The sequence below is a fragment of the Martes martes genome (genome assembly GCF_963455335.1).
Source record: "Martes martes genome assembly, chromosome: 7".
NCBI classification, from domain to species: domain Eukaryota; kingdom Metazoa; phylum Chordata; class Mammalia; order Carnivora; family Mustelidae; genus Martes; species Martes martes.
The window spans coordinates 94,987,124-95,275,481 of NC_137894.1; the positions used below are offsets into that span (position 1 = coordinate 94,987,124).

At 35.4% G+C, this 288,358-nt stretch overlaps 1 pseudogene across 1 annotated transcript; it reads left to right on the forward strand.

The window, feature by feature from the left end:
- The first annotated feature begins 1,173 nt into the window (after positions 1–1,173).
- On the forward strand, positions 1,174–126,747 carry LOC308346706 (glyceraldehyde-3-phosphate dehydrogenase-like; annotated as a pseudogene). The gene is made up of 3 exons: positions 1,174–1,216; positions 123,343–124,355; positions 126,614–126,747. The product of its transcript is annotated as a glyceraldehyde-3-phosphate dehydrogenase-like (transcript).
- Positions 126,748–288,358: the final 161,611 nt, after the last annotated feature.

Consider the following 288,358-nt stretch of genomic DNA (forward strand, 5'->3'; position numbering starts at 1 on the left):
TTCAACCGATACCAAAAGATTGAGATTATTCCCTGCATATTCTCAGATCACACTGCTTTGAAACTGGAGCTCAACCACAAGGAAAAGTTTGGAAGGAATTCAAACACCAGGAAGCTAAAGACCACCTTGCTTAAGAATGCTTGGATCAACCAGGAAATCAAAGAAAAACTTAAAAAATTATGGAAACCAATGAGAATGAATGTAATTCAGTCCAAAACCTATGGGATCCAGAAAAGGTGGTCCAAAGGGGGAAATAGCCATCCAAGCCTCACTCAGAAAATTTTAAAAATCCAGAATACACCAGCTGTCTTTACACCTTAAAGAACTGGAGAATCACAACAATTAAGCCAACTCCACACACAAGAAGGGAAATAATCATGATAAGAGCAGAGATCAATGAGCTAGAAACTAGAGATACAGTAGTATGCATCAATGAAACTAAAAGCTGGTTTTTTGAAAGAATCAATGAGATTCATAAACCATTGGCCAAACTAATCCAAAAGAAAAGGGAGAAGAGCCAAATTAATAAAATTATGAATGAAAAGGGAGATATCACAACTAACAACTAACAACAACTAACTTTTTTTTTTTTAATGAAGGGAGATTCTATTTTTTAAAATCATGGCAAAGTACACGGAAAATGTACATTGTCACTGCCAAGTGTACAGTGAATGGCACCGGGTGCCTTCCCGTCGCCGTGCAGCCGCCACCACCACTCGTCCCCGGGACTTTGTCCTCGCTCCCAACGCAAACTCTGTGCCCACGGAACTCTTTCTCTTTGTCCTCCCTCCTGGGCGCCGGCCACCACCATTCTGCTCTCCTTCCCCACGAATCTGAGCACGCTAGGTGCAATCATACAGCGCTTCTTTCTCTTGTTGTAACGTCTGCGGGATCCATCCACGTCGGCGCAGATGTCGGACTGTCCTCCCCCCTTGCAGGCAGATTCCTACCGGGCCGTGTGTGCACAGCATCTTGTTCGCCCATTCCTCTGTCTCTGGGGTCCTTGTCTCAGCAGTACCCCCTCCGCATGCCGGCTGGAAGACTGGTGTGCATGGAGAAGCCCCCTGGCCCTGCAACGCTTCCCCAGCAGCGGCTGGACCCCATGCTTCTTGGGCTTTCTTCTGGGAACTGGCGGAGGAGAAGTGTCTGCAGGTGATGGCTTAATGGCTACCCATGGGGCAGCCAGTGGTGTTACCTGGAGGCCTGGAGGCTGCAGGTAAAGCGACTGCATCAAGGAGAGCAAGGCCGCCTGCACTGAGGGGAGGATGCTGGCTCAGCAGAGTCAAAAGCCTGTTCCTAGGTGTTAGCCTGTCACCAGAGAAGCCGCTGGTGGACAGATGAAGCTGTAACAGTTGGTTTTGATCACAGTTTTCTCTGTGGGGTGGTACTTCTGTTGAGCTCCTGAAGCCTGAAATCCTGAGCCACTGGAAAGCCACGGTTGGTCCACAGTTGATCAGAAACTATTATCAACAGTTATATGCCAAAAAGTTAAGCAACCTAGATGAAATGGATGCATTCCTGGAAAACTATAAACTTCCAAAACTGAATCAGGAAGAAATTAACAGCCTGAATAGACCAAAATCTAGTAACAAGATTGAAGCAGTGATCAAAAACCTCCCAAAAAACAAGAGCCCAGGATCTGATGGATTCCCTGGAGAATTCTACCAAACTTTCAAAGAAGAAATAATACCTATTCTCCTGAAGCAGTTTCAAAAAATTGAAGCAGAAGGAAAACTTCCAGACGCTTTTTATGAAGCCAGCATTACCCTGTTCCCCAAACCAGGCAAAGACCCCACCAAAAAGGAGAATTTCAGACCAATATCCCTGATGAATACAGATGCTAAGATTCTCAACAAGATCCTAGATAATAGGATCCAACAGTACATTAAAAAGATTATCCACCATGACCAGGTGGGACTTATCCCTGGGTTGCAAGGGTGGTTTGGCACTCACAAATCAATCCATGTGGTAGAACAAATCAACAAAAGAAGAGAGAAGAACCACATGATTCAATTGATGCAGAAAAAGCATTTAACAAAATCCAGCATCCGTTCCTGATTAAAATGCTTCAAAGTATAGGGAAAGAGGAAACATTCCTCAACTTCATAAAATCTATCTATGAAAAACCCACAGCGAATATCATCCTCAATGGGAAAAAGCTGACAGCCTTCCCTTTGAGATCAGGAATGTGACAAGGATGCCCACTCTCACCACTCTTGTTCAGCATAGTATTAGAAGTCCTAGCAACAGCAATCAGACAACAAAGAAAAATAAAAGGTATTCAAATTTGCAATGAGGAAGTCAAACTCTCTCTCTTCACAGATGACATGATACTTTATATGAAAAACCCAAAAGACTCCACCCCAACCTACTAGAACTCATTCATCAATTCAGTAATGTGGCGGGATACAAAATCAATGTACAGAAATCAGTTGCTTTCTTATACACTAACAATGAAAGTACAGAAAGGGAAGTTAGAGAATCAATTCCATTTACTATAGCACCAAGAACCATAAGATACCTGGCAATAAACCTAACCAAAGAGGTAAAGGATCTGTACTCAAGGAACTACAGAACACTCATGAAAGAAATTGAAGAAGACACAAAAAGATGGAAGACCATTCCATGCTCATGGATTGGAAGAATAAACACTGTTAAAATGTCTATACTGCCTAGAGCAATCTATACTTTTAATGCCATTCCGATCAAAATTCCACCAGCATTTTTCAAAGAGCTGGAGCAAACAATCCTAAAATTTGTATGGAATCAGAAGAGATCCCGAATTGCTAAGGAAATGTTGAAAAAGAAAAACAAAACTGGGAGCATCACTTTGCCTGATTTCAAGATTTACTACAAAGCTGTGATCACCAAGACAGCATGGTGCTGGCATAAAAATAGACACATAGACCAGTGGAACAGAGTAGAGAGCCCAGATATGGACCCGTGACTCTATGGTCAAATAATCTTCAACAAAGCAGGAAAAAATATTCAGTGGAAAAAAGACAGTCTCTTCAATAAATGGTGCTGGGAAAATTGGACAGCTATGCATAGAAGAATGAAACTCAGCCATTCTCTACACCATACACAAAGATGAATTCGCAATGGTTAAAAGATCTGAACGTGAGGCAGGAATCCATCAGAATCCTAGCGGAGAACATAGGCAGTAACCTCTTCGACATCGGCCACAGCAACTTCTTTCAAGATATGTCTCCAAGACAAAGGAAACAAAAGTGAAAATGAATTTTTGGGACTTCATCAAGATCAAAAGCTTCTGCACAGGAAAAGAAACAGTCAACAAAACAAAAAGTCAACCCACGGAATGGGAGAAGACATTCGCAAATGACAATACAGACAAAGGGCTGATATCCAGGATCTATAAAGAACTTCTCAAACTCAACACACACAAAATAGATAATCATGTCAAAAAATGGGCAGAAGACATGAACAGACACTTCTCCAATGAAGACATGCAAATGGCTAACAGACACATGAAAAAATGTTCATCAGCACTAGCCATCAGGGAGATTCAAATCAAAACCACATTGGGATACCACCTTACACCAATTAGAATGGCCAAAATTAACAGGATAGTAAACAACGTGTGTTGGAGAGAATGTGGAGAAAGGGGAACCCTCCTGCACTGTAGGTGGGAATGCAAGTTGGTGCAACCACTTTGGAAAACAGTGTGGGGATTCCTTAAGTAATTAAAAATAGATCTTCCCTATGACCCTGCAATTGCACTATTGTGTATTTACCCCAAAGATACAGATGTAGTGAAAAGAAGAGCCATCTGTACCCCAATGTTCATAGCAGCAATGGCCACAGTCACCAAACTGTGGAAAGAATCAAGATGCCCTTCAATGGATGAATGGATAAGGAAGATGTGATCCACATATACTATGGAGTATTATGCCTCCATCAGAAAGGATGAATACCCAACTTTTGTATCAACATGGACGGGACTGGAAGAGATTATGCTAAGTGAAATAAGTCAAGCAGAGAGAGCCAGTTATCATATGGTTTCACTTATTTGTGGAGCATAGGAAATAACACAGAGGACACGGGGAGATGGAGAGGAGAAGGGAGTTGGGGGAAATTGGAGGGGGAGATGAACCATGAGAGACTGTGAACTCTGAAAAATAATCTGAGGGTTTTGGAGGGGTGGGGGTGGGAGTTTGGGTGAGCCTGGTGGTGGGTATTATGGACGGCACGTATTGCATGGAGCACTGGGTGTGGTACATAAACAATGAATTCTGGAACACTGAAAAGAAATTTAAAATATTTAAAAAAACATAAAATGTCCCATTTTATGAGACATCTAAAAGAATCAAAGCCACGTCTACAGGTCTATCTTAAACTCCAAATCTGAGAACAATTTTAATGTGTTTTGACTTTATAATATTCTATATTAAAACAAAGAAAATCCCAAATACTAATTTTTTTATAAGATTAAAATTTTAGGTAGGGTTTTCCCTTTAAAAAACCAAGAAAACAACAAAAAACCCGCCACAACCAAGTACAAAACTTTTTTTCTGCATTTCACAGCACTGGTTATTATATGTATTTTCCTTATAAAATCTTTTGACTTTATAAATTGTGTACAGTTAGATTTTAACCAGTCAGCTGCTTGAAAATTTGTGCAAATAAATAAAAATATGAAAATTTAAAAAATCACTGTTCAGTAATAAGGAATTGTACTTTTTTATTGCTGATTTTTAAGAACTTGTTTATTTTAAAAATATTAATTTATTTATTCACTTACTTAAGATTTTATTTATTTGAGAGAGAGAGAGAGATAATATGAGCAGGTTGAGGGACAAAGGGAGAAGCAGACTCCCTGTTGAGCAGGGAGCCTTACGAGGGACTCTATCCCAGGACCCCGAGATCATGACCCAAGTCAAAGACAGATGCTCAACCAATTGAGCCACCCAGTTGCCCAAGAGTTGCACTTCATTTTGAATCAGAAAACAAAAATTCGGTTCAATAATTAAAATGTCTATTCATATGTATTAATCAAAAGTTTCTTTTTGGGGTACCTGGGGGGCTCAGTTGATTAAGTGTCTGACTCTTGGTTTTGGCTCAGGTTGTAATCTTATGGTGATGAGATGAACTTGTCCATTGGCTCTGTGCTCAATGGGGAGTCTGCTTGAAGATTCTCTCCCTCTACCCCTGCCCCCACACGTGCACATGTGTGTTCACTCTCTCTCTCTGGATCTGTAAACTAAATAAATAAATCTTTAGGAAGAAAAAAAAAAAACAAATTCCTTCTTGGTTTAAGATGGAGGCCTCTTTTATCCCTCAGTGTAGAATTTTGCAGGCCTAAAAACTGAGCTGGAAGTAGGACATGGTTGAATTTTGCTTATCAAATGTTTAGGCTTATGTTACTTGAAGAAGCAAGGATTGTGGGGAGGAGATATGGGGAAAGAATCGTTCTTTCCTGATGAATGTCAAGGTGAGCCGGCATTACTTCCCTCTGAATTTAGCAGATGCTTAAAGATGACATTTTAGGTTTACCTGTTGTCTTCTGATTGCCAAGCACTCAGTTTTCATCCCTTCTAAACCAGTTTTTGGGTGGAAGTAGGAAGTCATCTTAAGATTAACAACCTTTTTGTCTACTACCTTCTTTTCAAATATATATATATGTAGGGGTCTGATATCTTTCTTTGTAATGCATCTATTATGTTAAGGTCTCAGCATCATCCACTTCTGACATCCTGTTCCATAAATACTTGATTACACCTCTAACTTGTTAGTGTTGTCGCATTTGTTTTATCTCTCCCCTTGAGGATAGACTCAGAAAGTGTCACTGCCTTAGATGTCAATGGGTACTTTAAAACTCATAAGATAAATTGGAAAGTAATTTTTCAGAAAGTTGAACCAATTTGTAATTCACTAACCATGCTCGAAAATGTACCTATTAGTAAATCCTAGCCTCCAACATTTCATTATTATTCTTTTGATGATTCCATGAGTGAGAAAAATGAATTGTCTGGATGTTTTTAATTTACATGAGTTTAATTATTAGCAAGCTTGATCCTCTGTGCATATGTCTACCAGATGTCTGTCTTCTGTCAAATTTTATCTACCCATGTCACTTATCCATTTGCTGAGATAGCAATTTTGCTCAATGCTTTAAATACATACATGCAAAATAATGTATAGTACAGTATAATACATACATGCAAAATAATGTATAGTACAGTATAACTAATAGGCATAATACATACGTGTAAAATAATGTATAGTACATACATACAAAATACATACATGCAAAATAATGTATAGTACAGTATAACTAATAGGCATACTGTTTAATATAATTAGTAACTAAACTAGTCATGACTTAACATAAGAACTAAAGCATGGTCTACGCATTTGGAGCCCATCTGGTGTGAAACTTCTGCTATAACAACACAATTTTTATTAACAATGTTTTATAAATATTATAAGTTGTTGCTTTTATTAAACATTTTTAATGTATAATTTTTAGTTGTTAAGTTAAAAAGTAAACATTGAACATGTTGTATACAAATGAGTTGGAAATATAATTTATATTGACAATAATTTATATCTTTGTAATTTCACTCTTTCCATCTGTAGTGTCTTTATATATACTTAATCTGTAATATCTTTCTATAGTTCTGTAGTATCTATAATATCTTTCTGTAGTTTTCTTTGTTCATTCAGGTCCTTGATTTTTACTTAAGTTTGTATATATAGAATGTATCATTTATTGTTATAATAACTAATAGGCTTATATTTTTATATAATATTTATTATATTTTCTAGCTGTTTTATTCTGGTTTCAATTTGAAAGCAATTGATCTTTCCAACTATATTTAGTGATTGGCCAGCTATCTAAAATTTGTTTCATTTCTCAGTAATATGACTTTGTCTCATTAGCTATTCACTTATTATTGTGTCTTGCCATATTATAATGGGTATGCTTTCTTGTGATAATATAATCTTATGCTGAATGAAATAGTTTGTATTCCCTATTAATATTGTTTGCATTATTTAAGGTGTACTATTTTCAAACAGCATCTTTCTTCTTTTATTATTGAATATTTTATTATTTTGGTTTTTATTAGAAATGGATATATTTTAATGAATATATTTTCCATCTTTGTGCCAATCATTTATCTGACATTCATCTAAAATGGTGTTGTTATATTAACACTATAACTTACTTTCTTGATGGATTGAGTTCCTAAGGAATTACAGAAAACCATTGACAAGTCTTACTTTGTTTCTATATTCTGACTCACACAAAGGAGGACCCAGGGTAGAGGACCAATCATCCATATTCTGGAAGACAGACCTTCAATATCTAATCTGACAGACACTGCAGAAGGTAAGGAGAGCTTTTCTTTCTGTTCATTTTCAAGCTTTTTTTTTTCCTGTTTTATAACACATAGGGATCTATAATTCTATTTTTTCTTCCATTATTATTGGTTTTGGAATTAGTAAAAATTTGGAATTAGTAAAAATTCCCTCAGGTTATGGAAAAAGACTAATGTTATTCTGAATATACAAATGGACTTTTTCCAATGGGACTTGAGTACTCTCACAGAATAATTTTGCGTATTGTTTTCTTTTGGAATTAATTTTACCATTATCAAATTATATTTTTATTTGAGTAAAATAATAACAATAAGGGTATTTCATTTTATATGTTTTATGTATTCATAATATTTCTCAATAAGTAAATTTGTATGAAATGAATTATTGTGGTCACTATATAGTACTCAAGAGGGACCAAAATAATCATACAATATGATGCCAGAAATGAACCAATTATTTTTATCCATTAGGATGTTTCTGACTGTGAATAAAAGATAATTCAAAATTGCTTAAATTATAATAAAATGTAGTGTTTCATATAAAATGTAGAGCAGACTTCCTGATTGATTGATCCAGTGACTCAAAAATAGTATTAAGGCCCCAGATTTTGTCAGCCTCTCTGTCTGTTGTCCATATTGTACATTTCCTCAGCTTATTTCTATATGTGGTTATAGAAAGACTGTCATTTTCCAGGGATTACAGGTTCCCTAGTTCACATCTGACAGAAGAGAAATTGAGAACTCCTCATTCCCATTCCTTTCCTTTAGTCTAATTATGCCAGAGAGCACACATGCCCTACCAAACCAATAACCAGCACTCAGGGAAATCTTTGCACTGATTCTGTATACTGAACCAGCCCTGGATTACTGGACTAGCAGTGAATTTGGGATTGCTAGTGATTTTCACTAATCGAGACCCACATCAAACCCTACTACTGCCAGAAAAAGGGAGAAACACAGATTATGTTGGGATGTTGCATGTTGGGTGCTTCCCTAAATGTTATCATTCATTATCTTATATTCAAGGTATCTTTGTGTGTATGCCTATCTTCTCTTCCAGTGGAAACAAAACTTTTTAAAAGTAGGAACCATTTTTTAGCTGTTAGTACCCTTTTAGGTCTTAAAGTATTTTAAAATAGCTATTTTATGAACATTTGCTAAATGAAGTGCATAGTTTACTACTTCTCATTTTATTTATTTTTTTTTAATATTTGGGAAATAGACCTCCTGGCTTGTTTTTTTGTCATAATCATAGTTTCTTAATTTTTTGTTTTGAAATCTGCTTATTTATGGACATGTTTTCCCATATGATTTTCCTAAACATGGTTCTATAGGTATGTGACCTTCTTATATTCATTTCTGTAAATAATAGGCATATATAGCATCTTTCATTCTATAAACTTTGCCCTGATGTGCTCTGTTACTTTCAAATGCCTTGCTACCATTGGAAATATAATGTTTCTATACTTCTGAAACATTTGGTGTTTATGAGATTCTATATTGCTCATATAAAATCCTTAAAACAGAGTTGTGTTTTCTTTGAAATTGAAGTCATTTTCTCATGATGAAATTAAAAAAATATGATTTTTAAAATTTCCATGTGATGTGGAGTGCCTGGGTAGCTCAGTCAGTTAAGCGTCCAAATCTTGATTTCAGCCTAGGTCATGATCTCAAAGACATGAAATGGAGCCCCAAGTCAGGCCCTGTGCTGGGTATGGGGCCTGCATAAGATCTCTCCTCCTGGAAAAAAAAGATTCTCTTTCTCACTCTCCCTCTGCTTACCCTCCGCTCTCTCAAATAAATACATGAATGAATGAATGAATGAATGAATAAAATTTACATGTAATGTTAAACTAATTTGTAATAACATAGGTACTTCACTAAAATTATATTTGTGAAGAAATATCCATTCTGTTTTCTGTCTTCTATGGAAAGTGGTGATCTACTTCTCTAAGGCTAGGGTTTATAGGATTCAATTCGATATAGGTTATACTTAATGGCATATTGGTAACTGTGTATTCCGTGAGATAAAACATGGCAGAATTAATTAGGCATATACATTGTTATAGAATTTATAAGTCATCATGTTTAATTTTGTTATTATAAAATAAATTAATATTATCTCATAAATTTCCTTCAGTTTAATTCTTATTAATTTATTTCTTTATTAATTTAATTTATAACAGAGATATGTAAACTATAAGAAATTTATCGTATAACAGTTTACTCAATACTTATTAAGCATCAACAGAAAATATCCTATATACCAAGTACCATGTCAAGCACTGAAGATAAAAGATGAATAAAACAGTCTCCATATTAAAGGAAATCAAAATCTACTAATGCAAATAAAAATAGATAATCTCATAGAGTAGAGCCATTGCAAAGCTCTAATGATTTGGAAAACCTTTCTGAAACACAGAGAAATCTTTGTACAATTCTGGGGGAGTTAGGAAAGCTTTCCAGATGATAATACCTAAGTTGAAACTTAAATGTGTGTTTTTTTTAATGATTTATATTCAATTCTTAAACTAAACAAACAAAAAAACTAAACAGATTTTGAGACACATGGCTATTCTGCAGGAGAAGCAGTATAAAGTATGCTGGTGAAATCTTGTCACAGTTAGACTACAGAGCAGGAGATGGGTTAATAGATTTTCATTTTGTGCAAGAACTCAGAAGCAAAATTATTTCCTCATTCTCAAATTTGTTTTATATTTAGATAAAAAGTCAGTCAGACAGATTAATAAATATATTAAGTGTTAGAATCAGCCAGAAACAGAAAGGACATGAAAGTTTACAAATTCAAGGTGAATAAAACAAAGTATTGTAAAAAAAAGAATTTTAGAGTAGAAGAATATTTCCTTTGAGGAGGAAAGGACCCCTAAAAGGAAGACAGAGCTGAAGAAAAAGAGGCCAATAAATATAAAATAAGTAACTCTTAAAATCCCATTGGTTCAAGAAATAAAAAATCTAAATTGCTACAAAGATTGTTCATATGTTACATACACTGCATACCAACTTTGTTTCCCTACTCTTATTAACGATTGCGTACTTGACCCAGAAAAGTTGTCTTTTAAGGTCAGTTCCTATATGCTACAATATAATTCATCTAAATGTTATTGTGCATCTGTTTTCCTAAAGTCTGCTCAACTTTATTTTTAAAATAAAAAAAAAAAACAACAACAATTATCTATTTTGGAGAGAGAGTGAAAGAGAAAGTGTGCGTGCATGAGTGCAGAGAGGGACAGAGGAGGAGGGAGACAACCTCAAACAGATTCCCAGACAAGCTCAGAACCTGACCTGGAGTTTCAGGGGGAGCTGGAGGCAGATCTTGATTCCATGACCTGAGATCATGAGCTGACCCAAAGAAGAGTCAGCCACTTAGCTGACTGGGCCACCCAGGTGCCCCAAGTCTGCTCAACTTTAAAGGTAGCAGGTTTGTTGACATCCTGTAAAATATTTCATGTACTGATATGACAGCTCCCAGTTTCTTCTATGCTTAAGTTCTGGCTTTTTATTGTTGTTACATTTGATAATTACTGTCTTTCATAATTTGCCTTGTACTTTGACTTACATTTTCTAACTTTACCCCTAAAACATATTCAGAAATTATTAGAACAATTTCAAATAAATGTAGTGATTCATTGACTACATTATACTACCTCTTACGTAGACGATACAAGGAACTTTTCACCTCTGGAAATTTAAATATATTACTTATTATTTATAACCATATTATCAACTAACCACGCTTATCACATAACTACCATATGTTTATTAACTTTCTTCAAGCATGTGATTCATATAACTCCACAATATAACTTTTCTGGGCACTGAGTCTGGAAAGACCTAAGAAAATGGGATGGGTGGAATCAAGCTGAACTAAATGCTGAAGATTCTTTTTTGTTTAACTAAAATTAATTAATTTGAGAGCTCTGGTGATAATTCCAAAAGCGCACTTCTGAATGTTTTAAAATTTGGCAACATTGTTTGAATATAGGATTTCTACTTTTTTGAGTAATTCTCAGCTCTCAGTTGGATAGACATATTTTGATATTATTATTAAAAGAGAAATTCTAATATTTAAAATTTTTACTTATTATGAAGAGGAAATAGTGTCATAGAAATGATTGCGTTACTTTATTTAAAAATATCCATATCTAAATATTCTTAATATATTTTAAATATACCATCTGATTTATTTTTTGTCAAAATGGCAATTTACAATTTTAAATTATTTAGCCAGCATTAGAAACAAATATGAGATGTTTTGATAATAAATAAGTAATTTCACACAGGATTAGATAAACAGAGCTTTAAGGGAAGTAAAGATTTTCAAGGATTTTAACAGCAGGTGAACTCTTATCCTTTACCTTTTATAAAATCCCAAGAAGGAAAAACATGTTCTGTTCTATGCCAGTCATTACAATGGTTAATAAATTAAACTCTATTGCCTGTACTATCATGGGAGAAATTCACAAAATAAAAAAAGAAATCAACAGAAAGCCGTGAAACTGTTTCTTTCTCTTTTTTTTTTTTTTGACATCTTTTTTTTTTCAAATTTTTATTTAAATTCTAGTTAGTTAACATAAAATGTAATATTAGTTTCAGGAGTAGAATTTAGTGATTCATCACATATATAATCCCCAGTGCTAAACACAAGTGTGCTCCTAATACCCATTCATGAAACTGTTTCTAAATAGCTGTCCATTAACCCACCTTATTTTTTCAAATATCCTTGAGGAGAACAATTAATGTAAAGAGTTAATTCCTTTATTTGTAGTATAGTATAAATTATAACACCTATAGCATGCAGTTCTGTGAAGATTAAATGGAGTAATCCTCTATATCTCAAAGAGCTTAGCATATTTCCTGGCAAATAACTAGGTATTACTATTATTATTCCAAAATATTTACCATATGTATGTATGGATGTATGAGTGTATGTATTTATAAACATAGAAATGCTGGGGCACCTGGGGGGGCTGACTCAGTTAAGCTTCTGCCTTCAGCTTAGGTAATGATCCCAGTGTCTTGAGATCCAGCCCCACAGGGAGTATGGTCAGCAAGGAGTCTGCTTCTCCCTCCCTCTGCTCTTGTGCTTTCTCTATCCCTCTCAAATAAATAAAATTAAATCTTAAAGAAAATTCAAAATAAAACAGAAATGTTGCTGCCTTGTTTTGACATGTATATTTATAGACACATCTAAATGGAAAAAACTTAAATTTGGGTTGCATATGCTAGGAGTAAAACTCTTCAGCTTGATTAAACCAAAGACTCAGTACCATTAAGATGTTTTAAAAGAATCATAGGCTAAGGCTTCTGAAATAGCAGCCATGTTTACAAAGCTAATCGGGGTCAATGCTTAACAATACGATGTTTTGCACTGAACAATGATAAGGTAAATTTTAATTTTGTAATGAAAAACAGTTATTGATAACAGGAGTTTTACAACACTTAAGTGATAGTAATCTCAAAATAATTAGATTTGAAATCAAAAGATGGAGATGAAAAATGTTATTAGTAAGATAAAAATGCAAATGGTGAAAGTGCAATGTTTTTGTATTAAAGAAACTGTAAAGGTTAATTGGGAGCAAGAACTGAAGAAAAACTATTAATGAGAATTTGGAAATATTTGGAACATTGCTGGAAAACATAGAATGTGAGTCAAATGCCTAAGTCTACTAAAATTCATATGTAGATCTCTTCCCTGATAATAAGCTTTGTGACTATCTTACAAGCATTTATAATATGCATTTTTTATGGAATTTAATAATAGACACTTGAAAGTTTAGAGCACAAAAAAGCATTTTGAATGAGTAAGCATTTGATGAGAATTGACCATAGGTACCTATCTTTGGTAAGATTAGATTACATGTCTAATACATATTTATCCAAACCTATATAAAGAATTAAAATTCCTTGCTTTATCTTTTATAGAAATCTTTATAAACATTGGGCTCTCACACATCTATATGACAGGAGAAAGCACTCTCAGGCCTTAGCCCTTCCAGAGGAATATGTGATATTAGCTTTCCAGCTCACCAGAAAAAAATGAGGCAAAGAGTAAGGACTAAAATATGTCTTTTACTTATTTTTCTTAGATTCTTAAATTCACTCCTCCTTGAAAAACTAAAAATTGTTTTGGTGAAATACTATACTCTGATAAAAAAGATCTGTATTTCATTGATTCACCTACCTAAAGTGTGATTCTATTTCTCTATGCATTTTATTATTTATCAAATCAGTCACAAGTAAAATAGTCTTATTTTTCTCTGTAATTTTATAAGCTTTGTGGCTTTCAGTAGAAAATGTCAAAAATGAACCAGCTATTATAATTCTCTATTAGCCTTGTTTTTCTTTAGTGCTAAATAAGTGATAGGAATTGTTTTCTACAATATAAAATGCATTATTTCGTTGTACTAATAGGCTACCAACAGGATATATGATTATAAAGCTAAAGGAAATAAATTGATGATTGAATGCTAATTTTCTGAAACAGTGTACATCCATATTTAGGTAAAAATTTGATATAAATGAATTATAACTGGCTCAATAATCACTCTGAATTTATAGATAAATTTTAATATTTCTTGTATCCTGATGATGTTTTCATTCATTTGAATAATTTTTGATTGAAGAGGAATTGAGCTCAATTTTACTATTTGACTTCTCTTAAAAGTTCCAAGCCCTATCTTTGACAGTTGCCAGTCATGTGGCTTAGAAAGACACTTTCTAAATCATTATTAAAATTTCCAACAAACTGACACCCTGACATAAATTTCTGGCTCAATTTTGAAATTATAAAAGATGATTGTTCTTAAATTTCCTTTTAAACATTTTTAATAGTGATATTTTGCATCAAGTTAAAAATATGAATAGTCTAAGACCCACTGATTTCATTCTTAGGTAGTATTGTACAACAGGATACAAGTACAAGTATTGATAACAGTGCTACTTGTAATTGACCCACATCAGATACTATTCGTATGCCTAGTTCTTCAATTCTACACAACAATAGAAGTCACCAAATTAGAGATAAGTAGGATAACATGTGCAAATCTCTAACAGTATTTTAATGTAGTTTTCATCTATAAAATCAATAATGTTGCACAAATACAATAATTTATGACAGTTTTACAAAATCATAGAGCACTTGATTACAAAAAAGCAAAGTGATTTCCAATTAGATAAACGTGTATTTAGGTAGACTGTATACCTAAGAGGTGTGCATTAAATGTCCTATTATAAAGATTTTAGAACTATTAAAAATAATTTAAAATCCTACAGTTATACTAAAAAGGAAATAGAAACTTAGTCTTCTTATTTGCAGTTAGAAAAATTGGAACTATTGATTTTACAAACATGCTTTCCTTCCTGGTCTTTGAACAGGTATTGCCTATAGCTGGTATGCTCTGACATTCTTTCTGATTTAGTTCAAATGGTATATTTTTCATGGAATTCTTTATTTATTAAAAGTTTATTGAGCTCACAATTATATTTTGTTAAAATAAGTCTTACCACTTATGTTAATGGTATGTTAGAAACCTGCATCCATACGATTCAATGTAACATCTACTTTGAAGTTTCTGCATTGAATCACATCACATTAGTAGTTGCAGAACCACAGTTCTCTTAGGATACTGAATTTGAACTGATCATCAGACTAATAGGAGAGAAAATAATTCTTAAAATATAAAATTCATAATTGCTGCACATTTTTAGCATGTGAAAAATAGGACTAAAAAATCCTAATTTTATTTAGTTCCAGAATTTTTCAAGTGAGTGTAAAGATGTATCTCTAAAATCAGAGACTTGTTTTGCAGAAGGCAATTTTTCTTCCCCCAAAATAATTTATGAAGAGGTACACAGTAGTTTCCCAAAATTTACAAGTATCCTGAGGTTTAACTAGTCGATCTTTCCTGCAGAAGTTGAAGCAACCCATGGAACGACCAAATAGTCAGCAGTCTAAGTCTTAAATCACAGACAGGGTCAAACCACATTTACATGTGTATTATCTGCTCTCACACATTATTCTAGAGCCTGGAGGCTACAGGCAGAGGACCTTGAATCTTGTTGGGTGGCATCTCATAATATTCCCCACTAATCTTGACATTTCTCAGTCCATACACAAGCTTTTCTTCTATCTTCAAGATGGAGCAATGTGTTAGAATAGTTCTCAACTGGATACCCCTTTATCCTAGTCCCTCTTCAGGGTGCTCATCTCTTCCTTTTAAGCTCATTCCTCTAACTATCTGTCACAATAGAACTGGAAAGTCCATCAAGAGCTTTAGAAAACACAAAAGTACAACCTCTTCAGGTAGTGAGAAGGGACACAGTCATTACAAACTCAGGGACAGACAGTCCCTCCCTGCAAATATGCAGAAATCACTATATAACTTTTTTTTTTTTTTAATTCAGTCCTCCATCACCTACCTTCCATTGCCTACTTACTACATATCTCTTCCAGATTAGGTATTGACAGTGTCAACAAGAGTAGATAAAAGTTCTCCGTGCCCTGGCTGCTAAGTAAGCTTCAGAGGGGTGACTGGCTATAAACTCTCTCAGTGTTATTAAGTGATTCTTTGCAACATCATTTAAAAGTTTTTTACCTTTGCAGGACTACTACATAATTCAAAAAAGCTACATCCTAAGTGGTTCTATAAGGTTGAGATTGGCTGGGTTATGGACATTGGGGAGGGTATGTGCTATGGTGAGTGCTGTGCATTGTGTAAGACTGATGATTCACAGACTGTACCTCTGAAGCAAATAACACATTATATGTTAATAAAAAATACATATATAAAAAATAAAATAGATAATAGAAATCCAAAGGACATTTTTTAACATTATTAATTTTTTCTTTTTTAAATTTTAAGCTCTAGAATTTTGAATAATAAACTATAAAAAAATAGATAGGTGTGAAATAAATATCTATGTATCCAAACATAATAAACAAACAGTAAGAGTTTTACAGTTTGCCTTAAAATTCTTTCTTTGATTTTTTTTATGTGATAGAAATAAAACACCACAGACGAAGTCAAAGACCTAATTTTTACCTGCCTCCCTCCCCAAGTCATTCACTTCCCTTTTTCTATACAAAAAACTAGTACCACATATTTGCTATATATTTTTCAGTCCTTTCTATAAATTTTACTTTATATAAATGGGTCCATGAAGAATATAATAGTTTAATTTACTTAAATGTCATTATACTGTGAATTGTGTGAAATTTTGTTTCTCTTTTTTCTTTTTTTAAAGATTTTATTTATTTATTTGACCGAGAGAAACAGCAAGAGAGGGAACACTTAAGAGTCAACCCAGAGCCTTGTGTAATGAATGTGCATTTTATGAAGTTGAAATTTAAAAAGTTAAAGAGAACATCTAAGAGGGTCTATAAATGAAATTTTAAGTACTAAAAGTAAGTAAACTAAAACATAAATAAAATTAAAAAATTAAATACAAATGAACTAGAATAAGAATAATATTAGTCATTTCATCAGTAGCACTGGATATTAGAAAACAATGGATTGAGGCTTTTAATTTTCAGCAAGAAAACAATTTTCTACTGAGAATTCTGTCCAAAATGAAACAATTAATTGTAAAGGAAGATTAAAGGCAGTTTGAGTCACGTAATATTCACTGAGCTCACTATGCCTGAACCTTTACTTAGGATATGATTGGAAGATTTATTCACAACAAAATAAGGCACTAAACCAAAAAAGAAGATATGAGAACAAACTTTGGATCCAACCTAGCAAAAAATAAAGGGAAGCTCTAAAAGCTCTAAACAGCAGCTTTTGAAAAGGAATGGTATGATGAGAATTTAGAAAAACCTGAACTTAGGATAATGAGAATTAACAGATGATGAAAATGGAAATTTACTTGAACTTGATGCAGCACATAGTCTTTATTGAATAATATGGTTGTTCAGAATTAGGGTGACAGTAGAACAAAATACGATTATACTTTGGAACTACCTTGGAACTTATCTTGGAACTACCTTAAAAAATCTTATTTATGTGGTCAAAATTACCCATATAATGTTATTACTTTTAAGCTTTTAGAATCAATCTCAGAAAACTTTGTTTATACAAAGAGGATATGGGGGCACCTGGGTGGCTCACCGGGTTGAGTCTCTGCCTTCGGCTCAGGTCATGATCTCAGTGTCCTGGGATTGAGCCCCGCATCGGGCTCTCTGCTCAGCGGGAAGCCTGCTTCCCCCTCTCTCCTTGCCTGCTGCTCTGCCTACTTGTGATCGATCTCTCTCTCTCTCTCTCTCTCTGTCAAATAAATAAAATCTTTAAAAAAAATAAAAAGAGGATATGAAAGTAAAGGGATTTGGTGACCATTTAGGAGATGAAAAAAATGTGTGAAGTACAGGAAAGGAGGAAGGTGCCAATGTTCTCCTTTAATAATGTTGAGTCAAAAGATAGTGTTTGTGGTTTATAGAACAAGAAATGTTTGAAGTTACTTGAAGTGGTAGAGGTAATTAGAAGAGGGACTGGGGATACCTGTATAACTATTAGGGGAGGTAGACTTAGAGAGAGAGTTTAAGTCCTGTTTTTCGTCATCAACATCTGCATCACAACTCTGATGTAGATTAGCTAATTTTGGAGTCCTTATGGCAGCAGGTCCATTCTATCTCTATTTAGTACGGGGCTTGGAAAGCCCAACTTCAAACTCCCATCTGCCTAAACAAGATGATGCAATGTTAAGGTAATATGGTGGGAAGGTGGCCTGCAGTCACTTGGGAGGGTTCTAGAGAGATCTGTGTTGGTATCCTATAGCTACTATAACCAATTGACACATACTTAGTGGTTTGAAACAACATAGTTATTATCTTAAAATTCTCAAATTCAGATGCTTGAAATATGTTTCACTTTATTAAAATCAGGGTGTCAGTAGGTATACATTTGTTCTGGAGGCTCTCAGGGGAATCTATTTTGTTACCTTTTCTGCATTTTCTGGAATGTTTAGCTCTTGGATCCTTCCTCCATCTTCAAAACCAACAGAATAACATTTCACATCTCTTGCTTTCTTCTCTCCATTTCCACTTATAAGGATCCATGTCATTACACTGCCACAATTACAAAGTCCCTTTTACCATGTAAGTTAACATCTTCACAGATTCAAGGGATTAGAGTATGGACATCTCTGGGAGACTATTTTCCCTGCTAAGGAGCCAAGGCTAAAAGTCCGTTCTGTATTAATTGTCTCTACATTTCTATTGTAACTCCTTCCCAGGAAGCATAGTTCTCTGCCACCTCCTCAATGTCCCCCTCCTTTAATTCCTAGAATCTAAAAGGGATATTTCCCAGATGTCATATGCTCCATCTTCCTGTCTTCACCATTACTGTTGAGTCATTATAATGAATAGGCATATTTTCTTTATGCATTTGGAGAACTCTATATTGTCATATTAAAGAAAGAATGAAAAGGTAACAAGAAAGATGTTAAATAAATTTAGAATGTTTTTTAAGATAATTGCATGGATCTCAAGATAAGAGTCTTTTTAAATAATCCTATTTGGCAGATAAAGAGCTGATTTTTACCTTATTCTTTCTCTTTACTATCTTTTCTGCAAAAAATCCTCATCTTCTCTATGTTGGATAGATGTCTCTCACTTAATAGGAAGAAGGTTAGATACTCAAGAGACAGAAAAAAATTTACAAAAATATCCAAATAGTAATGTTAGAAAATCATTTTCATTTATTATATAATGAAGAGTGGCAAATGTGAAAAAAATATTATTGCTATGATGTTACTTATTAGAAGTGTCAAAACAAAACAAAAACACAGTGATTTAAATTCTCCAGAGTTGTAGGGATAGGGAAGAGAACTTCTGTATTATTTGATTCCTTATCTATGTATGTATATGATTTAGATAGGAAAGAAAAAGTTGAGAAAAATCCTAATAAAGTCCTCGGTGAATTTTTAAGAAAATTGATTTGGAGAAAAGTGGAAGTTAAACTCTCCTATTTACAAATATTCAATTAAGGGAATATTTGTACAAAGCAGAAAATGGTACTCCATCTGTGTAAATGCAGCACTATGGGATACACCTTAAGAAAACAGATATCTTTATGCTGATTCATAAAATGTGCTACTTTTAGGGACCTGGGGGGCTCAGTCCATTGAGAGGCAGAGCATCCTTCACTTGGTTTCAGCTCAGGTTCTGATCTCAGGGTTCTGGGATCCAGCCCTGTGTCTGGCTCCAAACTCAGTGGGGAGTCTGGTGGAGATTCTCTCTCTTCCTCTCCCTCTGCCCCTCCACCTCCACCCCCTGTATTCTCTCTCTTTCTTTAAAATAAATAAATCTTTAAAAAAAAAAAGTGCTACTTTCTCTGGACAGATGCAGTCATATGCATGAGCTCATAGCCCACCAAGTGAAATGTCAGCTAAATTTTATCCTTCATGGGCCATCAGCTGGACACCCTCCTAAAATCTACAGTCAGCAAAACCATACGAGGCATTCCTGCATGGATGATTCAATTGTCCAATAATCATAGTTATATTACTGCAAATTGCAGGAAAAATGCAATATATGGAGCTTCAGAATTCAAATTGTTGGTACTTATATTTGCCATAGTTGAGTTTCAATACAAAAACATTTAGAATTTCATTGGCATTTCTGCTGTTTTCAAAAGTTTCATTGTTGTAGAGCCAATAGCAACATTGCATTTTTTTACTTCTTTAAAGTCAGTTTTGCACCAACAACAAAGTAGCATATCTTGGGACAAAGGGATGGTCCCTTTACTGTGGAGAATTTGAGAATAGTCAAATCAACTATAAATCACTTTGCTTTTTATGATGACCATGAACTGGAAATTTTTTTTTTCTTTTTTTTGGAGCTGGACATTCTAAATAGCATCCCTGAGAAAATACTGTTCCCTGAAAAGAATAATATTTTATTCAAATTATAATGACAATTGCTACAGTTACTGTTGAATTTAAGTGGTATATATACAGTATCAAAGTAGTTTAATTCTTAAAAGTTAATTTATTATCAATTTATTTATTATTGTTTTATATTTATTTTATTTTTTATACTTAATGTCACATGTTACCTACCAAGAAACATTGCATCCTATGTGAAAGGTAATATGGAGAATTCATAGTTACACATATATTCAGTTCCTGACATGCAGATTCAGCTACCTGCATTCATTTCCGGAGCACATTTTGAATTATTCCAACTTGATTCTAATATGCTTTGTATCATCAACTGCAATAGGACTACATTTCACTGAATTTACAACATTATTACAATCTTTTGACTGTATTCCCTCTATTGTAAATATATTCTGGTTATTAATATATTATTGATATTATAGTGCAGTATTCTTCTTGACCAGCTTTTCTGAAAACTCAATTGGTATAATATATTCCTACCCTCACATTTAGGTCTCTTGGACCTTATTTTATATTTTGATTAAAATGATATAGAATATAAGCAGGAAATATACACAAAGCTTGCATCTCTAATTCTGAGATGCAATATTAAGTTCAACCCTGACCTTATACAAAAGTTTTGTTGGCTTTATCATTATCTTTTCTCCAATGTACATTTCTTTTTATTTTTGGTATCATGAAATTTAATAATACATTTCTTCCCATTTTATTCATAGTGGGCATATCTGTAAGCATGTATGGCACATAGTAGGCACTCAAAAAATGGTAGCTATTATTATTATTTAACTGAAATATCAGTTGATATATTGCTATTGTTTAAAATTTAATTTAAAAAAATGACCCAAACTTACAAATTCTATATCATGTCTAATGTCTTTCTAATTTTCTGTACATCCCTGTGGGTTTAGGTCTTCCTTAATAGTTTTTACCTCACGTTCTTGCTTCTCTTGCTGGCCAAGAGCTTTTATGGACAAAAGTGACTAGTTTTTTATTATAATTTATTTTCAATATGTTAGGATAATAAAATCCAGTTACTCTAAACGTTCAATAGAGACTGCCATGCACACAAAACCTGAGTGAATGTGGGGAAAATCGAAAATCAGGCATAAGGGAAGATGAAGTGAAGCAAGAGTCAGAGCCAAGGTACATTTCTTGCTAGTCATCTGTTTGGCACCCCCTCTCTCTATGGGGCCTCTGTTAGTCCGTATAGACTAATATATGTTCTGGAAAGAAAACAAATAAAAAATATCAGTGGCTCCACACTATGAAACTTCACTCTACCATGCTACAATTTCCACATGGGTGAGGTTGGTGCTTAGGTCCACAGAACACTCAGATTCCCCAGGAAGCTAGCAGCACCGCCACCTTGCAGGTGGGTGGGTATAGAATAAGCAGCTTTCTCTGGTATGTAGACTTGGAAAAATAAACCTGGAGAACCATGCACAGGGTTTTCAATGCTTTACTTAGCTAGAAGTGTCAAATCACTTTTCCTCATATGTCATTGGCCAGAACTAGCAACATGACCCCAATCTAATTGCCAGAGAGGCTGAGAGAAGTGAGGGAGGCAATGAGAAGTTTGGTGAACACCACTGTCACAGTGCTCTTCCTTATTCTTGCTGGCAACTGAATTTTTGTTTCTTGATATGAGTGCAGTGTCTTGAAAGCTTCTCTCTCATTTCTCTCCATCCCTGTTTGGATTTCCAAACATTGTCTGCATCTGTATTCTTTAATTCAAAGTTTTGAATGCTCTCTTGATAACTATGAATAGATGTAGAATTCCTTATTGCTTGTTTTACAAAATGGTTATATTCATTGAGTGTCTCCAGGCTCTTTGAAATAGGAAAAGTCTCAGAATAGGCATTAAAAGCAATTTTTAAAATGGGACTCCATTCTAAAATTTGGTCAACTCCCTATTACCAACTATTGCCTCTTGTCTCTATGCCCCAAAGGCTCAGAAGATTTTGAAATCCTCTACCACTAGACACTAGAGAAATGAATGGTTAGAAAAAGACTCAGTTAACTCCCTTTCCCTACTTTTTTCACCCAGTTTTCCTATTCACAGAACTTCCTGCCTGTCTAGAACATTGCCTCTCTATTTATGCAAAATTTAAAGTGTTTGAGGAAAAAGATCAATGAAATAAGACTACATACAGGTAGAGAATTATGTAGAAAATTTGGTTTGTTGGTTGTTTGGTTTTCCTTTAAGGAGATTTGCTCCTGGGATTTGCATAATACACTATGTAATGAAAACTCAGGAAAAACACAAGATAGAGAGATGTTCTTTAAAGCCTACATCATGGGAGATTCAAGAGTGTGGGAATGCTCCAAAAATAAGCTATTAGGAAAAGAGTAGGAGAAAAGGACTTTGAGTCCTAACACCTAAACTTATCAGTGAAATAATGACTCCTTGAGCATTGAGGAAAATACAGCTGGAGAGAATGGCAAGGAGTTCTATCCTGATGGAGGGCCCCCCATATGAAAAATATGATGAAAGTAGAAATAATATTTCCCATTTCCTATTTTTAATCATTTAGGGTTAGCCATTAAGTCTGTGATTAATAGGGATATGGTTTATACCTCCTAAAATATTCCTTCCTTCAAAAGGCCATAGCCTCTTGTATGTATTGTGTAAGAAAAACAGCAGAAGGCTTAGAATTTTACCTCAGGAGATGCCAAATGACCCAAGTAGTAAGAGATTAAAGTAAATTCAAGAATACTTTGCCCATAGGCAAAAATGGATCCCTTCTTTTGTTTTCTGTCTCAGTATGACCAGAAACTTTTCCTTTTGATCAATATGGAATAAGAAGAACTGGATTTACCTTGCCTAAAACAATAAAAGCAACAACAACAAAACAGTAAAAGAATAGAAAAAAAATGAAATAATTATTTTAAAAACCTAAACATTAAACAATGAAGAAAAGGGAAATGGGAAACAAATAAGGTAAACCCTGTCATTGCCCAACTCACTGTACTGAGTTTCCTGATCACAGTGCAGGGAGTGGAAACTGAGGTGGAGCCCAGCATATTCCTAAAGTTGAAGAGACAGAGCTGAGGATCTGGAGAGATCAAGGTACCAGAATTCAGAAGACAAAGTAAGAGAGAGGGGAGACAATCATGAGAGGAGAATCCAAGAGACTTTTTTTTTTTTAAACGATTTTACTTATTTATTTGACAGAGAGAGGCACAGCGAGAGAGGGAACAGAAGTAGGGGGACTGGGAGAGGAAGAAGCAGGCTTCCCGCCCAGCAGGGAGCCAAATGCGGGGTTAGATCCCAGGACACTGGGATCATGACCTGATCTGAAGGCAGACACCTAACGACTGAGCCACCCAGGTGCCCTGAGAATCCAAGAGATTTGCAGGGAGTTCTCCTAAGATATTAAGCAAGCATTTAGTCAGCACATGCACATGAGGAAAATCCCTACAGGAAAATAACTTTCTAATAATAAAATAGAAGAACAGTGTCTGATGTTCAAACAAGGCTGTGAACAGTGTCCTTTCGTACCAGCTAAACTGAAAAAAACAAATCATTAAATAATGGAATATTGAACAGAATATGAGGGAAGGTCTTGATTCACATGTGAGTAATAAGCCCTAGGCTGACCACTGCTCCAGACTCACATAACAGATCGTAAAGCCAAGACACAAAAAGTACAAAATATTTCCAAGTAACTTAACTACACCTCAGAACAGAGCTTAAGAAGAATTTTAGGAAAAAATTATCCAGCATATAACAAAATGAAATGCACAATGTCAGGAATCCTTCAAAGATTACCAGGAATGCAAAGAAGGGGGAAAAGACAACCCAAAATGAAGAGAAAAATCAATTAATCAAGACCCAGAAATAACACAGATATCTGAATTATCAGAAAAAGTCATTAAAAATAGTTTTCAAAATTAGATTTAAAAGGTAGAGATATAGAAGATATTTTTGAAAGATCAAAATCAAACTACTAAAATATGAAAACTATAATATCTGAGAATAAAAAATTCTGAATAGAAAAAAATGCCATATTAGATATTACAAGTGAATATATCAATGATTGTGAGGATATATCAATAGAAACTATTCAAAACAAAGTGCAAATGGAAAAAAATGTAAACTTATTTGTAAGATAACTTCAAACAGAGTCCTATATATGAAACTATAGAATTTCAGTGGGAGGGATAGGAAGGACAGAAAAAAATTGAATAAATAATGGCCAGTGAATTCACAAACATGATGGAAATTATAAATGCATATATACAAGAACTTCAATAAACTCCAAGCACAAGAAATATGAAGAAAACTATACCATCTCATGTCATAATGAAAAGCAACAATGAATAGAAAATCTTTTTTTTTAAGGTTTTTATTTATTTATTTGAGAGAGAGAGAGAGATCTCAAGTAGGCAGAGAGGAAGGCAGAGAGAGAGGGGGAAGCAGGCCCCCTGCCAAGCAGAGAGCCCGATGTGGGGCTCAATCCCAGGACCCTGGGATCATGACCTGAGCCGAAGGCAAAGGCTCTAACCCACTGAGCCACCCAGGCATCCCGAAAAAAAATCTTAAAACATACAGAAAAAAAGATGCAGTATACAGAGAAATGAAGATGCATTTCTCATGAGAAATAATACAAGCTAAACAACAGATGAAATGTCTTTAGAACACTCAAAAAGTTTAGGAATGGGGAATAGAGTTGTTCATAAAGACACAGCCTTTATGATGAGATCATGTCTAAGTGAATATAATATGGTGGTGATAAAGGATTCCATCCATTTGTCAAAGCCCATAGAACTATACACCACAGAGTAATTTTTAGTACATGCAAACAGCAACAAACACAATAAAAATAAACCAGGCTGTGACAAATGTATCTAACTGCATCACAAATGAATCACATAATAACACTGAAGCATCTGAGGAGGAAAGTAGGGGATCTAAGTAACTTTAGAAAACAGTATTTTGATTGTACACTATAAAAATAGTAAAAACAGAACAAAAATACTGTCTACACACATTGTATTGTAGGGGCATCTTTCTGCATGTAATATACAAATCTTGGCTTAAGTACTCACTAAATGATCACTTATTATCTCTGTTTATGCTTTTTTGATTTGGTGTTTCATAAAAATGGCTCTAAATCTTCCCTGATTTGAAGGGTATTTGGGGCTTGGTACAACAAAATATACTATGAGATAAATTGTACCCAAAATTATTTTTGAAGAATCCTAGGAAGCTCCTTAACTGAGCTGGAGGTGATAGAGTTGGGGTACAGTCTATTGAATGGTAGTTAAGATAGAGTAGTGATGAGATCATTGGGAGGGAGGAGGCCCAGTAATTGAGAGGCTGAGCCATTGGAGGGATGGTTTTAATCACAGTACTATGACATGATTTATGACCAAAAAAAAATCAAATGTAAAAACATGTGTAAGTATTAATTGAATAGCTTCAATGTATCTTGTTAGTCTTGGGATTTACTTTTGACCTCTGTTGAGAAAGAGGGGTCAAGGGCTGGTATGGTTGAGTGAAAGGAGGGGCCTGAGAGTTCGTGAAGCCCAAGGAAGGAATAAAAGGAGCAAGCAACTAGGAAAGATGGAAAAGAGTTGAAGTTATCCAAACTGTCTTTATTCATATAGAAAAATGTTATAAAATGTTATTTATTTGAAGATAATCAGAATATTACTTTGAATAGTCCTTCCGTCGTCAGAATTAGATGATTCTATAGGACATAATTCTTAGGAAGAATTTCTTAGCCAAGCAAAATCTTCAAATCCTGTTGATAAAAGACTCTCCATAGCAGAAATAGTATTTATTTAAAAAGCAGAAAATCTGGCTCCAAGGAACACAGTTAACATCCTTGGATATGGTGTTTACCTGAACAGATGCTCCAGTACTTTTATTTCAAGGAGCAAATGAGGCCACATGTATTTGCAGAATTAGCACATATAACAGATGAAAATTGGATGTTGTACCCATTTTCACTGTTATGGGGATTGTGCTGAGACACCCCAGATGTTACTTTTTGGCAAACAGTTGTTATTTTTTTTTGTTTGGGGCTCAGAAGATTATCTTATGATTCTGGATATGTACCAAACTCACTCTCTAAGCATCTGGCCTAATTTAGTCAAGCAGATAATATAAATGGACTTCCTTACTAAAAAGGTAATGTGTAAAATGACAGTTCACTTGGTTTGGGAATCCTTCATGAATAACACTACCTTTCCCATTCAGTGTGATGCACTTCACTATTAATGAATGATAGCTCTTGGCTGAACAGAAGGCTCCATGTTCAATATGGAGACAAATTTCTTAATTTATACTGTGTGTTACAACTTCCTTTGGGCTCTACTTGCTTTCATTACAGTATAAAATTTTAATAGATGCTGAAAAGCAGACTGCTACAAATCCAGTAAAAATTGTTGGTTAGTTTTATTTTTCTTTATATATTTATAATGCTGCCTCTCTTTTCATAACTTCATTTTGTATTTTTGATATTACTTATTCATTCATTTATTCATTCAGAATCCAAACTAGATACTGAATCTTGGCAATGAACCAGATAGGTGATGTCAACATATATGTGTTCCATTATTCTTCTATCTTGGTGAGACTTCCAAAGTTGGTTTAATCTAGTCAAAATGTGTCAGATATGGGAACTTCTCTTTTTGCTTCCATTGTGTCCTAGGTAGGTGAGAACCCCCTTTTGTTGCTTTGCAATGGTGCGTGCCTCCTCCACTTTATGCAGAGGGCAAGGAGAGACTGAAGAAAGAGGCAGACAACTCCAGATTGGTAGATGGCAGTTTTCATAAGCAAGGGAACTTACATACCAAGCTTGTCTGGGGCAGTCACAAAGACAAGAACATCTTGGACATGCCAGCCAAATATTAAAAATTTGTATATAAGAATTAACTGGATTCAGTCACATATACTTTATAGAGGGCCTCCACCTCACATCATCATCCAAAGGCTATGCCCTTTGGGCAGCTTCTGGGAGCTGAGAAGGCAAGTGGGACACATTCCAAGGAGAGGGGAGGGAGTAAAGAGCCTCTAATTGCTTAGTTAGGTTCGTGGATCAACCATCTATCACCTCCTCTTGATGTCTCCCCCCAGATCTTGATTCCAAGGACTTAGAAAGTTCTCTGGGCTATTGGATGGATGTTTCTTCTCTCGGGTTAGATAGGGGGTATTTTCTCCAATCAATAACCACATGAAAAGAGCCAGAGGTTTTGTTTATCTGTTTCCATAAAGAAATCACAACTAGTGCAATATTCATCATAAGGCTGCCACTTAATCAATATCATACTAGTCCTTCTTAGCCTATCATGATCTATTTTTGCAGAGGCCATGCAGGTAAAATTAACAAGGATATTCTGGGAACCATCACTCTGTATTCAAGCTATTGAATGTGACTCTAATCTCTTCAATGCCACCCCACATGTAGTGTAGTTTTCTTGGCCAAAGAGAAACCAGTTTCAGGCATTTCCACCTAATGTTCATAACGTTTCTTTTTCTATAGGTCAGGGAACCAAAGTGAGGGTTCTGTTAGCTGCAAAGTATATCTATTCCAATTCTATATTCTGAACCCAGATAAATAACCACAGAATGAAGCTATGGGGTGCCTTAGTGGCTCAGTCGGTTAAGCGTCTACCTTCAGCTCAAGTCCTGATCCCAGGGTCCTGAGATCAAGTATTGCATGGGGCTCCCTGCTCAGTGTGGAGTTTGCTTCTCCCTCTACCCCTGCCCCCTGCTCATGATCTCTCTCTCTCACACTCTTTCTCTCAAATAAATAAATAAGATCTTTAAAAATAAAGAGAATGGAGCTATGGATTGATTGGTTTCTCTGTCAGAAAAATTTTGGCAACATACTTTTATTATTCACGCATCACCAGTCTAATTTGGTGGTCACCATAGTGTTTCATATGGTGGAGTGGAGTCATTTTGTACATTGTGTGCTAAGACTTTCAAAAGATGTGTATACTCTCTCTGCCCCAGCATATATAGTTAGTCTGATAAATAACAGCAAGTACATTTGTAGAAGGATGGGAGAATACTAACTTGTGATGGTATTATAAGGTTCTTTTTTAAGAGAAGTCAAACTCCATTTTAATTCATGTGCTCTGACTCAGAACTGACCAAAAGTTGGAAATAGATGGAACTTCCATTCACTAGTTTTTGTTTTTTTCTTGGTTCTACAATTAAGCTTACTCTTGTTGACTAGCCACTCATCTTATAAAATGCTTATTAATGAATCTTTGGTTATCATTTCACCTTTGGTCCAATGATAGCAATTATATTCACCTGTCACATTAAGCAACTTAAGTGTTTTCATCTAGTCACAATTCTATGACTCACATTGAACTAATGAAATCTATTACAAGGTATCATCTCATTCTGGGTTACAGGATGCAGCCACCACAAAGCTTCTCAAATATGCTGCCATGTTAATTTGTTTATATAGATTTAATAAAGGAAATGTTCTCTGAGACCTTCCAGTATCTGGTGGATTCTTTGGTCTCAAGTAAAAAGCAGTTCTAACATATTCACTACCATGAGGCTTTAGATCCCCCCCTTTTTAATGAAATGTAACTAATATACAGTGTTAATTAGTTTCAGGTGTACAATATAATGATTTAACAATTCTATACATTACTTAGAGCTCATCACAACAAGTATACTCTTAATCCCCACAGCTATTTCACTCATCTCCCACCCACCTCTCCACTGGAAGCCACCAGTTAGTTCTGTGTATTTAAGAGTCTGTTTTTTCATTTGTCTTTTTTTGTTTGTCAGTTTGCTTAATTTCTTAAATTCCACATATGAGGGAAATCATATGGTATTTGTCTTCCTCTGTATGACTTATTTTACTTAGCATTATAGCTTATAGGCCCATCCATATTGTTGCAAATGGTAACATTCATTCATGTTCATGGTTGAGCAATATTCCACTTTTAAAATATATACCACTTCTTTTCCATTCATCTATGGACGGATGCTTGGGTTGCTGCCATATTTTGGCTATTGTAAATAACACTGCAATAAACATAGGGGTGCATATATCTTTTCAAATTATTGTTTTAGTTTTCTTTGGGTAAATACACAGTAGTCAAATTACTGGACCATGTGGTAATTTTCTTTTTAAGTTTTTGAGAAACTTCCATATTGGTTTCCACAGTAGCTGCATGAATTTGATTTGCATTTTCCTGCTGATTACTGATGCTGAGCATCTTTTCATGTGTCTGTTAGCCATCTTTAGGTCTTCTTTAGAAAAACATCTATTTATGTCCTGCCCAATTTTAAATTGGATTATTTGGTCTTTTTTAGTGTTGAGTTGTATAAGTTCTTTATGTATTTTGGATATTAACCCCTTAGTGGATGTAGGTTGCCTTTTTGTTTTGTTGATGGTGTCCTTCCGTGTGCAAAAGTTCTTTATTTTGATGTCTCAATAGTTTATTATTGCTTTTGCTTCAGATGTTTAGAAGATATCTTTAAAAAATGCTACTTCAGATGTCAGAGAAATTACTGTCTGTGCTCTATTCTAGGATTTTTACGCTTTCAGGTCTCACATTTAGTTCTTTAATCCATTTTGAGTTTATTTTTGAGTATGGTGTCAGAAAATGGTCCAGTTTCATTCTTTTGCATGTGGCTGTCCTGTTTTCCCAACACCATTTAGATATGGCTTTGTTGCATATTCTTGACTCCTCTATCATAGGTTAATTAATCATATAAGTGTGGGTTCATTTGTGGATTTTCTATTATATTCCATTGATCTATGTGTACTAGGCTGTTTTGATTACTACAGCTTTGTAGTATGTCTTGAAATGTGGGATTATTATACCTCTAGTTTTGTTCTCATTTTCAAGATTGCTTTGGCTTCTTTTGTCCAAGCGTTTTTTAGTATTATTCATTCTAGTTTTGTGATAAAGATAAATGCTGCTGGTATTTTGGTAAGGATTGCATTAAATCTGTAGATTGCTTTGGGTAGTGTAGATGTTTTAACAATATTGGTTCTTCCAATCCATGAACATGGAATGTCTTTTCGTTTGTGTCATCTTCAATATCTTTTATCAATGCTTTATAGTTTTCAGAGTATAGGTCTTTCACCTCTTTTCACATTTAATAATATACCAGAGGTTAGCACCAGGAACAAGGCTGTACTTATTGTCATAACTGATGAGTGATACATTTCTAGAACCTCATCATGGATGTATGCTAGAATAATTTCTTGTACCAACTCTCTTACTTTGAGTTTTACTTAAAACAGAACCAAGATAAGCACTTAAGTGAAGTTTAAATTATTTGGGAAGTGATTCGGAAAGTTAGAGGGAGGGAGTAGAAACAATAATTAGGAAAGTAGTTAAAACCTAAGTGCGTTTTTGAGATAATTCCATTTGCAGTGGGGGCCTAACTCACCACACTTCCCTGAGGGGTATTCAGCATCCATCTCAGAGGTTTCTGTCTGAAGCAAGGGAGTCTGAAATATTTTCTTCTGATCCCATTGCCCTTTGATTGAGCTTTAACTAGAGTAAGCGTTATTTCTTTTGCCTTCTGATAAAAAATCTGTGAACTTTTGACTTCCCCAAAACTGAGCGATGAATAGCCCACTGTTGACTAAAAGGCTTACCCATAACATAAACATTCAATTAACACATATTTCATATGTTATATGTAGTATATGCTGCATTCTTACAATAAACTAGAAAAAATAAAATGTTATTAAGAGAATCATAAAATAAAATGTTTACTGTACCATATTATATTTATCAGAAAATAATCCACATAGAAGTGGACCTGTGCGGTTTAAACTTACGTTGTTAGAGGGTCAACTGTACATACTATACATATATATGTATTTATATAAGTAATATATATGCATATGTATATACATTTATAGTGTATATGTATATATATACACATAAAAATAGTAGGAAAATGTTAATGTTAAGAAATACATCAGGGGCGCCTGGGTAGCTCAGGGCATTAAGCCAATGCTTTCGGCTCAGGTCATGGTCTCAGGGTCCTGGGATTAAGCCCCACATCGGGCTCTCTGCTTAGCAGGCCTGCTTTTCCCTCTGTCTCTGCCTGCCTCTCTGCCTGCCTGTGATATCTCTCTCTGCCAAATAAATAAATGAAATCTTAAAAAAAAAAAAAAAATACAACAAAAGGGGAGCACCTGGGTGGCTCAGTGGGTTAAGCCTCTGCCTTTGGCTCAGGTCATAATCTCAGGATCCCAGGATCGAGCCCCGCATTGGGCTCTCTGCTTGGCAGGGAGCCTGCTTCCCTTCCTCTTTCTCTCTGCCTCTCTGCCTACTTGTGATCTCTGTCTGTCAAATAAATAAATAAAATCCTTAAAAAAAAAAAAGAAGCTCCTCTCCCACCCAAACCTCATTAAGTCATCACATATACTGGGAAAAAATTCTATTCTTAGAGAAAAGTACTTCTTTAGTTTTAATCGTTTTCATTTTTCTCAAAATATCTGTTATGGGTCTAACTTTTGTCTATATATGGCTAATTTGCTAGTACATACACAGAGAAAGAATATTAAATTAGATATCCATTTATTTATCATCTACTTATATGACCAAATTAAGTAAGAAACACAGAACAGACTGAAAACCCATATCAATATTTAAAATGTACATTTTAAGCAGACAAGACTCCAAAAACATTGGAAGAGGATGAAAGAATTCAAAAGTTAACCACATTTAAATCAAAAGCCTCATAAACTACTTTTGTCTCACAGCCTACATTTGACATACCTAAACAGCTATTTCCCACCTGAAAAATACCAACAAAGCACCTTTTATATTTTTAATTCTTCCTCCTGCATAAGCTTTGAGGTGTTCTCAGCTGTAACAAATAATATTTTGGTTTCTGCCTTGTAATATTTGAAAACATGCTTTCTATCAAAGTTGTGCTATTTCCCTTAATTGATGAAAAAGAAGAAGCTATGGTATTTTTATGTATTTTCCCCACAATTTGCAAGACATATGCCTGTCTTTATTATTCCCAAATACAATCTGTTACAGTGTTTGTGTTTATCATTATTATGGCTGTCAATCCTTCTTGTTATTATTACATATTTACCTCAAAAATTTTGAGGCATCACAGACTTATTATTCCTAAGAGGCCAGCATCAGATTACAAGTATGAAAAGAAAATAATAAAATAAAATATATATGTTTTGTTAATGATTTTAAATCAAACTAGAGAATGTCATATAGCCTGCTATTTTAGAAGTTAAAAAATCCAAAATATATTTTATAAAATGGGCTTACATTTGCCTTTAGGATTCTGAAATTATAGGAATCATTAAGTGATTGTCAGCTTCTCTACCCAAAGAGCATGACAGTTTTTCTGTTGAGATGGTATATTTGGTGTAATCTACAATTTCCTCAGCATATCTAAGGTTTAAAACAGCTGCAATAAAAGGGTAGGGAGACAGAGGAAGAATTTGACTATTTGCCCACACCATGCTAGGGAAGGGAGATAAGAATATAATGGACTTCCTTGCTACAACTGCATCTCCTCTAAATAATTGAAAAGAAGATCTGATATATTTTAGCTATAAGCATTTTACTTATTTCTTTATTCAAAAATCTCAGCAGGATCATACTAGTCCAGAATAAAACATTCCCATCAATACTTATAACACTGAATAGAATGAAGATGTAATGTAATATAATAAATAGTAAGTTAAAGAAAATATTGTCTTTGTCACTGTTCCTTCCTTCAAAATAATTTTGGTTCTTTTCCAATTGTGTCATCTGCTGAATGTATTACATACACATAAATAGAAGCTGTTGACCTCTTTTACCCTAAAAATGTTCATTCACTCTCTAATCAAAACTCCCTTGGGGCAATTTATTTTATTTGCTTCTTACTATTTACAATTTGTTCTTACTGTATGGTGGCTCAAACAAGATTCTTGTAAAAATGCATATACTATTGAAAGTCTATTCACAAAATAGCCAGGCAATATTAACTTGTGGAAACATTCATTTCATTTATATGGTTCAACCAATCATAGGGACTAAATGCCATGAAACTTTTGAATTTTGAATTATTTGTACTTAAAATTGTTTAATTATAAAGTTAATATATTATTATCATAAGAATAAAACACACAGTTTGACCAATGATAGGACTTAATTTATGTCCTTTCATGCCTTTCTTTAAACATCTCAAGCCATATATACTTATATAGGACTTTTGTTTGTAGATTTCCCCCCAAATTGAATTATGTTACAAATATTACCTGAATACTATTAAAAAAAAAAAAAGATTTACTTATTTGAGAAAGAGCACAAGCAGGAGGGGCAGAGGGGAAGGGAGAGAGAGTCTCAAACAGACTCTGCACAGAGCATGGAGCCTGACTCAGGGCTTGATCTCATGACTCTAAGATCATGACCTGGGCAGAAACCAAGAGTTGGAGGATTAACCAACTGCACCACCCTAGCACCCCTGAATATTATTTATTTAGCTTATCATGTTTTATGAATCCCCTATATCTACAGATTATTAGATATAGATGTTTTCTTTCTTTCTTTCTTTCTTTCTTTCTTTCTTTCTTTCTTTCTTTCAATATTTTACTTATTTGTTAGAGAGAGAGCACAAGCAGGGGAAGCAGCAGACAGAGGGAGATTCAGGCTCCTCACTGAGCAAGGATCCCGATTTGGAGCTCTATCCCCAGGATCCTGGGATCTCAACTCAAGTGGAAGGTAGATGCTCAACCGACTGAGCCACCCAGGTGCCCCAGTAACTCAGTGTTTTCTAATTCCTCATGCATGTAATAAGTATATAGAGTACTGCATATATTGATGATTTAAAAAAAAGAAAAACTTTTTGAAATGGCTCCCCACTTCTCTCCTTCTTGGTCCTCCTTCAAGTCAATGGACTTGAGTTAACAATTCAGTGTATATTATTTGGTACATTTCAACACACTCATATATCTACACACAAAGATACAAGCACACATATTTCTATTCTTCACTGTATAATACTTATATAAAACAATCTAAGCCCCTATTAATGGGTCTAGTTTATATTGGTTAGTTCCACAATAAGGTTAACATATTTCAAGCATAACTTCTTTTTTTGAGATTTTATTTATTTGAGACAGAGAGAGAGCACAAGGTAGGGAGGGACAGAGGGAGAAGCAGACTCCCTGCTGAGCAGTGAGCCCGATATGGGCCTCTTGATTTTGAGACTCTGGGATCATGACCTGAACCAAAGGCAGTCACTTAACTAACTGAGCCACCCAGGTTCTCCAAGCTTAATTTCTTACAGTGAAGAGGCTAAAGAGCTAACACTACATTTTCCTGAATCTTCCGTAGCTAGTGTTCTGAAATGGGAGAGAAATTATGTATAAAGCAAGCACCTTGCTGACATGTTTCAGGGCAGAGATAGTGAGTTTTTGGAGTTTGCAGCTTTGACAGCACTGTCCTGATTTCTCAAGTTCTTGATCATGGCTCTCTGGTCTTGCCAGTTGAATTAAATAGTTTTGGGGATCAGTGATGTGCTGGAGCCATCTCACATTCCCTGATCAGGGCTTATTGCACCTATTTCTTCTCTACTTTATCATGTTGGTGATTGAAATTGGCCATGGTAGGAGTGTTTGTACTGCTGCCTACATTGAGCAAATTACATAAGGAAATTACTAGATTCAGAATCTTAATTTCTTAGTTTACTTCAGTCACAGAGCAAGGGATTTTTGTTTTGTTTTATTTTTAATTGCCCTGAGTGAAACTCATCACTGGAACCAAAATCAGAAGGAGAGTTTGTTTCTTCTACACATGAAGTTTAATTTCCAGCTTCTTCTGTTTCCTTGTGTGAAAAAAAAAAAGAGAGAGAGAGAAGTGAATAAGAAATATTGGAACTCATAGAACTTAAATCATGACACTTGGAAAACCTGAGATAATCCTAGATACCCAATATTCCATTACTCTCCCATTAGTGGCATAAGTAGCCCTTCCTCACCTGTCTGAGGGTGTTAGTCCTTTCTTGCTGGAAAATCATAAAACCACACCCAAGTCAGTAAATTTGTAAGAAGATGACAACTTTCTTATGCCTCTTTGGCAAAACCTACTATTACCACCAAATTTATAACTGAAATCAGATGCCCCAGGACCAAATTACAAGGTACGCTTACTTAGAAGGGGGAAAACTCGGGTTCTGCTAACTTAAATAACTCTGACACTGAAGAATATGTACAAAAATGTACTACTTACCAGACAGAAGAGGATGGACCATGTGCTAGATGAGACTGAATTTATTAATATGAATAACTATAGTATAATAACTGAATTTATAAATATTTATTAATATACAAGACTCTGAATTAACCTACCTGGTAAGATGGTTCTCATTATTTTCTTTGTTGATTAGTCAAATCTACACTTATGGTGGTGAAAGTTGAATGAATTTAAGGTTATAGAATTATTTAGTTTTGTTATACTGTAGAACACGAGTTGCTCCTGTAAAAATCCAGGTATACAAAGATATTGATCCCCTCAGGCCACAGAATGGGAGTGAAGGTGAGATTTCGGGTGGCTGGAGGCCCAGTGTAACAATATTATCATTTTCTATTTGTGCTACCATGATGTGAGAAAGGTTATGAAGTACAAGTTGAAGAATGGATTTATATGAGAATGTTACACTGGATTTATCATAAGTACCTCTATTCACATTGAACTCTATTCTGTGGAAAACCCAGAGAAAATTTTTCTTTACTAAACCTTAAAAATACACTGGAGAAGGGAGTATAAGCATCCTTGAAAGGATCTTCAATGACGTGGAAAAGTGCATTCATCCTCTATCATCTGGAAAAAAAGATGGGAGATGTTGCCATTGCAATCAATTTACTGATTCTAACTTGCACAAAGAATGCAATGTAAGAAACCATCAGCTCTTAAGATACAAAGATCCCTCTGAATGAAGGGGAGGCCAGTTATCCTTGATAGAGCCTTAGTAACAAGATATCTGCATTCCGCAAATGTTCTTACTCACCTTCAGAGGGAGCTGTGGTATTTTTCAGAGTAACTATGCAATGACATAAGAGAAATAAACAAAATTTAGGGGATGGTTAGAGAGATTATGAATGCAATGATGATGTATTTAACAGAGAGGGGGCTTCTGAAATTTAAGTAAGTGTGGTTTTAATCCAAGCTTGCCTCACATTGGTTTCATAGTATAGATGAGACTATGAGTGCATCCTGTTCATCCTGTTACTGAGTTTTTTCCTTAGTAACAAGCATAATGCATATAGATTTATAGTAAATGACAGAGTACTCACACTTTCTCCCTGAACCATGGAGTAAGGGCCATCAGGATAGAAAGACTCAAGTGGAAATCCCTGCATCATTTCTTTCCTATGATAATAATCATTCAGTAGATATATCATGTTCTGTTAGAGAATCACAACTAATGCACTGGAACATGCGAGTGTAGTGATTCTTATCATATCTATATTTAAGTACCATATTTATACTTAAAGGAGACATGTTTCTTAGAAAACAATACCAATGAAAACGTAATAATGTAAAAATCCAATTTCATCTGTATCCCAGATGTGTTATCCTTATTGGAGCAAAACAATACAACCAGGTTCTCAGATTCCGTCCAGGCACCAGAAGGGAGTCTCCCAGCTTCCACAGTTTTCTTTGGGATAAAGTAGACTCAACCAACTTATTTGGTTCTTCCTCAGTTAGTTGGAGAAAGAAAAAGTGGACTTGGTCTCTGAAAACAGTTTTTATTTTCCCCAGAAATTTCCCAGAATGGAGTTCTTCATAGAATCTACCATGTTCTGCTCCTAATCATTGCCTCCCGGACATATACCCCACAATCCCTTCGTAATACCTCATGGGTCTTATCTGGCCACAGGAGGAAATATCTTATAATAGTTCTTCACTTATACCAAGGGGCACATGCTACTCTATAGGCACAAAAGCTCTTTTACACAGAATGGGTGAATATGTTGGGTTGGATTTGTGATTGGAAGGAAGGAGTTTTGTTTTGCTTCCATTCTGCCAAGGTTCATGTGGTATAATAAAGAATCTTTCCAGTCTTTTTCCTGAGTTTCTGGGGAGAAACCTCAAACCTTTCGACTTTCCTAAGGGATTGGAGTATCTCTATCATTCTTAGGCTCTAGGAGTTTATTCTTAAGCTATGAGATGACTCTCGGTTGGCTTTTTGATAGTTATGCCAAACAAATGACTCAGAATAGAGTCAAGTCATGCCACAAAGACCAACCATGTGATTAGAAGTTGCGACTTTGAACTATGTGATATCAGTCTGACCTCCCCACCTCTAGAGAGGGAAAGCATGGGCTAGAATTTGAGTTTAAACACCAGGTCAGTGATTCAAGTCAATCTTACCTGGGTAATGAAACCTTAATATAAATTCTGGACCCTGCAGCTTGGTGGAACATCCTGAGGGTAAATACAACAATGTGCCAAGCGGGTACTATGCCATGATTACACAGGGAAAGAACATGGAAGCTGTGTTCAGGACCCTTCTAGATTTGCCTTTTGTGTCTCTTAATTTTGCTACTCCTGATTTGTATCTTTTAAGACAACATAGTAATCATAAATGAAGAACTTTCCTGCATTCTGGAGTTGTTCTAATGAGTTATAGAAACTAAGAGGTTGTGGGAACTTCTGGGATTTGGTACCAGGTGGTCAGAAGTTCATGTGCCTTGCATCTAGAATCTGGTGTGAGGGCAGTCTCATTGGGAATTTTACTCTTTAACCTGTGGAGTCTAATATTAATTCTTGGTGATTGGTGTATGAATTGAATTGCCTTCCAGTATTTTATCCTCCTATCCAGTATTTTATCCTCCTATTTTATCCTAAAACAACATTTTAACCAAATAAAATAAAAAATAAAAATAGTTTTAACCAAATAAATAAATAGTTTTCCCTGCTTGATGCAGAAAATATTTGTGCTGTGATTAATATAATAACAAATATCAGTTTGTCAAATTATCTCTGTACTATTTAATTTAGTTGGTTCTACTGTCATTCAGTGAGACTAAGAGTTTAACTTTGCATGCATCTCTAGCTTTATGATGTTCTAATGGTTACATATTTTAAAACATGTTAGAAAAACACCTATGGATGCATCACTAACATAATTTTGTTTACCATTTTAACTCCAGTGACTGGCATAGGGTCTAGTATATAACATGTAAAGACTCAAAAATTTATTTAATGTTGAAAATTGGTAGAATAACAAAGCTTTCTATTCTCAGACTATTCTGTTCAAATTGACAAAAAAAAACCAGTTCAGAATGCAAATGATCTATTGATAAAGTGCAAATGGAATCATTTATTTCATATAGTTTATCTTCTCTTCTATGATTGACTTCTATGGATACAAGGTAGATAAATATCTATACTGTGAATCAGAGTTTCCCCCTTAAAAGATGGCACAAATAGGTTACAGGGTTGACTCTCTTCAAGAGTAACCATAGACCTCAGCAAATTTCTTCTAGCTTTATCAGGAACTTCACAGAGGGAAACTCAAGCAGAATTTGCCACACACATTACCTATAGGCAGCAAATACCTGCAGGCAGCAAGGAGCAACAAATCAGTGTCCACCACATTGATGCATGGCCAAGGAAGTTATATGAATTGAATACCTACCTCATCAACCAGCTGTAGATGGTCTCTTGCTTCTCACGGGCAAGGAGTCTATACTGCTATCAGAGAGGCTATTCCAGGTTCTAAAATGGTGAAAAACATGGTGCACTATCCAACTGACTGCCAATGGGATTGAGGGGAGGCTAGGGGGAAAGAGAATCGACACTTAGAGGTACTACTTTACAAATAAGTGCCTATTCCTTAAGTCAGGTCATTATTATTACTTTTAAGAACTTGATATAAAATACTTTTGTTGCATTCAAAGTCTAATCATATTACCAATACTTAATATTGCTAACTGAACAAGGAGAAGAAATGATATATTTTTATATATCATTTTTCCTCACATTTTTGGAGGGTGACAAAATTGGATGATAATTTTTTTTACCATCTACTTGCAGAGTTCCTTGAAGGTAGTTAACAGTAAGAATCTGAAAATATCATCACTTAAAAATCTGGGTAGGCATTGAATATAACCACTTCAAGCATAAAGCCAGATGTAAAAGGTTTATGTTTGCGTTAATGGCCCATACTTAGTCATTCCAATATGTTTATATTTTATTTAAAAATTATTTAATATATCCAAAATGAAATGAATTTTAAAGCCAACCACGTGTAGACAACTTTTATGGTTCAATCCAGAATTAGACACTCTTAGTCATTTTCTCTGTGTGCCACAATGTATAAGAGTCTGGGAAGCACTGCTGTAGGGAAACTGAAAAACTGGTTTACTATACAAGAGACAGTATAAATTTATGCATAATTAATTTGTTTCATTGTGGTATATAGTGGCAATTTATTATTAAAAGGTGTCTATCAAAAATTCCTTGGTAACTATTAGGTAAGATTTAGCAGTGATGCACACATAAAATTATAGGTATATATGTATGTGAAAATTATATGTAAAATTATATGTGTATATATGTGCATGAATATATATATATTTACTTACTAATGAATACTGAAGATACTTCATAGGAAAGTAAAAATATTGTCACAATTATGTTTTTAAAAAACATTAAAATAATAACCAGAGGTGTAGCTTAAGGGCAATAGCACTCAACTTACTGACAATTGGAAATGAATGCTTAATTATTATATATAAAGAATAAATGAAAACTAATTTATTAATGGTTGCTAGTACATAGCCTGGAGGGAAGGAATCCAAAATAAATCTAGGAAAATATTAATCTACCTCACCTCAATTGATTATGAAAGATTTGGGCCAGAATAAGGCATGCCTCAGGATTTGCTTAACATGCAAGTTATAAAAGTAAGATGTTCTTACATCTGATGAATGCATTAATAAACTGTATTTTCTTTCATTTTACAACTTACTACAATACTATGGCATTTATTAGTCTGATAAAAAAGAGAATTGGTAATTGAAATAATTATCCACATGATTCTGGAAAAGACATGTATGTGAGAATGAATGTGTATATAGTTTGTTTGAGTTTTTTAAACAATTATATTAAAATCCTAACTAATAAATTAGTAATATGTCTAATATCACTTTATTTTACCAGTGCATAGAATCTTAGTGATGGAATAACAGAATCTGAGAAGTGAAAGAAATCATCTATCTCAATTCTTTATATGGCTAAAGAAAGCAAGCGGAAAATAGACTAAATAGCTTTCCTGAGTCTTTAGTCTAATTTTTATATAGCTTCCCTCCACATAGCTGAAAATATCAATAAGAGTAGATTTAAACCCTTTCCAGTATAAGAACAACAAAAATAAGAGTTAATATTTATTGAATATCACCATATGCAAGACACTGCTTGAGATGCTTTTATCTTATTTATCTCTTTGATATATTTTATCTCATTTAGTCCAGCAACAATACTACATGTTGGAAATACCATCACTATTTTATAAAAGAGAAAACTCAGTCATTGAAAGGTTGTATACAGTCACTGATTATGTAGCTGTCAAGTAGTGGAGACAAAATTTGAACCAAGGTAATCTAGTTCTCTAGACCTCTTTCCATAAGCACAATAGAGTATTAGTGATACCAATTTATATAAGCCTTTCTATTCCACTGAAGGAAACATATGTTGAGTATGCAGGAGCGAAAGTAAAGATATGAGAGTATGTGTGTGCCGATTTTTGTGTGTGTGTGTGTGTGTGTGTGTGTGTGTGAAAGAGAGAAGGAGAGAGAGAGAGAGATCCATGATTTGACTTAAAATCTGGGTCTATTTGTCAAAATCATTCCAAGTACCTGTTTAAAAGTGAGGAATGTATTTAATTAGAGCTCATTGGTTATGCCTGAGTATTTAAAGAACAGGGTTTTAAGGACAGCAGTCCTTCTCAAAAGGTGATCTGGAACCTGAGCTTTTATGAGAGCTGGGAACTTCTCTCATTTTTACTGAATAACAACTTTTACCTTAGAGATCTAAAAGTCTGGTTCCTTACATTCTGTTCACTTCTGTTATAATCAGAAGCCCAAGTTTCCCAGATCATTTATATCACAAGGACACTTATTACCATATTGTTTTATATATTGTCTAATCTGGTTCCATAAATTTCATTTTCCAATATCCTAAGTCTTTACACTCTAATCTCTGAAGTGCATGGTCTCTCATCATTGAAGCTACCATATGCCCTCAATTTCTTTTCTGAAAGTTTCCTTCACTGTTGGGTCAATTGAACCCTGACTGTATGCTGGGTCTCCTTTTCACTGCAGCCCTCTGAAGTGGAAGATGGATTTTCTCACATCTTATGCACCTTAGAACCTTGTGGTGGAAGATGTGTCCTCTATTTATCCTGTTGCAATTTACAAATCATATGGTATTTTGACATTATAGTTGAGAAGTGCTTCCACAAGGGAGAATTTCAGATGTTTAATGAATGTGACTATATGATAATTAAATAGAATCTCTTTGTTATGAGGCAAATATTTCCAACCACACAGCATTAATTTACTCATAAAATGTAACTCATACTTTTTCATACTGATGTCATTATACACAAAATATTCTTCCAGTTTCCTCTTCTGCTATGGTGATAGCTCACATCATAACACAATAGGATCAATACAATGACAATTGGTTATAGGGTAATACTCTTCCATTCAGACATACCAACTCACTTTTGATGAGTCCTAGAAAAATATGTCACTCTAGAGGAAGAGCATTTCAACGTAAAAGTAGGATTCTCAATTGCAAGTTCCCAAACCCCAAAATGATACCTTTTTGTTTTATAATGGTAAAAGAGAAACTTCTAGAGAGTTTTTCTTTCCATATGCAGTGAAAATTTTGGCAATTATAGAAGAAAACATTGTCCTAACTAAAATATAAAGTTCTAATGCCCCCAAATAGTCAAATTGGTCAGTCCAAATTTTACTTTAAGGACTGGCATTTTTTCATACTCTAACTGTCCCATTTTGTGTACACATACACATTTGATTATTTATAGTCAGTATATATTTTATATATTACATTTAATATAATCTTATGTATATTATGAATTATATATAATTCATATATATATATATATATATATATATATATATATATGCTATTTGGCCATTTAATTCTACTTCCCTCTAGCCTACACGACTGGTAGAATAATAGAACCTGTTATCAGCCAGAATTGTTTCATCCCTAAAATCTGTTTCTAAAACTATTCTTCTTTCCATTTCATTTTATCTATCAGTCTCCTCCTCATTCCAATTATACCTATATACCATCCCCTATACACTATGAATGGACTATTTTTCTTCCATATCTACAAAGGCCCAGTATACCATCAATTCAATGGCTATTTTGATAATAACCTATTCTTCTTAACTCTCTAGACTTCCATTATTTTGCCAAAGAAAACTTTATACCTGATTGACTCAAGTTTTACCACTTCTGCTTTTACACATAAATACTAAATGAAACTGGAGAAAATTATACATTTTCTTTATAAAAATATCATATTTTATATAATATATATTTATATATAAATATGCATTTATAAAAATATATTATATTATAAAATATGATCTCTAATGCCAAAGGTAAAATAATAAAGTAATGTAAAAATGACTAATCTTTTCTTTTAAAGATTTTATTTATTTATTTGACAGACAAGTAGGCAGAGAGGCAGGCAGAGAGAGAGAGGACGAAGCAGGCTCGCCACTGAGCAGAGAGCCTGATGTGGGGCTTGATCCCAGGATCCTGGGATCATGACCTGAGCCGAAGGCAGGTGCCCCCAAAACAAATAATCTTGCCTTTGGAAACAGGAAACCATGTTAGTATTCTCAGTTACCTGTTCATTTCTATGAAATAGGAGCCAAATTATCTGCTGCAAAAGTGGAAAGAGTGTGAGAAATGTCATAACAGGAAATGAGTATGGGAGAAATAAAATTTATCTTTCTATTTTTATAGAAAATAGAAATTATCTTTGACTATTTTTGCCTCTATTTCAACATACATTTATGTTTGTATGTGTATGCGCATTTTATTTTTTTAAATTTTTTAATTTTAATAAACATATAATGTATTTTTATCCCCAGGGGTACAGGTCTGTGAATCGTCAGGTTTACACATTTCACAGCACTCATCATAGCCCATACCCTCCCCAATGTCCATTTCCCCACCACCCTCTCCCGTCCCCCCTCCCACCCGCAACCCTCAGTCTGTTTCTTGAGATTGAGTCTTTTATGGTTTGTCTCCCTCCCAATCCCATCTTTTCATTTTTTCTTTTCCTACCTCCCCCAACCCCCCCCCCCCGCCTTGCATCTCCACTTCCTCATATCAAAGAGATCATATGATAGTTGTCTTTTTCCGATTGACTTATTTCGCTAAGCATGATACCCTCTAGTTCCATCCACGTCGTCACAAATGGCAAGATTTCATGTCTTTTGATGGCTGCATAGTATTCCATTGTGTATATATACCACCTCTTCTTTATCCATTCATCTGTTGATGGACATCTAGGCTCTTTCCACAGTTTGGCTATTGTGGACATTGCTGCTATAAACATTTGGGTGCACATGCCCCTTTGGAGCACCACGTTTGTATCTTTAGGATATATACCCAGTAGTGCAATTGCTGGGTCATAGGGTAGCTCTATTTTCAGTTTTTTGAGGAACCTCCACACTGTTTTCCAGAGTGGTTGCACCAGCTTGCATTCCCACCAGCAGTGTAGGAGGGTTCCCCTCTCTCCACATCCTCGCCAGCATCTGTCATTTCTTGACTTGTTCATTTTAGCCATTCTGACTGGTGTGAAGTGGTATCTCATTGTGGTTTTGATTTGTATTTCCCTGATGCCGAGTGATGTGGAGCATTTTTTCATGTGTCTGTTGGCCATCTGGATGTCTTCTTTGCAGAAATGTCTGTTCATGTATTCTGCCCATTTCTTGACTGGATTATTTGCTCTTTGGGTGTTGAGTTTGCTAAGCTCTTTATAGATTTTGGATACTAGCCCTTTATCTGATATGTCATTTGCAAATATCTTCTCCCATTCTGTCAGTTGTCTTTTGGTTTTGTTAACTATTTCCTTTGCTGTGCAAAAGCTTTTGATCTTGATGAAATCCCAATAGTTCATGTTTGCCCTTGCTTCTGTTGCCTTTGGCGATGTTCCTAGGAAGAAGTTGCTGCGGTTGAGGTCAAAGAGGTTGCTGCCTGCATTTTCCTCAAGGATTTTGATAGATTCCTTTCGCACATTGAGGTCCTTCATCCATTTTGAGTCTATTTTTGTGTGTGGTGTAAGGAAAGAGTCCAATTTCATTTTTCTGCATGTGGCTGTCCAATTTTCCCAGCACCATTTGTTGAAGAGGCTGTCTTTTTTCCATTGGATATTCTTTCCTGCTTTGTTGAAGATTCGTTGACCATAGAGTTGAGGGTCTATTTCTGGGCTCTCTATCCTGTTCCATTGGTCTATATGTCTGTTTTTGTGCCAGTACCATACTGTCTTGATGATGACAGCTTTGTAATAGAGCTTGAAGTCTGGAATTGTGATGCCACCGACTTTGGCTTTCTTTTTCCATATTCCTTTGGCTATTCGAGGTCTTTTCTGGTTCCATATAAATTTTAGGATTATTTGTTCTATTTCTTTGAAAAAAATGGATGGGATTTTGATAGGGATTGCATTAAATGTGTAGATTGCTTTAGGTAGAATAGACATTTTCACAATATTTGTTCTTCCAATCCATGAGCATGGAATATTTTTCCATTTCTTTGTGTCTTCCTCAATTTCTTTCATGAGTACTTTATAGTTTTCTGAGTATAGATTTTTTGCCTCTTTGGTTAGATTTATTCCTAGGTATCTTATGGTTTTGGGTGCTATTGTAAATGGGACTGACTCCTCAATTTCTCTTTCTTCTGTCTTGTTGTTAGTAAAGAAATGCGACTGATTTCTGTGCATTGACTTTATATCCTGACACTTTACTGAATTCCTGTATAAGTTCTAGCAGTTTTGGAGTGGAGCCTTTTGGGTTTTCCACATATAGTATCATATCATCTGCAAAGAGTGATAGTTTGACTTCTTCTTTGCCAATTTGGATGCCTTTAATTTCTTTTTGTTGTCTGATTGCTGAGGCTAGGACTTCTAGTACTATATTGAACAGCAGTGGTGATAACGGACATCCCTGCCGTGTTCCTGACCTTAGCGGAAAAGCTTTCAGTTTTTCTCCATTGAGAATGATATTTGTGGTGGGTTTTTCATAGATGGCTTTGATAATATTGAGGTATGTGCCTTCTATCCCTACACTTTGAAGAGTTTTAATCAGGAAGGGATGCTGCACTTTGTCAAACGCTTTTTCAGCTTCTATTGAGAGTATCATATGGTTCTTACTCTTTCTTTTATTAATGTATTGTATCACATTGATGGATTTGCGGATGTTGAACCAACCTTGCAGCCCTGGAATAAATCCCACTTGATCATGGTGAATAATCATTTTAATGTATTGTTGGATCCTATTGGCCAGTATTTTGGTGAGAATTTTCGCATCTGTGTTCATCAAGGATATTGGTCTGTAATTCTCTTTTTTGGTGGGATCCTTGTCTGGTTTTGGGATCAAGGTGATGCTGGCCTCATAGAATGAGTTTGGAAGTTTTCCTTCCATTTCTATTTTTTGGAACAGTTTCAGGAGAATAGGAATTAATTCTTCTTTAAATGTTTGGTAGAATTCCCCTGGGAAGCCGTCTGGTCCTGGACTTTTGTTTGTTCGGAGATTTTTGATGACTGTTTCAATCTCCTTACTGGTTATGGGTCTGTTCAGGTTATCTATTTCTTCCTGGTTCAGTTGTGGTAGTTTATACATCTCTAGAAATGTATCCATTCCTTCCAGATTCTCAAATTTGTTGCCATAGAGTTGCTCGTAGTATGTTCTTATAATTGTTTGTATTTCTTTGGTGTTGGTTGTGATCTCTCCTCTTTCATTCATGATTTTATTTATTTGCGTCCTTTCTCTTTTCTTTTTGATAAGTCTGGCCAGGGGCTTATCAATCTTATTAATTCTTTCAAAGAACCAGCTCCTAGTTTCGTTGATTTGTTCTATTTTTTTTTTTTAGTTCCTATTTCATTGACTTCTGCTCTGATCTTTATGATTTCTCTTCTCCTGCTGGGTTTAGGCTTTCTTTGTTGTTCTCTCTCCAGCTTCTTTAGGTGTAGGGTTAGGTTGTGTATTTGGGACCTTTCTTGTTTCTTGAGAAAGGCTTGCACCGCTATATATTTTGCTCTCAGGACTGCCTTTGTTGTGTCCCACAGATTTTGAACCATTGTGTTCTCATTATCATTTGTTTCCATGAATTTTTTCAATTCTTCTTTAATTTTCTGGTTGACCCATTCATTTTGTAGAAGGATGCTGTTTAGTCTCCATGTATTTCCGTTCTTTCCAAATTTCCTCTTGTGATTGAGTTCGAGCTTCAGAGCATTGTGGTCTGAAAATATGCAGGGAATGATCCCAATCTTTTGATACCGGTTGAGACCTGATTTATGACCCAGGATGTGGTCTATTCTGGAGAATGTTCCATGTGCACTAGAGAAGAATGTATATTCTGTTGCTTTGGGGCAGAATGTTCTGAATATATCTGTGATGTCCATCTGGTCCAGTGTGTCATTTAAGGCCTTTATTTCCTTGTTGATCTTTTGCTTAGATGATCTGTCCATTTCAGTGAGGGAAGTGTTAAAGTCCCCTGCTATTATTATATTACTGTTGATGTATTTCTTTGATTTTGTTATTAATTGGTTTATATAGTTGGCTGCTCCCACATTAGGGGCATAGATATTTAAGATTGTTAGGTCTTCTTGTTGGACATACCCTTTGAGTATGATATAGTGTCCTTCCTCATCTCTTATTATAGTCTTTGGCTTAAAATCTAATTGATCTGATATAAGGATTGCCACCCCAGCTTTCTTCTGATGTCCATTAGCATGGTACATTGTTTTCCACCCCCTCACTTTAAATCTGGAGGTGTCTTTGGGTCTAAAATGCGTTTCTTGTAGGCAGCATATTGATGGGTTTTGTTTTTTTATCCATTCTGATACCCTGTGTCTTTTGATTGGGGCATTTAGCCCATTAACATTCAGGGTAACTATTGAGAGATATGAATTTAGTGCCATTGTATTACCTGTAAGGTGACTGTTACTGTATATTGTCTCTGTTTCTTTCTGATCTACTACTTTTAGGGTCTCTCTTTGCTTAGAGGACCCCTTTCAATATTTCCTGTAGAGCTGGTTTGGTGTTTGCAAATTCTTTCAGCTTTTGTTTGTCCTGGAAGCTCTTTATCTCTCCTTCTATTTTCAATGATAGCCTAGCCGGATATAGTATTCTTGGCTGCATGTTTTTCTCGTTTAGTGCTCTGAATATATCATGCCAGTTCTTTCTGGCCTGCCAGGTCTCTGTGGATAGGTCCGCTGCCAATCTAATGTTTTTACCCTTGTATGTTACAGACTTCTTTTCCCGGGCTGCTTTCAGGATTTTCTCTTTGTCGCTAAGACTTGTAAATTTTACTATCAGGTGACGAGGTGTGGACCTATTTTTATTGATTTTGAGGGGCGTTCTTAGCATCTCCTGGATTTTGATGTTTGTTCCCTTTTCCATATTAGGGAAATTCTCTCCAATAATTGTCTCCAATATACCTTCTGCTCCCCTCTCTCTTTCTTCTTCTTCTGGAATCCCAATTATTCTAATGTTGTGTCATCATATGGTGTCGCTTATCTCTCGAATTCTCTCCTCATGGTCCAGTATTTGTTTGTCTCTCTTTTGCTCAGCTTCTTTATTCTCTGTCATTTGGTCTTCTATGTCACTAATTCTTTCTTCTGCCTCATTTATCCTGGCAGTGAGAGCTTCCATTTTTGATTGCACCTCATTAATAGCTTTTTTGATTTCGACTTGGTTAGATTTTAGTTCTTTTATTTCTCCAGAAAGGGCTTTTATCTCTCCGGAGAGGGCTTCTCTAATATCTTCTATGCCTTTTTCGAGCCCGGCTAGAACCTTGAGAATTCATTCTGAACTCTAGATCTGTCATATTCCCACTGTCCGTATTGATTAGGTCTCCAGCCTTCGGTACGGCCTCTTGTTCTTTTTTTGAGGTGAATTTTTCCGCCTTGTCATTTTGTCCAGATAAGATTTGCTTTCTCCTGCTGTGGAATTCTGCTGTTCTTGGTGAGTGAAGTTGATCTTGGCGGGGTTTCTTGTTGATCTTCTGGGGGAGGGGCCTGTTGTGGTGATTCTCAAGTGTCTTTGCCTCAGGCGGAATTGCACCGCCCTTGCTAGGGGCCAGGCTAAGTAATCCGCTCGGGTTTGCTTTCAGGAGCTTTTGTTCCCTGAGCACTTTCCGTAGAGTTCCGGAGGACGGGAATGAAGATGGCGGCCTCCCAATCTCCGGCCCAGAGGAGCCGAGAGCTTGGGGTTCTGCTCCTCAGTGCGCTCTCAGAGCAAAGCGCCCAACAGCCCCACCTCCCTGGCTTGCGGTCGCGCCTCGAGGAAAGCAGTCAATTGCTGGAGCTGGAGAAAAGCGCCGGGTCGCTTTCGTCTCCGTGGCCCCCGGCCGCGCTCCGAGCCCACCCAGCCTGCGACTGGCACAAGGTAACCCTGGGCTTAGAGCTCACTCCTCGGCTTTGTCACTGCAGCTGGCTTCCCCGCTCTAATACCTGCGAGCTCTGTGGCACTCAGACACCCCTGGTCCTTCTGTGACCCCACGGGACCTGGGGTTATGCTGACCCCACCTGGGTTTCCCCCCAGTTTAGCCTCTGGAGTGATGTCTCCCAGTGGAGCCGACTTTTAAAAGTCCCAATTTTGCGCTCTGTCGCTCCGCCGCCTGCCGGGAGCCGGCCCCTCCCACCGCGGTCTATCTTCCCGTCGCTTTGGATTCACTTCTCCGCAGGTCCTACCTTTCAGAAAGTGATCGATTTTCTGTTTCTGGAATTGTTGCTCTTCTTCTCTTTGATTTCCCGTTGGATTTGTAGGTGTTCACAATGGTTAGGTAAGCTATCTAGCTGATCTCCTGCTACCCAATGTCGTCTCAGCCTGCTACTTCTCCGCCATCTTGACTCCTCCTGTATGCGCATTTTAATATGTACCATACATGCCATTTTCTGAGAACACAGCAGAAAAAGGAAGACAGATGGCATTTACCCTCAAGAAGCTTAGAATTTATGAGGAGACACAGATATTGTAAGGATAGGAATTATACAAATAATTATTCACTTATAGTTGTGATAAGTATCTCAAAAGAAAGGCAGAATGTATAGTGAAATCATGAAATATAGATACCTGGCATATCCTGGAGACATTTCCTGAAAACTGAAGAAAAAATGTTGGCAGTTACTAAAAATAAAATATCATGGAGTCAGAGAAAATAATATTTCAGCAATAAAGACTAACATGTAAGAAGGCAATAAAATAGAAAGAAATTTGTCTACAAATAACTTACACAGAAAAGTCTGATGAGGATAGTAAGCAAGAGGGAGATTATTTCATGATGAAACCAGGGTGTTTGGCAGGAAGCAAATTTTAAAAATATGTTTAGACTTTTTAAGAAATTGGAAGGTGTGATGGGAAGGCATTTAAGGACTGCAATCAAGTGAGTGAGATGGAACTATCTGCATGTGAGCAATTTAACCTAGTTTTTCTATGGAGAAGACAGCATCATATAGGTAGACACTAGTTAGTAGGTTATTGAAATACTCCAAATAAAAAAAGTGATGATGGATTCCTTAGAGATAGTGGAGGTAAAGGTGGTCTTTCTTTTTCCACTATTGTGCCAGGATGTAATACCTGAAACAGCTGCTGCTGTTTTGCAACCAGCCTGAGGAGGAAGCTATACCACAGATGGCAGAGCAAGAGTTGGAAAAAACCGGTATTTGATAACACATCAGTGAATCCTTGAAACAAATAAGCCTGAAGCCCAACAAGGATTTTTTGTTATGAGAACTGCGGCCCAGAGAAAAGACTTCTATTGTACAGAAGGGACTATAGTAAAAGGTGTCCAAGTATAATTTCTCAGAGAACAAGATTTCTTCACGACTTAAGTTTTATTTTATTAATTAATTAATTAATTAATTTGAGTGAGAAAAAGACCTTGAAAGGTTTAAGCAATGCCTTTAAAATTTAAGGAACATGACATACTTTCCAGAGTCAGCTGTTTTGATTAGCGATTTTATGGGCCACACGTTTTGAATACTGACTAAGAAAGGGTAACTTCACTGAGGACAAAGTGCTCAAAGGGTTAAGAGATTTGAATTGAATAGATTATCAGTGTGAAATTTGAGCAGACCTAGGAGGATAGCAGAAAAAAAAATTGCGGTCGGAAGAAAGAGAATATGAGTTCAGAATGGAAGTCTTTAAATAATGAGGAAAAGTGACAGAGACTAAGTGACAGAAATAAGGAGAATGTATTTGTATAACCATGAGTCTCAATGGAGGGACATTTATATAATTGGAATGGCATTAGAGTCAAGACCTTGATGTATATGAGATATGAGAGAATACAGTGCTTACACTTGCAAGAGTGCAAAGTAAATGGTGGTAGTGAAGGCCAGTTGACATTTGAAGCTCAGAGTTAGAAATAAAATTCAAAGTTACAGCAGAAAAGGAAGTTTTAAAACGTTTTTGCAGCAGAAAATCTGCAAGACACAAGGGAAGATTTAGGATGAACAGGATACAGAAATTGGATACAAGGCAAGAAAGGCTAAGGATTACAGTAGACCAGGATATAAGAAAATAGAAAAGAAAACTGCATTAGTCATTGAGTCATAATAGATACATTAGAATTGTGGTAGATTTCTTCTTGATGATGTCTCTGAGGGTTTGATTTATGATAAATTGTCTGCATTCTAAGGAGAAAGTCCTGTTGTTTGTTATAGAGCAAGGTATCATTTTCTTCTGCATGAGTTGGCATCTGCCAGTAACTGTGAGTGGCTGGGAAAATATGTTTTGTTGGTCACTGGAGGAAATGAAATGTTTTTAAGAATATTAGCTTTAGAATAACACAGAGGACTTCGGGAGATGGAGAGAAGAAGTGAGATGGGGTTAATCGGGGCGGAGGGGGTGGGGAGACAAACCACGAAAGACTGTGGACTCAGAAACAAACTGAGGGTCTCAGAGAGGAGGGGAGGGGGGGAGTTGGGTGAGCCTGGTGGTGGGTATTAAGGAGGGCATGTATTGCATGGAGCACTGGGTGAGGTGCATAAACAATGAATTTTGGAACACTGAAGAGAAATAAAATAAATTAAAATGGAAAAAAAGAATATTAGCCTTAGATATCAAAATAAATTAAAATAAGTTTGTTAGCACTTTACTGTTAAAAGTCTACATACCACATATTATTGATATGATTAAGAAATCATTGTATTTCAATGTAGAATTTATTAATTCTGTCTTGGTGTCTGCCTGTCAGAGGATGTATCTAACAAAGGGGCCAATTTCCAATAACATGATTAGACAAAAAAAAATGCCATAGCTTCCAAAGATAATGTCATGGACAACATGCCAAAAAATTTTAAAATTTAAGTAAAGTTGATAAATTCATTGAAAAAAATCTCCTACATAAATTGAATTCATGCTTAAAAACTTTCCCATAAATTTAAGTTCAAGTCCTTACATCTTCACAGCTTGATCCCAAAAATGCAAAGAAAACATAATGTCAATTTCAAACCATTTTTTTTCCCAGAAAGTGAAAAAGAAAAAAATCCTTGTGATTAATTTTAAGTGGATTGAATAAACTTGGTATCAAAGCTTGACAAAGGTTTTTACATGAAAACAAAATGTATGCTAGTCTCTCTGATTAATTTTAATTAAAAAATCCAAGCAAAATATTAACAAATGAAAGCCACTGATCTATAAAAATGGTAATACAGTAAAATTATTTTGGAAATATATGGTTTGTGTTCATAACAGAATATAAGAAAAATTTAATGATAGCCACAATAAATGCAGAATCCCCATTCATGATAAAGAATTAGCAGACTAGAAATAGAAACATTTTTAACCCCATTGCAAATATCTACAAACATCTATAGCAAACATCATGCTTAATGAATTATTGTAAATTTTCCCCTGGAGAGTACTGTAGTTATGTGTTATATTTATGGTGGCACAATCAATATTAAAATATAATTACCTAATTATATTAATCTACAAAATTTATGCATTTCTATTTGAAAACATACAGCGGTTTTTTGGTGGTAAAAATTTTTTTAAAGATTTTGTTCATTTATTTGACAGACAGAGATCACAAGTAGGCAGAGAGGCAGGCAGAGAGAGAGAAGGAAGCCGGCTCCCTGCTGAGCAGAGAGCCCGTTTCTGGGCTCAATCCCAGGACCCTGGGATCATGACCTGAACCGAAGGCAGAGGCTTTAACTCACTAAGCCACCCAGGCACCCCGGTAAAATTTTTAAAAATTCAAAATTTATATAGAAATTCAAACTGGCCTAGAATATCCAAGATAATCTTGAATACAAAAAAAAAAAAAACCACAAAACTTCAGAATAAAATATATTAAAGGGCTAAAATAATGAAGATTATATTATGAATAAAGGATAGATAGCAAACAAATTGTATAGAATAATCAATTCAGAAACAGAAAAAGTCGCATGATATAAAACTTATAACAAAGAGAATACAGTAGGAAATACATAATTTTTCAGTAACTTTTCTGAATGACTTGTATATTTACTTGGGCCGTTATCTCATACCATATGCAAAATCAATTGCACATAGCTTATGGACCCAAATATGAAAGACAGAACAGTAACAATAGAAGATAGAAAAAGACATTACAAGCCAAGTTCATGACTTTTAAAATTCTTAATCTAAATGAAGCTAAACTACAGTGTCAGAAGAGTATTTGCAACATGCATATATTTGCATATATGTTGCTTATAAACATTTATATATCACATAAACATATAGAAATTGATATTTATCTTCAATTAATTTTAACTGGAATATATCAAGAACTACTAGACACTACACAAGAGGGGATATGCCAATGGCTGAAAAAGAAAAGAAAAAATAAATGGTGTTCAACATTAACCTTTTTGGGAAAAAAAATCAAATTAAGTACTCTGTACAACTACCAAAATGGCCAAAATTGGAACTCTTTGAAGGTACCAAGTTTTGGTAAGACATGGAGAATGATAAGGAAATGTGAAAATAGAAAACTTCTTCATGTATGTTTTGTAGAACATGTTTAAACAGTACTGTTAGCTACTTTATTCATAATAACCATAAACCCATCAACAATGGACTGGATAAATTAATTGTGGTATGTCAACAGAATAAAATACTATGAGAATGAAAACAACAACAACAACAACAACAAAACACACCATAGCCCAAAACTATTGTTATGTTCAACACGTGGATAATTCTCATAATGTTAATCCAAAGAAGACAAATACAAGAGAAATTTATTGTATAAATATACTTACATAAAGTTCAAGCATAAACAAGACTAATGTGTAGTGTTAAAAGTTTACTTTCTATGTGGTGGCAAAAGGAATGAGGCAGAGAAATGACTTCTAGAATACTAGTAATGTTCTAATTTTTGATATGGATGGTAATACCTGCACATGTTCTCTTTATGATAATTCAATCTACTATGCTCTTATGAGTTGTGAACATTTTGTATGTATATATTAATTCAATTTTTATTTAAATTAAAATGAATTATTACAGCAAAAAATTCCAGAGCTACTTTTAGAGTGAGAGAAATTTATCAGAAAATTCTAATAGAATTACTGTCCTCTATAATTGGCCAACATGGTTTTTCATGAGCATTACTAGCTCTGTCAAGGGAATGGATTTATCAGATTAGTTTGAGCTAATCAAAATTCATTCCCTGTGGAATATGGCTAGATGACACAAAAACAATATTAAAGTTCTGTTAACAAGGAAAAATTATTGTAATGGGTATTCATATATCAAATTAAAAAAAAGTTCTTTATCCTCTCATGGACAATTTTATAATAAGACACTTTTAGCTGTACGCTGGAGACAGAGATCATAAGATATATCTTGGAGAGATGATCTGATTTATGAGCACTCACCCTTTACTATTCTCTTTTATAAAATAGAACCCTCTTTACATGATCCCTTCTGTCTCTGTCTCACCAATCCTTCTTGGAAGGTTGTTTAAAAATGTATTAATATATGTATTTGGATGGAAAAGTGTGTTTGTATTTCTGCAATGAATTATATTGCCCTTCCTGTACCATATTTTATTTGTAATACTTTTATAGTTATAGAGATTAATGCCTTACCTAACAGTTAAGTTGGTTATATTTGACTATTTTTCATGTCATACATGTTTGCTACTTTATTCAGTCAGCACAGACTCTGCTATACACAGGACCATTTGACTCAATTGAAAGGTTAGAGTGATTTATTACAGGTAACTAGTTCATTACACACTCAGAATAATTTCAGTGTATTTGCATGGGGATGTGGTAACAAAATATAATTTAAAGAAATTTATATTTGTATCTGCAATTCTGATCCAGGGTGGAGAATACAATTATTTTGAAAATTTTCTGTATTTCATTTATTCAGTGAATACGTGTTAAGCAGAAAATACATCCAGGTACTCAACTCAGTCTCTAAGATAGAATAGTGAACAAAAAACAAAAATATTACTGTCTATGTAGAATTTACATTTCAATGGAAAAAGGCAGACAGTAAAAATACAAGAATAACACAAAATAGAAATTACTTAGGTAAACATATTACATCAATAAATGCTGTAGGAAGCGGAAAAAGTAGAGTAGGGTAGAGAGCATTTGAGAACACTAGAGAGGGAGTAGACTGCAGCTTTCCATAGGGTGATAAGGAGAAGCTTTATCAGAAATACAGCATTTGAACTAAGACTTAAAGTTAGAAAAGTAGACACCACAGTGAATGAGTAAAGAAAAATCCAGTCAAAGGAAATAATCAGTGCAGACTCCTCTGAGGCTGGAGTATTTCTGACGTATTAAAGGGAGGGACAACAACAATGCCATGTTATATGAAGTAGAGTGATAAAGAGGGAAAGTCCTAACATGTGAATTTAGAGAGTAATTGGGGCCACCACAGGCCATTATTAGAGATTTAACTTTCTTGCAGAGTGAAAGTAATGCAGTTCTTTGAGCAGAAGAGTCAGATAAATTGAATTCCCCTTAAAAATGATCACTTCAGCTGTTGTGTTTCATAGAAGTATGAAAGGAAGGGCAAACATAGGAGGAGCAGTAAGATTATTTCAGTAACCCAGACAAGTAAGGATAATGGCTTGGAGAAGGATAGATAGTACTAGGATAAGGAATTGTTACACTCTACATGGAGTATTTTAAAGACAGAGCCAGCGGTTTCCTAATGGATTGGATGTGACGTGTGAGAGGAAAACAATGAATCAGAAAATTGATGGGGGTGCTATAAGCTGGAAAAACAAAGATATTGTCATATGAAGTATGGAGTGAAGTATAGGGAGTAAAGTAGAAGCTGGAAAAAAATGGGTGTAGTCATGGGCCTACAGAGGGCATTTCACGATATGATAATGAATTAATTCATTGAGAAAGTGAATGGAGCTTTAGGATAGATTAGCACCAAGGACTAAACTGTAGAGCACTTCAATTTGAAGTTGAGAATAATAAGAATTCACGAAAGTACTCAAAGTTCAATGTTGAAAAATCTGGGAGAGCATGATGTCATTGAATTTTAATATTGGGTATAATTTGCATGGCATGTTATGCTTATACTTTTGATCATATTTAATCCCTCATTTTCACTTTTATCCCTTATGCTGCCATATTTAAGTACAGCTTTTAAGAAGTAGTGAGGTAGTGAAATTTTTGTTTTATCCTCAAAACCTCAACTAAATTTGCCACAATGACCTTCAATAGGTGTGTATGTAAAATCTGCCTTGAAAGTCAAATGATGCCTACAATACTATTTGTATTATGTATTAGAATACTATTTTGTATTATGTATTAGAATTATATATTAGAATATGTATTAGAATACTAGTTTAAAACACTTGTTATGGTAAAAACACATTTTGTATAAAAATGTCATAGAAATTAAAGCAAACACAAAGTTAATATATAATACATTCTCAAAGGTATATTTTTATGTGATTTTTTTCATGTAAAAAGATCTCTTTGAATGTATAGATTGAAAAGAGTCATTATGGTCACAAATGAAAGAGATATGACAAAATATACTTCATGAAACAAAACAAATTGCCAGATAAATACTTGCAAAAGTCATATTTGATAAAGGACTCTTTGCTAAAATACACAAAGAACTCTTAAAACTCAACAATAAAGCGTGTCTGACTGGCTCATTTAGTAGAACATGCAACTCTCGACCTAGGGGATTGTGAGATTGAGCCTTATATTGGGTGTAGAGTCTACTTAAAAAAAATAAAAAGACAAAAAACCCTCAACAAATAGCCTGATTAAAAAATGGACAAATGACTGAAGAGGCACGTCACCCAGAGATATACAGATGGCATATAAGCATATGAAAGGGTGTTTAACATCATCCACTAGGGAATTGGAAGTTAAAACAATAATTAAATAGTACTACACAGTTAGAATGAGTAAAATCCAGAACATCAACAACAATAAATGCTGGCCAGGAGCAACGGGAAGTTTCATTCATTGGTTGTAGGGATGCAAAATCGTACAGCCACTTAAGAAGATAGTGTGATGTTAAGCATACTTAACATATGATGTTAACAATTGCTCTCCTTGGTATTTACACAAAAGATTTGAAAATTTATGTCCACACAAGAAGCTGTACATATATGTTTATAGCAATGTTATTAATTATTGTCAGATCTTGGGACACCTGGGTGGCTCAGTTGGTTAAGCATCTGCCTTCAGTTCAGGTCATGGTCTCAGGGTCCTGGGATGGAGCCCTGCATCAGGCTCCCTGTTCAGCAGGGAGTCTGCTGCTCCCTTTCCCTCTGTTCCTCTCTTGCCACTCATGCTTGCTCTGACTCTCTCTCAAATAAATAATTAAAATCTTAAAAAGTAATAATTGTCAAATATTGGAAGCAACTAAAATGTCCTTCTGTGGGTAAAATGGATAAATAAACTATGATATATCAGTGGAACATCATTGAGCACTAAAAAGCAATGAGCTATCATGACATGAAAAGACATGGAGGAAGCTTAAGTTCACATTAACTAAGTGAATGAAGCCAATCTGTAAATGCTTCATACTGTAAAATTCTAATGACATGACATCCTGGAAAAGGCAAAGCTATGAAGACTATGAAAACTACTGAAAAGATCAGTAGTTGCTAGGGTTTGGGAGAAGGGAAGGATAAATAGGTGGAGCACAGGGGTGTTTAGGGCAGGGAAACTAATGGGTATGCCACTGTAGTGGTGAAGACATATCATTATACATTTGCCTGAACCCATAGAATGTACAATGCTAAGAGTGAACCCAGACGTAAATTATGGACTTTGAGTGATAACAATTTTTCACTGTGGGTTCATCAACTGTAACAAATGTACCACTCTGGTATGGGATATTGACAGTCAGGGAAGCTGTGTCTGTGTGAGAAAAGGAAGTGTTTGGGAATTTTCTGTATTATCCACTCCATTTTGCTGTGAAATCAAAATTAAAGTCCATCAAAAAAAATCAATCAATAAAGATAATCCTCTGATAAAGATTTAAAAACACAAATTATATAGAGTAATTTAAACCATTTTATATAAAACACTCCTCAAACAAATGGACTGTTCATAAAAAAGCTCATAGGGAATTAGCTGAAGGGGTTCTCAAGGGTCATGGTTAAAAAAATGCCTAAGAAATCCATTTTTTTACCTATTTAAAAATCTAATTGGGAGAAACAGTATTTAAAACCGTTCTCTTTGAGATATGGAGAAAGGAACTGTACCATTGGAACACTTGTTTTCTTACTTCCAACTGTCTGCTTTGCAAATATGTCAGTGTACAAGTGTTTCATTTAATTATTAAATTAAAAATATAAAAGAAATGCTATTCAACAAGCACCAGTAGTCTAATAAAGTTATCTAAGATTTGAGCTGCTTTAAATGTACATATTCATCTAGTAACATTTTTTTTTTTCCTTTCTGCTCCATGATCAGTGCACTTTTATGGCATTATGTTTACACAGTCTTAGGGAAGGCATAGAAGCTAATTGCAGAGGTGAATTCCAATCACCCATAATATCAGGTCTTATTTCCTCTGACATGACAATTTGCTTCATGGAGTCATGGAGATCTTTTAGCTAAATACTTCTGATTGTTTTTCATTGTGTTCCAGATGCCATTTAAGATTTGATTTATGGCTTGAATGATGTATCATCCTCATTAGTATCTCTCAGATAGCACTCTCCTCATTAATGTCTTAGACAAATACAGTACAGGCATACCTCAGAGATACTGAGGGTTCAGTTCCAGGCCACTGCAAAAAAAGTGAGTATGTTAATAGAATAAATTAAATCAATTCTTTTGGTTTCCCAGTGAATATACTATACTTTAGTCTATTAAGTGTGCAATAGCTCTTATGTCTTAAAAAGCAATGTCCAGCGGCACCTGGGTGGCTCAGTGGGATCAAGCCTCTGCCTTCGGTTTGGTTCATGATCCCAGGGCCTGGGATCAAGCCCCATGTTGGGCTCTCTGCTCAACAGGGAGCCTGCTTCCCTTCCTCTCACTCTGCCCGCCTCTCTGCCTACTTGTGATCTCTGTCTCTCAAAAAAATCAATAAAATCTAAAAAAAAAAAGTGATGTCCATATTTTAATTAAAAATAATTTATTGCTGAAAAATGATAACTATTTTTGGAGTTTTCAGCCAGTTGTAATCTTTTTGCTGAGAAGGGTTTTGCTTCAATGTTGATGGCTGCTGACCGATCAGTGGGGTGGTTGCTGAAGGTTGAGATGATTGTGGCAATTTCTTCAAGTAAGGCAGGAGCAAAGTTTGCTGCATCCATTGACTCTTCTTTTCATGAGTGATTTTTCTGTAGCACGCAAAGCTGTTTGATAGCATTTTACCCACAGTAAAACTTTTTTCAAAACTGGAGTCAATCCTTTGAAACCCTGACAGTGCTTTATCACTAGCTTTCTGTCATATTCTAAATCACTTGTTGCCATTTCAATAATCTTCATAGGACCTTCACTAGGAGTAGGTTCCATCACAAGAAACCCCTTTCTTTGCTTGGTTATAAGAAGCAACTCCTCATCTGCTCAATTTTTATCAAGAGATTGCCGCAATTCAGTTATGTCTTCAGGCCCCTCTTCTAATTCTATTTCTCTTGCTATTTCTACCGCATCTGCAGTGACTTCCTCCACTGAAGTCTTGAACTCCTGAAAGTCAACTGTGAAGGTTAGGATCAACTTTTTTCAAATTCTTTTTAATATTGATATTTGACCTCTTCCCATAATCACAAATGTTCTTAATGGTATGTAGAATGATGAAGTCTTTCCAGAAAGTTTCTGATCCCTCTGCCCAGATCATCAGAAGAATCAGTATCCATGGCAGCTACACCTTACAAATGTATTTCTTAAATAATGTGACTTGAAAGTTGAAATTATTTATTGATCCGTAGGCTGCAGAATGAATGTTATGTTAGTAACAAAAACAAAACTAATCTCAGTGTATATTGGCATCAGAGCTTTTGGGTGACATTGTCAATGAGCATTAATGTTTTGAAAGATCTTTTTTCTAATCATATCTGATTTCTGTCATCCAACACATCTAATTAAGCATAATTCTAAGAGCCCTAAGATTTTCAGAAGGGTAAATGAACATTGGCTTTAACTTCAAGTCACCAGCTGCATGACCCCATAAATAAGAGAGTCAGCCTGAGCTTTGGGGCTTTGAAACCAGGCACTGACTTTTCCTCTCTAGCTATAAAAGTTTTAGATGACATCTTCTTCCAAAAGAAGGCTAATTTCATTTACATTAAATATCTATTGTTGAGTGTAGCCACCTTCATTGATTATCTTAGCTAGGTCTTCTGGAAAATTTGCTGCAGCTTATCCATCAGCACTTGCTGCTTCACCTTTCACTTTTATGTTATGGAGAAATTTTCTTTCCTTAAACCTCATGACCAAATGTCTGCTAGCTTCAGACTTCTTTTGCAGCTTCCTCAGCTGTCTCAGCCTTCACAGGATTGAAGAGACTCAAGGCGATGTTCTGGATTAGATTTTGGCTTAAGGGAATGTTGTGGCTGGTTTGATCTTATGTCCAGACCACTAAAACTTTCCCCATATCAACAATTGGGCTGTTTTGCTTTCTTATCATTCATGTGTTAACCCAAGTAGCTCTTTTAATTTTCTTAAAGAACTTTTCTTTTGCATTTACATCTTGACTAATTGTTTGGCACCAGAGTCTCAGCTTCAGCCTATCTTAGCTTTTAAAATTCCTTCCTCACTAAGCTTAATCATCTCTGGTTTTTGATTTAATGTGAGAGGTGTGTGACCTCTCCTTTTACTTAGAGTCCGTAGTGGGGTTATTAATTGGCCTAATTTCAACATTAGGTCAATATGTCTCATGGAATAGGGAGGCGTGAGGAGAGGGAAAGGGGGAACAGCTGGTCAGTGGAACACTCAAAACACAAAACATTTATCAACTAAATGTTCTGTCTTATATAGGTGAGGTTTGTGATACAATTACAATAGTAACATCAAAGATCACTAATTACAGATCACCATAGTAAATATAATAACAATGGAAAAAAGTTGAAATGTTGCAAGTATTACCGAAATGTGACTCAGAGACACAAAGTGAGCAAATGATGCTTGGAAAAATGGCCCTGATAGACTTATTCAGATCGGGGTTGCTATAAAACTTCAACTCGTAAAAAATTCAGTATCTGCAAAGCACAATAAAATGAGGTATGCCTGTAGCTTCCCAGCACGGAGTTGCATAAGTAAATAAGCACATGTATAAATATCTATGTTCAACATCTATACTTCTTCAAGCAGATGTGTTTAGAATTGATGTGTTTGGTTTTTTGTTACTTTCAGTTCATAGAGGTTTAACCCACTTTTGAAGATAAATAATTTTCAGTGTGATTCTATAAAAATAAAAAAAGGAAGCAATGTAATTAAAATTCACTATAGAGATATTTTCAACAAGGAGGAATTCATCATTTATATTTGGGATATAATTAATAAGTTAAATCCATTTTTAAAAGAAAGACGTGGAAGGTTTCCTTGAGATTGTTTTATGCATGGTCAGTTCAGTTATAATAAAAATATGTATTATACTTTAAAAAGCCTTAACTATATTTGGTATTATTTTATTAGAGAATGTTGTAGTGCTTAATTCACAGATTAAATTCTAGGAACCTAGATCACTTTTTAGCTCTGCCTTTTGTTCATGCACTGGCTATAATGAGACCACTACAGTGGTGCCATTGTTCTAGATTTCTTCTTTTACGCTACAAGGTTGGCATTTAAATGCTCTTGTATTCCTGAGACATACGGGGATTAATTATAGGGATTGCATTTTCTTTTCTATAGTCAGACACATAGATGAGAAAGTCCTCTTAAGTTGATATACACCTCCCATCTCAATTCCAGATTCTAGTAAAGCTAATTATCCAATCTTGACATCTGCGAAGAGAGATGTATGTCCTGAAAGCAATCTGCATAAAACTGATCTTTGCTGCTACTAAGAATTGTGTGTCCTGGGAGTTTCAAGATCTCAGAACTTCCGGGACAATGTGTGTTGGTCATAAATTGTTATGTTCAGTTCCAGTTCCTTTCTCATATTGGTATGTAGGACTTGGAAATATTTATAGCATTCTGAGGGTGCTGAATGGCCCTGAGGTATATTCTTATAGATTACTACAGCACTTAAGGATGAACTGGAGGATGCTTTTAAAGATTGCATGAATTGGCTGTTGCTTTGTTCTCATAGGCCATTCCTTAAGAGTCTACATTGCCACCAAATAAATATCATATCAGCTCCAGTTCCAGTGATTTTCCTCACATGCAATTGATACTTTGAGTTTTTATTTTTTATTTTTCTGGTCCCACCTGAATGGCAGAGAGTAGAGGGATTTTTGTTTGTTTGTTTTCAGAGAACATTTATTTTAATATTATAAAAGAAGTCTCTTCTTCCAATGGAAAAAAAAAAAAAAGCCAAGGAATGAATATAATGTGTCCTTTATTTGTTACATGCAGGAATAAGTAAAGGTTTTTACCAGAAGAAGGTGACATATTGAATTGATTTTCTTTTTCTAAAAAATATTTCAAATCAATTTTGAAACAGAAAATTATCTATCTGATAAATTTTACCATCAGTTTGCATCCCAAATCACCAGTTTTCTTATCCTTTGTGTTATCACAGGGATTTTAAAAAATTGCCATAGGGGTTTCAAGGGCCAGTGATTTGGCAAGTGTTCCGCCATACTGCATGTGCAGATCATGGGTATGCTGCTACTCATGACAGAAAATTAATAGGCCATCCTAATGACCCTCTGATTTTCCCTGTTCAAGCAGCTGATTCAATCCTCAACAGCTATAATTAAACAGAGCAATCTGTCAAGGAAGATAACTATTCTTGTTAATTCTATAAACCACCATGTTGGCTTTTCCTGTTGTGATCTGCAGCTGATACACAACCTTGAAATCTTTTGCCAAAACAAATGGCCAGGGGATAAAACTCTAAAGAAGCATTCTATGGAATGAAGCTGAAGATGCTGGTGAACTATAGCATCAACTCACTATTTTCGGTTTTGCAACAGACTATCCTGGGGCAAATACAATAGTGTGTGTAAGTAAAACAATAAAATTGAAATTGGAAACAAAACAAAACAAAACAAAACAAAACCAAAAACAATCCTTGCATAATGTTGTCTTCTGTAACTGATAGTTGGAAGTTACTCTTTTATAATGCCGGGGAGAGATGCTTTAGCAATTTGTTTTCTTGAAAACTATTATTATGTACATCAAATTCTGTTGCTAAATGAAGACTTCCTATTCTTAGTGCTTTCTCAGCTTCCCTTTTTACTGGATTGCAGCCCTCACTTATAGTCCATTTTAGTCAGGCAGCTTCTCCATATCTCCTCCATGAGAACCAATATATATGAAATGCAGAAATAGTTCAATCCAGTAATAGGACCACGTTTTTGTGCATATTTCTTAATATATAACAAAACACTATATAGTACAGTTACTATGAAATGTTTGTGTTTGGTTCAGGGTGGATAAATAGCACTGGAAATCAGAAGGAACCTCAGTCTCTCCAAGTAGGATAACTTCTAAGAATTCACACACTGGATATATAAATAAATTGCTGCATTGAGTTTGCAGTTAGTGATTTTATGATATCCCTATGTTTCTGACTGAGGGTGTCACAAATAAAATGAGAATTATAAAACCTGCCTCTTTCTGAGTTCACATAGTTTTAAGAATATGAAATTATTGGGGTGCCTGGGTGGCTCAATCAGTTAAGCATCTGCCTTGGGCTCAGGTCATGATCCATGATCCTGGAGCCCCAGGATTAAGGCCCACATTGGGTTCCCTGCTCAACAGGGAATATGCTTCTCCTTCTGCCCCTCACCCTGCTCATGTTCTCTCTCTCTCTCTCTCTCTCTCTCATTCTCAAATAAATAAATAAATAAATAAGTAAAATCTTAAAAAAAAGAATATGAAATTATTATTCCTATTAATTCATATAGTTGAGTTAATTTCCATTGCTGTTTTCCTTCTTGCCCCTCCTTCTCCATGATATTTCAGCTTCCATGGGATGACAAATGGAATGTCATTCAGTCTCCCTCTTTCCTTCTACTACCATTGTTTACCATCTAACTACATTTACTTTTGGCTCTCTTTAAAATAAAGAGAAGCAGGGAATTATTCAATATAGAAAGATACTCCACATCTTTTGAAAGATTAGAACTCACAAGCAGAAACTCCATACATTTCTCTTTATCCGAGCAAAAGATTTTTGCTCAATTTCTGTGAAAAATCAGGACTTCTTGCCTTGCCCAATTTTAGAGACATTGTCTTTTTAAAAAACATATTATTAAGGACACTCCATTATAAGAAAAGAAAACTGGTCCTCTAAGTAAAAATATATGTATTTCATACATTTTCACTAGCAATGTAACTGGATGGAAAAATCAATTTTAATGAACATTTTGTGGGCATTTTGGGGTCATTTTGACTGCACTTTGGTTGTTAGAGCTAGCAAGAAATGTTGGTAGACACAAAGTGACGCATAAATTCATTTTTCATAAATAATTTTAGAAATGCTGCATATACTTTCATCGTTAGTAAGATAAATTCCCCAGAAAACAATTTCATACTATCTGATATCCTGACTGTCCAAGTGATAGATTTGTATGAGTAGTGAGTGGCTTATTAGTTATGTCAGTGTGAACTTTAATGTTTCTTAAGTATTCCAGATGAAAAGAATTTTTTTAGATAAATTTCTCCTGGGGGAAAATATATGTAGGAAACACTTTGAAAATTGCATGTATACAGAATCTATTTAAAATCAAAAATTGAGGCTCTTACATTGCTCTCTCTGACCTTTTGAACAAACTCCAAAAATGAGGATACTGCAACATTCAAAACCATAATCAGCGCAAGTGGTTTACTTGTTTTTCTATATCTTCAGTTATGTTTCAAGTTGTTTTCATCATTTTTAGACAATCTTTTCTTTCATTGCTCCAATTTGTGTTCATTGTTATGTTATTAATCACTTAAAATTACTCTACACTTGATGGTAACCACAAAGCAAAAACTTGCAGTAGATACACAGAGACAAAGAGAAGGGAATGAAAAACATACTGCTATGGAAAATCATCAGTTCACAAAGGAAAAGAGAGGAAGAAAGGAACAAGGGAACTACAAAATAGCCAGAAAACAATTAATAAGATGGCACTCTTAAGTCCTTACCTATAAATTAATTGCTCTACATGTGAATGATTAAATTATCCAATCAAAGACATAGAATGGGTGAATGGATTAAAAAAAAAAAAAAAAAGACCCAACTATGGGCAGCCTGCAGAAAACTCCCTTCAACTAAGGACACATGTAGGCTCAACATGAAGGGATGGAAAAAGACATTCCATTGCAAGTGAAAATCAAAAGAGAATAGGGATAGCTATATTTATATCAGACAAAATAGCCTCTAACTCAAAAGCTGTCACAAGAGATAAGGCATTATATAATAATAAAGGGGTCAATTTGCCAAGATGAGATGACAACCATAAACATATATATGCACCCAACATTTGAGCACCTAACTATATTACAGAAATGCTCAGAGATCTGAAGGGAAAAATAGAAAACACAATAATAGTAGGGTGTTTCAATACTTCACTTTCAACAATGGATAAATCATCTGGGCAGAAAACCAGTAAGGAAATAAGGACTTGGATTATATTTTATTATTTTTTTTAATAAGCTGTATGTCCGATATGGGGCTTGAACTCACAACCCTGAGACCAAAGGTCACATCTCTACTGATTGAGCCAGCCAGGCACTGCTATGAACTGTACTTTAGACCAAAAGGGACCTAACAGACATATATAAAATATTACATCCCAAAGAAACAAAACAAATATTTTTCTCAAGCACACATGGAACTTCTCCAAGATGTATCATATGTTAGGTCACAAATCATGTCTTAGCAAATTTAAGAAGATTGAAATCATACCAAGTATCTTTTCTGACCATAATGACATGAAGTAGAAATCAAATAACAGAAGGGAACATGAAAAAAATCATACATATGTGAAAATTAAATACACTCCTGACCAACCAAGGGGTCTAAAAAGAAATCAAAAGGGAAATCAGAACATATCTTGAAACAAATGAGTAGAGACACAATATACCAAAATCTATGGAATTTACAAAAGTATTCTAATAGGGAAGTTCACAGCAATAAACACCTACATTAAGAAAAAAAAATCTCAAGGAACTAGAGAAGTAGGAAGGAGTTCATCATGGAACTAGAGAAAAGGACAAACAAATCTGAAATTCAGCAGAAGAAAGGAAATAACAAAGATTGGAAGAAAAAGAAATGAAATAGAGACCAGAAAGAAAAAAATAGAAAAGACAGATGAAGCTTAGCGCTGTTTTTTTTTTTTTTTAAAGATCAACAAAATTGACCAACCTACAGCTAACAAAGAAAAAGTGAAGAGGCAGAACAAAAATCAGAAATAAAAGAAATATTACAAGTAACAGAAATACAAAGGATCATAAGAGACTACTCTGAACAAATACATGCCAATAAGTTGGATAACCTACAAGAAATGAGTAAGTTTGTAGAAACCTACAACCTACCAAGACTGACTCATGAAGAAATTGAAAATGTGCACAGACCAAAATGATTAAGGAGATTAAATTAGAATAAAAAACCTTCAAACAAAGTAAAGTCCAAGACCAGATGGTTTTTCATTAGTGAATTATACCAAAATTATAAAGAATTAACATATTTCTTCACAAATTCTTCAAAAAGTTGAAGATGAGAAAACAATGATATATCTAATAAAAATCTTCTACACAGCAAAAGAAACAATCAGCAAAATGAAATGGCAACTTATGTAATGGGAGAAAATATTTCCAAACCATGTAGTCAAAATATATAAGGAATTCATACAACTCAATAGCAGAAAATAAAGTAATCCAATTAAAAATGGGAAGATTACTTGAATAGAATTTTTTTTCCAGAGAAGATATATAAATGGTCTATAGGTACATGAAAAGATACTCAATATCACTAATTATCAGGGAAGTGCAAATCAAAGCCACAATGAACTATCACCTCACACTTTTTAGAAGAGCTATCAACAAAAAGACACAAGATAAGTTTGATAAGGATGTGAAGAAAAGCCAAACTTGTGCACTGTTGGTGGGGATACAAATTGTTCAGCCATTATGGGAAACAACAGAGAGGTTCCTCAAAAAAATAAAAATAGAACTATTACCTGATCCGTCAATTCCACTTCTGGGTGTATATTCAAAAGAAATGACAGCAGAATTTTGAAGAAATATTTGCCCCCATGTTAATTGCAGAATAATCACAGTAGTCAAGGCACAGAAACAACCTAAGTGTCTTCTATGGATGAATGGATAAAGAAGACGTGGTATACATATACAAAAGAATATGTTCAGCCATTAAAAAGAAAGAAATCCTGCCATTTGCATCACTATGAATGGAAATTAAAGGCATTTTGCTAAGTGAAATAAGTCAGACAGAAAACAGAGAAATACGGGATCATCTCACTTATATGTGTTTTTTTTGTTTGTTTGTTTTTGTTTTTCTAACAGAAACAGAGTAGAATGGTGGTTCCCAGAGGCTGGTGTTGGCAGAAATGGGGTGATGTTGGTCAAAATGTACACATTTCCATTTATAAGATGGATAAATTACAAGGATCCAATGTATGACCTGGTGACTGTAGTACAGTTAACTACTTTCAAATATCTGAAAGCTGCTAAGAGGGTAAATTTTAAATGTACACATATACCTAATTGTAATTATGTTAGGTGATGAAGGTATTATCACCTTATGTTAGGTGATTCAGGTATAATCGTATTGTAGTACAATTTCACAATTGATGCATATATCGAATTGTCAAGTTGCAGACTTTACATAATATTATATGTCAATTTTATCTCAATATAGTGAAAAGAAAAAAATTCAATTATAAAAAAATAAAATTACCATCTAAAGTAATTTTTGATATATTCACTTAAAAAAACTATTCTTTTAAAACTTAAGGTATCAGGATGGAACTTCAGAGAATAGACAAAAAGGCTATAAGACCAACTGGGGCAGATTTGGCACAAGAACATAAGTATCTTGAGGAATTTAGGCAACTATTAATTTCCCAACTACTTCCTCCAATTCTTGAATTATTTGGCTCTATAGAAGGAATACTGGAAAAACAGTCCATTTCACTAGTTCCTGTCATGTGCCTCTCCCTGGGCTTGGGATGGAAAGGGGTCTCAAATATGAAGTTTACCATATTTTGACAAAATGAAATTAGAAAAGAGGTGTGATGGTGTGATGTAAGGCATCTCGTGAGAATGCTGTATGACCAAATTTTCAATTGCAACACCCATCAGCAAATACTCACAATATTCTGTTTTTCTTTTAAAAAATTTTTATAAACATATAAACATATATATTTTTATAAAATATAAACATATTATATTTTATAAAAATATAATGTATTATTAGCCCCAGGGGTACAGGTCTGTGAATTGCCAGGTTTACACACTTCACAGCACTCACCATAGCACATACCCTCCCCAATGTCCATAACCCTACCATCCTCTCCCTACCCCCCAATATTCTGTTTTTGAGGTGTTGAGTTTAAAATGTCAGATTAAAACACTTAAGAAAAAACACTTTTTGCTTGTAAGGGTGAGAAATCTTTTTCTACTCATTTCTCCATTGGTAGAGCATTAATCCTAGAGAAGACAAACATCCTTTCACATTACTCTCAACAAGGATCAGCAAAATACTCCTCAAAATGCTTTGGTTGTATGTAGAATGTTTTACTATTTACAAAACATTTAGCATCTATTGTTTAAGTTTCGTTGCAACCATAAGTTTAGGGGTAAAGGCATTTTGTTTTGTTTTGTTTAATTTTATAGTTGAAGATGACTTGAAAATCAACAAAACACATGAAGTATGGTAAGGGCAAACTAAGAAGCAGGAAAAACACCATCTCCTTTCCAAGCAGTAGGAAAAAAAAGTAGCATAGCAGTCTCCTAGATACATGGCACTGTGATCCTTTTTCTTAGTCCATGAAGTTCTTGGCCAAGGTTCATTTAATTAACTCTCTTCTGTTCTTGATAAATTGTGTAGTCTTTCAGCAACTTTACATTTTGTATAATATTCAGTTAAAGTATGTTCCTGGGGAATATTTCCCATGTGTGAATCCATGAGTCATTGCTCATCATGCTGTTGTGAAAATGTAAATCCAGTTGACTCTTGAACAGTTTGGGGGTTAGAGGTGTCAACCCTTGCACAATTGAAAATTCACATATAACTTTTGACTCCCAAAAGGCTTAAATTAACTACTAATAGCACATTATTGCCTGGAAGCCTTACTGATAACAGAGCCAATTAACATATTTTGAATGTTATCTGTATCATATGCTGTATTCTTACAATAAAATAAGCTAACAAAAGAGACTGTTATTAAGAAGATCATAAGAAAGAGAGAATACATTTACAGTATTGTACTGTACTGTATTTATAAAAAAAATCTGCTTATAAGTGGACCCATGCAGCTCCAACCCATGTTGTTCAAGAGTCGACTGTAATTCCAGATGTCAGGCCCAAACTCAGATGTAATTATTTACCTTCCATTTATTAAATGAGAAAATCTTCCTGTAATGTAGAACTGACATCAAAACATTTGCCAACATTCATAGAAAACTCATTTTTCATTGATTCTACATAATATAGGACTAAATATATAACTTTTCAGTATATATGGAACAGATTTTGTGTGGAGAAACTACCTTTCTGATGATAAAGTCCAGTTTAATTTTAAAGATTATTATCTTCATCTTTGAAGATACTTTATGCCCTATTCCAATCCACTTCCCTCCTTCCTCAAAAGTAGCCATTATCCTAAATTTCGCATATTTTATTCTTTATTTTTACTTGTTGTATTACTATATACAGTAATATTTATATTATCTCACATGTTAGTATTCCTATACACTTTTTTTAATCTGCATGTTTTTCACCTTATAAAAAGAGTCATAATGCATTTAATCTTTAAAATACTTTTTTTTCCTCTGAACATTTTGAGATTTTTACGTCCTGGTGTTTACATTTATAGTCATTAATTTTTACTGGTAGATAGTATTACATTGTGTGAAGATACTAATTCTTTGTCCTTTGTCTGTAGTTGTTTGCTTATACAAAGAGGGGTACTATGGACATTTTTTGTGGATGTCTCCTGTTACACATAGCAGTAGCTCTTCTAAGGCAAATTCCTAGGGGTATATTTGCTGATTTCATGGATATGCACATCTTCATATTTACTTGAAAAAGTCTATCATAATTTGTGTTCCTAAAAAGCAGACTGTGAGACAAGGAATCCATTGCAAGTAGTTTATCTGGCAAGTGGCTCAGAAAGAATTGAAATAAGAAAGCAGCCAGTAAAAGATGAATTTTTATGCAAGCTGACCATCGTGGGCAACTGGTGCTTAATTCTGCTGAGAAGCTATGATAACTGGTGTAGAATGTGGTTGGATCTCAGAGTGATCCAGCTAAGTGTGAGGGAGCTGGTTGAGGGCTGCTCCTAGAGCCCCGGAGTTCTCTAGTACTTCTGGCCTGCCCTGCAGGCACGCTATGCATGCCTAGGGGTAAGTGTGAGCAGAGAAAAGACTCTCAAATAAAAACGTGGAGATGTTGGCAGCTGAGAGCCAGGCTTACTTATACTCTGATGGTGAAGCCAACGAAAACAGCACAACTGCTATATGTTACTCTTCACTTTCTCCAAAGCATTGTATGGATTTACATAGCTACCAACATGTTAAAAATATTGAGGTTATGCTATGTTATGAATGAATTTTGATATGATCAGTCTTTTTTTCTGTTCAGTCTGTAGAAATGAAATGGAATCTAATTCCTTAATTTCCATCATCACATAAAGTTCTACTGTACAGCACTGGTACAGACGTTTTCAAGGAGGTTTTCTGTGAAGGGAAGGAAAGCAGTGGGCCGTCAAGAGAAAAAGACGTGAAGATTTTTATTTAAAGTAGAAACAAACAGGGGCACCTAAGTGGCTTAAGGTTAAGCATCTGACACAATTTCAGCTCAGATCTTGATCTCAGGGTCCTGGATGGAGCCCCCATCAGGCTCCTCCCTTAGCGGGGTGTCTGCTTGGGATTCTCCCTCTCCCTCTCTGTCTACCCCTCCCCCCTAAAATAAATAAATAAATCTTTAACAAAGTAAAGTAGAGATAAACAATAGTATATCTGTGTGCTATGAAGAATGACCTAGTAAAATAGGAGCATTTATGATGCATAAAACACAGAAGTTTTAGTGACAAGTTGCCCTTGATGTATTAAAAAGGGGGTATCTAGTGCATTGGCAGAGATTTTTATTGTTAGCTAGGAGCACAGACAATTCACCCTTAAAAATGGGAGGAAATTCCCTAGTTAAGTTATCTGTGTCTTGATTTGTCGTTTTGGGAAAGATTTTAACTATAAAATAAATTTTACAAATTCAAGGTTACTCAAGCTACCTATCTCTTCTTGAGTGAGCTTTGCTGGTTTGTCTCTTTTAAGGAATTTTCTGCCAATATGGACATGTGGTGCTATTCAGCTGCAGCTGATAATCTTACACATTTTGCTACATTGTTTTCATTTTCATTCAGTACAAAGTTCTTTTTAATTTTAATTTCTTTTTGACCCATGTCTATTTAGAAATGTGTTGTTTCCAAATATTTGAGTAGTTCCAGAGATCTTTCCATTATCAATTTTATTACTAGTCCTGGTTTTGCTTAGAGAATTAATTTGTATGATTTGAATGCTTTGAAATTACTGAGTCTTTGCTAGTGGCCTAACATATGGTCTGTCCTGATAAATGTCCTGTGCCCACTTAAAAAGATTGTGTATTCTATTTCAGGGAATGTCTACACAAAGCCCGATTAAATTAGGTTCATTGAAAGCGTGGTTCAAATCTTCTGTATCTTAATTTTCTGTTTTCTATTTTTGTCAGTTATTGAGATAGTGTTGAAATCTGACTATAATCAGAGTTTCATCTATTTCTCCCTCCAGTTCTAACAGTTGTTGCTTTGTGCATTTTGAGGATATTCTGTTATATGTTTAAATGTTTAATATTATGATGTCTTCTAGATGAAATGATCCCTCTATAGTTAGGAAATGACTCTCTATATTATTATTACAAATTTTTGGCTCTGAAATTATGTTATATAATACCAAAATAGCTACTCCAGCTATTTTGGATTTTGGATATCCAGGATTACTGTTAACACAAATTATTTACATATATATACATACATATATGTATGTATACATATACATATGTGTGTATATATGTATATATACATATATGTATGTATACATATACATATGTGTGTATATATGTATATATATTTTGTATATATGTATATGTATATATATGTTATATATATGTTATATGTATATATGTATATACACACACATATATACATATATATATTCATTCCATTATTTTACTTTTAGTTGTGGGAAATCAAATTTTCCCTGCATTTCTCAGTACTCCTAAGCCAGGGAAACTTATATGCTATAATAAAGCATGTTTCCTTTCCTTTCCCCAGAAATATTTGCTCTTCACAGGACATTTGTATTAAACCTGTAGCCATTTGCTTTCTTCGTGGTGGAAACATTTGCTCCCATTCAGAAGATCAAAAAACAAAGAAACCCACCCATTCTCAAAACACACAGACACACACAGACACACACAGACACACACACAAATACCCCTTCCGTTATCTCCCCTGTAACCAAAAGTTTACATTCCAGATGACTGGGTTGAGGGACAAGTTTTGAAAATAACTTCCATAGGGATGTAGGGACACATTTCCCTCTGTGCTTACTTTGAAAGGGTGATAAAACTGTGTTGTAAACCTAGAAGATGATTGTCTTATCTTCCCCTTAGAGGCATTTATTTAAATTACAAAGGATAAGACCCCAGGATCCGCTTCCTCTCCCAGAAGAGAGTTTGTTTATATTAGGGAGCAAAGCCTTCTTTGGTTTCTTCAGGAGTGAGAGGTGTGAACAGTTGTCCTTCTATCAGAGAGTCGTATTTGTTTATCTATTATTTCCTATAGTTAAATTCTACCATACAGGTAAGATTATTCCTCTGGCTCTCATCAGATCACCTTCATGATACTAGGCTTGGAGGATCAGTTTAATAAAGATGTGTTCTCTGACTCAGATACCTACAATTTCTGCCAGTATCTACCTATCATCTCTTATCTATCATCTATTTATCTATCATCTACCTATCTATCATCCATCGTCTATCTATCATTTTTCATCTACCAGGTATATAATTTTGCAAATATAATAACATCTCAGTCCCTTCACAACTTTTGATTTAAAATTAATCTATTTGTTTCTTTCTGTTTAATGGGGCATTCTAACATGCAGCATATAGTTGAGTTTTGTTTTTCACTTAATCTGAAAATCACTGATTATACCATCAACATGGTATCATTTTTTTGCAGCCCAAAGCTCTTTGATAAAACTTTTTAAAATTTTTTAAAATAATGCAGGTCTACTAGTGTTAAATTTCTTCAGCATTTGTATGTGTGAAAAGTATTTATTTTATCTTCGTTTTGAAAAGTATTTCCTCATGTAATAAAATTATGAGTTGACAGATTTCTTTGAGTTCTTTAAAGATGTTGCTCCAGTATCGACTATTTACCTTTTTGTTTTCCTGACAAAACACTGCTGTTACCCTCATCTGTGTTCTCTGAATGTAATATATATTTTTTCTTCAACTTCTATTAACATGACATCTTTTTCTCTGATTTTAAGCATTTTACTTATGATGTAACTTAAGTAGTTTCCTTCCTGTTTCTTGTACTTGGGGTTTTTTCAGCTTTTTTATTTGTGGCTTTATAGTTTTGGTTTTTTTTTTTTCCAAATTTGGGGGAAACATCTGCCATAAGTTTTTCACATTTTTTAATCATTCCATTTTTTTTTTTTTTGTCTTGCCTGCCTTTTAAGGGAGTCCTATTACCTATACATTACACTGCTTGATGTTGCCACACAGTTCACTGATACTCTATTCACTTTTTTTCCAATTTTGCTTTTTTTCACTATGTTTTGTCTTGGATAGTGACTAGTCATATGTGTTCAGGTTCACTAAGCTTTTTTTTTTTTTCTGAAAAATCTTATCTGCTGTCAGTACATGGAAAAAATTTGTTTTCCCTCAGATATTGTAGTTTTCATCAGTGCAAGTTGGAATAGGGTCCTTTTTAAAATATCTTCTTTTTTTCTCTTTAGTATTAAATTTTTCCTCTAGCTTCTTAAGCATATAGCATGCATTCATAGTAACTCTTTGTAGGTCTTTGTCTGCTAATCCCATCATTTGCATCCTTCTGGGTCTGTTCCAATTGATTCTTCTCACTATGGCTTGCATTTTCTTGCTTATTTGAGTTCCCGATAATTTTTTTAATGATAATAAATAATTTATTTTGTGCATAATATGTAACAGGTGCAGTGTCTTTTCATCCTAACAAATCAGTGGGATAAATATTTAGCTCTAATTTGCATGCAGAGACTGCAACATAAGTTATCCAACCTTTTATAAATATCATAAACATTATAACAAGTATTTTTTGGGATTTGAACAAGTGTTTGGAGGGATTTTCCCATGCTTTTTCTATTATGCTGCATTGTCTCTTTAAATGAAAAATTAACAAATGTAAATGAAAAAAATAGTAGAGATAATGTTACTTGCCTAAAGAAATCTTGTTTTTAGAACACCAAAAATGGTTTCTTTTTCTAATTTTACTTTACCTAAATTCAAGTTAGTTAACATGTAGCATATTATTAGTTTCAGGAGTAGAATTTAGTGATTCATTAGTTACATATAACACACTCTTACACTGTTGGTGGGAATGCAAATTGGTGCAACCACTCTGGAAAAAAGAATAGAGGTTCCTCAAAAAGTTAAAAATAGACCTATGCTGAGATCCTGCAATCTCACTACTAGGTATTTACCCAAAGGTACAAAAATACTGATTCAAAGGGACACACGAGCCCCAATGTTTAAAGCAGCAATGTTCACAATAGCCAAAATATGAAAAGAGCCCAGATGTCCATCAACAGATGAATGGGTAAAGAAGATATGGTATATGGATACAATGGATTACTACTTGGCCATCAAAAAAGAAGGAAATATTTCCATTTGCAACGACATGGGCAGAAATAGAGAGTATTATGTTAAGCAAAATATGTCAGTCAGAGAAAGAAAAGACCATATGATTTAACTCATATGTGGATTTTAAGAACCAAAACAGATGAACATAGGGGAAGAGAAGGAAAAATAAAATAACATAAAAACAGAGGAGGGGGGGCAAACCACAAGAGACTCTTAGCTATAGGGAACAAATAGGGTTGCTGGAGGGGAGGTAGGTGGGGGATGAGGTAATTGGGGTATGAACATTAAGGAGGGCACTTGATAGAATGAGCACTGGGTGCATTCCCCAAAATTTTTGTTTGAATGCAGGGCAATAGAAAACTTATTGATACTGGATTATTTTTTACTCTAATAAATGCTCTTAACCTGTATTCTAGCATGCAGTTAAGTTACTCAGAAACAGTCTGGTCATTGCAGGTCTTGTTTTTAAGCATTGCGAGGTGAAATAAGAGTAGCAGGTAGTTGAGTACCAATTTTCCTTGTTACTAAGGCACAACTCTTCTGAGTATTCTACCCAATGCTCTCTAAGTCTTTCCAGTTTGACTTGTGGGAAGTGGTGTTATTTCTAGCTCTCTGTTAGTTCTGCAGACTCTTCCCTTTATTGATTGTGAGTGATTCTTTCCTTGGGTGGTAGTTTCCTCAAATCCATAGATGTATTAGTACTCAGCCAAGGACTCCAGGGGGCTGCTGTGCAGATTTCCGGAGTCCTCTATCTATGTAGCTCACTCTTTATATTCTATCCTGTGAACTCTAGCTATTTGGATTCTCAGGACCCTCAGCTTTAGCTCCTAAACTCATATCTCTTCTTAGGTTCCCTTGTCTTTGCCTCAGGTGAAAAGTTTCTTTAGGCAGTAAGCTAGTGCAATCATAGGACTCACTTCATGCTTCCTGTTTCTAAAGTGTCACTATCTTTAATTCCCTGATGTGCATAGGCTTAAAAACTATATTCCTATATTGTAGGTTGGTTTGTTTGTTTCAGGTGGGAGGGTGGGTCAGTCCCTGTTACTCTAGCTTGGCTGGGAGTAAAAAATCAATGCTCAATTTTTAATAAATATTTTCATTTAAATTAAGAAAGCTCATATGACCTATATTTTTATTTTTATTTTTTTTAAAGATTTTATTTATTTATTTGGCAGACAGATCACAAGTAGGCAGAGAGGCAGGCAGAGAGAGAAGGGAGGAAGCAGGCTCCCCGCTGAGCAGAGAGCCCCATGCGGGGCTCGATCCCAGGATGCCGGGACCATGACCTGAGCCGAAGGCAGCGGCTTTAACCCACTGAGCCACCCAGGCACCCCTCATATGACCTATATAACATATGGAAATACTGACGACACTAACTCCCATCTTGAACCTCCATCTTGTTCATGTCCATGCAATGACCTCCCTTGGGGCTACATGTTCCAGGTCTCATGGAGGTTAATGTTAACACTAACAAAATGCAGAAAGGCTTATTCTGATCTTCCCTACAGTGGCACACGGAAGGAGCCACTTTAGATAACTAATAGAGACCCTCTGGGGCACAGATGGTGCCACATTAGATAACTACCCTTAGACTTCACCACAATGCCCCTAGCTGGTAATACCAATATCAAGAATATCAATCCCTCCACTGGTAAATTACCCTGAATAAATGTCTACATAAATGTAGGTAGGGGGCTTACTTCATTTTTCAGTCTCAAAGTGCCTTCTCAGTTGGGAAGTTATTTTCCTTTCCCTCCTCCAACTTCTAACATGACGAGTCAATTTTTTGGAAAACTCTTCTCTTTTGGCTTATGAAACAATCACAATTTTGCAACACTGTGGGATATTTATGTACACAATAAAGAAAACTAAAACTGTGATGGGAATTTTCAAACATGATACTATGAAATTATATTTCCAGTGAAAGGAAAGCTTGGCTTTAAACAGAAATATCATATTGCTTAAGTTGCTTCATAACACATTAAAAAAGGTTTTTAAAATGTTAGCCCAAGAGTAATAAAGTATAACTGATCCTTCTACCAGGCACTGCTTGGAATTATCTTTGCAGAAAAGAACTGAATAATAACAAATATACTGATGTAATATATTTTCACTTTAGAAAAGAGAGTATAGACAAATTTATTCTGAAAATCTAAAAATAAGGGTTAAATTATTTATTTAATTATATTTTTCTCATAGATCTAGTAATAGTGCTCTATCTCCTCTCTTAATGTATAATCAAATGCCACAATATAGGATTAGTTGGCATTATAGTTTGATTTAAGGAAATGACTGATTAATAAAATATGTTTAAAAAAAAAACCTTCGTAAGTTATGTACTAAATGGAATTAGATCCTTCATTAACATACCCAATATTTATTTTGAAAGTCCTAAAAACTAGGATAGTATATCACATAGTTTAACTATTTGGATAAAACTTTTATATCCAGAAAAAAACAAGCCTCAGGAAAACCCAAATTATAATTAGAAGAATCTATTTCATTTGAGAGTCAACCACAGATAATTGAGCTTTGGGCCACTTGTAATTTTATTAATTTGGAAAAATATTTATCCATCCATCAGTGAATTAATTATAAATATCTAGGACAAATAGTCCAACAGAACACTTATAAATTAATATGAGAAATATTCTAGCTATAAATAATTTTTCACATATCCATTAATATCATGGTTATAGAAAGGAAAATTTAAATCTGGATGGTTTAATAACACATTTCTTAAAAAAAGAAATCAAGAAAAGAACAAATTCACAGAAGAGTCATATCCCCAGGAATCCTTGCACATCCCAGAGTCCAGGGTTTCTTATCTCTAGGAACACAGGGCAATGAATTTGTTATTCTCTGGAGGCAATATTATTTGATAAATGCTCCTATTAATTGATTCCACAAATTAACTACTAATCCAGAGCTTTTGATTATGAGTACTGCTAATCAATTTATTTGATAGCAAGCTTTCAGCAGTTTGTAAATTAAAAATTGCCTGCATTTTACTGGGTTGGCTTAATTAACAGATTTATCCTAGTTGTGAGAAAGCAGGATCTTCACTTTTAATTTCCTCTTGACCCGCTTTCTCTCTCCACAGGGCCTCCTTCAGAGGTTCTTCTGAAAGAGAAAATTAAAATGCTGTCAACAGATTAAAACACTGTTTAGCCCAGAGGAATTTTTTCAGGGTGTGCATATTATGTGGAGCCATTTCAAGACTGCTTTCATGAGGGAAATCTTTCAGATAGCCAGGTTGTGTCAGGCTAACGCATGTGGATGAAAATTGTCTCCTGTGCCAGGTCAAAGTGCTGACATCATTACCGCTGACTGCATTATCTGTTAGAGAACCAGAGCCTATGACAAACACGCTGACTCTCTGGTTGTTTATTTTTGTGGCTACACACCTTTATCTGCATGGAGGGCAGCCCAAGAACAAAATTTTATCAGCCTAAATTTTTATTAAATTGTCCAGAGTCTCTTGTCTTCAGGAGAAATGAGATTTTAGAGACCAATAATTGTGCATCTGTATGTACCATTTATATTCATCACAGAGCTATTTTTGCCTGATTCTTCTGCCATTTAAATCAGCAGAACCTAAGTGTTTCTTATTTGTTGAGGGCAAATGACATTTAGAACTTACAACTTGTCAAAGTTATATGGGCAGTATATAATGCATACTCACTCTTATTATCAATATTAAAATTTTACATAATTTTAGATGGATAATACTTGAGACCTTTGCACCAAACATAAAGAACCCTTGCTATAGGCTTATCTTTGAAATCTGAAACATAAATAGAAGAGCGATATGAGAGGAACTAAAACATTTTTTAAAAATTTACCTTTCTAGACTTTTTAGCATACACAGAATTCTAAAATGATCCAAGATTCCTATCCTCTGTAGTACATATACCTTTCTCTCAGTTTTTCAATGACTCACTAATCTAGGTGTTTCTATGAAAGAATTTGAGATAAAAATTAAGTTCCCAATTTAGGTGGTTTTAAACAGGGAGATTTCCTCAGTGGACCTAAACTGATGAGTTGAAACTTTAAAAGCTGCTAGGGCTCTTCCTAGTGGAAGAGACTGAGTGACAGAGAATCAATGAAAAAGAACTCCATTTCTGGTTTTGAAGATGGAGGAAGCCCTACAGCAGAGAAGGATGGGTAAACTCTAGCAACTGAGAGCAACACCTGGCTCATAGCCAGCAAAAAGATGAGGACCTCAGCTCGACAAACTGCAAGGAACTGGATTCTGCTAACAATTTGAAAAAGCTTAGAAGCAGATTCTTCTTTAACCAAGCCTCTAATTGTTAACATTGCCCAGCCCACATCTTGACCTCAGCACCAAAAATCCTGAATAGGGAAGCTAACCTCATCTGTCCCAAATTTCTGACCTACAGAATGTGACCTAATAAATGGATGTTGCTTTAAACAACTAAATTTGTAGTAACCCGTTGTGCATCAATAAAAATTCAACACAATATATAATATCTATCATCCTGGAATATTATGTAGGATCTTAGCAGCATGCTACTGAAATAGATGTAAAAAAATTGTACAAGGTTGTATTGGAATTATCTGATATTGTCAGTGTAATAGTTTTCCTATTGCTACTGTAACATTTTGCCACCAATTTTGTGCCTTAAAACAAGAATGTATTAGATCAAAATTTTGTATGGGTCTTACCAGGCTAAAACCAAAGTGCTGATAAGGCTGCATTTTTTTTTTTTCTCTACAGACTCTAAAGGTTTCCCATTTCCTTGCTCATTCAAGGTTGTTGCCAGAATTAAGGTTGTTTTGCAATTTTAGGACTGAAATTCCATTTCCTTTCTGCTTGTCATTTGAAGTCCAATTCCAGTTTCCAGAAGCCACCTGCATTCCTTATCTATGGCACCCTCAAAGCCAACAACAGCATGTTGAGTCTTTTTCACCCTTAGAATGTTTCCTTTTTCGTTTTCTGTCTTCTCTCTCTCACTCAGAAAAATGTCTCCACTTTTGAAGACTTGTGTTATTAGATTAGGCCCGCTTGGGTAATCTCCCATCTCAAGGTTTATAACACTAATCACACCTGCACAGTTCTTTCTTTCCATGTAAGGTAACATATTGATGGGTTCACAGATTAGGATGCAGACATCTTTGGGGGGCATTACCCTTCCTACATAATCCTCCCTTGGGTTCCCAAAGATTTGTGTCTAACCCAAATGCAAAATATATCCACTCTATTCCCAAGTCTCTAAAAATCTCAGTCCATTAAAAGATCAACTCAAAGTCTAAAATCACATCTAAATATCTTCAACACAAAAGTACCAATTCTCATTATCTAAATAATTTAGATCAGATATTGGTGAGACCCTGGGTGTAATCTACATTGGTACACAAATCCTTTCCATTTGTGAACATGTGAAAGTAAAAAACAAGTTCTGTGTTCCCAAAATACAATGATGGGGCAGGCATAATATAACATTTGCAGATATTCTGGTTCAAAAGGGGAGAACATTAGAAGGAAAAAGGAATCATTAGTCCTAAGCAATTTGAAATCCTGACAGGCAAACACCATTAGTTTTCAAGGCTTGAGAATCATACTGTTTGGTTCCTTGTTCTGCCCTTTCAGCTAATAGCTCTGCTCTACTTTCTCAGCTTTGTCCTCAGAGTTATCGTTCCTTAAAAGGTAGCACATATTTCCTGCTGAATATTTTTATCAGCCTGTTTGCCGCCTGTAAAATTTTCAGGGTCTGAAATTTGTCTTTCCCTTTTGATGCAAGCTGGCAATGTCTCTGCTGGTATAAAATTCTCAAGAGTCTTTTGGATCTCCTGTGTATGTAATAGTGTTCACTAATTAGATAAGAAGCTCCTTAACAAATCTTTCCTAGGTAAGTTAATCAATATTTTTGTTTTTTGCTGAGATAACTGAAGGACAATGCTTTTAAGTTTCTGAGATGTTTTTTGGTTTAATTGAGGAGTTTTTGTGTCATACCCTTAACATCTTCACAGAACATTTTATGAGATTGGATGCCTTGACAATACAAATTTGTTATCTTACAATTCTATAGGTCAGGAATCTGACAGAGGTCTCATGGGTCAAAATTCAAGATGTTGTAAGGGCTGTGTTGTCATTTTGGAGGTTCTCAAGGAAATCCGGTGTCCTTGTCTTTTTCCGCTTCTAGAATCCATCACTTTCCTTGGCACATGGCCCCTGTTTTCATTTTACAATCAGTATTGAATACAGTTCAGGATACAGTAAATTCCACTGTGTTTGGAGAAACAATACATCCAGAAAGAGATTTTTAGTTAACAGTACAAACAAGACTTGGGATAAGAAAATAGAGTCACAGAAAATCTCAGGAAGAAGCAATTGTTATGATACTTTGGAGCAGGATTCTATAGGACTTAGTGACTGATTTAATACAGTGTGAAGGAGAAGAATGAATAAAACTGCAATTTACAAAATTTATGTTGCTATTAACAATAAATAAGATCATAAAAGATAACAGATTTGGAATGAGATGAATGTATTTTTTCATTTTAAGGTGACAGCAAGCCACCCAGCAGGCATTTGGATAGATAGAACATTTTGACATTTGAGAGAGATACACCACAAAATGATAATCCCCGCATTTGTGAATACCATGATAACACAAATTCCATCTACTTGACTATATTAACCAACGCTCCAATATTAGAATGTATTTAAATTGTAAATTGCAAGACTGCTATGTAGGAGAAAGTCATATTTCTTGAGAATGAATCAGATTATACACATTAAATCTTGAATTGCCAAAGGATTACTGTAGTGGATGAAAGTATCAGTAGGTTCACAAACTTATATGTAAAGCTGCTTGAAGTGAAATATGATAAATGCATAGTCAAAAAAGTATTTTGAATTAGACCTTAACAAATCTGTTCTTGATATAAGGGGTTAGAAGTAGTTTAGTAATTTAGAAATAAAAGAAACTAACAGAATTTTCCCTAAATGTTTAATATAAAAGTATACACATAAAAATAAGATAATTATATTACATTGTCTACCAAAATATTAATATTAAAATAGGATTGTGAATAAATGTATATGCCCCCAAATCCAGCCATGTTTTATGGCAGAGAAAGTTAGATTTCTATTTTATAAAACCATGTTGCTTTAAAAGATTTGAAGTCCTACTTGCCATTTTAGTATATTAAATTGTATTTTTCCCATTAGCATAAAATTTGGGAAAGTGAGGGAAATCTTTTAGATACTTTTATTTCTGCATAAATCACCAGAAGGTAATCCTCAGAAATATTACCAATATAAAGATTAGATTTTTTTAAGATTCCTCAAAACATTCATGAAGAGCGGGTCAATTGTCCAATATCCTTCTTAAATTCCTTTTATCTGCTCTCATCAAATTTTTAGTAGATAATTTTCCATTTATCCATTAATCCAATATCCAGTTCATAAGAATCTAAAACTATAAAATAGGACATATAGTATAGGAAAACATGTATATTCTAATCCTTTTATGTCAAGGATAGAACTGGATGCCATGAGGGATGTGTAAGGAAAATATTTGTAGAAATTGAATAATTAGTACTAAATTACAATTTAGTGGGCCACTTCATCTCAGTCATTTTTTTTCAAATCATATTTTAAATGTGACAATATAATTGTATTTCCTACTTAAAATATTATTTCTGAAATTAATTACCTCAAGGGATTTGAATATGAGCTTAAAATTAGTGTTGAATTATGTATTTTTTTTTAAAATTTTTTATTTATTTTCAGCGTAATAGTATTCATTGTTTTTTCACCACACCCAGTGCTCCATGCAATCTGTGCCCACCCTAATACCCACCACCTGGTTCCCCCACCCTCCCACCCCGCCCCTTCAAAACCCTCAGGTTGTTTTTCAGAGTCCATAGTCTCTCATGGTTCACCTCCCCTTCCAATTTCCCTCAACTCCCTTCTCCTCTCCATCTACCCTTGTCCTCTATATTATTTGTTATGCTCCACCAATAAGTGAAACCATATGATACTTGACTTTCTCTGTTTGACTTATTTCACTCAGCATAATCTCTTCCAGTCCTGTCCATGTTGCTACAAAAGTTGGGTATTCGTCCTTTCTGATGGAGGCATAATACTCCATAGTGTATATGGACCACATCTTCCTTATCCATTCATCCGTTGAAGGGCATCTTGGTTCTTTCCACAGTTTGGCGACCGTGGCCATTGCTGCTATAAACATTGGGGTACAGATGGCCCTTCTTTTCACTACATCTGTATCTTTGGGGTAAATACCCAGCAGTGCAATTGCAGGGTCATAGGGAAGATCTATTTTTAATTTCCTGAGGAATCTCCACACTGTTCTCCAAAGTGGCTGCACCAGTTTGCATTCCCACCAACAGTGTAAGAGGGTTCCCCTTTCTCCACATCCTCTCCAACACACGTTGTTTCCTGTCTTGCTAATTTTGGCCATTCTAACTGGTGTAAGGTGGTATCTCAATGTGGTTTTGATTTGAATCTCCCTGATGGCTAGTGATGATGAACATTTTTTCATGTGTCTGGTAGCCATTTGTATGTCTTCATTGGAGAAGTGTCTGTTCATATCTTCTGCCCATTTTTTAATATGATTATCTGTTTTGTGTGTGTTGAGTTTGAGGACTTCTTTATAGATCCTGGATATCAACCTTTTATCTGTACTGTCATTTGCAAATATCTTCTCCCATTCCGTGGGTTGCCTCTTTGTTTTGATGACTGTTTCTTTTGCTGTGCAGAAGCTTTTTATCTTGATGAAGTCCCAGAAGTTCATCTTTGCCTTTGTTTCCTTCGCCTTTGGAGACATATCTTGAAAGAAGTTGCTGTGGCTGATATCAAAGAGGTTACTGCCTATGTTCTCCTCGAGGATTCTGATGGATTCCTGTCTCACGTTGAGGTCTTTTATCCATTTCGAGTTTATCTTTGTGTACGGTGTAAGAGAATGGTCAAGTTTCATTCTTCTACATATAGCTGTCCAGTTTTCCCAGCACCATTTATTGAAGAGACTGTCTTTTTTCCACTGGATATTTTTTCCTGTTTTGTCGAAGATTATTTGACCATAGAGTTGAGGGTCCATATCTGGGCTCTCTACTCTGTTCCACTGGTCCATGTGTCTGTTTTTATGCCAGTACCATGCTGTCTTGGTGATCACAGCTTTGTAGTAAAGCTTGAAATCAGGTAACGTGATGCCACCAGTTTTATTTTTGTTTTTCAACATTTCCTTAGCAATTCGGGGTCTCTTCTGATTCCATACAAATTTTAGTATTATTTGCTCCAGCTCTTTGAAAAATACTGGTGGAATTTTGATTGGAATGGCATTAAAAGTATAGATTGCTCTGGGCAGTATAGACATTTTAACGATGTTTATTCTTCCCATCCAAGAGCATGGAATGGTCTTCCATCTTTTTGTGTCTTCTTCAATTTCTTTTAGGAGTGTTCTGTAGTTCCTCGAGTACAGATCTTTAACCTCTTTGGTTAGGTTTATTCCAAGGTATCTTATGGTTTTTGGTGCTATAGTAAATGGAATCGATTCTCTAATTTGCCTTTCTGTATTTTCATTGTTAGTGTATAAGAAAGCCACTGATTTCTGGACATTGACTTTGTATCCTGCTACATTACTGAATTGCTGTATGAGTTCTAGTAGTTTGGAGGTGGAGTCTTTCGGGTTTTCCATATAAAGAATCATGTCATCTGCGAAGAGAGAGAGTTTGACTTCTTCCTTGCCAATCTGGATACCTTTTATTTCTCTTTGTTGTCTGATTGCTGTTGCTAGGACTTCTAATACTATGTTGAACAAGAGTGGTGAGAGTGGGCATCCTTGTCGTGTTCCTGATCTCAATGGGAAGGCTGCAAGCTTTTTCCCATTGAGGATGATATTTGCTGTGGGTTTTTCATAGATAGATTTGATGAAGTTCAGGAATGTTCCCTCTATCCCTATACTTTGAAGCGTTTTAATCAGGAACGGATGCTGGATTTTGTCAAAAGCTTTTTCTGCATCAATGGAGAGGATCATGTGGTTCTTCTCTCTTCTCTTATTGATTTGTTCTATCACATTGATTGATTTGCGAATGTTGAACCATCCTTGTAACCCAGGGATGAATCCTACCTGGTCATGGTGGATAATCTTTTTAATGTGCTGTTGGATCCTGTTTGCTAGGATCTTGTTGAGAATCTTAGCATCCATATTCATCAGTGATATCGGTCTGAAATTCTCCTTTTTGGTAGGGTCTTTGCCTGGTTTGGGGATCAGGGTAATGCTGGCTTCATAAAAAGAGTCTGGAAGTTTTCCTTCTGCTTCAATTTTTTGAAACAGCTTCAGGAGAATAGGTATTATTTCTTCTTTGAAAGTTTGATAGAATTCCCCAGGGAATCCGTCAGGTCCTGGGCTCTTGTTTTTTGGGAGGTTTTTGATCACTGCTTCAATCTCGTTACTAGATATCGGTCTATTCAGGTTGTCAATTTCTTCCTGGTTCAATTTTGGGAGTTTATAGTTTTCCAGGAATGCATCCATTTCATCTAGGTTGCTTAGCTTATTGGCATATAACTGTTGATAATAGCTTCTGATGATTGTTTCTACTTCCTTGGTGTTAGTTGTGATCTCTCCCTTTTCATTCATAATTTTATTAATTTGGGCTTTCTCTCTTTTCTTTTGGATTAGTGTGGCCAATGGTTTATCGATCTTATTGATTCTTTCAAAAAACCAGCTTCTAGTTTCGTTGATACGTTCTACTGTATCTCTGGTTTCTACCTCGTTGATCTCTGCTCTAATCTTGATTATTTCCCTTCTTACGTGTGGAGTTGGTTTGATTTGTTGTTGATTCTCCAGTTCTTTAAGGTGTAGAGACAGCTGGTGTATTCTGGATTTTTCAATTTTTTTGAGGGAGGCTTGGATGGCTATGAATTTCCCCCTTAGGACCGCCTTTGCTGTATCCCATAGGTTTTGGAGTGAAGTGTCTTCATTCTCATTGGTTTCCATAAATTGTTTAAGTTCTTCTTTGATCTCCTGGTTGATCCAAGCATTCTTAAGCAAGGTGGTCTTTAGCTTCCAGGTATTTGAGTTCCTTCTGAACTTTTCCTTGTGATTGAGCTCCAGTTTCAAAGCATTGTGATCTGAGAATATGCAGGGAATAATCTCAGTCTTTTGGTATCGGTTGAGCCCTGATTTGTGACCCAGTATGTGGTCTATTCTGGAGAAGGTTCCATGTGCACTTGAGAAGAATGAGTATTCTGTTGTTTTAGGGTGGAATGTTCTGTATATATCTATGAGGTCCATCTGGTCCAATGTATCATTCAATGCTCTTATTTCTTTATTGATTTTCTGCTTCGATGATCTGTCTATTTCTGAGAGAGGCGTGTTAAGATCTCCTACTATTAATGTATTCATATCAATATGACTCTTTATCTTGATTAATAGTTTTCTTATGTAATTGGCTGCTCCCATATTGGGGGCATAGATATTTACAATTGTTAGATCATCTTGGTGGATAGTCCCTTTAAGAATGATGTAGTGTCCTTCTGTATCCCTGACTACCGTCTTTAGTTTAAAATCTAATTTATCTGATATGAGAATCGCTACCCCGGCCTTCTTTTGAGGCCCATTGGCGTGAAAGATGCTTCTCCATCCCTTCACTTTCAGTCTGGGTGTATCTTTAGGTTCAAAATGGGTCTCTTGTAGACAACATATGGATGGGTCCTGTCGTTTTATCCAATCTGCAACTCTGTGTCGTTTTATGGGTGCATTTAGGCCATTCACATTGAGAGTGATTATTGAGAGATACGTTTTTATTGACATTGTGTTATCTTTGAAGTCTTTCTTTCTGTCGATTGTCTCTATATTTCTGTTCAATGCTATTCTTAGGATTTTTCCTCTTTTATAGAACCCCCCTTAATATTTCCTGCAGTGTCGGCTTGGTGGTTGCATAGTCTTTCAAGCCTTGCCGGTCTTGGGAACTCTTTATCTCTCCATCCATTTTGAATGTCAGTCTTGCTGGATAAAGTATTCTTGGCTGCATGTTCTTCTCATTTAGTGCCCTGAATATATCTTGCCAGCCCTTTCTGGCTTGCCAGGTCTCTGTGGACAGGTCTGACGTTATTCTGATGGGCTTTCCTCTGTATGTAAGGAGCTTCTTTGTCCTAGCGGCTTTCAAGAGATTGTATCTACAATTATGATTCCTCAATTTTACTATGAGGTGCCTGGATGTTTTTTTTGAATTTATAATCTTGGGGGGAGACCTTTCTACTTCTAGTACATGAACACTTGTTCCATTCGCAAGATTGGGAAAATTTTCATGAAAAACTTGTTCCACTATATCTTCTAGACTTCTTTCTTTCTCCTCCCCTTCAGGGATTCCAATAATTCTGACGTTGGAACGTTTCATGGCATCATTTATTTCCCTGATTCTGTTTTCGTGGCTTCTAAGCTGTTTGTTCCAGGCTTCCTCCTGATCCTTTCTCTCTATTTGTTTGTCCTCCAGATCACTAATTCTATCTTCTGTCTCAGTTACCCTAGCTTTTAGAGAATTTAGATTAGATTGGAACTCAATGAGAGCGTTGTGAACCTCATCCCTGGTGGCCTTCAGCTCTGCCCTAACATTATGAACCTCCTCTCTGGTCGCTTTCAATTCTGCCCTAATCAATTCTGTTTGGTCATCCATGGTTTTCTCCAACCTAGCTATTGCCTGGATAATTGTTAGCCTGAATTCTCTTTCTGACATATTGTCTATGTTGATAGCCGTTAGCTCTGTTGCAGAAGGCCCATCCTCTGTATTTTTCTTCTGTTGGGGATTCCTCCTCCTAGTCATTTTGGTGAGAGATGACTGGACAGATGTAGCTGGATGTATTGACCGTGGTGCAGTCAAGGTGCACCCTGGAACGCTTCTGAGCACTCAGGATTCCCCACCCAAATGAGAGAAAAAAGAAAAGAAAAAGAAAAAAGAGGGAGAGAGAGAGACAGGAAAAAAAGGGAAGATAAAAGTGAAGGTTCAGCCCAAATTGGCCCCAGGGTAAGGTTTATGACGTATACAAACAAAAACAGACAAACAAAAAGACTGATAAAAGTATATGACGAGAGAAAATATATATATATATAAGCAAAAAAAAGGAGGAGCCTCGTCAAGAAGAACCCTAAGTATAAGATTTATATACTATCCGGACAAACATAAATACACAGAGACACTGGCAGAAGAAAAAGATGGGAGCATGGTTATAGATTCTCGGTGTGGGCGAGGAAGGTTATTTTGATTCTTCCTGGATGTATCTTGATATCTTTGTTAAAGGATTCAACTTTCCTAAGAAAAATGGGGATTAAAAATTGGTTCACCTATAGGGGTAGCATTGCTTGGAGAAAGGGGGTTACCTTGAAGTTTAACTCTATATGAATATTAGAAAATAAAAATAAAAAAGGAATAAACTGGACTAAACTAAATTAAAAATTTTTTTAAAAATTAAGAAAATAGAAAAGCAAAAGAAAAACACATGTGTATGTATCAAAAAATTCAGGTTAGAAGTTTATCATGGAATTTGATGTACTGGACATCTCACTGTGATGGTAAATAGGTTAAAAAATTATCTATATAAAAAAAGAAAAAAAATGAACCAGAATAGTGGGAAAGAATTAAAAATAAAAGTTGTATCTATGAAGTAGTGGTGGTTGTTCTCTTGTAGTCTTTTTTTTTTTTTTTCCTGATTTGTTTTCTGGGGGAGGGGGCTGCCACGTGGGTTTTCAGTCAATGATGTTCCCTGAGTTAAGTCCTCCCGTCCCCCTCAAGGGGGTGGGCTCTGAGAAAAACGTTTTTTTCAGGTTTTTGTTCTCTGGAGGTTTTTATGTTTGTTCACTTCTTTTCTCTCGCCTTGACAGCTTTTGATGGTTTTTGGAGGTTTAGAGGAAAGAAAACTGCACCCCAACCTCCCTCTCAGAGAGAAGCCTCAGTCTGCTCCCCTGCAGGTGCTGCAGCCGCTGGGCCGCTGGCAGAGCAGGTTCTGAGTCACGGTCCCTGGGGACGCAGGATCTCCTGCTTGTACGCAAAACCAAGGCAGCTGTGGCTGTCTGGGCAGCTCCAGGCCGCCAGAGAGGTTCCAAGCAGCAATCGCACACTGAGATTTTCCCGCTGGCTGGGGCTAAGAGCGCAGGGCTTGCTCGCACCTCTCCCAGGGGATGGTTTGGGGCGCGGCGCCTCCAGCTCTATCGGCTCTATCGCCGCGTGGGTCTATTGCCGCGTGGGTCCCAGAACACCAGGCTGGGCGTTCGTGCACCTCTCTCAGGGGAGGTTGAGGCACGCGCGCATCTCCAGTAAGGTGCGCGTTCTGCCGTCTGGTGTGGCTCCCAGCCCCTCACGGGAGCCGGACTCCACCCGTTCTCGGGCGCACTGGCGGCTCTGGGACAAAGACCAGGTTTCTCCGCCGCACTCTCTGGCTCAGCACCAGGGGAGGCTGCCCTGGGTCTGGGGACTTAAGCCCCTATCCCTAGCCTCCCCGATTCCCACAATTTCCCCGCGCGATCGTTTGCTCTTTTGAGTGCTTTCAACAAGACTCCAAGTTAATGCTGGTCCCCAGATGCAGGGCACTCTCGTATTGGGGTATTATATTCCAATCGGTCGCCTCTGGTGGCTCCCTCCCCCTTTTGTTTATCTTCCGATATCAGTCCGACGTTCCCACTCCACTTTACCTGCCCACTGGCGTCTTCTGGCCCCCGTAGAGATCCAGACGTGTATAATTCTGATCTCAGGCTGATTTCATGGGTGATCGGAGTTCTTTGGTAGGTAATCAGCTCACTTTAGGGTGCAGGTTGAAAAGGCGCCTCCTCCTACTTCCCCGCCATCTTGTCTCCTCTCTTGAATTATGTATTTTTAATTTAAAAGGCATCTTTTAAAAAATGTTAATACCTGGTTTGGGTTGAAAATAATTTTATGGAAAAAGTCTCCATTTTTATCCTCTATTTTTATTAATTGGAGATAAAACTTACTAGCATTAATTGTTATCACTATTGAGAGCTTCTCTTAATTTTTGCTTATAGAAAAATAAGCAATGAAATACATAAGATCAATAATTTTCAATTTGCCACTTATTTACTTATTAGTCAAAAACATGAGGGATTAGTGTACTGATAAAAAGCTAAGATATAACACAATGATGGTTTGTAGTATATTCTCACTTGCATGTAGAATTGTCAGAACAATGAAAGCAATATACAGATGCCCCTTGATAAAAATGGAACTGCTCATGGATGCTAGCAGTAATTTTGGATAGACATTAAGGAAAAAAATATTAATTGTATGAAAGACAAATGTATCAAAACTCTGGAATGAGTGTTATTAAAAGTTTTCCCTTAGAGATTTTAGTCTAGATTAGAAAATCAAAGAATTGCATCTCATTCATAGCATTTTAAAGTTTGGCCTGATTAGCTTTCATTTCTGCTCTTAGGGAATCTATGTTGCTGTTAACGGTTTTCTCAAGTCTAGCTATTGTCTTCATAATTGTTACCCTGAAGTCTGTTTCTGACATCTTGCTTTTATCCATATCCATTAGATCTGTGGGAGAGGTCATTGTCTCTGGGTCTTTTCTTTTTTGGGAGTTCCTCCTTGTCATTCTGTTGAGGGGTGGTTGGGGGAATGTAGAGTCAAAAATATCAACTGCAATCCAGGCAAGGTGCACCCTGGGAAAGTTTGGAGAGATTAGAGGGCACCACCAAAAAAACCCCATATATACAATGGAATATTACTCGGGCATCAGAAGGGATGAATACCCACCATTTGCATCGGCATGGATGGAACTGGAGGAGATTATGCTAAGTGAAGTAAGTCAAGCAGAGAAAGACAATTATCATATGGTTTCACTTATATGCAGAACATAAGGAAGAGCATGAAGGGCATTAGGAGAAGGAAGGGAAAAATGAAGGGGGGGGAATCAGAGGGGAGAGAGGAGTCATGAAAGACTATAGACTTCGGGAAACAAACTGAGGGTCTCAGAGGGGTGGGGGATGGAGGGATGGGTTAGCCCGGTGATGAGTATTAAGGAGGACATGTATTACATGGAGCACTGGGTATTACACGCAAACAATGAATCATGGAACGCTACATCAGAAACTAATGATGTACTATATGGTGACTAACATAACACAAAATTAGGAAAATTAAAAAAAAAAAAAGAAAATTGTAGAATTGTTAAAGTCAAGTTCCAGAGGAAATTAACAAGGAAAATAGAATTTGGTAGTCAGAAATTTGTTTAAAATTGAGATTTTTTTTTTTTTTTTAAGATTTTATTTATTTATTTGTCAGAGAGAGAGAGAGAGAGCGCACACAAGCAGAGGGAGCAGAAGAGAGGAAGAGGGAGAAAGCCAGATGTGGATCCCAGGATCTTGGGACCATGACCTGAGCCAAAGGCAGACACTTAACAGACAGCCACCCAGACACCCCTAAACTTGAGATTTTGGAGACAATAGTATAATCAAGGGATTGAGCAGATGCGAAGGGCTCAAGTATAAAGTCATTGGAATAGATGGTTCCTTCTTCAAAACTTCCTCTACCTTTTCTCTTGTTTAATTTGTACTTATCTTTCAGCAAATGCCTTATTAGGTCTTCCTCATTTCTCACATGGATTGAGCAAAATATCAACATTTCTTTCTCCTGGTTTAGTCTCTAAACTCTTATCTATCATCCATAGTTCTTCCACAGAGATACATACTTTAAGAAATTGTTCCATTTCATTTAAGTTTTCAAATTTGTAGGATAGAGTTCATTCATAGTATTCCTTCAGTATCCCTTTAATCCATGGGATCAGTAATGATGACCACTCCTTCATTCCTGATGCTGATAATATGTATCCCCTCTCTCACTCTCTCTCTTTTCCTGTGTTAGCTTGGCTAAGGGTTTATCAATTTTATTCATTTTTCAAAGAACCAGTTTTTTATTTCATTGATTTTCATTTTTCTTTTTTTTTTTAAACTCCTCTGCTTTCTGCACATTGGGCCAATCTTCCTGATGAAAATAATGAAAAGTGCTGGATAAAGTAGTTTTTAAAAAATATTAAAAGTGTTGAATAGCTGACAAGATAGTAAGGAAGTACCAGCACAAAACTGAAGGGATTGTAGGAATCCAGAAAGGTAAGAGAACCAAGAAAGGGCTTTTGCCCTACAATTTTTGCTAGTAAAGGTAATTTCAACTTTGTTTTTTATCGCTTCTCCAGATAAGAGGGACAGGAATGAAAACCCAGGGTCTAGCAAATATATTTGTGTGGACATCTAAGAGGAGACTTTCCCCACATTGAGCCATGACTGGAAGGGCCTGAACAACATCTAAAGAACAAATATGAACCATAGGAATATTGGCCCTGAGTGGATATTCAGTCCCTATCCACATTATGCATTCACATTATGCATGCAAAACAAAACAAAAAATCAAACTATGCATTTTATTCAAAATGGTGAATGTTCCAAGTGAGAGTGAGAAAAATGTGCACTTTGCAGTCATTTGATGAAATATTCTATATATATCAATTAGATTGAGTTATGGTACTGTTTAAGTAAATTGTATCTTAATAATTTTCTGCCTGATTGATCTATATCAGTTACTTAAAGATGGGTGTTGAAGTTTCCAACTATAATTGTAGATCTGGCTATTTCTGGTTTTAGTTCTATTCATTTTATCTTTACATATTTTGACACACTGTTTTAAGTGTATGCATGCTAAGGATTGTTATGTATCCTTGGAGAATTTATCATGACATAATGCTCCTCTTTATTCTTGATACCTTTCCTTGTTCTAAAGCCTGTATAGTCTGAAATTAATATAATTACTCTCATTCTCTTCTGTAGTGTTAGAGTAGTGTTTGAATGGTACAGTATTCTCTATCTTTTTACTTTGTTTCTTTAGGTTTTTTTTTTTTTTTAATTAGTATAGTTGACACAATCTTACATTAGTTTCAGGTGTACAACCCAGTGATTCTGCAAGTCTACACATTATGCTATGCTCACAAGTATAGTTACCATCTGTTACCATACAATACTGTTACGATGCCATTGACTATATTCCCTATGTTGTACCTTTTATTCCCATGAATTATTTCTTCCATAACTGGAAGCCTCTATCTCCCATTGCTCTGCATCCATTTTGTCCAATCCCCCACCCTTCCCTCTGGCAACCATCACAGTTTGTTCTCTGTATTTCTTCCACCCCTTTACTATTAACTTCTTTCTGTCTTTATATTTAAAGTGAGTTTCTTGTTGGTAAAGTATATTTGTTTTTTATCTACTGTAATGATATATATCTTTTAGCTGGTATACATAGATCACTGATATTTAAGAAAATTTTTGATATAGTTGAATCAACATCTACCATGTTCATAAAGTCTTTCTCATCTTCACAGTTGTTACTTTTTTTCTCTTTTTTTGTATTCTTTGATTTGTTTTTTATTTTTAAGGATTTTTATTTGTTTATTTGACAAAGAGAGAGAGATGACAAGTTGGCAGAGCCACAGGCAGAGAGAGAGGGGAAGCAGGCTCCCTGCTGAGTGGAGAGATGATACGGGGCTCAAACCTAGGACCCCAATATCATGACCTGAGCAGAAGGCAGAGGCTTAAGCCACTGAGCCACCCAGGTGCTCCACATTCTTTGATTTTAATTGAACATTTTATATGGTTAGATTTTCTCTCCTCTAAGCGTGTCATGCTTTTTGAGAAGCTTTTAGTAATTGCCACAGATTTTGATATATTTATGATGTATCTATGTCTTTTGCTATAGACTTTAATTTAGATTTTATATGTGTGTAATATATATAATATATTCTGGAATATATTATATATATATAATTAATCTAAATGCATTTTCAGTTAGCACAATACCACTGCAAATGTAATGTTGGTACTATTTAACAGAATAGTAGTTCTCCTACCCATTTCTTATGACATTGATGTCATTCATTTAACAAAACTGTATCCTACAATTATCTAATACATTGTTATTATTATTGATTTGAATAGTTGCTGGTTTGATCAAGCAAGAATAAGAAAAATAAAATACTTTAAAAAATTTTTTATTAACATATAATGTATTATTTGCCCCAGGTCTGTGAATTGTCGGGCTTATACACTTCACAGCACTCAGCATAGCACATACCCTCCCCAATGTCCATAAACCAACCACCCTCTCCATATCCACCTCCCTCCAGCAATCTTCAGTTTGTTTTGTACGATTAAGAGTCCCTTATGGTTTTCTCCCTCCCAATCCCATCTTGTTTCATTTTTTCCTTCCCTACCCCTAAACTCCCCACTTTGCCTCTCAAGTTCCTCATATCAGGGAGATCATATGATAATTGTATTTCTCTGATTGACTTATTTCGCTCAGCATAATACCCTCTAGTTCATCTACATTGTAACAAATGGCAAGATTTCATATCTTTTGATGACTGCATAAGTATTCCATTGTATACCTATATGCCACATCTTCTTTATCCATTCATCTGTTGGTGAACATCTAAGTTCTTTCCATAGTTTGGCTATTGTGGACATTGCTGCTATAAACATTCAGGTGCACGAGACCCTTTGGATCACTACATTTGTATCTTTAGAGTAAATACTCGGTAGTGCAATAGCTGGGTCATAGGGTAGCTCTATTTTCTATTTTATTGTATTATTGTTGACAAGTTTCTTTGATTTTGTTATTAATTGGTTTATATAATTGGCTGCTCTATGTTAGGGGCATAGATATTTAAAATTGTTAGATCTTTTTGTTGGACAGACCCTTTGAATATAATATAGTTTCCCTCCTCATCTCTTATTGTAGTCTTTGGCTTAAAATCTAATTTATCTGATATAAGGATTGCCACCCTAGCTTTCTTTTGATGTCCATTAGCATGGTAAGTTGTTTTCCACCCCATCACTTTAAATCTGGAGGTGTCTTTGGGTCTAAAATGAGTTTCTTGTAGACAACATATTGATGGGTTTTGTTTTTTTATCCATTCTGATACCCTGTGTCTTTTGATTCAGGCATTTAGCCCATTTACATTCAGGGTAACTATTGAGAGATATGAATTTAGTGCCATTGTGTGTAAGGTGACTGTTACTGTATATTGTCTCTGTTCCTTTCTAGTCTACTACTTTTAGGCTCTCTCTTTGCTTAGAGGACCCCTTTCAATATTTCCTGTAGGGCTGGCTTGGTTTTCACAAATTCTTTAACTTTTGTTTGTCCTGGAAGCTTTGTATCTCTCTGTCTCTCTGTCTCTCTCTCTCTCTCTCTCTCTCTTTTTTTAATCCTTCTATTTTCAATGATAGCTTAGCTGGATATAGTATTCTTGGCTGCATGTTTTTCTCATTTAGTGCTCTGAATATATCACACCAGTTCTTTCTGGCCTGCCAAGTCTCTGTGGAGGAGTATGCTGCCAATCTAATATTTTTACCATGGTATGTTACAGACTTCTTGTCCTGAGCTGCTTTCAGGATTTTCTCTTTGTCACTAAGACTTGTAAGTTTTACTATTAGATGATGGGGTGTGGACCTATTTTTATTGATTTTGAGCAGGGTTCCCTGTGCCTCCTGGATTTTGATGTTTGTTCCCTTTGCCATATTAGGGAAATTCTCTACAATAATTTGTTTCAATATAACTTTTGCCCCCCTCTCTCTTTCTTCTTCTTCTGGAATCTCAATTATTTTAATATTGTTTTGTCTTATGGTATCACTTATCTCTCAAATTCTTCCCTCATGGTCCAGTAGTTGTTTGTCTTTTGCTCAGTTTCTTTATTCTCTGTCATTTGGTCTTCTATATCGCTAAGTCTCTCTTCTGCCTCATTTATCCTAGCAGTAAGAGCCTCTATTTTTTATTGCACCTCATTAATAGCTTTTTTGATTTCAGTTTGGTGAGATTTTAATTCTTTTATTTCTCCAGAAAGGGCTTTTATTTCTGCAGACAGAGTTTCTCTAATGTCTTCCATGCCTTTTTCGAGCCCAGCTAGTACCTTGAGAATCGTCATTCTGAACTCTAGATCTGACATATTACCAAAGTCCATATTGATTAGGTCCCTAGGCTTCGGTACTGCCTCTTGTTCTTTTTTTTTTTTTTTTTTTGTGGTGAGTTTTTCCACCTTGTCATTTTAACCAGATAAGAATATATGAATGAGAGAATAATATACTAAAGGAGTGGAAAAGACCCCAGAGAAATGTACGCTAAGAAAATCAGAAGAGACCCCAAATCGAGGGGAAATGAAAGGGGGTAAAAAGCAATTAAAGAAATTAAAAAAATATATACATATTAGACTGGTGAATAGAGCAGAGCTACTCACTTGATTTTGAGTATATTTTGGTCTCTTAGAAGAAACTACCTCCCAAAATTTTAGAGAAAGAAAAAGATATATATATATATATATATATATATATATATATATATATATATTAAGGGTAAACACAATGAAGGTATGGAATATGACTGTAAGGATGAAAATTAAAAAAAAAACTCTTAAAAAGGAATTGATATAAGTTGGTTGGGAAAAGAAAGAAAAAGAAAGTGGAAAGATTTGCTCAGGCTGGAGACTAGAACAAACCCTGTGCTAGATTTAGGGTATATTTTGATCTATTAGAAGATATTTTATCCCACATTTTTTTTAAAGAAAAAACCCTTTATGTATACAAAAAATAAAATTAGATACAATGAAGGATAAAATATGACTATAATAATAAAGGTTCATAAAGATTTTTTTTAAGAAAGTGTTGTTAAGACAAACTAGTTAAAAGACATTAAAAGAGGAAAGAGGAAAAGTTAAAAAAAATAGAATAAGAAAAAAATAAAATTAAAAAAATTTAGTTAACTTTGCAAAACTAAAGAATCATGGGGGGAAAGCCATGAATTCCATGCTTAGCTTTCCCCTCCTCTGGATTTCCACTGTTCTCCTTGATTAGTGAGCTTGGTCTTGGCTGGATGTTCTTGCTGATCTTCTGGGGAAGGGGTCTGTTGCCATGATTCTCAAATGTCTTCACCAGAGTTGGAATTGCACCGCCCTTGTCAGGGGCCAGGCTAAGTAATCTCCTTGGGTTCACTCTCGGGAGCTTTTTTTTTTTTTTTAAAGATTTTATTTATTTACTTCACAGACAGATATCTCAATAGGCAGAGAGGTAGGCAGAGAGAGAGAGGGAAGCAAGCTCCCCATTGATCAGAGAGCCCAATGCGGGGCTTGATCCCAGGACCCCGAGACCATGACCCAAGCCGAAGGCAGAGGCCCAACCCACTGAGCCACCCAGGCACCCCTCTTGGAGGCTTTTGTTCCCTGAATGCTTTCCATAGAGCTCTGGAGGATGGAAATGAAAACAGTGGCTTCCTAATATCTGGCCTGGAGTAGCCAAGAGCTCAGGGCCCTACTCCTCAATGTGCCCTAAGAGAAAAGTGCTCAATCAGTCCTGTCTCCCAGGTCTCCGGCCATGCTCCAAGCTCACCCAGCCTGTGACTTAGCATTCTGTCTCTGGCACACAGCCCAGTTTGGAGTCTCCAAACCCAGCAAAATCCTGCCACTCTGCTTTTCAGTGGAGGAAGGTGGGTCTCCCCAGATCTGCTACTTGTGGGGTCCCTGCTCAAAGAGCAGTGACCTAACTGTGCCGCAGGTCATGGTTTAAGGTAACCCCGAGCTGAGAGCTCACTCCTCTGCTCCATCTCTGTAATCGACTTCCTTGCTCTAATACCTGCGACCTCTGCTACACTCAGACACCCCTGATCCTTTTGTGACCCCACAGGACCTGAAACCACACTGTCCCCATGAGGGCTTCACCCTTAGCTTAGCCTCTGGAGTGATGTCTCTCAGTGGAGCAGACTTCTAAAAGTTCAGATTTTGTGCTCTGCTGCTTCACTGCTTGTTGGGAGCTGGCCCCTCCCCCCACAGTCTATCTTCCCTTCACTTTGGATTCACTTCTCTGCACATTCTACCTTTCAGAAAGTGGTCAATTTTCTGTTTCTAGAATTGCTGCTCTTCTTCTCTTCGATCTCCTGTTGGATTTGTATGTGTTTGGATTGGTTTGATAACTATCTAGCTGAACTCCTGTGACCTGAAGTGATCTCAGTCTGCTACGTCTCTGCCATCTTGACTCCTCCCCCTCAAAATATTTTACTTTAAATTTATTTATTCCTCCTCTGATGATTTTTTGTTTTTGATAGATTCAAGTTTATGAGCTATATTATTTTCTTTTGTCCTAAATAAGTTTTTAAGCTTTTTTTTCTTTTTCACAGCAGATTTGCTGGCAATAACTTCTCTGTTTTTGTTTGAGAAATTTATTTATCTCTATTTTTAAGAATAATTTCACTAGATATAAATATAGAATTCTAGTTAGGTGGGAAGATTTTTTTGTTTCTGAACACTAAATATTTCACTGTGCTCTTGTTTAATTTGTAATTCTGACAAGAAGTTATAATTGTTATCCTCTTTCCTCTGTAAGTAAGGGGTTTTTTTTTGTTTTGTTTTTTTATTTTGTTTTCTGACATGCTCAAGATTTTCTTTTTGTGTTTTCCTTAGTGCAATTTAAATGTGATATGCCTAGGTGTAGATTTTTGAATATTGATCCTGTTTGGTGTCTCTAGGCTTACTGGAACTAGGGTTTCATGTCTGAAACTAATTCTGGAATATTCTCACGATTATTACTTCAAATATTTTTATCTGAGCCATTTGTTCTTTTGTTTCCTTCTGGAATTCCAATTATGAATATATTACAGTCTTTGAAATTGTCCAACAGTTCTTAGATATTCCCTAATTTTTTTTTTCCCGACTTTCTCCTGTCTTTGCACTTCAGCTTAGGAATTTTCTATTGACAAGTTTCTATTGACATGTCTTTTAAAAAAATGTTTATTTATTTGAGAGACAGATGCACCTGTGTGCACATGAGGTGGGGAGAGGGCCAGAGGGAGAGAATCTTCAAGCACACTTCCCACTGAGCACAGAGCCCCACAGGGGCTTGATTCCAGAACCCATGAAATTATGACCCAAGCTGATACCAAAAATCAAAGGTTCAGGTGACTGAGCCACCTAGGAATCCGTCTACTGAATGTTCTTTATTAATTCCTTCCTCCACTATGTCTTGTCTACTGATAGACCCATAAAGGATTCTTTTCTTTTATAGTTTTTAAAAATCATTATTTCTAGCATTTCCTCTTGATTATTTCTTAGTTTCTATCTCTCTTTTGACATCCTTTTCCTGTTTTTGAGTGTTGTTGAATTTTTCTGTTAGAGACTTTAACATTAATCATAGTGATTTTAAATTCTTTGATCATTCTAAAACATCTGCCATCTGAATCTGATTCTGATGCTTGCTTTGTCTCTTCAGACTATTTTTCTTTCTTTCTTTTTAGCATGCTCTGTACTTTTTTGTTGAAACAAAGACATAATGTGTTTGGAAAAAGAAATTGAAGTAAAAGGGCTTTAGCATGAGTTTTTTGTATTAAGACTTGGCTCAAAGCTGGCTATGTTTAATGTTTGTAGTAGCTGTAGATATCACAAGTTCCATTTCCTCTTCTCTTTGTCTCTCCTGTTTTTTTTTTTTTTTTTTTCCCACCTAAGAACTCTTTTTGAAATGGAGTCTGATTCTTCAGCTCCTTCATCTATAATCAAACTACTATCCTGGATCCCTCTTGATGTGGTGGTAATATGTGTGCTATGGTGGGGGAGCATTCTATAATCTGATTAAATTATAGTTTCTTAATGGTCATATGTCCCTGGGCTCTGACATCTTAAGTAATTCAAGGCTCTCCTCTCCCTCTTGGGTGGGGCAGCAGGGCCAGAAATAGCTGGGGTTGAGGAATTTCTCTCCCACATAGGAGAAATACAGCTCTTGTAAAGCTTTTCCTTTGAAGAGTAGGGCTTTATCACTAGAAAGTCCCTTATCTATTTCAAAATTATTCTTTTTGCCCTCTCTTTTCCCAGAACCAAAGGAGAATTTCTCTTGGCTCATCTTTGTGAAATCCTGGTGGAATTCCAAGAGGTAAAACCCAAGTTAGTTTTGGGGTCCCCTAAGATTGTGGCACTGAAGAGTTTCTCACACTTGCACTAATGCAAATTAAGTCTTCAGAAACTCTCAAAATTACCATCTAAGTTTTTAGACAGTTAATGGCCTAATGGCTTTTGCTCCTGATAAGCATATTTCAATCGCATTTTCTGTATTCTCTCTCTCTCCAGTTTTTAAAGCACCACTTCATACTGTAATCTCAAATTTCTGATAAGTACATGAAAGTCATTGATTTAGAGTTTTCCACCTTTTTTTGTTTGTTTGAAGGATAACAGTGAAGACTTTCAAGGTGTTTATGTGTTGGAGTTGAAACCAGAATTAGTTGTGACAAATATGCCTAGATACAAATTCCACAATTTTAATGAATCTATTTAAAATTCTTCAAAAACTCCCCATTATGTATAGTGTACATATAAAGTCCTTAGTGTAGTATGTATCTGTTTAAGATTTGAGCCTTGTTCACCTTTCCAACTAATGTTTTTCACCTATGAAGGGCCACTTAAACCCTACCCTAAGGTACAACTTATAATTCCATGAATGGTCCATACTATCTCATGCCTACATAATTAGATTATATACCACTCTTTTTTCTTCAATTACTTCCACAATCTTTTCACTTGGCTACTTTTTATGCATCTTTCAACACCAATAATATATTTCAGAACCTCTAAACTTCCTTGATCTTCAGGGATTTTTCTCTATTATTTGTTCCCAGAGCATTTTGTGAATGAATGCAGCATTCATTGTCCTTCTGTAATTGACTAATTAATCTCTTTGTTCATGTCAGAGAGTAAGAATCTTGAGGGGAAGCATTCCTAACTAATTAATCTAATTAATTAATCTATACTAATTAATTTAATCTCTGGCACAGAGATCAAATCTGTAGCAGAGCAGTAGGTGAATTAGAGCAAATGTGCCAAGAATATATTTTGAGTGAACCAAATGACAAAGAGTTGCATTTAATTTGGTTATGCAGTTGAGGATTAGTAAGTAAAGAGTAGGGATTTTGGCTTTTATTCCAAAGTCTGAAAAGTGTAAAGTATACAGTCCTTCCCTCAAAGTATGTATTGACATATATAAAAAATATACTTTGTTGATTCTGATTGGTAACTTTTGTTTAATCTGGTAAATAAGTGAAAATCAAAGATTACAATTTTGGTACATCAAAGTCAGTGAAGGTATTTATGTAGTTTTTTTCAAATCACAGTTCAGCATGACTTGCACAAAAAGTCTTAAAACTCAAAGAAACTTTATATTTTTCTCTGTGTTTTTCTTAATTACCTTAGCTTTTTTAACAGTTTCCCATTTCTCTAAATTGATTAAAGTGGTTTCAGAAATAAATTTTCTAACAATTTGCAGTGTACATATTAGTATTATTTGTCACAGAAAGATTACTCAAAAAAAATTTTTTTTTCTCTTAGAGCAGAGCAAGTAACTGTGCATAGATTCCTGGAATCCATGTTTTTTATTCAATGGTCTAGATGTAAAATCCTTCAGGGAGTATAGTGAATGCCCAAGCCTTTTCTGAGTTGGGAATTTTGCATTTGAATTATTGAGTCAGCTAGAAGATGTGTTGAATCAAATTGAACACTATTACTTTCCATTGACTATATATCAACATATGCTCTTATAAACCATTTATTCTAGCAAGGACCACAATAATTATATACGGAAGAAAAGTCTCTTGTGCATTTATTTGAGATGTTTTGTATACTAGTCATGGAATAGTTTAGCTATTGTGTTGGAGTGACTCCAGCAGTGTAACAAGGACCTTATTATCATTGCTATAAAAGGATATCCTCTTTAGGGTGCTGTTTATACAGATGGTTTGAATTCATTTATAAATCAGGATTAAGTTTAAAAAATTATCTACATACATGATATGTTATTAAATATAAGGTATTATTCTTTTAATTTTTATAAAATCACCACTAATAAGGAAGCATATTCTTTCATGCATATGCATCCACCTTGCACTCAGAATTAACCCCCAACTTTGTTTCTGTTTGATGCTTCATTCATCTATCTCCCATTACACCCTGCCTCCTTTGCTAAGCTGCTGTTTTATCACCCCTCCCTCTTTCTTGTCTCTTCAGAAAATGACAAATGTTGGATCTTGCTCTCATGTTGTTCCTTTAGTACCAAGGATCTTTGTTAGAGTGTTTTTGAAAATGGGGGCCTGCTCAAAAGATGTATTTGTTTTATTTTCATCAGTACTCTTATTATTTACACTTACAGATTCTTTTTTTTTTCCACTCAGACATTCTAAGGTAGTATTTCAAAGGTTATTTTGTGAATTTACTTAACTAATCCATGCACTTCATTTATGAGTGGTTTTCAACATTGGGTAAACACTAATATTATCTATAGAGATTTGAAATTTAATTATGTTTAGATCCTATTCTATAAATAGATTTTAATTAGTCTAAGATGTTAAAGAAGTATTCAGTTAAAAAAAAAAACCTACTCAGGCACCTGGGTGGTTCAGTGGGTTAAGCCTCTGCCTTCAGCTCAGGTCATGATCTCAGAGTTCTGGGATTGAATCCCGCATCCGGCTCTCTGCTTGGCGAGGATCCTGCTTCCTCCTCCTCCTCTCTCTCTCTCTCTCTCTCTGCCTATTTGTGATCTCTCTCTGTCAAAAAAACAAATAAAATCTTTAAAAAAATTTAAAAAAAAACTACTCAGGTGTATTATAGAGGGAATAATTTTTACCCCCACCCGCCTCCCATCTCTGCCCCACACAAATTCATATGTTGAAACCTAATTCTCAGTGTGATGTTATCTGGAGGTGGGCACATTTAGGAGGTGCTTATTAGATCATGAAGGTAGAGCCCTTATACTTGAGACTCCTATACTTATAAAAGTGACCCTAGAAAGCTCATTTGTCCTTTCCACCATGTGAAGATGCAGCAAAAAGACAGCTAACTGTGAATCAGGAAGCAGGTCCTCACTAGACACCGAATCTGCTAGTGCTTTGATCTTGGAAACTTTAAAACTGTAAGAAATAAGTTTCAGTTATTTATAAGCTAACCAGTCTATGGTGTACTATTGTAGCGTCTCAAATGGATGAAGATGAGGTGATTCTAATGTATAGACAAAGTTGAGAATCACTTACCCAATATGAGATGTCAGACAAAGGCACCAAGTCTGGTCCTTTTTTTTTTTTTTAATGAGCTATCATTTAAAATATGCCTTATAAAATAATATCTAAAGAATTACTATTTTATTTTGCTATTAGAAGTTTTAGCCTTGATAGAGTTGCTGATATACATAGTTTCCTTTGTTAAATAAAAATAAGACCTGAACAAAATATATAAAACAATCATTTTTAGGCATGGACAATAGAGTCACCCTGGGTTTCTCACTTAGGATATTTTTCCAGACATACCAGTGCAGGAAAATAAAGCCCAAAGAAAGAATGACAATTTTGCTGGGCAATGGAAACGGAGATGACTACTAAGCAACTAGAATTTAGGGGACAGACATTAGAGAGGAACATTGCAAAGGAGTGCAGAAATTGCATCAAAATATTCCTTGGATACTTGGAAAATTCCTAAGCTGTACATGTACAGGATAAGAAGAGCTGCTGGAAAGCTAAGAATGAAATAGAGGTTTTGGTAGTCACAGTGTTGGGGTGACACTAGGGTTCTGACCCAGGCAGAAGTTTGGTAACTATTCCAGATTTTAGTCAATATCCCAGAAAGTCCAAACCTCAAAGCAAGATCATATGATACATGGGTAGAACTAAATTAAACCCACCTGAAGTAAGTCAAAAAATGTGTCAGCACAGATATGGAGGTAAGCTTCATGACATAGAGAGACAGATAGCATAGCAACTTACAGCAGAAGTCAGCATGCAATATGTAAGAAAGGATTCATTAGAATACCTGCAAATATATCTTCAGATGAACCACCACAGAAATAAAGAAATTTATGAGTGTACATAATTAGAAAGGTTTATCATCTATCATCTATGTATCTATCATCTCTCTATCATCTATCTATGTATCTCTATCTATCTATCTATCTATCTATCATCATCATCTATCATCCATTTATGTGAGCATACATGTTTCTACATGCATACATAGACATATAGAAACATACATAGAGAAAGAATTTTCCATCTGCTTCATAGGATAATTAAAACCTGACCAAGCAAAACTAATAATGGAAAGCTGATTTATAAATTTAAATTACAATTCTTATGTGTGATGAATGACCTAAGAGGAGATATACTTTATCTAAGAATGATTCTTAAAAAAATAAATTTAGTGAATTCATTTTGCCAACAATAATTCCATAAGTAATTGAAAAAAATTAAATAAGAAACTAGACTCAACTATCAAATTCCATGTTGATCTTAACCAAACAAGCCACCCAGGCCCCCTGGTGATATATCCTTTTCCGCAACTTTTTCAACTTTTCTTCAGCAGATTGCTATATGCTGGGTCTATTTCCCATTTCTATGGTCTAGCTCTGGAGTTACAGTTCTGTGTTCATGTAGACCTTTATTTCCTGCAAATGTGGATTAAAGTCGTACTGTCTAATTTAAACATTAGACTCATATTTTCCCATTACAAAATGTTTATTAAACTGTACTCATTAGTGGACACTGCATAATTAATTGTGAATATAGAGGTAAACAAAGTCTGCTAGATTCTTAAATTCTGCTGGGGAGGAATGGGTAGGGAGGTGGGTTGTCCATCCGTACTTCAAAATAAAGACTGGGATGGGTAGAAAATGGAGTTAATCACCATTCTTAACTTTTCCAAGTGTACATTATCAAGGTAAATTTCTTTACACCCTACCTGATATATGGGCAAAGCTTTATTTTAAAATAACCTGAGTTCTGGCTAGGAGTTTGCTGTGATATATATTCAGTATGTGAATTGTTAGATCTATTACTGTGGGTTACTTCTCTGCCCCTCAATTTTGTGGTTTAAGTTTTATTTTTCAGAAATTTGAGCCTATTTTTTGGCTAAAATTTAATGCTTTAATATATTTTTCAGAAGACTTTTTCCACAAGCCTGCCTCCTCTTCCTTAGTTTTATTTCTGTATCTTAACATAGTTTATTGCACAAGATGCCTAATTATGGATCCTGACACAATTTTTAAGTATCTACTTATACTCTTCACTGGCTATTAGGCTTTGGGCAGATTACATAACTTTGGTGAGAATATCTCCGTGTCTGTCAAATGGTGGGACTGAATACGAAAGCTAGGAAGTTTTTCCAGTTCTAGAGTTTAGTGATTCTATTTTCTTTTAATTATTGGCCAGGGGAGACTCTTTTTTTTTTTTTTTTGCTTTCTACATGAGTACACATCTGTCTTTAATCATTTAAATTGCTCTTCAGTGGATTTGCTCCAGTATCTCTGCATTATTTTGCCTGAGGTGTCTGTGGTTGGCTGCAGAACTGTACATATGCTTGTTGATTTCTAAGAGAGTGAGCTCCTAAATGGAGTCAGAGCTAATGCAAAATAAATATTTTGATGGGAATTGTCACTATAAGCTTGATACTGATGCTTTCTCATTACTAAAATTATGATTTCATTAGCATTTTTTCTTTCTTAAGTTTTTCTTTACCACTTAGACTTAGGGTCTATGAAACCTAAATAAAGATAATCTTCCCATCACTTCTATCTATATAACCTGAACTTTACTTCCTCCCAAGACAGATCAGTTTTTAAAAATCTATCACAAGGAATAAAACTTTTACCAAAAATTTTCTTCCAATTCAGATAAATTTGCTCTTTTATTATTTTTATTACTCATGTTTTTAATCCGTGGAAAATGGGTTATATTATGCTTATTTTAAATTAATTTATAATTAAACACCCAGTTTATTAGCTATATAGAATTAACTTGATCAGGAAGCAACACAAGTTTTTGTTTTCCCTTTTTAAGAATTAAACACAAAATATATGAGTGAGAAAAAAGATTACTTGAAGGGACCAACTGCTTATTAAAAAGTGGAAATTGTTATTAAATGATAAGATAGTAAAGTAGGACCAAAACCAAGCCAGAAGGGAGTAGCATGTAATATTCAAAGTGCTATTCTTTTCTAGCCAGGAGTACTCTATCCAGCAAGGCTATCATTCAGAATTGGAGACTTAAAGAGCTTAATACATAAAAAAAAAAAAAAACAAAAAAAAAAAAACAAAAAAAAACCCAAAAAACTGAAGTTCATGACCACTAAACCAGGCCTGTAAGAAGTATTAAGGGAACGAGTGCAAAAGAGAGACCAAAAGTGAAAAAGCCAAGAAAGGATCAGAGAAATCTCCAAATAGAAAGACAAAACAAGTAATAAAATGGCACTAACTGCATATCTATCAATAATTACTTTGTATGTAAATGGACTAAATGCTCCTTTGAAAAGGCATGGGATGTCAGAATGGATTAAAAAAAAAACAAGACCCATTTATATGCTAGAAGTAACTCCTTTCAGACCTAAAGTCACCTACAGATTGAAAGTGTGGGGATAGAGTAATATTTATCACACAAACCCTTGTCAAAACAAAGCTGGAGTAACAATACTTTTATCAGCAAACTAGACTTTAAAACAAAGTTGGTAACAAAAACAAAAAAGGACACTATCTCATAATAAAGGGAACGATCCAACAAGAAGATATTACAATTCTAAATATTTATGCATCCAAAATGGGAGACCCCAAATACATAAAACAATTAATAAGAACTAATTGAAAATCTTACAGCAATGGATGGATCATATAAACAGAAAATCAACAAGAAAACAATGGCTTTGAATGACACACTGGACCAGATGGATTTAACAGATATATTCAGAACATTTCATTCTAAAATAGCAGAATACACTTTCTTTTATTTCCTTTTTTTTTTTTTTAAAGATTTTATTTATTTGTCAGGGAGACAGAGAGAACAAGCACAAGCAGGGGGAGAGGCAGTGAAAGGGAGAAACAGACTCCCCTCTGAGCAAGAACGCCAATGTGGGGCTTGATCCCAGGACCCTAGGATCATGACCTGAGCCAAAAGCCGATGTTTAACTGATTGAGCCACCCAGGCATCTCTACATCTTCTTTTTAAGTGCACATGTGACATTCTTCAAAATAGATCATATATTAGGTCACAAATCAGGTCTCAACAAATACAAAAAGACTGAAATCATACCATACACATTTTCTGACCACAATGCTATGAAACTATAAGAAAAAATTTGGAAAGACCACAAATACATAAAGGCTAAATAAACAACATGTTACCAAACAATGAATGAGTCAACCAGAAAATTCAAGAAGAAATTTTAAAAAATACACAGAAACAAATGAAAATGAAGATGCAATGGTCCAAAACCTTTCAGATGCAGCCAAAGTGGTCCTAAGAGGGCAGTATATAGAAACACAGGCAAGAAAAATCTCACATGAACAAACTAACCTTACTCCTAAAGCAGCTAGAAAAAGAACAACAAGCAAAGCCTAATGCCAGTGAAAGAAAGAAAATACTAAAGATTAGAGCAGAAATAAATGATATAGAAACTAAAACAAACAAACAAAAATGGAACATCAGTGAAAACAGGAGGTGGTTCTTTGTAAAAAAAATAAATAAATAAAAATAAAATTGATAATCCTCTAGCCAGATTCATTAAAAGAGAGAGAGAGACAGAGAGAGAGAGAGAGAGGACCCCAAAACTAACATCACACGTAAGAGAGGAGCAATAATAACCAAGACCACAGAAATAGAATTATAAGAGAATATTATGAAAGACTATGCCAAAACTATGCCAAAAGTTGGACAACCTGGAAGAAATGGATAAATTCCTAGACACATATAAACTACCAAAAGTGAAACAGGAAGTAATAGAAAACTTGAGCATACTGATAACTGGCAAAGAAATTGAAACAGTAACCAAGAAACTTCCCCCCAAAAAGAAGTCCAGGACCAGATGGCAAATTCTACCAAACATTCAAAGAAGAGTTAATACATATTCTTCTCAAACTCTTCCAAAAAAAAGAAAAAGAAGGGAAACTGAAATTCATTCTACGAGTCCAGCATTATCTTGATACTTAAAACAGGCAAAGACTACACTAAAAAAAGAGAACTACAGACCAGTATCTCTCATGAACATGGATGTAAATGGAAAGTGGAAATCATGAAAACTATACACTGATTATAATAAACATGGGATCAATTTGATAAGAACTACAAGTACATGGAATTAAAGAAAAATGTTTCATGAAGATTGGGTAAGACCATGTGATGTTACCCACAATTGCAAAATTACTAAACATTAACATTATAGTCAAAGAAGAGGCAAAAAGTTAATATTTCTAGACTTCATTGAAATTCTGGGTTTGATCCTGTACTTTATTCTTAGAATATCTCTCTGAAGCTCATATGTAAACACTAAACATCAGAAATTATGAATTTAGCAATGCCATTTTTAGGGTTTATTTAAGTTTTCGTGGTTCTGGAGACATTACCATACTGTTAGGTAACTAGATTATTGGCCAAAATACATCTCAAATTTAACATATTAACGCTAAACTATTATTCACCAGCACATCCTCATTTCCTCTTTTACCTAAACTGTCAACAGTCTTCTTTACGTCAGTAAATGAAAACTCCATACTTCAAATGTTCAGGCCAAAACCTTGGTATCATCCTCATCCTTATGGTTTTTTTTTTTTTTTTTTTTTAATCACATCCCCTCAACTGCCCCTTCAGAAAATCCTGTTGGCTCTACCTTCAAACTACAACCTGTGTTCACCTGCTTCTCATATTAACCTACCATTAACTTTCACACATACAATCAGTACCTATCTAGTCTAGATTATAGCAATCTACTCTAACTAGTCCCTCTACATGTAACTTTGACCTCCTCCCTCCCCAGTAGCTGTGAAAAAAATTCATTCTAATATATATATATTAGAATGAATTTTATATCTATCTATCTATCTATCTATCTATATCTATATCTATATCTATATATATATCTTGTGGCAGGTCATACATGAAAATACAGAGTTTAAATAAGTCAAACTGGGAAGACAAATACTATGTAATTTTATTCACCTGTGGAATCTCAAAAAAAATGAATAAACAAGCAAACAAAAAGCAGAAGCAGATTTAAAAATACAGAGAACAACCTGATGGCTACCAGAGGGAAGAGGAGGCTGGGAAGATGAGCAAAATAGGTGGAGGGGAGTGGGAGATACAGGCTTCCAGTTATGAAATGAAAAAGTCACAGGGATGAAAGATGCAGCATAGGGAATAGTCAACAATATTGTAATAGCATCTTGTGGTGACAGATGGTAGCTACACTTGTGGTGAACATAGCATAACTTATAGTGATGTTGCATCACTATGTTGTATGTTGTATACCGGAAACTAATGTGATACTGTGTGTCAACTATACTCAAATAAGAAAAAAGTAAAAAAATAAAATAAAATAAAAATAAATAGCTAGTAAGTGGTCAAACTACATAGTTTACATGCAGAGCATGAACTCTTTATCATTACTCTTTATATTTCTACAAAAAGATAAATATGTCAATTCAATCAACTCAATAAGCCCTAACAGAGCAACTGCTATGTATATTTGGCAGAGTGTGATTGGATACTGAAAGCTGTGTAAGGCAGGTGGGAAGAATCAGGGACTTAATTTTAGACCAGATTAATGATTTGGAAAATATAATATATAAGAATGTTAAATGAAGCATTCTAGTTGCTGAATACCAGATGATCTCTGATCTTACTTAATTTAAGTTGACAAGTTGGATCATACAAAGCCATCACTATATCAGATCTTTTAGGAACAAAGAGAAATGATTGGAAATTCTGTTCACAATTAGAAATTGTGAACTATGGAGAACATTAAATGAGCTGAGGCAATTTAATCAAAAGAAAAGTGGATTAATATCTCAGGTCATAACTTATCACACATTTTGGAAACTGGTTGAAAAATCATGCTGCAAATTCTTGGCACAACCTGAGAAGATGACAGGTGTAGAAAGGAGATATTGTGAAGCATGACATGTAAGTAGCTGGGGGTGGATCAAAGACAGGCCAGATACAAGCCGTGTAGACAGCTGGTTTAGGTGTTAGTCAAGGTCAGGCTGGAGTCTGAGAAGATGGCTCATATCATGACACAAAGGCCAGAATTCAGATTTTAAGGTAGCCAGAGCAGTATTCAAGCCTGGCAGCAAATTACAGAGCTAATTCCCTAAGAGAAAAGTTGCACTAAATTAATCAGAAACATTTATTTTATGAAAAGTAGGGTTGCCACACCCTCTACCCAACCACCCAGAGAGATGTTTATCGAATAGCTACTAAGTCGCCACATGATTTTCTATTCTTTAATAAGAATTACATGGGAAAAAATATAAAAGTTATGAGATAGTCTTTCCATTAATAATTTCAGAGTTGATTGATATACACAGAACCCAAAATAATTAATTAAAATGAAATTTGATAGAAGCAATATTAGAATTAGGGAAAAAAGTATGAAATTTTTTAAAAAAGATTTCATTTATTTATTTGACAGAGAGAGATCACAAGTAGGCAGAGAAGAAGGCAGAGAGAGGGGGAAGCAGGCTCCCTGCTGAGCAGAAAGCCCAATGTGGGGCTTGAGTTCAGGACCCTGAGATCATGACCTGAGCCAAAGGCAGAGGCTTAACTCACTGAGCCACCCAGGCACCCCAAAAAGTACGAAATTTTAAAAAGAGCAACTAATTGGTGAAATCAGGATAAAAACAATATTGAAGGATAAATGGGCATCTAATCATAGTCATTTTGGAAAAGGACCATCCAGAGAAAAAGTATAGGATGTATTTGCCAAATTTGAGAAGCTCCTCTCATATTTTAAGTAGATGAGACAATAATTTCTTTTAGAAGCTTAGTTTATTTCTATACAGAGCCCATTTGGAATCTTGTATCTTTGGGTTCACTTCAATCTCACAATTTGTATTGGACTTAGAGGACGAGTACTTGTCATGACAAGCCAGTGGTTCTAAAAAAGCCACACCACTGGCCCAGAAGGGTAAATTTGAGCATCTCAGTGCAGACCCAAAGGACTTGTGTTCTGTGCAAATTCTATAAAGCAGCGTAGATAGAAAGGAATTGAGGATTTGACAGTGAAATGGAGTAGATAATGTATCTTTTCCATTGCTGTAGAATGAACTAATTAGATTCTAGAAGCTTCTGCATCTGAGACACTTCTTTGATTTCTTTGATCCAACAGAGTCTTAGAGGTTCCCACCTATGGTTGAAGCCTGCCTGATCATTATTATCTTCAACTTCAGTATCTTCTATACTTCCACACTCTATTACATTCATTTTTTAGGAGCCACCACATTTTTATGATGATGTGGTGGTATCTTGGCTGTCTTAGGATAATGCCTGCATCCACAGTGTTATTTCCTTAAGTATACTTGAAGCCATACTACTTCACAGACAAAGACTGACACTTAAAATGCTTGATGGGGCAGTGTTTTGAACTAGTGAATTTATTACAGAAGTAGTGAAACCAAACTTTCGAAATGAAAACCCCATAAAGGGTTACTTGCTCTTCCTTTTCCAGTATTCTTTCTTATTTACACCTGTGCATGATACTAAAATGTCTGATAATTTAAGTAGTTGTAAGCAATACCACTCATTTAGTGTCTATGTAATACTTATACGGCAGGTAGTTTATCAACTAATTTACATAAATTTGCTGCTGTGATTTGAATTTCTAAACCAGAATTGTTATCATTTAGAGTAATTCTAGAAGATCCCACAAAATAAATCTCAATATTTGCTGAGAGGAAAATAAACATGCAGTTCAGTTTGTTATCTCCCCTCTGGACATTATTTTTGAGATTTACAAATGAATAATGGCATCCCTCAGATATAGGAATAAATATGTTTCTATCCCTGTAATAATCATTTTACTGCTAAAATGAAAAAAAATGATTTTGCTTCAAAGCAAAGTTAATAGGAATTAAGTAAACATTCATGAATATTTATCTTCCTTTTTTTGTTTTTTAAAGACTTTATTTATTTATTTGACAGAGAGAGGGAGAGAGAGCACAAGCCAGGGTAGTGAAAGAGGGAGAAGTAGATTCTCTGCTGAACAGGAGTTCAGTGCAGGGCTGGATCCCAGGATGCTGGGATCATAACCAGGGCTGAAGGCAAATGTTTAACTGACTTAGCCACCCAGCCGCCCCATGAGTATTCCTCTTCTAGTTAATAAGGCCACTTCTTTCAGTTGCGAGTTTTTGTTTGTTTGTTTTTTCCTGGATTGACTTAAAGATTGACTTATAAATAGGTTTCATTGCTTTATTAATTGTGGGCATTTGTACATTCCAAATGTAAGCCAGCTATACAGTTGTAACATTGTTTGGTATTTCATAGGTTTTTTTTTTTTGAATTTTTATTTTTTATTAACATATAATGTATTATTAGCCCCAGGGGTGCAGGTCTGCGAATTGCCCGGTTTATACACTTCACAGCACTCACCATAGTACATACCCTCCCCTGTGCCCATAACCCAACCACCGTCTCTCTACCCTCCTCCCCTGGCAACCCTTAGTTTGTTTTGTGAGATTAAGAGTCTTATGGTTTGTCTCCCTCCAAATCCCATCTTGTTGCATTTTTTTCCTTGACTACTCCCCAACCACCCACTTTGCCTCTCAACTTCCTCATATATGGGAGGTCATATGATAATTTTGCTTATTTTGCTCAGCATAATACCTTCTAGTTCCATCCACGTCATCACAAATGGCAAGATTTTGGAGTTTTTTGATGGCTGCATAGTATTCCATTGTATATATATACCACTCTTCTTTATCCATTCATCTGTTGATGGACGTCTAGGTTCTTTCCATAGTTTGGCTATTGTGGACATTGCTGATATAAACATTCGGGTGCACGTGCCCCTTCGGATCACTACATTCTTATCTTTAGGGTAAATATCCAGTAGTGAGATCACTGGGTTATAGAGTAGCTCTATTTTCGACTTTCTGAGGAACCTCCATGCTGTTTTCCAGAGTGGCTGCACTTTCATTCCCACCAACAGTGTAGAAGGGTTCCCCTTTCTCCACATCCTCACCAGCATCTGTCATTTTCTGACTTGTTAATTTTAGCCATTCTGACTGGTGTGAGGTGGTATCTCATTGTGGTTTTGATTTGTATTTCCCTGATGCCGAGTGATGTGGAGCATTTTTTCATGTGTCTGTTGGCCATCTGGATGTCTTCTTTGCAGAAATGTCTGTTCATGTCCTCTGCCCATTTCTTCACTGAATTATTTGTTCTTTGGGTATTGAGTTTGCTAAGCTCTTTATAGATTTTGGATACTAGCCCTTTATCTGATATGTCGTTTGCAAATATCTTCTCCCATTCTGTCAGTTGTCTTTTGGTTTTGTTAACTGCTTCCATTGCTGTGCAAAAGCTTTTGATCTTGATGAAATCCCAATAGTTCATTTTTGCCCTTGCTTCCATTGCCTTTGGCGATGTTCCTAGGAAGAAGTTGCTGTGGTTGAGGTCAAAGAGGTTGCTGCCTGCATTCTCCTCAAGGATTTTGATGGATTCCTTTCTCACATTGAGGTGCTTCATCCATTTTGAGTCTATTTTCATGTGTGGTGTAAGGAAAGAGTCCAATTTCATTTTTCTGCATGTGGCTGTCCAATTTTCCCAGCACCATTTGTTGAAGAGGCTGTCTTTTTTCCATTGGAAATTCCTTCCTGCTTTGTCGAAGATTAGTTGACCATAGAGTTGAGGGTCTATTTCTGGGTTCTCTATTCTGTTCCATTGAATTGATCTATATGTCTGTTTTTGTGCCAGTACCATACTGTCTTGATGATGACAGCTTTGTAATAGAGCTTGAAGTCTGGAATTGTGATGCCACCGACTTTGGCTTTCTTTTTCAACATTCTTCTGGCTATTTGGGGTCTTTTCTGGTTCCATATAAATTTTAGGACTATTTGTTCCATTTCTTTGGAAAAAAAAAAAAAAGGATGGTATTTTGGTAGGGATTGCATTAAATGTGTAGATTGCTTTAGGTAGCATAAACCTTTCACAATATTTGTTCTTCCAATCCATGAGCATGGAACATTTTTCCATTTCTTTGTGTTTTCCTCAAATTCCTTCATGAGTACTTTATAGTTTTCTGAGTACAGAGTCTTTGCCTCTTTGGTTAGGTTTATTCCTAGGTATCTTACGGTTTTGGTGCAATTGTAAATGGGATTGACTCCTTAATTTCTCTTTCTTTTGTCTTGTTGTTGTGTATAGAAATGCAAATGATTTCTGTGCATTGACTTTATATCCTGACACAGTACTGAATTCCATATGAGTTCTAGCAGTTTTGGGGTGGAGTCTTCTGGGTTTTCCACATGTAGTATCATATCATCGGCAAAGAGTGATAGTTTGACTTCCTCTTTGCTGATTTGGATGCCTTTAATTTCTTTTTGTTGTCTGATTGCTGAGGCTAGGACTCCTAGTACTATGCTGATAGCAGTGGTGATAATGGACATCCCTGCCGTGTTCCTGATCTTTGGGGAAAAGCTCTCAGTTTTTCCCCATTGAGAATGAAATTCGCTGTGGGTTTCTTTTAGATGGCTTTGATGATATTGAGGTATCTACCCTCTATCCCTACACTTTGAAGAGTTTCAATCAAGAAAGGATGCTGTACTTTGTCAAATGCTTTTTCAGCATCTATTGAGAGTGTCATATGGTTCTTGTTCTTTCTTTTATTAATGTATTGTATCACATGGATTGATTTGCAGATTTTGAAGCAATCTTGCAGCCCAGGAATAAATCCAGTTGGTCTTTGTGAATAATCCTTTGAATGTTCTGTTGGATCCTATTGACTAGTATTTTAGTGAGAATTTTCGCATCTGTGTTCATCAAGGATATTGGTCTGTCATTCTCCTTTTTGATGGAGTCTTTGTCTGGTTTTGGGATCAAGGTAATGCTGGCTTCATGAAATTAGTTTGGAAGTTTTCCTTCCATTTCTATTTTTTAGAACAGTTTCAGGAGAATAGGAATTAATTCTTTAAATGGTTGGTAGAATTCCCCTGGGCAGCCGTTGGGTCCCGGGCTCTTGTTTTTTGGGAGATTTTTGATGACTACTTCAATCTCCTTACTGGTTATGGGTCTGTTCAGGTTTTCTATTTCTTTCTGGTTTAGTTCTGGTAGCTTATACATTTTTAGGAATGCATCCATTTCTTCCAGATTATCAAATTTGCTGGCGTATACTTACTCATAATATGTTCTTATAATTGTTTGCATTTCTTTGATGTAGGTTGTGATCTCTCCTCTTTCATTCATGATTTTATTTATTTGAGTCTTTTTTCTTTTTGATAAGTCTGATCAGGGGTTTATCAATCTTATTAACTCTTTCAAAGAACCAGCTCCTAGTTCCATTGATTTGTTCTTTCTTTTTTTTTTTTTTTTGGTTTCTATTTCATTGATTTCTGCTCTGATCTTTATTTCTCTTCTCCTGCACAGTTTAGGCTTTCTTTGTTGTTCTTTGTCAAACTCCTTCAGGTGTAGGGTTAGGTTGTGTATTTGAGACCTTTCTTGTTTCTTGAGAATGGCTTGTATCGTTATATATTTTCCTCTCAGGAGTGCCTTTGCTGTTTCCCAAAGATTTTGAACAGTTGTGTTTTCATATCATTTGTTTCCATGAATTTTTGCAATTCTTCTTTAATTTCCTGGTTGGCAAATTCATTCTTTAGAAGGATGCTGTTTAGTCTCCATGTATTTGGTTTCTTTCCAAATTTCCTCTTGTGATTGAGTTCTAGCTTCAGAGCATTGTGGTCTGAAAATAGGCAGGGAATGATCCCAATCTTTTGGTACCAGTTGAGATATGATTTGTGACCCAGGGTATGATCTATTCTGGAGAATATTCCATGTGCACTAGAGAAGAATGTGTATTCTGTTGTTTTGGGATGGAATGTTCTGAATACATCTGTGATGTCCATCTGGTCCAGTGTATCATTTAAGGCCTTTATTTCCTTCTTGATCTTTTGCTTGGATGATCTGTCCATTTCAGTGAGGGGAGTATTAAAGTCCCCTATTTCTATTGTATTAGTGTCAATGTGTTTCTTTGATTTTGTTACTAATTGGTTTATATAGTTCGATGCTCCCATGTTAGGGACATAGATACTAAAAATTGTTTGATCTTTTTGTTGGACAGACCCTTAGAGTATGATATAGTGTCCTTCCTCAACTCTTATTATAGTCTTTGGCTTATACCTGATATATGGATTGCTACCCCAGCTTTCTTTTAGTGTCCATTACCATGGTAAATTGTTTTCCACCCCCTCACTTTAAATCTGGAGGTGTCCTTGGGTCTAAAATGTGTTTCTTATAGACAGCATATTGATGGGTTTTGTTTTTTTTTAATCCATTCTGATAGCTGTTTTTTGATTGGGGCATTTAGCCCACTTACATTCAGGGTAACTATTGAAAGATATGAATTTAGTGTCATTGTGTTGCCTGTAAGGTGATTATTACTGTATATTGTCTCTGTTCCTTTCTGGTCTACTACTTTTAGGCTCTCTCTTTGCTTAGAGGACCCCTTTCAATATTTCCTGTAGGGCTGGTTTGGCGTTTATAAACTCTTTTAGTTTTTGTTTGTCCTGGAAGCTTTTTTTCTATTTTCAATGATAACCTAGCTGGTTATAGTATTCTTGTCTGCATGTTTTTCTCATTTAGTGCTCTGAATATATCATGCCAGTTCTCTCTGGCCTGCCAGGTCTCTGTGTACAAGTCTGCTGCCAATCTGATATTTTTACCATGGTATGTTGCAGACTTCTTGTCCCGGGCTGCTTTCAGGATTTTCTCCTTCTCACTAAGACTTATAAGTTTTACTGTTAGATGACGGGGTGTAGACCTATTTTTATTGATTTTGAGCAGGGTTCCCTGTGCCTCCTGGATTTTGATGTTTGTTCCCTTTGCCATATTAGGGAAATTCTCTACAATAATTTGTTTCAATATAACTTTTGCCCCCCTCTCTCTTTCTTCTTCTTCTGGTATCTCAATTATTTTAATATTGTTTTTCTTATGGTATCACTTATCTCTCAAATTCTTCCCTCGTGGTCCAGTAGTTGTTTGTCTGTCTTTTGCTCAGTTTCTTTATTCTCTGTCATTTGGTCTTCTTTATCACTAATTCTCTCTTCTGCCTCATTTATCCTAGCAGTAAGAACCTCCATTTTTTATTGCATCTTATTAATAGCTTTTTAAATTTCAGCTTGGTTAGATTTTGGTTCTTTTATTTCTCCAGAAAGGGCTTTTATTACTGCAGACAGGGTTTCTCTAATGTCTTCCATGCCTTTTTCGAGCCCAGCTAGCACCTTGAGAATCATCATTCTGAACATATTACCAACGTCTGTATTGATTAGGTCCCTAGCCTTTGGTACTGCCTCTTGTTCTTTTTTTTGTGGTGAGTTTTTCCGCCTTGTCATTTATCTGGATAAGAATATATGAACTAGAGAATAAAATACTAAAAGGGTGGCAAAGACCCCAGAAAAATGTGCATTAATCAAATCAGAAGAGACCCCAAATTAAGAAGAAAGGGGGGTACAAAGAAGTTTAAAAAAATTAAAAAAAAAAGAAAGAAAAAGAAAAAAGAAAATACATATATTAGACTGATGAATAGATCAGAGCCACCCACTTGATTTTGGGAGTATTTTGGTCTCTTAGAAGAAACTACCTCCCAAAATGTTAAAGAAAGAAAAACTATGTATATGTCCTTATTTGTCCTTATTTGTGTGTGTATGTGTGTATATATATATACACATACATATGTATGTATGTATATACATATGTATGTGTATATATATATACACACATACACACACAAATAAGGACAAATAAGGACATATATACATATGAGATATGTGTATGTGTATATATATACATATACATATGTATATACATACACACATATGTATGTGTATATATATATACATACACACACAAATAAGGACAAATAAGGACATATACACGAGTATATATAGATACATACACACACGAATAAGGGTAAACATGATGAAGGGATGGAGTATGTCTGTAAAGATGAAAATTTTTTAAAAAAATTCTAAAAAAGGAGTTGCCAAAATTTTTTAGAAGAAAAAATCCTATGTGTATATAAAAATAAAGTTAAATAGAATGAAGGATAAAATATGACTATAATAATAAAGGTTCAAAAATATTTTTAAGAAAAATATTATTAAGATTAACTAGTTAAAGTTAAAAGAGGAAAGAGTAAAAGTTAAAAAAATTAGAATAAAAAATAAAATTAGAGAAATTTAATTAACTTTGCAAGACGAAAGAGTCATGGGGAGAGAGCCATGAATTCCTTGCTTTGCTTTCCCCTCCTCTGGAATTCCACTGTTCTCCTTGATCCATGAGCTTGGTCTTGGATGGATTTCTTGCTGATCTTCTGGGGGAGGGGCCTGTTGTAATGATTCTCAAGTGTCTTTGCCCCAGGTGGAATTGCACCTCCCTTGCCAGGGGCCGGGTTAAGTAATCTGCTCCCAGTTCTCTCTTGGGAGCTTTTGTTCCCTGAACACTTTTCATAGAGCTCTGGAGGACAGAATTAAAAGGGTGGCCTCCCAATCTCTGGCTCAGAGTTGCTGAGAGCTTGGGGCCCCACTCCTCAGTGCACCCTTGGAGAAAAGCACTCAATCCCTCTCATCTCCCTGGTCTCCAGCCATGTTCCGAGCTCACCCGGCCTGTGACTGAGCATTTCTGTCTCTGGCACATAGCCCCATTTGGAGTATCCAAACCCAGCAGATCCCTGCCACTCTTCCAGGGGTATTTCCCTGGATCTGCCACTTGTGGGTCCCTGCTCAAGGAGCAGTGGTCTGATTGTGCCACAGATCACAGTTTATGGTAACCCAAACTGAGAGTTCACTCCTCTGTTCTGTCTCTGTAGCCTACTTCCCCACTCTAATACCTGCAAGCTGTGCTACACTCAGAGACCCCTTATGCTTCTGTGACCCCGTGGGACCTGACACCACGCTGTCCCTGCCAGGGCTCCACCCCTACTTAGCCTCTGGAGCTATGTCCCTCAGTGGAGCAGACTTCTGAAAGTTCTGATTTTGTTCTCCCGTGCTCTGCTGCTTGCCAGGAGCCAGCCCTTCCCCAACCCCATGTTCTTTTTTTGTTTTTTTTTTAAAGATTTTATTTATTTATTTGACAGACAGAGATCACAAGTAGGCAGAGAGGCAGGCAGAGAGAGAGAGGAGGAAGCAGGCTCCCCACTGAGCAGAGAGCCCGATGTGGGGCTTGATCCCAGGACCCTGAGATCATGACCTGAAGGCAGAGGCTTTAACCCACTGAGCCACCCAGGTGCCCCCTCCCGCCCCAGGTTCTATCTTCTGTAGCTTCAGATTCGCTTCTCTGCAGGTCCTACCTTTCAGAAAGTGGTCAATTTTCTGTTTCTAGAATTGCTGCTCTTCTCTTTAATCTCCTATTGGATTTGTAGGTGTTTGGAATGGTTTGATTACTATCTAGCTGAACTCCTGCTACCTGATGTCATCTCAGCCTGCTATTCCTCTGCCATCTTCAGTATTTCATGTTTTTAAAGTGTTTTATCCATGTAATTTTAGAATTTCATCTTTATTTTCATGGTTCCTGTTTGTTTTTAAAGTCCTTCCTCTATCTCCCACTCAATGAGCCACTCTGTAATCCAGTTTCTGGATTTGACTTGAGCTTCTTAATGGGTGCTCTCAATAACTCAGCCCATTCTTTCAATACTCTTACTTTCTCTAATATAAATGAATAGAAGTTATTTTTAATCCAGATCTTTCTACTTTTCTTTGTATTGTTGGTGAATTTTTCACTGTACATGATGGTTTCAACTGAAATGTTTTCTGTAAAAGGGTATAATTTGTAGTCAGTATTAAAATTACCTTTTGCTTTCCACTCGACCCTTTATTCATTTCTTAAAATACAACTTATTTCAAATTTCAAGACTTTTTACACTTTTGCTAAACAATGGTGGGAAAGAGCATGTTATTCATATTCTCTTTAGGTCTTGCTCATAATTTTACAGAAAGAATCAAATTATAATTCAAGAAGAAAATGTGACCCAAAGGTGATAAGAAAATTATTCTTTTTAAAAAAAAATCTTATTTATTTATTTTAAAGAAAGGAAGAAAGAGCAAGCAGGGGGAAGGAGCAGACAGAGAATGACAGACTCTGAGCTGAGAGCAGAGCCCAACGTGGGGTTCAACCCCATGACCCTGAGATCATGACCTGAGCCAAAACCAAGAGTCAGACCATCAACTGACTGAGCCACCCAGGTACCTCTATAAGAAAACTATTCTGTCATTGTAATAATTATATGATGACATTCTAATCTTTGGAGATTGTAAAATATGTGCAATTTTATTGGAAAGTCTGTATGTATTCCTATATATTTAAATATGAATCTATGTATACATGATTACCCAGAGAAATATTTTTATAGATTTCTATTAAATATTATAAATTTTTAAAAATATATATATTATAGAAAGTGGCTTATACACTTGATAGCAAGACCCAATGCTAAGACATGTAACTGTGAATATCTCATGTGGAGAATCACATACATCCCTTAAAAGACAGAAATAGGGAAAAGTTGCTGATCAATATAAAGAATATGACACAATGTTGGGTAAATAAACACTCTATGTATTTGCTCCTAGTTGTATAAATATAGCATCTATGTAGAAAGATGAATTTTAAGTCATGGTGTTTTGCTTTTGAGTAAACTTGGGATAAAGGAAAGAAATAATCACATTTATCTTAGGGTAAAACATAGGCCTATCTGTGTTGCTTAAATCTATTGCTATAAACATGTTTCTTTTCATATTTGAAAAAAGATACAAAATATTATAAAGAACTCACAATGATTATGTATTTCACATTGGTCTCATTTGTTATGATGTTCCTGGTTATTCTGTATTAAGAATTCTAAAATCTCAGTGGTATTCTTATTGGGCTGCCTGAGTGCCTCAGTTGGTTAAACATCACACTCTTGATTTTAGCTCAGGTCAAGATTTTAGCTCAGGTCAAGATCTCAGGGTCATGAGATCAAGCCCTATGTGGACTCTGCCCTCAGTGTGGAGTCTGCTTAAGATTCTCTCTCCCACTCTCTCTGCCTCTCCCTCTGTTTGCTCTCTCCCTCTCTTTCTCAAATAAATAAATCTTTAATTTTTTTTTTTTTAATCTCAATGTTCTTCAAAACCAAGTGTGTTCCTTTCCCACACTGTATGTTTGCTACACATCGTTCAGGATGATGGAATAATTTGGGGCTGCAGAATATAGTTTTCTAAGCAGAGGACAAAGGAATAATAGAAAATCAGTTTTTATTTCTTAAAATTTCTGACAAGAAGTGACACATATCACAGTCAGGATGAATAATCATCTTCTGGGGCAGGACTATGGTTATGGATATTGAAGTGGGTTCTTCTCTCTATTGCTTCCTTAACCTTTCAAATAAAACGGCTGCTCCTTGAAGACAGCAAATGGACAGTAGATACACTTCAGCTCCCAACAATATATTTGGTTTCTAATAAGTACAAAACAAGACTTAGTAATTAACTTATTAAATGGGCTCACAGTGTGATTCAGACTTACTACATATGTTTATGTGCATAGTATGTATGGCACATTATATGTTTACCACAAGTACAAGTAGAATTTCCATTTGCCTATAATTTATTTAGCCAATTAATAAAAGGTTCTGCTTTAAAACTTTATTGATATTTTGTTGTTGCTTAAAATATGTTTATTTAGTTCTAAATTATAATCATTGTTATATAGCAAAAGACATCAAAATATACTTTCATTCAGGTAAAATCAGAATGTGGTGCAAACACATCCACCAGTTTTAATCACATCTTGGATATTCTGGAATGTGGACAAAAGAAAGAGGTATATTTTGCTTTGAGTAAAGCATAACCAAATTTATGGATAATTTGTGATATATTTCTCTAATTTAACATTTCCCCTTCATGGATAATTTTATTCCTCTCAATATATTATACAACTAGATGAGTTTTAAAATGTAATGCTTTAAAGTTTCAAAGGGCCATTTTATAACCTATCCTCATACTTATCAAGTACTGAGGCATGAAAAGGTCTCTGAAGTTTTCTACAGTAAAGCAGCCATACTATTGAGGAGCAGAGTAGGAACAGTAAAAACAATCACTAAGATATAGAAATCTAACTCTGTTGACCTAGCAATATTTATATGCTACTAGTAAGTTTTTAGTCTGCACAGATAGAAATTTCTATTTATTAATGCCTTAATTTGTTTTTTCAAGGATTAGTACATAAAAATTTTATTGAGGTAAAGGTTAGAATGAAACTTCCTTTTATTTTCTCCTGCTAAATATAGTGATGGCTATAGAAAAGAAATTTTTAGACACCTACTGATACACAAACATGGAGGAATGTATTTAGAACTTACTGCAAATAGGTAACACATAATATAATGGTCCAGCAAAATAGGAAAATGTACTATTAAATAAAAAAGCATACATTCAAAAGCATATTATTAAGGTATAAAATAAGGAAGAAAACACAGTTTATGAACACTTTTCTGGAAGATGATAGAATGAACATTGATAAGGAAGAGATAATCTGTGCTATTTTACATGTTGTGTCAAAGGATGGTGAACTGTCCATGGGGGCATTTCCAGTTTTTCAATATTATGATTTAATCAACTCACATTTATATGGTCAACTGATTTTTGACAGTGCCAGAAATACAAAATGAGGAAAATATCATCTCTTCAACAAATTGTGTTGGGAAAACTAGATATCCACACCCAAAAGAATGAAATTAGACCCATTATTACACATACACAAAAGTCAACTCAACATGGATTGAAAATTTAAATTTAAGATCGAAATCTCTAAAATTCCTAGAATAAAACTTCAGGTAAAAGTTTCATGAAATTAGTCTCCATAATGATTTCATGGATATAACTTCAAAACTATAGTCAATAAAAACATAAATAAAGAAATACAACTACATCAAACTAACAAATTTCTGCACAGCAAAAGAAACAATCAATAGCATGAAAATGTAATCTATGGAAGGCAAGTCTGCATCATTTTGATAACTACAAAGAAAAATGAAAGAAAATAAACACACACATAAGAAGAAAAGGACCAAGCTCTCTGCCTTCCCTTCAACAGACAACTGTATCTTCTGGTGAAATACAAGTTGCATCCCTGAGACACAGTAGTGAAGGTTGGAATAAACAAATTTGGCCAGACTCAGCACCTGGTCACTAGGGCTGCTTTTAGCTCTGACAAAGTGGAAGTTTTTGTCATCAATCATCCTTCATTGACCTCAACTACATGTTCTACATATTCCACTGTGATTGCACCCACAGCAAATTCCATGTCATAGTCAAGGATGAAAATGGGAAACGGGTCATCAATGGAAAGCCCATCTATATCTTCCCAGAGTGAGAACTTGCCAATATCAAATGGGGTGATGCTGTTGCTCAGTATGTTGAGGAGCCCAGTGGAGTCTCCACCACTTTGGAGAAGGCTGGGGCTCAGCTGAAGGGTGGGGCCAAGAGAGTCATTATCTCTGCTCCTGCTGATGCCCCCATGTTTGTAATGGGTGTGAACCATGAAAAGTATGACAACTCCCTCAAGATTGTCACAATGCCTCCTGCACCACCAAATGCTTGGTCCCTCTGACCAAGGTTATCCATAACAACTTCAGTATTGCGGAGGGACTCATGACCACAGTCCATGCCATCACTGCCACCCAGAAGACTGTGGACAGTCCCTCTGGAACCATGCCATGATGGTTCAGGGGCTGCCCAGAACATCATCCCTGCTTCTGACACTGGCAAGGCTACAGGCAAGGTCATCCCTGAACTGAATGGGAAGTTCACCACCATGGCCTTTAGTGCCCCCATACGCCCACCCCCAAGGTGTCAGTCTTGGATCAACCGGCCACATGGAGAAAGCTTCCAAATTCACCAGATGGTGAAGCAGGCATCAGAGGGTCCTCTCAAGGGCATCCTGGGCTAATTGAGGACAAGGTTATCTCATGAACCTTCAACAATAACACCCACTCTTCCACCCTTGATGCTGGGGCTGCATTGCCCTCAATAACTACTTTGTCAAGATCATTTCCTGGTATGACAATTAATTTGGCTATAGCACTGGGTTGCAGACCTTAAGGTCCACATGGCCTCCAGGGAGAGAGACCCCTGGATTACCAGCACCGGTAAGAGCAAGAGAGGAAGGAGAGGAAGAGGAAGAGCTTCTGGGGAGTCCTTGCCCCAACTCATCATTCCCCTCTACACAGTTTCTTGAAGAAGGGGAAGGGCTTGGGTAGCCCTCCCTTGTCATGTACCATCAATAATGTATACTGTACCCAGCAAAAAGGAAGAAGAAGAAGAAGAAGGAGAAAAAGGAGGAGAAGGAGAAGGAGAGAGAGGGAGAAGTAGAATGAGAAGGAGAGAAGAGGAAGAAGAAGAGGAAGTGGAGAAATAAGAGGAAGAAGGAAAAGGAGGAGACGGAGGAAAGGGGTGGTACGCATAGCTGTCAGAAGTGAACTCTAATAGCCACACAATTAAAGAATTACAGGACTGAATCACGTCTGGCCTCTAAAAAGGCAGATTGTTTCTGAAGTCAGAGCATTGCACTGTACCTGCACAGAAGAGACCCAGGGATGAATACAAGTTTGTATTTCTGTGGCACTTCATAAGTGGAACTTGCCACTCAGATTCCAGGAAAGTAAAAATTTAGAAAGAAAAGACAGCAGGGATTTTGGAAGGAGTTAAGGGGAGCAGAAAAGACCTGAGGAGTAAGTGAATAAGTCCTATTAAGCAGACACTAGTCTTTGGAATTGGATACTCATCAGAGAATAGTATAGGTAGGCCTCTGGGAGGGAAGAAAGTAATGGATTAAGAGAAAATGAAACTTGAGAGAGAAGGCCAACCTCTGAGAAAAGACACAACGAAAGGAAGTGGCAGGAATTTGGAGTTGGTCCCAAACCTGCTGCTTTCCATCAGCTTCGAGCCTCCATTGTCCATTAGAGAATTACGAGAAACAGAGAGGCAAGGAGTTCACTGAGGCATTTCATTGAGTTCATGAATTGATATTAAAATTTCTTAGGTTAAAAATATGAAGAGGGGACCATTTTAATCTGTCTAACTTACTTAGAGAATACCACACAAGGCTAAACAGAAAACAACCCATTATTTTAAATTGAGAAAAATCTGTAGATATGGAATAGTTTATCATTTAACTAAACGTTATTGATCAAATACTATGTTCAGATATTTCTAGTTCTCGTTGTTAACATGTTACCACATGCCTTTTGCCTAAATAAGATTATTTACAAAAAACCTAACAAACAAAAAACTGGAGTTAAGCCAATAAACTGCTATGTGCCTCATGCAAATAAAGTTATTTATATAACTACAATTGTCTAGAGGATAATGAAATAATGCATTAAAATTTGTTAAACACAAAAATTGAAAGCAACTATATCTTATTCTATATAATTCCAAAAATTATAGGTACTTTTGATGAATATGTAACAAGAAGGTGTTTTACAAAATAATAGTGCATGAAAAGAAATAATCTGGAGGCATGTGGGTGGCCCAGTTGGTTGTGTCTGCCTTCAGCTCAGGTCATGATCCCAGGGTTCTGGGATTAAGCCTCAGCAAGGAGCCTGCTTCTCCCTCTCCCTGCCCTTACCTGTCGCATGCTCTCTCTCTCTCTCTCTCAGATGAATAAATAAAATCTTTAAAAAGAAAAATAAAGAATTTCAAGGTTTAAGAATTGTAGAAACAGGAAAAATAAATTTAATAAGTAAGAGAAAATAGAAACTTTTCTTAGAAGCCACAGACTGTGGAATATGGATAATAAAAAGTAGTAGAGTTGTGTTTCCTAATTTCATTTTTTTGAAGTCAAAAAGAACTTTGGAAAGTCAAAAAGATTTCCATGATCATATGAGTTTAGCAACTGTTGAGTTGAACCAAATCAATAGTCTTGGGTATTTTTCAGAGGCTTTAATGAACAAACGAGCAGTGTATATGATAAAAAATAGATGATAAAATATGAGAATTCCTTATCCTTATTTATCTACATGTTATGCATTAATTCATTCATTAAACAGCATGCCAATTAATATCCTTATTATTAGATAACAATTTTTGCTGGAATCACAATTTGAAAAAGACTGCTGTGAAAAGTATGAATCACCACAGATAACAAACATTAATTAATCTTTGCAATCAAACTATGTAGCCATGTATAATGCCCATTTCTTTCTTGAACAAAAATGAGAACTTAAATACCACCATAAATTGTATTTAAAATAACCAGCTTATGATTTGGCTCCTTAAGTGATGCTTAAGTATTTTTTTAAGATTCAATGCTTTATTTAAAGAAGTAGTTTAAATTATAATTCCTTATATTCAATGTGCTTGCGCAATGCATAGTTTAAAATGTGTTTCTGAAACTGAACCAAAGAGAAAAAAAATAATCACAACAAAGCAACCACAGGGAGCCTGACAGATCTGTGCTGGCAGTTGCAGCTGTCTGAGAGGCACGCCATGGCTGTGCTGTCCATCACTGGCACCAACGTGGGCCTCCTCTTACCCTAGCTGACCTGCTGGTATTCACTGAGCTGCTTTGGAAGCCAAGAGAGCTGACCCAGGCTGAGGAGTGACTACACTGTCGTGGACAGTGGAACTTCGGGAGCACCCTTTACCTTGTGGGGAGAGGCAAGACTGATGTTACCTTTGTCCCTTGATTCAAGAGATTAAAGTTCTAAGTGAATCTGGGCTTTCTGAGATCAGTTTTTCAGAAATGACAGAAGCCACTGACTACTTCTACAGGGATTCAGAGCAGCAGAAGATCTATGACCTATTCCAGAAGTTCTCCAAAGAAGACAGAAGCATTTGGAGTTCCTGGAGGCAGAGGAGTCTTTTGACCTGAGAAGAGCTTCAGTGTCTGGAAGTGGTTCCTAGGACCTGGGAGATTTGCTGCATGAAAGCACACTGATGGTAGTCCACCCAAGAAAAGGAATTTGAATTTTTTTGATAACTGGACAGCTTTACCTTTCCCTTACAAGAGGAGGAAAAAAAAAAAAGAATTAAATCACAGAATTGATTAAAATAAAAGAAGGCATTTTTTTCTTAAAAAGAAAGTCCCTGTACTTATTAAACAGAGGGTAGGGCCATGAAAAATAAGGTAGTAAAACTACAAATGAAGCTAGATGAAGTGACTGTATGAAGGATTATGCATATATGTGCACAGTGGTCTGTGGGAATGTGAGAGGTGAGGCGAAGGATACAGGACACCAAGCTTTAGCATGCTCACACTCTGGTTGTTGCTGATACGTCATGCCATGCCTTTGTTACCTCATCTTCCTTATCCAGCTGGTAAAACTCTATTCATCAAATAATCAATTTCCCTACAGAGCCTCAACTTACCTTCTCAGGAAACATCAATTCCTCCAGCCTCATGCCTTTGGGGTACCTTGTACACCAGTAAAGATTCCTAATGTTATCACTCAAATATAAGTAAAATGTGAAGAAACACAGTGCATTAATTATTCCTTCCAGAGTACATTTCTAGACATAGTATAATAAGGTGCTAGGTATAGTATAATAAGGTATTAGACTTAAGTTTGTTCAGGGACTTGATATGAATTTCATGGATGAAAATACATTGTGTAGAGAGAAAAGGATGCTATATCTAATCCAAGAGAAGTTTGGTATCTCTTTCATTAGTTATATTTAATCGATATGATTATGGCATACACTGTACAGAACAGAACAGGGGTTGGCTAACTTTTTCTGTAAAAGGTCAATAGTAGGGGTGCCTGGGTGGCTCAGTCAGTTAAGTGTCTACCTACTGCACAGGTCATAATCCCAGGGTCCTGGAATTGAGCCCCACATTGGGCTCTCTGTTCAGTGGGGAGTTTGCTTCTCTCTCTCCTTCTGCCACTCCCCTGCTTGTGGTCTCTCTCTCTTTCAAATAAATAAAATCTTAAAAAAAAATTATAGGTCAACAGTAACTATGTTAGGGTTTACAAGCTGTAGGTCTTTATCTCAACTACTCAACTCTCCCTGATGTAATGCAAAAGCAACCATGGTAATATGTAAAAAAAAAAGAACATGGCTGTGTTTCAAGGGAAGTTAATTTTAACAATATGTGGCCAGCCATATTTGGTCCCCTGGCTATACTTTGCTGACACCTGTTACAAAAGATAGATTTTCAATTAAAATTTTGGAATATCTATTTTAGTAAATCTTTAGTTTTTGCATGGGTTGTGATGATCTAATTATTATTATTATTTTTAAACAATCTGAGTAGCTATTTATTTATTTATTTATTTATTTATTTTTGCCTCATTGAACTGGCTAGGTTCAATAGAATAGATATCGTTGGATAGAAATGGTGACAGTAAACATCCTCAATTTGTTCCTAATATTAGAGAGAAGACATTTGGTCTTTCACAATTAAGCAAAATATTAGATATAGGTGTTTTGTGAATGTCCTTTTAAAATGTCATCCGTCATATGTGAACGATAAAAGTGTTTTTTAGGGCGCCTGGGTGGCTCAGTCAGTTAAATGTCTGCCTTCGGCTCAGGTCATGATCTCAAGGTCCTAGGATTGAGCCTTACATCCGGCTCTCTACTGAGTGGAGAGCCTGCTTCACCTCCCCACCCCCCGACCCCGGCTGCCTGCCTCTCTACTTACCTGTGATCTCTCTCTCTGTCAAATAAATAAATAAAATCTTTAGAAATAAAAGTGAAGGAGAAAAAAGAGAGAAAGGAAATGATAGTATCAAGAATTAAACTGGGTAGGGACGCCTGGGTGGCTCAGTTGGTTAAGCAGCTGCCTTCAGCTCAGGTCATGATCCCAGGGACCTGGGATCGAGTCTCACATTGGGCTACTTGCTCGGCGAGGAGTCTGCTTCTCCCTCTGCCTCTGCCTGTCTGCCTGTGCTTGCTCTCTCTCTCTCTCTCTCTCTCTCTAGCAAATAAATAAATTTTAAAAAATCTTAAAAAAAAGAATTAAACTAGGTATATCTCGATATCTGAAAGGAAAAGAAGAAAATATTGAGTACCTTACAGCAATAATTAAGTGAAATAGAAAAATATTTTAGAAATACCCAGATTAAGATGAATGGAAAAGTTGAATAGCCTTAATAGTTTTATATCTAACAAAAGACTGAATTAGTAATAAAAAAAATTCTTACACAGATTTCCACATACGGATGCTTTTGTTGGTGAAATGTTTATGGAAGAAAAAAATGGCAACTTTTCATAAACATTCTTAGAAAATGAGGGACAAACCCCTTTCCAGTGATTTTTTAAAAATAAATATGAAAAATTTTTCTTAGCAACTGTCCCTCAATAATGTATCTATTGAACCTCTTCTTTTCACTACATGCTGGGAGCCTTCATCACACCATTTTGATTCATTCCATAAAATTTCAGTTGCACTTGATTACTACAGTGGAATAGTTTTTGTATTTAGAACTCAGTCTTTTCTATTAAAATTTTCGAATCTTGAGCTTTTTTCAGAGATTACCCCTTATTCTGCACTGCAGTACAGGTCATCTCTGCTTGTAATAAGTTGATTATAGGTGGTGCGAATTGGGAGTGATGCCCCTCACCCTCACCTGAGAGCTGGGTTCTCTGCTCTTGGGCTCTGAAGGGGAATAAAAGAGGCAAAAGTCTCTCTTCATAACTGGTCAGTCAGTGGTGGGGAAGTATTCTGGAACTCACATGGCTCTGTCTGGTTGGCTGGTAGCCTCTGCTGGAGTAATTGTTTCTACAAAGATGGTGGTTGGGGGGGAGTGCTTTCTTGGAGAGGTGCTCAATTTCAGCTTCACCCCTGAGAACTAATGTTCAGCTCTGCCAGTCCCAATCTCTTTCCTGGACTGGTTGCCTCACTGATTTTGAAGTGTCTCTAACTCTTATTCCTTCTATAACCTTTGTGTTTGTTCACATAAACAACAGAAATGACTAGTCTTTGTGTCCACAACCCTAAGATGCACGAAGAAACTTACATTCATTTCTGGTCACAGATTATGTTCTCCAGAAAGCAGACTATGAGAAGGGTACTTGCATGTAGGAAATCTACTGGAGAATGTTTCAGGATCATCAACCAAGATAAGAGAGCTGGTAGATGCTGACACTATGATTTTTATAATTATCTGACAATAAAATCTGTGCTTGTTCATTTCTATTATGCCCTACTGTTTCCTCAAGTCTCACTCCGTTTAACATCAGGCTGAGCACTTCCATGTTATTGGTGATATCTACAACATATGGCCTACAAGGTCTGCTTTGCAGGGGGTGAGGTATCTCCCAATAATATTTACGAATCAGAATATATTGATATTAAAGCCTAAGTCGTTACAAGACAAGAATCTTATAAACAAATTTTCCCCAGAAACACAGTCTTGAAAAATCCTTGGCAAAATATTGTCAAGTAGAATCCAGCAAAATTTGGAATGAAAAATATATGATGACCACTGGAATTGAATCCAAGAAATCAAGATTGTTTAATCATCAAAAATTTAATCAACATAATTTTCTACCTTAACAAAATTAAGGAGAAAAAATAATTGCTCATCACAAAGATTGGACAAAAACCATCTGGTAAAATTAAAACTTTATTCATAATAAAAGTTTTCAGCAAAGTAGGAGTTGAAAAAAATTTCCACAGTCTAAAAACGTACATCTTTAAAAACAAACAAACAACAGTTAACACTGTATATAATGGTGAAATACTGAATATTTCCCCTTTGTGATTGAAAAGAAGGCAAGAGTGCCTAATGTTGTCACTTCTATTAAATATTGTTTTGAGGGACATTAGCTAGTGCTACAGGGTGAAGATAGAAAACATAGATATTAGAATGGAAGAATTAAAACTGTGTTTATCACAGAAGACATTGTTTTTGCATTGAAAATTTTTAAGAAACAAACAAAAAGGAAATCTTTAAGAAACTCATAAAACCACTACTAGAATTAGAGTAAAGGATATTCATAAGAATGTAGGATAAAATCTAATAGAGATTCACCTAGTAAAAGAGAAATGTATTTTACAGAGTTGCAACCATCCAAAAGCAGATGAACAGGTGTATAACTTTGTATTTCATCCAAATGCAGAGAGAAATATTTTAATATTTCATTATTAACCTTGATGCTTATCATAGTTTTGGGGTTTTAGTTTATCAAGTTAAGCAACTCACTTTCTATTCCTATTTCTATATGAGTTTTTATAATAAAAACTAAATTTTATCAAATGTTTATTCTAATTCTAGAGAGAAGATGTGATTATATTCCTTTATTTTGCTATATGTTGAGTTACCTTTATTAACTTTCTAATGTTAAACCAAACTTCAATTTCTGGAGGAGAAAAATAAACTTGGACATGATTCATTATCATTTTTATACATTGATGAATTTGGTTTAATAATACTATGTCTAGGATTTTCCATATACACCCAGTGCATCTCTAAGATTGAGATTAGGCTGTAGTTTTCCTGTCTCATGTTGACCTTGTTGGGTTTTGGTGTCAAGTTTATGTCTATTTGAGAATATCTCCACCCCCATTTTCTATTATCTAGAAAAGTTTCTATAGGTTTAGAATAATTTCTTATTTTAATTCTGTTAAATTTACTCTTAAGAATCCCATTGTACTAGGGCTTTATGACTATTCAATTGACTACTGAGTACTAGTAAATTTCTTGAATATTAACTATAATTCAATTGTCAACTGAAGACCTAATCACACATTCATGGAACCCAATGAAACTCAGGCAAGACAGAAAAATTATATCCCTAAAGTATATAGTAAAACTGCTAAAAAATGTTAAGATACAAAGATAATTCTTTGTATCTTATCCAGAAGGAAATAATATCCAGAAGGAAAAAAAAAAAGAAGAAAAAACCCCTTCAATTAACTATTGACTATTCAATTTCTTTAATAGTTATAATATTATTCATGTTTTCTATTTCTTATAGTCATTTTTACAATCAGCATTTGTTTCCAATTTAAAAGTTGTGGCATATATATTTGCACAGTACATATGAATGATATTCAAAATATTTTAGGACTATAAAAACAACAAATATATTTATAAATAAATGACACTGAAACACTCAGTTTTAGTAATATAGTAATTTAGCTCCATAATTTAATAACATTTAATGTATATGGAACTACTAACCCAGTCATATAAGTTATTAGTGTAAATTATTGATCAAATCATTCTAATGTAATCTAATTTATTTGTTGATTTTTGGAAATATTAGTGTCATTTTTTGTTTAATATGGTTCTTATTAATTAATTCATGAGTCTCATTAAAGTGATACTCATACTATCATTTGTAGCCTCCACAGTAGGAACTTTTGCTAACATTAGGGAAGTAACAGCAATTCCATTTCTTTCTTTTTTCTTTTTTTTTTTTCCAGATTATTTATTTATTTATTTGAGAGCAAGTGAGAGAGTAAGTGAGAGAGAGAGAGAGAGAGGAAGAGAGAGGGCATGAGCAGGGGGGAGGGGAAGAGGGAGAGGGAAAAGCAGGCTCTCCACTGAGGAGGGAGCCTGATACAGGACTCGATCCCAGAACCCTGGCATCATGACCTAAGCTGAAGGCAGACACTTAACCTATTGAGCCATTCAGGAACCCAGCAATTCCATTTAATAACAATGATTTAATAATAACAAAATCTCTTTTAACAGAGTTGTAAGAAATACTCAATATCACATCTCTGTAACTGACTAAGTTACTGTGTTTGTTTCCTAAGACAGCTCTGCAAAGTATCATTATCCAGATGGCTTAAAACAATGGAAATTTATTGTTTCATTGTTCTGGAGGTTAGAAGTTCAGTATCATGTAGTGGGGAACCACACTCTCTCTGAAAACTGTAAGAAAATCCTCCCCTGCTTCTTCTTAGCTACTGATGACTTGCTGGCAAACTTTGGCATTTCATGGTTTTCAGCTGCACTAACTCTATTATCTGCCTTTTCTTTGGTATTCTCCTTGTGTTTCTGTTTCTTCACATGTGCACACATTGGTGTTCACTCTACTCCAGTGTGACCTCATCTTAACTAATGACATCTGCAACAACTGTAAGTGAAGATGTCATTGTATCCTTTCCAGGCAACATAATTCAACCCATAACAGTTAACAAATTATTTTTTTAGAATCTATTATGAAATTTAAACCTAATCCCTCAGCTAATTAAGATGTACCATACTATGGTTTACATATAGTTGCATTGACCTCTGGCTTCTACCTTCTACAGCCAAACTGTCACTCCTTTGAAGGTATTTTTGTATTTTTTTCCTTCTGGATACTTTTTTTTATATCTTATCTTTTTACGGTTTCACTCTATGGAGGTAAAACTTTTCTTAATCTTGCCTGCGATTCACTGGTTTTCATTAATATATGACTAGGTGTTTTCACAGATTCTGTTTTGCTCTTTTTCTTTTCCAGAATTCCTGTTAGATATATGTCAGATGTTCCAACACTTTCCTCCATAGTCCTTAGTTCACAATAGTTCCCACTTCTTTGCCCCTCTGTGCTGCATTCTACATAATTTATTAGATCAATCCTCCAGTCGTTTAATTCTCTCTTCAGCATTTTCTGATCTTCGTATCTTTAAACAGAGGTTTTAAAATTTAAATTTAGTTCATAACTTTATAATTGTGATATTTTCATTTCTTGAAATTGTATTAGATTCTCTTTAAAATCTGATGATTTCCAATGTTTCCAACTTCCTGTTAATAATATTCACAAGCGGGCACCTGGGTGGCTCAGTCATTAAGCGTCTGCCTTCGGCTCAGGTTATGATCCCAGGGTCCTGGGATCGAGCCCCGAATTGGGCTCCCTGCTTGGCAGGAAGCCTGCTTCTCCCTCTCCCAGTTCCCCTGCTAGTGTTCCTACTCTTGCTGTATCTCTGTCAAATAAATAAATAAAATCTTTAAAAAAATATTCACAAGCATATATTTTATTTCTTTAAATATAGTGACCATGATTATATTATGGTTATCTGATTATTTCTAAAATACCTAAAAAATTTTGCTGGTTTATTAGTCCTATCTATTGTTTGGTGCTTACCACAGTGCTTTGTTAAGAATGTTTACTGAACTTTTTGCTTCCCTTGTAACAAGTTGTAGAAATTCACCTAGTTGCACAATGGGAAATTCATTTAGTATAGACATGCATGCCTTCAGTGTAGAACTACAGGATCACCTCTTTAGAAAACTTTAGATTACATTGTGGCTTAAGGTCTTTAAATGCCCAGGTAATGGCAATGTCGGTGGTAATCCTTGTGGGGGTGAATATGGGTTACAATTTCATATCATTTTCCCTCTGATTTTCTTAGCTCCTAGACAACTTTCCTTGCAGTCATTTGGGGTATGGTTGTATGGCAAGTTCATTGTCAGATCACCCTTGATGGGAATGTGTGCTCCTTTATACTTCCTATGTAAGCACCTTCGGTTTGTTGTTTTTAATCTGGGCACTCAAGTTATTAATTTCTAGGTTCTGAAAACATTCTCAGGTTAAAGGAGTTTAATACTCTCCTTACTTCTTAGACCCCTGCTTTACATTAAATACTGGCACAATTATTTCTTCCTTTTTAAAGATTTTATTTATTTATTTATTTGGGAGAAAGCGAGCAAGCAAGAGAGCACTACCGGGGGGAGGAAGGGTGGTAGAGGGAGGGGAGAAGGAGGGAGCCCTACATGGGGCTTGATTTTAGGACCCCGAGATCATGACCCAAGCTGAAGGCAGGCCCTTAATTGACTGAGCCACTCAGGCACCCCTATTTCTTCCTATCTTAACTATAATTTGATGTTGTAAGAAGCTGTACAATATATGTAATCCAGTATTTTAGTTGTTTTCAGAAAAAGCATTAGTCCAAATACTATTTCAGTCTTATTATAAAACATACAAAACATAGGATTCTTGTTTATTTTATTTTTTACTAGATAACTAACAATGTTATTTGAAACAAAAGAGTAAATGCATCTGTACCAAGCCATAAACAGTATTTACATGAGGCCTTTTTCATCATTAACCTTAATAAGACACAAAACAAGGCAGTAGCTAGATCGTACATTTTAATTATTTATATCGTTTTGTAATAAATAATTTACATTAAGCATACTGAAAGAATGTTTTAAGAAAGATTGGTAAAATTTATATGTAGAGTTGACAACAAAGCTAAAATAAAAAATACTCTGACTTTTTATTTAGATATTCTAACTGTACATTACAAAGAATGTTTTATCTACATTAATCATCATTAAATTGTGAAGAGCATTAGTATTTCTTGGGAATGAAAGATGTTTAAATAGGAAAGCATTGAGATGTGGAAGAGAGAAACTTAATGAAAGTAGTTGTCCCTTTGAAATATTTTTAATATCATCGATATTAAACACTCACTATATAAATGGGATTGTGAAAAGTTTCTGTGAATGCAATCAATCAGTCATTCACCTATTCCAAAGACATTTTTCAGACATCCATTAAGCATATTTTTCAGGAAGTTTTCCCCCATCAACCCCTATGTCTCTCTCTGTGTCATTCCTTTTTGGTGTTCTTATTTTCTTCATTTTTTTTTAAGATTTCATTTATTTATTTAGAGAGAACATGCAAGTGTGGGGAGGGGCAGACGGAGAGCATTTCAAGCAGACTCTGTGCTGATTATGGAGCATGAAGAGTCAGACGTTGAACTGACTTAGCCATCTAGGAGCCCTGTTGTTCCTTTTTTTTTTTTTTTTTTTTTCATAAAAAGCAATCAACAGCCAATAATAACTATTATTGCTTTACTTTTATTACATTCCAGAAATTTAGTAAGCATTTTATTACATTATTTCATTTAAAACCCAACAGAGGTCTGAGAGTTAATATCTGATTACTGCATTTTAAGGTGAGGGAAATGAGTTAAAGAACTAGTCCAATGTCACACAGTTAATGAACTGCAGGTACTGAGTCTTCTCTGACTTCAAAGACAGATGCTCTGCTGCCTCCAAAGTAATAGATGTGTGGTATCTTTAAAGAGAATTAAAAAGTAAAAAATGAGCTTAACAGCATCACACCAATTAGTTCTCCCTCCTATACACATACATACTCATAGAGATTCTGTTTTTCACAACTGTCATCCAATTGGAGCCACCAACCCGTGAACAGTGATTCTGTTTTAAGTGACATCATCTGGAGAGAAACGTACTGCAGAAGCCAGAAAGTAATTTAAAAGGAATTTCAATCTCTACTCACACCTACCAAAAACATTGTTGGGACTCTTCAGTCATAATATGCTAAATAGTTCCAATATTCTCTTTTCTCTTCTTCCCAAATTCTCTCAGGCACTTCTCAGAATGTTTCTCCCTTCTTCTCCTTTATTATACAGATTAATTTCACTTGGCATTTCCTTGTGAACTTCCTCCCATCTCCATGGTCTTTACTTTCTCTTTTGTTTTCAAATTCTGAACTAGAATACTTAGCATTAGACTGTTAGGAGAAGGTCTACCTTCTAGGAAGTGAGAGAGGCTAGAAATACAGGCACATCGTGTGTGCGTGTGCGTGTGTGTGTGTGTGTGAGATATAAAACAGAATTTGGGTGTGCTAATGCCTAAAACAGAAAAAAAAAAAATCTAGGGTAAAAAGATAAAGAAAAAAATGGCCTTCCAGTTGCTGTGGCCATTTTGCTTATTTTATAAGGAAGCCTTATGAATAAACCGAGTAACTGAATCTAAACTACAATTACTTCCCTGCAGAAAGGTGACTGTGGCAAGGGGAGATATGTTCTTTAAGGCATTCTCTTCCACTAAAGTCCTGAAGTAGCCTTCCCTCGTGTTTAAAGAGGTAAGCAGTTCCAGGATATGTAAAGTTCTTTCATAGATATTAAAATGAATATTTTTATTTTATAATACAGCCACTTCAGAAAATACTTTATGGCATTGTGTATAAAGTTAAACATTTACTCACCAAAACCCAGCAGCATCTCTCCTAGTTTTTTTAATTAAAAAAGAAAGGAAAACCATTATCACACTAAACATGTTTGTAAATGTTTATAAGACCTTTATGAATAATGGCCCCAAGCTAAAAACAATCTAAATGTTGAACAAATGATGAACAGATAAATCTTGATACTTCACACATGAGACTACTACTCAGTCATTAAAAGGAATTAGCTACTGATACATACAGTGATATGGATGAATCTCAAAAGTACTACGTTAAATGAAACAAGTCACTTAGTCACAGAAAATAAATAGCTATATGATTCCATTGAATGACATTCTAGAAAATTCAAAATTATGGAGACATAAGTTAGATCTGTGTTTCCCAGGGGCTGGGGTTAGGAAGGAGATTGATGACACGGGGCCCAAGGGAACTCTGGAGTCATGGGAATATTATATATCTTGATAGTAGTGGTGGTGACCTGGTTTACATTTATTAAAAAATAAAAATAAAAATGAATATTTTACTTTGTCACATATATTAAATGTGTGTATTAATGTATATGTTCAAACTATTTAAAATATTTTTGCATATTATTTCTAGATGTATTTTAATACACTTAGGAGAATAACTATCAATAACCCTAAAGTTTTCCGAATTCTATACTCTTCCCTGGAATTAACAGTTTAGGAAGCTAGATTAGTTTTCTGGTCACTTGGGTTTCATTTAACATATTGTTACCTTAATGCTCTATTGCTGTGAAACTCTTTTCTTACATAAGTTTTTACCATGAAGAGCCCCAGTGCACTCTGTGGTGCCTGAGTGGAAGTGTGCTGTCACCACACAGGGCTACTGGGCTTGTCCCTAATGAGTGAAATTGTAGCCATGAAGTAGGAGTTGAGGTAAGTGGAAGGTCCTGTCTTCTTTGCCAGACCCACTTGAAGTAGAGCAACTGGGAGTCATTTCAATAACAAGGAGCTGGGACATGGGAGAACTGGGTGAGGAGTCAAACCAGGGCAATGGCTCAAATGTCACAGATTTGCTGTTCTTAACCAGATTTTATGGATTTTATTGAATAAATCAAATTGTTTCTCAAGTTGTTGTAAGCACATAGGATAATTCCCAGAGAGTCTGTATGTTTGTTATTATTGAATATAATTTTCACATACACAAAAAATGGCTGTTTGCTAGGGAAAGGGTTCACTGAAATCCTCACACTGCCCTTCCAGAAGTCCAGGGCAAATTTTTTTTTTAAAGATTTTTAATTAATTAATTTATTTGTCAGAGAGAGAGAGAGCACAATCAGGCAGAGTGGCAGGCAGAGGCAGAGAGAGAGGCAGTCTCCCCGCTGAACAAGAAGCCTGATGTGGGACTCAATCCCAGGACCCTGGGATCATGACCTGAGCTGAAGGCAGTGGCTTATCCAACTGAGCCACCCAGGCATCCCCAGGGCAAACTTTTGCTAATATTCAGAGACTTCAGAGTTTCATAATGAGTCTTTTTCATATAATACGAGGGGATAGTTATGGGAATGATTCTAACTAGTTGGCACATATATAAGCTGAAACAGTACTTCTCATCTCTGGTGCCACATGATCCCTACAGGGGGAGGTTTTTAAAACACTGATGAACACAACTTATCCCAAGATATTCTAATTAAACTCTTCTGGATAGGACCTGAATATCAGTAATTTAAAAATAATTCCTGGGATGATCCAAACTGGAGCCAGATTTGAGAACCACAGAATTAGACATTTTAGAGGGGCCTTGTGGATTGGATTCATAGTTGAAACTATGTGACTTTTATGTTTTCCTCCAACATTGAAAATTGAGAAAACAACCTTTCTGAGGGAATCTGTATATTGAGGAGTTATCCCTTCTTTACACCATTATATATAAACAAATAATGAAAATAACTCAGAGCATAAAGTTTTTAATTGCTTTTATTTGATAAAAGCATGACTCGCACAAAATAAAATTTTCCTTTCTCAGTCTTCTATATATATAGTCATCTATGCAAATATGCTATTATTTATAAACCTATTCAGGGATTATGTTTATTACAGCAAGTGACATGTTGGTAGAACTTAGTAAATTTCATGTCTGCAACAATATGGCAATCAGATATCATTTGACAAGCATTGCCTAAAAGGACAAGCATTGCCTAAGAGAGATCTGGAAGCATATAAAAGGTTTAAGGGGAAGAATATAGGAAAGCCCCACCACAATCCAGGTAGAATCATTTTCCCAACTTTCTGTAGGAATGCTTATTATCACCTAAAGTGGATTTGACTAAGAGTCTTCCAAAGATTATGGTCTCTATGTATCCAAAATAAAAAGAAAATTAAAAGCAATATTTTTAGAAACCTTGCTGTAATGATTACACCATTCCTCCCCAGAGGATGGGGATTTCATTTTTAAATTGCAGCAATTGTTACTTTCTTCTATGTGATTTTACCTAATTATATAAGTGGACTATGTTTTTGTACAAGATTATTATTATTAGTGTGACAAATTTCTTTCCAAGTTTCAGTTTATGAGGAATTTACTAGTAAAATCTATTGTTTTTTTATTCTTTGGTCTTTTTAAAAGTGTTAATCAACACTGTGACAAGACTCTACATGAATACCATTTTCTTTTAACATTTGGATAATTACCAGAAATGATTTAATTAAAGTTTAAGAAGAAACCAACACATTGTGATCTATGTTGTAAGAATCATTAAAAGTTAGTGTCAAAGGCAAAATATTACTCACATTCTTGCCACTGTCATTTGAAAAGGAGGGTAAGGTATTCAATATGCTGATATCTTGAGGACACATTTTTACTGGGTCTTTTTTCATGTCTCCTAACCATCCCAGGTATGTTGGTATAATAACATAATAATTTAAATGATATCAAATGTGAAATAAAATGAAAATTTAACTTACAAAGACAGTAGTTTTCAAACAAAAATAAAAACAGAAACAGAAATAAACAAGCCCACCCAAATTTTAACACATTTCAAATTTCCTGATAACGTTAAACTCATAGAGTCTCAGGCCAAATGCAACTTAGAGAGGTTGTCTGTCTTCATTCCTTATATTCACATTGTTAAAACATTATTATGTTTTAATTTCTTATTTTTTTCACCCTCACATCACAAAATACTAGCAATTTATTTTGACTGACTCTCCAGAATCGCTTTTAATCTTCTTCCCACTGCCATTATAATTCTTTCTTGATATAGCAGGGTTAACATATGAAAAACAAGAACTCGACTAACTGACTGCTCCTTTTATAGGTTCTGATGTTGAATTGATCTTTGACAAAGAAGCAAAGACAATTCAATGGGGAAAATTTTTTTCAATAAATAAATAAATAATGCTGGAACAACCATATATTCACATGCAAATAAAAACAATCCATGAAAGAGAAAATTTATACACTGGACTCCATTAAAATTAAAATTTTTGTTCTGCAAAACACAGAAATGAGAGAATGAAAAGAATCCACTGACTGGGAGAAAGTCTTTGCAGTACATATCTGGTGAGAGGATAGTATCTAAAATACACTAAAAATTCTTAAGTAAGAATACTTACTCTTTAAGAATAAGAGTAATAAATTAAACAATCCAATTAAAAAGTGAACACAATATTTGAACAGACATCTCACTAAGAAAAAAATACAGATGGCATATGCTTACAAAAAGATGATCAATATCATATGTCATCAGAGAATTTAAAATTAAAACAATAGTAAGATACCACTACACATTTATTAAAGAGGCTGAAATCCAAAACACTGAGAACACCAAATGCTGACAAGGTTATGGTGCAATAGCATTTATTGCTGGTGGGGATGCAAAATGGTACAGCCACTTTGGAACCCATTTTGACAGTTTCTTATGAAATTAAACATACTCTTAATGTACAATCTAGCAATTTCACTGCTTGTTATTTAATTAAACAAGTTGAGAACTTCTGTTCACCAATAAGCTTGCACAAGAATATTTATAGCAGTTTCATTTATAATTTCTAAAACTTGGAGGTAACCAAGATGTTCTTCAATAAATAAATGGATAAATAAACTGTGGTACATCAAGACGATGGAATATTATTCAGCAATAAAAAAGAAATGAGTTATCATTCCATGAAAAGACATGGAAGAAACTTTAAAGCATATTGCTAAGTGAAAGAAACCAAGCTCAAAAGTTTACATAATGTATGATTCTAACTCTACGGCATTCTGGAAAAGGTGAAACTATGGAGATAGTAAAATGATTACTGATTGCTAGGGGTTCTGTGTAGGAGGAAGGGATGAATAGGTAGAGAACAGGATGTTTAGGCACATGAAACTATTCTGTATGACACTGTAATGGGGGAATCTACGCCATTATACATCTATCAAAACACATAGATTATACAACACAGAAAGTGAGCCTGAATGTAAACTATGGAATTTAGTTAATGTAACAATTTCGGCTCATCAATTGTAACCAAGATAGCACATAATTCAAGATGTTAATAATAAGGCAAATTGTGTGGGTGGCAGGGGGAGTTGAGGGGTTATAGGAAAGCTCTGGAATTTCCACTAAATCTTTCTGTAAATCCCAAGCTGTTCTGAAGCCCATTAATTGTTTTGAAAAAAGTTCCTGATGGCTTTTTACTACTTTAGAACAAAATTTAAGCTTTTCACTTTCTTTTAAGGTCCTTCATGCTGTGCTTCCTATCTCTCTTTCTTTCTTCATCTTCTATAGCATTTTACTTGTCCCAAATATCCTCCATTGTGTTAATCAGATATAATAAAAATTTCCAATTCAGGACTTCTATAATTGCTATCCCTAGGTGATATTTTTACCATAAATCTTCACTCCTTCCCTTCATTCATATGCCTTCAAGTAAGACTTTAATTACCAATTCATCAGCAGTTCTTTTTGCACAGGACATCAGAGCAGATGATATGTTCTTATGTATGTTTCTCATGTTTCACTTACATAAGAATGAAATTTTATAAAACCAGGTGCCTCATTTGTCCTGTCTATAACTGTCACTTAACAACTGTTTCACAGTCTATAAAAATGGCCATTGTGTAATATTCACAAAATTAATACTTGAATCAATTAATTATTGCAATTTTATAGGTGAAAAAAATAAGAAATTGAAAGTTTGATGGCTTGTTAATGTCTATTCAGGTGGAATGTCAGAGGAAGGGAATCTTGTTTCCTGCTGTCTCTCTGACCAGTGGATGTTCCTCTATAATAGACCATGAGGCAACACAGCATAGGACAGTCCTACCATCACTGGCATAATTTTAGGGAAATAGGGTGGTATTCATGAAGGTTGGCATGAAGTTTTTGTCAATTAGTATGTAATAAAAGCTTAAGTAAGTCACAGTGAAGATGATATTCAATAATATATATTAGATTCAAATGTATGGATTTTTCCTAAAATACACTGTATGTTGATTTTCACTTACATACATAACATAGCAAAACAGAATCCTATCATTATGGTCTACAAATACTAGATCTCCACATTTATTGCTCTGGGTAATGAGCTTTTTCCTAGCCTCCTAGGTCACCTCTAGTCTCTGATATCATTAGTTAAAATGTATTTTAACAAGAGAAATTAAATGCCCAGAAATTTTTGACCTGAGGATTGAATGGTGTTACATATCAATCAACAGATATTTGAGACCTCGTGTGGGTAAAGTTATTACACTCTGTGCTAAACAACATAATGAGTGGTTCATTTCTTTCTCAGGTTTATGCACATTTAGGGCCATTTATTTAATGTTACAGTGAGATCACAAATTCAAGGATAAAATATATAGTAAAATTATTAGATTCATCCTTAATTTGGTGGGTTTGAAAACTTTTCATATCATTTTTCTGTTCCCTTAAAGACCCAGAAATGCCCCTTTTAATAGGTCTAAAATAAATGAAAATTTGAGAGGGAATTTAATTAAATAAGTGTTTTCAACAAAATTGAACTGTGCATAAATATAAAATATCAGCTTACTTGATATAATCATTTATAGCTACATAATACATATAGTTAAATTATCATCTGTTACCTATGTTATAATATTGTTCTGTTCCCCCAAGTAATTTAAGTTGATTTTATTGAGATAATAAACATTTATTGATGAAGTGAGTGGCCTATCATACATAGTGGCATACAATTTTAGATGCTTTAAAACTTGTTACTGCTCTAAATCTTCACAATGACATTTGAGTGTCATTGTCATTTCATTAACTTTGCACATCATTTTATACTTCAATTAGGTAACTGCAGATCTTAATGAGATTTTAGTAGTAACAATATGCACTATCATAAAATTTGTGAGTTCTTATGGTGAAATTAAGGTCCAATGCTTGTATGGAGTTGTAAACTTCCTGAGACAGCTCAAGTAAATGGAGACTGGTGCCCATGGCTGACTTAAGGCAAAATTTATCTCATAGAGTTTCATGCACTCTTTTTGGAGTCTCTGCTCCTTTCTGTACAATCAATTACCACGTCAGTACTTGAGCCACAGGGCACTTGATGTCCAGGGATTTCCTTTCATGTTTAGAGGGATTGGTAATCCCTAAATAATCTAATCTATTTTCCTTAACTGTGTAAAAAGACACTGAAACTCAGAGAGGCTCTGATCAATGACATACAACTAAGGTGTTACAGAAATAGGCAGAGAAATGGGTTTTATTGATTCATATTGCCTGTGTATTTGAGTTGTGATTGTTTCAAATAAAAAGTAAACAATCTGTAACCTTATTTTGGAAATTCAGGGGCCACAGGTCAAATGAATCAAAGTTTAAGATGTTAAGTCCAATGCCATTGTATAAGGGAGAGAAAGAAATATTCATGAGATCACTATCAGCAGTAATTATATAACACAAAGAAAGAAACTGGATGTTATGTGTTGGAAGTGATATGTGTATGTGGTGGGGGAGGTCACATGCTTTGTCAAGCCTCCATGTTACTCTATCAATATTAAATATTCATTAAAACATCATATTACTTGACCCATCAATAACAATTGACAAAACTGATCACTCCCATCCTTAGTTTTCAGAACTTCATACATATTTGATTTTTCCTCTTACTTAAATGGTTATTTCTACTTAATCTCCTTTGGTCTCTCCTCAATGCTTTCAATTCCAGATATTGGAGTGTCCAGGGCTCAATCCTTGGACTTCTCGTTCTCTCGGTGCTCACATTTAGTCGGGAACTCCTGATTGTTTCTGCCACCCAAATCTGTTCTACCCATTCATCTCAGTCACATGAAATACTATCTTTCTAGATGTTTCAACCAAAATCTTTGACGTGATATTCAACTTTTCTCTGTTCTATAAATTACTTCCAATCTGTTAGCAAAAATATATACAGATGCAGGCGCCTCTTTGCTGTCACTAAAGCTCTCATGTTGGTCCAAGCTACAGATATCTCTTCCCTGCATTCATACATTGTTTCCCTTTGTTTGTAATTACTTTCCTTTAGGCTGTTCTACACAATACATCTAAGTTATTATATCATTCCTCCACTTAAAGCCCGCCATTCATTTACTTACTTCTTCATCAACTATTCATTCTGCATTCATTCATTGATTTAGTCATCAAATATTTTCATGTGGTAGACCCTCTTTAGATGCGTGGTATCTACCACTAAACAAGCAAAAGTGATGCCTGCCTTCGTAAGTTCACATTCAAGCAAGGAAGAAACATACAATAAACAACATATATGACTTAGAACATAAATCTTTAATTTTAGGAAAAATAGTAAATGTAGATCATAGTAAGGGGGATCCAGAATGCTAGGTCGATAGTGGTGGAGAGAGGCACAAGCAGGCTGCAGTATTAAAGTAGGTGGTTAGAGTAAGCCTCATGAGAAGGTGAGATTTGAGCAGAGATTTGAGGGAGATAAAAACTGACATGTACATCTGGAGGAAGCATGTTCTGGACAGAGGGAACAATAGCCACAAAGTCAAAAGTAGAAGCCTATCTGGAGTGCCCTAATCATTTTGCTCCTGTAATACTACTCCCTAATACTTGAGTTTTCTTCCAATGCTCCTATACAAGGGTCTTCATTTCTGGGCTCCTTCTTCCTGGAATGTGCTTTTCAGGGTATTTGCAAGGCTCAAGTATGAAACTCTTCCATATCTTTGCTCAAATTTAGCATCAGAGAGGTCTTCCCCTGGCCGTATTATTTAAAACTGCAATTCCTCTTACCTGGCACTATCCGTCTCCCTTCTCTGCTTTAATTTTGACAGTTCTACTCAGCATAATCTATTATACTATATAACTTATTTGTCTTGTCTGTTGTCTATCTCTCAGTCCAAAGGGTAATCTCCACAAGTGCAGGGATTTTGTGTATTTTGCTTATTGTACTATCCCCAGCACCTAGAACAGTGCCTGGCACTACTTCTTTGGGCTATTCTATATTTTTTTATTTTTTAAAATTTGGATTTTTAAAAATTTATATTCTTTAAAATTTTAATTCCAGTATAATTAATATATATGTTATATTAGTTTTAGGTGTACAATTATAGTGATTCAACAATTTTAAACATTACTCAGTGTTTGTCATGATAACTATACTTTTAATTCCCTTCACCTATTTTACTCATTCTCCCACATGCCTCCCCTGTGGTAACCACCAGTTCTCTATAGTTAGAAGTCTGTTTTTGGTTTGTCTCTTTTTTTCTTTGTTCATTTGTTTTCTTTCTTAACTTCCACATGTAAGTGAAATCATATGGTATTTTTCTTTTTCTGACTGACTTATTTCACTTTGGGGTGCTCTCTATTTTAATCTAGTGAATGGAATTAGCAAATCATTGAATAAATATTCATTGAATGAAAAAATGGATGCTTGGGTGGTTCAGTCACTTAAACGTCTGCCTTAGGCTGGGGTCATGATCCCAGGTCTTGGGATTGAGCTCCGAGTCAGGCTCCCAGCTCAGCGGAGAATCTGTTTCTCCCTCTCCCTTTGCCCCTCGTCCCTGCTCCTGTGTGCTCTCTCTCTCTCTCTCTCTTTCAAATACATAGATAAAATCTTTAAAAAAAAATGGATGCTTATTTTAGAATCCCTAAATTCTCCACTAGCATTGCCCATTAAAATGAAACAAACAGATAAATACTATGGTTATGTAAGATACTACCATTAGAAGAGGCTAGGTTAAGGGTATATCAGACCCCAACTCATGAGGTTCGTTAAAGTCCTTGCATCTTTAAGTATTTAAATGGTAATATTGGATTTCTCGCAAACTGTAGATCAGCTGGATGGGTAAAATATGACTTCTCAGAAGGGAGCTTCATGTCATTAAAGTGCATTGACTGGAATGCTGATCAAACATTTTTGAAAAGATGTTTAATACTTGGAGCCCCTGGGTGGCTCAGTCAGTTAAGCGTCTGCCTTCAGCTCAGGTCATGATCCTGGGGTCCTGGGATTGAGCTCTGCATTGGGGTCCCTGCTCAGGGGGAGTCTGTTTCTCCCTCTCCTTCTGCCACTGCCTCCTGCTTGTGCTATCTTTCTCTCTGTCTCAAATAAGTAAATAAAATCTTTTAAAAAGAGATGTTTAATACTTTATAAAAGTGATTGCTATTTATAAATTGCACAAAAAAAACTTCTGTCCAGCTCCCTTTACAAGTTTGAGACACTTTTTTCCCCCTAAAATTCTGTAGTTTTTTGAGTGGTATTTGTACTCTTGGTGAAGTACCAGCCCGCCTGGGTGGAACGAAACCAGGCATTCTGGAGTCCTTTGGCTTGGTGCAGTCCAATCTGCCAGACTAGGTTTCATGCTAGGACAGTATCTCCCAGAGAAGGGCATTTAACAACTGTGTGGTCATGGTAAAATAAGGGGTAATGCTACAGATAGTATCCATTTTGAGTTGATTTCTGTACATGGGAAAGGTAGGGATCAAACTTCCTTCTTTTAAATCAGTTGTCTCAAGCCCAATTTTCTAAAAAACCCTACCTTTCTCCTATCAAATTATCTTGACATCCTTGTCAAAAATCAATTGTTCAAAAAAAAATCAATTGTTCATAAATGTAAAGGTTTATTTCTAGATTCGAAGTACCATGCTGGGACCATACTGTCTAGAGCACTTTGCAGTAAGTTTTAAACTAAAGAAAAATGAATATTCCAACTTTGTTCCTAGTTTTCAAGACTATTTTAGCAAAACTATGTCCCTTGTATTTCCACATAAATTTTAGATTAAGCTTGCTAATTTTTGCTACAGATCTAGATTGGGTTTATTGAGGATTGTGTTGAATTTGTAGATCAATTTGGGGAGTATTGCCATCTTAACAATATTAAGTCTCACAATATATGAACATGGGATGCCTTTCCATTTATTTGGGTCTTTTTAAATTTCTTTCAACAGTATTTTGTAATTTTCAGTGTGAAGATTTTATGCCATTCTTTAATTGATTCCTATGTATTTTATTCTTTTTGATGCTGTTGTTAAATTAATGATTTACGTAAATTTATTTTTGGATTATTCATTCCCAGTATATTGAAATATAACTAATTTTTATATGTTGATCTTGTATATTGCAACTGCTGGCCTTGTTTATTAGAGATACTTTTAAGGGCAAAATACAATGGGGAGTCAAACTTAACATATTTATGTTTCCTTAGTCTGAAATATTATGTTGTGAAAGCATGCAGACTCTGTCTAGCTATAGACATGGTCAGGCTGAATAATGCAAGAAGCTATGCCAGATACCTGTATCCTGAGATCTGGAGGACAAGGAGCCCCCTCCTGCAAGGTCTAAGGTAGTCCTTGAGAGAGACCAACCTCTTTACTGCCTGTAGAGAAAATCTTCCAAGTTTCTTGGGGAGACCACAGCTGCAAGAACACAGACTCTTTGGAAGCTAACAGACTCACTGAGATAGTCGGTTCAAATCAAGTTAAAGTACAGAGTTGAAATACTGATATGGAGGAAGGTGAGTTAAATAATTCCAGAATCAACAAAATTCCACAGCTATTTAAAGTAAACAAGACAAGGACCTGACTATATTAACTAATAAGTTGTAATAAAATTAATGACTATTGGCCTAAATACACACACATTAGATGATGATTTAGTATAAGGCAAACTAGTTTAAGATATTTTAAAATATAGGGTGTCTGGGTGGCTCAGGGGGTTAAAGCCTCTGCCTTTGGCTCAGGTTATAATTCCAGAGTCATGGGATTGAGTCCCACATTGGGCTCTCTGTTCAGCAGGGAGCCCGCTTCCCTTCTTCTCTCTCTGCCTGCCTCTCTGCCTACTTGTGATCTCTGTCTGTCAAATAAATAAATAAAATCTTAAAAAAAAAGATATTTTAAAATATATCATATAGAAGGACATTTAATTCAATAGGTTATAAATCTTTATAACCTATCTCTTCTCTGCTCTAAATGACTCTGCCACTTACCAGTTCTTTCCTAAAGCATCAGGCATCTTAGTGATATATTCTCCTATACTTTCCCTTATTCATTAGTCTTCAAACTCTAAAGAGAGAAAATATTTTCTCAAAAATTATTATTCAGAAGCCCCATACTCAAAATACATAAAAACCGATTGAATTGAAAAGTAACTGAAATTGTAAACTTCTGTATATAAATGCCCTGTTAGCAGTGTTATCTATGACAATTGAGAAGCAACAGAGATATCACATTTAAAGAAGAGAAATTTTATTGACATAAAGACATTGTTTCAATCTATTGGAACAAAAATATCCATATATTATTTCTGTAATAAAAATACATTTTGAAAAACACTATAATACAGTGTGGTAAGTATTATAAAATGGGCAGAGATACAAGGGGTCATGGAAAAGCAAAAGCAAGAGTATCCATGTCAGTCTTGAAGGTTTACCACAAGCAACATATATATCGTGGCCTGATGGCTAAGAAGTAATTTGTCAGGTAATTCCTCTGTGGAGGAAATAGCTGTGCTTTCTCTCAGTAGTCCATGATCACTTCTGCTGATGCATTCTCTTAACACCACTTCTTTGGAAAAAATCTGTATTGTATTTCTTCCAAGGAATTGCAGTTGGAACTGGCTGCCAAATAGAGATAATATGACTCTAGCCCTTTTAATCTCTTCCTGAACCTCACCCAGCTCAGTTCCAATCTCCTCTACTTTCTCTCTGCTTGGCAAAATCCTGGAGTTGTTGTGGAGATAATTTCAAATATTGAAGAAATTATAAATAACTACTAGAACATTGAGAAACAGTCAGCTGTCAAAGTATATGGCTCAGAGGCTAAGTGGGGAACCAAAGAGAAAAGTAAGGGATTGGACATTTCTTAAGGAGAAAGAGTAAGATTTTTGAGTGGTTCAAACAGGAAAATGTCATCATATCATATTGATGTCCTTAAAAGATACAGAACGTAGAGCTGTTTAACAGACTGTGGCAAGGAGAGAAGATGGTAAATAATTTGAGTTGTACAATCTACTATGGGAAAACAAAGGGTAATTTTAAGAAGAAAAATTGTAAGTCAGTTGAAGTGAAAAGTATAGATACTAGTAAAAGGAAGAAAAAAGGACGCACCAGTTCTCTACAGGATACAAGAATAAGGTAAATTTGTCCTTAGACACAGTGATAGACTGATCTGGGCAACTATAAATATTGGTTGTCTAGAACTGCACAAACCACTAATAATAAGAATACAGTGAGTATAATTATCTCCTTTAAGACTTTTAAAATTATATTTTTATGCAAATTTGACATTTACCCCAATACCTTACATACTCCTAAATCTGTTGGAGGTTTCAGAGATTTGTGATTTTTATTCTAAGAAATTATTGCCTACATCAATGAACTGCCACTTCTCAAAGACTATATTAAATTCCAATCAAAAGGCTGGGGGAGTAGAATTATCAATATGGTATTTTAAATGATAATCATAGATAGTACCTTCATATGCAGTGAATAGAGTTACTGGATTATATAATTTATAAGTATAAAAATAATGATAAATTTAAAATTTGCCAAATGACATAAGAAAATAACATGAATATTAAATATTACTTTTATCAGTAATTCTGCTTCTTTGATTATAAATAGAATCAGAGTGAAATACACTACAATTAATATTTATTTTTAATTTAATATTTCAAAAGTTATTTAAAATGTAACTCTAAATACCTCTTTGCATGCCACTGGAAAAAACTACTATAACAATATGCCAACATAGATATTATAGAAAAACCCTTAGTTATACATGAATTGGACTTTTTGATTTCCTAGAAATCACTGTTCAAAGACAATTCTAGCATTTGTTTTTACAACATTTCTACATAACTCGTTTTCCTCAATGGACGACTATGTATAGAACAGCTGTAGGTAAGACATAGATAGAGTTATTGATGTGGGTAGAAATTGTTACCAGAGTTTAATCATATTCAATTATTAGAGTAAATAACTATTTTGAAATACCCTAGTTATTTTCATAAAATAAAGATCATAAAAGAAATTTAAATATGCTTAGAGAATTGTCAAAAGGACTTGGAGAGCATGAGTCAGAGGAATATGTCCTTTTTGGAGATTAGGAAGCTGCAGAAACTACACAAAACAGGTTCTAGTGAGTTCTCCTTTCTGCAGTACCAAATTGAGTGATTCACTCACATAGGAACTTGGGAGTTCATACAAATTTTGTGTTGCCCACCACTACCTGAGGAGGTTAATGGTTTGTCCTTTACTTAGGTCTTTCAGATCTTCTGTGAGTACTTCTCATTGGTATAATCTAACCCAGAATCCTGATGACAAGAGATTCTGGGAAGTACAATTCCAAGGTCTCTCACATGCAACATAGGAGGAATAATATTGATTTAACAATTCACAGCATGACACAAAGATATAGAAAAATGAAGTATGGGTATCTACAGATAAAGAAAATGTTAAGTGACAAAGGTTTATATATTTGAGAGATATTATGGCCCCAAATTTGAATTTATTTATTCAACAACAAGGAATCTCTCAATACACATATATGTACTAAACAAATACTAAATATTATTCTTAGGACAAATGCCAAGGAACTGGCAATTTAGGAATTTTTCATCTTAAAAAATAATAGGATTAGGGAGAGAACCAAGATTTTTTTTCTATTTGCTAAAAAGGAATAATGAAAACAACATATTCAGGTAATAAGGAAAATAACTGTATTATGTTATATGTTTTATTTTAAAGATTTATTTACTTATTTTAGAGAGAGAGATCATGCACTCAAGCAAGGGAGAGGCAGAGGAAGATGGAGAGAGAGAATCTCAAGTAGACTCCGGGTTGAGCGCAGAGCAGAACTCAAACTTAGGATTCTGTGATCATGATCTGGACCAAAATCAAGAGTCAGACACTTAACTGACTGTGCCACCCAAGCACCCCTCATATTATACATTTTAAACTGGTAACGAAGTTTAGTGTTTTCCGTTATTTGTTTGCTATACTATCTTTTCATGATAATTTTCCATACTTTAAATTCTAAAATAATTTTATCATGAGTGAATAAAATTGAAGTCATGTTTACTTAACACATTTTCTGTTACTATGGTCTTTAAAACTATCTTTTTAAGGCAGTGTTATATTTCCTTAAGTTGAATTATAAAAGTTACTTTTTTTCTGCTATTGTTCAACATTTAGGTTCTTTTGACACCTTTGCAGAATAACAGACTCTAGGCATACAACTTTTTTTTATTGCTTGGATTGATGTGTTACAACAAGTTCCTGGGAATGGAAAACACAAATATTTTCATGGAATTTGATATATATGACATTATTTTAATTTATATTCACTCTGTTACTAGGATATGTTATCTGACTCATTGACATCATGTAATTTAAATTAATCTTTATCTTGTAATTAATATAACAAATGATATTCTGCTTTTTATTATGTATATTACTCACACCTTCACATATATTTTACGGTTTCCGGCTGATCTCAAGGTTATTGTAGTTAGGATGTTTACCTTGTTCATTTTGCTACCATACATGGTGACTAAACTGCAAATACTCCATAAACACATAATAATCCATTTAAATTATGTGATCATAAAATATGAGAAGCTCAAAAGAAAAATTCAGATTATTTGGATGAAGGAATATATCAAGGAACACTTTCCTGCTCATCATGTATTTCCACATTATTCTTTTTTTTTAAAGATTTTATTTATTTATTTGAGCTAGAAGGAGAGAGAGCTGGGAGAGGAACAGAGGGAAAGCACTTGATGCTGAGGGTGGACTCTGACATGGGGCTCAATTCCATGACCCTGAGTTTACGACCTGAGCTGAAATCAACAGCCAGACACTTAACTGACTGAGCCACCCAGGTGGCCCTCCACATTATTCTTTTTATGCATTCCTCTAGGTTTTTAGTGGCTTATTTTCTAATATATTTGCTTCCATATTATTGTATTAGGAGTCAAAAAATGACCTGTAAATCTTATCTTGTAATACTCAAATCTGGCAAGATACATAAGCATTTTAGAAAAGTTGAAAAACAATACTGCTTCAGATAGATTGCATTCGAATTTGTTAAATAAAAATACAGGAAGTTTGTATATCGCTTCCTGCAGTCAGATTGAAGTGTTTCTAAGAAAACTCTTCTCATGTACCATCTCCTAAATTTTAAGAACCTTGTTCAAGTTTATAACAGAAGAAAGGAAGGGAAGCAGGGAGTCAAGAAGGAAAGAAGGAAGGAAGGGAGGAAGGAAGGGAGAGAGAAAAAAAAAGAAAGAAATAAAAAAAGAAAAAGAAAATTTGCTTTGAGTTATCTATGAGTATTAATGGCTATGCCATTTTGATGTGAAGGCTATGTACAAAATATGACTATTTTCTATTTTCACCTTGCAAATTAGTCTATTTGCCTATGCTCTCTTCTGCTACTGAAATGCACTACATTTCAAATCTACTTCTCTGATGATTTATAAACATTAAAATGTAACCACAAAGAGACTTTTTTTTTTTTTATGAAGTCAAGAGAGCATGAGTGGGGAGAGGGGCTGAGGGAGAGAATATTTAAGCAGACTCCCTGCTGAGCCCAGTGGAAGGGGAGTTGCAGAGAGGGTGGTTCCATCTCAGGACTCATGAGATCATGACCTGAGCCAAAACCAAGAGTTGGACATTTAACCAACTAAGCCACTGAGATGCCCCAAGACTTTTAACTATCAAAATTATAATCAGGGTGCCTGTGTGGCTCAGTTACTTAAGGCTCAGACTCTTGGTTTTGGCTCAGGACATGATCTCATGGGTGGTGAGTTGAGTCCCCCTTGGGCTTCTGCTCAGAAAGGAATTTGCTTAAGGATTTTCTCTCTCTGCTTCTCCCCCAATTCCTGCACAAGAGCTCTCTCTCTCTCTCAAATAAATAAATAAATTTTTAAATAAAATTACAACCTATTTCTTTTTGAGTTATTGCCTATGACTGCTTTTTGTTACTTTTCAGAGCTTAAAATTGCAGGTTCATCACTTAAATAACTTAATAATCCAAACATGTCTATTTTAATAGCCAAACTGTCCTTGAATTCCATGTACACCCAAAGCCTGTAATTCATTTCATTCCATTTCACTTCTTCTTACAGATAAAGAGAAATTTAACTTTAAGGTTATCATTTTCTGTGACTGTATGGTTTTAAATGGTATCAGTCTCTCAGAACCATATAGCAGACCTTGAAGGCTCTTCTGTTTCTCTAAGGAAATATCAAAGATAAGGACATTTCTGGGGAAGTCATTGAAATTCAAGCAAGGAGTTGTTGAGCCACTTTAAAAATGCTTAGATGAAGTCCAGAAATTAGAGTGGACATAATTGACAACTCAGAGAGCCTCACAGGTGATTCCCAAGTCTGAAGAAACAGAGGAAAAGACTAGAAGAGCATAAAAATGGTTAGACCAAAAAAGACTATAGAAAAAGTGAACTAAGGGTGCCTGGATGGCTCGGTCATTATGTGTTTGTCTTCAGCTCTAGTCATGACCCCAGGGTCCTCTGTTCAAGCCCCGCATCAGGCTCCCTGCTCGGCAGGAAGCCTTCATCTCCCTCTCCCACTCCCCCTTCTTGTGTTCCTTCTCTTACTGTGTCTCTCTCTGTCAAATAAATAAAATATTAAAAAAAAAAAAAAAAGGAAAAAGTGAACTACATATGGATGACAAGTTACTTCGGGAACAAAGTCTGTGACTATACTCAGTTTACTGTAGCTTCCTTCTTTTGCATAGTTTGACTGCCATCACTAATCTGCATGATTTTCAGAAAGGCACAAAGCACTTTTTTCTAAATATACAAAAAGGGAAACCATATTGTATTTTATTTTTTGAGAGAAAGAGAGAGAGTGGGGAGGGTTGTAGGGGCAGAGGCAGAGGGAGAGAAAGAATCTTAAGCAGGCTCCAGGCCCAGTGCAGAGTTGGATCTCACAACCCTGAGATCAAGACCTGAGCTGAAATCAAGAGTCAGGTGCTTAATCAATTGAGCCACCCAGGTTCCCCAAAAAAGAGAAAGAATATTTCAAACATCATTGTTATATAACATTTTAAAATGAAACATGTTTATGTAAATTCAAGCAGAAGATCCTCACAAATCATATAGTATATACTTCTTCTTGTCTATTTTCTGGAATACTCCATTGGAAGTTTATTGACCACCTCCCCCAAGGTCCTCACCTGATTACCCTTGTCCAAAAAGGAACTGCTTCATTTTTAGACCTTACTCTTATTTTGTCTGCTATGAACTTCCTTTTAAGCCACAGTATTATTATTCTACCAATTTTCTTGGGAAAGTACAAAGTTTAATTAGGTGAAAAAAATAATATTTTGGCAACCAGTTTATGTAAATATGAGCAGTTATCATGAGAGAATGAGGGTTGGAAGAAGAAGGAAGGATATAAGATTTATAAAAAGAGCCAAATACTTGCTATTAATTTTAAAAGGTTATCATGTTGATTTTCCTGGAGTGTAAAATCAAAGAGAAAGTAGGAAAAAAACAGACTCTCTCTAACATTTTCAAATTCAGTATTTACTGAAGATAAAGGTGATTTCTCTATTTTGTTTAAATACTGTAATATATTTTAACCTCATTTATAACATGGGTAAAATCACAAACATATTTAAACGTGGACATTTATGGTCTGGGTTCACACACTACTACCAAGGGAGTGGCAAAGATTAAAAAAGAAAACTTCTAAATACTGTCATATATTTTAGAATATATTTCTGCTTTTTGTTCCCCTTGATAGAATAAATATTGGAATGGTATCAATAAATTCTATGAAATTATTATTTATTATAATTCCATACTTTACAGCAAAAGCTATCCAATACTTGTACAAATTACGTGCCATTACAAAAAAATTCTCAAGGTAAACTTATTAGAATCACCCTAAGAATTGGATCTTTATTGAGAGGAGGCTAATAATAATAAGGCTAATAATATTGTTTAGTGGATCATCAACAGATTCTTGAGAGATGACATTTACTAAGTCAAAAATTAAATCAAAACAATTCCTTTGTATAGAAAATCAAGAATCATCTGAGTCATTAAGTGTCAGATAAATCTAATATTGAGAAAGTCTAGATGAAATCATTTTAATTCTGAAATAATTTAAAACTTCTTTCAAAAGGCCAACATTTCTATAGCTGTCAGAAGATTATCCGAGAGACAATTCTCCAAGGGCTTCTCGCCTTCTGCACATCTTCCAAACAGAGGCAGTGTGCGCTTCTGTCCTGCATTATTTTCTCATGGATGTTTGTACAGCAAACGCATTGGAAGACAGAGATAGTGCCTCCTCTCAGCAACTATCAATTCAGAATTGTTTGCTGTCCAAGATAGTAAAGATAATGTCTTTCCTCTGAGGCAAAAACTGAACAGATTTGCTAGTGGTTCCCTCTAAAATATTGAGGTTTCCTAAGTTTAAGTTTCTCTGGCTACAGTATAAACCCACTGTATGTGCAGAACCCACCTGAGCCTTCCTCGCCATCAACTTTGTGGTATATAGGGGCAAAGAGAACCAACATTCACATAATGCTCAAATTGCTTGCTGTGCTATGAGTAATAAAGTCCTCTATTTCTGACCCAGAAAACTTATGACCTCTGCCAATATCCATACAACTATGGCAGGCCAACTTGTAGTGTGGGTGCAGGGTAGAATTTCAGACCCTTTACAATTATTGACAATGGGTAAAATCCAATTCTGTGATTGTGGAGATGGATTTTAAACTAAAAAACTACAGGGGTGCCTGGATGGCTCAGTGAGTTAAGCCTCTGCCTTCAGCTCAGGTCATGATCTCAGGGTCCTGGGATCAAGCCCCACATTGGGCTCTATGCTCAGTGGGAGCCTGCTTCCCCCCCGCCCACTCCTCTGCCTACCTCTACCTACTTGTGATCTCTCTCTCTGTCAAATAAATAAATAAAATCTTTTTAAAAATATTAAAAAAAAACAAAACTAAGAAACTACATTTTTGAGGCTTTGTCCATGATAGTTATTTACCTGTTTCCTACACACACACACACACACACACACACATCTGTATTCAGTATAAGAAATTGATAACATATAGTCTTAACTGATAGGCAATTGCTCCCAGGGATCTGTCCTTTCACAGCATCTACATGATCCCCACAGCTTCATCTGGTACCTTGCACGTAGTAGGTACTCAATTTGCAAACAAATAAATTCACCTACTGTATCTCCATACTTTAATTTCTCATAATAATTCTATTGCCTTGTTCATTCTATAACATGTATATTTCTATAAACATGCATGTTTCTATAAAATGCATTTACTTGCATTTAAGTGAGTTTCTAGGAATCATTTTAACATATGTTAAATTTCTGCTCATTTTTGCCTTTGGCAATGTGTCTAGAAAGAAGCTGCTGTGGCTAAGGTCAGCAAGGTTGCTGCCTGTGTTCTCCTCAAGGATTTTGATGGATTCCTGTCTCACATTTAGGTTGTTCATCCATTTTGAGTCTGTTTTTGTATTGGGTGTAAGGAAATGGTTCAGTTTCATTCTTTTTCATGTGGCTGTCCAATTTTCCCAATACTGTTTGTTGAAGAGAATTTTTTTCCCTCCATTGGATATTCTTTCCTGCTTTGTCAAAGATTAGTTGACCATACATTTGAGGATCCATTTCTGAGTTCTCTGTTCTGTTCCATTGATCTATATGTCTGTTTTTGTGCCAGTACCATACTGTCTTGATGATTACAGCTTTGTAATAGAGATTAAAGTCTGGAATTGTGATGTCAGCAGGTTTGTTTTCTTTGTCAACATTCCTCCAGCTATTTGGGGTCTTTTCTGGTTTCATAGAAATTTTAGAATTATTTGTTCCATTTCTGTGAAAAAAGTTGTTGGTATTTTGATAGGGATTGCATTGAATGTGTGGATTGGACTAGGTAGCATAGACATTTTAACAATATTTGTTCTTCCAATCCTTGAGCATGGAATGTTTTTCAATTTTGTTGTGTCTTCCTCAATTTCTTTCATGAGTATTCTATAATTTTCTGAGCACAGATCCTTTGCCTCTTTGGTTAGGTTTATTCCTAGGAATCTTATGGTTTTGCATGCAATTATAAATGGGATCAACTCCTTAGTTTCTCTTTCTTCTGTCTTGTTGTTGGTGTATGGAAATGCAAATGATTTCTGTGCATTGATTGTATATCCTGACACTTTACTGAATTCCTGTATGGGTTCTAGTAGTTTTGGGGTGGAGTCTTTTGGGTTTTCCACATAAAGTATCATATCATCTGCAAAGAGTGAGAGTTTGACTTCTTTGCCGATTCAGACGCCTTTTATTTCTTTTTGTTGTCTCATTGCTGAGGCTAGGACTTCTAGTACTATGTTGAATAGCAGTGATGATAGTGACATCCTTCGTATTCTTGACTTTAGAAGAAAAGTTCTCGGTTTTTCCCCTTGAGGATGATATTTGTTGTGGGATTTTTGTATGTGGCCTTTATGATATTGAGGTATGTACCCTCTATCCCTACACTATGAAGAGTTATAATCAAGAAAGAATGTTGTACTTTGTCAAATGCTTTTTCTGCATCTATTGAGAATATCATATGGTTCTTGTCCTTTCTTATATTAATGTAGTATATCACATTAATTGATTTGCAGATGTTGAACCAACATTGTAGCACAGGAATAAATCCCACTTGGTCGTGGTGAATAATCCTTTTAATGTACTGTTGGACCCTATTGGCTAGAACTATTGTGACTTCATCAAGATAAAAATCTTTTGCACAGCAAAGGAAACAGACAACAATATCAAAGGCAAGAGACAGAATGGGAGAAGATATTTGCAAATGACATGTCAGATAAAGCACTAGTATCAAAAATCTATAAAAAACTTATGAAACTCAAAACCCAAAGAACAAATAGTCCAAACAAGAAACAGGTAGAAGACATGAACAGACATTTTTCCAAAGAAGACATACAAATGGCTAACAGACACATGATAAAATGCTCAGTACCACTCAGCATCAGGGCAATACAAATCAAACCACAATGGCTTAGTCAGAATGGCTAAAATTAACAAGTCAGGAAACCACAGCTGTTCATGAGGCTGCAGAGAAAGGGGAACCGTCCTGCACTGTTGGTGGAAATGCATGATGGTGCAGCCACTTTGGAAGTATGGAGGTTTCTCAAAAAGTTGCAAATAGAGCTACCCTATGACGCAGCAATTGCACTTCTGGGTATATATCAAAGATACAAATGTAGTGATCCTAAGGGGTACCAACTCCAATTTTTTATAGCAGCAATATCTACAATAGCCAAACTATGAAAAGAACTCAGATATCCAACAATATCTGAGTTGGTGAATGGATAAAGATATGATACACACACATGCGTGTGCATGTGCACACACATGATAGAATATTATGCAGCCATGAAAAAATTGAAATCTTGCTATTTGTAACAATGTGAATGGAACTGGAGGGTATTATGCTAAGTGAAATTAGTCAATAAGAGAAAGCCAATTATCATATGATTTCACTGATAGGTGGATTTGAGAAACAAGACAGAGGATCATAGAAGAAGAGAGGAAAAAAATGAAACAAGATGAAATCAGAAAGGGAGACAAACAATAACAGACTCTTAGTCTCAGGAAACAAACTTAAGGGTAGCTGGAGCATGTGGGGGTGCCGGGATGGGGTGGCTGGGTGATGGTCATTGGGAAAGGTATATGCTCTGGTGAGCTCTGTGTATTGTGTAAGACTGATAAATCATAAACCTGTACCTCTGAAACATATAGTACATTTTATGTTTATAAGAAAAATATATAAAAAAATTTCTGTTCATATTGTAGAAAGTTTTTGATTAGTATAGATATTTCTATTTATTTAGAGCAATTTGGTCTAGCCCTGTACAACAATATATATGTGTATTAAAAAGAATTTTTTTTGGTCTTTTTTCAGTAGGAATGAAAACCACTTTTGAACATCCTACAAAAAGCTGATGTAAATCTGTTAGTCTGGGCTTCACCACACCAAAGCCTGTTGACCTGACATTGACTTATGTAGCAACAAAATGTTAGAAATAAATCCTTTTGTGTTAGCATGTTTTCACACCTATTGCCGAATTATATTAGTCCTAGAGAGTATTTTGAAACCCTATCATGATATCATTAAGCTGTCTTTAAATCTGGTTTTGGTTTCTGTGGTTTCTGTGATGGAGATAATACTAAGCCAGGCAATTCCTTATAAGAAGGAAAAATTAACTTATGTTTATATAACAAAGTGTAATTTAGAAAAGTATTGTAATTAACTTTTAATTTTTTATTCAGATGTAATTGGTATGTAACATATTAGTTTCAGGTATAAAATATAAGGATTTGATATTGTGAATTGTACAGAATGGTGGCTAGTAATACTGCATTATGTATTTCAAAGTTGCTAAAAGAGAAACTTTTAATTCTTGATTGATATTAGCCTTTTGAAAAAAGCTGAATACATTCAAGCTTATATTAAAATATCTCTCTAGGAGAGACTAAAGCAAATGAATTAATGATGCACATAAATATTATATTCATAAAGTTTATTATTTAAAAAACTAAATTATCTACTAATAGTTAAACAAGTTTTAAAAATTCAAGTACTAATAGCAATAAAATTACAATCTTGCTTCCAACTTCCCACTATTAATGGTTTCTTATATATCCTTATGCTCCAGAAGGAAATCAAGTATTTATATATGACTTTACTGTAATAATTGCTGCAGCCTAAAATAGAAACACTTATTCTTGCAGGGAGTATACATGCCTGACTTACCAAGTGACCCTCAAAACTGCTTAGTCAGATCCTGAAAGGATGCTAACATTTTAAATGGATATTAAAAACACCAATGTATAATAGAAATGATTCCACATCTTGTTTCCTCCCTCTTAATAATAATATATATATAATAAAATAGTAATATATAATATGCATTTATTGACTGCATAATAATTCTTTGTGTAAATGTATCATGACCTACCCAACCTATTATATTGCCAATTTCAGTTTTTTGCTGTTCATTCTTTTAGAAAATAATGCCACAGTAATTTCTCATCTCTATATTATGAATGTATATTTACATGTACATTCTTCTCTCTACCTCCCAACCTCTTGGGCACATGTGCAAACATTTAGTTATCTTTTTATTACATGATATAATTTCCATTTTTGGTAAAATGTAAGTCTACAATTTTGAGATGTGGGGTTTTAGAATATGTAACACAAGTAAAACTTTACCTTACATTATCTATGTAAAAAAATTTAGTGATCATAAGATAATCTGCCCCGTTTTAATTGATTAGTGTGCACTGTTTCATTTTGCATACTCTGCACTAAAGTTCAGCCTATACTAAGCTCACTTTCCTAAATCATTATCTGCTTTTAATAGTATTACCCACATTTCTAATAAAACAGCTTACAATGCCTTTTCTTTTAATTAGAAAAGCAAAATTTTGGCATTGTGATTCTCTGGAAATGTTCTTAGTTAAAGTGCAATATGGTGCCAAAAGTAAACAAAATTAGCTATGTAGAACAGCAATTGATTTTATTTTATGTAGGATAAATTACAGTTACTTTAAAAATAAGAGACAAAAGACTTAAATAAGGTGAATCACAGTTAAATTCTTATATTTTGTTTTAAACATGAGAATCATCAAATTCCATCTTTAAAAATAATATTTTTAAACCATCACACTCAACTCTATTTAAATAAATGATTATATATCTAATTTATTAAGCTAGTATGAATATAATGAAAATAAATATATTCTAAAGTGCTTCATATCAAAACACAACTGAAAATAAAAATGTTTCAAATTCACCAGAGGAACTCACAGTTTCAAGAAATCTTATTTTGTTTTGATTTAAAAGCAAAAAAATTTTACATGTGATAGTCCTTGAGGACTTACTATGTGCTTGCCAATCACATTATTTCATTTAACAAGACCATTATTTTCAAATTATTTTTAACATACCCTCTTATAAGTGAGAAAAAATGGTAATTCATCCAGCGTCACATAGCTAAAAAGTTCGAAGCTGATATTTTAATTCATTTTTTTAAATTAAAAAAATCTGTACTCTGAAATAAGCTTCATCTTTTTGTGGCATTAATTTTACATTTCATTTTTTATCTTTACCCAACATGTTGCTTTACAATGCAAATATATTATGATTATAGTCTTTTGTGAGTCAATGATAGTCTTTATTAGATTTTCTAGCCTTAATTTATTTTATTTTAGGCAGCAGCAGAGAGAGATAAACAGAGAAAGGGAATCTCAAACAGACTCCATGCTGAGTGTGGAGCCCAAACCGGGGCTCTATCTTGCGACCCTGAGATCATGACCTGAGTCAAAATCAAGAGTTGGATGTTTAACTGACTGAACCATCCAGGAGCCCCTGACTTTAATTTAAATGTCAGTGTCTTTATATTATTCTTCAGGTAGTACTAGAACTTGAGATACTTATTCTAGTGAGCAAGTTTTGTTATTTTCTGTATTTTTTTTTTTTTAAGTCAAAGCAAATTAAGCTCCATTTAGTAATGCACTGGATCCCAGAAAACATGACTATAATTTTCAGGTGAGCAATGAGTTAAAATTTTTTTTTTTTTTAATGGCTGAGAACAAGTGTATTTCATCTCCTGCTCTTGTTATTGGGTAGTTGAAGAATCTACCGACTGATTCTTACAAGCAGTTTGATTGTGAATATATCTCTAGCCAGTTCCTCTGATTGTGACTATATTTCTGAACATATAGAGTACTAATAAGTAGAGAAAGTAGCTGTTATGTATAATAGGATTGCAACATTTTTCTTTTATAAGGAGGATTACAAGATCATATCATTATACAGCACATGAGAAACAAAGGAACCTGTTGCAGAAATGATTGCCTAATGATTGTTAATATCTAATTTTACCATGTCATTTAGTTATGTGTTTTCTTTTTCCTGAACTCTCTCTACTTTTATAATTCTAAATCTCCAAACATGTTAACTTTAAAATTGGCACATTCTTATTGGTTTGAGGAGAAATACTCTTCATCTATGAATAGTTATGGTATATTGAACAGTTCTAAGATCATATATATATATATATATATATATATTTCTGAGACAGTGTGATTGTTGGAAACAGCTGTCAGACTTTTCTTAGTACTATTTCTCCCCACTCAGGGTCACATGAGTAGACTTTATCATATATAGAAAGAGCACAGGTCAGAATGGAGATGTTAGAGCTGTAAAAAAAAAAAAAAAAAAAAAAAAATTTTCTTTTGTCTCTCACTTTTCTTCTATTTGGAGCCAAATTTGTTTCTGGACATAGTCAATAACAATGATCAAGAGTTTCTTTAAAAAAAAAAAAAAAGACTGTACATCAGGTAGGTCCATTCATGTAATAAAAATGAATAAATATGGATTAAATACATTTATTTTAAAGAATATTCATTAAACAAAATATAATAAAGGGCTAGCAATAAAGGAGGGATAAAACATATAATGGTAACCAATAAACAAAAAGAAAGAAGAGATGGTCATATTGTTCTTATATAAAAGGAATTCAGATTCAAAGCAGTAGATGGGAAAAGGTGTTATTTTATATTGGTAAGAATGCATCTATCTACAAAGCAAAGAGAGCATTTTTGAATTTGCATGTACCAAATAATATGGGATTGAAATACATTTTTTAAAAAATCCAGGAGCAATGTGTTGATAAGCTGATAAAATATAAGTTATAGTATGATATTTTAATATAACATTTTAAACAAAATAATGAAAAAATATTGAGGATTTAAACTATAGCATTATCATTCCTGGTTTAAAATTATATAACATATTCTATTTGGAAAAATAATTTTAAGCATCTGTAGGGGCATTGTTTATTATAGCAAATATTAGAGGAAAAACTTGGAGTCCTAAAATAGAGGAAAATGCTAGAATAACAGCTTCCTGGAGACCTATTAACATGGAAAAAACTTGCATTTTATTTTTAGAAAAAATATCAGGTTACTGTTTGATATCCCATTGTGTATTAAAAGTGTGTTAATACTTTGTGAAATGATTGATATCCACAGGTAACTTTTGAATTATTTTTTTTCTTTTTTTTTTTTGTAGTTTCCAAATGACCTATAATACACTGCTTTGGTAAATAGGAAGCCAAAAATGCCCATTTTGAAAATAAACTCAATTTTTAATTTTTTAATTATTTTTATTTTCATTTTTATTTTTTTATTATGTTATGTTAGTCACCATACAGTACATCATTAGTTTTTGATGTAGTGTTCCATGATTCACTGTTTGCGTATAACACTCAGTGCTACATGCAATCCGTGCCTTCCTTATTACCCATCACCATGTAACTTAATTTTTTTAAAAATAAAATATCACTTGCATACTTTGACATATGATGAAGAGAGTTTTATAAGAGCTTTTTGTTGAAATTTTAATTATATAGATATGAGTTACAAAGAATTTAACAAAGGTGTAGTAGTTTCATCTTGGTCAATGATGTCTAGCTCTTGGGCAAATCCATTCAAGCAAAACATCTCACTCACACATGCATTTCACATTTGGGTCTGGTATTTTTGCTTGGAGCTCCAAGTGAATTTTTTTTTTTCTTTTCTTGTTCCATTGGTTAGTTTGTGAGAAAGCTTAAAATGGATATTTATAACATTGCTTGGCTTGCTTAAGGAGGTAGGTATTATTTTAAGAATGTGATTCCTGTTGCTGCCAGGTTGAGTTGCTGTGAAGATCAAGGATGAGAGGCAAAATTGCAGCTTTTAAATATTTTTAGAAAAGATGGCGTCAACTTGCTGACATTAGGCACTGCAATCAATCCCTATCATCTCTTCATTTTCAGGAATAAGTGGGGAAAGAGACCATTTCAAAGCTAAATTGATGTTTGGATATTGAACAGGTCTTTAAGAGCTATTTGCAGACAAGATTTTTGTTTCTTTTATTTATCTTGGATATTAACAGTAGAGTCGATATAAAATTGCTTAATGGTTTTTTAGATTGCCTTTAATAAGTTTCCTCCCTTATCTCCTGGAATGCTTTTCCTAAAGATTCTCAATCATCTCTTATCATTTTGATGTGGTTTTTGAATATAGGTGAGATTTGGTGGGGTGGGGTCCAGAGCTGATAGCCATGAAAGAATTCTTCAGATGGTTTTATTAAAGGTGGTTTTATTAAAGCATGGGGACAGGGCCTGTGGGCAGAAGGAGCTGCTGGAGGAGGACTGTGAGGAGTGGCTGATTATGTATTTGGGAGTTGGGGGTAGGGTATAAGGGAGGTTTTCAAAAGAACTTTCACATGCTAAAGAGAACCTACAAGATACCAGAGGACTTGCCATTGTCAAAGTGAGGTTGTTTTTCCTTCTAGTAAAGCAATAACATTAAGACAGTTGGGAGCTTCCTGAAAGAATATCACACATATCCCACCCAGGAGCTGGGGGAGAGAGGGAGGGCTGCAGGGTGTCAGATACTTTGTCTTCAGCTAGCCTTCTGCTTCCCACAATGCAATAACCATGTCTATCTTATATGACCATAATAATAATTGGTCTTCCAGAGAGTTCTATACTAGTACCATAATGATCTGGTACTAAATGATAATAATAATAATAATAAATAATAATAAAATAGGACACTTTTTAGCTAACATTAAAGGAGACTTTTTCATGTCAAGAGATTCAGTTTTCACAATATTTAAAATACTTTTTTTAAAAAATGTGTACATGCACTTCAGTGAGTTACAGTATCAAATTAAATCACTAAAGAATTAATAGTACTAACCTGGATATATATACTTTTGACTGACTGTAAACAAAGTGGCTAATATGAAAATGAAATGATACCAACAAGAAAGATTTTTAATATCATCAAAACACACCCTTTTACAACTGAGTTTCTGGAATGATTAAGCATTGTCATTACCATACAGAGGGAGGGGGGTTAGGAATTTTGATAAGATGGCAAATTTTTACTTGACAGTAAAATATGCAGTAAAGATATTCTGGGTATATATGAGTGTTTTAGGAAGTTACGGTATCTACTGGGGGGGACAAAAAACAAACAAACTGTACAGATGTAGTAGAATCAAATAGCAGAGAAAATTGAGGGAAATAACATACCACTCAAAGTAATTGTATACATTGACTCAGCCATTGAGCGAGCTTTGTTTAGCATTTTGCATGTTTATTTTTTATATCTATTCAGTGGGTAGTGGGTCGTTTCTGGCAGTTGGTAATTTCTGGCAGATGGAATAAGTTAAGTTTACCTATTAAGATGACAAACTTTTTACCAGCATTTGTGGAGACGACTTTTAAGACTTTTCATTCACTTAGTTTCCAAATAGGCTTTTCCTCCCTTTGCTTCCTTCTGATAGGAATTACCTCCCTGAAATTTGCATTTTGAAGGGATGGCTCTCAGTTTCTAGAGAAGACTAAGTAGAACATTCACATTTCAAAGGCACAGAGAATATAAGCTCCTCTAAGGTCTATTATTTCCTAAATCCAAAATTTTTACAACACCTATTCACTGTTAGGTCCCCCAATAATGGGTCCGTGATTAAAGGAGCGAGACCGGTATAAAGTGAAGGTCAAGCAAAGCTTTATTTCACCCCGAGCATCAAGAATCAAACCAAACGTTCCGGGCTGCACCTCTTACAAGAGAGGGCGACCTTTCTCTGTTTCACAGACTAGCTTTTAAGGGCAAAGGCCATGTGGTTGGGCCTGGCCATGCACAGGTGGCCAATGAGATTGTAACACACAGAGGAAACTCCACAGTCATGTTAGGTCACACATAAGTGACCAATTGAATTACAATTTACCCTATAGTAGACATTTGACCTAGCCTATCACCTTGGTTAGAATTGTCACCCAAAAGTCTCCCAAAGGGTGGGGCCCATACTCCTTGGTAGCTAGGGAGACAGTATACATCCCCCACTGATCGGATGTCTCCACCTGGCCTGACCCACCCTTGTATCTGGGCTTTGTTCTGGGGCTGGTTTCTGGGACTTGTTTTTAAGTAAGTTCCCTGGGGGAAGGGGAGCAGGGACAGTTTAAGTTTTAGACAACAAAGTTATCATTTAACTGATGGAAGCGCTCTGGCTAAATAGGTCCTTACATTCCTCTCTTTCCTTTGGAGATTAGTCAAATCTTTGACTTTTTAGCCAGTTCTATACCCCCCTTTTAACGGCTGCTAGACTGTTTTAATGACTCCAGTGTGATTTACCCAGAAACAGTATTTCTCTCCTAGGGTTATGCAGAGCCCCTCCCTCCTTTTAGAAACAGTATGTGAAGCCCCCCTTTTTTATTTTGCAATTGCCTATACCTCCCGCCTATATCTTAACAACAGGAGCAACAATGAACTCAATTTAGTCCATGATCGGTGAGGTCCATCAGCAGCAGCATCCACCTCTGGGGCGGCTCCTCATCCTTGGCTCGTTTGACGTGACCTGCGTGAATCCAGGCCCTGATGCTTTCTTTTATTGTCATGGGGGTGGTCAGGATGACAGTAAATGGTCCCTTCCAGCGAGGCTCCAAGTTTCCCACCCAGTGGCGACGTATCCAAAACCAAGTCCCCAGGTTGGTAAGGATGTGGCTCCACCTCCGTCTTCGTCCCTGCATGGGCTCTATTTAAGACAGACTGTAATGCCAGAAGTGACTGGAGTACAGACTGATCAGTCATTTCTGCTATAGCAACCTCTTGTAATTGAGGGCAGGGAGGGGGGGTCTCCTGAACATTATTCCAAATGGGGTCACCTTATTTAAGCAGGGTGTACATCGTACCCTAAGAAGGGTGAAGGGAAGGAGATCTTCCCATCCACCGCCAGTCTCCAGAATTAACTTTGTCAAGGTCTCTTTAAGAGTCCGGTTCATTCTTTCTACTTGCCTGGAGCTCTGGGGCCGGTAGGCACAATGTAGTTTCCAGTTAGTGCCCATGGCTTTGGCCAATGCCTGCGAGACTGAACTCACAAATACAGGGCTGTTGTCTGATCCGATCTCAAGAGGTAACCTAAACCTCTAGTAGCTTTTTGGCTACCACTCCTGCCATCTCATGTTTGGCAGAAAAAGCCTTTACCCAGCCTGAAAATGTATCTACAAAAACTAACATATACTTGTGCCCATATTTTCCCGGTTTCATCTCTGTAAAATCTATTTCCCAATAAATTCCTGGTTCCTTACCTCTTTCTCTTTTCCCTCTTCCCATTCTATTTCTTTCCGCATTTACCACCTGACATTGAGTACATCTATCAACCACATCTTGAGCCATACACCCTAATTTAGAAACCTAGAACTGCTTGCCAATAAGCTCTTTAAGCTTGTGTGTCCCCAAATGTGTGCCCTGATGTATTTGGCTTACTAATTTCTTCTAGTCTTTGAGGAAGAATTAACTTTCCTGTTCTAGTCTTAGCCCAATCCCCTTTACAGTCTAATTTAGTTCATTTCTGTAAATATACCTGCATCCTTGACCAGGAGGGCCGTGGCAACAATTATGCGGAGACAAGGGGGAACCCAGCCACTATTGGATCTAGTTTCTTGCTAAGATAGGCTACTGGCCTTTGCCAAGGCCCCAGAGTCTGATTCAAAACTCCTTCAGCCACCCCTGCCTTTTCATCCACATACAAATGGAAGGGCTTGGTAACGTCTGGGATGGCCAATGCTGAGGCACTCAGTAAGGCTGTTTGTAATTCCCAAAATGCTCCTTCTGCCTCAGCTGTCCACTCTACCATAGTGAGTCTTCCCTTAGCCAGTTCGTAGAGAGGTCGAGCAATCTCCACAAACCGTGGTATCCACAGCCTGCACTAGCCCACCATTCCAAGGAACTCCCTCATGGAGACCAAGTCTAAATAAGTGGCATGGCTCTTACAAAGCTGTGCTTTCATTGCTGACACCCGATACCCTTTTCCCTGCAGAGTCTGTAAGAGAGCTCTTGTCCCCTGCAAGCATGACCCATAGTCCTCAGCAGCTATTTCCACTATTCCCACTAACTCTGTCAGATTCTTCCTTTCAAATCCTTCAATTTTCTGAACTTTCCTCCTTATATCTGGGGCTGACTGACTGGCAAAGGCAAGATCGTTTACACGAGTTATTGTGCAACTTCTCTGAAGTTTACCTCAAGTTATCTAGCTTAGGTAAACAAACATTTAAAGACAAGCAAATCTAGAATTTAACATCCCTAAGGGTGTGTTATTAAAACATAATTTTTCTCTCTAAAATAACCTTCATTCCCAGAGATATCCAAATCAGGACTAATTCATTTGAAAAACAAGTCCAGTTTTAACAAACTTGGCCTAATTATTTACATAAGCTCAGCAAGAACAGTGAGAAATCATATAGGTCTTTTAGAACCTGTTTTGCTGGAACTTTTTATAAGGAATCTCTAGGTTGAACTCTTAGTAGCCTCTCCGGGCCAGAAACCAAGCCACGTATTTGCCGCCAGACATGCCTGCAATACCTGTTAGATTTGGGTGAGTTCCTGAGGTGCCCAAAGTATCCTGAGGCTTCTGCTCCTACCAGGAAGTGACATCCTTTACTCACCTGGTGAGGCTGCTGGGAACTCTGTAAGAAAGGTATCAGGCCAACAGTTCCAGAGGGCTTTACGGCTCCAGGTTTTATAAAGTCAACCTTAGTTCCTTTAAGCTGTCTGGTCGTATCTGAGTCTTTTCAAATATGACATTCCAGTCAAAGCCTTGGTAAAATAACCAGAGTTTCCAATGCTGTCCTGTTACAAGGAGAACAGATTCTTATTGAGCTTATGCAAATGACTGATTGCCAAGGAAGAAAGAATACTTAGAGACCTTTTGGTTTCAGAGGGTTCAGATAGAGAGAAAAATTGAATGTCTTGATTTGTTTACAAATGAGTACTTTTACATCTCTGTAAGTTACAGATAACTTAAGAAAAAGTTTCCCTAGTCTAGAGGAGCAAACATTACAGAACCAGTAATGTTTAAAACATTAAAAGACACAACATTACAACCTTTCAGTTCATCTAGTCCCATATTACTAATTCTGGTTTAGTACAAATGCAGCTTTTACTTCTGGAAATTCTTACCCATTTTTGTTCAAAGGATTTTAACATATCAAAGACCTGTATTTGTCCTGTAAGTCTCCCATATGAATTTTCTTTAAGGCGGAATTTATGTTACAAGAGAATTAAAACAATTACAAATGACAAAAACTCAGAATAGATATGGTTAAATATCAAGTAATGACCCTTACCAAACATTAAATTCTAGGAAATGTATAGAACCTCTAGAGTAGTTACAGCATTTATCCAAATGTAACCCAAGGTTTATTATTGGTTTAGCAGTACTCCCTGACTAACTTAGCATATCAAGGAAAAACCTTATGAGTCAAAGAGATCTCATTTACAACTCTGGGCAGGCAAAGAGAAAACCATTTACATTTCAGTTAACCTAAGAAAACTTTGTCCTTTTAAACAGAGAGAAAACCAGCTTTTCTTTCTTTCTTTCTTTTTTTAAATTTATTTTATTATTTTAATAAACATATAATGTATTTTTATGCCCAGGGGTACAGGTCTGTGAATCGCCAGGTTTACACATTTCACAGCACTCATCATAGCACATACCCTCCCCAATGTCCATATCCCCACCACTCTCTCCCGTCCCCCCCCCCCCGCAAGCAACCCTCAGTTGTTTTTTGAGATTGAGTCTTTTATGGTTTGTCTCCCTCCCAATCACATCTTTTCATTTTTTCTTTTCCTACCTCCCCCCAAACCCCCCAACATTGCATCTCCACTTCCTCATATAAAAGAGATTATATGATAGTTGTCTTTCTCCAATTGACTTATTTCGCTAAGCATAACACCCTCTAGTTCCATCCACGTCGTCGCAAATGGCAAGATTTCATTTCTTTTGATGGCTGCATAGTATTCCATTGTGTATATATACCACCTCTTCTTTATCCATTCATCTGTTGATGGACGTTTAGGTTCTTTCCACAGTTTGGCTATTGTGGACATTGCTGCTATAAACATTCAGGTGCACGTGCCCCTTCGGAGCACCACGTTTGTATCTTTAGGATATATACCCAGTAGTGCAATCGCTGGGTCATAGGGTAGCTCTATTTTCAGTTTTTTGAGGAACCTCCATGCTGTTTTCCAGAGTGGTTACACCAGCTTGCATTCCCACCAGCAGTGTAGGAGGGTTCCCCTCTCTCCGCATCCTCGCCAGCATCTGTCATTTCTTGACTTGTTCATTTTAGCCATTCTGACTGGTGTGAGGTGGTATCTCATTGTGGTTTTGATTTGTATTTCCCTGATGCCGAGTGATGTGGAGCATTTTTTCATGTGTCTGTTGGCCATCTGGATGTCTTCTTTGCAGAAATGTCTGTTCACGTCTTCTGCCCATTTCTTGATTGGATTATTTTTTCTTTGGGTGTTGAGTTTGTTAAGCTCTTTATAGATTTTGGATACTAGCCCTTTATCTGATATGTCATTTGCAAATATCTTCTCCCATTCTGTCAGTTGTCTTTTGGTTTTGTTAACTGTTTCCTTTGCTGTGCAAAAGCTTTTGATCTTGATGAAATCCCAATAGTTCATGTTTGCCCTTGCTTCTGTTGCCTTTGGCGATGTTTCTAGGAAGAAGTTGCTGCAGTTGAGTTCAAAGAGGTTGCTGCCTGTGTTTTCCTCAAGGATTTTGATGGATTCCTTTCTCACATTGAGGTCCTTCATCCATTTTGAGTCTATTTTCATGTGTGGTGTAAGGAAAGAGTCCAATTTCATTTTTCTGCATGTGGCTGTCCAATTTTCCCAGCACCATTTGTTGAAGAGGCTGTCTTTTTTCCACTGGACATTCCTTCCTGCTTTGTCGAAAATTAGATGACTATAGAGTTGAGGGTCTATTTCTGGGCTCTCTATTCTGTTCCATTGGTCTATATGTCTGTTTTTGTGCCAGTACCATACTGTCTTTTTTTTTTTTTAATTTTTTATTTATTTTCAGCGTAACAGTATTCATTGTTTTTTCACCACACCCAGTGCTCCATGCAATCTGTGCCCTCCCTAATACCCACCACCTGGTTCCCCCACCCTCCCACCCCACCCCTTCAAAACCCTCAGGTTGTTTTTCAGAGTCCATAGTCTCTCATGGTTCACCTCCCCTTCCAATTTCCCTCAACTCCCTTCTCCTCTCCATCTACCCTTGTCCTCTATATTATTTGTTATGCTCCACCAATAAGTGAAACCATATGATACTTGACTTTCTCTGTTTGACTTATTTCACTCAGCATAATCTCTTCCAGTCCTGTCCATGTTGCTACAAAAGTTGGGTATTCGTCCTTTCTGATGGAGGCATAATACTCCATAGTGTATATGGACCACATCTTCCTTATCCATTCATCCGTTGAAGGGCATCTTGGTTCTTTCCACAGTTTGGCGACCGTGGCCATTGCTGCTATAAACATTGGGGTAGAGATGGCCCTTCTTTTCACTACATCTGTATCTTTGGGGTAAATACCCAGCAGTGCAATTGCAGGGTCATAGGGAAGATCTATTTTTAATTTCCTGAGGAATCTCCACACTGTTCTCCAAAGTGGCTGCACCAGTTTGCATTCCCACCAACAGTGTAAGAGGGTTCCCCTTTCTCCACATCCTCTCCAACACACGTCAAAACAAAGAGGCAACCCACGGAATGGGAGAAGATATTTGCAAATGACAGTACAGATAAAAGGTTGATATCCAGGATCTATAAAGAACTCCTCAAACTCAACACACACAAAACAGATAATCATATTAAAAAATGGGCAGAAGATATGAACAGACACTTCTCCAATGAAGACATACAAATGGCTACCAGACACATGAAAAAATGTTCATCATCACTAGCCATCAGGGAGATTCAAATCAAAACCACATTGAGATACCACCTTACACCAGTTAGAATGGCCAAAATTAGCAAGCCAGTACCATACTGTCTTGATGATGACAGCTTTGTAATAGAGCTTGAAGTCTGGAATTGTGATGCCACCGACTTTGGCTTTCTTTTTCAATATTCCTTTGGCTATTCGAGGTCTTTTCTGGTTCCATATAAATTTTAGGATTATTTGTTTTATTTCTTTAAAAAAATGGGTGGGATTTTGATAGGGATTGCATTAAATGTGTAGATTGCTTTAGGTAGAATAGACATTTTCACAATATTTGTTCTTCCAATCCATGAGCATGGAATATTTTTCCATTTCTTTGTGTCTTCCTCAATTTCTTTCATGAGTACTTTATAGTTTTCTGAGTATAGATTCTTTGCCTCTTTGGTTAGATTTATTCCTAGGTATCTTACGGTTTTGGGTGCAATTGTAAATGGGACTGACTCCTCAATTTCTCTTTCTTCTGTCTTGTTGTTAGTGTAAAGAAATGCGACTGATTTCTGTGCATTGACTTTATATCCTGACACTTTACTGAATTCCTGTATAAGTTCTAGCAGTTTTGGAGTGGAGCCTTTTGGGTTTTCCACATATAGTATCATATCATCTGCAAAGAGTGATAGTTTGACTTCTTCTTTGCTGATTTGGATGCCTTTAATTTCTTTTTGTTGTCTGATTGCTGAGGCTAGGACTTCTAGTACTAGAACAGCAGTACTGTTCAAGTACTTCTAGTACTTGAACAGCAGTGGTGATAACGGACATCCCTGCTGTGTTCCCGACCTTAGCGGAAAAGCTTTCAGTTTTTCTCCATTGAGAATGATATTTGCGGTGGGTTTTTCATAGATGGCTTTGACAATATTGAGGTATGTGCCTTCTATCCCTACACTTTGAAGAGTTTTAATCAGGAAGGGATGCTGCACTTTGTCAAATGCTTTTTCAGCATCTATTGAGAGTATCATATGGTTCTTACTCTTTCTTTTATTAATGTATTGTATCACATTGATGGATTTGCGGATGTTGAACCAACCTTACAGCCCTGGAATAAATCCCACTTGGTCGTGGTGAATAATCCTTTTAATGTATTGTTGGATCCTATTGGCTAGTATTTTGGTGAGAATTTTCGCATCTGTGTTCATCAAGGATATTGGTCTGTAATTCTCTTTTTTGGTGGGATCCTTGTCTGGTTTTGGGATCAAGGTGATGCTGGCCTCATAGAATGAGTTTGGAAGTTTTCCTTCCATTTCTATTTTTTGGAACAGTTTCAGGAGAATAGGAATTAATTCTTCTTTAAATATTTGGTAGAATTCCCCTGGGAAGCCGTCTGGTCCTGGACTTTTGTTTGTTTGGAGATTTTTGATGACTGTTTCAATCTCCTTACTGGTTATGGGTCTGTTCAGGTTATCTATTTCTTCCTGGTTCAGTTGTGGTAGTTTATACATCTCTAGAAATGTATCCATTTCTTCCAGATTCTCAAATTTGTTGCCGTAGAGTTGCTCGTAGTATGTTCTTATAATTGTTTGTATTTCTTTGGTGTTGGTTGTGATCTCTCCTCTTTCATTCATGATTTTATTTATTTGTGTCCTTTCTCTTTTCTTTTTGATAAGTCTGGCCAGGGGCTTATCAATCTTATTAATTCTTTCAAAGAACCAGCTCCTAGTTTTGTTGATTTGTTCTATTGTTTTTTTAGTTTCTATTTCATTGATTTCTGCTCTGATCTTTATGATTTCTCTTCTCCTGCTGGGTTTAGGCTTTCTTTGTTGTTCTCTCTCCAGCTCCTTTAGGTGTAGGGTTAGGTTGTGTATTTGAGACCTTTCTTGTTTCTTGAGAAAGGCTTGCACCGCTATATATTTACCTCTCAGGACTGCCTTTGTTGTGTCCCACAGATTTTGAACCGTTGTGTTTTCATTATCATTTGTTTCCATGAATTTTTTCAATTCTTCTTTAATTTCCTGGTTGACCCATTCATTTTGTAGAAGGATGCTGTTTAGTCTCCATGTATTTGCGTTCTTTCCAAATTTCCTCTTGTGATTGAGTTCGAGCTTCAGAGCATTGTGGTCTGAAAATATGCAGGGAATGATCTCAATCTTTTGGTACCAATTGAGACCTGATTTATGACCCAGGATGTGGTCTATTCTGGAGAATGTTCCATGTGCACTAGAGAAGAATGTATATTCTGTTGCTTTGGGGCGGAATGTTCTGAATATATCTGCGATGTCCATCTGGTCCAGTGTGTCATTTAAGGCCTTTATTTCCTTGTTGATCTTTTGCTTAGATGACCTGTCCATTTCAGTGAGGGGAGTGTTCAAGTCCCCTGCTATTATTGTATTACTGTCAATGTATTTCTTTGATTTTGTTATTAATTGGTTTATATAGTTGGCTGCTCCCACATTAGGGGCATAGATATTTAAGATTGTTAGGTCTTCTTGTTGGACAGACCCTTTGAGTATGATATAGTGTCCTTCCTCATCTCTTATTATAGTCTTTGCCTTAAAATCTAATTGATCTGATATAAGGATTGCCACCCCAGCTTTCTTCTGATGTCCATTAGCATGGTACATTGTTTTCCACCCCCTCACTTTAAATCTGGAGGTGTCTTTGGGTCTAAAATGCATTTCTTGTAGGCAGCATATTGATTGGTTTTGTTTTTTTTTCTGTTCTGATACCCTGTGTCTTTTGATTGGGGCATTTAGCCCATTAACATTCAGGGTAACTATTGAGAGATATGAATTTAGTGCCATTGTATTGCCTATAAGGTGACTGTTACTGTATATTGTCTCTGTTTCTTTCTGATCTACTCCTTTTAGGGTCTCTCTTTGCTTAGAGGACCCCTTTCAATATTTCCTGTAGAGCTGGTTTGGTGTTTGCAAATTCTTTCAGCTTTTGTTTGTCCTGGAAGCTCTTTATCTCTCCTTCTATTTTCAATGATAGCCTAGCCGGATATAGTATTCTTGGCTGCATGTTTTTCTCATTTAGTGCTCTGAATATATCATGCCAGTTCTTTCTGGCCTGCCAGGTCTCTGTGGATAGGTCCGCTGCCAATCTAATGTTTTTACCCTTGTATGTTACAGACTTCTTTTCCCGGGCTGCTTTCAGGATTTTCTCTTTGTCACTAAGACTTGTAAATTTTACTATCAGGTGACGAGGTGTGGACCTATTTTTATTGATTTTGAGGGGCGTTCTTAGCATCTCCTGGATTTTGACGTTTGTTCCCTTTGCCATATTGGGGAAATTCTCTCCAATAATTGTCTCCAATATACCTTCTGCTCCCCTCTCTCTTTCTTCTTCTTCTGGAATCCTAATTATTCTAATGTTGTGTCATCTTATGGTGTCACTTATCTCTCAAATTGTCTCCTCATGGTCCAGTATTTGTTTGTCTCTCTTTTGCTCAGCCTCTTTATTCTCTGTCATTTGGTCTTCTATGTCACTAATTCTTTCTTCTGCCTCATTTATCCTAGTAGGAAGAGCTTCCATTTTTGATTGCACCTCATTAATAGCTTTTTTTATTTCAACTTGGTTAGATTTTAGTTCTTTTGTTTCTTCAGAAAGGGTTTTTATCTCTCCAGAGAGGGTTTCTCTAATATCTTCTATGCCTTTTTCGAGCCCAGCTAGAACCTTGAGAATCGTCATTCTGAACTCCAGATCTGTCATATTACCAATGTCTGTATTGATTAGGTCCCCAGCCTTCGGTACAGCCTCTTGTTCTTTTTTTTGTGTGAGTTTTTCCACCTTGTCATTTTGTCCAGATAAGATTTGCTTTCTCCTCCTCTGGAATTCTGATGTTCTTGGTGAGTGAAGTTGGTCTTGGCTGGGTTTCTTGTTGATCTTCTGGTCAAGGGGCCTGTTGTAGTGATTCTCAAGTGTCTTTGCCTCAGGCGGAATTGCACCGCCCTTGCCAGGGGCCCAGCTAAGTAATCCGCTCGGGTTTGCTTTTGGGAGCTTTTGTTCCCTGAACACTTTCCGTAGAGTTCCAGAGTATGGGAATGAAGATGGTGGCCTCCCAATCTCCGGCCCGGAGGAGCCGAGAGCTGGGGGTCCCGCTCCTCAGTTCACCCTCAGAGAAGAGCGCCCAACCGCCCCACCTCCCTGGCCTGCGGTCGTGCCTGGAGGAAAGCAGTCCATTGCTGGCACTTGGAGAAAAGCGCCCGGTCGCTTCCATCTCCGTGGCCTCTGGCCGCGCTCCGGGCCCACCCAGCCTGCAACCAGCACAAGGTAACCCCAGGCTGAAAGCTCACTCCTCAGCTTTGTCGCTGTAGCTGGCTTCCCTGCTCTAATACCTGTGAGCTCTGCAGCACTCAGACACCCCTAGTCCTTCTGTGACCCCGCGGGACCTGGGGTTACACTGACCCCGCCTGGGCTTCCCCCCGTTTTAGCCTCTGGAGCAATGTCCCTCCATGGAGCAGACTTTTAAAAGTCCCAATTTTGTGTTCCATTTCTCTGCCGCTTACCGGGAGCCGGCCCCTCCCCCCGCGGTCTGTCTTTCCGTCACTTTGGATTCTCTTCTCCGCAGGTCCTACCTTTCAGAAAGTGATCGATTTTCTGTTTCTAGAAATGTTGCTCTTCTCTTCAATTTCCCGTTGGATTTGTATGTGTTCACAATGCTTTGATAAGCTATCTAGCTGATCTCCTGCTACCCGATGTCATCTCAGCCTGCTACTTCTCCGCCATCTTGACTCTTCTCCCCAGAAAACCAGCTTTTCTATACCAGTGTCTTTCTTCTTTTTTTTTTAAGTGTGCAGGCTTGAGAGTTTTCTGGGTTTCCCTCCCATCATGAATGATGTCACAAACAAAGGGAGGGGGATCTTTCAGATGCTGTCCTGCTCGCATCCCTCATGGGAACTTAGGAGCATCTTAGCTAAGGTCTGTCCGTATAAACCCCTGACCAGACTACTCCGTGAATTAGATGACCGTTATGCCATATGATGCCCCGCGAGACTCAGGGTGCAGCCCACTCAGACTCCGTAGCCGAAGCGGTGGAGCCATACAGATTCACACAGTCAGGCACTCTTCAGATTCAAACAGGTTGGATACCCACCCCAAACCACCCACCCAGGTATCCCTGGCTAATGGATGGTGATCAGTCTCCCCTTCCATTCTTCAGGAATGGATTTAGCTCAGACAGTGGACCCGGGGTTGTTTTTCTTTCTTTCTTATTCAAACAGGATCAGGCATCAGGTCTTTTTCTCTCCTTTTTACATATCTCCTACTTTTCTACATACAGAGTTGTTTCCCTTATTTCCATCAGTCTTAGTTACACTTAGCAGAATTTTTTACTCTTAGAAATACCTTAACCTCTACTGAAGACTAAATACAAACCAATTGTGAACTGTTACAACAGAATTTTTTAGGTGGCAAATTTATCAATCAGTTAAGCATAAAACATGTTCACCAACAGATTTCAAAAGCACAAACCTAGTTCCAGCAACCAGTGCTCTAGCATTTTATCCCATTTGATTTAAAGTTTCAGGTTACCAAAGACTTTGAAAGCTACTTTAACAATTACCCATTAAAACTTTGAGACAGACAATTAACCATCAGTTTAGTCATCTCGTTAACAGATTTTAACAAATAACACGAGTTTAATTGACCTTAAGTAAAAACTCTGAAGTTTCACATTTACTACTGTTAACTCAAAAGACACGTTTATTCTAATTAACCCAACAAATTTTACTTAGTTCAAATACTGATTTACGTTCCATCTGGGCCCACTCCACTTCAAATGTTTACCTGAGACCTGGGTGGGAAGATCTGGAGTCGGGGGTGTTAGGTCCAGGGGGCGCTCTTCTTGTTTCCTGACAGTGAAGAACAGAACAAAGTGCCACCAGAAGGCAGAGAAAGGGTTCCCAGTTCTAGGGCTCATTAGCTCCAAGAGAGGAGCAGATGCCATGCTTTCCCACCAGCAAAGGGGGAGGGTCTAGGCAGTCCCCGTCAGGCCAGAGAGGGCAAGGAAGTTTTGACAGCTGCTTGGAAATATTCCTTAAAGTCTCTGTCTCCGTCTCGAGTTAGATTACCCCCAGTTGGCTCCAGTTATAGTCAATAAAAGTCAGAGTCCCCTTACTCTCTGCTTGCCCCATTCCTTCAAACACAACAAACAGCACAGCAGAAAACAAAAAGACAAGACAAAGACAACCGCAGGCCCAGCGGTTCTTACCCAGAACCTGCCACCGGTGGGGACTTTTGATCTTCTGGCCGTCCAGGGGAACTTGAACCCCCTGGCTGCCTAGGGGGACTTGAACCCCCTGGCGATCTACCAGTGGAGGGAAGGGGCATCCCCGCATCCTCTCCAGTCCTGGAGACCATGGCCGTGTCCAGCTTCTCCCTGGTGGGCTATACCTGGAGCTCTGCACCCAGACAGACAGACCAATCTCACAGAGTAAAATCTGGAGATCGGTGGATCTCACAGAGTAAAATCTGTGAGATCTTACCTCTGGTCCTTACATTAACCTTTTGAAGTGAATAGAGAAGATTCTGGAATTGATAAAAAGGATTATGTTGGCTTTTTCTGTTCTTGTGAAGGCTCAGTTTGGAGGACAGTTTTTAATTCCTTGAAGAATTGGGTTACAACCTGAATGCTATGAAGGGACTGAGCCAGTCATCTTACTATATTATCTTCAATTTGCTTCTTTTATATTAGGGAGAAGATCTTCAACTATGATAGAAATCAAGATTTCTGTGTTCCATATTTAGATATATTTGTCTTTGGAATGTTTTTCTTTCCCTCTGGGTACGTTGTTTCATTCCTCTGAGGAGAGAAGACCTAAAAAAGAAAAAAATAAATAAAATTTTATAAGGGTCTGAATATCAGCTTCCAATTTGGTCAACGTTTGACTGTAGGGCTCCTTAAAAAAATCCTCTCAAGGGGCACCTGGGTGGCTTAGTGGATTAAGCCTCTGCCTTGGGCTCAGGTCATGGTCTCAGGGTCCTGGGATCCAGCCCCGGGTCAGGCTCTCTGCTCGGCAGGGAGCCTGCTTCCCCCCTCTCTGCCTGCCTCTCTGCCTACTTGTGATCTCTCTCCCTCTGTCAAATAAATAAATAAAATCTTGAAAAAAATCCTCTCAGATGTCTTGTTGGTTTTCAGCTAGGACAAACAGGAAATATTCCTGGCAGTTTTGAATGACCCCTTGGATGCAGAAGACATCCCCTCAAAAGGGAGCAAAAGATAATACCCTGCAAAGATCCAGAGCTACTCCCAAAAAGAGCCAAAAGAAAGTCTTAGACAATTCCCCTGAGAGCTAGCAACAGTCAGCAGGACCTGATAAAGCTAATTTGTTTATCATGATCCACAAAATGGAGGCCACCCCAGTGGCCCAGTCCTACACCACAAATCTAAACCTAAGTCAGCCTGCATTTATAGGAAACACCTGTCAAGGAGTCCTAACACACTCATCACAACCCTCTAACTCAGGTTTAGCTGATTTACCTTAACCTAGGGAATAGGGTCTGCTTAGTCTTAAATGGAAATCCCTGACCTCCTAGGCAATCACGCCCTTTTTCCTGTTGCCTCTTCTAAGGTTCTGTAAAACTCACTGGCACAAAGTCTCTCAGGAACAGTTTTCCGCTGCCTGTGAAGTGCCACACTCCCCCAATCCCTTGAATAAAGGGAAACTCATTAGTAAGTTGTGTTCGTTTTGTCACTTGACAGGCCCTAGCCACAAATGGGGTACAGCTCACGTTTCTGTCCAGTCACATTTTGGACATGAACCTGACAGTTGAGCTGCCGGCATACAAGAGAACCAACAACCTACATGCTCCTGACAGAAAGCCAGGCACGATTTCAGGATGCAAAACAAGAAGGCATAGCTGTCTTTGGGAGAGAAAACGGCAGAAAACCAATAAGGAACTACGTGATATTTTACCTTCCTTTCTCTACTGGGCACAACCAAGATCCAAGAAGGCTGACTCTGGTAAGAATTGCTACCCTTCACAGGCTTCCGCCAGTTTTCCCCAGATCGAATCCATAAGCTCCAGAGAGAGTGAGGTTTAAGGTAGAGCGTGTAGCTCCAGTACCTTCAGGAATTTGGCAGGGTTTTCCATTAATTTTAATTTTGGTTTCCCCTCGGCTGTATAAGGGAATAGTTCATGGTGGTTTACCAGAGAATCCCTCAGCGTCTCATCAGCCCTAGGGGGAGGCCATATTGGGGGCCTCCTTTGAGATATGGGGGCATTCAGGTCGGTATGGAAAGATTTGTATAAAAATTTTGAGGACAATCTTTTTTCCAGGATTACAAATGAGACTCCAATTTCTGGACCAGTGTTTTGATGATGGACCAGTAGCAGGGTGCTAAGCGGGGGGCCAAGGTGTGGGTTCAGGTTTCTGGTCCTGGAGCTGCTTCCATTTTAAGGCTTCTAACTTGGTTGACTTATTTTATAGTTTTGTAGTCTCTGCAGAATGGAAAGGCAATTTAAGTAGAGTTTTAATACACTGTAAATACTCAAGTAAAGGAGTATAGAGAGGAGCAGTAGGGGTCACATCAATCTTACAATCTTTTGCTCTGGGTATCTTTTGTGGCTTTAACTTTTCATTAGCCTTTTGCAATGAATCTTTTAATGAAGCTCTCTTAGAATCCTGAACCCTTTTGCAGGCTTCTGCATAGCAATTAAAATAGGTATCCCATTCTCTTTGTTTGATTTGGGAACACTTGCTTTTAAGTGTACTTCTCTAATAAATGTTTTTGCCTAATTGCAATATTTCCCATAATGGTCATGGTAATTCTAGATGGTCTTAGTAAGATTTTACCATTTTTGTAGATCTCTACAGCTTCCAGGAAAATATTTCTTAGACATATAAAGAGGTATGCTGGAAGGAGGAATGCTCAGTTCTTTGAAACTTGAAGATTGAGTTATTTTAGCTAGGCCTTGGGTCTCTAATTAATTGAGACTCGGGTCTCAAATTAATGCCTAAAAGGAATGTGTCATTGAGTTGGGGATTTTTGTGCTGTTTTACGATGTGCCTTGTTGCATGGAAGTTTTCTTGAGGTTGATAAGTGACAGTATCAATTTCACCCATTCTGCCATCAACTCATCCTAACATAAGAGTCCAGGGTTAGGTGGCTCATGCTCTAACCCTTTTTAATGCTTGATTTATGCCCACCAATTTTATGGCTTTGGCTTCCACTAGCAACAGATCTATTGTTCCTGTCATGTGATGTTTTCTTTATCATCTTTATCATCAGGGTGGCCTGATGGCTTGTAAAACTTGATTCTACTTAGATTTTGTTGTGACATTGGTCAAACATTCTGAATTTATTGTCTTAATTTATTTCTGCAAGCCCTCCAGTGGTTTATGCTGTGGACTTACCTCGAGGGTTTGTAAGTGCCCCTAGATAGCTACCACACATTGCAGACGTTGGAATTCCTACCTCTTAAGTCTCCTAATGGCTACCACTCACTGTGGACTTCTTGTATAGTTATTCCAGGGCCTTTCCAGGATCCCAGAACTTTTCTGAGAACTTTAAGAAACCCTGAACTCTTTTTGGGAACTAGTTTTTTTTTTTTTTTAATAAAAAAGGTAGAGTTAATATTTTATTGTCACTTGTAATCCAATGGCAGTTGGATATATAGTCTTCAAGCTTGATATTTCTGTTTTTGTAAGTAAAGAAAAAAATATATATATAGTTTTAAACAGCCCATAGCTGGTTATGTTTTAGAAAACATGATGAGATTAATTCTTTAATGGTGGCTTCAAGTTTTTCCTTATTGGCTCTAGAAAATTCACCACCTTTTGTTCCTTTTTTAAAAACTGGAAAGTTTGGTATTTGACTTCATACTCTGAAAGCAATATTTGAAGCCAAAAATATGTATTTATATATGATATAACAAGATTATATAAATATATGAATTTTTAAAAAATAAGGGTTGTTTGGAGCAGAGAGCTGAATACAATGGAGTGGAGCTTAAATCTGAGAGTGACTGGCCCACAGTTTCTGGTCCTGATGAGAGGAACAGGCTCAAAGGATTCAGTGTGCATCTCATCACGTCTCAGGTAGTTAGCAGTCAGCTTCTGATCCTCCTGCTCATCACCAAAGACTGTTAAAAAAATCATAAAAAAAGACAATTAAGTGCTACAAACAAACTTTATTTAATGCTTCATGAAGCGGACAGTCTTCATTCACAGAACTGCTGAGAATGTAATAATCTTTACTGAAGAATGTAAATGGGTAAATATAGAAAAATGATATAATTAACAAATCACCAATTTACAGACACTAATGTAAAAAATTGATTTAGGCAACTATCCATAAACAGACACTGAGCCATTGTGTGAATAGTTACTGGGAAATAGATATTCATATAGTTGGAAAGCATCATGTGAGATGAACCAACTAGCATTTCCATTAACCATAAAAACTGACCTTATGTCTTCCAATATAATGCCAAGGAATGTATACATTCCTTGTAATATGGTTTGAATTGTTTGTAAATGATTTAATCTAAGTATGATCGTGAGATCATAAAAAGACAAAGGTAGATTGTAGAGCATTTTATACAAGTGGCCTGGACTCTTCACAAGTATCAATGTTATGAAAGATAAGAGAGTCAAGAGACAAAGACGAAAGATACATGCCACCAAATACAATGTATAATTCTTAGTGGAATCTTGTATTAAAGCAAGACTGGCAGCTAATTTTATGGACTATTAGATAATTTAAATATGGATTACATTTTTTATACTATTACTGAATCCAAATTAAATTCCTTGGTGTGAAAATGGGATTGTGGTTATGTAGGAGGCTGTCCTTGATCTTAAAGGCGACTAGATGAAATATTTAGGAGTAAGTACCATAATGTCAGTGATTTACTTTTGAATACTTAGCAAAGGAGAAAGAGAAAGCAAATTTGCCAAATGTTAATAGTTGGTAAATCCTAGTAAGGGGAGTGTCATTAAAATGACTTTTTCTATTACTTTTCTGTAGGTCTGATATTTTTCAAGGTAAAAAAAAAATAGGGCAAACAATCTAAAACAATACAGAATTTTATATGCTTCAAAAAGTTGCATCTTCATGAAACCTATACATTTTGTTACCAAAATCTCAGCTTTTATGATTTTAATATAAGCAAAGACCTTATTGGAGTTAAAAAGTTTTAGAAGACACTTAGGAATCTTATTTTCATGACAATCATAAAGCAAATTGATTTTCACAAACCCAGAATAACCCCCTCCCCTCAGAGTAGCCTTTACAAATTACCTTCCCTGTTTCATCTGAATATGAAAAAGGTTATGGCTTCATGCATAATTCCTTTTAGTCTTTAAGCTCAATTTAGGAATATACCCACTGTTTTTTTTTTTTAATGATATGAAACCAATTCGTTCAATAATGACTTAATGTTTTCATAGTAGTTTTGATAATATATAACTGAAAATAGATTTTAGCTGAGAAGGCAGGGAGACCATTCCCCATCTATACTCAGAATAACGTATTTCTTGGAATAATAGAAAATAAGAAATGACAAAGAGGAAATAGCTATAAACTTCGAAACATGACACCTTTGAAAATGGCGTAACAGTGTTAAAAGTACAAGGAAAATTGTAATGTTCAGATGTACAATGAGAAGTCATTACTTATACTTTTTTGAAGACAGGAAGAGGAGCAGAAAGTTTGTGTTATTTTGAAAGAGAAAAATTGTTTGGCGCTATCCTTTCGCTTACAAATTGAGAGCAAATAACACTCCTTTTACTTACAATTGAGAGATTACTCTGTGAAAATCCATGATATGATTCTGAAAAAGTTTTACATATTCACTTATTTGGACCATTAAAATGTTGAAAATGTCCTCCTTTCTTACAAAAGATGCATATACTTGAAGCCACAACTTTTTTTCCTTCTCTTCAGAATGGCATTATTCTTAAACATCTTATTTCTTTCAAAAAGGTAAGTAACGCACACAATTTTTAGAAAGTACTCACATCACAGAACTGCAATCAAAGTCAACAATTATGTACAGATTGGCACAAAAGTTTGAGTGTTAAACTGATCCTCTCATTGGAATCTTTTGATCATGGCAGCACTTTGCTATATCAGGCTTTCAAATTAAATGGTCATGAGTACTATCCTTACTATCTCGCAAAATTCATGTTAATCTTTTGAAACTAAATATATGCTCATTTGGCAGCTGCTGGAGCAGTGCTTTTAAAACTGTGGGTCACAGTCTGATGGCATCACTTAATACCTTGAGACCAACATTTATAAATTATAAAGCAGGATAAGAGGAAGGATAGAACAGAACATAATACTTCTACATGCATCATAAGTAGTAGGCATAAATATCATCAGTAAATGCTGTATGTATTTATGTGTATAGTGTTGCAATATAAAATGTGTTACTCTTCGTTTCAATTTAGAAAGTCGAGAGCAGTAACTTGTATTTTCATAGGGTAAAATAGAGACTGCTACTTCCAGGGACTGTAAAATATAATAGCGGCTTTTAATGAAAAAGAAAAAACTTCCAAGCACAGAGAGATTTATGTTATAAGTCTTAATAAAATAAAAATTGTGTTTTAATAGAAACTTTATTAATATTTTCTCATATTATGTGAAAAATACATACTTATCACAAAACTAGAAGAATTAGAAAATCTGATGAGGAGTCAAATTGAGCACTCCTATTCATAAGGTGTTTGTATTTTACTGTGGGCTCTGTATGTTATTTAAATATTTTTCTATTAGGTAGTTAATACTTCTCTTATTGATTTGTAAAAATTTAGATACTTATCTATCCTATATTTTGCAAATATTTTCCCAATTGGTCTACAGTGTTTGAGTTTGTTTAGTCAGATGGTTTCAAAGTAATGTGAAATTTATTATTTCAGTTGCTTCTGGATTTTTCTCTTTAGGGCCTTTCCTGTGTTCAAATTGTATATTTTATTTTCCTATCTCACTTATAATTACTATTCAATACCTATGTTCTGCCTTTCTTAACCTGTCAGTATCGTACTAGTATAAACCCTATTAAATCATGGTAGATTTATAGGATATTTTATTTTATTTTTATTTTTTTTAAAGATGTTATTTATTTATTTGATAGAGAAATCACAAGCAGGCAGAGCAGTAGGCAGAGAGAGGGGGAAGCAGGCTCCCTGCTGAGCAGAGAGCCCGATGCGGGGCTTGATTCCAGGACCCTGAGACCATGACCTAAGCCGAAAGCAGAGGCTTAACGCACTGAGCCACCCAGGCGCCCCTATAGGATATTTTAAAGACACATAAGGCTAACCTTTTAATATACTACTATTTTAAATATTTTTCTGGTTAGTTCTGGTTATTTTTGTATTTTCAAAAAACTAAATAATGTTTTGGGGAGTTTAGCTTAAAAAGTAGATAAAGTTAAAGCTGTACAGTTTGATGAATGGTTCGTCTAAAGGGATTCCAGTAATAGCTCAGTAAAGCTTAAATAAAAATAATCAAACCAAGATCAAGGTATAAGGCATACCTTATCATTATCAGCCCACATGGGAAACAAATATTCTAATACCTATAACAGTTTAATTTTGACTGCACATGAACATTATAAAAATGGAATAATACGGTGTGAATTGGTCCTCTTCTGCTTAACCGGATGTCTGCGCAATCTATATAAGCTGTTGTATCTTGCGTGATTTTGCTTATTTTCATTGCTTTATGGTATTGCATTAAGTGACTATACCAAGTGTGGAATAGCCAGTGGATGGTTTCAGTGTATGAATTTCATGTATAATATTGTTATGGACATTTTTACATATTTTATATTTTTTATTCATAGATTCTCCTCGTGTTAATTCTGATAATTTGTGTTTTTCAAGAATGTGTCTTTTCATTTAAGTATTCAACTGTATTGGCATTTAGATAGCATTTTAATTTTCAAACCCCAGTGTTCATTGCTTGGACCTGTTCTAGTCTTCCTCTTCACTCCTCCTGTGCTTGTAACCCCCAAGTTCCTTCTTTAACCTGGGAATCTTCTGCTTTGCATTCCAACCTCAGCTATCCATCTGCTTCTTCTAAATCCCTACTTGGACATACAAGAATCTCAGACTTAACAGCTCTGAATTTAACCTCTACTATTCCCTCCCAACACCCCCCTCTTTTTTTTTTTTTTACCTTTCTGAGACTTTATCTTCGCAAATAGCAACTTCCTTGCAGTTGTTTGGACTAAAACCTCGAGCTCATTTTTTTTCCCCCTCATACCTCTTAGCAATCTCTTGGCAATTTCTAATGGCTATTTTCAGAAAGTAACCACTACATCTTCCTCTCTTGCAGCCACTCTGGCCCAAGTCAAAGTCCATTTTGGCTGTGATTATTTTGATAACCCCTTGGCTGTTCTTCATCCTCCTCCTCCTCTTTCTTGCATTCTTTTTCTTCTTCAACTTCTCCTGTTCTCTCTCTCCTCTTCCCTTCTTCCTCTACTTTCTCCTCCTTTTTTATTCCCCCACCTCTTTGCATTTAAGCAGCTAGATTAATCAACAACATGCAGATCATGTGTTTCAGCCTTCTACCCAAAACCCTTCAAAAGCTTCTTATCTTAATCATCTTAAAAGCAAAAAGCCTCAAAGTGGTCCACATTACTATGATTTCTCAACTTCCTTTACTACGCTGCCCTCATCTCTTCTAATGGTTCTTTCTTACTCTTCCTAAAAGATAGGACATGTGCCTGCCTCAGAATCTTTTCACTTGATTTTCCTTTGCTCCAAATACTTTTTTTATCCACATGAATACAGTATTTCTTGATGAATTTCCCTATTGGATTTAAATCATAATCCCACAGCAAGCACTCCATATTTCCTTCTCTGATATATTTTTCTCATTATCTCATCATAATATTTCTCGTTATATTCCATTTTTCTCATTATCAGTATGATTCTATGAATTCTATCAATATGATAGAAAATATATTTTCTCATTATGTATTTCTCAGTATATAAAATATTATATATATATTTCCTTATGTATATTATATACTACATGTATTATATATATTATATTTTAATATACTATATACTATGCAATATATTGTATATTATATGTGTATGTATGTATTCATTTATTTTTTACTTATTTACTTATTTATGTTTTTATTAGCTGCATTACAAGAATGTAAGTGTCTTAATAAGAAGGATTTTAGTTGAATTTTTAGGACCTAGAGTGGCATGTAATTAATACACAGTAGACAATAAATATGTGGTAAGTGAACATTTTGGATTATGGATAAAGTACTTCTTTTAGAATGGTCTGTGGTATAGGGCACTTATACTAAATTCTCTATACTTTGAAATCTAGAAATGTCCTTGTTTTACCCTAATAAAAGAGCATTTCTGTGTAGACAAAAAAAAAAAAAATTGGGATTTGCTCTCAGTCCTTTGAAGATTTTATTCTATTCTCTTCTAGATTCCTTTTTATTTTTAGAAACTTTATGTGAGTCTCATTTCTGTTTATTTTAAAGGATCTGTCTTTTCTCTCCAGGTACTTTTAAGATCATCTCATTTTTTTTTTTTTTTAAGATTTTATTTATTTGCCAGAGAGAGAGTACACACAAGCAGGCAGAGAGGCAGGCAGAGGCAGCGAGAGAAGCAGGCTCCCTGCCAAGCAAGGAACCCGATGCGGGACTCGATCCCAGGATTCTGGGATCATAACCTGAGCCGAAGGCAGCGGCTCAACCAACTGAGCCACCAGGCGTCCCAAGATCATCTCATTTTATTGGAAATTTTATAACTCCATGTCAATGTGTTCAAGTACCAATTTTATTTTTTAGTACACTGTCCTTCCCAATTTCTACTTATCCATGTCTTTATTACCTAAAAAATGCACAGCTATGATCACTTTAACTTTTTCTTCTGCTCATTCTATAATTTCTGTTCCTTCTAGGTATTTTGATTAAATATACATTAGAAGTTTTAGTTCAATACTTAATATGTATTAAAATGACCTTAGTATTTTACACCTCCATGTGTCCATATATTGCATTCTATGGTAGCATACAGTTATAAATTTTCTGATTTTTTTCAACAACTTTACTTTTATTATTGAATGTTTATTGGTTATTTAAAAAAAATACACCTGTGTTAAATTTTCTTTTGATTTCTCATTTTTCTGATTCCAAATTTTATTTCTTTGAAAATTCAATATGTAATATTTTATATTGTTTTTGATACTTTTTTATATGCAGAATTCTTGTGAGTTTATGATTGCATCCAATTTCCATCTTCTGAGTTTCATTTGTGGTTATTTGTTTCACTACAATTTTGAGGATCTTTGCTTATGATCCCATATTTAGTTTATCTTGATGTTGGAGAAAACAGTGGGAAATAAATCCAGTGACTTCAGGATCTTCTATCTAGTAAAATTTCTAGGGGTCTAGCAGTGTGGATCATGTTGAAATATTTCTGTTAAGTGAAGGATAAAGTGTTGTATCTGGTTACTCCTATAAACAAAACAATGCACAATGTCTGGGAGATCTCTTTGGATATTGGGAGGAACATGTTCATCATTTCGGTGTGTTATTCTGGCCTATTTACTGAGCAACCTGAAGAGTTGCTAGATTCGAGTGGGGGCCCAGAACATAAGAAGGCTCTGTAACTAGTCCACCCTTCCTTACAAGTTGCTCTGCCACTTGGGCCCTGTAATCCAATAGATTCAATGGTGCCTGAAGTGTCAGTGGCAGAAAGGGAGGCTATTTATAGCTTTTGGCAGGCCCTCATAAGTTAATTGCACCAAAGGCCCTTAGGATTTTAGAGTGAAGTCCTACTTATCCTTTGGATAACTTTTCTCCTTTTGAGAAACAGTTCTTGACCTGCTACCGGCTCTTAGTAGGGACAGCACACTTAAACTTAGGCCACCACATTACTATGTGATCTGAGCAGTCCATCATGTACTGGGTCTTATTTCACCTACATAAAGCTGGGCATTCACAACAGTGCTCCATCATCAAACAGAAGTTGTATATAACATAATGTGGCCTGAGTAGGTCTTGAAGGCACAAGTAAGGTACATGAAGAAGTGGTCTAAATGCCAATGACCTCCACCTCTACTGCACTGCGTTCTCTCTCTCAGCCTACACCCACAGCCTCCTGGGGATTTGCCCTTAATCAAATGACAGAGAAAGAGAAGACTTATGTGTGTGTGCCCCATATGAATGTTCACCACAAGGTGACCTCAGCAGGGGAGGATTTTAATGATCAAGGAAATGGGATGGCCCATTCTATATATACCAGTCATCATCTCTCTCCAGTCACCTCTGTCATTGACAGATGGTCTCAAAAACAAAGTGGTCATGGTGGCAGGGTTAAAGATTATGCATAACTTCAGCAGCACGGATGTCCACTCACCACGGCCAACCTGGCTGTGGCCACCGCTGAGTACCCAATCTGCCACCAACAAAGACCAATACTGAATCTTCTACATGGCATCATTTAGCTAGCTAAATGGTAGATCAGCTAGCTACTTGGTGGTATGTTGATTTATAAGACACTTCTATCATGGAAAAGGTGGCATTTTGTTCGTAATGGAATAGACCCTTATTCTGGGTATGGATTTGGCTTCCTTGCATGAATTGTTTCTCCCAAAACTGCCATCCATGAACTTACAGAATGACTTATTCACTGTCATGGTATATAAGACATAATAGTACTTGATTAAAGAACTCACTTCATAGCAAAAGCAAGGAGGCAATGAGCTCATTATTGTGGAACTTGCTGGTCATACCATGTTCTCCAACATCTATAGCTGGTCAAATGGTAGAATGGCTTTCAAGGAATCATTTAAAGTCCTAGTTAGCTGTCAGTTTCTTGCAGGGCTTGGGTAAGATTTCCCAAAAGACTGCATGCTCTGAATAAGCATTCAGTATATGGCGGTGTTTCCCCCATAGCTACAACTTACAGGTCTAGGAATCAAGGGGTGGAAATGGGAAGTGGTACCACTCACTGTTTTCTCTAGTGATCTACTAGAAAAATATTTGCTTCCTATTCCCAGAATAAGGCTTTACTGGCCTTAGAGGACAGAGGAGTAAAGGGGTGAAGGGTTTTACCAGAAGACACAACAGTGATTCCCTTGAGCTAGAAATTGACTTGATATCTGGTCACTTTGAACTCATGACTCAGAATAAACAGGAAAAGAAGGGAATTACTATGCTGGCTCAGATGATTGTTCCTGACTACAAAGAGGGATTTGGACTACTACTCCACAGTGAATGTAAGAAAAAAAATGTCTAGAATACAGGAGATTCCCAGGGGAATCTCTTAGTATTTCAATGCCCTGTGATTAAGGTCAATGGAAAACTATAATAACCCAATCCAGACAGGACCAACAATGGCCCTGAATCTCTAGGAAAGAAGATATGGGTCACCTTACCAGTTAAAGAAACACACTCAGCTGAAATGCTTGCTGAAGGCAAAGAGAATAGTATAACCATATAACAAGTTGTGGAAATAAAGATTAATTTTTATGAATATTTCATCATTTTGCTATGAGTGTGTGTATCCTATATCTTTGTTTTCTTCACTCTCTTATTCCCTACCAGGTAACATAAGATGTATTGACTTTATATCATAATATTAAGTATTGTTAATTTTATAATACCTTTTATGATTTATCAAGGAGAAGAGTAGCCATTCAAATACTTTATTTCTTGTGAATTAGTATTTTTGGTTATGTGCAGGATAATATGATGTTACTATCATGTTATGAATGGACTTGTGATGGTTAATTTTATTTGTCAACTTACTGAAGCATGGGGTGCCCAGATGTTTGATCCAACATTATTATGAGTTCGTCTGTGAGGATGTTTCTTGATGAAACTAAAACTTGAATCAGTAGACTAAGAATGGATTGACTAGAACAAAAAGGCTAAATTTCCCATGAGTAATAGGGAACATTTTCTGCCTGACTACTATGAACTGGGGTTTTGGACTTGAACTGAAATATTGGCTTTTTCTGTCTTTGGACTTAACAGAAATATCAGCCCTTTTGGGTTGCGAAAGGGAGTCTAAGCCTCCTCTCACTCAGACTGGAACCACACTATAGGATTTCTGGGTTGTCAGCTTACTGACTGCAGGTTTTGGGATTTGTAGCCTCCATAATTGTATGAGTCAATTCCTTATAATAAATCTTTCTCTCCATCTCTCTCACTATGTATAGATACCCTGCTTGTTCTGTGTCTGTGGAGAACTCTAATAATTTCAATTACATGTATTTGGGTCATATGATATTGTTCTATGGATTGATGACATGTATAGGCACAAATATATTTTATACATTATATATATTTGTATCTTATATATGTAAACATATTTACCATATATACTTTATATTATCCATATTACACAATTTCTGTTGACATATCCTCAACTTCAGGGACCATTTTCCTCAGTCATTAGTATTGTTTTCTTATCCAGTGAGGTTTTTTTTTTTGTTTCGTTTGTTTTGTTTTGTTTTTTATTTTCAAGATTTTATTTATTTATTTGAGAGAGAGCAAGAGTGAGAGAGAGAGAGAAACATGAGCAGGGGGAGGGGCAGAGGGAGAAGCAGACTCCCCACTGAGTAGGGAATCTGATGGATGAAAGGTAGATCCTAGGACCCTATGATCACAATCTGAGCCAAAGGCAGATGCTTAACTAACTGAGCCACCCAGTCACCCCCATCATCCAATGCATTTTATGTTAATATGTTTTGTTCTGTTTTATAATTTCCTAGTGGTTTGATTTTTATAGTCTCTATTTCTTCATTCAGAGTTTGTCTTCTCATTAATTGTGACCATATAAACTTATTGCCCTTCACTTGAAGACCCTTCACAGGTAATGTGTTTTTACAAATTGAAAGTTTGTGGTAACTCTGTTGAGCAAGTCTAACAGCACCATTTTTCCAATAGCAATTGCTCTCTTCATGTCTCTGTAACACAGTAATTCTCACAACATTTTAAACTTTTTTATTATTATATTCGTTGTGGTGATCTGTGATCAGTGATTATGACTCATTGAAAACTCTGATGATGGTTAACCTTTAACAATGAAGTATTTTTTAATTAAGGTATGTTCATTGTTTTTCAAACATAATGCTATTGTTCACTTAATAGCTTATAGTATAAACATAACTTTTATACGCACTGGGAAACCAAAAAAAAGTCATTTGATTTGTTTTATTGTGATATTTGCTTTATTGGGGTGGTCTGGAACCAAACACAGAGTATCTTCAAGATCTGCCTATATTTTCCTTTATACCTTTAAACATATTTATAATAGCTCCCTTAATATCATTGTCTGCAAATTTCAACATCTAGGTCACACAGTGTTATCTTTTTTTTTCTTTCTTTTTTGAATTAATTATGTCATCTTATTTCTTTAGATATCAACTAATTTTAAATTTTTCCTTGGGCATTGCAATGGATATTTTTTAGAAACTACAGATGATTTTTATGGCCCTCTGATGACTATTTTTTTAAAATTTATTTTTGAAGACATACAACTTGGCTGAACTTGAACTATGAAACTCCATTTCCCTTTTTAGTATGTTTGGGGTTTTCCCTATGCACAGTGGTTCACAGATTAGCCAGAGATCTGGGCAGACATTTTACAAAAAATTTAGGAATCTCTTCTCACTTTTCCTTGTGGTGTTCCTCTATTACTTTAACTGGTTACATTTACATTAAATCCCATCCTGTGTTCCCTCATGCCAGTTAGACTGCAGGATCCTTGTTAGATTTTAGCCACATTAAATAGTGAAGGCTTGAGGCTTCTCTCAGGATGAATCACAAATAATTTGATGCCATTTTGTTCCCTTCCTATGTGTTTCAAGTTTCATGGAGTATCAGCTTGCTTCTGTCCCTTTTCAGTGCCTTGAGGAAATGGCTTATGCTTTGTTCAATTTATAATTGTTATATGCAGGAGTGTTGATCCAGTGGAGTTTACTTGGCCATGACAGGAGCAGAACTCTAGAGGGAATGACAATTACAGAAATCTGAAGATTGTTTGGATATAAAATAACATGCTCTGATTAAATCAAAAATGAAATTGATCTTATTTCGTTGTTCACAATGTCTAGGTCTATACCTGAAAGAATTTTTTTCAACATCTCTTCTTTTGAACATTTCTAAATTTTACTACCACTTTTTACATTTCCTTAAGATTTGATATATATTGTGAGAAGAAGAGTTTTAGACCAGGGAAGAAGTCTTTAATAATGTTCAAAGAAAAGCAGTCAAAGATTGAGGTGTTAGAACAAGTCATAATACATTGTCCAAACAACTTTGAGCCTAACTTAAAAGGAGCTTTTGTTTTTACATTACTAATATAAGCCATTTAATTGTAAAATCCCTGTGTTTATTGCAAATTCACATTTTTGGCATCAGTTAGGCAAGAAAGAGATCTATACTGTACATACTATAGTTCTATAAGGAATAATGTACTTTTGAGCCATATTATTCATTTCACTTCACTTGTATTGTTATCTGGGCTCTAATATTTGACTTATGATTCTCATCGTAGTTATAATGAATGATTACAGAAAATAACCAGTATATTACAATAACATTTAAAAATAACTTTATTAATGATAATGAATGAGTACTAAATGTACTCATTATGTTGTTTATTTTACATCATTACTTTTAGCCATCTTAAAGTATACTCTGAAGGTATAATAGTATCAATTTTCAACTTCTCAAGTCAAACAAAACAAAATACAGTCACAGAAATTTTTTTTAGTGATTTTACTTATTTATTTGAGGGAGAGAGAGAAAGCATGAACAGAGGTGGGAGAAGTAGACTCCTCACTGAGCAGGGAACCTGATATGGGGCTTGATCCCAGGACCCTGAGTCATGACCAGAGCCAAAGGCATATGCCTAACCAACTGAGCCACTCAGGAACCTCATAGTCACAGAAATTAAGTAACCTGCCCAAATCAAGTTGCTAGTAAGTGGTGAAATCTTGTTCAAACCAAGTAGTTTATACCAGATTTTATTCCCAGTATGTTTATTTTCCTGTTTCTTTGTTTCTTCTTTTGGTGGGGGAAGGATGAATGAAAGACAAGAATGTCAAAAATAAAGCCTAAAATTTAACAATTTACTTTGTAAGAAATTGAAATATTGTTTCTAAATGTTACATTTTAAATTGCTAATCTCAAATCAACAAAATGTCCAAATGCATATAATTAATAATAATACTTTTAATATTAATGCAATCATCTTGAATTGGGGTAGTGTATACTTTTATACTTTTTGATTTCCTATCTTTACAGCATATATAGATTTGTGATGGACAACTTGAGGATTGAATATAAAATTAGGAAATTTTAGGATTTAGTGAATTTTGAAGATTGAGAATGTAATCTTTCAACTCAACAGTTTCACTTACTGTTTTATGATAAGATTTATGATATTGACTCTTTTTACACTGGATTAAATTCAAATTTTTTAACTTGATAATTTGCCAAATAAAAAATGAATATTTTATTTTACTAAAAAGAACCTTATCTTCTGGGGAAGAATTTGCCCACATGTCCTCTGGTTGTATTTGTGGTTATTGCTTGGGATAATTTTCTCTCTATGGCCACTTATATGTCTCATTAACTTTATGAGAAGATTTTTAAATTTACTTATGTAAAACAAAAAATTTCTGTCCCCAGGGTTGGGTCTCAGGAATTGAGCTTGGTCCCTCCCACTCTCCTAGTGCCCAACCCTGGCATCACTCCATGCCCTGAGGGCCTTACTCACAGTCACACTGTCACAACTTCCCCACCCCCACCCGACATACACACCTTAGTTGAGGTAAACAGTTATGGCCAACTTTAGCAACATGTAGATCAGGATTTATGTGGAAATCTAACCATCTAGCGGAGCAATTGTTCCTTTTGGGGAAAATATTTAATGTCACTTGGCTTAGGGTGTAGAGTGACACCCAGCCAGGGCTTGGAAGTGGATTTTATTGTAAAGGACAAAACACATGGAGAGAGAGAGGAAATGAGAACAAATTCAAGGCCCCTGATTAGCAAACCCAAATATATCAAGCAATGGTAACATTTTTAAATGAAAATAGTGAAAGTATTACTGTTGAATGGATAGAAAATGGAGATACAAAGGACAAAGATATTGATCCAGAGAGCTTCTTTTCACTCAGCTATGACTGTCCCTGATGAAGAAATTGAATCCAGTCCAGAAACACCTGTACCTCCAGCATCCTCAGCCAAAGTAAACAAAACTGTAAAGAATTGTCAGACTATGCCTTCTGTTTAGAATGACCTTCCTCCAATAGATAACAAAGTGGTTGGCTCTGCATATGCACAACCTAGTCAGCTTCCTGAATAGTCATTCTCTGCACAACAGAATGCACATAGAAATTCTGTGTGAAAAAAGTAGAAAAATTATGAAAAACAAAAGAAAAAAAAAACAACAAGAAAAAAAGACAACAGAAAAAACTTAAGAGCCCAGGAATTTGATGCTACAAACACAAATTATGAAATTCTGTGATGATCAGAGACATTACAGGGATTGTAGACCATTGACCATAGCAGATCCTATTGGTGAACATAGGATGTGAGTTTGTGTAAAAAAATGACCTTTCAGCAGAGAAGAAACTTGGGGTAATCATAATTCCTAACAAAATTATCGATGGCCCATTTTTAGTTTTGTCTCAAGAAGGTACCTGAAAAGCCAAACATTAGGTTTTGATTCTGCCTTTGATGACTCAGCTCCTAATGAAATAGCTTACAAAATTATCATTAGACCACTAGCGGAAACTATATTTGAAAGGAGAATGGCCACATACTTTGCTGAAAGTGGAAAAACTCAAACAGTGGGACATCTCAAGAAAGAACCTGGATTGTTCAAAGGAAAAAAAAAAAAAAAAGATTGTTCAAAGGAATTCTTGCATTAGCAGCTGGAGATTGTTTTTTTAATGCCAAAGAAGCCAAACTATAAGAAATTTGAACTTCAAGTATATGCAACTTTTATTTATTTATTTTTTTGGGTGGGGGGAATTTACAGTGGAAATGTGTTTCACTAGCTGAAGAGGACAGCAAAATTGAGAGTGCTTGAAGATGGAAAACAATGTTCAAGTGGTGGGATTACAGAAACAGGAGGTCAAATGTGTTTAAGATGTACGGAAACTTATTGATACTGGCAACACTTGTAGAACATGTGGTCAAACATCTGCCAATGCATGTTCATCTTGGAGCCAAGCAGTGTTTCAGATTATTCCTAGAAGGAAAGGAAAACTTTCCTTTTAAATTGTCTCTCATCAGTTTTCCTGGAAATGAAAGAGAGACTGTTACTTCCAGTGCTGACAGGCAAACAAGGTTTGAAGGTGCTGAAATTAGTAAAAAGCCTTTTAGTTCTGAAGGAGTCCATTAGAATCTTAGGTAGAAAAAAGCTCCTACTCCTTCGAAGTAAACTTACTTAGGTCTTAAGAGGTTCATTTATAGGTGAAGACTCTGATGCCTCCATGATAGCTACAAACTCTCCAGAGATGGCATCCTATGGAAATACTCCTGATACATTAAAATATCAAATAGTGTGAAAGAATTTGTGGATCCAGCTGGTGCTGGGATGTTCATCCAATATTGCACCATCCACCAAATCAGACTGAGGAGTTAGAGGCAGAGTAGGGCATAGGCATTCCCTTCAGAGGGATGATGTGAAATTTCCTTGTGAACAAAGTGAAGAGGGTTCTCCACAATTGCTAATTTTCCATGAAGCTATCTCACAAATGGTAGAGATGGAAGAACAAAGTGTAGAAGATCACAGAAGGACAATGTTCTAGGGGTCTGTTCAGTGGTTAAGAAGATGAAAAGACTCTCCTAGAGATGACTGAAAAAGTAAATTATAATGTAGAGTCATACACTACTCAACTTGGAACTAGAGCAAACAAACAAACAAACAAACAAACAAAAAAAAACCATTTTAACCCAGATACCCCATGATGAAGCCTACTGACCCTAAATTTCTGAAGCACAGCCAACATAAATAGCATTTCTTATTTGGCATTGTGAAATTACCTTTATTATATGTACATGTTTATTATATTTGAAACATTTTTGTTTGTGACTAGTTAATTTTGCATGATGTGCCGTATCATTGAATGGGACTAAAGTCTGTGATGGTGAACATAGCTACTGAATTATTCCATCTGATAAGTAAAGAAATCTAGAAGTATGTTTTTTAAGCCATATAATACATGTTTTTAATTTTCTTAGCATTTTCTTTATAAAGAACTAAAATATAAACTAATTGGTGTATAATAAAAAATTAAATTTTAAAAAATTTTAAAAAATTTCCTAAAAGTACATGTACCTAAACCATGCTCATTTAACATTGAACTAATTTGATCTGTTCAGTTCACAGAAAAAAAAAAAATACCATTACAAAGATGATATAAAAGTTTCTTTTAGGGGATGTAGTCAGATGAAGTATCTTCTTCTTTTTTTTTTTTTTAAGATTTTATTTATTTATTTGACAGAGAGAGAGAGAGAGATCACAAGTAGGCAGAGAGGTAGGCAGAGAGAGAGGGGGAAGCAGGCTCCCAGCTAAGCAGAGAGCCCAAAGCGGGGCTTGATCCCAGGACCCTGAGATCATGACCTGAGCTGAAGGCAGAACCTTAACCTGCTGAACCACCCAGGCACCCCCAGATAAAGAATCTTATTGAAAATAGATAAATTATGATAAAAGCTATCAAATTATCCTATTAATTTATTTTTTACTTCTCCTTCTATAAGGTCTAATATGCAGTGGTAATTTCGTGATTAATTCTCTGAATTGCAGTTTTTGAAAAAAATCGTATCTCATTCCCTATTATGTATATGACAAAGAATTGATGGTGGAAGGGATGGGTCAAAGAGTTTGAAATAAAATGATTTTGATCTTTACAGAAACAGAAGGTGCCCCATAATCACATATCAACATGACGTTTCTTCAAAATTCAAAATTTTATTACTTCAATATTTTATTCACATAGAAATTAAGCCACTTTACTGTTCTAAAAAATAATAAGTATAAATTGTTGATAATTTATGTGAGAGAATGAAATAAAAGATGTCAGATTTGAGTGAAGATAAAATAGTTTTTAATGGTTTAGCTTAAAATTAAACACTAAGAATATACATTCAGTATATTTTATTATATTACAAAGTATCTTTACAATATTATATCTTTTCATTACGTTAGCTTAACACTTATCCATAATTCTCATTTTATTAAACTTAGTAAGAAAAATGAAAGCAACTAGGAAATAATAGTTGTGAATTAAATATAATTAAAATAAAATAAAAGTTAATTCATGAGGAGAATTAGATAAAGGAAACAAATACTATAGTAATAACAGTGTGTCATATTATATATCACCAAACCTGAGCCCAGCCCAGCCACTTATCTGTCGCTTGACTGCACATAGAAAACTAAACTGAGCTCTACACAATTGAACTATTATCCGCAGATTCATGAAATCCGTACAAGTGGAATATTTTGTCTAAATTTACCAATTTTTCTGTCCCGAAAAAGTTTTGGATATTAGGAGTAATATTGATCTGACAATATTTGTAATGCTGCTATATTTAATAAGCATTTTCATGACAATCATCTTCATTAAGGAAAGTATAAATATATAGATTAGATTATACATGAGGAATGATTAAAAAATGAGAAAACTATTACTTTTCATGTTCTAGTGTTTAGCTCTGAATATAGAAAATAAGTTGAACATAGCAAAGAACACGCGCAATAATTCTCTTCATGGATAAAAGAGGCTCTATGGAAAAATACAGAAATTCTAGCAGGAGAGGAATTTGTCGTAAACTCCACATCATGAAGCCTTTTCTCATTCTGAAATACTATGTTAGTAAAGAGAAAAATGTGATATAGTTAAAAGAACATATGGATAGTTAACCTGATTGGGAAAATAATTTTTTGTATTTTAATTGTCTTCAAAGAAAATGTTTTTGTGTATTGTGCATGTGTGTGTGCACATGCAAATTAGAGAAACCGACTGAAAATAAAAAACAATGATCTGGCTATAAAGCAGTCCTTTAGGCTGAGAGAAAATGTGCCTTCAGGGACCAATTTCCTAATTAGGAACTTTTATTAGGCTTCTATCTCATGCTTTTGTTTGTTTGTTGAGTTTCAGGAGATCTGTCAGTTATAGAAAATGTCAGTTATTTATTATAAAGTTATTTAGTAACTAAGACTGAGATAGTGAAAGCAATGTATATTAGGGCATCTTAATATTTATTTGTGAGAAGGTAGCATTCAATGAGCCTAGAGAGAATAAATCCTTTTTATTTCCAGATTCTCCAGTGATGTCTTGCATGTAATTTAAGATCTCCATATCTCCAGGTACTTCTAAAATCTCTTCTCTTAGCTGCTGGTGTAAGGAATAAAATGCCTTATAAACATTTTCCTGTATTCTAAAAGACTACAAAATAGGAAGAATTGGATAGTATTTGTCCTGTTGATTAAAGTACATTCATAATGATAAAGTAATTAAGCACATTAAGGTAATGATGTAAAAACAGATAAATGTGGTCTTGTGCCCCAAGAGGAAGCCTCTCACTGTATTTATTACTTGTGCTGCTACTATTCAAATACAATCAACCTGAGTCTTTTAAATTCTTGCTCCAAGAAAGGTTTTTAAAAGTTAACTAGGTAGTGGTTTCTCTGAAATTTGCAATTTAAAGGCATAATGACCATGTTTACACACACAAAAATAAGGGCTTCCTTCAGTCTCAGAGGCTATCCCTAGTTGATATAAATATGTTGCCGCATTCTTCAAAATTAACACAAAATAAGCAATTTTGTAACTTGGGAATGTAACAGGAGCTGAACCAAATCAACCCAGGATGGAGTGATCTCAGTAACCGTGTGGCACCTGCACAGAGGATGAAACATGAAAATCATCATAAAATGATTCTTTCCTTTATACTTTATAGACATGGTCCAAAAGTTGTTAACGTTAGTCCTGTTTTCATCTACCATCTCACCTTTCTAGGCTATTGGTATAACTTGTTTGGTAGTAAATAGATATTTTTCTATTAAGCAAAACAATTTGGACTCATTGCTATTAGTCAACATAGAAACATGGAATTCAAACTTATTTGTTTCTGTATTTCTGTAAATTGTACACCTGAAACTAATATTAAACTGTCTGTTAGCGAACTGGAATTGAACTGAAAGCTTTACAAAAATGAGCCGAAGACTCCAATAGGTCTGCAGTTTAAATATGTTGCGTCAGTAAAAATGTGATCATCGTGATGGGCCCCTGGAAAGCGAGGGATCATTCCAAAAGCTTTCTATCTCTTTCTGTTCTAGGATTTTCTCAGCGGCTGTTGTTGCCCTAAACCAGATCCCTTTGTTGTTTAAACCCGTAAGATTGGGAAGTTTGGATTGGAATAGGAGGCATGCCGTGCGGTGCACCCTGGGAACTGTTGTGTGGATAAATGTTACCATTGCATCACCCACCCTGCCCTCTTCGCCCTGGAAATGAGGCTGTTTACACAGGAGTAGTCTTTTTCTGGGTGATATTTCTCTCAAAGGCGTTCAGGCTAACACTAACCAAAATGTGAGGTAGGCGAAACATCCTCTCTGACTCCTAATCAGCACCTTGGATATCTTTCCTGCTCTTCCTGCAGCTCTTGCTTTTAATTTCAGAGGCCTGTCCTGCTGCTTGGGCTCAGCTGTACTGAGATAATAATACAATAATAGGAACGCCTGGGTGGCTCAGTTGGTTAAGCGGCTGCCTTCAGCTCAGGTCATGATCCCAGCGTCCTGGAATTGAGTCCCGCCATTGGGCTCCTTGCTCAGCAGGGAGCCTGCTTCTCCCTCTGCCTCTGTCTGCCCTTCTGTTTGCCTGTGCGCGCGCGCGCTCTCTCTCTCTCTCTCTGACAAATAAATAAATTTTAAAAAAATCTTAAAAAAATACAATAATAAACTTATTACTCTAGATACTGCATTTTCTCCTCGAGTTCTTACATTTTACACAGAACCACACAGGACAATGCTTCCTGAAAAGGAGTAACGTTCTAGTTGAGAGCTGATTAATGTGACTGAAAGATATTTGGGTCGGCAGGCCGCACACACCACCCTTAACTGCTGACACGTATTCTGATGGCTCCTAATGCTGACCTTGTAAAATCCCATTGTTTCATTTATTTTTTTCTGAATATTGAAGCATAACTTTGGAAATTATGTAACAAGGAGAATTTTTAAGTCTTGCACATCAACAGTTAAAAAAAATGACACACCTCAAGTGAGGGGCTATGGTTTTTTTTTGTATTCTTGTCAAAAATACACTTTGACAAAAATTTTAAAGAATCATACAATGAAAAAACTACCCATTAGTGTAGCAGAAGTATATGACTAGTTTTATTAGAGTGCCATGTCCTAATTCCTTTTTTTTTTTGCTATCAGAAATCTTAGTCACACAGGAAAAATGAAACCTGAATTAATATACATTTGAAAAATCCGTATCTTGGCTGTATAACTTAGATATACTATTTCCTGACCTTGTATCTTTCTCAGACTAGAGGTATTGGTATCCTGGAGGTATTCCCTTATGCTACTGGGAAATCTGACCAAATTTGCAGTTAACAAGGGTTGATAGCATACGATTCTCCACTGCTATTATTTTAAACACCCACCCTTTTTATTAGCATGATGTAATAATGTTCAGTCTTAAAATTTAGGTGTAGGCCATGTCAAGTTCATAATAAAAATCAGTTTATGGAAATACAGATTTATTTTTTTTAAAAAAAGATTTTATTTATTTATTTGAGAGAGCACTCATGAGCATGAGTAGAAGGGGCAGAGGGAGAGAAAGAGAGAATCTGAAGCAGATTCCAAGCTGAGCATGGATCCCAGCACACTGAGATCATGACCTGAGATGAAATCAAGTCAGTCACTTAACTGACTGAGCCACCCAGGTGCCCCAGATTCATTCTTATTAACATTATTTTCTTTTCTCTTTTTCTTTTTAGTCTTCTTCATTTCCCTGATGTCAGGATGTTAGTTTACTGATACCTACTGAATTGAACTGGAGATCAGTCAGAAATAATTACCAATGAATTCCCGTTTTTTTAGTTTTATTAAAGCATTTGCAGATCAAAACATAACCTCAGCGTATGTACTGGGCAAAAGTGAGTCAATTTTAATAAGTTTAAATTTTGATATTAAAAAGAGGAAGGTTGGGGCACCTGAGTGACTCAGCCAGTTAAGCGTCTCTTACTTTGGCTCACGTCATGATCCCAGAGTCCTGCGATCGAGCCCCGCATCAGGCTCCCTGCTTAGCAGGAAGCCTGATTCTCCTTCTCCCAACTCCCTGCTTGGGTTCCCTCTCTTGCTGTGTCTCTCTGTCAAATAAATAAATAAAATATTTTTTAAAAGGGGGGGAGTTTTACATGAGGCAGTTTTCATTAGCACCAAATTTTGAATGGTGACTTCAGATGAGATTTGTTGTTGTATTTTTTTTTGTTGCCAAGTACAAAGAGAATCTTTATATACGTAAGTACTTATAAATAGAAGTTTTTAACTACATTATATCTGGGGAATATTCTTCTAATTAATGTCTAAGGAGATGTATAGCAATACTGGGAAGTCTTGTAACAACAGCTTTGATGAGAGCAGCAAACATCATTGTTGCTGTGCCATGCATGGAATTTCTCCTGCCAGCACTGTAGACTGGCACCACAGAATGTGATAATACCCAAAAGACAAATGGGGCTATTGGTACATGAACCCAGCTAGTCTGAGCTGAAATATGCTGTTAGTGCTAAGTACATGATTTTATAACAGCATAAAAACGTAAACACTCTTACTATTAATTTTTGGAATGATTACATTTATAAAGCATTTTAGATAATTTTGGTTACTATATATATTATTATATTTTATTCATTTTTAAATTTTTTAATGGGACTACTAGAAAATTTTTAACACCTGGGCAAATATTCTCAGCCAAGGTAAACCACCGTGGCAAATATTCTTTTAATTTTTTTCAATTAAAAAAGTTATTCAAGTATAATTAACATAGTGTTACATAATTTCAGATGTATGATATAATGATTCAGTAATTCTATTCATTACTCAGTGCTCACATCATGATAAGTGTAGTCTTAATCTCCTTCCCCTGTTTTACCCATCAACCTACCCACCTCCCCTATGGCAACCGGTTTTCTAAGAGTCTTGTTTGTCTCTTTTTTTTTTTAATTCATTTTTTCTTAAATTCTATATATAACTGAGATTTTATGGTATTTGTCTTTCTCTGACTTACTTCACTTAGCATTATAGCCTGTAGATCCATCAGTGTTGTTGCAAATGGCAAGATCTCATTCTTTTATACAGCTTGATGATATATATATTCCAGAGGTGTATATACATACACACACCACCTCTTCTTTATCCATTATTTATGGATGGGCACTTGGATTGCTTCCCTATCTTACCTATTGTAAATAACGCTGCAGTAAACATAGGGGAACATATATCTTTTTGAATCAGTGTTTTTAATTTCTTTGGATAAATATCCAGTAGTGGAATTACTGGATCATATGGTAATTCTATTTATTTTTGAGGAAACTTCATACTCTTTTCCACAGGAGCTGCACTAGTTTGCATTCCTAACAACAGTTCATGAGGTTTTCTTTTTCTCCACATGTTTGCCACTGCTTATTGTTTCTTGTGTTTTTGATTTTAGCCCTTCTGAGAGGTATGTTTTGATTTGCATTTCCCTGATGATTAGTGATGTTAAGTAGGTTTTCATGTATCTGTTGACCATCTCTATGTCTTTGAAAAAATATCTATTCATGTATTCTGCCCATTTTAATTAGATTATCTATTTTTTGTCTGTTGCATTGTGTAATTTCTTTATATATTTTGGATATTAACCCCTTATTGGATTTATCATCTGCAAATATCTTCTCTCATTCAGTTTGCCTTTTTGTTTGCCTTTTTGTTTATGGTTTCCTTCCCTGTATAAAATTCTTTATTTTGATGTTGCCCCAATAATTATTTTTGCTTTTGTTTCCCTTGCCAGAGGAAACATATCTAGAAAAATGTTTCTATGGTTAATGTCATAGAAATTATTGCCTATGTTTTCTACTGGAGTTTTATGGTTCCAGGTCTCCCATTTAGATCTTTAATCCATTTCATTTGAATTTTGTTTGTATGGTATAAGAATTGGCCCAGCTTCATTCCTTTGCATCTAGCTGTCTAGTTTCCTCAACACCATTAAAGAGACTGTCTTTTTCCCATTGTGTATTCTTGCCTCCTTTGTTGTACATAATATTGTGAATTCATTTTGGGACTCTTTGTCCCATTTCTCCATGTGTCTGCTTTTGTGCCAATACCATACTGTTTTGATGACCACAGCTTTATATTATATCTTGGTATCTGGGATTATGATACCTCCAGTTTTGCTCTTTTTCAAGATTTATTTGGATATTAAGGATCTTTTGTTGTTCCACTCAAATTTTAGAATTATTTATACTAGTTCTGTGAAAAATATTGTTGGTATTTTGATGGGGGGATTATATTAAATCTGCCCATTGCCTTGGGTAGTATAGACATTTTAATAAGAAAACTGGGGTAGGGGTACCTGGGTGGCTCAGTGGGTTAAAGCCTCTGCCTTCAGCTCAGGTCATGATCTCAGGGTCCTGGGATCGAGTCCTGCATCGGGCTCTCTGCTCGGCAGGGAGCCTGCTTCCTCCTCTCTCTCTCTCTGCCTGCCTCTTTGCCTACCTGTGATCTGTCTGTCAAATAAATAAGTAAAATAAAAATCTAAGAAAAAAGAATCAGGTCAAGTCATTTAGAAAGATGAGTTTCGAGCTGATTAAAAAAAAAAAAAGAAAACTGGGGTAGCAATATTTATATTGGACAAAACAGACTTTAAAATAGAGATAAAGAAGAACACTACAAAATTATAAAGGAAACAACCCAACAAGAAGCTATAATGATTATAAATATTTATGTACCCAACATGAGAGCACCCAAAACATAAAGCAACTATTAACAGCCATAATGGAAATCCAACAGTAATACAATAATAGTAGGGGACTTTAGGACTCCACTTACATCAATGGATAGATTATCTAAATAGAAAATCAACAAAGAAACAGTGACTTTGAATGACACATTGGAGCAGTTTGATATAACAGATATTCCATCCTAAACCAGCAAAAAAACCACATTATTTTCAAGTACACATGGAACATTCTCCAGAATAGATCACATGTTAGGCCACAAAACAAATTTAAATAAATTCAAAAAGACTGAAATCATCATGTATTTTTACTGACCCAAACACTATGAAACTAGAAAGTAATCATAAGAAAAAAATATGGAAAGAACACAAATATATGGAGGTTAAATAATATGCTAATAAAAAGAATAAGTCAACTGAGAAATCAAAGAGAAAATTAAAAAATACATGGATGCAAATGAAAATGAAAACACAATGGTGCAAAATTTTGAGATGCAAAAAAAAGCTGTTTTAGAACGAAAGATTATAGCAATAAAGTCCTATTTCAAGAAGTGAGGAAAATCTCAAACAACTTAACCTTGATCCTAATGAAGCTAGAAAAATAAGAACAAAGTCCAAAGCTAGTAAAAGGAACAAAAATAAAAAAAAGATTAGAGCAGAAATAAATGAAATACAGTCTAAAAAATTAATAAAAAAGAATATAAAAATGAAACAAGGAGCTGATTCTCTCAAGAGGTAAATAAACTTGATAAACTTTTGGCCAGACTTACAAAAAAGGAGAAAGAGGACTCAAAATCAGAACTGAAGGAGAAGTAACAAAAGATAACACAGAAATACAAAGGGTTGTGAGAGTTTATTATGAAAGATTATATGCCAACAAACTGGAAAACCTAGAAGAAATGGATGTTCCTAGAAATATATAACCTCCAGGTCCAAATTAGGAAGAAATAGAAAATTTGAACAGACTGATGATTATTGGCAATGAAATTGAATAAAAAATTTATAAAACCCTCAACAAAAGTCCAGAACCAGATGGCTTCACAGGTGATTTCTACCAAACATTTAAAGAGTTAATACCTATTCTTCTCAAACTATTACAAAAAATAGAAGAAGAAGGAAAGCTTCCATATTCATTCTATGAGGTCAGTGTTGCCCTGATACTAAAACCAGATAAAGACACTATGAAAAAAGAGAACTACAGGTCAATGTCTCTGATGAACATAGATACAAAAATCCTCAACAGAATACTAGCAAACCAAATCCAACAATACATTCAAAAAGTCATTCACCATGATCAAGTGGGATTTATTCCAGGGGTGCAAGGGTGGCTCAATATTTGCAAATCAATCAATGTGATGCATCACATCAATAAGAGAAAGGATGAAAGCAACATGATCATCTCAGCAGATGCAGTAAAAGCATTTGACAAAAACATCCATTCCTGATAAAAATTATTCATAAAATAACTTTAGAGGAAACATACTTCAACATGATAAAGACTATTTATGAAAAACTCATAGCTAACTTAATTCTTAAAGGTGAAAAACAGAATTTTCCCTTTAAGATCAGGAATAAGACCAGGATGTCTATTTTTATCACTTTTATTCAACACAGTCCTGGAGGTCCTAGCTATAGATAACATCAGAGAAGAAAAAGAAAAAAAAGAAAGGCATTCAAATTGGTAAGAATGAAGTCAAACTTTTACTACTTGCAGATGGTATGATACTATATATAGAACACCCTGAAGTCTCCAATAAAAGACTAGAACTGATAAACAAATACAGTAAAATTGCAGGATACAAAATTAATACAGAAGATGGTTTCATTTCTATACACTAATAATGCAGTAGCAGAAAAAGAAATTAACAATCTATTTATAATTGCACCTGAGAATAAACTTAACCAGAGAGGTGAATGGTCTGTACTTTAAAAACTATAAAACATTGCTGAAATTAAAGATGACACAAACAAATGGAAAGGTATTCCATGCTCATTTCAGTTTCTTTATGTGTGAGGTATGCACTTTTAATTTGAAGATTTTATTTATTTGACATACAGAGATCACAAGTAGGCAGAGAGTCAGACAGAGAGAGAAGGGGAAGCAGGCTCCCTGCTGAGCAGAGAGCCCGATGTGGGACTTGATCCCAGGACCCTGAGATCATGACCTGAACTGAAGGCAGAGGCTTAACTCACTGAGTCACCCAGGCACCCAAGTAATTTCTACTATTAATCTTCAAATTCACAGATTCTTTAGTCTGTGCTCTTTATTCTCTCACTGAGCCCAACTGTGAGGTTTTTCTTTCCTTCTTTCTTTTTTAAATTTGGTTATTATATTTTTTAGTTCTAAGATTTCACTTTGATTTTTCTCCATATCTTCTATTTCTTTGCTGAAACTTGCTATTTTTTTTTGTTGTTTCAAGTGTGTTTATAATTGCCAGTTGAAGCCTTTTATGATGGCTACTTTAAAACATTTGTCAGATATTTGAAAATCAGGTTGTTTTTTGTTGATTGTATTTTCTCATTCAAGTGCAATGCTCCTGGGTTTTGGTATGACTTGATTTTTAATTGAGTCTTGGGCATTGGGCATTACTAGATTTGGGATCTTATTTATATCTTCCCTCTTAACAGGCCTTTTCTGACACTGTGATACTCACATTGGGAGGCCAGGGTCTCACCTCATTACTGCTTCATGGGGGTGGAAATCCAGGCTTCTCAGTAGGCCTCTACACTGACATTAAGTCCAGCAGAGACACTTAGGACCCACTGGAGGCAGAGAATACCCCAAATCCTCACTAGGTTCCATCTGGCACCTTCCCAGCAGGGCTAGGGCCTTGTTACCACAGGTGGGAATGAAAATCTAGGCTGTCCACTTATTTTATTTATTTATTTAAAGAGGGTAGTAGGGGCTAAAGTTTTTTCTGTGGTGTCTGGCTGGATTGAAGCAATTATAGTCCTGATGTGTCTGGCTTCTCAGGCAGCAACTTTCTTCATCCTTTGGCTAAGGAGTGCAGGCTTTCCTTGATGTTGTTTTTTTGCTTTGTTTTGTTTTGTTTTTGTCTTTTTTGACATAGTAAACACAACCAAATATTTAAAATCCCTTATCAAAATCTGGGCTGCCACTTGAGTGTATTTTTTTTAATCTCACAATAAATATCCAGTTTCAAAATGTTCTCAAAACCCCCTTCCTCCGCTGAAATCTTTTTATTATTGATCGTTCTTTTCCTGAGATAACATTTCAATTTAGTGTTTGTTTATTCCCCTTCCTGATTAATGTTTGAAAAACACATTTTGAATAGGTCATCCATTTGCCAATAGCAGCAGCTAGCATAAAACCAAACATTTTGTGTTACAATCCCTTTCTTCTGTAACAATGCCCAATTTTGGTTTTTCCAAGCCCTTGAGGTTCCTTCTTACCCTAATCTTCCCATGAGAGCCCTTCATTTAGTGGGAATGTGTATACAGCTCTGAAAATGTTTTGGGATTTACATCCCTAATTGCTCAAGCTGTTAAGCAGGTGGGTCATAGAATCTCCACTCCTCTCATACATACTTGTATGTAGTTCTGAAAAGTCAGTTCAAATTTCCATGAAGTCTTTCATGCTCATTCTAAATCTGCAGCAAGTTCTCTGCTCTGGACTTGTAAGGTACATTGTCTCTAAGTGTAATTTTTAGTCATAGGAGGCTCAAAGTCTACTTTTACAAAAAATACTTCGTACCTCTTCCCCCATATTTTATGGATAATATAATCAAGCAATGAATGTATTTTGAAAGTTAATATAATATCCTAGTTGTATAGAAAAAATAAAATGAGTATAAATTATTTTAATAATATAATCTCTATGTAATATGTAAATATTTTGATACTTCAATGCCAGAATGCACTATGAAACTATTAGAACTGCATAAACTTACTCAGAATAAGAGAGCAAAAATTGTAGACTAGTATAGATGTTTTATAGACCAGTATAGATGTTTTACATTGGTGACCCAAATAAATTGATCCATAATTGCAACTGGCTTTGTATTCAATGACAAAGTTATCTAATATAGTGAACAAGTCTTGATAACATTACAGCTGAAATATAATTTTTTTTGCCAATTTTTATAGCAGTATTATTCTTGAGCATATAGTAACTCATGCATGAAATATTTTATCCATTATGTAAATTGGAGATAGATTCTAGGCTCAGATAACTGTAAAGCGATTTTCTTTCCCTACCATCCCTGCTCCTGATCATTTAAGTATGCTACACTCCAATAATCAAAAATCATAGACGCAAATATCCCAATGCCTCTAAAGGAAATTATATTGTAGATTCTGTAGTCACAAATGGACTACCAATTTGTAATTTTGATTCTCTGTTAACTTATGTGCTGTTTTTAATTTTGTCTCAATGTGTGAGATCCTATATATAAGTTTTTGGAATGCCATATGAAAGTGTACCTTCATAGTATCTAGTCCTATGCTTTTGCGAGCATAGATTTTCCAGGCATAGTTGTCAATTTAAAAGTTGCTAATATTGATGAATTTACCTACGGAGGAGAGGGTATTTATGTTGAAGCTGTTCTTAATTATTGGCAAAAACTATTTCATTTTCGTTTTTTATTAAAAATCAATTTAACTAACACATAGTGTATTATTAGTTACGGATGTCGAATTTAGTGATACAATACCCAGTGCTCATTACATCAAGTGCCCTCTTTAATGCTCATCACCCAGTTATCCCAACCTCTTACCTACCTCCCCTTCAGTGACCCTGTTTGTTTCCTATAGTTAGGTCTCTTATGGTTTGTTTCCCTCTCATTTCATCTTATTTTATTTTCCTTCCCTTCCCCTGTGTTCATTCATTTTGTTTCTTAAATTCCACATATGAATGAAATCATATATTTGTCTTTCTCTGACTGACTTATTTCATTTACCATACTGTTGCAAATGGCAAGATATCTTTCTTTTTGGTGGCTGAGTAATATTCCATTGCATGCACATGAGTGCAAGGGTTTATTTGTATGTGTTTATACATACATACATACATATACCCATCTTCTTTATCCATTTATCTGTTGATGGATATCTGGGTTATTTCCATAGTTTGGCTGTTGTGGACATTGCTGCTATAAATATTAAGGTGCATGTGCCCCTTCAAATCACTATGTTTGTAACCTTTGCATAAGTACCTAGTACTGCAGTTGTTGGGTCATAGGGTAGCTTTATTTTTAACTTTTTGATGAACCTCCATACTGCTTTCCAGAGTGGCTGTACCACACTGCATTCCCACCAACAGTTTAAGAGGGTTCCCCTTTCTCTGTGTCCTCTACATCTATTGTTTCCTGAGTTGTTAATTTTAACCATTCTGACTGGTGTGAGGTGGTATCACATTATGGTTTTGATTCATATTTCCCTGATGCTGAGGGATGGTGAGCATTTTTTCATGTGTCTGTTAGCCATTTGTATATCCTCTTTGGAGAAATGTCTGTTCATGTCTTTTGCCCATTTCTTGACTGGATTGTTTTTTGGTGTTGAGTTTGATAAGTTCTTTTTTCTTTTCTTTCTTTCTTTCTTTTTTTTTTTTCTTTTTCTAGATTTTATTTATTCATTTGAGAGAGAGAGTGAGAGAGAGCATGAAAGAGGAGAAGGTCAGAGGGAGAAGCAGACTCCCTGTGGAGCTGGGAGTCCCATGCAGGACTCAATCCTGGGACTCTGGAATTTTGACATGAGCTGAAGGCAGTCATCCAACCAACTGAGCCACCTAAGAGCCCAAGTTTGATAAGTTCTTTATAGAGTTTAGATACTAACTTTTATCTGATAAGACATTTTCAAATATCTTCTCTCATTCTGTAGGTTGTCTCTTAATTTTGTTGACTGTTTCCTTTGCTGTGCAAAAGCTTTTTATCTTGAAGTCCCAATAGTTCATTTTTGCCTTTGTTTCCCTTGTCTTTAAAGATGTGTCTAGCAAAAGGTTGCTGTGGCTGAGATCACAGATATTGCTGCCTGTGTTCTCTAGGTTTTTGATGGGTTCCTTTCCCACACGGAAGTCCTTCACCCATTTTGAGTTTGTTTTTGTGAACAGTATAAGGCAATGGTCCAGTTTCATTCCTCTACATGTGACTGTCCAATTTTCCCAACACCATTTTTTTAAAGAGACTACCTTTTTTCCATTGGATATAATTTCCTGCTTTGTCAAGGATTAGTTGACCATAGAGTTGAGTGTCTATTTCTGGGCTCTCTATTCTGTTCCATTGATCTATGTGTCTGTTTTTGTGCCAGCACCATTCTGTCTTCATGATTACAGCTTTGTAATAGAGCTTGAAGTCCGGAGGTGCGATGCCAGCAGATTTGGTTTTCTTTTTCAACAATCCTTTGGCTATTCAGGGTCTTTTCCAGTTCCATATAAATTTTAGGATTGTTTTCTCTAGCTATGTGAAAAAATGTTGATATTTTGATAAAGATTACATTGAATGTGCAGATTGCTTTGGGTAGCGTAGACATTTTAATAGTATTTGTTCTTCCATTCGTGAGCATGGAATGTTTTTCCATTTCTTTGTATCTTCCTCAATTTCTTTTTTTTTTTTAATGTTGTATTTCTTTTCAGCGTACCAGTATTCATTGCTTTTTCACCACACCCAGTGCTCCATGCAATCCGTGCCCTCCCTAGTACCCACCACCTGGTTCCCCCAACCTCCCACCCCCCGCTCCTCAATTTCTTTCATAAGTGTTCTATAGTTTTCAGAGTACACATCCTCTACCACCTTGGTTAGGTTTATTCCTAGGTATCTTATGGGTTTTGGTGCAATTGTAAATGCGATTGATTCCTTGATTTCTCTTTCTTCTATCTCATTGTTAGTGTGTAGAAATGCAACTGACTTCTGTTCACTGATTTTCATATCCTGCCACTGTGCTGAATTCCTGTATGAGTTCTAGCAATTTTGGGGTGGAGCCTTCTGGATTTTCCATGTAGAGTATCATGTCATCTGCAAAGAGTAAGAGACTGATTTATTCTTTGTCAATTTAGATGCCTTTTATTTCTTTTTGTTGTCTGATTGCTGAGGCTAGGACTTCTAGCACTATGTTCAACAACAGTGGTGAGAGTGAACATTCCTGTAATGTTCCTGACCTTAGGAGAAAAGCGCTCAGTTTTTCCCCTTGAGGATGATATGATATTTGTTGTGGGTTTTTTGTATATGGCTTTTATGATATTGAGGTATGTTCTCTCTATCCCTATACTGCCGAGAGTTTTTATCAAAAGAGGATGCTGTATTTTGTTAAATGCTTTTTCTGCTTGATTGAGAGAATAATAAGGCTCTTGTCCTTTCTTTTATTGATGCAGTGTAGAACATTGATTGTTTTTTGGATGTTGAACCACCTTGCAGCCCAGGAATAAATCTATTTGGTTATGGTGAATAATCCTTTTAATGTAATGCTGTATCCTATTAGCCAGTATCTTGGTGAGAATTTTGCACCCATGTTCATTAGGGATATTGGTCTGTAATTCTCCTTTTTGGTGGGGTCTTTGTCACATTTTAGGATCAAGGTAATGCTGGCCTCATAGAATGAGTTTGGAAGTTTTCCTTCCATTTCTATTTTTCAGAAAAGCTTCAGAAGAATAGGTATTAATTTTTACTTAAATGTTTGGTAGAAGTCCACTGGGAGGCCATCTCACTCTAGACTCTTGTTTGTTGGGAGGTTTTTGGTTATTGATTTGATTTCTTTGCTGGTTACAGGTCTGCTCAGGTTTTCTATTTCCTTTTGTTTCAGTTTTGGTAAAAGGTTTTAAAGGCTCAGGTTTTCTATTTCCTCTTGTTTCAGTTTGTATGTTTCTAGGAATGCATTCATTTCTTCCAAATTGCCTAATTTGTTGGCATATAATAGCTCAAAATATTCTCTTATAATTGTTTGTATTTCTTTGGTGTCGGTTATGATCTCTCCTTTCTTTTATGATTTTATTTATTTGGATCTTTTCTCTTTTCTTTTTGATAAGTCTGGCCAGGCTCTCTTCTTATTAATTCTTTTAAAGAACCAGCTCCTAGTTTGCTGCTCTATTCTACTGTTCTTTTGATTTCTATTTCATTGATTTCTGCTCTTATCTTTATTATTTCTCTTCTCCTGCTTGATTTAGGCTTTATTTACCCTTCTTTTCATGCTCTATTAGGTGTATGTTTAGGTTGTATATTTGAGACTTTTCTTGTTTCTTAAGAAAGGCTTGTATTGCTATACACTTCCCTCTTAGGACCACCTTTGCTGCATCCCAAAGGTCCTAAACTGTTGTGTTTTCATTTTCATTTGTTTCCATTAATTTTTAAAAATATTTCTTTAATTTCCTAGTTGACCCAATCATTCTTTAGTAGGATTCTCTTTAACCTCTATGTATTTGTGTTCATTCCAAATTTTCTCTTGTGATTAAGTTCAAGTATGGTGGTCTGAAAATATGCATGGAATAATCTCAAGATTTTGATACTAGTTTAGACCTGATTTGTGACCTCATATGTGATCTATTCTGGAGAATGTCCCATGCACACTCAAGAAGAATGTATATTCTGTTGCTTTAGAATGAAATGCTCTGAATATGATGTTAAGTCTATCTCGTCCAGTGTGTCATTCAAAGCCCTTGTTTCCTTATTGATATTCTGCTTAGATGATCTGTCTATTGCTGTGAGTGGGATGTTAAAATCTCCTACTATTATTATATTATTATCAATGTGCTTAATTTTGTTATTAATTTAATTTTGTAATTAATATTAACTGGCTACTCCTAATTTAAGAGCATAAATATTTATAATTGTTATATCTTTTTGTTGGATATACCCTTTGTTATGATAATATAGTGTCCATCGTCATCTCTTATTATAGTCTTTGGTTTAAAATCTAGTTTATCTGATATAAAGATTGCTACTCCCACTTTATTTTGATGCTATTAACATGATAAATGGTTCTCCATCCCTTCGGTTTCAATCTGGTGGTGTCTTTGGGTCTAAAATTAGTTTCTTGTAAACAGCATGTCAATGCGTCCTATTTTTTTTTAAATCCAATCTGATATTCTGTGTCTTTTGATTGGAGTGTTTAGCCCATTTACTTTCTGAGTAGTAACTGAAAGGTATCAGTTTAAAAACTAATTAATTTTTAAACACTCATTAAATAAATAATATTGAGCAATTTAGGGATTATTGAAAAACTGGTAAGTAAAAGTACTTATACATTATGATGGGAACCCTGCATTCAGAGAGAGAAATTAGGGATAGAAGCTTACTTAATTTAAAATACAGTTGTTTGGGGCACCTGGGTGGCTCAGTGGGTTAAGCCTCTGCCTTCGGCTCAGGTCATGATCCCAGGGTCCTGGGATCAAGCCCCGCATTGGGCTCTCTGCTCAGTGGGGAGCCTGCTTCCTCCTCTCTCTCTGCCTGCCTCTCCGCCTACTTGTGATCTCTCTCTCTGTCAAATAAATAAATAAAATCTTTTAAAAAAATACAGTTGTTTTTCTCAGGTCAATTTATAATTTCAGAATATGATGACAATACTAACAAAACATTCCATTAAAATACCGATTTACATGTTCTAAAACAGTTTTTAACAATACCAAATTATAACTATTCTAAATTCAAGTGTTAACCAGCAAGTAGTCAATAGTCAATAATTTTTTAAATAAACCAGAGCTATCTACCCTCTGAAAGTCTATATGTTTAAAAGTACTGATCTTCAGCACAGCTTCTTCTTCTTCTTTTTTTTTTTTTTAACTGTGGCTGTTTTAACAAATGACACACAAGCTGGAGTTGATTTGTCTATGAAGAGTACTGTTGCTCATGAATTGAGAAAAATTATCAGCTCAGTCATGTGTTGGACATCAGAGTATGATCACTATTCCTTGAACAGAGTAGTTCCAGAATAATATTATGCACTTTGTAGGAATCCATGTTGCACATTAAAAGGGAATATAGACTTTGGGATTAGAAAATACTGTCTTTGCTTTAATACAATGCAACTTCCTGATGTGACCTTGGGTGATTTGCTTTGCTCTCTCAACCTATTTCATCAATTATCAAATAAGGACCAAGTATATTCATGGTTTATAAGAGCAAGAAGATACTTGGAAGCAAAATACTAATATTATCCATTATATGTCTAAAGAAATCCCACTGAATGTAGAGTCATAGTCAATGATCAAATTATCAGCAGGCTTTACATATTTAATACACATAAAACATCTGTGACAATAATAACCCTTATGTAGCACCTATTATAAAAATCTGGTCATATCTTACCCTTTAGACCTCTGACTTTGTATAGTCCAGATGTCTGCAAATATTTCTGGAAAAGATCAGATAGCAAATATTCTAAGCTTTGTGATCAATGTGGCAATGATTCCACTCTGCTCTTGAAGCACAAAAGCAGCCACAGACCATATGTAAAACAATGGGTATGCTATGTTCCAATAACAAGTTATTTGCAGATACTGAAGTTTGAATTTTATATAGATATTAAATTTCACTAAATAATATTATTTTAAAAATTTGTTTCAAACATTTAAAAATGTAAAACCATTCTTAATTCATGGACCATGCACAAATAGACAGTGTGTCAAATTTAGCATGCAGAACAGTCTGCAGCTTGGTGAAGACTGAATCAGTAAGATTCAAGAGAAATACATAGATCAGCCTTTGTAAAAATGTTCTTCATTTAAAAAATTATTAGTAAGACAAATAAGCCTCTAATCTTTAAGTTCATTAACCTCTTCATCTCTAGTGAACTTTATGCTTATTCTATGCCAAACATCTTATTCCATGGCCATACTTTAAATCTGGTCGTCACTGAAAACTTCAGAAGTCTGAATTTCAAACATTTTATTCTCTGATCATTATCAGCTGTCATTTTTATTTCATTCTGACCTCTTATTTCATAGATTATTTTGACGCTTTCACATTTTAATTATCAGAAGAATTATGTCTCTACTTCCTTTTATTAATTTAAATCCTGTGCTCCATTATTTCAACTAGTCTTGCCCCTTCCCTATTATTCTTTTTCTGAAATTATGTATAAAACAAAGTCCCAATCTTTTATTGATATGTTTCTTCTTTCATTCACCCATCAGTCAGGCTGCTTGAGAAAAGTTAGGCACTTGAGAAAAAGATAAATTGTAATTTTCATGGAAGAAACATAACAAAAAATTATCTTTAAAATTTTTTCCCAAGAGAGCCACAATATAATTAATATACATAAGAAACTAGTTCTTTTGTTGAAGTAGACAGAAGTAATACACGCAAGGCTTTCCTTTTGATTCTCTATTGGTGTAGGTAGATAACACTGATGGGGGAATATTTAAATAGAATCCTATCAATTTACAAATGGGTTTAACTCTAAAAATGGACTATTTTACATACAGTTTCTATTTTCCTTGTTTTTTTTTAATTTTTTATTTTATTTTTTTTTAATTTTAATAAACATATGATGTATTTTTATTGTTTTCCTTGTTTTGATGGCAAAAAAAATTCAGGTTGTGTTGCATTGTTCACAAAGCATAGACATACTTTTCACTTTGCTGCCTTATGGTTGGTAGAAAATAAAACATTATTATTGCAATTGCTAATAGCTGTAATCAGAGTGTGCACCCTCCTAGGTCCTTGATATTGTTTTCTGTTAAGAGATGGCACATTGGTATCAAAAGCTCTTCATTTTCTTTTTATAAAGATCTCAAGAGCCATTTATTTTTTTTTTAAAAATCACCTCATTTGGTTCAATTTATCATACCATACTCCCATTTCTTTCTGAGATCAATTTTAAACTTGCATAGCCTGTTGTATGTAACTGTCAGAAACTTTACTCTAAGCTAAAAATGAATGTCAAAGATTTAGCCCAAGGCTATCTTGGATCATTTCCAAAGGAGGGTTATTATTCATGAAGCTCTATTCCTATTTTTTCTTAAAAAAAAAAAGAATCCCCCAAACATAACTTGCTCAACAGAAAGATGTCAGTACAAGGTCAGCAACTCTTGTATCTATGTGCCATGTAGGACTTTATTCCTTGGAGTGTGGTAAATATTTATAAGGACTTACTTTTTTCCCTTTACTTTCAATGAGAGTCTTAAACATTTTATTTGAGCCAGTTATAAAAAAACACAACACTATACAAATCATTTAATAAACAAAGTTAACATTTGAATAAATAAAGATTATTTAGTGATATAAAAGTCTGCAAAAGCGTGGACGTATGAATTTTGAATGGAATAATATAGTTCCTCTGTTATTAAGAATTATCTTGTTAGTATTTGGGGGATGATTATGACAATTTAAACACCTTTTCTTAGTTACTTAAGTCATTGGAGATAACATGTAAATGAATGAAATTCCTACTTTTTTCAACTGCTTCTATTCTCCTAAGTCTGTCTCATCTATCCTTAAGAATATATCTGAAGTCTATCCCTATCTATGAGGGTTTCCTTATCTGAGCATTCTGGGTATATTTATCTCTCTTATATTTGACCTTTCAACATTGTATCATGTCAAACTATATTTTTGTATTTAAGTGTGCTTCATTGTGCTTTATATTGCTCTTTATAGTTTCTACAAATATAAGTTTTTCTCTTTGACTAGACTGTCAGCAACTTGAAGTCAAGGATGGCATCATCCTTCATAATGTCAAACATCATTTAAACACAAATGTTTTTTTGAATTAAGTTATTTCATGTTAATGAAGTACAATGACAAGTAAAATAAACAGTATTCTCTAAAATCTCAATTTATGAACTCAATACTTTCATTTGTAGCAGTTTATTTTTAATGTAAAATTTATCTTCTTAAACAAAAACATACACATTTAAGCTTGTCTTACCAATATGGCACGTCTACAAATAGAACCTGGATTCTTTTTCTTTTTTGGCTCTGATACTTATGTTTTACCCAAAATTTTATTGGACTTCTATCATTTTTACAACAGGTAACATTTAATTAATTATGCATCATTAAGTATATTATTCACCAAAAAATGAAATATTTTTAATTTAGAAAACATTCTACATATTTATAGTCAGATCAATTAGAAAAAGTAAACTTTGATCAAGTTTTAGTTTTGAAGCAAATCTATTCTTGATTAATGTAAAAAGAAAATAGTCATGATATGCACATGGTGATTACTATGAACTCTCGTCCCTCCAGTATTTTCTTTTGTATTCTGTTCCATGTACTTTTGGAATTCTAGACATATTGCATATATATTGGCATTGGGAGACTGTCACATTAAAGAAAACCATAAGCACTAGAAATATGCTTCCAACTTGTTTTATGAATGTTTATCTGATATAGTAAAAATTTTTATACTAAGGAATCAGTTTGTACCCTAAAGCTTATGATGGTCATAGAGCACTTACTCTTTGTACTACAAATTTTATAATAATTTCAGCCAAAATTCAATATACCTTTACTTGATCAGAAAAGACAAGATATTTACCCCTTATTTACCCTATTATATTAAAGTTTAGTTTTTACATCTAATTAAATAGTCCTCGTGCTCTTTATTATATGGATTGCTCTACAAATGTTTATTCTGACATAAATGAATACTAAGAAATTGGTAATTTGTTTTTCTCATTAGAACATCATGTTTTCAGGATGCCTGGGTGGCTCAGTCAGTGAAACATCTGCCTTTAACTCAGGTCATGATCCCAGGGTCCTGGGATCAAGTCCCACATTGGGCTCCTTACTTATCAGGGAGCCTTTTTCTCCTCTACAGGCTGATCCCCCTGCTTGTGCACGCTCTCTCTCTCTCTGACAAATAAATAAAATCTTAAAAAAAAAAAAAACACATGAAATTGTCTTTTTGGTTACTCTAGAACCTGAGACTATTTTTCCATGCAAAATGATGATATCTGCAAAATTTTTATTTATATTAGGGTCTCAGATTCAATAACAGAGACTTAAGGTTTAGTTCATTTTATTTTTTTCCAAAGTTTCAAACTTTATTGATAAGATTTTTACAAACCCATGATATAATTTAAAAATTGAGGAAAACTTAATGTCATCTTGCACCTTGAAACAGTACAAGGGATGGTCATGATATTGAGTTATTAAATATTATAATTTTTTTAAATTCATGTGGTTTTTTAAAAGATTTTATTTATTTACTTGAGAGAGACAAAAGTGAGAGAGATCACAGGAGAAGGAGAAGCAGATTCCTGGCTGATTGGAGAGCCCAGTGTTGGGCTGGATCCCAGGACCCTGGGATCATGACCTGAGCTGAAGGCAGATGCTTCACTGACTGAGCCACCCAGGCACCCCTATTTTTAAAGTTTTTATTGAAATTCTAGTTAGTCAACACACAGTACTAAATTACTTTCAGGTATACGAAGTAGTGATTCAGCACTTCCACAGGACATGCAGTGCTCATCACAACAGTGTGCTTCTTAATTCCTGTCACTTATTTCACCCAACACTCTACCCACTTCCCCACTAGCAACCATCAGTTTGTTCTCTATAGTTAAGAGTATGTTTCTTGATTTGTCTCCCTCTCTCTTTTTTTCCCCTTTGTTCATTTGTTTTGTCTTTTAAATTCCACATATGAATGAAATCATATGGTGTTTTTCTTTCTCTAACATATTTTGCTTAGCATAATACTCTTTAGCTATATCCTTGTCATTGTAAATGGCAAGATTTCATTCCTTTTCATGTCTAAGCAATATTCCTATATCTATCTCTATCTAGCCCCTCTTCTTTATCCATTCATCAGTCCATGGACACTTGAGCTGTTTCCATAATTTAGCTATTATAGATAATGCTGCTGTAAATATCTGGGTCCATGTATCCCTTTTGGAACTAAACACGGCCACACATTATTATCTATTTCAAATATGCATGCTGCTTGAATTTGGGGAATATTATCTAGAAGTAATTTGTGTCTATGTATAAGATCTGGATCCTTATTAAAATGGCAGATACACTAGGAAAAGCCATTTGAGTGATGAAAATGAATTAAACATCAAAATAATCCTGCCAAGTTATTACTTGAGCCCCTGCTTTTATTTTTCTATTTTGCAGTAGCTGGATTGAAATTTCATGAATAACACTAATATATTTTCAATTAAAACTGAAATGAATTTTGCTGAAATGATTTAAATTTCTTGATAAAAGATGCCCGTAATCATTTTAGCCTGTCTAGAGAATCTATAGAGCCAGTAGAAATAACTCTTTTTTCCCCCCTTTCTGTTGATTATAATCATATGGATATCTTGGAAACTAAATCAGAAAATGTCCTTTGTTCTCATGTTTTAACATGTTTCAGAATTTAGATATCATAGCATCTGATCATGGATCAGAGTAAATTCTCTCACCTTGGCCACACTTCAAAACAGAGTAAAAAATGGTATTAATTGCTTTATAAGTGGGGTTTAAAGTCTTTGCTCTTGGAATTAACCATCAATAATCAAAATGGCATAGTCAAGATTTATTTTGATCTGCGAGTATCCTTTGACTAATTCTTCATTTAAATTATCAGTGTAGATTTTTTAGATGCTTTTTTCAAAAAAGATTTTATTTATTTGTTTGTCAGAGAGAGAGAGAGAGAGAGAGAGTGCACAAGCATGGGGAGTAGTAGGCAGAGAGAAAAGCAGACTTCCCACTAAACAAGGAGCCCAATGAGGGACTCACTCCTAGGATTTTGGGATTGTTACCCGAGCTGAAGGCAGGCACTCAACCAACTGAGCCACCCCAGGCATCCCTAGATTTTTTTATTTAAGTTTTTGTTTAAATTCCAGGAACTTAACATTTCAGGTGTACAATAGTTTTTCAATACTTCCATATAACACCTGGTGCTCATCGCAAGTGCCCTCCTTAATCCCCAACATGTATTTCACCCATCCTTCCACACTGCTCCCCTCTGGTGACTATCAGTTTGTTCTCTATAGTTAAAGTGTTTCTTGGTTTTTCCCCCCTACCTCTCTTTTTGTCCCTTTGCTCACTTTGTTTCTTGAATTCCACATATGAGTGAAATCATATGGTATTTGTCTTTCTCTGACTTATTTCACTTAGCATTATACTCTGTAGCTCCACCCATGTCATTGTAACCACTGTGATATGATCTGTTCTGCTTTTTGTCTTAAGAGCATACTCACCTCTGTTAATGACCCCAACAATGCACAAATCACTGAAGTCTAATTATCCATATTGGTTCAGGGTCTGAAAAACTGACACTCCTTTGCAAAGCTTGCATCACACATGAACTTCATTTACCTTCTTTAAACATTTTGTACTTAATTATATGCTGGCTGTCCTTCGTTATTAGCAAAGTATTACATACGGTGGTTGTTGCTTTTAGAATTATAGCCTAAATGGAAAGACAGTGTTGAATTCTTCTGCACCCTCCAACCCTGATAGTAGATAAATATCTGTAGAAATATTATTTTTTAGAGAGATTTGACTTACAATTTTGAACAGCAAGCAATTTTTAAAAAATGTGTGTTTAGCACTGCTTTAATACTCAGATATGGAAGTGTTGCAACTGAGATAGTAAAACAGGAGAAGAAAAAGAAAAATGTAGAATTTACACTCTGTGTTAACAGAAAGCCTATGCAGGATGTTGAGTAATTTACTAATGAGTAGGTGAGATTATTCTATTTGATATTTAAAAGAAAATCAGGATTTGGGGTGGAAATGCTAAATAAGAACACTGTTGGGAAAATAGAAAATTGAGGAGAGAGCAACATTCACTTTTGTACAAATTTCCTAATGTTCCCACACTTCCCTCAAGGGTGGTTGGTGATAACTAGAGTTCTTGTATATCTCGATGCTCTCTTTTTCTTGGGCATTTTGGAAGACTAAACTCCCAGCTTCCCTTGAAAACAAAACTATTAAGTAAGCCACTATGAATGGACATGTATCATTTGCAAAACAAGGCGTTAGCAATCCTTTGTGCTAGCTGGCTGCTCTCACTTTCCCTGACACTGCAAACTTAAGAGGCCCTGTGTTGAGATGATGACAAGAACAGAAGATGGAGGAAGCTTGGATCCCAGAACCCTCAGACCGAGGAGAACCTGCCCCATGTCCTCCTGTCAGCCCATATTTGATGGAGCATAAGTGAATAATAGATTTTTTTTGTGTAAAGCAACTGAACATTTAAGATTTGTCTCTAAAACAACCAGTGATTACTCACCCATTTGGCAAGTTCATAGCAGTAATCTAAATACCTTTTGACTCTAGGTTTGGGTAAATAAAAATTCCGTGGTAATTCTAGTCAAACAAAAATATCCCAACATTTAAGATGGTTACATGTTATTACAACAGAATTCATGTATTTTTACTGGTTAATGCTCTTGAATAGTTATTCAAAAATTTGTTTTTTTCAGTTTTTGTAATCTTTTCAATAATTTATGTTTTAAGAAACTTTTTACTAAGTTGGTTAACCTGAAGCTAAATTCTATTAGCTGTAAGGAAAGATGATAGTTTTTCACTTTACCACCCATGTCAGTATTTATGAAATCATAACTTTATATGTAAAGGAGAAAGCAAAATAAAATAGTTTTTTAAAAATATTTTTGGTATAGTTGACACACATATTAAGTTAATTTGGAATTTTTTTTTCAGTATAATCAACACACAACGTCACATTAGTTTCGGATGTACGATATAGTGATTCAACATCTCTATATGCTATGCTCTGCTCATCACAAGCTGTCATCTGTCACCACACAACACTCTTATAATATCACTGACTATATTTCCTATCCTGTGCCTTTTATCTCCATGTGACTTATTCATTCTATAACTGGAAGTCTGTACCTCCCACTGTCCTTTATCCATTTTTGCCCATTTCCCACACCCCTGCCCTCTGAACAACCATCAGTTTGTTCTCTGTATTCAGAGGTCTGACTCTGCTTTTGCTTGTTTATTCATTTGTCTTATTTTCTAGACTCCACATAGTTTCTGATATTTCTTTTTTAATTGTTTTTCTAAATGCTTTCAAATACAGACTCTTAAAATGACTATAAGCCTCAAAAAAAAAAATGCAAACATCTTAGTAGCTCTGCCAGCAAAGGACTAACCTAAGAGGACTAATATAAAAATGTAGTCAATTATGCATATTTTATATATATATATATATATACACACATATATATATTATTCTTTATATATAAATGTAAGATCCACATGTATTATGTATTATATTATGTATTATACTTTATTATATATCAAGTATGACATGTAAAAGAATATGTTGAAAAATAATCTATTTTTTTCCCACCTGAATTTGCTTTCATTGTCATCAGACCTCTTCCTAATTTTCATGCGACACTAACTGTTGATTATATTACCCTTCCTTCCATACAGCTAGCTAGAAAGTCCTTTCTTTTTTTTTTTTTTTTAAAGATTTTATTTATTTATCTGACAGAGAGAGAAATCACAAGTAGACAGAGAGGCAGGTAGAGAGAGAGGGAGAAGCAGGCTCCCCGCTGAGCAGAGAGCCTGATGCGGGGCTTGATCCCAGGACCCTGAGATCATGACCTGAGCCGAAGGCAGAGGCTTTAACCCACTGAGCCACCCAGGTGCCCCTAGAAAGTCCTTTCTTGATCTCTTTTTATTTTTTAAAATTTTTAAAAGATTTTATTTATTTATTTATTTGACAGACAGAGATCACAAGTAGGTCTTGCTCTCTTTTTAAATAATGCTCTACCTTTTCTTTAAAATTTAGCTTTAATGTCAGCTCATCCGTAAAGCCTCTTTGATATCTCCATATTTGTTAGTGGCTCTTCCTTCATGCAGCACTAATTTAACAGTCATTGTGCTCTAACCATGTGCTAGGTAGAATGCTGAGGATATAGCAGTGAACCAAAAGGCATAGAGCCATTCCTCTCATGGAGTGACATGGAGGGATATAAGACTGAACTACAAATAAATATTTTAGATGCTGACAAATACTATGAAGAAGAAAGCAGAGTAAAATATGGAGCATGCTGGGGTACAAGGAGCTATTTAAAAATATATATATATTTATTTATTTGAGGGAGAGAGTGAATGAGAGAGAGAGAGAGAGAGAGCACAAGCAGGGAGATGGCCAGAAGTAGAGAGAGAAGCTGACTCCCCTGCTGAGTAGGGAGCCCAATGGAGGGCTTGATCCTAGGACCACAGGATCATGACCTGAGCCTAAGGCAGCCACTTAACTGACTGAACCACCCAGGTGCCCAAGGAGCTACTTTTGTAGGAAGAGTGCAAGGGAAGGCAAACTTCTAGATAAATTTATTATGGACCTAAATGAAGTAAAGATCCTAACCATTCATATATTTTGGGGGAAAAAGTCCAGACAGAGACAACTTAAAGATAAAAGAGAGAAGCATGCATGGTGTGTCAAGAACACCAAAGAGATTGTTACATTAACAACTATGAATATTAAAAATTTGTCTGTAACTTACATGTAAGGTTTATGGAACAGAGTAGATTATTTTTTAATTATTATTACTTTGAACAAATAACTGTGAAGTTTCTCTGTGTCCCAATTCTTACCCATGGAGTGATACAATGGATGCAAATATCATCTCATACATATGCATCTGGATTGTAAATGAGGAACACCAAATTCAAAAATGAACTCTGGATGGCATTAGCAGGGGAGGAAAGAAGCAGTATCCTCCATCCCTTTTGTCTTTTTGGAGAATTACCTGGGTCCTGATTATAGTCCTTTGAAATGTAAATTAATCTCTCCACAAAAAAAAAAAAAAAAAAGATTAAACTAATGTACAATCCATGGGTTGTCCCCATGGCCCTGGGTCTGACTCCCTTGAAATTAAATACATACTTCCAGAGAAGTAAATCTGTCTGCAGCTCTCACTTGATAACTGCTGGTCATTTAAAAAATAACTTTGTGATATATTTTACATATCAAATTTACATATAAAATTCAAAAGTACACCAGTAATTTTTAAGTAAATTTACAAAGTTGTTCGACTATCAACATAAATCAGATTTAGAGCATGTTGATCACCCCAATGAGATCCCTTTTGAGCATTCATGGCTCATCTCCTAGTTCTTACTTTAGCTACTAATTTATTATCTCTTTTTGCCTATGTCTAGTTTTGCCTTTTCTGGGTGTCATACAAGTGGGCTTGTGCATGTGGTCTTTTGTGTTCAGATTATTTTACTCAGACTAAGGTTTTTGAGGTCCATCGATATCATAGCATGTATCTGTATACAGTTAATTTTTTTTGGCTAAAAATATTCTATTGTGTTGATATTTTGTTTATCTGCTCACCAACTGATGAACATTTAAGTTGTTTCCACTTTGGGGCTATTATGAATAATGCTGGCAAGAACATTTGTGTGTAAGGTTTTCTGTGTAAAATTGGTTTAGGCTATTTGAGGTCTTGTACTTTTTCACATAAATTTTAGGATTGATATGTCAATTGCCATACACACACACACACATACACTCAAAAGTCTGCTGGATTGTGATAAGGATTTCATTGAATCTGTAACTCAATTTTGGTAGAAATGCCATCTTAATGATATTAAGTCTTTGAATTCATGAAAAAGAAATGTGTCCCTATATATTTAGATCTTCTTTAATTTCATCAGTGTTTTGTAATTTCCCATGTACAAGTCTTCTTGCATTTCTTTAGATAAACTTATTCCTAAATATTTTATTTTTTATCAACATACAAAAATCAATTATATCTCTCCATATAAAAAATGAATGATCCATAAATAAAATTAAGAATATAAGTTCTCTTATAGACGTTTATTTTTTATACGTCTATAAGAGAACTTATATTCTTAATTTTATTTATGGATCATTCATTTTTTATATGGAGAGATATAATTGATTTTTGTATGTTGATCTTATAACAGGCAACCTTGTAATTGCTTATTAGTTCTGACAATTTTCTTTTGTGAATTTCTTTTCTATGTGGGATTATATCATCTATAAGCAAAGACAGTTTTCTTTATTTCTTTCCAATATAATTTCCTTTTTTTCCTCACATGATTGTATTAGCCATACTTCAGTACAGTGTTGAAAATAATGGCAAGAGCAGGCAATTTTTCCTTATTCCCAAATGTAGAGGGAGATCCTTCAGGCTTTCATCATTAAGTGTGGTATTTTCTGAGGGTTTCCAAAGATATCTTTGCGAGAGTGAAAAATTCCCATCTATTCCCAATTTCTTGCCTTTTTTAAAAAAAATCATCAATACATTTTTGATTTTGTCAAATGTTTTGTTTACATCCATTGAGAACATGTTTTTTTTTTCTTTATTAAATGGCTTATCATATTAATAGCTTTTGAAAGATATCTTGCATTCTTGCGATAAATTTCATGTAGCCATGGTATGTAATTCTTTTTATGTGTTGTTAGATTTCTCTTGTTAAAAAACGTTTGAGGATTTTTGCACATTGTTCTGTAGTTTTGTTTTGCTTGTGATGTCTTTTTCTGGCTTTGCTATTAAATGAAAGAGGCCTTATAAAATGAGTTGTGAAGTGTTCCTATCCTCTATTTTTCTGGAAGAGTTTTTAAGACATTGGCATTATTTCATTTTTAAATATTTGATAGAATAAATATTTGATATTTATTCTAAATAAATAAATATTCTAAATAAATATTTGATTTAATTCATAAATGAATATACTGCACTTTACTTTCTAGGAAGATGTTTAATTACTAATTCAATTTCTTGCTACATATATATTCTGATTTAATCAGAATTTTACTTCCAGGTGGGTTATTGAGCCCAGATCCTAAGGTTCAGGCAAATTTACTCTGAAGGCCCTAAAAGTACAGAGACATATATATTCTATAGTCACATAGACCTCAAAGTAGCTGTGTGGAAGTAGTAAGGGATGATATCACAGGAAGTTAGTAATGCACCTTGAAGCCATTTGATAGATTTGGCTTTTACTCTGAATAAGATAGAAAGCCATTAAGGGCTTAAGGTAGAGATATTATTATATGATCACACCTTGAAGCCATTTGATAGATTTGGCTTTTACTCTGAATAAGATAGAAAGCCATTAAGGGCTTAAGGTAGAGATATTATATGATCACATTTAGTTCTTACAGTTTATATATAGTTTGCATATATTTTTAAAATACATATTCGTGGGATGCCTGGGTGGCTCAGTTGGTTGAGCAGCTGCCTTCAGCTCAGGTCATGATCCCAGCATCCTGGGATCGAGTCCCACATCGGGCTCCTTGCTCGGCGGAGAGCCTGCTTCTCCCTCTGCCTCCGTCTGCCAGTGCTCGCTTGCTCTCTCTCTCTCTCTCTCTGAAAAATAAATAAATAAAATCTTAAAAAAAACACAACACCATATTCATTATCATTGCTAATGGGTTTAAACACAATAGATATTTTTAATATTAAAATTTTTAACAATGATTATAATGAAATACTTAGATTGCCAATTTATTTACCAACTTCATTTCTCATCATCCATATTGGATTCCTTTGCTATCCTTCCCAGTTCCTTTTCAATTTATTAGAGGGAACAACTACCTTACATAGTTTATCTGCTGAAAGGTCTACATTATAAAACTGTCAGTCTTTATGGTTAAGTCCTAAACCTGGTTTGAATTCTGTCTGCCCTGCAGATACAGCTATAGAATGTTAGGACTTCCATAAGTGCTACCAAGGAAATCTTTGGCTTTAATACTTGTCTTGCATTAGTGACTAATAAATATGAGTTTGTCATTATTTCCCTTCACTTAATCAGTGGCATACTAGGGAAGTCACTGAATTCTGTAGCCCTTTTAGTTACCATTTCCCTCTTACCTCTCAGTTACCTAATATATTACACAAGCCAGTACATCCCTTTCTACCTTTGACACTTGTCAGTTTACCACCAGTGGAAGTTTTTGTTTTGTTTTTTGTTTTTTACCATTTCAAGCTTTTTTTTTTATTGTGGTAAAATAAGCTTAGTTTAACATTTATTATTTTGCCACTGAGTGTACAGTTCAGTGGCATTAAATACATTCACTGTGGCACCTGGGTGGCTCAGTGGGTTAAGGCCTCTGCCTTCAGCTCAGGTCATGATCCCAGAATCCTGAGATCAAGCCCCGCATCGAGCTCTCTGCTTGGCAGGGAGCCTGCTTTCTCCTCTCTCTCTGCCTGCCTCTCTGCCTACTTGTGATCTCTGTCTGTCAAATAAATAAATATAAAAAAAAATACATTCACTTTGTTTTGCAACTCACCACCACCCATCTCCAGAACGTTTGCATCATCTATAACTGAAATTATGTAGCCACTAAACAGTCATTCCCATTCCTCCTTGCCCCAAAATCTAGTAACCCTGTTCTTTCTGTCTAGATGAATATGACTATTCTGGGTACTTCATGTAAGTGGAATCATACAGCACTTGTCCTTTCGTGTCTGACATTTCACTTAGTATAATGCTTTCAAGGTTCATCCATATTTAGGACATGTCAGAATTTCCTTCCTTCTTAAAGCTAGATAATACCCCATTCTGTGTATATCTTTTGATCCATATCTTTTGATTTTTTTCTGCAAACACCTTTGTTCTTTGCATACTCCTTAGGAAACACTGGCACATGAAATGAAGTTCTTAATATGGCCCACAAGGACTTAGGGGATGTTCCTTTGCCGACATCTCCAGATGCACATCTCACATTTCCCTCCCTAAGCTGTTACTAACTTAAACTATGCCCAGTCCCATGACGAATAATGTGGGTTCCTGCCTCTGTCTTTACTCCCATTTTCCCCTCCTTCTGGGGATGCTTTTTCTCTCCCTCCTCTCCCCTGTTTCCTGAAGAACTCCTACTTTTCCTTTGGTATTTAGGCAAAGCATTACCTCCTCTTTGGGTACCTTCTTTCACACTGCCTCTGAATGCCCTCCACAGAATTGCTATCTCTCCTTTGTGCCCCTCTCATCCCATCCTTGTACATTCCCATTACAGAAGCTCTGGAATTACATGTTTATATCTCAGTCTGTTCCAATATACAGTAAACTCCCTAAGGGCAGGGATAGGCAGGGACACCTAGCACAGTTTGAATGTTCTTGCTGAATGGATAACTTGTTAACAGTGAGGAAAAATGGGCAGATGTCTTCCTTATTTGCTAGCAGCAGAAGAAAAATAAGTAGGAAGATGTATTTTGAGAAACACTGTGAAAAAATTACTATAAAAATAATAACTCTCATAACAAAAGCAAACAAGCAAAATAAACTTGTATCACGTAACAAGTATCTTCCCCTCTTCCTCTTCTACCAACTCTTTAAAGAAAGCAACTGCTAGCAGTTCAGAGGTTGTATTCAGTGCCATGTTCCGTACACATATGAATACATGCATGCATGCATATGTCCATCAATGGAAGTTTTTAACAATTGCACTGATGTGTTATGCCAGGGACTAGTCATATTCCACCTTCCAAGCGTGTTGGGTTGCTCACCTTCAGCCATCTGAGTGATCAATATCTAATGTCCCGTCTAAGAATCTGTTTTAAAAGTCCACTCCTCGTACCAGCTTTCTTAAATTTGGTTTTGTGATGATAGCCTCTGCAAAAAAGCGTTGTGTGCAGAATTTTTCCTCATGAATGTTCTAAGGATGTTACCTATAAAGAAGTTGGGAAGGCAGGATTAATCAGAGAAGAAAGCAGACCTGTAATACATTAATCTATTCGCTAAATAAAAACGAAGTATGAATAATCAGGAGAGAAGCCACTTCAGTAAAGACCCATATTCCCTTGTTCAGTTTCTGTACCTTAACCCTTTTTAGGTCTTCAGTATCTATCCTAAAGCAGTGGTCATATTAGATTCAGAGGGATTACAGTAGCATCCTTTACTAGGAATTACTCAGTCCACCAGGCATTGGGTCACCTGTTGCCGCCTCATCCAAGGAAGGCTTAAGGTTAATGACTGAAAATCAACAAATATAGAAGCATATCCTTGTGCCTCAATTTGGGGCAACTTTGTCATCCCAGTTCCAAAGCTCTATGTACAACTGGATGAAGCCTCAGTAACAACCACATTGGAGGTCACTTTTTCCTGCTGCCCAATCTTGCTTCTTAATTTTATTTTACAGTTGTAGTTCCAAAGAGCACTCCACAATGATCCATCTATCTACAGTTCTCCATCTCAGAATATCTGTATCAAGTGAACATAATCTAAAATAAGTGGCATATTCTAAGAGAAGTCAGGGTAAGTCATCCTGAACAACTCAAGGGCAAAAGACAAAACAACAGGAGTCCTCATCTTCTACTTCTGGAAAATCCTTAGCATTGAGTTACGTCAGTATGCTGGATGCCCTAACCCACTTCACTAGTTTTGTTTACACCCAGTTCTTTTTCCTACTTTAATGTGCTTAATTTTCTTCTTAACTCAAGGGTCATGCTTTGTTTCCTTTTGTTGCCTTAACACTTTAAAATCTCATTTGGAAATTAGCATATAGCAAAGAAATCAAATTAAAAATCTTCAGTTCTCTACCATTTTTGTTGTAGCTTTGACTTCTTTGGGGGTTATTCCATTCTTTAGATTGTGGATATGAAGTAGAACGATTATGGTTGTAACTGAGATCTGTGTCTGAAAGATTTATGTAATGGTAAATCTTCTTGAGAACTAGTTATCACGTAGTGCTTATCATAATATGCACTTAGAAGCTCTTATGAAGATGATATGAGCAAGGGCTGGGACACTGTGGAGAAACACTGAATATTCCTTATGCCTCTCTTGATAATTATTCCACTTATTAATTATTTTAAATCCTTTGGTGATGAGACAGAGGTTAATTAAAGAGGGATTAGAAAATATGTGGTAATGTTTTAGGGGAGTAATATCTACAAACTTCTGGGAATGTGCAAACCACTGAACTTGGCTTAAGGTTCTGCAGCAGGCTCACACAATGCTGGCAGGCATCTTGAGGTCAGTAAAGTCTTAATTTTCTATGCCAAATTGGTTTTGGTCTCCTGTAAGTTATCTGAGAACCTAAAGGAAGTTGCTGGCAATTGACAGTTATTAAAGTACATGGCAGAAAGGAGAATGGAAGGGGCAAAGAACCCTAACACACATCCTAACACACATCCTTAGTTGCATTTGACAATTATGAATTGCCCACAAGATATGTGCTAATCACTTCAAAATAAAATGAAAACATTAAAAACTATGCATTCAATAGGCTATTATTTTTGAGTTTTCTAATAAATATGCAGATTTTTCTAGGCTGTGGGTGTGAGTTGGTTGTTGATGAAGATTATGGTGTTTTGTTTTCTTTTTACAAAAGAAAAAAAAAAGCCATGCAGGTAACCTCAAATAGTGGAACAAATCAATATAGTTTTCTACTTGCTTAGCAGAAATTCTGACTAACCTTAAGAAAGTTAACTATTTAGAAGGTTAATTTAAGGCCTTGTACTATTTTAGAAAGTCATCGTAGTAAAGTGGAAAGGTTGATTGGGAATTGCGAGTCCTGTAGTTTAGTTTCTACTTTGTCACTAACTAGCTGTGTGACCTTGGGCAAATCACTTAACCTCAAGATCTCTGTTTTCTCATGTGTAAAATGAGGAGGTTGAACTACATGATCTCTAATAGTGTTCAACTAAATCTTCAACTAAATCAAAATGTAAAGAACCTGATAGAAATGACTTCTATAGAACTGCTGCACATAGAAACTAATGGTGAAGACCAGAAAACAGGGAGTTAGACCAGATCCTTCACACGTGTACATCTCTTCTAATCCTAGATGTTCTCTGCAGGCCATTCCTAATCATTTCTCCACAGGGGAAGGTCCCATAAGAATAAATAAAGCACTATTTCTTTTGCATATTTTTAATAGGATCAGGAGACACAATGATATTATACAAATATTTATTTACATCTGTCTGACAAACTAAGAGGTCTTCCTCCCATGTTGGTCTTACATTTTATTTATTTCTGATATCCCCTTGATAAAGTATGACTCTAATAGGCAAAAGTGAGGGAAAAAAAACCAATATATTGCTTACTTGGCAGCAGGTAACCAAATAACAGTGTCAGTCTCTATTAGAACCAAGAGATGAAATTTATACATTTATTCTATCTCTGGGGCCATGTATTGAAAATTTTCCTTATTCCAAATGCTATTAATAAGCAGAGAAAATGGGAGAAAGCAAATGGATACATTCCAAGTTAGCTTTTCTACTGAAATAAAGGTCACTTAGAGTGGTCAAATGCATCCCAAATGTGTGATTAAAAATTAGATAGGATTTCTCTCTGGGTGTCACAGAAGTGTCTCCTCTGATAATAAAGGGCTATCACCAGAACATTCTGAGATTTTAGGACTATCACATTACTGCTTCATCTAATAGCTAAATTCAGACTTGTGGATCCTGTTCGTTGTATAGTTGCTAACAAATTGCTTGTAGAAAATTTCCTTCCACTTGAGTTACTTAACAGAGGCTTCTATGTCTCATCTTAATCAGCACCATTACAATTTCTATTCTAACCACATATTTTTTTTTGCTATTCCACTATATAAAATGGTGTCTATTATACACTGGAATGTTTCTTCCATCAAGAAGTTAAATTTCCTCAAATACATTCTTCTTCATTATCATATAAAATGAATTTCCCCCCGTTCTGGCAGGGTTTTATTTTTTTCCCCAAAGCTTAACTTTACCAAGTAACTGGCAAAGCAATTCAATGACAAAATGCTACCTTTGAGCTAAATTGTCAACCTAGAATAAAGACACAGATAAATGAAAGGAAAAATGACACATATTACCAAAAACTTTAGTGTAAGGATTTGTAGAAGAGCAGAAAAATTAAAATAAAAACACTCTTCTTATGTTTTAAAATGTTTATGTTTAAAAATACTTTTTAATTCATGTAAAATGATTTCTATTGTAAATAAATAATTAATAAAAAGTTTTTTGCCAATTAAAAAAACTTCTAGTAGAAAATTCAAAAAGGACATGCAGTACATAAAAGAAGGAATTTAAATAGCTGACAAACACATAAAGACATTTTGAGACTCACTAATAAACCAAGAAATAAATATAAAAATGTTAATGAGCTACCATTCTTTAATGAAATCATCACTCAGTATTGGTAATGGTAGAAAAAAATGGAAAATCTTATATACTGCTGACTGGAGAATGAAATAGTACAAGTTTTCTGTAACACAGTTTGACAAAACACCAAAATCTTCAAAAAATGGTTGTATATATCAATTCTCCTTCTGGGAACTAACCTAACAGATTACTACAGAAGTGAGCAAAGTTTTAGTTTTAAGGATATTTATTATAAACCAAAAGCAATATAGGAAATAAACTTTATGCATCAAAAATGATGGTGATTGCATATATACATGTATTAATATTTTACATATATTCTTTTTTCACACATATATATTCATATTTCACAAAAAACTACTGAAACTATAGTGATATACTTATAAAAATGGAAGGACAGGTATATTCAGTGAAACAGGATTATGAGATTACACAGTAGTATTCAGGTCTGATTTATTCCTATATGGTATGCCAGTATCTAGAAGGGTACTTTCCCAAAACTGTGCATTACAGATTCATTGCATGAATGGTGGATAAAACTATTGAATCTTTTGAATGGATCCTTTATGCATTATGCAGTGTAGTACTTAGATAGCAGTAGATGTCATTATATCAAAATTACTTCTGCTATTTATATTTTTGTTAACCTTGGGATTATGTCCAGAATCAGTATAAAGACTGTTTTTTTAGAAGTCACTTTAACTCTCATTTACTTATCTATTCCCTCTACTTGTATTCCTAGATTATTGTACAGTTTTCTCCCATGCTTTATCTTTTATAATTTTTAATATATTCTCTGTTTAAGTTAAATATTATGGTAATCACCAAAGAAATGATTAAGTGATTAAAATTTAAAGGGAAAAATTTTTAATGTTTTCTAGAATTCACCTCTAAGCCATCATAAAATAAAGATTTAAAGGGCTATAGAAAATGACAAAAGGCCTCTTCATCTTACAAAAATTAAATACCTCTCATTTCTCCTCATTAACAACTTCTCCGCTTGGCTACCTTGGGAAAACCCAAATAACCATAGATGATAATTTCCCAGGCCAAGTAATCTCAGTCTGGCAATCCCAGATCTGCAGCATTTCTTGGTCAGTAACTTCTGGGGCTGTAATTAGCTGCTGCTCTTACGGTTTTATACAGCTGTTTGTGTGTGTAATGGTCCTGCATAGGATCTGGTTGATTTGGGGAGAACTCTATCTATCTGACTCTTTAATGATGCTGTTATTTCAGTTCCCTTGACAAAACAGATAGGTGGGAGGGACAGAAAATAAAACCTGTAATGAGTAAATCAGTGAGCCGAGCTTTCTCTGTTCTCAGAATGCAGACTTGTGAGTTTTCCTCCACTGAGTGTGATGTCAGCCTTCCATATGGGAGATTGCTGTTGGCACTAGAGAAGGTTGGAGTAGGAATCAGGCCTGTGAAGGGATGTCATTGTGTATGGGCATTTAAGGATATGAACAGGGGAAATTGTACATCCAGCCATTGAAGAATGTGCATATTGCTGCATATTGCATAATCCCATATGATGTCAGGAAATCATCAGTTTGTCTTATGATTCCTCACCTGTCTTCCTTTCCATGTTTCCCAACTCCTTAGCACCCTCAACCACCACTTTTTTTTTTTTTTTTTAAATCTCACATGCCTTCCAGTCTAGCCTGTAATTTATGGTCAGGCTGGACACACCCAACCGGTCTATCCAATGCCTGAAAATGTTTACTCCCTTTGCGACCTACCTCAACTGCCATTATACTTTTCAGCCATTGTCATGCTCATGGCCAGAGTTCTTTTTCTTCGATTTAGGCTGGTGAGTGTCACAACAGAATGGTATATAAGTACTCTGAAAACTTTGTCATCTAGTTCTTTTTCTTTGATTTAGGCTGGTGAGTGTCACAACAGAATGGTATATAAATACTCTGAAAACTTTGTCATCTAACCTCTAATGAGACTTCTCATTAATTCTTTGATAACTATCATATTCATTCATTCATTCATTTTTTTCATTCACCCTTTTGACATTTATGGTGTGTGACCATAATATAGCAGGCCAAACTGCCCATTGAGAAAGTAGAAAATTCACGTAAAGTTCTATTTTAATTTTTTGTATTTCTTCTTTATACTGCTTTCTTCACTGTTACAAAATTTTCTGCCCTCTTTCTTTGTTCCCTGGTCTCCTCCTTCTTTCTTGATATAGTTTTCCTCTGGCTTCACTGACCCCCTGCTCGTTGCTCTCCTCCCTCTGTGATTCAACCCAATTTGTTCGCTCCTTTACCTCCTTTCACATTATCAGTGTAGACATTCTACATTCTGCTTTTTTTTTTTTTTTTGCTTTTTTTTTCTCTACTCTTTTCCTTGGGAATGTATTCAGTCTTATATATTCAATAATTACTTTTACATGGATTACATAACTTTTATTATCAATCTATACTTCTTCCCATACATCCCATCCCATATTTCCACATGGACTCTCACTAGTATCTAAAACTGTGAAACTGTGATCATCTATTTTCTCTACCCTCACAAATCACATGTCCAGTATACCTGTCCTGTTGTAATTCAGCAACCTTCAAAATAACTAACCTCTATTAAGTGTTTTCAGGAACTACCATGTATCATAGATAAATAGTTGAGGTGCATACCTGGCCACAGAGAAGCGTCCCATTGTTTTCTGCTCACTCTCCACTTTTACACATAAATACAATATGTATTAAAAGAACTAAATCTCCAGTGTCATGTTTTGTATTTTAGGGTTTAGAGACAGTAAGAAAGTTCATCTAGCCTCCTAAAATGTGATTTATTAACATTCAATATTCCTTTCATTTTATAAGCATGAATTAAAAGTATAAAAATAAAAATTTCCTGGAAGATAAACTTTCTGACCGGATTTCAGTCAAAGTAAGCAAGGTAATGCCAATATTAGAAGAGGTTACCACTCAATAGGTACTGAGTACTTTGAAGGGCAGAGGATGCCTGTGGACTTCAAAGATGACACCAAGGGGAGGCTGAGACACTGATAATTAATATCTGAACTCTTCCAAGCACTGGTCTTCAAGAACTTCATGTGTACGAGCAGAGAGAATTGTTTGCATAGATTTTATGCATGTGCCTTAGCAGAAACTCTGGTGAAATTTCCTAAATACACATTTATGTGGCCTGAGGAAGCCTTGCATGATCAGGTAACACAGGCTCCTTATGGAAGCCTCACTGGGTATTGAGGCTACTTCTGAACTTTGTAATTATGCAAGACTGCAGAAACTGAGACACTCAGAATACCAGTGAACATGATACAACATGACAGAAAATAGTGGTGGTTCTATTATTCATGAAAGTCACATTCTTCCTCTGTTTTACTACTCCTGCTTTCATCTACCCTAGTTTCCTTATTCAGTCTCAATTGACAGCTTATCCTAATTCAGTCTCAGCTCATGTCTCAGGTACCTCTTACTCTAAGTGATGATCCATCTGTTTAAACCATGTTGCAGCTTACACATTATGATGATATTATGTTGATTTTTGTTGTTTTGTATATTTGAAGAACTGGATAACTATACAGTTTTCATTCATAATGAGAACATTGCAACATCAATGATTCTAGTACATATTATCATCTCCATAATCACAATTTTCTTCTAATTTTCTTAGTTCTCAGAATTTCAGCTGCCACATTGGATTCAGGAAAACAATGGAGCAATAAATTTAAAATTCTGAGGGAAAATGATTTCAAATTTAGAGTTTAACATTTTAGCCAAACTATTATTAAAATGAAAGCATTTAAAACTGGACTTGAGATTCACCAGAATTTCAAGTGTGTAGCTTCCATACTCGATATTTGCCAATAGGGGTAAAAAATCAATGTCATTTTCATTTTCAAACTTGCACTCATGAAGATAGCAATTCTGAATTCTTAACTGCCCCAAATAACAAGTTAGTGTTTTCTTGTCCTCTGTCCCATATCTTAACCACTGATTCTTTTAAGGTACTTGTAACTGTCTAGTCAGTCACATTTTTCTACCCCATGAGCTAATGGAACAAATCTCATATCTCATCTATGCCCACAGAATAATCCCACGCCATTGGCCAAATGGTTGATAGAACAAGAAATTCCCTCCTGGGTATCAGTAGAGAAATAAATGAATCATAGCTCCTTCTATGTCATATTTGCTTGACAGGAAGAGAGGAGTCTTAATAATGGATATTGGGGACTAAAGAGTACAAGATGATGAAAGTAGTAGACTGAATGTCCAACTGATTTTCTTAGAGGAAACATTTTTATTGTGTCAACCCTGTAGAGAAATTGTTTTTGCTCTCAGCACTATTCCTAGTTAGGTCCCAAACCCTGATTCACAATTGAGATATTATTACTTTTTATTTATTTTTTATTTTTTTACATTCACTCATCTGCCAGTGTTGTTGCCTCAGCTGTTGAAACTGGAGTATATGCATCAACCTAGTGGATGGATGCCCATGGTTTGTATAGGTGTGACATCAGTTGTGTCATTTCCCTACTGGGTCCTGCTATCTCAGGAGGTATTTCTCTGAGATGTGAGAGAAGATGCTCTTTCCTTCTTGTTTCATCATCTGAGACAACTTTAGGCTCGCAGTGGCTTGCATTATAATATAGGCTGACAACTTCTGGACTTGCTCCCAGGATCATCTTCTTTGGGCCTTGGTCTACTTGTAGGATGTCAAGGGGTAGGCAGGTGAAGAACTTGCCTCAATGCTCTTCTGAAACCTTATTTCAGAGTCTAGTCCAGGCCCCATTTCCTACTACCTCACTCTAAATTATTTTTCAGGGGCCCAATTGCCCTTTCAGTAATCTGCTCTTGGCTAGGTTTCTTCAGTCCCCTTCTGTGATTATGATTGTTTCCCAAATCTGTCTCTGCTCCCAGCTTTGCTGTATGAGAGATTGCCACAGTAAGACTTTTTCTCTTCTTTTTAAGTAACTAAATGTTTGATTTTTCCCTAAATGTTCTCTGCATTCTTTGAACCCAAATATAACTTTACTTTGTAATTATAAGTAGAAAAGGAAAGGGGAAAAGTGAATTTTTCCTTGTTGACTTCTTTACTGGGAAAGGGAATTGGCCAGAAGTTTCTTCACATTTAATTCCTTCTACATCTTCTAACATTAACACATGCCAACTTTTAATTCTAATCAAATGGCAGGAGGTAATACTGACTATTCTGCCTTCTAAAGCTATCAATCTAGTTTTCTGCTTCTTTACAAATTCATATAAAAGATGCATAATTTTCACTGCAAAGGAATATGAGACCAGTTCGTGGAATCAACTTAGTTTAAAAATGAGAAAAGGAAGTGCATGTTCAGTTATGGATTATCAAAGATTATATTAGTTTATGAAGGTGGGACTAGAATACAGTCGTCTGTAGTCTACAGCAAATATTTCCCCTTTTTATTAACTTGAAAAATATTTAAGTATATTTTAATAATTGTACTTAATATATGTCATATTTTCATGTGGGCTATTTGATGTGGCCAAGAATCATGCTGAGTTTTAAGTGATAGTTCTTGTCAGCTCATTTAAAGCAAAACTCAGAAAAATTTTGCTCCAATACTTGTCATGAAAGTTTAGTTTTAAAAGGAAGAGTATTATTTTCAGATCCTAATGGAACCACTAAAATTTATATACTTTTTAATTTCTAAAGTTAGTGGAGAAGAGCTTATAGGTGCTTTTAGAATTCAGGGTAAAATAGCAAATATAACAAAGGGCAGAGTAGGAGTCTGCTTACATATTATAACTTAAACAGAATACAAAGATCTCTGACCTGAATACAAATATCTCCTGCACTGGCCAGCCATGTGTCATTAGTTATAACTTAAGGCACTCCCCTCAGAAAGCCTTTGCTAAATACAGTCTTAACATCCAGGAAGTATACAAAATGCCTTGCCTTATCTAACTCCTTACTACCTAGCATCACATTAGCAACAACATGTCACCAAGAGAAGGGGACATAAAGCTTCTATTTTATTATAGGAAAGTAGAAGTTGCAGAACATCTTCCATGTGGCATACCTGCCAGTGAGGGGGACCAATTAGAATGCTGCCTTAAGGGGCCTAAAGCAGGAAGAGCAGCTCAGGCTGGCAGAGGAATACTGAAAGGGATATGGACATCAAACTGCTACCCAGATCTGCCAATGGCAAACTCACTGAAAACAATGGGATACTAAGTTGAAAACAGTGGAAAAGCATCTATGCAACACTTACAAAATTATGTAAAACATTCTTAAAGGAAATAGGAGTGACAACATCACTAAACTTGCCTTTAAGTTCACAGTACAGCTTTCTCATTCTGAATTCCAAACTCCATAATGATTAACAAAACACACAGACAGATATTTCAAAAAACTACCCTAATGTCAAGGGCTAATAATTAACTGGTAGTCAGACTTCTTAGTTGAGTGCCAAATCTCAGTCAAATTTGGGCCTCAAAAGGAAGAGTGGAGAGTACAAATGGGCTGTGAGCACATTTACTTTGAGAAGCACTGCAATGGGATATTTCTATTCTAAAAGCCCTATAATTTTAAATTTAAATATCCCATTGTTTCTCAGAAAACACAGAAATCTCATGATTACTCAAGGAGTTTTGGGAGAATATATATTAATATATCCATATAAATATGTTTCAAAAGTCAATTCAAAAATCAATCAATTGAAAAAATATGTTTCAAAAATCAACTTCACTGATGATCAAAGTATGCCACATAATTAATATTGGGATCAAAATTATGTTTATGTAATTCTAAAAATGGTATACCAAAATCTGCTTAATCAGTTATTTAGCAAAACTACAGAACTTCACATTTTTCTAACCTGCAAACATATTCTTTTGTGACTTTTCAAAGATTTATTTATTTGAGAGAGAGAGAGAGAGTGTGTGTGCAAGTAAGTGGAGAGACAGAGGGAGAGGGAGAGAGAATCTCAAGCAGACTCCCCACTCTGCAGGAAGCCCAACGCTGAGCTGGATCTTGGGATCCTGAGATCATGACCTGAGCTGAAACCAAAGAATCAGATGCTCCTGCAACTTTCTTTCTTTCTTTTTTTTTTTAAGATTTTATTTATTTATTTGACAGAGAGAGAGATCACAAGTAAGTAGAGAGGCAGGCAGAGAGAAAGGGGAAGCAGGATCCCTGCTGAGCAGAGAGCCTGATGCGGGCTTGATCCCAGGACGCTGGGATCATGACCTGAGCCGAAGGCAGAGGCTTAACCCACTGAGCCACCCAGGTGCCCCTGCAACTTTATTTCTTGAAGATTATGCAGTGAAAGTGATATTTTTGTTCTTATTGATGAGCATAATTTCTGATATTCTGTGTTAGGATGCCAGTTTATATATATAACATTAACAGATGTATTTAAAGTCAGAGAAGTAAGAAAAAAGTCTGGGAAATGGGGGAGAAAGTGTACCAAGTCTCCCCTAGAGATTAAATAGAAGCCTTTTTTATATGTGTAGCTCTGCTGAGTTCATCTTGGGCAGTGTCTCCAGAGGAGAGTATGTCCTTAGAGCAGGGACATTCCAAACGCATGATTACAACCTTGCAAGTCTATTAGCTATTCTTACTTCTAACAAAGGTCAAAATACAACTATTAATCAGACAAAGGTAAAAGTCCCTTTATGCCAGATCAATAAACAGTTTCCCAAAATGACAACTTTCTCTTTTTGTTCCTTTGCTTTACTTTTCCACTTAATAAAGGAAAAGTTTATAAAGCACAGAAGACCTCAGATGAGAGTGGCTTCATTCTTGATTTCTCCTTAGGATGACATTTCCACATTTCTCTGCATCCTCTAAGAAAAATATAGCAAACTGGTTTTGCTATTCTTCAAAGTAATTTATTTTCATATACTACAAATTAATTTATTTTAATATAGATTTATTTTCCTAAAATTTAAGACATTTTAAACTGCAAATTCTCTTCTTATTTTTTCACTGCAAAAGTCAGTTATTTATTGAAATATTTCAATCTCTTATACTTTCTGCAGAGGGATTAGCAGAATTGTGCAGAGTGATGCGTAGTGGCATTATCAAACCAAATTGATCTGAACCCAAGAAAGGAGAAAGAATTTTATGTAGGATGCAATTTGCAATTTGGAGCATGCAGTCAAATAGCAGTCTCATCAGGATGGTCTTCCTGGAGCCATTGTGCTGATCAGCCACAATGAAAAATCCTATCTGAGCAGTATTCAACGGATTAGCATATTCCAACATTAGCACACTCTGACTCTTCCTCAGTTCATTACCACAGTTGAAGGGCATGGGTACTTTTCTATTTCCATATATTTTTTCCTAAACTCTCTCTTCAATCAGGTTGATAGTGAAGTTTCAAGCTTTTACTCATAATTATTGTCAGAAATACAGCTACATGAACTTATTTTTTTAAATGCCAAATGTATTAAGCAATAAAAGAGACTTTCATTGTTTTAGTCAATTAATATACATATCCTGTATACATAATATTATTTTTTTTACCATGAAGTTTTCTCATAAGTGTGTTTTTTGACCAGCATAAATAATAAACTGAAACAGAGCTCAAATTACAAGGTTACTACTGTAAATCATCAGATTTGCTTATTTCTTATACATTATCACAAATGTATAAGAATAAAGTTTAACTCATTTGTATTCATTAATCTGAGAGATGAACATGTAATTATGTTGATGCAAATTAGGGTACATCATTTCATGATGACACATTTTTCTGTATTTTTAACATACATATTTAATTGGGACAGGCCAAGAACAATTTTTAAAAATAAGGAAATGACCACATCTTGATTGGAAATAATTGGAAAATCATTGCACAAACCATGAGGAAAATGATAATAGTAAATAATTTAGTTCATCCCAATGAATAGCAATCATTGGGTGGAAAGAAAGAAAGAAGAAAGGAAGGAAGAAACAAAAAAAGAAAGAGGATGGAAGAAAGGAGGGAAAACTAACCAGGAAGTAATATACTAACTGGTAACTGGGGGGAGGATAGCTAGACCTCAAAAAAATTCGATGAAGATACTTAATAAGAAACTGAGAAGAGAAATACATAGAGATGAGTGGTTAATTATTAATTGACTATAATTTCAAATTTCTAGAGATCAAGTTCCGTATCTACTTCATCTTTGAATCTTAGGATCTGGCTCAATTGTTCAATAAATGTTAGTTAGAAAGGGAAGATTACAAAGTAACATGAAATCCACTTTAGGAGATTTGAGTATCTAATGCATTTACATAGGAAAACCTATAGTGAGTGTATCTCACTATAAAGAAGAACTTTAATTTCTACCCCAGGGTAAAGGAATCTACCTCAGGAGTCGTAAGTTTCTTATCCTAAATTGAGCAATAGGTATTAAAAAAAAATAGGGGAGGTGAATAATGAATATCTAGGTTTATTCAAAGTTGGGATTATAATTCTGTGATTAAAAATTACAAACAAAAGTCACACAAAAAATATAATAAAGTTTACAAGCAGTACACCAAAAACAAATTATATATGGAATGTAAACATGCAGTGTGGTAAAATGTGGGTTTAAATAAATATCTCTCTAAAATCAGTGTTCTAATTAGATTTCAAAAATTTCAAATAATTATTTTAGCATAATCAGTCCATTTTTGATAGTTCCCATCCATTTAATATATTTTCCCTTTATTAACAAAATCACAGAAATATATTTTGAGGAGAAATAATATGTATCAAAGAGCAAGTTAGAAATATAACAGCTATATGATTGAAATGCATGTTGAAAGTCATTAACTTCTGCTAATTAGTTTCTATATTTTGAGTAGCTTTAACTTCTTTAAAGTGAAAATTCTTTTCTTTAGCATAACACCAGTGCACACAATATTACATGTTGTACATATTGGATTCTTGCATCATAAACACTGAAAATAAGTTTTCTTGTATCTAGTTGAAGAGAAAGTTCCATTTGTCACCCAAGGCATCATATTTTCAGAAATATAGTTTTACATTACTAGACTTCATAAAGGTCATCCTCAGGCTAAGCTGCAATTTTGGGACTTAATGTTCTTTGCCGTTATAGGTTTTGTAAAATTTCCATAATATTTCCAGAATCCTGCAATACTTCTTGGGTCATATCTCTAAAAATGTAAAGTAAGGTAAGTACTCTGTTCATTTACACCCAATTAATTTTGTAACTGCAGAAGTATGTGAAGTATAAGAATTAATTATAAGATAATTGACTTTCATCGTGAGGCCAAGAGGTCCAGTAATCTACCCACTTAAAACCACTGTAGAAAACAAATACAAAAAAAAAAAAATACAAACACCTAAAAATGATAAGAAGCAACTGAGATGTTTTGAAAAATCAAAGACATATACGTAGAGTGACATAAATGTTAAAGCAGCACATTGCCTCTAACAATTAGTAAATATGTCTTTCATTCACAATTTCTTGATTATTCCAGTTTGATGTTCAAAGTGCTTTGTACCCATGCTGTTGTCTTCAGTTTCTGATGTTCGATGTTTTATGAAAGTTCAAAAAACTTAACTTTGACAGCAAAATGAGAGCAGCAAGGAAAAGAAGGACACCAGACTCTATTCTTTTCATGGGGAGACCAAAATAATTGCTCCAATACTTCAAGAAAAGTGCTTAAATGTTATAAAAGTAAATTTCAGTGTTCTGTTCCTCAATTTCCCATGCATTCCTACTGCTCCTATTAGAAGTTGCTATGATGGAAACCTTTGCAATTAAATAAATTTATCTATGCAGAATTGTGCCCCTAAAGCAAATTAAGAATCTATACAATGCATTTGAAAAGAAAAGAGAAGGAAAAGGTATAAAAGAGAGAATGGGAGAAAAATTTAAAAATAGATCTCTCCCTCTCAGAGAAACCATAAAAACAACTTAAAACACCTGATTAGAATAAGATAAGAACATTGGTACTTTATAAACCAAATCCTTTTTAGCAATAGTTTATAACAAAGACTTCCAAACGGGCTGCTTATTCTTAGTGTTCTTGATCACATATTTAGCCAGTGGACTTCAGTGGAAGGAAAAACTACAAATGTGTGTTTCATACTCTAAAGGATGAATATCTTCACAAGTGAATTTCTGCATAGGCAATCTCAAAATACACATTTATAAAATGAACATTTTCAATATATTGATATTCAGAACTTTCCAAATATTCAGAAAGCAAACATATTTTTTTTCAAAATGTTCATTCAATAATTGATATATGAGATGAACTTTCTATAAAATATGCATTATTTAAACAAAATTAAATATACCTAGGTATACACATTTAAATTTTATTCTTAAACTACCTTATTTAACACTAAACATTGTTCTGTAGGGCATAATAAAGTAAAATATCAGTATATATATTTGTAATAAATTACACATTTCCTAAATCTCAAATTGTTTTATACACTCTTAACTTGTTAATCCATTGAAGTTGCATTAAAACAGCACTGTCCAATGCTGTGATGATGGAAATGCCCTAGCAACATGTGCCATTGAGTGTTTAACACATAGCTAGTATGACTGAGGAAATGAATTTTTATTTAAGTTTAGCTTCTTTATATTTAACCACCATGGTTCGTGGCTGCTATATTGGACAACATAGTTCTAACATATTTGAAAGTAATCCAAGGACTATCACTTCTCTTTATCTTCCATAAAATTTCGTATACCATTGTCACATGTTCCTTCACAGTACTATGTATTGAGAAAATTTAGTGACTATTCATCTTGTTTCATCAGTGAGTGTCAAACCAAAGTATATCCACCCATATTTTTAAGAGCGAACAAGCTCTGCTTTCTGAGAACCAGAAGAATCACCACCATTAGCTCTGCAATTATAATGGCAAAATGTCTTATGACTCCAGCTATAGTTCCTTCTCTCCTCAGAATTCACATTGCTTACATCAGTTCTCATCTCAAAAAATCAATTTCAAAGACTTTTTCCACTATAATAACTTTTTTTGAAAAATTGTATTTGTATGGTGACTAACATAACACTCTCTAACTTAGAGTGCATACACACACATGCACACACACACACACACACACACACACAGAGGTGGGTAGGGGGAGCGACAAGCATGCTCCCTGCTGAGCGCTGAGCCCCACATGTCCCTGTGGGGTTCCATCCCACAACCCTCAGATCATGACCTGAGCTGAAATCAAGAGTTGGGTGCTCAATCAACTGAACTACCCAGGTTCCCCACCCCACTATAATAACTTTAGAGCCCAATAAATAAGCAAGAGAATTTGTGCACTCACTTCCTCTTCAGAGGCCTCATTTCAGAATTATCTCACTTACAGAAAAAATGAAACTCAAATTTCCTAAGTTTAAGTCACAATTCTCAATTTGATTGCCCTCATCTACTCTTAACTTGAGCCAAATGAACCTCACCGTTCTTCATAGAAGCCTCACTCTTTCCTTCTCTATGTTTTCTCATGCTATTTATTTTTCTTGGAATTAAAATCTCTTTTACAATTCAAAACCCAATACAACTGTCATCCCCATCACAAATCCTTCCCAAATATTTCAATTCACATGAAGAGGCCTTTCTTCAGAATTCTGAAACTGTACATTTTTTTTCAATGTTTATTGCTATTACATTCTATTTTGTCTCATTACACTCTGTAGTTATATCCTACTTCCTCCTCTAGAAAATAAGTTCTGCAAGAACATCTGTTTTGTACGTTATATGTCAGGTTAATATGAATTGACTTGATTGTAAGATTACAGCAATATCCTTTAGCCAAGGATAGAAAAGGGACGGCAAAAAGAAAAGGGCTAATATGTGCTTATAACAGGTTTGTTCTTAGTAAGTTGCACAGATTCTTTGAATATGGAGGGGAAAGATAGAGCAATCCTGAGTGCTGACAGACAATCCTGAGTGCAACTGCCATCAGTCATAGCCATCCACAGGAAACTTGTAGTGTTTGTAAGGCCTATTTTGGTTGTCTTTATAATCTCCATTTTTCCCATTTTTTAAAAAAGTTTCCCATGATACTCTATAATTTCCATCAACATACTTTGAACATTGTAAAACCCTGTAACTCTATTCAGTCCTTCAACATTTCTATTTTACAACATTTAAGAAGAGGAAATTTACTGAAAAATAGCCACTTAATTTGATAAATAACTTGTACTCTTTCTGTAATATGATTATATCAGGTATTATTGGAAAATTTTTGTCTCCCCCTTATAGTAAATGTTCACAGAAGTTACCATCATGTTAGTAGATATAAGTAGTGTAGATCAGTCCTGAAATATCAGGGTAGGTCTTACCTTTTAGAAGCCTTTGGAAAGGTAATTGATGCCTTCACTTATACTCTCCTCTCTGGCCATTTTTTACATGTATACAGTCTCTGACTTAGGGGGAGCAAGATTTGCCACAAGATCAGCTTCCTGAGTTGTAGATTCTCTATAGGAAACACAAAACATCGATGGTGGGTAGGATTGAGCAAGCATGGAAGGAGGGTAGCTGTCAGGGCTAAATTTTGTTCCCCACCCACCTTATTTCATATGTTGAAGTCCTTGCCCTCAGGACCTTCAAATTTGACTGTATTTGGAGATAAGTTTTTAAAAAGAGGTAATTAAGGTAAGATACAATCATTGCAGAAGGTCCTAATCCAGCAAGACTGATGTGCTTTTAAGGCATAAAGACATATCGGGGAAGATGGCAAGGAGCCTTTTTGCTGTTTAAGCCACCTAGTCTGTGGTACTTTGTTATTAAAGCCCTAGCAAAGTAATACAGTAGCCTTTTGGAGCTAAGTATTAAAACAGAATTAGAATTCTTTTTTAAAGAGGTAGTTTACAACTCCAATAAACTGCTGCATTTATGCACAATAAGTACACAGTTGGTGAACCTAGGTTTGAAACAGGCAATAAAATGACTGTCCAGGAAAGGAAGCAGTTAGGCAAACAGGCATCTTTATACATGAGATCTTCTAAATGGGATTCAGTGTTTTCCTTTAGCCTGACATTGTGCCTGCTTTTCCATTTATGTGGCCTTGAAAATAAGTCTCAATAATAAAAGTCTTGGAGAAATATCACTGTCCTTGTTGACACTGAGGTCATATGAAATTCAAACACTAATACTATTAAGGAACATACTATCTCTTGGTTCATTCCTCATCTCCAATCATAAATGTGCATTCAGTAAACATTGAGCCTTTTGCAGCCTGCAGAGCAGACAATCAATGAAGCACAATACAGATTTAATCATGTACTAATAAGGAATTAGATTAGGCTGATAGGACTTGATTTTGTAGTTCCTTAGATACGAATTACATATCCTGCAAATTTACCAGGATCTCATTACTCTTTAGATTCAAACAAGAGCAATAACAATGGCAACAGCAAAACAAAAATAGCATCATCTTAAGATTTTTAAAGATGATTACAAAGTTAAACTGACAAATATGCTTTATAGCCATGTAATCTTTTATATCTATTATCTAAAATATGTGCTATTTAGCATGTTCTTAATTGTTCTTCACAAGGCGTATTGATTCTGGTACTACATGGACAGACTTTTCTCCAAAGATGACATCCAAATGGCCAGCAGACACATGAAAAAGTGCTCAACATCACTTGGCATCAGGGAAATACCACAGTGAGATACCACCTCACACCAGTCAGAATGGCTACAATTAACAAGTCAAAAAAACAAAACAAAACAAAACAAATGGGTGTTGATAAGGATGAGGAGAAAGGGGAACCCTCTTAAACTGTTGGTGGGAATGCAAACTGGTGCAGCCACTCCACTCTGGAAAACAGTATGGAGGTTTCTCAGAAAGTTAAAAATAGAACTGCTCTGTGACCCAGCAATTACACTACTGGGTATTTATCCAAAGGATACAAACATAGTGATTAGACAGGGTACATGCACCCCAATGTTTATAGTGGCAATGTCCACAACTTATGAATAAGTTGTCCATCAATAGATGAATGGATAAAGAAGAGGTGGCATAGATACACAATGGAATTTTAGCCATCAAAAAGAATGAAATCTTGCTATTTGCAGTGATGTGGATGGAACTAGAGGGTATTATGTTAAGTGAAATAAGTTAGAGAAAGATAAAAAACATATGATTTCAGTCATATGTGGAATTTAAGGGGAAAAAAATGAACATAGGGGAAGCAAAGGAAAAATAAAATACGATAACAGAGAGGCGAACCATAAGAGACTCTTAACTATAGGGAATAAACTGAGGGTTGCTGGGGGCGGGAAGTGAGTGGAGGGATCAGTAACTGGGCATTAAGAAGGGCACTTAACATGAGTATTGGGTATTATATGCAACTGATGAATCACTAAACTCTACCTTGAAACTAATAATATACTACATGTTAGCTAATTAGAATTTAAATAAAAATAAATACATAAAAAGTAAATATTTCATAATAATACAATATTTTCACAATAATACTGTAATCTAAACTATAGAAACAATGTTACACAGCAGATCTCCAGAACTTATTCCTCTTGCATAACTGAAACTTTATATCCTTTGAGAAGAAACTCCCTGTTTCCCCTTCTCCCACTTCCTAGCAGCTATTAGTCTACTCTCTGTTTCTATGAGTTTGACTATTTTAGATACCTCATATAAGTGAAATCATGCAGTATTTGTCTTCCTGTGACTGGCTTATTTCACTTAACATAAAGTCATTCAGCTTCAACCTGTAGCATATGACAGAATTTCCCTCTTTTTTAAGGCTGAATAATATTATTATGAATATGCATATTCATATGTGTGTGTGTGTGTATCACATTTTCTTTTTGCATTTTCCTTTATGCATTCATCCACTGATCCACTGATCACTTATGGACATTTAGTTTGTTTCCATATTTTGGCTATTGTGACTACATGAATTCTCAAAAATTAGTATTAGTACTTCATGATGGTTCGATTAATGTTAAAAGAGTCAGAATATTTCTTTTAAATATTAACATTATATTTATATAGCATAATATACATTGCTTAAGTGTATATTCTGCCCTAGAACTAGGCTGTCTTTGTTCCAAGCCTGACTTTGCACCTTACTAGTTGAGTGAGATACTGAATCTTTCTGTGGCTCAAATGCCTATCTGTAAAATGTGGCTGTTAATAGTTCCCATCAATAGTGTTGGGAGAATTAAGTGAGATATGTTAAAAAAAACATTTAGAAGAGTGATTTATATAAGGACAAGTGGGTGGCTCAGTTGGTTAAGCATCCAACTCTTGATTTCAGCTCAGATCATGATCTCAGGGTCTTGAGATTGAGCCCCATGTTGGACTCTGCCCTGAACATGGAGTCTACTTAATATTCTTTCACTCTCTCTCTCTCTCTCTCCTCCTTTCCCCCCTCCTTCCACACCTCCCCTGCTTGTGTATGAGCTCTCTTTCTTTCTCTTTCAGAAAAAGTGTGATTTATATAAATACATGCTATTATTACTTTATTGACATTATTGTTAATTCACAGATTTATTTCCTGTGTCTCTAGACCAAAAACGTACGTCAGTATAAAAGTAAAGTTATAAAACCTAAAGCCATAATGAGAATTCATTTTTTATCAATAATCTTTGCAAAAGTATAAATACTGTTAAGGGGCATTGTTATATATACGTTAATAGAGATGATTAAAAACAGAGTTATGCTCAGATTAACCTGAGTTGAAGCTCATTCTTTCTTATTGTCCATGTGACTGTTAGAAAGTTGCAAAATATCTCTGAGTCTGCATCTCCTTTTTTTAAAAAAAAATTATTATTGACATATAAGGTATTATTTGCTTCAGGCGTACAGGTCTGTGAATCATCAGTCTTACACAATTCACAGGACTCACCATAGCACAGATCCTCCCCAATGTCCATAGCCCAGCCACCCTATCCTTCGCCCCCACCCCCAACAACCCTCAGTTCATTTCCTGAGATTAAGAGTCTCTTATGGTTTGTCTTCCTGCCTGGTCCAATCTTGTTTTATTTTTTTCCCTCCCTTACCCCCATTACCCCCCACCCTGCCTTTCAAATTCTTCATATCAGAGAAATCATATGGTAATTGTCTTTCTCTGACTGACTTATTTCACTTAGCATAATACTCTCTAGTTCCATCCACATCATTGCAAATGGCAAGATTTTGGTGGTTTTGATGGCTGCCTAGTATTCCATTGTGTGTGTGTGTGTGTGTGTGTGTGTGTGTGTGTGTGTGTGTGTGTATCACATCTTCTTTATCCATTCTTCTGTTGATGGACATCTAGGTTCTTTCCATAGTTTGGCTATTGTGGACATTGCTGTTATAAACATTTGGGTGCACATAACCCTTTGGATCACTACATTTGTTATCTTTAAGGTTAATACCCAGTAGTGTAATTTCTGGGTTGCAGGATAGCTTTACTTTTGAGGAACCTGCATGCTGTTTTCCAGAGTGGCTACACTAGCTTGCATTCCCGCCAATAGTGTAGGAGGGTTCCCCTTTCTCCGCATCCTCGCCAACATCTGTCATTTCCTGACTTGTTAATTTTAGCCATTCTGACTGATGTGAGGTGGAATCTCCCTGTGGTTTTGATTTGTGTTTCCCTGGTGCTAAGTGATGTTGAGCACTTTTTCATGTGTTTGTTGGCCATTTGGATGTCTTCTTTGCAGAAGTGTCTGTTCATGTCTTCTGCCCCTTTCTTGATTGGATTATTTGTTCCTTGGGTGTTGAGTTTGATAAGTTCCTTATAGATTTTGGATAGCAGTCCTTTATTTGCTATGCCATTTGCAAATATCTTCTCCCATTCTGCTGGTTGTCTTTTGGTTTTGTTGACTGTTTCCTTTGCTGTGCAAGAGCTTTTGATCTTGATGAAATCTCAATAGTTCATTTTTTCCCTTGTTTCCCTTGCCTTTGGAGATGTTTCTAGGAAGAAGTTTTTGCTGCTGAGGTCAAAGAGGTTTCTGCCTGTGTTCTCCTCAAGGATTTTGATGGATTCCTATCTCACATTGAGGTCTTTCATCCACTTTGAGTCTATTTTTGTGTGAGGTGTAAGGAAATGGCCCAGTTTCATTCTTCTTCATGTGGCTATCCAATTTTCTCAACATCATTCATTGAAGAGACTGCCTTTTTTCCATTGGACATTCTTTCCTGCTTTGTCGAAGATTAGTTGACCATAGAGTTGAGGGTCCATTTCTGGGCTCTCTATTCTGTTCTATTGATCTATGTGTCTGTTTTTGTGCCAGTACCATACTGTCTTGATGATGACAGCTTTGTAATAGAGCTTGAAGTCTGGAATTGTAATGCCACCAACTTTGACTTTCTTTTCCAACATTCCTCTGGCTATTCAGGGTCTTTTTTGGTTCCATATAAATTTTAGGATTATTTGTTCTATTTCTTTGAAAAAAATGGATGGGATTTTGATAGGGATTGTATTAAATGTGTAGATTGCTTTAGGTAGCATAGACATTTTCACAGTATTTGTTCTTCCATAACATGAGCATGGAATATTTTTCCATTTCTTTGTGTCTTCCTCAATTTCTTTCATGAGTACTTTATAATTTTCTTAGTTCATTTTCTTTACCTCTTTGTTTAGGCTTATTCCTAGGTATCTTATGGTTTTTGGTGTAACTGTAAATGGGATTAACTCCTTACTTTCTCTTTCTTCTGTCTTCCTGTTGGTGCATGGAAATGCAACTGAATTTCGTGCATTGATTTTATATTCTGACACTACTGAATTCCTGTATGAGTTCTAGGAGTTTTGGAGTGGAGTCTTCAGGGTTTTCCACATAAAGTATCATATCATCTGCAAAGAGTGAGAGTTTGACTTCTTCTTTGCTGATTTGGATGCTTTTTATTTCTTTTCATTGTCTGAATGCTGAGATTAGGACTTCTAGCACTATGCTGAATAACTGTGGTGATAGTGGACATCCCTGCCGTGTTCCTGACCTTAGTGGAAAAGCTCTCAGTTTTTCCCCATGAGAATGATATTCACTGTAGGTTTTTCATAGATAGCTTTGATGATATTGAGGTATGTGCCCTCTATCCCTATGCTGTGAAGAGTTTTGATCAAGAAAGGAGGCTGTACTTTGTCAAATGCCTTTTCAGCATCTTTTGAGAGTATCATATGTTTCTTATATTTTCTTTTATTAATGTATTGTATCACATTGATTGATTTGTGGATGTTGAACCAACCTTGCAGCCCAGAAATAAATCCCACTTGGTCCTGGTGAATAATTCTTTTAATGTACTGTTGGATCCTATTGGCTAGTATTTTGGTGAGAAGTTTTGCATCTGTGTTCATTAGGAATATTTGTCTGCAATTATCCTTTTTGATGGGGTCTTTGTCTAGTTTTGGGATCAAGGTAATGGTGGCCGCATAAGATGAGTTTGGAAATTCCATTTCTATTTTTGGGGAACAGTTTCAGGAGAATAGGTATTAATTCTCTTTAAATGTTTGGTAGAATTCCCCCGGGAAGTCGTCTGACCCAGGGCTCTAGTTTGATGGGAGATTTTTGATGACTGCTTCAATCTCCTTACTGGTTATGGGTCTGTTCAGGTTTTCTATTTCTTCCTCATTTAGTTTTGGTAGTTTATGTCTAGGAATGCATCCATTTCTGCCAGATTGTCAAACTTGCTGGCATATAGTTGCTTATAATATATTCTCATAAATGTTTGTATTTCTTTGGTGTTGGTTCTGATCTCTCCTCTTTCATTCATAATTTTATTTATTCACATCTTTTCTCTTTTCTTTTTGATAACTATGGCCAGGGGTTTATCAAACTTAATTCTTTCAATAAACCAGCTGCTAGTTTTGTTGATTTGTTCTACTGTTCTTTTGGTTTCTATTTCATTGATTTCTTCTCTGATCTTTATTATTTCTCTTCTCCTGCTGGGTTTAGGCTTTCTTTGCTGTTCTTTCTCCAGCTCCTTTAGGTATAAGGTTAGGTTGTATACTTGAGACTTTTCTTGTTTCTTGAGAAAGGCTTGTATGGCTATATACTTTCCTCTCAGGACCACCTTTGCTGTTTCCCAAAGATTTTGAACAGTAGAGTTTTCATTCTCATTTGTTTCCATGAATTTTTTCAGTTCTTCTTTAATTTCCTGGTTGACCCATTTATTCTTTAGTAGGATGCTCTTTAGCTTCCATGTATTTGAGATCTTTGCAACTTTCCTCTTGTGATTGAGTTCTAGTTTCAAAGCATTGTGGTCTGAAAATATGCAGGGAATGATCCCAATCTTTTGGTACTGGTTGAGACCTGATTTGTGACCCAAGATATGATGTATTCTGGAGAATGTTCCTTGTTCACTAGAGAATATGTGTACTCTGTTGCTTTGGGATGGAATGTTTGAATATATCTGAGATGTCCATGTGGTCCAGTGTGTCATTTAAAGCCTTTACTTCCCAGTTGATTTTTTGTTTAGATGATCTGTCCATTTCAGTGAGGGAGGTGTTAGAGTCCCTTACTATTATTGTATTATTGTTGATATGTTTCTTTGATTTTGTTATTAATTGGCTTGTATAATTGGCTGCTCCCATGTTAGGGGCATAGATATTTAAAATTGTTAGATCTTCTTGTTGTTCAGACCCTTTAAGTATGATATATTGTCCTTCCTCAGCTCTTATTATAGTCTTTGGCTTAATATCTAATTTACCTGATATAAGGATTGCCACCCCAGCTTTCTTTTGATGTCCATTAGCATGGTAAATTGTTTTCCAGCCCCTCACTTTAAATCTGGAGGTGTCTTTGGGTCTAAAAATGAGTTTCTTGTAGGCAACATATTGATGGGTTTTGTCTTATCTATTCTGATACCCTGTGTCTTTTGATTGGGGCATTTAGCCCATTCGCATTCAGGGTAACTATTGAAAGATATGAATTTAGTGCCAGTGTATTGCATGTAAGGTGACTGTTACTGTATATTGTGTCTGTTCCTTTCTGTTCTGTTACTTTTAGGCTCCCTCTTTGCTTAGAGGACCCCTTCAATATTTCCTGTAGGGCTGATTTTGTGTTTGCAAATTATTTTAGTTTTTGTTTGTCCTAGAAGCTTTTTATCTCTCCTTCTATTTTCAATATTAGCCTAGCTGGATATAGTATTCTTGGCTGCATATTTTTCTCACTTAGTACTCTGAATATATCATGCAAGTCTATATCACTGCAGGTCTCTGTGGGTAGCTCTGCTGCCAGTCTAATATTTCTACTGTTGTATGTTACAGAATTCTTGTCCCCAGTTGCTTTCAGGGTTTTCTCTTTGTCACTTGTAAGTCTCGTTGAGACTTGTTAAGTTTTACTATTAGATGACAGGGTATGGACCTATTCTGATTGATTTTGAGGGGGATTCTCTGTGCCTTCTGACTTTGATGCTTGTTCCCTTCACCAAATTAGAGAAATTCTCTCCTATAATGTGCTCCAATATACCTTCAGCCTCCCTCTCTCTTTCTCCTTCTGTTGGGATCCCATTTATTTCTAATATTGTTTCATCTTATGGTATCACTTATGTCTCGAATTCTCCCCTCATGGTCCAGTAGTTGTTTATCTCTCTTTTTCTCAGCTTCTTTTTTCTTTGTCATTTGGTCTTCTTTATCACTAATCCTCTCTTCTGCCTCATTATTCTAGCAATAAGAGCCTCCATTTTTACTGCACCTCATTAATAGCTTTTTTTATTTCAACATGGTTAGATTTTAGTTCTTTTATTTCTCCAGAAGGGGATTTCAATTCTATAGAAATTGATTTGCTAGTATCTTCCATGCTTTTTTTGAGCCCAGCTAGCTCCTTCTGAACTAGAGTTCAGAATCAACATTCTGAACTCTAGTTCTGACATCTTACTAATGTCCATATTGATTAGGTCCCTGGCCATCAGTACTGCTTCTTGTTCTTTTTTATGAGGTGGGTTTTTCCACCTGTTCATTTTATCCAGTTATGAATAGATGAATGAGAGAACAAAATCCTAAAAGAGTAGAAATGACCCCAGTAGCTTATTCACTAACAAAATCAGAAGAGACCCAAAAGTGGGCGGAGAAGAAAGAAGATAAAATATATATACATATACATACCCATACACACACACACACACACACACGTATATATATACATACACACACACACACATATATATTAGACTGGTGAATAGACCAGAGCCACACACTTGATTTTAGGTGCATTTTGGTGTGTTAGAAGAAACTGCCTCCCAAAATTTTGAAGAAAGAAAAACTTATACATACACAATAATAAAGGTAAACATGATGAAGGGATGTAATGACTGTGAAGATGAAAATTTTAAAAAGATTCTAAAAAAGGGATGGATAAGATAAGAAGTTGTTTGAAAAAGGAAAAAAAAAAGGAAAGAATGTGATTAGGCTGGAGACTAGAACAAAACCTTGTGTTAGATGTAGGGTACATTTTGATCTGTTAGAAGAAACTGTATTCCAAAATTTTAAAGAAATAAAAACCTATGTGTGTACCAAATAAGGTCGAATACAATTAATGGATAGCTTATGACTATAACAATGAGAATTGAAAAAGATTTTTTTAAAAGATGTTGATAAGATAAAATAGTTGAAAAAGGTTAAAATAGGAAAGAGGAAAAATTAAAAAGAAAGAACAAGACAAAAATTAAATTTAAAAAATTTAACTTTGAAAGACTAAGAATCATGGGAAAAAAGCCATGAATTCTATGTGTTGCTTTCCACTAGCTCTGGAGTTCCACAGTTCTCTTTGATCAGGGAACTTTGTCTTGGCTGGATGTTCTTGCTAAACTTCTGGGGGAGGGACCTGTTGCAGTGATTCTCAAATGTCTTTGCCTAACACGGAATTCCATTGCCCTTGCTGACAGACAGGCTAACTAACCTGCTCAGTTTTGCTCTCAGTAGCTTTTATTCCCTGAAAGCTTTCTGTATAGCTTTGGAGGACAAGAATGAAAATGGTGGCCTCCAAATCTCTGGGCCCATAGGAGTTGAGAGCTTGGGGCCCTACTCTTCAGTGGGCCCTCAGAGAAAAAACAGTCAATCACTCCCATCTCCCTGGTCTCTGGCTGCACTCCACGCTCACCTAGCCTGTGACCAAGCATTTCTATCTCTGGTGCAGGCCCCTGTTTGGAGACTCCAAACTGAGCAGAATTTCTGCAGCGCACTCCCATGCTGCTCTTTCTGGAGGAGGAAGTAGGGGGTCTCCCCAGATCTGCTGCTTATGGAGTCCCTGCTTGAAGAGCAGTGGTCCTACTATGCCTCAGATCACAGTTTAAGGTAACCCTGAGCTGAGACCCCATTTCTTGTCTCTGTCTTTGCAGCTGGCTTCCCTGCTGTCATACCTGGGGTCTCCACCACACTCAGGCACTTCCAGTCTTTCCATGACCCTGAGGGAACTGAGACCACACAGGCGGAAAGCCAGGAGGACTGAACACCCCTGTAGCAGTTCTCACTTACTGAGGTCAGAGAAGAAGAAGATAAATCCTCCAGCTTCCCACCAAGTAAACAATTTGGGGAATTCTAAGAATTCTATTCTTTTCTAAGAAGGACCTAGCAGAATCAAACTCCCATTTCTCATAGCAGTTATTTAATCATCGCATCCTTATATCATCTTTCTCATTCCCTGTGCCTTGCTTCTGCACCTTGGAATGACTGTCCAAGTAACACACTTCCTCAAAACTCTTTATCTCAGTCTCTTTTTCTTGGGAATCCCAATTTATGACTGGCTTCCATGCTTTGGATGTCCTGTTTTCTCTGCTCAGCTTGAAGATTCATCATTGCAATGTAACTTTTTTTCTTACCCTCCATGGAATATTGATTGATCCGTAAGAACCCAAGCCAATACAACTTTTCCAGCAAGGGCTTTTCTGATACCAAAGGTCTTTAGTATTTTTCTCCTTTGTACCATCACAAAAACTCCTCCATTATAATATGCATTAGTGTCCATTTTAATTGTGTCCTTACATTTAACAGACTCTTAGCTTTTGAGAATAGTGACTCTTATTGTATTCATATTTGTATTTAAACATTTGATAGTTGATAACATTTGAAGAGAATCGATAACAAAAAATGTTTGAGAATCAAACATTCTTTTATCCTAGGTTTATAAGGATAGTTAATAACTAAATCACTTAAAAGCTAAAGATCCTATGTTTTTAACAATGGTGTTAGTTACTTTCTCTGTATGTCTTTAATCTTTAACAAGATGATGGCATCAGCCAAAAGAATTTCTTAAAAATTATCTAAGTTCTATTATTTAAAATAACTAGACATCTGTGTAGTAGACATACCCTAAGTTGACCCCTTAATGCATCACACTCTTTGTAGTCTTGTACAATCCTGTCCCCTTAGATTTGGGCAGAATCCATAAACTATTTCTACCCAAAATATTAAAAATGACAAAGGTGATGGGACAACACTCCCTTGATTAGTTTGCATAATACAGCCAAGGTGTCATGATCCTGATTATATTACTGTAGGTAAAACTCTTCAAGAGTTAGAAATTCTCCTGCTGGGAATAAAGAAGCAAGGAGCCAGTTTGTACACAATGTCTAGAGAAGGCCACATGATAGAGAACTCTGGGCTACATTTAGCATTTGTGGGTTACTTCTGACAGCTGGCCAATAATAATCAGGAGCCCTTAGTTATACATCCATAAGCAAATGTATTCTGCCAATAATCAGAATGAGCATATAAATGAATTTTTCCCCAGGAAAGCCATCAGATAAAAACACATCCCAGCTGACACCTTGATTACCTTACAAGACCATGAAGAGAGGACCATATTAACTTTCCCAGACTCTCAACTCATGGAAACTATTAGATAACAAATTCATGTTGTTTTAAGTCTTTAAGTAGTTTGTTACATGGGAATAAGAAACTAATAAAATATAAGTTTAGAGATTATAATTAAAACATTACACTAAAAATTTATTACCTTAGCTGTTTTGGGAACCCAAATATTGGTTTATCAAAGCAGTTCTCATCCCCTTTCACTCTTAAATCCTTTCCATCTGAGGTCTCCTGAACATTTTAATCATTCCCTCTTTCTTTTTCTACTTCCCAACAAGATTTAGGAATGACCTATACCAGTGAGTATAATGAGGTGAGCCTAAAACTGGCAATGAAAAAAAATGATGTATTAATACAAAACTCAGAAAATAAGCATTACTATTGATAAGAGATTTATACAGTAGGCAAGAAAATGGCTCCCCAAAGATTTTCAATGTCCTAATCCCTCAAATCTGTGGATCTGTTGCCTGACATGGCAAAATGGACTTTCGTAATTGTGAGTAAATTAAGGATCTAGAGATGAGAAGAATATCCTGGATTATCAATATGCTCAGTGTAATCACAAGTGTCCTTATAAGTGGAGGCAGAAAGTAAGAGAGATGCGAGATGTTACTGTGCTGGCTTTCTAGAGAGAAGAGGGACAAGGGCCAAAGAAATTCAGGCAGCCTCCCAAAGGTGGAAAGGCAAGAAAGCAGATTCTCCTGTAAAATGATGAGAGGAGTGCAACCCTACTGACTCATCTTAGTCTTTCAAATTATGGAATAACCAAACACTTTAAGATTAATCTGTTAATATGTTGATTTTAAAAACACATTTTTAAACTCTGTCTATGCATTTATGCCTCTCAATAGCTATTTTCCCTAGGATATTCTGAATTATTCATATTAATTATAACTTTTAACCAAAGACATAATATCAATATTTTTAAAAAGGCTCAGTGGTGGCTCATTGAGAAATGGCTATCACAGTCAAGCATCTTAGTAGACTATCAGACTTCATGAAAATTCATAAAGTACATGAAATACATGAATACATACAACACAATTCCCACTGCTACATACATTTATTTTATATCTGTTTATATATTACCCACTGATACTCTGCGGGACTACTTAATGTTTCTATTAGAGATGGAAAGTAAGATTTGTTGGTTGACTGAATAAGATGTACCAAGGGTTGATGCATTCTTCTTCCATTATTCTTCAGAACTAAAAATAATATGTCAACTTATATGACAAATTCCTTACATAGCACATACCTTACTGTCTTACTCGATCCTAAGTGGCAAATGAAACAGGAAAGTGCGGTTGCTATCCTTCCACTTGTGACCATAAAGGACAAGGACAATGGCTTGAGTATCTGTTGCTCTAACACTAAACATCTTCAGATTCTAGACATTATTTTTATTTCCAAGAGAGAAGAAAGGGAGTAGAGCTGTGGTGGACTGGCAAGAGAACATATCCATGTACTAAACCCCCATACTTGCTTATAAAGAGCTGAAAAATCCTTTTATGTGAGTAATCCTAAGTGACCCAATAAAATTGATATTAATCTAAACCATTGATTATATATTTTTTCTGCACCAAAAATGAATTGGCCAGGTTGGCCTCTAAATGCTTCTATTTTGTAATTAAACCTATAACGCAGGTTGCTGTCCTCAGAGAGCAATAGTCTTATCAGAGCTACATAGCCAGAAAACTGAATCATTCAAGAGCTTGAATGTAGATCACTTATTGTGATTCAGATACCTGATTCTCTTTCTTTTAAAAAAATTTTTAAAGAAAACAAACGATTAATTATCTAATGAGATCAGCAATGAAACTAATGGTAGCAAGATAAGAGCTTCCTCCAAGGGACTTTGCCCTTAATCCTTCTCTGAGTCTTTTAAATGTATTTGAACCTGTAGAACAGAACAATTTTTAAACAGTTGTATAGTAGCTTGCCCACAAGAACAGTGATAATAATCTTTTTCACTGATTTTCTGATTAAATGAGTATGTCTGAGATGAATATATATCCTTCATATTATGGGTATCTGACCTTCAGAGTCCTGATAGTAACATTCCTTAATTTACAGAATTTGCAGTAATTAATTTTTCTTATAAAAGTATGCTACACAGTCACACACAAAGCTACACATACCAAAATTGCTATATTTGGAGAATAAGGCAGGCCAGTTAGCTGCATTATACTGATTGATGAATGTAAGATAAAAAAATAAGGGGATTATAAGTGTGCCTAAATTATTCTACAAAATCAACCATTGAATTTTGAAAGTTATTTAAACATTGTTAGAAAAACTATAAAAAACTTAGATGACAAGAAGGTGTGTGGCACCTCCTTACCATGTCATATAAAGACAAAGATTACCCAAACGTTATCTAGTTAAATATACATAGTGCAGTCTTACTTATTATTGACAGAAGGTCCCAGGCTTAGTGAACTTACAACTCAACTAGTAGAATTTTGTCAGGTAGAGATGCAAATAACTTCTATTCAGTAGAATAAATATTACATAAATAACAATTTATGGTCTAGTTGACATACAAAGTTACATTTAACCTAGCTATCTTTTCCAAACATTTCTTTATTAAATTATATATCTGTACCTCTACCTCTTAGCTATCTATTGTTCTTTCCTTCATTCTATCATTTATCTATCATCTATCATCATCATCTACCTATCATCTATCTACCTATTTCTATCTATCTATCTGACTTCTCAAATGTTCTTTGGAACAGTTTTAATATATTCTGATTCCCTCATTAATTAAATAGAATATATCACCTGTGTTCATTTCATATTTACATGGCAATCATGTTATTGAACCATTTGAAAATTAGAGTTTAGTACTTTTGTAGATCATCCACTGAAATGTGTAAGTGGACTCACCTGATGGGGCCAAGTAAACTGCCTTGCTGGGGAAAATGTATGTACTTACAGAGCTATTAAACTTGAGAATTTGTTTTTGTTTTTGTTTTTGTTTATGGAGTAAAATCTGAGTATAACAGAACTTTAGTTTTGCTGACTCTGGGAATCTCAAGATTTGCTGCTGTTGTTTCAACTAATATTATGGTTTTCGTTTGTTAGTTTGTTTCTGATTCATGCAGACTGAAAAGTTATTTTCCATTGATGGAAACTGAGTATGATGGTTTGATGATCACTATGAGGTGAATAATGGAAATTAGTCCTGTCACACGAAAGATGATCAAGAATCTAGTCTTTTTTAAAATTTTTCTTTGTATATTTGTTTGTCTATTTATGACTTCAAATGAATTAAGACTTTTACAACCACCAGCAAGGGAGAAGTTTTCTGGGTATAGACTAGGTTTATCTCTTAGTGTCTGGAACTGCAGCTCTTCGATGTATTTGGGCCTCTGGAAGAAGACTTTACCTTTTTTAGGTGAGCGTAAAGTATTTTGCTATCTCTGGAATGCTTTAATAAATTAGATTATGACACCCTTTAAATTAAGTGGGCTATATGCAGATTGACATTACAAAGAATATTTCCTGGTTCATCTCCCCCTCTGATTTCCCCAACTCACTTCTCCTCTCCTTCTCCCAGTGTCCTCTGTGTGATTCCTTATGCTCCACAAGTAAGTGAAACCATGGGAAGACAAACCATGAGAGACTGTGGGCTCTGAGAAACAAACTGAGGGTTTTGGAGGGGAAGGGGGTGGGGGGTTAGGAGGGCATTGTGGTGGGTATTAAGGAGAGCATGTATTGCATGGAACACTGGGTGTGGTGCATAAACAATGAATCTTGGAACACTGAGAAAATTAAATAAAATTTAAAAAAAAACAAAGAGTACTTCCCAAATCAATAGAAATTAAGGAAAAACTTTTAATATTATAAAATGCTTGACTAAAACATAAATTCTTCTCACTAAAACTGCTTACTCAGAATACTTAATGAATGTGGATTACTATAATTAAAATGGACCTCTGAAAAAATCAGGATGGTTTAATAATTTTTGTCTAAGAAAATAAAGCAACATTATGTATTCTCTTTACTTTATCATTGTGAAGAATAACACAAGAATATATTTCATTTTTATAAGATTTAAGTTTGTCTTATCATACTTTCCTCTTTAGTCTGAACTTCTTATGTGTCTTAGATAAGTTTATTTATCAAATAAGTGGGCAATACTCATCTAAGTAATATTTAAGAATTTTTAAAGATGAATTAGTATTCAAAAAAATTGAATAACAAGTCTGATGAACATTTTTATGGTACAAATTATATTCATTGTGTATCAGCTCATACATTATTTCTAAGATTTTAAGTAATATAAAATTATGAATAAATATTAAATAAAATTATCATATTATTTGGATATCTGTTTAATCTCTCAGTAATTGTGAATAGTAAAACATTGACTACCAAGCATAATTTTAAACTTAGATTTTAGCTTTTTATTTTTATATGTTTCAAGAGACTGTACCTTTGGGTAATGCAGTACTATTAATGTCACTTCACCACCTTAAAAAGATATAAAATAAATATATATAGCAATGGGAAATTGTGTTATATGTATTCGTGAGTTTTGATAGTCTACCAGGATGCTTGAGTATGATCTCCATTTACAAGGAACCACCACTGAGCATTTTTTAATTGATATTATTTGTTTTGTTTAAAAGTTATAATTAATAAGAATAGTCCAGATTATCCAAGGGAAAATGGTTATTGAGCAGCATAAATGTGCAGAGTAAAAAATGTGTTTTTCAAAATAATATATTAATAAAGTAGTCTTAAAATGTCCAGTTATTCTATAACTTGAAAGAAGATATTCTATAACTTGAAAGAAAATTTGAATGATTATGAAAGTATTTGCAATGCTTGGCTTATAATATCTACAAATACTGGATCCATACAGACACAAAAGGTTGTATAAATATTTTTGCCAAATTTGGCTCCGTTTGATGTGTTTATTTTTAAAATGTTATGAAGCATTAACTGCCAGATATGAATGCCAAACTGGAATTTGGCTTTCTCACTGTTAAAATGATAAACGATTATCTTTCACCTTCTGTGCAATCTGCCCAAATAGCAGAATTTCCATGGCCCACTGAAATTATTTTATCTTGAGATAACTTTATCATGCCCTTCATTACGAAAAATAGAACAAAGTTTCCTCACATGTGGAAGAACTCAGCTTTATTAAATTGTGTTGCTCAGGCATCCATGTCTTAATCTAGTGGCCAGATATCTTATGATAAATATTTTGATTTTGCTGTTCCAATATCAGATTTTCCATTTAGGAAAAATAAAAATTATAAGGAAAATATTGCAAATATTTATACCTAAAAGTATCTTTTATGTTTCCCAGAAAGCCTCTGGAAAATCATATAGATACATTTTTTTCCTTTATAAAAAGAAACACTAGAAATAAACTTGCTTTTTATGCTCCATATTTTCAATTAGATAAATACAATTGTAAGACCTGCATAAGAGTTGTCAAATCAGAAAAGATGCTTAGATTATCCTAGGTTAAGAAAAAAATATAGTATTAATATAAATATTTCAGGGTTGGTACATTCTATAAATACCTGGGAGATTTGTCAATGACTGTGTATCCCATTGCTTATTCTTACCCTCATGGGAAATGTCCAGTTTCTTAGGAAATAGCTATATGCTGTACCTCAATAAAAAATTTTACTCTTCTGTATTCTGATATGGTTAGTGAATATAATAAATTGACCACAGTCATTTAGTATAATTATCAAATAGGTTTTTGCTTCCCTCTGTTGGTTGCCTGAAGTCTCTGCTTTAAGCTGCATCTAGAATTTGTATGTTAAACAATAAAAGAACAATCACAATGCATTGTGGAAAGAAATGTATCAGTACTTTGAACTACTGATAATTCAAAGAACTGATTGTTGTATATAGGCTTTGACACTGATTTCACTTAGGTAACTTAAGGACTGTACCAGTGGACTGAGTCATTATACCCAGGTTTCTTCATGATCCAGAAACAGATGTACTTCATTAGAGCACATTGCTGACCCATAATCCAGCAGAACAAGAACTGATTATCTAGGACTAAAGAACTGATGGGTGAAATTTAACTATGGTTATCTGTGTGGAATACTGTTGACAAAATTTTAATTCTAATTCTCTATTTTTATGGGTACGTGAAGGAGTCACTAATTCTAACCCTCATTTTAGTAGACAGTTTATATCTTTAAACTGAAATGAAACATTTTTAATGGTATCTGGTTGTCACTGACCCTCTCTGTTCTCTTGCCCTTACCCAGAATTTAAAGACAACCAGTTTTTTAAGCCTGCTTACATTTTAGGGAAATAGAGACATTTGGATGCATTCAATAAAAATTTGTCTTCCTATTTACTGGTATATAGTTGGACAAATGGATTGTGTAGCCAAGGCCTTATCTGAAGCATCACATTTGAGAATGATTCTCATTTAATTAGGCATGGCAAGCCCACTATTAAAAAACAAGGATTGACTTCCCATGTGGAGATGATACTTTCAGACCATACTCACCAAGGTTTTTGTGAAATGCTTTGCCACGTGGCATATGGAAATATCACTATGTTGGCTTAAATAGCTCTGGCTTGATACCTGATTTGCAAAGTACCATTTTTACAAGTGTTAAAAGAAGTTAATTCCTGACAGGTAGGGGACACATATGGGTGACCTCAAGAAAATAGCTATTTACCCAAATTTATGAGTACTGAGTACTGCACATGAAATCTGGCAGAGAAAGTTTCTTGAGTTTGGTTTGCTAGCTTTGAAATAGAACAGCACATAAGAGAGGCTTTTCCAAGTTCAGTCTGAGATTTGCTATGAAAATTTCCAGAGAGAAGTTAATTCTCTGACATTTGTACTTGCTCAATACTGAATGGCTCTTGATTTATAAGTATACCTTAGAAATACTGTGGGTTTGGTTCTAGACCACCACAATAAAACAAATATTGCAATAAATTGAGTGAAATGAACTTTATGGTTTCCTAGTGCATATGAGGTCTGTATTTACATAATACCATAGTCAACTAAGTATGCAATTGCGTTATGTTTAAAAATTTTTTTAAGGATTTTATTTATTTATTTGACAGACAGATCACAAGTAGGCAGAGAGGCAGGCAGAGAGAGAAGGGAGGAAGCGGGCTGCCTGCTGAGCAGAGAGCCCGATGCAGGGCTCGATCCCAGGACGCTGGGATCATGACCTGAGCCGAAGGTAGCGGCTTTAACCTACTGAGCCACCCAGGCGCCCCAACATTATGTTTAAAAAATATATATATGTATATATGTATGTGTGTGTGTGTATACATATATATATATATATGTATATACATTAATTTAAAAATACTTTATAGCTAAATAATACTAACTATTGCCTGAGTTTTTCAGTTAGTTATAATCTTTTGCGTGTAGAGGATCTTGCCTGGATGTTGATGGCTGCTGACTAATCAGCATAGCGGTTGCTGAAGGTTGGGGTGACTGTGGCAATTTCTTTAAATAAGACAACAATGAAGTTTGCTGCATTGATTGACTCTTCTTTCACAAACAATGCTCTGTAGCATGTGATGCTATTTCATAGCGTTTTTAGCTACAGTAGCGCTTCTTTCAAAATTTGAGTCAATCCTCAACACTGCCCCTGCTTTATCAATTAAGTTTATGTCATCTTCTATACCGTCTGTTGTCATTTCCACAATCTTCACAGCATCTTCATCAGGAGCTGATTCCATGTCAAGAAACCACTGTCTTTGCTCATCCATAAGGAACAATTCCTCATCTGTTCAACTTTTTTCATGGGACTGCGTAAATTCATTCACACCTTTAGGCTTCATTTCTAATTCTAATTCCCTTGTTGTTTCTACTACATCTGCAGTTACTTCTTCCACTCAAGTCCTAAGTCCCTCAAAGTCATCCATGAGGGTTGGAATCAACTTTTTCCAGATTCCTTTTAATGGTGATATTTTTACCTCCTTCCATGAATTATGAATATTGTTAATGATATCAAGAATGGTGAATCCTTCCTAGAATTTTTTCAATTTACTTTGCTCAGATTATCAGAGGAAGACAGAGGATCTTTAAGGAAGCTATAGACTTACAAAATGTATTTCTAACTAATAGGACTTGAAAGTCAAAATGACTCCTTGATCCATGGGCTGCAGAATGGATGTTGTGTTAGCAGGCATGAAAATATTAATGTCAGTGTACATTTCCATCTAAGCTCTTAGGTGATAATGTCAATGCATAATAATATTTTGAAAGGAAACTTTTCCTGATTAGAAGGTCTCAACAGTGGGCTTAATATATTCTGTAACATCATATATATAGAAAGATAGATACATACATACATACATATATCTATCTATCTATCTATCTTTCTATCTATCTATCTCCATGTTGTAAACATATGACTGTCATCCAGGCATTGTTGCTGCATTTATAGAGCACAGGTAGAGTAGACTTAATATGGTTCTTAAGTGCCCTGTGATTTTCAGAATGGTCAATGAGCCTTGGATTCAACTTAAAGACACCAGCTACATTGGTCCCTAATGATAGAGTCAGCCTGTCCTTTGAAGTTTTGAAGACAGGCATGACTTCTCTTCTTTAGCTACGAAAGTCCTAGATGGCATCTAATTCCAATAGAAGGCTATTTTGTCTACATTGAAAATCTGTTGTTGAGCATAGCCACCATCATTAATTATCTTAGCTAGAATTTCTGGATAGCTTGATACAGCTTCTATAACTTCTATATCAGCATTTGCTGTTTCACCTTGCACTCCTATGTTATGGAAATGACTTCTTTCCTTAAACTTCATGACCCAAACTCTGCTAGCTTCAGATTTTTCTTTTGCAGTTTCCTTACCTTTCTCAGCCTTCATAGAATTAAAGAGAGTTAGGACCTTTCTCTGAATCAGGCTTTGTCTTAAGGGAATATTGTAACTCTTTTTATTTTCTATCCAGACCACTGAAACTTATTCCATATCATAAATACGTCTGTTTTGCTTTAAAAAAATCACTTATATGTTAATTAGAGTAGCACTTTTAATTTCCTTTAAGAAATTTTTCTTTGCATTCACAACTTTGCTGTTTGGAATGAGAGGCCTAGCTTTGGGCCTATCTCAGCTTTTGGCATTCTTTCTTCATTAAGTGTAATCATTTCTAGCTTTTGATTTCAAGTAAGAGACTTGTGACTCTTCCTTTCTTCGGGACTCCAGTATGGTTGTTAATTGGTCTAATTTCAATATTGTGTCTCATGGAATAGGGAAGTCCATTGGGAGGGAGAAAGATAGGGGAATATCCAGATAGTACAGGAATTGGAACACAAATAATACTTATTGATTAATTTCACTATCTGATAAGCGTGCTGTTAGCACTGGCCCAAATATTTATGATAGTAACATCAAAGATCACTGATCACAGATCACCATAAAAATATAATAACGAGGATTAAGTATTTTGAAATATTTCAAGAATTACCAATACATGACACAGAGACATGAAGAGAGAAAATGTTTCTGGAAAAAATGGTGCCAATAGATTTGCTGTATGCAAGGTTGCCACAAACCTTCAAATTAGTAAAAAATGCAATATCTGTGAAATGCAATAAAATGCAATATCTGTGAAATTCAGTAAAATGAGGATGTGCCTGTACAGAGCAAACTCAAGATTTGTGTAGTTAAATAATAATCTTGTAAGACTATGTAAATAATCAGGCCAGTTCACACAATCATGAACACAAAACACATTTTTATGAACAATAAAAATCTTTTCAGATTACTTATGATTGCAAAGGGATAAAAAGTCAAAACAGATCCAAAACTTACTGGAAAAGTATATTCTAACTGCTATATAATGAAAAACATCTCAAGAGTTATCTTGAAGATAAACTTAGTATGACATTGTATCTACTGATTTACAGTCCCAGATATTATAATGCTACATGCAAACTTAAAGAGTTCTCCATAGTAAAGATGTAATTAACTCCTATAAGGTGGAACCAGTAATCCCAATGTTATAGATTATGGCCCTGTTAGACTTTAACCAGTTTTATACCTAATGGAACAGTCATACACTGAGCTCTTTATTTATTTATTAAACTGCATACTCTCATTCTCCCTCATTATTTAATTAGTTGAGCACATTTTGAAATGAATGCATTGTACGAGAGACATGTTTCTTAATATATTGGAAATTAAAGCTTAATATATATTAATATTATATATAGTAAAACATCTCCAATTAGGCTAATTTCCCACCACTAGCTATCAGTGGAATCTGATTTTAGACATTTTCCCAGCTGTATGTCTCTACTACATATATAATCAAGATACTCAAAGATAAGTACATTTGGAAAATTTCCTATTAAAACATTTTAAGATCTCTGGGGAAGATGGCAGAGTTGGAGGATCTTAAGCTCACTTCATCCCATGGATACAACTAGATAACACACACATCAGTGTAAATAATACAGTAAACAACCTGAGAACTGGCGGAACAGTTTCTCTACAGCTGACTAATAAGAAGAAACAACATCCAAGAGGGTAGGAAGGGCAGAGACACAATCAGAAGCCAAATGGACCAATGGGACTGTCTCTGGGAGGGAGGGGTACAGCAGCTGTTGAGAGTGCAGAGGAGCAGATCCCCAAGCCAGGCACTCCAGACAAGGACCTGCACAGAGAAGATGAATCCCTATAACATTTGGCTTCAAAATGTTTGGGCTCCAGAGGAGCCCAACAATCAGTGGGGCCTAAAACCTGGAACTTTGGAAATCACTTGGCTAGGCAGGGCAGAGGTCCTACTTAGAGAGACAGCACAACAAATAGTCCCACTGAGATACAGTATAGAAGCAGCAGTTTGGAAAATGCCTAAGGCATACAAGAAGGAGGTATGTTTACTAATCTCAGAGGATGTGCTGGGGGAGTAGGGATCATTGGAAAACTTCTCTGAGAATGAAAGAGTTGGTAGGCACCATTTCCCTCCCATGCTCCCAGTCTGGTTACATAGACACCTGTGGAAATCAGCTCAGCATGAACACTCTCCACCTAACGTGCTAATAGCATACCCCACCCTGACATTCTCCCATGGACAGGCTCCCTTGGATCCAAGCCTAGACTGGAGTTTTCCCATGAAGCTGCAGTTCCCTCTTTCAGCTGACTAACACAAACCTTGCTAATAGCATACACCCTGCCCCCATACTCTCCTGAGGACTCCCCCAACTTCCAACATACCCTGAGTCCCAGCCCATTCAAAGAGGTACCACAATCCTGGTAATGCACGAGCAACCCTAACAGAGACCAGCACCACTCCAAAGTGATCCTGCTCTGGGGAGAGAGTAAGATAACCATACACAGCAGTCCAACTGCTGCTCCAGCAGTGGGCTGGGGGTAGATATCTAGTCTGACTGAAGACCCCACCGACAAACTAAAGCTTCTCAAGGGCAACACAGGGACAGTACCTTGCAGTTTAATTCTGTTGCACTACTGGCAAATACATGGTCTGACTCCAGTCAAGCCCAAGGCTGCTTCAGACTGAACACTAACAACACAAGGACCAAACCCTGCCCACAACAGGCAAAGAAAATCATTACAGACAACTGCACTGAAGACAAATGCGATTCAACCACAACAGTAGGGCACATGTAACATAGTTAGGAGATACCCCTAAAGCACCAGGTTCTGAAGAACAGAGCAGATTGCACTATAGGCCACCACAGAACCTTCTTCATAAGGCACTATTTTCAAGAACAGAAGATGTAGCTTAGTTTCCTAAACAGAAACAGATACAGAGAGTTAGACAAAATGAATAGATAAAAAACATGTGTCCTGTATGAAAGAACAAGACAAAACCACAATAAGAGAGCTAAATGAAATGGTGATAATATGTCTGGTAGATAATTGAAAAGCAATAGTCATAAAGGTACTAGTTGAGAAAAGTGGAGGACCTTAGGGAAACCCTCAACAGAGAGATAGAAAACATAAAAAACAACCAATCAGAGATGAAGGACTCAATAGCTGCAATTAAAAATACACAAGAAGGAAAAAATAGTAGACTAGAGGAAGCAGAAGACATACCAGGGACCTGGAGGACAGAGTGATGGAAAGCAATCAAGCTGAATAGGAGAGAGAAAAAATAAGAAGAAGAAACAAAAACAGACTTCAGGAAATCAGCAACACCACTGAGCATAATGACATTTGCGTTATAGGGATCCCAGAAGGAGAAGAAAGAAAAAAGTGGTCAGAAAATTGATTTGAAGGACTAATAACTGAACATCTCTTGAATCTGGGGAAGCAAACAAAAATCCAGATCAAGGAGGCACAGGGAGATCCCACAAAATCAAACCAAGGAGGCCACACCAAGACACACAGTAATTAAAACAGTAAAAAGTAGTGACAAAGAGAATTTTAAAAGAAGCAGGATAAAACATTTATATGCAAGGGAAACCTCATAAGGCTATCAGCTGATTTTCTGGCAGAAATTTTGCAGGCCAGAAGAAAGTGGAATGATACATTTAAACTGGTGAGAGAAAGAACTTGCAGCTAAGAATATTTTATCCAGCAAGGCTATCATTCAAAGTAGAAGTGAGATAAGATGTTTCCCAGAAAACCAAAAGTTAAAGAAATTATGACCAATAAACCAGCTAGTCCTTCAAGAAATGTTAAAGGAGACTCTTTGAATGGAATAGAAAGACCATAAGTAGGAAACACACAAAAAAAGTAGAAGTGTATCTATTAAAATCAGTCAAGGGAGTCACAAAATAGAAGATGTAAAGTATTATACCATGTATTTGAAATGTGGGTTGGGGGAAGAAGTAAAGAATGGATTTGAACTTAAGCAACATTCAACATAATGTAGATGACTGCTACAAGCTTAAGGTGTTACATATATACCTAATGTTAATGACAAATTAAAAACCAGTAATATATGTGCAAAAAATAAAGGGAAAGGAATCAAGTATATCACTAAAGAAAACAAGCAAAGTGTGAGACAAGAGCAAGAGAACTATAAAAACAATCATGAAACAAGTAAAATTGATAATACATATTATCAATAGTTACTTTGAGTATAAATGGACTAAATGCTCCATTTGAAAGACAAAGGGTAATAGGATGGATTAAAAAAGTATAAAAAAGTAAATCCTATCTATATGCTGCCAATAAGAGACTTATTTCAGATCTAGAGTCATGCACAGATTGAAAATGAAGGGATGGAAAAGCATTTATCGTGCAAATGGAACTGAAAAGAAAGCCAGGATAGCAATACTTACATAGGAAAATAGACTTCAAAAATGAGAGACAAAGAAGGACACTATATAATCAAAAGGGGGACAAGCCAACAAGAAAATATAAAAATTGTAAATATTTATACACCCAACATGAGAAGACCAAATACGTAAAGCAGATGATAACAAACATGAAGTAATTGATAGTAATACAATAATAGTAGAGACTTTGACACCCCGCTTACATGAATGGATGGATCATTCAAACAGAAAATCAAAAAGGAAATAGTGGCTTTGAATGACCCATTGGACCAGATAGATCTAACAGATATATTCACAAATTCCATCCTAAAACTGCAGAAAAATACGTTGTTTTCAAGTGTACATGGAACATTCAGATAATACATTGGGGCACAAAATAGAGTTCAACAAATTAAAAAAAGATTGAAGTCCTACCATGCATCTTTTCTGACCACAATGCTATTGAGCTAGAAATAAAGCATAAGGAAAAATTCTGGAAAGAACACAAATACATGGAGATTAAATAATATCCTACTAAACAATGAATGGGTCAATCAAAAAATCAAAGAAGAAATAAATAAAAATACATGGAGGCAAATGCAAATGAAAATACAATGGTTCAAAATCTTTTGGATGTAGCAAAAGCTGTCCTAAGAGAGAAGTAAGTAGCAATACAGGCCTATCTCAAGAAGCAAGAAAAATCTCAAGTAAACAACCTAACCTTACACCTAAAGGTGCTAGAAAAAAAGAACAACAAAAATGAAAACCAGTAGAAGGAAGGAAATAAACATTAGAGCAAAAATAAATGAAATAGACACTAAAAAACAATAGAACAGATCAATGAAACCAGGACCTGGTTCTTTAAAAAGATCAACAAAACTGATAAATAACTCAAAAAATAAAATCAGAAATGAAAGAAAAAACAATCAGCACACAGAAATGCAGAAGATTATAAAAGAATACTTGAAAAAATACATGACAATAAATTGTACAGTCTAGGAGAAATGGATAAATTCCTAGAAGCATATAACCTCCCCAAATTGAATTAGGTAGAAATAGAAAATTTGAACAGACTGATTACAGCAAAGAAATTGAATCAGTAATCCAAAAAACTCAACAATCAAAAGTCCAGGACCAGATGGTTTCACAGCAAATTCCACCAAACATTTAATGAAGAGAGAATACTCATTCTCCCCAAATTGTTCCAAAATACAGAAGAGAAAGCAGAGCTTCCAAATTCATTCTGCAAGGCCAGCATTACCCTGATAGCAAAACCAGATAGATGCAACCAAAAGAGAACTACAGTCCAATTTCTCTGATGGACATAGATGCAAATATCCTCAACAAAATATTAGGGAACAAAATCCAACAATACAATGAGAAAATTATTCACCACAATCAAGTGGGATTTATTCCAGGGATGCAAGAGTGATTGATGATTCACAAATCAGTCAGCATGATACATTACATCAATAACAAAAGGATTAAAAACCAGGGCGCCTGGGTGGCTCAGTGGGTTAAAGCCTCTGTCTTTGGCTCAGGTCATGATCCCAGGGTCCTGGGATCGAGCCCTGCATCAGGCTCTCTGCTTGGCAGGGATCCTGCTTCCTCCTCTCTCTGCCTGCCTCTCTGCCTACTTGTGATCTCTCTCTGTCAAATAAATAAATAAAATCTTAAAAAGAAAAAAATTAAAAAATTAAATCTTTAAAAAAAAAGAAATTCTCTAGCAGGAGGGTAACAGTCATTTTATTTAAAAAAAAAGGATAAAAAACATATGGTTATTTCAATAGATAACAGAGAAAGCATTTGACAAAGTACAGTATTCATTCATGATAAAAACCCTCAACAAAGTAGGTTTAGAGGGAACAACAACTCAGCATAATAAAGGCCATATAAGAAAACCCACAGCTAATATTATACTCAATAGTGAAACACTGAGAACTCTTCCCTCTTCCCCAAGATTAGGAGCAAGGCAAAAATACCCACTCTCATCACTTTTATTCAACTTGGTACTGGAAGTCCTAGCCACAACACAAGACAAGAAAAAGAAATAAAAGGCACCCAAACTGCTAAGAAAGATGAAAAACTTTCACTATTTGCAGAATACATGATATAGAAAACCCTAACAATCCCACCAAAAAGCTACTAGAACTAGTAAATGAGTTCACTAAGGTCACAGAAGAAAAAAATCAATGTACAAAATCCCTTGTATTTTTATACACTAATAATGAAATAGCAGAAAGAGAAATTAAGAAAACAATTCCATTTATAATTGTACCAAAATAATAAAATATCTAAAAATAAATGGGAGGTAAAAGACCTATATGAGAAAAACTATAAGATACACAGGAATTAAGCTGACCAGAGAGGGGAAAGACCTATGCTCTTAAAACAATAAAACATTAGGGTGCCTGGGTGGCTCAGTGGGTTAAAGCCTCTGCCTTCAGCTCAGATCATGGTCCCAGGGTGCTGGGATCGAGCCCCGCATCAGGCTCTCTGCTTGGCGGGGAGCCTCCTTCCTCCTCTCTCTGCCTGCCTCTCTGCCTATTTGTGATCTCTCTCTGTCAAATAAATAAATAAAATCTTTAAAAAAAAAACAATAAAACTTTGGTGAAAGAAATTGAAAATGATACAAACAGATGGAAAGATATTCCATGCTCATGGGTTAGGAGAACAAATATTGTTAAAATGTCCATACTACCTAAATCAATCTACACATTTCATGTAATATCTATGAAATTACCAACAGCATTTTCCACAGAACTCGAATAAACAGTCCTAAAATTTGTATGGAATCACAAAAGATCCTGAATAGCAAGGTAGTCTTGAAAGTGAAAAAACTGGAGGCATCACAATTCCAGATTTCAGGATATACTACAAAGGCACCGTAATCAAAACAATATGGTACTGGCACAAAAATAGACACATAGATCAGTGGAACAGAATACAGAGCCCCGAAATAAACCCATACTCTTATAGTCAATTAATCTTCAAAAAGGAGGAAAGGACATGCAATGGGAAAAAATCTCCAAAATGGTGTTAGGAAACTGGACAGCTACATGCAGGAGAATGAAACTGGACTACTTTCTAACACAAACACTAAGATAAACTCAAAATGTATTGTAGACCTAAATGAAAGGCCTGCAACCATAAAAATGATAGAAGAGAGCACAGACAATAGTTTCCCTGACATTAGCCTTAGAAACATTTTTCTAGATATGTCCCTTGAGGCAAAGGAAATAAAAGCAAAAATAAACTACTGGGACTAATCCAAAATAAAAAGCCAAAATAAACAGCAAAGGAAACTGTCAACAAAACTAAAAGACAACTGAATGGGATAAGATACTTGCAAATGACATATCCAATAAAGGGTTAGTATGAAAATATATAAAGAGCTCATACAAATCAAAACCAAGATAACAATCCAGTTAAAAATGGGCAGAAGAGGGGCACCTGGTTAAGAGTCTGCCTTCAGCTCAGATCATGATCCCAAGGGACTGGGATTGAGCCCTGTATTAGGCTCCCTGCTCAGCGCAGAGACTGCTTTTCTTTCTCCCTCTGCCATTCCCTCCACTTGTGCTCTCTGGCTCTCTCTGTCAAATAAATAAATAAAATATTTTAAAAAGGGCAGAAGACATGAACACATATAGATGATCAACAGACATGAAAAGATGCTCAGCATCTCTAGTCATCAGGGAAATACAAATCAAAAACAGAATGAGATATCACCTTGTACTTGTCAAAATGGCTAAAATCAACAACACGAGAAACAGCAAGGGTTGGTGAGGATGTGGAGAAAAGGAAACCTCATGTACTGCTGATGGGAAGGCAAAGTGGTGCAACCACTCTGGAAAACAGTATAGATATTCCTCAAAAACTTAAAAATCGAATTACCTTATGAACCCAGTAATTTCATCACTGTGTATTTACACAAAAAATACAAAAACACTGATATGAAAAGTTATATGTACCCCTGTGTTTATTGCTGCATTATTTAAAATAGCCAAGATATGGCTGCAACCTGTGTGTCCATCAATAGATGAATAGATAGGGGCGCCTGGGTGGCTCAGTGGGTTAAAGCCTCTGCCTTTTGCTCAGGTCATGATCTCAGGGTCCTGGGACTGAGCCCTGCATCGGGCTCTCTGCTCAGCTTTCTCCTCTCTCTCTGCCTGCCTCTCTGCCTACTTGTGATATCTGTCTGTCAAATAAATAAATAAAATCTTTAAAAAAATAGATGAATAGATAAAGAAGAGCATATGTTTATATATTTATAAATATATAATATATGTAATGAAATATTATTATATTATTGTCATAGAAAGCTTGTTATTTGCAATGACATGGATGGATCTAAATATATAAATATATAATGCTAAGTGAAATAATTCAGAGAAAGACGAATACCATATGATTTCACTTATATGTAGAATTTAAGAAACAAAATAAATGGAAAAAAAAAGACAAGTCCCCCCAAAACCACGACTCTTAACTATAGAGAATAAACTGATGGTTACCCAAGGGAGGTAGATGGAAGGATGGGTGAAATAGGTGAAGGAAATTAAGAATACACTTATTGTGGGTGCCTGGGTGGCTCAGTGGGTTGAGCCTCTGCCTTCGGCTCAGGTCATGATTTCAGGGTCCTGGATCGGGCCCCGCATCAGGTTCTCTGCTTGGCTGGAGCCTGTTTTCCTCTCTCTCTATACCTGCCTCTCTGCCTACTTGTGGTCTCTCTCTTTCTGTCAAATAAATAAATAAAATCTTAAAAAAGAATATACTTATTGTGATGATCATTGAGCAATATATAGAATTATTGAATTACTGTATTGTATACCTGAAATAATAAAACACTGAATGCTAACTATACTAAAATTTTTTTAAAAATTATGGAAAATCATTTGGGTGGGGGAAAAACCTCTTAAGTAATGTTCTAATTCAGTTATATGAATTGATACATTTCTAAGTGATTTGTGCTTATGTTAAACTTTTCTTCTTTATGCTTGAGAAGATTGTGTTTATTCTCTAGAAATTTCTTTAAAGATTTTATTTAATTACTTGAGAGAGAACGAGAGAGAGAGCACAGAAAGAGTGAGAGGGAGAAGTTGGCTCCCTGCTGAGCAGAGAGCCCAATGTGGAACTGGATCCCAGGATCCTGAAATCATGACCTGAGCCTAAGGCAGACACATCACCAACTGAACCACCCCTGTGCCTTATTCTCTAGAATTTTAGGTTCTGGAGATATCTTTGATACTTGAAAACTAGCACACGAATGTTAATTATTATTTTATCTTACCAAGTTGATAACTGAAATCTTTTTCTAGAATAATATGCTGTTCTATTTTTCCTTTACATTGTTAGTATGTTGATGTTATACATACTCAGGATTCAGCTACTTGAAAGACTGTCATTAGTTTTAGATCTATTTCCAGATATCCAAGAAAAAGTTTTCAACTGATCCCCAAAGGCTTTTTTATCTTAACAATGAAGTGAACTTATCCTATCTTTAGTCCTTGAGTCTTTTGAAGAATTGTTGTAAAAGATCATTTCTTCTTTTTATCAATTTCATTTTATCCTTTTTCTTTTAAATCTTGCATTATAAATTTTGACTTGCATTATAAATGATATCTACAGTGGTATTATTTTAAATGCAAAAGAGATGCGTATGAAGATTATCATCTTCGTTTTAATAATAAAGCGTGTATATTCATATAGAGATTGATAATGACAAAAATATTATTTATTCCATACAGTCAATGTTTACTAACTCTATAATTCCATAACTTTGCTTATAAGAAAAAAAAAATAAGGGGAGCCTGGGGTTGTACAGTTGGTTAAGCATCTGACTTTTGGTTTTCGCTCAGGTCCTGATCTCAGGGTCCTGACATATAGCCCTGAGTTGGGCTCTGTGCTCGGTGTGGGGTCTGTTTAAGATTCTCTCTCTGGCCTTCCCACTCATGCTCTCTCTCTTTCTCTCTAAAGTAAATATAAATCTTTAAAGAAAAAGAAAAGAAAATTTAAGGGTATCTTTTAAAATCACAAGAAAGGGGCCTCATTTCTTGTGCTTTAACATAATCTCTCTTTTGAGGGTTTTTTTTTTTTCCCACTCATAGAGATGAATCCTTTTAATGTTGCAATTTGAAGATATTTTGTTTCTGCTCTTTTGAGAAAATGTACATTTATTTTAATAGACATTTCAATATCACTATCAAAATTTTAAGCTAAGTCTTCTATCAAATAAAAAAAGTAGGTCTAAAATTATCTTCAACAATGTTGACAATGTCTTGTTCTGGAAAATATCATAAAACTATAATGATATTATTACCACATTAATCTTATCAATGATGGTTTATTAGAATGAACAATGTTACTTCAAAAAGCAGTTTTTTAATATTTCATTTAAGAAAGTTGTACTTTTTACCATTAATAAGTAATTTCATCATTACAAAATGGCAACAATACTTCCTTTACTCTTTACAAAGACATTTACTTACCATCTGAATGTTATACTTAATTTCAAGGACAATCAAACAAGTTATTTTGAATGTTATTTTCATAACAACATAAAGTATCTCAGCACCATATTTTAATAAAATGTGGTATTTGAACCAATCTGTTGGCAATCAGAGAAGACAGGAAACCTGCTGATACATATGATTGCTCTAACTTAAGGGGTTGGCAACCTTTAACACTTATGCCAGATGGTGAGACACTAGGATACTTGGATTGGCAACCAGTCTGGCAGTAGCTCAACCCCCTCAGCTTTACTACTATTTGGAGTTACTGCTACTCTTCCTGGCCACTGACATAGGCATGATCAATACTGATCTTGGATCTCACAAAGTTATCATGACCTCCAGGTCTTTTCTACCCCATCTGTCCTAAAATCTGTAATGGCAAATGAAAGAAAGGAAAAGATGTTATAAATCCTGAGGAATGATTTTTAGAATATTATTATTCTATTGTACATTATCATAATATCTGAGACATAAGAAATTCAATGTTTCATTGAGGAATAGCTTTATCAAGTGGCCATCCTGCCTTAGGATGACAATCACAATGATGGGAAATTCATCATCTATCTTTTCATCTATCATGAAGCCAAGAGCAAGTAAAACAATTGAAGTTGGGCTTTACAACCACACAAGTATTGGCTGTGATGATGTGGATGAAAGCTCTTGCAGGTGTGAAAATTTTATAAACTTGCTCATTATAAAAATTACATAGAATAAAAAGAAGAGTGATTTATGAATAATTTCAGGCTCATTTCCAATATTCCTTGCTTTACTAATCTCTCAAAAAATGGACACGGGATATAAGGGTAGAATTGTACACTCACTACCCTTTAATGTCTGATGTGCACATCGATTTCTTTTTATTACCACTTTTCTGAATTAGTCCAAAATATAGTAGTTTGCTTTTATAATTACAACAGCCCCTCTATTTCTTGCCCCATTTCTCTTTCTATTGTTACACAATGAAAAAAAATTTCTCATAAACAAGTTTGGAATGGTGAGGGAGAAAATTCGCTTATTTCACACAGGAGAAATACACTTAACAAGAAAAAATCAAAGTTTCCCAAGCCGATGATACCAACAATACCTATATGTCCAGTTCTTTTAAAGCAGCCAACAATTCTGATTGAACACAATTTGGGTCCATTTTTCTTATTTCTAAGAAAAAAATTCCATGTTCAATTGCAATATACAGGAATATTATTATTTTATGCTGTTTCGAGACTTAAAGCTTTAAGAATGCTTCTTAAAAACTGAGGGGTCCTGTAATTTATGAAGTATTCAAACTTTGTAACTCGAGGTTACTTTTAGGAAGATCTGCTACTCTCGGTTCATCTTCAAACCCAGGCCTTTTAGAAATACAATATTCTTCCTTTTTAGAAATATGAAACTCTCATATTTCAGAAACGATGTGTTCAACATAATACAGAACTAGACTGAAGGAAAAATGTCACATTTGCTTTCTTTTTCACCCTCTGATCACTCTCTTTTTCACTTCTCTACCCAAAAGCTAGAGTGATATTTATAGAATGCAAGCAGAGCTCATTATTTTCATTAAAACATAGCAATGATGATTTTGTGCATTGAGCATGTGTCCTTCACCATACTTTATGGGCTCTTAAATAAAATTTGGTCCTTTTTCAGTGTATGTGCTGCTGTGCTGCTGAAGGAAGCACTAGAATCTGGCCCTTTTATTCTTCCAAACTTAACTCATACTGAAAATTTAAATCATCTACATCAGAGCTCTTAAAAAGGACAAGAAAATGAAGACTGGCTCCATAAACATGATCCCACTATCTAGGGAATTCTTGTCCAGGAAGAAAAATAACCTTAGGTCTCAAAAATTTCTAAAGCTGAAAAGCAGGTTACTCAACTTGCCCTCATCAAGGTGAAGGACTCCTTTATCAGAATGGTAGTTCACTCAACTGGCTTTATCAAACAACTGTTTATTCTTCAAAGTCCATTTCAAAACCTCAACTCTGTTTCCATCAACACTGAAATTTTATATAAGGAACTTTGTCCATGATAATAAGCTCTACATTGAAGCTTCTGTTTTAAATCAGACTCCAATAATATAAAAAACATCTTGTCCTTAACCTCCCCTTGGCAATCTGTCAAGGCCAGTGTTTCTCTTTACATAGTAGTTGATCAAGGCTCTGCTTGATCAACAGGTTGTTTTGGTGATGTTTAGGAAGTTGCTCATTAAGCTGCATCATAGTATCCTTCATCTCTGGCTTCTCTCTCTGGCTTTTTATCTGCTTGAATGATTCCCTTTCTTCAGAAGTCTATTTACATATTCCCTCCTCAAAGGGACACAGGACCTGCATGTTTCCTACTTTTCTCTATTACCGTCCTCTCTCTATTATAATCTTTGTAACTATTTATTAAGTAAAATAATGTGATTGCTTAGTTGTATTTTGTTTGTTTTCACTCAGCTAGATATAATCATGAGGAACTCAGGATGTACTAGGCTTTTCTAATAACTATATCCTGAATGAATGTGGAAAGAAAAAGAGAGAGAGAGAGAGGAAGGCAGGAAGGCAGGAAGGAAAGAAGGAAAGAAAGACATTGAGGATACAAAACAAATGAGATGCAGCTCTTTTCTGTTTAGGATTTTTATTTATTTGAGAGAGAGAGAGGCTGAGAGAGAGCACTAGAAGTGGAGGGTCAGAGGGAGAAGCAGACTCCCTGCTGAGCAGGGAGCTCAATGCAGGATTTGATCCTGGGACTCCAGGGTCATGATGTGAACTGAAGGCAGTTGCTTAACCAACTGAGCCACCAAGGCACTCCTGAGATACAATTCTTATTCAAAGATTTCTTGGGGTCAAATAAAGAAAATACAAAATTTAATATCTGTTTGGTCTATGTACACAGATGCTCCAAAAGTAGTACAGACTGAAACAATAATTGCTGATGATATTAAGGAAATAAACTTGACAGATCCCCTCCAGTTAGAAAAATGATATGTCTTGAGTGATCGAAAAATAAGTAATATTGGCCAGAAAAAAATTTTCATAATGCTACAGGAATCTGACTCAACTATGATGCTATCAATGAGAAAAATTAACACTAGTGGTTTCTGAATATTTAGTGCTGAGTGAAAAAGTTTTACCCTCATGCATGAAACCTGATCCAGCTTAGTACCTGACTAGGTACTCAGGGATGAGGTTTGAAGGACAAATAATATTGCCAGACTTTTACAACTCAAAGGCCATACGCCTTAGGGAAGCAGAATCTCTAATTAATGTTAACTGAGTGGTGATATATGGGTTCATTGACCCTGGACTATTATCAACTGCTGCATAACAAATTGTTTCAAAATTTAGTGACCTAAAACAATAAATATTTACTAACTCAAACAATTGCTAAAAGCTGCATTTCTTTTAGAAAAAGAAGTGAAGGGGCACCTGGGTGGCTCAGTGGGTTAAAACCTCTGCCTTCAGCTCAGGTCAGGATCCCAGGGTCCTGGAATCGAGCCCCACATCAGGCTCTCTGCTTAGCAGGGAGCCGGCTTCCTCCTCTCTCTTTGCCTGCCTCTCTGCCTACTTGTGATTTCTGTCTGTCAAATAAATAAATAAAAATCTAAAAAAAAAAAAAAAAAAGAAGTGGAGTAACTCAGACCAGTGTTTCTTCTGGGGTCTTTCATGGTGTTTGTTAAGACTGCATGAAGATTTGACTAGGACTGGGGAATTCACTTCCCAGATATATGTGTGTATGTATGCACACATACACATATACATCCATGCATACCCATGTACAACTAACCAGTCAAATAACATTTATTTCATTGGATGTTTGCTGGAAACTCTTAGCTGACACCAAGCTTCCATAAATTTTTTCAACTCAAGAAGCCTTAGGAGGAGTTCAAGTCTGATAAGTTTTCTGTGAAAATGTATGCTAATCTATTAGTTGGCTGGTGTAGTTTGCAGAAATTTGCCAGGAAGAGCCACAAGAGACAATATTTTTAGTACTCCAGATATTTGGGTCCTAAGAGAAATATTTCTGATAAACCTCAGGGTGTCCTGCTGTGCATGTTTTCCTGTTCAAGGTACTCATAAATTATGTGTGATCTCAATGCAAACTGGCCTGCTTGCTAAAGGAACAGGAGACTATGTGAAGGAAAATATTGTGCTCTTCCTAATTCAGAGCATGAAGATCAGAAGGCATGATCTAGAAAACAAAGTAATGGTGGGGAAAAGAGGAAATTAAATAAAATATGAAGTCTGTGTAGTGAAAGAACATGCATAAAGAAAAGATGAAATATTGTGTGCAGGAAAGCAAAAGGTAAGGATGCTTTTTCTGAAACAAAACAAACAGAAAAAACAAAAAAAACCCCAAAACCCTAATATATACCACTTATCATATCATAGCCAAATAACAAAAAGTATATTAAAGATTTTAATAGAGAGGAGAAAATCTGTAGCTCTGGAGTGTGGGTGTTGGGGTGAGGGGAAGATTTGTAGTAACTGGTCATAACTAATGTCCTACACAGAAAAAGGAAGGATCTGTGGGCATTGATGGCACCACAACCCATTCTTCCCGGTGGATTATATGATTGCAGAACTACTAAATTTGGTTTCTGGGAAATAGTCTATAATGTTAGAAGGGTGGGCTTTTTATAAGGGGTAAAGTGCATCTTGTCATCACTGGAAATATTTACTTACCAGGAGACACATCAATGTGAGTTAGGAAAGGTTTCAAACTAAAATATGAGAGTTAAAAGGACAGAAGATAAATATTCAAATAAAACCATCAACTGTACCTTAATGCATACTTAGTAGCATAAATAAATGGAGAACATAAGAAAAGGGCATGCTCAGTAATTCTTAAGAAAAAAATAACTAGTATATATAGTAATATCTGTATAGTAATAAAAGGATTTCAAAATTTTAAAGTAAGAATATAAATAAATTTCACAATTTGAGGAACTTTGTATTAGATTATGATAATAAATTTTTATGATTCATGAAAATACTCACTTTAGGTGTGTTGGACCCTAGGCTAAGCATTTTATAAGCATTCAGTGATCATTTGTATTGGGTATTATATTTTCTCCCATTTGGCAATACAGTAAATTCTGTGAGGTTAAATCATTTACCCAAGGGAAGACATCTGAAAAGAGGCAGAACAAAATATGAATTCAAGACTATTTCTATTAAACCTTACTGTCTTAAAAGATAGCTGCTTAGAGATTCATGAGAGGCCTGGGACCAAGCGGGATGTCAAGTATGTTTATTGTCAGAATCAGAATCCATGTAAATAGACATGCACACACACACATACACACACATGTACATACACATACATATAACACATATTTGCCTGCATAAATACATATATGGAAAAATATATTAAATGTATGTATATCCAATTCAAGACAACCAAGTAGGAAGTTTATTTACTTACCTTCTATTTGGGGAGAAAAAGATATTGAAAATACAATGAAATAGAACAAAGAAAATGTAATTATGGAAATGCTGTGAACAGGAAAATTCATCAATAAGCACATACCTATATGGTTTTCTGGGTTACTAAAAATAAGAGAATTAAGCTAATAGCATATCAAATAAATTCTTCTTATTTTATTTTTTACTGTTAATGTTTTATTATTGCTATTGTTTATCTTTTATTTCTGGCATTTCCATTTGTTTTTGTTTTTGTTTTTCATTTTATTTTATTTCTTTTCAGAGTTCCAGCATTCATTGTGGCATTTCCATTTGAATCATAGTTTCTTTCTCTCTCCTTTAGACATGGTGTCTTTTCTCACTTAACCCATTAGAATATTAATAATAGTTATTTTAATGTTCCTATGAAATTATTGCAACATCTGAATCAGCTCTGAATCTGTTTTTTTTCTTTTTTCTTTTTTTAAATATAAATTTTAGATAGTAAACATACAGTGCAATATTGGTTTCTGGAACAGAATTCAGTGATTCATCACTTGTGTACAACACCCAGTGCTCATCATAAGTGCCCTCCTAAATACCCATCATCCATTTAACCCATCTCCCATCCACCTCCCCCCATCAACCCTCAGTTCTCTATTGTTAAGAGTCTCTAAATGCTTGTTTTCTTCTCTCCTTTTTTTTTTTCTCTTCCTACTTCCCATATGGTTATCTGTTTTCTTTCTTAAGGTCCACTTGGGATTGAAATCCTATGGTATTTGTCTTTCTCTATTTCATTTAGCATGATACACTCTAGTTCTATTCATGTTGTTGTAAATGGCAAGATTTTATTCTTTTTGATGGCTGAGTAATAGTCCTCTGTGTGTGTGTCTACATTGTGTACACATGTTGTGTCTACACTATATATGTGTGTATATGCATGTGTGCGCACACACATGCGTGCACACACACACACACACTATACATTCTTTATTCATCTGCCAATGGACATTTGGGCTCTCTTCATAGCTTGACTATTGTTGATAATGCTGCTATAAACATCAGGGTGCATTTATGCCTTTGAATCTGTAGCTTTGTATCCTTTGGGTAAATACCTACTAGTGCAATTGCTGAATTGTAGGGTAGTTATCTATTTAACATTTTGAAGAACCTCCATACTGTTCTCTAGGGTGGCTGCACCAGGTTGCATTTCCACTAACACTACAAGAGGGTTCCCCTTTCTCCACATCCTCATCACCAACTGTTTTTCTTCTATTGTTAATTTTAGCTATCCTGACAGATGTAAGATGGTATCTTTTTTTAAATTAATTTATTTATTTTAATAAACATATAATGTATTTTTATCCCCGGGGTATAGGTCTGTGAATAGCCAGGTTTACACATTTCACACCACTCATCATAGCACATACCTTCCCAACGTCCATATCCCCACCACCCTCTCCCGTCCCCCCTCACCCCAGCAACCCTCAGTCTGTTTTTTGAGATTGAGTCTTTTATGGTTTGTCTCCCTCCCAATCCCATCTTCTTTCATTTTTTCTTTTCATACCTCCCCCCAATCCCCCCACATTGCATCTCCACTTCCTCATATCAAAGAGATCATATGATAGTTGTCTTTCTCTGATTGACTTATTTTGCTAAGCATAATACCCTCTAGTTCCATCCACATCATCGCAAATGGCAAGATTTCATTTCTTTTGATGGCTGCATAGTATTCCATCGTGTATATATACCACATCTTCTTTATCCATTCATCTGTTGATGGACATTTAGGTTCTTTCCATAGTTTGGCTATTGTGGACATTGCTGCTATAAACATTCAGGTGCACGTGCCCCTTTGGAGCACCACGTTTGTATCTTTAGGATATATACCCAGTAGTGCAATTGCTGGGTCGTAGGGTAGCTCTATTTTCAGTTTTTTGAGGAACCTCCACACTGTTTTCCAGAGTGGTTGCACCAGCTTGCATTCCCACCAGCAGTGTAGGAGGGTTCCCCTCTCTCCCCATCCTCACCAGCATCTGTTGTTTCTTGACTTGTTAATTTTAGCCATTCTGACTGGTGTGAGGTGGTATCTCATTGTGGTTTTGATTTGTATTTCCCTGATGCCGAGTGATGTGGAGCATTTTTTCATGTGTCTATTGGCCATCTGGATGTCTTCTTTGCAGAAATGTCTGTTCATGTCCTCTGCCCATTTCTTGACTGGATTATTTGCTCTTTGGGTGTTGAGTTTGTTAAGCTCTTTATAGATTTTGGATACTAGCCCTTTATCTGACATGTCGTTTGCAAATATCTTCTCCCATTCTGTCAGTTGTCTTTTGGTTTTGTTAACTGTTTCCTTCACTATGCAAAAGCTTTAGATCTTGATGAAATCCCAATAGTTCATTTTTGCCCTTGTTTCTGTTGCCTTTGGCGATGTTCCTAGGAAGAAGTTGCTGCGGTTGAGGTCAAAGAGGTTGCTGCCTGCGTTCTCCTCAAGGATTTTGATGGATTCCTTTCTCACGTTGAGGTCCTTCATCCATTTTGAGTCTATTTTCGTGTGTGGTGTAAGGGAAGAGTCCAATTTCATTTTTCTGCATGTGGCTGTCCAATTTTCCCAGCACCATTCGTTGAAGAGGCTGTCTTTTTTCCATTGGACATTCCTTCCTGCTTTGTCGAAGATTAGTTGACCATAGAGGTGAGGGTCTCTTTCTGGGCTCTCTATTCTGTTCCATTGATCTATATGTCTGTTTTTGTGCCAGTACCATACTGTCTTGATGATGACAGCTTTGTAATAGAGCTTGAAGTCTGGAATTGTAATGCCACCAACTTTGACTTTCTTTTTCAATATTCCTCTGGCTATTCGAGGTCTTTTCTGGTTCCATATAAATTTTAGGATTATTTGTTCTATTTCTTTGAAAAAAATGGATGGGATTTTGATAGGGGTTTGCATTAAATGCGTAGATTGCTTTAGGTAGGATAGACATTTTCACAATATTTGTTCTTCCAATCCATGAGCATGGGACATTTTTCCATTTCTTTGTGTCTTCCTCAATTTCTTTCATGAGTACTTTATAGTTTTCTGAGTATAGATTCTTTGCCTCTTTGGTTAGATTTATTCCTAGGTATCTTATGGTTTTGGGTGCGATTGTAAATGGGACTGACTCCTCAATTTCTCTTTCTTCTGTCTTGTTGTTAGTGTAAAGAAATGTGACTGATTTCTGTGCATTGACTTTATATCCTGACACTTTACTGAATTCCTGTACAAGTTCTAGCAGTTTTGGAGTGGAGCCTTTTGGGTTTTCCACATATAGTATCATATCATCTGCAAAGAGTGATAGTTTGACTTCTTCTTTGCCAATTTGGATGCCTTTAATTTCTTTGTGTTGTCTGATTGCTGAGGCTAGGACTTCTAGTACTATGCTGAACAGCAGTGGTGGTAACGGACATCCTTGCCGTGTTCCTAACCTTAGGGGAAAAGCTTTCAGTTTTTCTCCATTGAGAATGATATTTGCAGTGGGTTTTTCATAGATGGCTTTGATAATATTGAGGTATGTGCCCTCTATCCCTACACTTTGAAGAGTTTTAATCAGGAAGGGATGCTACACTTTGTCAAATGCTTTTTCAGCATCTATTGAGAGTATCATATGGTTCTTATTCTTTCTTTTATTAATGTATTGTATCACATTGATGGATTTGCGGGTGTTGAACCAACCTTACAGCCCTGGAATAAATCCCACTTGGTTGTGGTGAATAATCCTTTTAATGTACTGTTGGATCCTATTGGCCAGTATTTTGGTGAGAATTTTCGCATCTGTTTCATCAAGGATATTGGTCTGTAATTCTTTTTATTTTTTATTTTTATTTATTTATTTATTTATTTTATTTGACAGACAGAGATCACAAGTAGGCAGAGAGGCAGGCAGAGAGAGAGAGGGGGAAGCAGGCTCCCTCCTGAGCAGACAGCCTGATGCGGGACTCGATCCCAGGACCCTGGGACCGTGACCTAAGCTGTAGGCAGAGGCTTTAACCCACTGAGCCACCCAGGTGCCCCTGTAATTCTCTTTTTTGATGGGATCCTTGTCTTGTTTTAGGATCAAGGTGATGCTGGCCTCATAAAATGAGTTTGGAAGTTTTCCTTCCATATCTATTTTTTGGAACAGTTTCAGGAGAATAGGAATTATTTCTTCTTTAAATGTTCCCCTGGGAAGCCATCTGGTCCTGGACTTTTGTTTGTTTGGAGAATTTTGATGACTGTTTCAATCTCCTTACTGGTTATGGGTCTATTCAGGTTTTCTATTTCTTCCTGGTTCAGTTGTGGTAGTTTATCTGTCTCTAGAAATGTATCCATTTCTTCCAGATTGTCGAATTTGTTGGCATAGTGTTGCTCATAGTATGTTCTTATAATTGTATTTCTTTGGTGTTGGTTGTGATCTCTCCTCTTTCATTCATGATTTTATTTATTTGGGTCCTTTCTCTTTTCTTTTTGATAAGTCTGTCCAGGGGTTTGTCAATCTTATTAATTCTTTCAAAGAACCAGCTCCTAGTTTCCTTGATTTGTTCTATCGTTTTTTTAGTTCCTGTTTCATTGATTTCTGCTCTGATCTTTATGATTTCTCTTCTCCTGCTGGGTTTAGGCTTTCTTTGTTGTTCTTTCTCCAGCTCCTTTAGGTGTAGGGTTAGGTTGTGTATTTGAGACCTTTCTTGTTCCTTGAGAAAGGCTTGTACCACTATATATTTTCCTCTCAGGACTGCCTTTGTTGTGTCCCACAGATTTTGAACCATTGTGTTTTCATTATCATTTGTTTCCATGAATTTTTTCAATTCTTCTTTAATTTCCTGGTTGACCCATTCATTTTGTAGAAGGATGCTGTTTATATCTGTGAATATATTTGTGATGTCCATCTGTCCAGTGTGTCATTTAAGGCCTTTATTTCCTTGTTGATCTTTTGCTTAGACGATCTGTCCATTTCAGTGAGGGGAGTGTTAAAGTCCCCTGCTATTATTATATTACTGTCAATGTATTTCTTTGATTTTGTTATTAACTGGTTTATATAGTTGGCTGCTCCCACATTAGGGGCATAGATATTTAAGATTGTTAGGTCTTCTTGTTGGACAGACCCTTTGAGTATGATATAGTGTCCTTCCTCATCTCTTATTATAGTCTTTGGCTTAAAATCTAATTGATCTGATATAAGGATTGCCACCCCAGCTTTCTTCTGATGTCCATTAGCATGGTACATTGTTTTCCACCCCCTCACTTTAAATCTGGAGGTGTCTTTGGGTCTAAAATGCGTTTCTTGTAGGCAGCATATTGATGGGTTTTGTTTT